Here is a 288,358-nt window from a genome sequence, read left to right on the forward strand (position 1 = left end):
ATAATAGTTGTTTGTACTCACCGTGTTTGTTTGTCTCCGTGCACCGTTTGTTAAGTGTTTAGTCCGTTTTGTTTATATGTTTCTTTTGGCTACCAGTGCCGTGTCCTGTTTTGTGTACCGTTTAAAACCTTTTTATTTGTTAATAAACGCTGAGTGCAGCCATTGCACTCAGCTCATCACAACCACTGTCTCTGTATTCCTTCCTGCTTCCGGTCTGACGCCACCCACTCTGGCCGTCTTTGTGACACGTGGTGTCATCGTGGGATAGCCGCGCCTCCAAGCGTCAGACCAGGAGGGGTTTTGTTTAAAAAAAATAAAAAAAATAAATATATATATATATATAATGGCAGAAGACGCCACAAAATGGCGGGACTGGTTCCTGGAGAATGCTGGGCTGGAGGCCCAGGCTCTGCCCATAGTCGTTCGGGCCCTGTGGATGATGGACAGTGAGAGATGGGAGGCCTATCAGCAGGAACACACCCCAAACACCTTGGAGGAAGGTGTGGAGTTTCTCCTCAGCTACCTGGAGGCAACGATAAACGGAACAGCAGCCCAGGTAGCAGGACCACCAGCAGAGGAGTACCTGCTGTCCCCATCTCCACCAGCAGAGGGTGAATGCCTGCTGGTTTTGCCTCCACAGCCCAAGCGGGAGACAGATAAAGAGGTGAAGGACAGGGAGGAGGAGTGCCGCCTAAGGGCCAGGCATCCACGGCGATGTAACAAGCCATCGTCGGGGTGCCTCCTATGCGACCAGGATCACCTGTTCGCCCACTGTCCCTTCCGCAGTTATGGGGAGGAGCCTGAGCGTCCACAGCCCAAGCGGGAGGAGCCTGAGCGTCCACAGCCCAAGCGGGAGGAGCCTGAGCGTCCACAGCCCAAGCGGGAGGAGCCTGAGCGTCCACAGCCCAAATGGGAGGAGCCTGAGCGTCCACAGCCCAAATGGGAGGAGCCTGAGCGTCCACAGCCCGAGCGGGAGGAGCCTGAGCGTCCACAGCCCAAATGGGAGGAGCCTGAGCGTCCACAGCCCAAGCGGGAGGAGCCCGAACGTCCTACGCCTGAGTGGGAGGAGCCCGAACGTCCTACGCCTGAGTGGGAGGAGCCCGAACGTCCTACGCCTGAGTGGGAGGAGCCCGAACGTCCTACGCCTGAGTGGGAGGAGCCCGAACGTCCTACGCCTGAGTGGGGGGAGCCCGAACGTCCACAGCCCAAAAGGGAGGAGTCGGTGCGTCCACAGCCCAAAAGGGAGGAGTCGGTGCGTCCACAGCCCAAAAGGGAGGAGTCGGTGCGTCCACAGCCCAATAAGAGGGAAGTCGGGGCTTCCACAGCCGTAGGACCCAAGCTGCCAGCAGAGGGAGAATGCCTGCTGGTCCCACCTCCACCAGCAGAGGGTGAATACCTGCTGGTGCCGTCCCAAGAGCCAGAAGGGGAGGAGTTACAGGCTCAACCCCCTGAAAATTTTTTGGGGGGAGAAGGGCAGGATGCTGGTGTCCCCCAGCAGCCTCGAGCTATGCTGCTGAAGGCAGCACGGCGCGCACATGCCCAGCCGCCACAGCAGAGGGAGCCAGCACCGCCAGGAGCAGAGGAGCTGGAGCTGCCTCTGCCTCCACCACCGCCAGGAGCAGAGGAGCTGGAGCTGCCTCTGCCTCCACCACCGCCAGGAGCAGAGGAGCTGGAGCTGCCTCTGCCTCCACCACCGCCAGGAGCAGAGGAGCTGGAGCTACCTCTGCCTCCACCACCGCCAGGAGCAGGAGCTGGAGCTGGAGCTGCCTCTGCCTCCGCCACCGCCCGGAGCAGAGGAGCAGGAGCTGCCTCTGCTGCCCGTACCTCCGCAGGGAGTACGGTGGCCGGAGCCCCAGAAAGGGGAGCTGCCGGCCACGAAGAAGGGGGAGGAGGTCTGGAGACCACTTTCCCCAGCAGCAGTTTCGCTGCAGGAGTTCTTGTGGCCGGAGCCCCACAGGAGGGAGCTGCCGGCTATGAAGAAGGGGGAGGTCGGGGGACCACCTGCCCCCGCAGCTTTTTTGCTGCAGGACGGGACCAGCATGCTGTCAGCCGTGCCACTACCGGCAGGGGAGCTGACAGCATTTCCAGCCATGGGCCCACTGAAGACTCCCTTCCCAGCCCGAGACTTTGGCCTGGACTGCTGGGTATTTAAGGGGGGAGGTGGCCGTTGAGGCCATGTGTGCTGCGCACAAGGGGGGGTATATGTGGCAAAGTGCCCCGCCCCTGTGTGCATTTGTGTGTTCTGTGTTTGTATGTATGCGTGCGTATGTTAATGTTGGTGTATAGTCATTGGTACACGGGATATAAACGGGTCTGTGTTTCACGTGTATTTAAAAAGTGTATATTTGTATTTAGGCACGGGATTGCACATCACGCACGTGCATTTAAAATATAATATGTGAACACGGGGTTTCACGTAATGAATTCACGTGCTGGGATTCAAGTGAATAATTAATTAGTAATTGAATCCCAGCACAAACAGTATAAATAGATGCACGTTTAGTCACTCGTGGTTAGGTGTTCGGGAGTGGAGAACGGGTGTGGAGAAGGAGAGTTAAAATAAGAGAAAAGATCGTAAATATAATAGTTGTTTGTACTCACCGTGTTTGTTTGTCTCCGTGCACCGTTTGTTAAGTGTTTAGTCCGTTTTCTTTATATGTTTCTTTTGGCTACCAGTGCCGTGTCCTGTTTTTGTACTGTTAAACCTTTTTATTTTGTTAATAAACGCTGAGTGCAGCCATTGCACTCAGCTCATCATCACCACCGTCTCTGTCTGTGTATTCCTGTCTGGTCTGACGCCACCCACTCTGGCCGTCTTTGTGACACTCCCCTAAAACTTTCACTGACTACATCTCCCAGAACACAATGTCTTCAGTTACTAAGAAACTGTACACAAGAAAAAACAACCTAACAAACATTACCCAATCTCTGGCTAGCCCTGTTGTCTTTGCAGCCAATCACAGTAAGAATAAGAAAAATTTGCCAGCAAGCTACCCAGGTTGAAGCGTAAACACCCCAGTCCAGCTACAAATCCAACTGGAACCGTCAGAGACAACTGCTAAAAAAAAGTTTTTATAATATTAAATGAACTGTTTAATAACGTATTAATGCATTTCCTTACTTTATGTATCTGTAAGGCTTTACATTGAAGTTTTAACATGTTCACTGGGTTTAAGAATTTAATGATAAAATATAAGTAACGTAATTAAATTTACAGTGTGATAAAAAAATGCACTGAGACGGTAAAGAACCTTGTAGAACACACGCCTGGTTGTGCAGTAGTTCAAAGTAACATTGCAGTTAAAATGGAAGGCTCTTTTTTAATGCCTACCCCATTACCATTAAAAATTGTACAGTATTTATCGAGATTACTCATGACTTCAAGGTAATGCTTCATTTTACTCCCTGAAAATATATTTTACTCTGTCAGACACAAAACCTTATCTGCAGCGCTGAAAACAATGTTATACATATTACATCTCTGGCCTTTGGCCTTGCCCTTTGAGGTACCCCTGCCCATAATTTAGTGGAGAGGCTGACTGTAGGGAAGCCATGGGCAGGGGAACAGGATAGCTGGAAGTGGGGGTGCCTAATATACTTGATGTTTACAATTTTAATCTAGTTTAAAAAGGGAGTTCCCTGTTTGAACCACCACTTTGCTAATGTATTACCATCACTTTATAGATCTTACATTTATCCTATTTGAAAGGTGCACACGTTACGACAAACTGGCTTCATACCGCCAGTGCTAGCACATTCAGTGGGTTCTCATAATTGCAAAGAGTGAATATACTGATTACAAATATTTGTAGAAATTCAAGAGTTCATCAGAATGCAATACGAAAAGTGTAAGATGAACGTTGAAGTTCAATCTTATGGCGGAAGAAACTAGACCATTTCTGTACTGGCTGTGAATATGTTTATTGAGTGCAAAAGTACAAGAATGATTCCACAGACAACCACCAGAAACCTCCTGTTTCCATCTCCAGTTTCATCTATGCACTTATACCGTAGGTCTTTCGCAATCTGTTTTAGAGAAGATCCTAAAATGTGACAAATGATCTATTATTACCTGAGGACCAGCCTTAGAGGATCAAACACCTGGGATAAGTTACAGCTTGAGGCGGATTCCCTGGTACTGTAAAATACTGTTAAAAAATAAATAAACAAATCAGTTGTGGCTTATCGGGAGGCTTTATGATGTGCAATCAACTCCTTAAACCATTTGCTTAATTCTGTTTATTACAATCCTATTTAAAATTCTTTTCTGCATCCTTTTTATTTCTCCTTAGTAGAGTAATTGTTTTCATGTGTCAATAATCTACTGTAATTCAGAGCCTTCTATAAGATAACTTAATTAGTTTCACATAAATAAATAATTATGCCTAAACATATTGTGAGAGATGTCTTTAGCTTTTGATAAAATACTGTATACAAATTACTTTCTCTTTATAGAATAATACGTTTAGCCCAATAATAGTTTCCTCAGCATTTGGACTTATAGGATTTGGTTAATGGGATGTGCCTAGGGAACATGGAGTCAACATCGCACAGATCACCCGAGGTTGTTCCCTTGGAACCATTTCAAGATATTTTATCATTTACTTTGGATATGAAGCCACTGGGAAATCTGATAGAATCCCATGCATACTGTATCAGTAATTGCATTTCCCTGAAGGATGGATGTCCATAAGGACTTTTTTGCCCATGGCGTTTGGAAAGTCTATATTCAGCACTGATGCCAAATGGCAGTTGACAACGGAGTGCTAACCAATACATTTTTTTCTTAGCTTTATTAACATTAGGAGGTTGAAGAAATGAGGGGATCTTCACCCATGTAACAGTCCTGTGCATTTCAATGGCTATTGATGGGGGGGGGTCAGACAAATGTGGGCCATATACAGACAGGTTTAAACTACTGTATTTTCTATTCAAAGCTTAAAAAACGTTTTGTCTAAGTAACCACAAGGGAGATAAACCGTTTATAGATTTAAAAAGCATACAATAAATAAATATATGGAAATTGATGATTCTGAACATTTGAAGGAAAAGCAAAGGTTTAAGAAAAAGAGAAGTTGAAAGAAATGTTCCCAGTAACATATTATTCTAGCCAAAAAGGAAGTGTCAGGAGTTAGTCACAAACTTCAAGTCATCAGACAAAGTCACTGAGCATACACAGACTTGGACAAAGACTTGCAAGGTTACACCAGTATATGTATCAGAGAAGGTCAGCCCAGCGGTGAGCCTAGTTCGCTGTGCTGGTCTTTGATTAACATGTGACCTTATACAATACATTTAAATAACAATTTAAGTGTGGAAGATATGTTCTAAATTCACAGAACCCACAACTGTTTGTTAGAACAAAGCTGCCTGTGTTTGGCCTGCCCAGATGATGTATTAGTTTGTTTCTTCCATTATCTCCCGGAGGAGATGAAATCCCTGTTGATGAAAAATTCCATATGATGAAACATGGTCGTAACAATATTTAATATGAGTTATTGAGAATACTACATTCTGGGGATATATGGGGTGTCTGTCTGGCATTGTACATGTGTCCATCACGCGTATATTTGTGCATATATATGGAAAAATGCCTGTTAAATTGTGATGCAACTTGGTATTAACCAACTGTAACAGTATTTAGCGAAAGTTATTGAAAGTATCATATTGGGATCCATCCATATTCAAATCTATTTTAGACACATTTTTTCAGATTTTCCTAAAGGAATGGAATGATCCTGAGTGATTGCAACTATAACAAATTCTCCATGTTTTAAATGGAAATGACTACTACTTACTGTATGTGTAACAGTGTGAGAAACATGTTGTTACAGTACCTTCATTTGTTTAAATGCATGCAGTCAATTCAGCTGTTGGTATAATTGCAGTTAATGCATTTTCTGCCTATAATTTATTATAGACTGTGACTGTGCTTGCTGTGAAACTTACCTGTATAACTGGAGAAAGTGTTTTATTGATCCGGTACTCTTAAATCTGTAAATTGTTTATTGAATGGTTTATCCTCTCAAATCAAATGTTCTTACTTCAGGCTACCTTGTATGCATTCCACTATGGTCTATTAGAAATTAGAAAATTAGAAATGAAAAAATTCACATATTACATTGTTTTTTAAACTTTCATGGTAATTAGGAATATGCTGCAGTAAATCATATCAATATACTGTTAAAATCTTCCGACAGATCAGTGCTGATGCTGTTTTTTCATTGTTGCAGAATTTTTGAGAATTTGAAAACATTTTTTCTTCCTTCTCATAAATCACAATAATTTCAAATCTTAATACCAGTTTGATCTTCTGCATTCATTAACTACAGGCAACATGCATCTTATTATCATACAGGAGTCATGTGACACCTGCAAACAGCAAGGCTGTAAACTCACAGAATGTATACAGATACCTCTTACATGTTTACTGTATGTCCCCTCTCTTGCCTTGCCTATCAGCTGATCTGTGGTTCCTAAAGCTAGGCTACAGTCTATGGGTGACCAGGCTTTCTCTTGTTATGCCCCGCGCCTATGGAACTCACTACCACTCATTGTAAGGGAGGCCCTTTCTTTTGATATTTTTAAATCTCGCATGAAGACATACTTTTATACGAAAGCTTTTTAAATTATTATTTTTTTTTTGTTGTATTGGTGATGATTTTATTTTTGTTTTGCTGGGTTTGTTGTATTGTTACTGTTGTACTGTATTATTATTATTATTATTATTATTATTATTATTATTATTATTATTATTATTATTATTATCATCAATCATGGGGTTTCCATGCATGTTTTTTTTTAGCTCGAGACATTTGCTCGAGAAAAATGTCTCGTGTAAAATGCTTTTTTGGGTTTCCATTCACTCAGTTTATTTTACTGGAGTAAACCGGGCTTTTCACCCGACGTCATGCAAATGAAGGGGAAAGGTGGGAGATATGCGTCAAGTACTCGTGCTGTTTTTGAAGATTACTAGTGATATTTTGTGAAAATGTGGTACAAGAGTGAATCCAAGCTGCTGTAATAAAGCAAAATACCTTGTGCCTGGTTGGTTAATAATGTATTTTACTGCTCTTGCCCAAATTGTTTTTCAAATGTCATTAGTGGGGTGTCATGTTGTTAGTAGTGAATACTGTTTCAACTCATTTATCTTACGACTCATTAATTAAAAATGAACTGACCAACAGGTATTGCAGATCACCATGGCTGAAAACCGGCGGAGATGTTATATATATATCTCCCTTTCATTCAGGCAATTCAGCATATAGGGGATCAGGTGATGCTGCGTATACTACCCTGGTTTAGAAACCCCACCCGCCCAGACGGCTGACATCTGCTGAGGAAGCATTCAACACCATGCGTGGGCAAATACGGGTAGTGGGCACTTGAAAGGGAGGTGGCTGATACTGATGAAACGGACTGAAGTGCAGTATTAGTTCGTTCCCAAAATTGCCACTGCCTGCTGTATCCTGCACAAACTCTTGTCAACAACAAAATGAGGTGTCAGGTGTCAGGAATCAGTGGCTGCCAGTGAGACACACGGGGAAGGTTACCAGTGTTGCCAAGTCTCACGAGAAAAATAAACGGCACTGCCTTTCAAAACAAGCCCAAAACAAGCAAACCCATGTTAGAGTATGGGTGTTTATTATAAGCGGACTTGGCAACTGTGAAGGTTACCTCAGCCGCCAGTTTCAATTGGACAGCAGTGATCTGAGGAGGCTTGTGCTGTCAGAGATTCTCTCCTTTCTTTTAAGTTGTGTTGGATTTACTGTTGTGTTAAATACTAATGATGCAAACAAATAAAACGCAATCAATACGTTCATTTGCAATTTTATTTGGTCAGTTCTGAGAGGGCATCAATAACTTGTTGGATGTTGTTGCGCTGTTTTGGGCAATCGAGCTGGCTCATGACTCCAGTTCACCAACTATATTTAACGTGGAGGGCAGACGCGCGTTGTCTTTGGACATAGCTGGGATAAAAAAAAGGATGGGAATTAATTCAGTTAAGCAGCTCACTTGCTCTTCGTGTTTAACTTTAGCGTAGTTTTTACAGCAAGGGTATCCTCAAACAGTTGCTTTAATACTATAACAAATGCATAACGCAGTTCATGGTCAGTGGTTTTATACAGAACTGTAAACCCACAAGATATATACAACATGACAGATGAGACACAGCAAAAAACAATAATAAAAAAAAGCTGCCCGCATTAGCATTAAGGTGAACTACTCCACTGCTAACCATAAAACCAACCATCAGCAACTACTTTCTGCTGTCTTGGAATCCACGGTAACAACTGACTTGCTCCCTTACAATATTTATAGTTAAGGATAAACACACTTATTAACATTTACATGTGAAATGCGGGTTTCCATGCGAAACTGGGCGTGGATTGTCCCGTGTGTTTCGTCATCTACACGAGTAAATGAGATTTACCCAATCCCGTTTTTTTCGGCCACAAACCTAATTCTCACAAAAGTGCACGTGCATCGCCATTTCAAAAATTGACCTGCATGGAAACCCCATGAATGTTTACTACTACTAATAATTGAAATAAAAAAATATGTATTTTATTTTACTTTGATTTCAAGTCTGATTGTTGATTGGAAGTCATCTCCAGTCCTTACGAAGCTTAAAGTGCAACGTAACAGTGTAATGCAAAAGAAAGAAAAAAGCTTCAGCAAAGAGTCAAAGGACAAGAAGCACAAAGCAGAGATTGAAAGATTCCTTTAGTCCTAAAGGCAAAATGAATAGAACTCGTCTGAAAGGGATTTTTGTATGAAGTGACAGGGTTATATAAAAGGCATTATATTTTATAATAAAATCTATTTTAATAGAAAACACAATTCCTGTGTTAACTTTGACCGAATGATCATTCCCCAGTATGTATTCAAGGTTTTAGAGACATTGTATTCTTTAGAATGCTGCAGCAGCAGTGTCTCCATATGAACAAGCTATACATCTACATCTTCCAGTGACTGGGTCCAAATCCAAATAAAGAAACAACTTGTCCAGACTCCAAAGAACTCATTGGTATTCACAGAACAAGGTGTAAAGGCAAAAACCTGTACTCAAAATTGCACAGCTTCAAAGACGACACTTTTTATCCAGATTGACAGCAGAAATGACGTATTTTCTAATGAACAGTTTGCAATGAGTCATTTAAAGAAGCTCTGCGGCCTTGTGTACCGAACTCAGGGGATCTGGTTAAAAGTTCATCAGCACTGAATACATAAACCAGTTCTGACAAGAGTTTATAGTAAACATTTTTAATGCAAATGCCTCAATTGGAGAGATGATATTAGGAATAAATGAGATGATTATAAAGCAAAGAGGGAAATGAAACATTAAAAGGTCTAGTTTGTATTTTCTCCTGGGTACGGAGGAAAGACAGCTTATTTTATTACTTGAACCAAATACAAATGAAAGGTTTGTTATATGACACTGATTAGACAAACATGAATCATGCAATAAAGAAAAAGGTCTGCCATAACTGAAATCAGAAGTGAAAATTTAGCATTTACTGCAACTGGATTTGTTTTTTTTTCTCCCCAGATTATACAACAAAATGCTCATAAATGGACCTTGTGAAAACAGAAAGATCTATGGCATCCATTTGATGCAAACTTACATTTCATTGAAGGGCTCCCTAAAGATAAAGGGACAGATTCAAGGCAGAAACCTGCCGGGGGATAATGGAGATAATGTGCTCTAAATATGTTAGACGCTGTAGACAGCAGTGCTGTACATAACAGAGGCAATTATATTTAAAAGGCTTGGCGTTTGTTTAATGGAAAATAAATGGACCTAATGGAATACATTATTTTCACATTTTCTCAAAAAATAATTTGTCTTATTAAACAAAGTATCTTTAAATGATCTTGAGGTTTAGAACATTAAAATAAATAGTATAAAATGGACAGTAGTATAAAACCTTTTTTTTTTTTGTAATTTTCTGTTTTTAAGCAAATATGGCACTAAAGCCTAAATAAACAATACCAAGATGAAGTGCATCTTCTGTACTACAAGTCAAATGTTGGAGTTTTAGCTGTATTCTAGGAAAGAAAAAAAAAATCATTATCATGTGTAAAGCTAAGCATGCTGCTATTGCAATTAATGAACGCATCTTGAAAACAAGAGGGACTCAATTCCTGATAAAACTGTTAATAATATGTTTGTTTTGTTTGCATTACCATATCTTGAACTTGAATATGATATCACTTATCCAAGTTAATACAATTAGTGGGTAGCAGCTCTAAAAAGCAAATAACTCTACAATCCTGAGCCTATACCTGTTAAAGGCTGGGTTCCACTGGAGCTGGAGAAGGGGGGAAACACACCAACACTTTCTGTCCTTTTTAAAGAGAAATATGTCCTGGGAATTTTAACTTATTTAATTATATGTACTGTATTTGGTTTAATTATGTGTGTGTTGTTACACTTTGGGGGAGTGTTTTATTATCCTTTTTGGGACTTGATTCAGAATAAATATACATACCTAGCTTTATTAGCTGCGGTGTAACAACTAATAAATACAGTATGACTTGTTATTGTATAGTTAATATAATTACATCTTCATTAACTACACTGTAACAATACCTTTTTTTTTTTACTAACTATTGTATAGTTAATATAAATGTATCTTAACTAGAGGCTGTGTAATTAAATACATCTGTTCTGTGTTGCTGGGTTAATATAACTACTTAAAGCTATATTTTAAATCTGTGCTATTGCTGCATGCTGTAATGGTATAGTTAATAATAAAGTATATGCATTAAACACATTTTTAACTAATTCTAATGGCGTAGAACTGGTAGTGGCATAGTCGTGATTTGAGAGTTGTTAGCTCTTCTACCATTCAATAAGTCTATCTAATTATTTAACACTTTTTAAATTTCTATTATCTTCTTTTAGTAACTGATCTGTGGTCCAGGAAAGGCCATACCATTTCTTTTTAAATCACTTGCAAGCTTGTTAGTGTCATTGGAGAGTGTGTAATCATTCTAATACAATCTTTTGTTACGCGTGTTAAACATCAACTAACGTTATTTGCAGCCGTAGGAAGACACTTGACCTTCCTGCAATAGGAGAGTTGTTTAAAGCAGTCATGTCTGTACTCAATGTACGAGTTCATCACACATCTGGTGTGCAGTCAGCTTACACATGACATATAGGGGTGATAGACGATGACTGATGAATTGGATCTGGTGTGCGATGGCCTTAAGAGAGAAGCAGCCAGAGCAGCAAGCTATTTATGAATCAGAAAAAGGATTTCCAATAGTTTTGTAATAAGGTAAAATGTGTATTTAAATATTGTTCCTCAATCAGCAATATATTCAAATTAAACTCACCATAATTGCCCACTACATGGTATGGGATATATATATATATATGTTATGGACCGATGCCGAAATCGGGCAGTTGCCGAAATGCCCGGGCAGTTCGTGAAGTGCGAGGCTGCGGTGGGCAGATTCCGAATTAGCATCGAATTTTATGTCATTTCGGCATCTTCCCGGGCAGTTTGTCAACCCGGGCTGGTGGTGAAGAAAGATTTTTAACAGACACAGTATACTACTAATAGAGAGTGAATTACCTCTGTTGCCTTTAAGCGCAAAGTGCACCACCATCGAGCCACCCATTGCCATGTTTATTTAAATAACTTATATACTTTGTGACAATGCTAGTTTAAGCAATGGTACTCAACAAAATATCAATGCACAAGGTTACTTTCATTGTGGGTTAGATATAGCGGTTAGAGTAATTGGGGGGGAAAAACGAGTCCAGAATAAAATGCAACAATATTTTATTGTATTCTTATTGCAGTAATGCAATCTAGATCTCTGTGCAAAGTTCCATTGAATGAAATATCATTCAATACCAGCAAGAGACTAATAATCACAGTTTAAACATGTAAAAGCCACCCAGTTAAATATAGTCACCTGAAACTCAGGAAGAATGGAGTGCCAAACAACTCATTTATCATAGCAATATTAATCATATTTTGGGAATACAACTGGAATAGAGAGGAAGTGCTGCACGAATGAATGAAAGATGTCACCAGTGAAGTTTGACCAGGACGTGGCTTCTTGGAAATTAAAGTTTAAAAGCATGATGTGGTAGATATGAACTTCTTTTTACATAACTAAGCTTTCCGTATCTTTGCCTGTTTTATGATCTCTCATTCAAACAAAGCAACTCTGCACTGAGATCTGTATGCATTACTGCAATAAGAATACAATAAAACATTGCTGCATTTCATTCTGCCCCCCCATCCCATATCTAATCCATGATATAACTGTGGATTGATATTTTGTTGAGTTCCGTTGCTCTAAACTGCGTTTTCAGAAAGTTTTTAAACAGTGTGCTTTTGTCAGAGGTAATTCATTCTCTATTAGTAGTATACTATATCTGTTAAAAATCTTTCTTCACCACCAGCCCGGGTTGACGAACTGCCCGGGAAAATGCCGAAATGCAATAAAATTCGATGCTAATTCAGTATCTGCCCACCGCAGCCTCGCACTTCGCGAACTGCCTGGTCATTTCGAAACTGCCCGATTTCGGCATTGGTCCTTAACATATATATATATATCATCATCCTCATGTTCAGCCTTTTTCAGTCCACTGCTGGATGATGGCCTCCCCAAGATTCTTCCACAAAAGCCTGTCTGCTGCGTCCCTCATCCATGTTGCTCCGGCGTATTTCCTAATTTCATCTTGCCATCTTCCTGGAAGTCATCTTCCTGGTCGCTTTATATCTCTTGGGATCCAGTCTAGTATCTCCTTGGTCCAGTGATGGTCTGCTATTCTTGCTACATGTCCGGACCACTGCGATTTCATTTTTTTCACTCATATAATAACATTACATACTTTTGTTTGTGCTCTTATCCTGTCTCTTCTTGTTATTCCCAGCATGCATCTTTCCATACTCCGTGGAGTCGTTTGTAATTTTTGAGTCATTTTTGCATTGAGGGTCCAGGTTTCGCATCCGTAAGTTAACACTGGCAGCACGCATTGGTCGAAGACTTTCCTCTTGAGGCATTAGGGTAGTTTCCCTTTCAGAACCATACTTAATCTTCCAAAGGCACTCCAGCCCATTTTTGCTCTTTTGATTTAAAAGTGTATGGAAAGATGCATGCTGGGAATGCTGCCAGAGCAACGTGGATGAGGGACACTGCAGACAGGCTTTTGTGGAAGAATCTTGGGGAGGCCTTCATCCAGCAGTGGGTTGAAAAAGGCTGAAGATGATGATATATATATATATCATCAAAGGACACACGCAGACAGTGGTTTAATAGCATGTTTTATTGTGAACTGTTTGTTGAGGCAAAATTGCTAAGCACAGCTTTCTGAAACCAGCAATTCAGCAGGGTTGGATGTTTAAAAACCCAGTTGAGGAACTGCAACCTGAAACAAAGAAAAACATTGGATTACAAATACTTAAAGGGGCAGGCTGCATAATTGCAGGTATGAGGACAAGTACCCACCTGACCTTTTCCTGCTTACCAAAAGGGGGCAGCACTCGCACATCAGCTTGTGCATGGACCATCGACCACGGAGGGGCGCCACTGCACTCCAGCTGCATTCCCCAGCTCTACGCAAGGGGAGCCTACTTATCTGCCACACGAGCGCCCTCTGCTGGGGAGAATTCAACGGAACCTGAAAAAGGAAGAAAGCAAATTAACCTTAAGCAAGTCTACAAGCAGTGGACTAAAATAAAAATAACCTTACTTACCTTTGTGGTCATCCACCCTATAGCCTGGAGGTCACTGGTTAGAGTCCAGGCTATTCCACTGCCGACCGTGGACGGGAGTTCCCAGGGGGTGGCTCACAATTGGCTGAGCGCCACCTGGGTGGGGAGGGCTTAGGTTGGCCAGGGTGTCCTCGGCTCACTGCGCACCAGCGACCCCTGTAGACTGTCCAGGCGCCTGCGGGCCTACCTGTAAATTGCCTCGGAGCTGTGTGGTCCTCCGAGGCTGTAGCTCTGGAGGTGGCGGGCCTGCAGAGTGAAAAGAAGCGGACGGCTGACGGCACACGTTTCGGAGGACACATGTGTCCGTCTTCGTCTCTCCAGAGTCAGCGCAGGGGCGGCTGTGGTGAGCCAGGTTGAAATAAAAATAATTGGGCTCTCCAAATTGGGGAGAAAATAAGAAAAAATAATTGCCGATTCCAAATTAAAAAAATATATAATAATAAAAAAAAAGAAATCTGAAATATTTCAGCTAAGATAAAACCTCAGTGACATTTGCATATTTCTTAAAATACAGTTCTGAGGTTGAAACCATGAATAAAACCAGTGACAGATTGCATTACTTTTTAAGAAATACTACGGGGTAGATGTACGTCGCAGTGCAAACATACCGCAATTTGCATTTTTGTTGCGACAATTCGCAAAGTATACATTTTGTCATATGTACCAAGAGAAAATATGTTAATGAAGAGAGTTGCACTATACTAATTTAAATACCTGTTGCATCCTCTTAGCGAGATCTCTAGCATTGCAAGAGTCGTGCAACATGTTTTCAAATAAATAATGAAAGGCAATTTAATCCCATCTGCACATTAATAGAACAGGTGTGTTTCCTGTTCCTATACAGATGCTCAGAATGAGCTGGAGGGGTTAGCGGCACATGTGTGCAGTCTATTTCTTCCAACACATTGGGGAAACCAGAAATGTCATAGAAATTTTGTTTTCAAGGCTTTGTTTCCAGCCCATTCCAATAAAACGTGAATGCCGGTATCAGTCAGCCTCTATGAGTGGGATTTACTGTAAACTGCTGAAATCACAAACAAGAGGGAACAAGAGGGGTAAAGGGAACCTGGTTACCATGACGACTGAAGTTTTTTTCTCTGGCATGGAAAACAGCCCTCAGCTGCACATTAACAAGCAATGGCATCTTGTGCAGACTGGATTATTTTCACCTTGAAGATGCTGGACAGCTCCAGCTGTGATGCTCAGTGCCTCAGCAGTTTATATTGTGTTGGATGAGAACACTGACTGGTGCGACCAGTGCTGAAGTGCAAGGAATTGTTACTGACAGTTCTAACAAGCATCTCTTCTGGTCAATAAACTAGAGAGACGTGGTCAGTAAACTGAAGTGAAAATTCCTGTTTCCTAAATGAAATAAACAACAAACACACAGGACATGCTTGTTCCCAAATCTGTTCATGAATAACATTGATCTGTTAGATTGTAAACACATCCATAAATTAAAACTTGAATCAAATTAAGATGTAAGAAATTAAAACACACTAAAGTCAAAACATTGCAGACATTAACCAAAACCTGGTCTACCTGACTTCTGTAGGACACATTCTTGTTCACTCATCTTAAACTAACTTTGAGTACAGAAAAACAAGTTAAAGGGGAATCCAAACACATTTTTTTGTTCTATAAAAAACACTAAAAAAATGTTCTTCCTATTCTGATTTGACATAAAAATATAAATATTGGATTTTGTATGACTGGGTTACAAATAGCATTACCGTAGGTTTCTTTCCAACAAGGAAATAGATGGTGAAATCTGACTTGTGGCGTCATGGAGTGAACTCGGTGGCAAAAAGGATGGCGAATATTATTGAAAACATGTTGAGGAGAAGCTGTGATTTCACCGACTGTACTTCTTCAGAAGTTAACGAAAATGATGAGTGTAATGGGGAGGGCAGTGTTCTTTTTGACAGTGGGTTCGTTGTTGGTGTGTGTGGCATACAGCCATATCAATTTGAGCCGTATGTCGGACATCGATGAAGGCGACAGCCTACACAACACAGATTGGTAAGTTATTATTTTATTTGTATTACTACTACAACATGTATAAACTAACTGCATACCAATTGATCTGAAGTAATCAGTTTTTATTAAATGTGATTAAATGTTATTAAAAAAACAACCATGGTACATTCAATCCTGGGTGCACTGCTGTTGCACACTTGAGCAAGGTAGCCTACATCACTGTCAGATTGCTCAGTATCTAAAAAACGCCCAGCTGCATAAATTGGTACAAATCTAAGTCGCTTTGGATAAAACCCTTCCTATTACGATGGATTACGAAACAAATTATTATTATTATTTAGTTTAATTGTTATTTATGTTCATTAAATGTCTTTCTTTTAAATGCTCTTGTTATAGGCTTGGTACTTCAATGTTTATTTCTGTTCCCTCTACCTCCCTTTAAAACTGTAACTAGCATTGTTAATCCATGTCAGTTTCTTAATTAAATCAAGGATATCTGGTGATGTCGAAACAATTTCAATTTTTTTTTTCTAGCTATATAAAGATAATTGATCGCTTTACTCTCATGGTGAAAATGACCTAGCAGTCGCTGTTGTTTTGTAGCACTGCTCCTCAAAATGGGCCGAGCACAAGTGCGACCATTTTATCAGCTTCCTCCAGAAGGCTGTCGTTTTCTGGATAAATGCTGTCCAAACCCTGGCAACCTTTGGGTCCTTTGACCACTTGTGCAGGTTAAATCTGCCTTTGTTTGTGTTGCTACAACCACCTGTGACACATCGACGGGGCATAATGATAAATTCAATTAGCTGTCTCTCACACGCTCTACACCACGAAAACCAATGGTAACAGTCAGAAGTACGAAAATCAGTTCACTCTACGATGTCATCAAGCCGACTGGTCACGGAAATACCTGCGTGTGAAAAATGTACTTTTAACCTCAAAATGAACCATTTCTTAACCCTAAATTTGAAAACTACTTATCAATTCTGTTTTTAGATGTATAAAAGAGTAGTTTGGCATAAAGTTAGGTAGAGGTGTTTGGGTTCCCCTTTAACTATAACCACAAACATGTAGTTTTAAATCAAGGTGTACATAATATTTACACTTATGAAGTTCCAGATGTAGTTCAAAATCACTTCAATGGTGAGACCCTCTGACCTACAGCAGTGGAACCAGAATGCAGCAGTTTATCTCTTGTGTTGAATTTGAAATATTTTCATAAAAAAAAACAAGTGAAGACCAGTGACAATTACAATAAAATAAATATGAGTTAAGAACCTTGATTTAAAACATTGGTTACTTCCTCTTTATATCAAACATATGTTACAGGTCTCTTAAGAAGTTTCAGGGTAACAAAACATTTCCCCTTTCCAAGAAAAATAGGAGTAAACTAAAGTCAAGGGTAAACACCTTTAAATAGCTTAAATTAACTTAACAAACATTCTATGTACAGCGTGTGTGTGAAAATGAATGATGCTTTATATTTTGGCATAATCTCTTATGAACAGAAGTAAGGTATACCTTCTCATTTTGAGAAAGTATTTAAAAATTAGGGCCTGTTGTATCAGATTGATGTGTCTTTAAAAAAATCCAAATCTATGTCTTCATTTCACAATGCCTGACAAACCGATAAAACCAATCCCACACCTTCTCTATTTGTCAATCCTGACCTTTTCCATGCAAACTGTTATGCATGCCGTTCAGTGTTGCTTAATCCTTTTTTACCTTTCCTACTGCTGTGATCTGTCACTGACTATCTGCTGAACCCCAAAATATTAAATTATATAGAACTATTCAGGATTTATAAAGGTCAGCTGTGTCTTATCAGTACTAAACTGTCAAGAGTTTCCAGTCGTGTCACATGACTTGCTCCCACGGGATGCTCCAATGTTCTTTTTAGTTTGTTCTATTTCTTACTTGTTAAACAGATTATGGCACTTTTGTCTATAATGTTAATAAGCATCCCTAACTTGAAACACTAAATAATAAGATATACAGTATTACTAAAAATAAACTTAGTAATGAAATATGGCAAATGTTTCAACATTAAATCATTGACAGAGACTGCTGCATAATGATTGTTGAATTTTTAAAATATGTTTTAATATGTTAATATGCATCTTAATAATAATAATAATCTTTATTTATAGAGTGCCTTTCGTGCCGCGAGGTTCAAAGTACATCACACAAGTTAAAGTAAAACAAGAAATACAAAGACAAAAACACTAACAAAGGACAACAAATACTCATAAAATGATAAGAATACATAAAAAAAAGAAAAAGAAATAAAACAGTTAAAATAACTATGACATGTCAAAATAAAATCACAAGGCTAAATGATAAAGATAAGTCTTAAGCCTTGATTTAATAGCAGTCACCTCTGACATGATGGGGCAGAGAGTTCCACAGTTGCGGAGCCCGAACACAAAAAGCAGCCTCTCCTTTCTTCCTCAGCCTTACCCTCAAACTGCAGAGAATGACAGAAATGATCCAATTTTGACAATATTTCTTAGATGATAAAAAGACACCTTTGTAATCCTTTTAATATCTTAAAGCAGAGTCAAAGATAACACCCAGATTTCTCACCTCAAATTTTAAATTCGGAGTTAAGTCACCCAAGTCTATTTTTGTTGCTGATAACCTATTTATTTTGTTGCTGAGAACCTGCTATCAAAACTTATCTTATCAGACTTTAATTGCAGGAAATTTTGGGACATCCAAATTTTGATGTCACTTAGACACTCAAGTGTGACTGATGTAGTGATAATGTCACCAGGTTTCACAGAGATATATAACTGTGTATCATCAGCATAGCAGTGAAAATTTACAGCATGTTTACAAATAATCTGGTCTGGGTGTAGCATATATAAATGCATGTCATCTAAATGCATGGCTGAAATCGTGGTGCACACAGGAAAGCTTCACCTTCCTTGAACATTGGACCACATTCTACAACAAGAACTATCTATATAGGCAGGACGGACTGCACTTAAATAAAAAGGGAACCAATCTATTCAGAGAAAGGATCCTCGAGGAGGTTCAGAAGCATTTAAACTAGAAAGGAAGGGGGGAGAAATCAACAAAAAACTGAAGGGAGACTACAGGCAACAACTCGGGTAAGACAGCCATTAAATGTATTTATCTAAATGCTAGAAGTCTCAGAAACAAAATGTTAGAACTTGAAGCTACTGCATTAACAAGTAACTACGATGTGATAGGTGTTACAGAAACGTGGTTATCCGAGAGTGATGGAGACGAATATAATATTAGTGGGTATACACTGTATAGGAAAGACAGGCAGGACAGAAGAGGCGGAGGGGTATCGTTATACATCAAAAATAGTCTTGAAGCCCAGGTGTTAAATCTGGAAGATAAAAACAACTCAGAATTAATATGGGTTAGAATAATGGACAAAAATTCAAAGGGCATAATAATAGGGGCATGCTATAGACCGCCAAATTCAGATACCGAGAAAAATCATCTGTTATACAATGACATTAGAAATGCGTGCAGCAAAAGAGAAGCCATATTAATGGGGAATTTCAACTTCCCCCATATAAAATGGGAAAACCCGGTGGGGAGCACGACAGACAAAATTGAAATGGTGGAAATGACAAATGACTGCTTCCTAATTAAATTTGTCAAGGCACCGGCTAGAGGGGAGGCATGCCTTGACTTAGTCTTTTCAAATAATGAAGACAGAATAACTAAAACAGGTCGGAGAACCATTGGCAAACTCAGACCACAACATGGTCTCATTTGAAGTGCTTTTTCAAACCCAAAAAGTAATGACTAAAGCTAAGGTTTACAATTTTAGAAACGCAAACTATGAAGGTATGAAACAGAGACTAACAGAAGTAGATTGGAGTTAAATAGAGAAAACATCCATGGAAAAAGGATGGCTGTTTTTTAAAAATGTAGTACTAGAGGTACAAAACAATTACATCCCAAAAGTAGACAAATCTAAATCTAAAACAAAATTGCCAAAATGGTGTAATAGATCAATAAAAAAAATATTCAGAGGAAATAGGCACTTTACAGAGTGTTTAAAGGGAACCAAGAACAAAGTACACAGAAAGAGTACTTGGAACTGCAAACACAAGTCAAAAAAGAAGTTAGAAAGGCCAAGATAGATAGAAATGAGCATTGCTAAGGGGGCTAAAACCAATTCCAAAAAGTTTTTCCAATATTATAACAGCAAGAGAACATTGAAAGAGGAGGTAAAATGTCTAAGAGATACAAATTGCAAAATCATAGACGAAGAGAAAAGAATTGCAAATATATTAAATGATTACATTTCACAAGTTTTTACAAAGGAGGGTATGGGCAACATGCCTCACATGTCGACCTGTTCCTATCCAGTTTTAAATAACTTTAGCATAACAGAGGAAGAAGTGTTAAAGGGACTAGGAGTTCTTAAGATAAACAAATCCCCTGGGTCAGATGAGATCCTCCCAATAGTACTCAAAGAAATGAAAAAAGTTATTTACAAACCACTAACCAAGATCACGCAACAGTCTCTTGACACAGGGGTTGTACCAGACTGGAGAATTGCAAACGTAATACCGATCCACAAAAAGGGAGACAAAACCGAACCAGGTAACTACAGACCAATAAGCCTGACTTCTATTATATGTAAACTTATGGAAACTATAATAAGATCCAAAATGGAAAATTACCTATATGGTAACAGTATCCTGGGAGACAGTCAGCATGGTTTTAGGAAAGGGAGATCATGTCTAATTAACCTGCTTGATTTTTTTGAGGATGCAACATCGACAATGGATAACTTAAAAGCATATGACATGGTTTATTTAGATTTCCAGAAAGCTTTTGACAAAGTCCTGCATAAAAGATTAATTCTCAAAGTGAACGCAGTAGGGATTCAAGGAAATGTATGCACATGGATTAGGGAGTGGTTAACATGTAGAAAACAGAAACTACTGATTAGAGGAGAAACCTCAAAATGGAGCAAGGTAAGCAGTAGAGTACCACAGGGATCAGTATTAGGTCCTCTGCTATTCCCAATCTACATTAATGACTTCTGGTATAGTAAGCAAACCTGCTAAATTTGCAGATGACACAAAAATAGGAGGAGTGGCAAACACTGTTGCAGCAGCAAAGGTCATTCAAAATGATCTAGACAGCATTCAGAACTGGGCAAACACATGGCAAATGACACTTAATAGAGAAAAGTGTAAGGTACTGCACCCAGGCAATAAAAATACTGAAATTGAAGAAGGAATCTATGAAAAAGACCTAGGAGTTTATGTTGACTCAGAAATGTCTTCATCTAGACAATGTGGGGAAGCTATAAAAAGGCCAAGAAGATGCTTGGATACATAGTGAAGTGTTGAATTTAAATTAAGGGAAGTAATGTTAAAATTTTACAATGCATTAGTAAGACCTCATCTAGAATATTGTATTCAGTTTTGGTCACCTCACTACAAAAAGGATATTGCTGCTGTAGAACGAGTGCAAAGAAGAGTGACCAGAATTATTCCTGGTTTAAAAGGCATGTCATATGCAGACAGGCTTAAAGAATTTAATCCATTTAGTCTTGAACAAAGAAGACTACGCTGCGATCTGATTCAAGCATTCAAAATTCTAAAAGGTATTGACAATGTCGACCCAAGGGACCTTTTTGACCTGAGAAAAGAAACAAGGACCAGGGGTCACAAATGGAGATTAGATAAAGGGGCATTCAGAACAGAAAATAGGAGGCACTTTTTTACACAGAGAATTGTGAGGGTCTGGAACCAACTCCCCAGTAATATTGTTGAAGCTGAAACCCTGGGATCCTTCAAGAAGCTGCTTGATGAGATTCTGGGATCAATAAGCTACTAACAACCAAACGAGCAAAGATGGGCCAAATGGCCTCCTTTCGTTTGTAAACTTTCTTATGTTCTTATAAAGAAAATAATACTGGACCAAAAATAGAACCCTGAGGAACACCACAGGTAATACTTGCTAAACCTGACACTGACTCCCCCAGAGAAACAAAAAACTGTTTGAAAGGTAAGATCTAAACCAGTTTAGTACATTGCCCACCAGGCCCACCCATCCCTTAAGACGGTCAATTAAAATGGAGTGATCCACTGTATCAAAATCATCACTGAGGTCCAACAGAAGCAGATTATAGCATTTAAATCTGCACACATCAATAAATCACTGATTACTCTTACCAGTGTAGTTTCTGTACTGTGATTGGAGCAAAACCCCAATTTAAATATTATTAGTATTCAGGAATCCATTAAGTTGCTTTAACACTACCTTTTGAAGGACCTTAGCTAAAAAAGGAAGATATGAAATGGGTCTAAAATTACTCAGAACTGAGCTAAGTTGGGTTATAAAAACAATAAAAACAATTGAAGACCTATGAGCTAGAGGGTACATTTTGGAACCCATGAAATAAACATCATACATGGGGTTTCCATGTGGGGCAATTTACACGTGAAATGGCGATGCGCGTTTGGGAGAATTACTTGTGTAAATCAGGTTTGTGGCTGAAAAAAATGAGAGGGATAGGGTGAATGTCATTTACACGTGTAAATGATGAAAACACTATGTAACACAATTTTTGTTCCTGGGTAGTAAGTGTTATTTCCTAATTGCTTATGCCTCAAAAGTATAGAAAATGGCTATTATTCCCCACAAACTTTGCTTTAGCTAAGGTCCTTCAAAAGGTAGTGTTAAAGCAACTTAATGGATTCCTGAATACTAATAATATTTAAATTGGGGTTTTGCTCCAATCACAGTACAGAAACTACACTAGTAAGAGTAATCAGTGATGTATTGATGTGTGCAGATTTAAATGCTATAATCTGCTTCTGTTGGACCTCAGTGATGCTTTTGATACAGTGGATCACTCCATTTTAATTGAACATCTTAAGGGATGGGTGGGCCTGGTGGGCAATGTACTAAACTGGTTTAGATCTTACCTTTCAAACAGTTTTTTGTTTCTCTGGGGGAGTCAGTGTCAGGTTTAGCAAGTATTACCTGTGGTGTTCCTCAGGGTTCTATTCTTGGTCCAATATTATTTTCTTTATAAGAACATAAGAAAGTTTACAAACGAAATGAGGCCATTCGGCCCATCTTTGTTCGTTTGGTTGTTAGTAGCTTATTGATCCCAGAATCTCATCAAGCAGCTTCTTGAAGGATCCCAGGGTTTCAGCTTCAACAATATTACTGGGGAGTTGGTTCCAGACCCTCACAATTCTCTGTGTAAAAAAGTGCCTCCTATTTTCTGTTCTGAATGCTGTATAAGCTATATTACCTCCGTGTGGAAACACACTAGTCTGTGTGACAAACATGGTCCGTCTAATTTTCCATAAGGAAGGAACTTGTACCTGCTTTTGTTTTGTGTAGTAGACATCTTTCACACTGTACATGTTTCCTTCGCATGTTGTATTTTTATTTATTATTTTGATTAATGTTGCATTCAATAAAAAAAAAAAAAATTAAAAAGTCTGTGCTGTGTAAGTCGTTGCGGCAAAACGAAAACCAAGACGGAGTTGTTCTCATTTCCAACTAATGAAGGGACCTACCCACAATTACAGCAGCACAGTGTTATTTCAATATATGTCCCCAAAGTCTTAGATATAGCTCCAGCTGATTCAGAATGTTTGCAGAATGGACATGTTAATAAAGTAGCAAATGAGATTTGGAAATTACGTATTTCCTTTCGGAATGAGGTCTTTGAGGATGATCTGACTTAAAATAAATATTGCATTTTTTCATCCTTCATATTTGGTTTTCATTTGCATTTCCTGACACAACACATGCACAATCAACTACACACCATTGAGTGGGAAAGTCGAATTCGGCCACAAATTCCATCTCCCTATCAGTTTCTGAACAATCTGTCTGGCATTATTTCGGACGTTCTCTGTGTACAGTCACACTGTGTTGCTGATGAAAATTAAGGTCCTGGCATGCTACACAAGATGTATCTAAACCTTTGAAATAAAGGAACAAGACATGTCAAAATGATTTAAATAAACAGTATTTTAAAACATTACAGATTTGTGACTCTATAAGGTACTTTACATGAAAAGTCAGATATGTTGTTAAGACCAATGTAAACAATGTGTGTGTATATATATATATATATATATATATATATATATATATATATATATATATATATATATATATATATATATATATAATGTTTCAGAGATGGTAGAACTGCAGTGTACAAAAATGAAGGTTGATGAGAAGAAAAATATTTTAAAAAATACAATAAAAATAATGTACACAAGAAGTTTAAATTATTAAAAAATAATTTATTTCAGGATGTTTCAGGCAAAAGCCCTTCTTCAGCTGCATAGAAAGAAAAGTAACACAGTGCAGTAAACTTGCTGATTTTCAAAAATTCTGAGGATGATGTTAAGATGATGTCAGAATAGAATGTTCATTCCAAGAGGCTCCAAGGTTCCAAGTTTGAAGATAAGCTCATGTTCTTTTTGCTTCCGAGTATAATGTGTACCAAAACACTGACTGATTCCACAGATGGTGATGTCTTTAGCAGTGTGATTATTGCTGTTGAAGTGTCGGGCTACTGGAAATGTCAAGATGTTGATTCAAATGCTTCGGAAATGTTCCACAAAACGATCTGCTAAACATCTTTAAGTTTCCCCAATGTATAATTATATATATTATGTCTGTGCAGTTGCACAGACATAGTTAATGTTTGAACGAAGGTTCTGTTTAAAGTATCTATAATATATATATATATATATATATATATATATATATATATATATATATATATATATATATATATATATAGTATATAGTATATACCTGTAATACACAAATAAAGTAATATTCATAAAATGTACCTGCCAGTGTCATCCACTACTGCTTGCAGAATGTAAGATGCCCAGTACTTTCTGTTGAGGTAATCTCAGACAGTGACGTGGTGCTTTGATGGGAATGTGGGTAGCATCAATCATACCCTTCAGTTACATCAGGCATAGTTATGTACGTGTTGCACTCTCTGAACAAGGGAGTTGACAAACTTGTAAACACAGCGATGAACTGTGGTTTTATGCACCCCAAACACATTGCCTACTACCCTGTACTCAGCTGAGGATGCCAGCCTATACAGAGCAATCACCACTCTTTTTTCCACTGGCACAGGAGGCTGTACGTAATTCCTTTTTGGCTGCATCTCTTCCTTTACCAGTTCCACTATAATGCTGAATGTTGCCCTGGTGATGCGAAAGGATTATCCACTGCAGATCTGTGAAAGAGTGATGCAGCACAACCTCTTCCCACCAGCAAGATGGACGAGTATGTGTCCAAACTGTCCTTTCACTAGCCATTGGCATTAAATAACAAGGCATAAGGATTTGCTGGTAGAGGATGTTTGGAGGTTCAAGCTCCTGAAACAAAGGGAAAACATCCACTGTTCCCAATTCAGATAACCTTGGAAGCATACGTGGAAGATGTGTGGCACAGAGCTTTAGAATCCTATGTCTTCACTGGTTTTCAGCCATGATGATCTGCAATACCTGTCTTGGGCAGCTTCATGTTATACCTCTGAGTTAATTTTTTATGAATGGGTAGTCAGATAAATTAGTTGAAACCGGATTCAATACTAACGACATGCCAATCCACCTGACATTTGAAAAACAATTTGGTCAAGAGCAGTAAAAAACATTATTAACCAAGCAGGCACAAGGTATTTTGTTTTATTACAGCAGCTTAGATTCACTCGTGTACCAATTCTCTGCGCATGGAAACCACATTTTCACAAAAATTCACCAGTAATCTTCAAAAACAGCACGAGTAATTTAAACATAGCTCATTTACATATCAACCCCCACATTTCCAATTCATTTGCATGAGGTCGGGTGAAAAGCCCGGTTTACTCGAGTAAAAAAAACTGAGCAAACGGAAACCCCAAAAAAGCATTTTGTGTAAATGTATAGAGTTAAAAAAAAAAAAACTTGCATGGAAACCCCATGAATGAGGCAGTTTCCATGAAAAAATAAAAAAGTCTCACCTTTTTCTCACTCTACTTCGGTAGTACTTTTGGGTTGTGTGTATTTCCACGTTTTTTTTTTTAGCCAGAGAAATTGTCGTTCCAAATGCAAATAACCTAATTAATATTAAAATAATGGAGGGTGCTGCTCATATCGTACAGCTTTCTTAAACTGGGGTTTCACAAAGTTTTTTGGTTGTGTTGAAGCACTGCAAGTGCAGTCTGCTTCATTTGGCCACCAATATATATATATATATATATTTAAAACACACAGTGAAAAAACAGACATAGCATTACAGAAATAAAACATTGCATAAGAAAGCGATGTGTACTATCTTTGTATTGTTTACTAAACATTTTTGACTGCATATGTATTTATTATAAACATATTATACACGTATACACATAATATATGTAAGCTTTCTTTAGGTTAATGATATAAAAAGTATTCTGTTAAAATGTTTGCTATAATACATTTTTAAAATATTGGTAGAAAATCTACAGCAGGCTACTCTACTCGCATTTTCTACTAATCTTCAAAAACAGCACGAGTACTTTACGCATAGTTAAAATTTATATATCAACCCCCACCTTTCCCATTCATATGCATGTCATTTGCATGTCTCCCGGTTTACTTGAGTAAAATAAACTGAGTAAATGGAAACCCAAAAAAGCATTTTACACAAGACATTTTTCTCGAGCAAATGTCTTGAGCTAAAAAAAAACATGCATGGAAACCCCATGATTGATGATAATAATAATAATAATAATAATAATAATAATAATAATAATAATAATAATAATAATAATAAATACCCGAATCCGAATTCCACAGGGACAGTGCCAGGCTCTCGTCAGTACTGGCAGTAGAGTGCGGTTAGATATTTTTGTTGTTGTTGTTTCTGTTATTGGGGATCTGGTATACCGCTAGTCCATAGGAGTTCAACACATTTCTCAGTAGATGTAATCCACCGGGACTTTCTGGAATTTCATTCTGTAAATCTTGCAACAATCTGATGTTAAGCCCCGTATTTGTCTGTCTTTCTTTTTTTTTTTTTTTAACAAATTTGTGGATCCAACTTTTTTTTTCTTTTTCATGATTTCATACTTTTAAAACAAATCTTGCTCAATGAATTATGTTTAAGCGATTTTGCTTCAACTATATATGTAGTGGCTCAAGCCCACTGTTATCGGTAGCCTGCAGCAATAATACATCTATGCTCATTTAATACATATTTTAGTACAAACTAGACTTTTTTTTCCTTGGTGGGTAGGCTTACCCATGATAGATGGTATAAAGCTACTGTACAATGAATTGCATCCTATTGCTAAGTGACAGGCTCCCTTTTATCTGTAAAATATTTAAATGCAGAACCATGTTTTGGATCAGGGGTCTCCAACCTTGGTCCTGGAGAGCTACAGGGTACTCTGGGTTATGTTACCAGGTAACTACAGACCAATAAGCCTGACTTCTATTATATGTAAACTTATGGAAACTATAATAAGTTCCAAAATGGAAAATTACCTATATGGTAACAATATCCAGGGAGACAGCCAGCATGGTTTTAGGAAAGGGAGATCATGTCTAACTAACCTACTTGACTTTTTTGAGGATGCAACATTGAAAATGGATAACTGCAAAGCATACAACATGGTTTATTTAGATTTCCAGAAAGCTTTTGACAAAGTCCCGCATAAAAGATTAATTCTCAAACTGAACGCAGTAGGGATTCAAGGAAATGCATGCACATGGATTAGGGAGTGGTTAACAGGTAGAAAACAGAAAGTACTGATTAGAGGAGAAACCTCGAAATGGAGTGAGGTAACCAGTGGTGTACCACAGGGATCAGTATTAGGTCCTCTGCTCTTCCTAATCTACATTAATGATTTAGACTCTGATATAGTAAGCAAACTCGTTAAATTTGCAGACGACACAAAAATAGGAGGAGTGGCAGACACTGTTGAAGCAGCAAAGGTCATTCAAAATGATCTAGACAGCATTCAAAATTGGGCAGACACATGGCAAATGAAATTTAATAGAGAAAAGTGTAAAGTATTGCATGCGGGCAATAAAAATGTGCTTTATAAATATCATATGGGAGATAGTGAAATTGAAGAAGGGAACTATGAAAAAGACCTAGGAGTTTATGTTGACTCAGAAATGTCTTCCTCTAGACAATGTGGGGAAGCTATAAAAAAAGGCCAACAAGATGCTTGGATATATTGTGAGAAGTGTTGAATTTAAATCAAGGGAAGTTATGTTAAAACTCTACAATGCATTAGTAAGACCTCACCTAGAATATTGTGTTCAGTTCTGGTCACCTCGTTACAAAAAGGATATTGCTGCTCTAGAAAGAGTGCAAAGAAGAGCAACCAGAATTATCCCGGGTTTAAAAGGCATGTCGTATGCAGACAGGCTCAAAGAATTGAATCTTTTCAGTCTTGAACAAAGAAGACTACGCGGCGATCTGATTCAAACATTCAAAATCCTAAAAGGTATAGACAATTTCAACCCGGGGGACTTCTTTGACTTGAAAAAAGAAAAAAGGACCAGGGGTCATAAATGGAGATTAGATAAAGGGGCATTCAGAACAGAAAATAGGAGGCACTTTTTTACACAGAGAATTGTGAGGGTCTGGAACCAACTCCCGAGTAATGTTGTTGAAGCTGACACCCTGGGATCCTTCAAGAAGCTGCTTGATGAGATTCTGGGACCAATAAGCTACTAACAACCAAACGAGCAAGATGGGCTGAATGGCCTCCTCTCGTTTGTAAACTTTCTTATGTTCTTATGTTCTTATGTTTCAACTGAGCTCTCAGTTACTTAATTGAACCAATTATTGGCTTAACAAAATGAACACATGCTCCAGATCTTCATGACGTAAAGACACCTATAAAACCTGCAGGGTTCGGGCTCCCCAGGACCAGGGTTGGAAACCCTGGGTGGAAGGGTGCACCTGTTTGGTGATTGCGTGAAACTTGCTGTATGTTTCAAGAATCTTTTTGGAAAAAAAAGAAAATGTGGAAACATTTGCAGTTTTCAAATATGTTTCTCCAAAAAAAAAAAAAAAAGGCAAATTTTTATTGTAATTTTTTCAGGCGTTTCTCTAGATATACAGTGCCTTGCGAAAGTATTCGGCCCCCTTGAACTTTGCGACCTTTTGCCACATTTCAGGCTTCAAACATAAAGATATGAAACTGTAATTTTTTGTGAAGAATCAACAACAAGTGGGACACAATCATGAAGTGGAACGAAATTTATTGGATATTTCAAACTTTTTTAACAAATAAAAAACTGAAAAATTGGGCGTGCAAAATTATTCAGCCCCCTTAAGTTAATACTTTGTAGCACCACCTTTTGCTGCGATTACAGCTGTAAGTCGCTTGGGGTATGTCTCTATCAGTTTTGCACATCGAGAGACTGAAATTTTTGCCCATTCCTCCTTGCAAAACAGCTCGAGCTCAGTGAGGTTGGATGGAGAGCATTTGTGAACAGCAGTTTTCAGTTCTTTCCACAGATTCTCGATTGGATTCAGGTCTGGACTTTGACTTGGCCATTCTAACACCTGGATATGTTTATTTGTGAACCATTCCATTGTAGATTTTGCTTTATGTTTTGGATCATTGTCTTGTTGGAAGACAAATCTCCGTCCCAGTCTCAGGTCTTTTGCAGACTCCATCAGGTTTTCTTCCAGAAAGGTCCTGTATTTGGCTCCATCCATCTTCCCATCAATTTTAACCATCTTCCCTGTCCCTGCTGAAGAAAAGCAGGCCCAAACCATGATGCTGCCACCACCATGTTTGACAGTGGGGATGGTGTGTTCAGGGTGATGAGCTGTGTTGCTTTTACGCCAAACATAACGTTTTGCATTGTTGCCAAAAAGTTCGATTTTGGTTTCATCTGACCAGAGCACCTTCTTCCACATGTTTGGTGTGTCTCCCAGGTGGCTTGTGGCAAACTGTAAACGACACTTTTTATGGATATCTTTAAGAAATGGCTTTCTTCTTGCCACTCTTCCATAAAGGCCAGATTTGTGCAGTATACGACTGATTGTTGTCCTATGGACAGAGTCTCCCACCTCAGCTGTAGATCTCTGCAGTTCATCCAGAGTGATCATGGGCCTCTTGGCTGCATCTCTGATCAGTCTTCTCCTTGTATGAGCTGAAAGTTTAGAGGGACGGCCAGGTCTTGGTAGATTTGCAGTGGTCTGATACTCCTTCCATTTCAATATTATCGCTTGCACAGTGCTCCTTGGGATGTTTAAAGCTTGGGAAATCTTTTTGTATCCAAATCCGGCTTTAAACTTCTCCACAACAGTATCTCGGACCTGCCTGGTGTGTTCCTTGTTCTTCATGATGCTCTCTGCGCTTTAAACGGACCTCTGAGACTATCACAGTGCAGGTGCATTTATACGGAGACTTGATTACACACAGGTGGATTCTATTTATCATCATTAGTCATTTAGGTCAACATTGGATCATTCAGAGATCCTCACTGAACTTCTGGAGAGAGTTTGCTGCACTGAAAGTAAAGGGGCTGAATAATTTTGCACGCCCAATTTTTCAGTTTTTTATTTGTTAAAAAAGTTTGAAATATCCAATAAATTTCGTTCCACTTCATGATTGTGTCCCACTTGTTGTTGATTCTTCACAAAAAATTACAGTTTCATATCTTTATGTTTGAAGCCTGAAATGTGGCAAAAGGTCGCAAAGTTCAAGGGGGCCGAATACTTTCGCAAGGCACTGTACTTTATGTCAAAATGTAAGTGTGACTCAGAAATACAGTGAGGCAGCCTCTATATTATTATATATTCAATAACTTGAGCTAAAGAAGGATCTTAACAAATGTCATCACAATTAGACAAACTAAAAATGTGACAGTTGCACAAGAGTATCCACTATATCCCCATCGTGGTGATACACAACCCGAGTGGGGATAATAGAATCAAAGAATGCGGCAACACTTTGAAGAACTGAAAGAGTGGACAGAAGAAATTGAGAGGAAGCACAAATATATATATATATATATATATATATATATATATATATATATATATATATATATACAGTGCCTTGCAAAAGTATTCAGACCCCTGACCAATTCTCTCATATTACTGAATTACAAATGGTACATTGAAATTTCGTTCTGTTTGATATTTTATTTTAAAACACTGAAACTCAAAATCAATTATTGTAAGGTGACATTGGTTTTATGTTGGGAAATATTTTTAAGAAAAATAAAAAACTGAAATATCTTCCTTGCATAAGTATTCAACCCCCACACATTAATATTTGGTAGAGCCACCTTTCGCTGCAATAACAGCTTTAAGTCTTTTAGGGTAAGTATGTACCAGCTTTGCACACAGTGTCGGAGTGATTTTGGCCCATTCTTCTTGGCAGATTTGCTCCAGGTTGTTCAGGTTGGTTGGACGACGTTTGTGGACTGCAATTTTCAAATAGTGCCACAGATTCTCAATGGGATTGAGATCAGGACTTTGACTGGGCCACTGTAGGACATTCACCTTTTTGTTCTTGAGCCACTCCAGTGTTGCTTTGGCCTTGTGCTTGGGATCATTGTCCTGCTGAAAGGTGAATTTCCTCCCAAGCTTCAGTTTTTTAGCGGAATGAAGCAGGTTCTCTTGCAGTATTTCCCTGTATTTTTTCTTTTTCTTCCTTCAATTTTAACAAGATGCCCAGTCCCTACTGATGAGAAGCATCCCCACAGCATGATGCTGCCACCACCATACTTCACTGTAGGGATGGTGTGTCTTGAGGCATGGGCAGTGTTAGGTTTGCGCCACACATAGCGCTTTGAGTTTTGGCCAAAAAGCTCTATCTTGGTCTCATCTGACCACAAAACCTTTTCCCACATCGCAGCTGGGTCACTCATGCTTTCTGGCAAACTCCAGACGTGCTTTCAGATGGTACTTTTTGAGTAACGGCTTCTTTCTTGCCACCCTCCCATACAGGCCAGTGTTATGCAGAGCTCTTGATATGGTTGACTGGTGCACCATTACTCCACTCCCAGCCACTGAACTCTGTAGCTCCTTCAAAGTGATTGCTGGCCTCTCTGTGGCTTCTCTCACAAGTCTCCTTCTTGTTTGAGCGGTGCGTTCTGAGGGACGGCCTTTTCTTGGCAGTGCCTGGGTGGTGTGATGCAGCTTCCACTTCCTGATTATTGATCCAACTGTGCTCACTGGGATATCCAAACACTTGGATATTATTTTGTACCCTTTCCCTAATCTATGCATTTGTATTACTTTATCTCTAACTTCTGTAGAATGCTCTTCGGTCTTCATTTTCCTTCTGATTCACAGCCTGACCAATGATCCTTCAACAGTGGGGTTTTTATCCAGAAAATGTGACAGCAACTTTAATGGTTCACAGGTGGAGGCCAATGGTAAGGTAATTGTGTCCTCGTTAGGACAATTTCTTTCATCGGTGTAAACTGGGAGCTCCCACAGCACAGGGGTTGAATACTTATGCAAGCAAGATATTTCAGTTTTTTATTTTTCTTAAAAATATTTCCCAACATAAAACCAATGTCACCTTACAATAATTGATTTTGAGTTTCAGTGTTTTAAAATAAAATATCAAACAGAACGAAATTTCAATGTACCATTTGTAATTCAGTAATATGAGAGAATTGGTCAGGGGTCTGAAAACTTTTGCAAGGCACTGTATATGACCCTACACCAGTAAAGAAATATCATACTGAAGCTCATTTTAATGATGTTGTTAAAATTCTGGCATTGTGATTGGGCCACCATTGTTTACAGAGCAGCAAGTCAGCATTCTATAACGGTGCATCTGTTTCATTCATACTTACAGAATTCCAGTATACTCAAGCAAATTGAGTTTTTGTCACAGATATTTGTGATTACTGATGCATAGATCGCCCTCACGCGTCTGTATGTGCTGACACAAGAACATCGATAGATTTCAATTTACATAACATTAACTATATTCTATAAAATCGACCAGTGAAGCCCGGTATCGGGACATTTAATTGTACATATTTTATGTCGTCATATAGAGCCTAAAAACAGAATTCTCTACTTTAAATTAATCTTGATTGTCAGACTATTTTGCCATTTAACTAATCTAACCTGTTGCTCTCTATGCTGCTATCGGTAACTTGCCCTAAGAAGCATGGACATGTTCCAATTTAGCTACACACTTACCTGTAATATTCTCTGTCTACCAAGTTTCTTCTACGCGCAGTGGAGGTGACAGCGTGACTGCAATAATGTCCAGCCAGTCGAAATCTTAAGCTTAGCTGAAGGTGAAAGTAATCGCTGCATTACATTTCATGCATACGGGTGCATGACACTGGTAAATATGTTTGCCATACGCGATACAGACAATATGGAATACAAATATATATAAATTAAGCCCTTTCACATGAGAAAATCCTTTTCGGTTGAATAAACTAAAGCAACCAGCAATCATTAATGATGGTGGAAGTCTACATCCATAAATAAGGCAAGGTTCCTTCTGCAGATTTCATTAAAAACTTCTAGTTGTAGTTAGGTCAAACAGAATTTGAAGGTTACAAGTATAAAGTTTATTTTAAGTACCAAGGACAGTGGCACGTACAACATGCGCATTTCTTGTACAATAAACTAGGAAACCGGGGAATTATACACAGTTATATTCGTCTAAATGGAATAATTAAGAGTACAGTAAAGTCTGAGTTGCAGTTGAAAGTATACAATCGGAGCTATGTTATTGTGCTCAGTTCCTGAGGAATGGTTTAAAAGTTTTACCTATGTTATACCATGATGTGATCTGTATTTCATTCAAACACTGTGATTAATGGGGGGGAGGCTCCTCTGTTTCTGTTATAAAATAACTCAAATCACCAGCTTTTTAAATTCATTGTTCATTCAGGTGTCTAACAATTGAGGTAACTGCGCAGACGCAAGGTCTGAGCTCAGAGCGTGACTATATTGTCGCATGTCTTGGGCTATAAAAATCCAACAGCCAGTCTGCCTTTGAAGACATCAGTTTACACGGTTCTTGACAGACTGATAGCAAGCCTGGAAGAAGGAAGCTTCGTATCAACTATTCACCTGCTTCCACTGATATACTAGCCAACTCAATCCATTTAAGGTATGGGCTACGCTTAATATTTCTGTTAGTACAGTTATATATTTCAATAGGTTACCTCGTGAACTAGTACTAGAACTTTTAGCATAGTTTTGCATATGTTTTTACTACATCAAGGTTTCGAATTCTGGATGGTAAAGCTACACTAATCTAAATAATCAAAGTCTTCCTTTGTAAAATGTAAAGTAAGACACATACAGTGTTTTCAAAAGTATGGATATATATATATATATATATATATATATATATATATATATATATATATATATATAATTGCTGGATAGGTATGTAGAAAAGATTATCGGTATGTAATTAGCACCATTGTGGTGCTCGTAATGCAAACTGTTTTTTTTTTTTCTAAGGACATTTTAAATAACACCGGGACTGTATGGAAGTTATTATGCGCTCTGAAGTTTACGTTAATTTAAAATTGAATAAAAAGTTAAACTGAACAGCAATATATTCAGCTAAAAAGTTATACGCAGCCGGTTTTTTTTTAAAAGGCTGTATGTCTTTATTTCCTCAGATTCCTGTAAGTCTCTGACATGAAGCTCTATGTGTTAGTTTCTACTGCCGTCCTGCTTGGAGCCTTCCTTCCGCGTCATGAGTGTAGAGCAATTGAGAGCCCGGGAGCTGTCCACTACGAGCCTGACGCTCAGCCACATCATTACCAGCAGTCTCTACCAATTTTGGTGCGACTGGGCGAGGAATATTTCATTCGACTGGGCAGTGTTAATCAGAATGCACCGCCGTCCACACTAAACGCGTTCCCTGACGCATCGTCTGCTACCATCAACAGAGCATTGCAAGTGCAACTTACTCAGCGTCTTTTGCAAGGCAAAGTTGGCAGCATCAATCGGTTCGTGAGCAGCAATGGTGACCACAAGGAAGACAGAGTGGAAAAGGGAAAGCGTTCAGAGGATCCTCCCATTTCACTGGATCTGACTTTCCATCTCCTTCGAGAAGTGTTAGAAATGGCACGAGCCGAGCAGTTAGCTCAGCAAGCGCACAGCAACAGGAGAATGATGGAACTCATCGGGAAGTAAATGTAAAATAAAGCCAGCTGCCAAAGAAAAATTCCATTTAGCACAAAAAAGTCCATATGATTATGTATCACAGTGCTGCTTTTCTATTATTTGATTTTTTTTTTTTATAGCTTTAAATTTCAAAGTGAAAGTGCAGAGGAATTGTATTCCGTTTGGTGGTATTCAGACTGTATTATGAATGCAAGGAAAATTAAACATAGTCATTTTTTTAATTTGTATAACTTTTAACAGTAATAATTAAAAAAACAAAAACAGTAACATTTTACACAATCTTAACATTTTTTGTAAGAATACCAATTGATATCTTTGGAGTATATATTTGGTAGCTATTTCACCAATTGCAGGTTGCTGTATTTCGGAAATGGATATATTACATTCAATTTCACTGTACTCTACCATGTTTTAAGTTCGATAATAAACATAATATGAGCAACCATTCTTTTTTTTCTGTTGTGCAAGAGAATGTCTAACATTTATATTTTTAATAAAACAGTCAAAGCTATGTTTACATTTTATTGTGTAGATTCTTGCCTACTAACATGTGTGCAGTGTGCCAACAAGTGGGTTCACAGTTCAGCAAGTATGAAAAATGTAAACAAGGCATCAAAACATAACTGCAGGCTTCACAGACCCCGGGGAGCACTAATATTAAACTATTTCAACTACAGCAACGTTAGCTAACCCTAGGACTAATCCGGGTTTGTGAAACCAAACACAAATCAAATCGGACACCTACCCTTATTACAACAACCTTTTAGTTGGGCACAACACATGTATATAACTTGTTGAAGATTGATGTATTCAAATAAAATTCCACCCGTTGCAGACATGTGCATCATGTAGTTTAAGTGGACATACAATAAACAGTACATCGGGAGAATACTTCTAGCAGATCTGCTGATGTTTCGTCTATGCAATCATTTCGCTGTGGCTCCTAATCGACCTTTTTTTTAGACGACAGAAAGGATGCGTTAATCGGTAAGTGAGTTTAACCAGGAAAATGAGAAAACATGACGAGGTCCCTGGCCGCCTTTATCTTCAGTGTTTTGTTGATTTTCATTTTGTCCACTTGCTACGTTATCAGAACCAACCTGTAAAAGATGAGAACTTATGTTAAAACATACAATCTATAGCCCTGATGTCATTTTCTGTATGTAAATTATCTAGGGGTCGTATACATGATATTAACTCGGTCAAGTTATGGTAAGAACATGCGACTTAAAAAAGCTCAGAAACAAGGTTCTTTTTTTACATTCTAAATATTTTTGCTTTATTTCAACATAAATGTGTATAGATAATAACACATCGCATAGCTGATGTCACTACAGTCTTCATTTCCCTTCAGTTTTGGAAGAGAAGGGATGCTGTCAGTGAGAGAGTAAAAGATCATTGGACTGTTCTCCCGCTATGTGCACAAGTCAAATAAATAAATGAAATTACTTAAGGCTGTGTGTTTATGTTGCCAACACGGCATCGACTTATTGGTAATTTGGTAGAGGTTGGTTAGAAACGTACACATTATGCTCTCTATGCCTTGCTGTACCAGTGCAACGTTTTCACAAATGATTAAATGCAAAATCATATAGATGAAGGTAGACGAATGCATGTAATATACAGTAAGTGGTATGTATTGTAACACATAATTCGTTATTGAAAATGCAAACGGTGCATGCTAATAATTGCATCCCAGGTTAAAAAAACAAAACAAAACAAAAAAAAAACATACAGTACGTTATGTATGTTAAATTGTATGTTAAAGCACCTTGAGCCAACCTTTGTTCAGGTAAAAAGCTTTTGTCCTAATAATGTAAATGTTTCAGTATATCTACTACTGTCAATTATACAGTACATTTTCTAGTACGGCAGTGTTATATTGATTTGCAAAACAATTTAATACTTTTGTCCTTCATAAAAACTGACAAAAAAATAAACATTTACAAAACCAGATTTTTAAAACAATATTCCTTTGTTTGGACAAAGACCAATAGCAGAGTATTTTCAAAGTATACAGGCTGTAGACTACTGTAAAAGTAAAGAGAAATTAATTGCCACACTATCTTGTGGAACGAACAAGTACGTAAAAAAAAAAAAAAAAAACACAACTTGGATATAACGGCACAGCATCTAATACATAGGCTATAGCTGCATACATAAATAATTCAGACCCATAGAGAGTATCAGAATCGAGAGATAAACTGTCCTTGTGACTTTATGTGCGTATTTATTCATAATCTGTACGTAAATACAGAGAACCGCTTATCAATTTAATATTGTGATGAATCTCCGTATCAGTTATAGCAGTGCAGACCTCAGGTAGAATGACGTTTTCTACCTATAGAATCTCGGTCCTGTTAACACTTGTCACTGCACTTGTCATACAGCACAAGTCACGTGACAAAACTGCTACTAAAACTTATAACAAGAAACTCAAACGTGCACCAAAGTAAAATAGTTTTGTAACATTAAGTGCAATTTTTAAAAGTGCAAGACAATAGAAAATGTATACTATTTATTTGTAATGTTATAACAAGTTGTTTCTTGATAGCTTATACGTTGGGTTATTCCTCTCATGATGTGCTTTTGTACTTGGTTCAAGTCTTTGTCGTTTTATTTTACTTTCTCAAAAATGTGCAAATTACATTAGGCTACGTGATAAAGACCTCAGTACATCAGGCCCAACCTCAGATTTTCTTATAGCTACAGCGACTACAACTATTCACAAAAATGCAACTCTTTCAGTACCAAGTACATTTACAGAAAGACTATAGGATAACAGTGTCTTATAAATTAAATAAAAACGGACATTGATATCGATATCAGTATACAGTATCAGACTGGTTGACTGGTTTGTTGTTTTGAGTGGAGTTACTCTTTCCTATACTTCCAGAGTGGTCTGCAGCTCTGAGGGGAAATATCTTTCCCAGACCTGTATGTAGAAAGGTCTTTGAAAGAAAAAGTTTGTGACTGGATATTTCTTTACATGTATCCATTCAACCCAGGCATATGATCACACCCTTTCCTAGAGTAGTTAATTCCAAATTAAAAAAAAAAAATCGTATGGAAACCCCCATGTTTGAAAACATAATTCCAGAATTCTGTTCTGTTGGTGGCATATTAATTATTTTACGTGGTTCTATGTACAGTGTGTGTGTGTGTGTGTGTATATATATATATATATATATATATATATATATATATATATATATATATATATATATATATATATAACATTTAAAGGAAACAGTGCACCCTCAAAGTTAATGTGCACAAAGACAGTCATGATTTATGCATAACGATTTCTCTTGTGTTTAAGAATATGGTGTGTTTATTCATCACCAGAGCATGTGATATAAACTGTTTCCGTCTCTGGGCTTCTCTCCATAACAAATGATCCAGCAGAAATTCGGAATATGAAATGTACAACCACTATCAAGCTGCTCATTGTCCATAACATTTTCCATCTTGTAAGGCGAATATTTATGCTTCACATGACTCTTCATGTAACACAAGATTGACCTAGAATCTGCAGTAGATTCTAAAACTTTCAGAAACTGTGTTTCAGCCCTATTGCTGCTCATTTGAACTCTTAAGCACTTTCTGCACACTACAGACTTACACCAGCCACAATGTTTTATTTTCATTCATGGTTGTGTTCATATTATCTATTTGATTGACCTACAAAGTGTACATGCAGACTAATATGCCATTATTATTCAGAATACTCACTATTCGAAAACAGTATTCCTCTCACATAAACTGTATATTCAAACTAAGGTAAGCAGTATTCTGAATATGAGTATATGTGAAATATGTAGCTATCTTGTGGATATTAGTTCATGTAAGCACCATATTCCTAATAATTGCCTTTCTCTATCTCCACGCATGTGTGAAACGAACCTGTCTGTAGTCAGGGATTTAGAAAGGTTTGATTGGCATTTGTTAACCTGGCTCCATACTGTTAGGAATCCAGTGCCTGTCAAATAACAGCACATCTGGAGGGCACCCAACACCTGTGTGCCACCGCTGGGAGGAAGAATGTATTACACACATGTGTAAATAAATACCCAGACATGTGAAGTTAAAGCTTTTTAACAAATTGTAATTAAAAAAAGAAAACAAAATTAAGTGTATTTATAGCAGCTATTAGGTGTCATATTTTTTCACTGTTTGGTTATAGCTTAGTTATAAATCAGCTTTTACGTTGGGCTTAAACGTTGTGAATTAATTACTAAAAAACAGCCAGTGTTTCCAGAGCTAATAGTCAGAAGGCTGCAATAAAAAATAGAAATATAGATTACTGGAGAAACGTTTGAAACTCTTGAATTGTTATGAATAATAGTATATTCAGAGGGTTGAATTGAAGTTCGTCTTGCTTTGCATTTTGATCTACTACATAAACTGTTCAACAGTAGGTGGTTATAAGAAGCAATGCAACAATGAGAGTGTCTGTTTAGTATTATTCTAATAAATACATTAAGGACACAACCTCAGTTTATTTCCTGTTAAACTAGTCTTGCTTTGTAAAAACAAATTCTGTCATTGCACATGCCCATGGTTTGTATTATTCGGGATGTTTCTGCCTGCATGTAAACATGGAATAATAGTGGAATATTTAATTCCACATGCATTTTCCAGAATACTTATTTGAATACTCCAGAATAATTGGAATGCTGAAGTATTCTGAATATATCTTGCGTGTAAACATCCTGATTGCTATGGTGTCAGTGACTTTGACACAACCTATTGCTCAAATGTTTGTTTCAAGTGAAAGGTCGAAAAAAGGCCCTGGATCTCAGCCCAGTAAAAGGAAATCCTGCCACCAATGTATTTCTATGCATGTTAACGTTCTAATTAACCAATTTTATCCTGGATATACCTATAGCTGGTTTTATATCTCTAACACAACTCTGCTGTACTCCATAATATAACACCAGCTTCATCTTTTGTTACCGAAAGAGGAACTAGAAGTCGCACAAACAAAATGTCAGATAAGAACTACAAATGAGTGCTATCTCAGACAGCATCATCTCCAGGAAAACCTGAAAAATAATAGCGCAATCACAATATACACTTACTGGGTCTTGCTAAGATCCCTTTTCAGCTCTCTAAGTGCCCCTATTCCTGTGGTTTTACATCACTCTGCTGTACATGGCTTGCCGAGGACAGCTACAGAAGAACTACAGGACTGCACCAGGAGCACACTAAGTATTAAACCATACATGTCTGGTTTTAATAAAAGGATGTTTTAAGTGGAAACACCTGAGGACAGGTGTACAGCTATGGCCAAAATTTTAGCATCACCTAGAATTTTAGAATTGAGACATATATATATATATATATATATATATATATATATATATATATATATATATATATATATGAACATAATTTAGAGCTTTCATTTAACATCATGTAATCAAAGAAACTACAAAATGAGATCGCAAAATTCTACTGCAAGCCATAATAGTAGTACATTATTTCATTTTGAAATGTCACATTTTTCATTTTTTTTTTTAGTTAAGCATATAACTATAATGCGGTACGCAATTCAATATGTTAACGTAACATTATTCAGCAGGTATGAAGCAAAATTTGTTAATTCTATAGGGTGATGCAAAACATTTGGCCATAGCTGTAGGTTGTGATAAAGAATATTCCTAGAATTTCTTATATGGGATATTTTTTTGTTATCATCTACGCATACCTTATATTTAAAATCTTGCCTGTGTATTTGCCATGTTTGCTAATAATTCCAGCAAAAACAGATTCTGTAAAGACTCCGTCAGGCTGATTGTGGGAAGTTGTGTTGGGAGGCATGTTTTTGTTACGCTGTGATGTGGTGCCCATAAGTGAAGCATTGTGTAAGAAAGCTTGTGAAACAATATGATTCCCCAACTCACATCCCCACAACCAACCTTAAGGAGTCTTCTCAGAAGCAATGTCTTGCTGGAATCGTTATTAAACCACATCAGGAAAATGTACATCCCATAAAATATCTCTTTCAGGTAACAGTTCGGCCAAATTAATGAAAGGGGTACAAATGATCATATCTATGAAAAATCCACGGTTTTAGGCAATATTTAATTCCCATTTTTCAATTTACTAATTGAATACATTTTCCTGACCCATTATCTTTTAAAGATTGAAAATTCTAGTTAGTAATTTGGCTTTAGAAAAGTGTTCTTTCTTTTTTGTTTTTGTGCTATCAGTATTCATCTCTTTTTTGTATCAAATAAATTGTGAATCTGTGTGAATCTTTTTTTTATTAAAAAGAGTAAATTGCTTCAAATTCGATTTTCTTTGGGGTTTTTTTTTATTTCTGTGTTAAGGTGCTTTATGAGTTCAGGAGCTCCTTGCTAATTGACTGCCATAGACATATCTAATGTAGGCTAGATCAGCCAAAAGGGCCTGTGATAAAGTGTTCCGATTAAGGCTGGTATGTGCCCTTGAATTAGTACCCAGACTAGAAAGACTAGTTTAGAGCGTTTGCTCACTTTTATTATTTACAAACAAAACAAAACAAATGGTTCACTGGACATGAGCGAGGGCTGCAGGAAGAAGGAAACCTCTGGAATTGATAATAGGAGAGATAAGTAAGATAAGATAAGTAAGTAGATTCCCCTTGGCTCACGGAGAGCCGCCCTTGCGGAGGTGAGACAGAACCGATCGGTCTCCAAGGCTGGGAAGCAACCGAAACGTCCCCCAAGGGGAGCAGTGAGAAAATGGGAAGACGACAGAGTTAGATAGATTTGGCCACGGGTCCCCCTTGTCTCGCTGAGAACCTTCCCGGGGGAGGACGAACCTAGCAGCTTCTAGGCTTCTAAGGTTGGGAAGTGAGCGTCACTTACCCTCAAAAGAGGACCCCCGGCACCCCGTAAAACAATGAAAAATGTAATATATATATATATATATATTGCTAGGCAATTAAAGACTAAGCTCACTGTTCAGTGGAGAGGAAAAAAAAAAATTGGGGGAGGAAACCTCTGGTGGTCCCGTCAGAGCGATGGCCCCCACTCCGGGCATTCTAACAATACTAGGTTGGGCATAAGATGTATCTTGAGCAAAGATAAGGAGGGATGCAGGTGTGCAGGAACCGGCATTGACAGGATGAGCAAAATGCAAAATTGAAATTATTGTATATTTGTATGTTGCCTGACTATTTAATAGGGTGGCTAACAATACAGTGGCCTTTTCCAACTGAACAAGAACAGATACTACACCAAAATAATGAATGTATTTAACATAACTAATCACTAGAATCTGATATGACTGGAGAACTGAAGAGTTTCACTATTGGGACATTGGAGACCTCTAGTGGCAGAAACCAGCAACAGCGAGCTTGTAGTTTACAGTGAGGTTGTAGCTTCAGTTGAGAGTCGATGGCTAGTGCTGAAAGAGAAAAAGAATGAATTGCCTGGTCAAGGGCAGCAGATTCCATAGGGAGCATTATAATATAAAATGAGATGACATGAACGTGAAATATTGGCAGCTGTGAAAAAATTAGGAGCTGCAGTCTTGGCAAGTGCGGCAAAAGCAAGGATAGAGTGGAACCAACAGAGTTGTGACGATAATGTAAACACAGAGCACTGCTGCCAGACAGAGACTGCTGACAGAACACAGAGCAGGGCTGCTCCTATCACTTTCCTCAAGACCAAAGCACAAGAAAAAATTTAACAATGTAAGCAAAAGCGTGGCGACGAAAGGGAAGCACATACAAAAATAACAAATGGGGTCTGCAGGGCCGCTTGACAATACAGCAATGCAAAACCAGACCTGATAGCTAACATAAGGGCATGTATAGTATCTATTACTGCATGTATCCATGTCTTGAAACAGTTTATCAAGGATATTATTTCTGCTTACCCTCATCAAGCAACTGCAGGGGTGAGCGCTGCGCAGCGGGAGTGACAGATTGTGATGGGGTACCTCCATCCCTGGGTGTATTTTTGGTTTATTTTTGGTTTATTTTAGTTTGGGTTATGTATCACAGGGGAGTTAATGTATATTGGTATTGAGCACGGGGATGTGGGTTTGTGTGTGTGTGGAACAGTGGTGACAATAATTTACAATTGCTATTCGTGCTGGATTTATACCAGCAAGATACTTGTTTGGTTTTGTTTCATGTCTGTTTTGCGTCTGCCGGCCCCGAACAAAACGAATGCTGTGGGCCAGAGATGGGGAGCAATGGGAGGCCTGGGAACGACAACCACCCAGCCTCCCTCCCAGACATCACAGCCATGGTACCTGGTTGTCGATATGGGACTGTCCCCACTGCCTCCAGTCTCATCGGGAGGAGCCACGCCTACTCCAGATCCACAGGCAGGACAGCCGCATCAGTCCCCAGTGATAGAGGGAGACTACATGTTGCTCCCACCTCCACCACCAGAGGGAGAGGAGCTGCAGCTGCTTAAGCCTGCACTGCCCGGGCTGCCTGCAACGCATCGCCTGGGGAGGCCTGTTTATCATCGCCTGGGGAGGCCTGCTCGCCATCGCCTGAGGAGGCCTGCTTGCCGTCGCCTGGAGAGGCCTGATCGCCATCGCCTGGGGAGACCTGCTCACCGTCGCCTGGGAAGACCTGCTCTCCGTCGCCTGGGGAGGCCAAGAGAAGGGAGCTGCCGGCTACAGAGAAGGGGGGAGAGGTGAGAAGAGGTGAGGAGATCACCTCCACCCACAGCACCACCGCTGGAGTATGCAGTGCCGCCATCACGGCCGGAGTGTGCCGCCCCGCTGTCAGCCTTGCAGCTGCCACAGCCAGAACTACCTAGGAGCCAGCCTTGGTGCATTGCCATTGTCAGTATAGCCGCTGCTAATGTTGCCACTGGTTACTTCTTCTGGGTCTGACGTCATAAGCCATCATGTGACACAGACGCTGCTGTCAGGAGCGTGCTGCAGGCACTGGTGCATCATCAGCAGTTTGACCATGAATAGAAATGCAGTCACCATTCGAGAATTCGATTCTGCAGAAAAAGATACCCTCAGCAAACAGCTTCTGAAGGAGCCAAGTAGCTTTTTCTCAGCAAGTAGCTTTTCTTTCTGCTGGACTGCAGAGGCGAGCGCTGTGCAGTGGGAGTGAGAGACGCTGCTGTCATAACGGATGCGACCGAGAAATCCACAGCATGGGAGGGACTGCGGCAGTACATGCAAAGAGGATAATAGCTTCAAAAGCACGTATGCCTGACTGGCGACATGCCGTGGTGGCAGCGCATTCTACAGAGAAAGAAAAGTGAGGTGAGTAGCTATTTCAAATGTAAATTGATAATGCCATTTACATGATTAAATCGGAGTCTTACAGGGCTGTGTAACGATAGATGACAGAAAACAGACAGCCCTTTCGGGAATGCATTCGAGATTTCGGAGCGAGACAGCTTTGTCCAGCAGTATCTAGGGTAGAATGGTCAGCGGCACTTGTCAGCTGTGCTGCAACAGGCAAAATCAGTGCTTTGAAAAATGAAAATGAACTTCTTACCCTGAACCCTCTCTCTAACAGTTGCGGAAAGGTTTCATGAACTGCAAACTTGATTTAATAAATCAAAATGTTCACTAAAAAATATATTCAAATGATTATGCGACTAAATAATCTGTAATATTTGACACTTTCATGAGAAAAAAGTAAATCCTTAGCACTAAACATACAAATGCTTTATATAAACAAACATTCATGAAAAAAAACACATCCTATTAAAAAAAAAAATAGGAATGTGTTTATTACAAACACTGAACTATTACCACAGACCCGATCGGCAAATGCTACGAAATAATATAAATTAGTAATAATATGACATATGAATTCTACAGAAAAATAAGGCTTGATGCACAGCATTATAATTAAATTGCTAAAAAAAAGATTGGGATTTATTTCACATTGTCAAATGCATATTACAAACCAAGATATTTGTTGATTCGTTGCTTGGACACACATTAAATATAATTGATGTCCTTCATATAATGAAAATTAATATAAGTGCTTTCATGAATGTGAGAGTTTAAGAAGATCCACCTTGCTATACGGTTTCCATTTTTGACTACTTACTTCTCTATAATAATGGGTATTAAAAATTTGGTATTGCATGTGATGTTAGTGGGGTCAATTGTATGACCTGCAGTGGCAGATCTTAATAATGCCACCCTAAAATGTATATACAGTCAGCACTTACATATCGAACCCTATAGAATTTTGACTTCAGTGACGGTCAAAAGAATGTGATGCATATCCAAAGTCAGTATTCAAATGTGCAGAATATAGTGCCCAATAAGGCCCTAATGTCACAGTTCACTTGCAAATGAAAATGCACAAAAGCAATTAAAGATTACAGATTTAAAAAAAAATACATCACAGTATCTAAAACTGTTTAATGATTTACATTACCGTGCCTTGTCTCATTTGATTTGTTTTTAGAGGAAGTGCTGTGTAACTGCAATGCACAATAAAGACAGACTGATTTGCCATGCCAGAAAGAAAAATAAAAAAAAAACACAGGCTGTGACGGTTAAGCAAGTCAATTGTAACATTGAAGAGATGGGCTTTGTATCAGAAAACTGGTGACACAGTCAGAAATCGCGTGTGACGGGTAAGTGCACTCATTTCTTACATATATAATGGGGAATGATTTTATTCTTAATACAAATCAACCTTTAAAAGAGTAAAGAACTACAAATTACTTTAAAAAAAAAAAGTTTTACTGCCGACTTACAATTTTACAATGTTTGCAATTATCCTGGGTAGTTCTTATTGCAATTATTCATATATATATGTATATATATATATATGTATATATATATATATATATATATATATATATATATATATATATATATATATATATATATATATATACACATACATATATGAGTAATTGCAGTAATTGCAATATATTGTGTTGCATATATATATATATATATATATATATATATATATATATATATATATATGCAACACAATGCCAACTGTCACAAAGAAGGCAGGGAAGAAAATACCTTTGAGGGCAGTTATACACTCTGGGGGTCATGTTTGGAATCAGGTGCAAAGGCAATGAAGTTCAACTCTATAAAACCAGCAAAAAACAACAAGCAGTTCAATATTTGTCTTGAGCAGTTTCATTCTTGTTCCATACCATTACAATGGTATTGCCTTTACATTTTCCAAATAGGGCCCTCATAGTTACATGCATTTCTGCAACATCTGTGTTTAACAGTATTTTGTGAATTAAAATTAGGACTTTATATATGGATTCATGAAACAAGCTTAAGGTAAATTATTAGTTTTCTGCTAGTGGAGAGGCTGACTGTAAGGAAGCCATGGGCAGGGGCCAGGATAGCTGCCCTCCCCCTTAGACGAAGCCGAAAAACAGTAGGAGGTGAACTCTGACGTACACCAGGGATGAATGGATTGAGGTAAGCTATAAAACCCTTTGTAGCTGATTATTGGACGTGTTGTTTATCGAATGACGAATGAGATACTAGCCATTTGACTGAAGAATGTTCTGGTAATGAGGGTGCCTAATATGCTTAATGGTTACGATTTTAATCTAGCTTAAAAAGCGAGTTCCCTGCCTGAAACACTGCTTTGCTAAATTTCTTTAATATAGCCCAGTTATTAACAATAACAAAACAGTGAAGTGAGGTTCATAAACATTTTGTCGGGTGACAGTATTCAGATCCACTGCTGTTTAGATCATTATAATAGTATTGGCTAGTCCCTACAAGAAACCTTCTTTATGGCAGGACTGTTTAAGGCCAAAAATGGACTACTCTAGCAATTGTATGCGTTCTTCATAAAGCTGTTGTGCAATGCTCTTTTTGTTTACTCACCTGGGACGAAGCTGCAGACGACCTAGATTCCTTACTGTCCACAGCTGGGCTCTCTTTTACTGCTGCTGCCTTCTGCGTATCCCCTCCAGGTGACACTGAAGCTCCCAACTGACCAATGCCATCACTCGATTGGGCCAGAGTAGGACTGTTTGCAAGCCCTGTTTGGGGTTTGTACCAACTAGGGTACAACAAAGGATTTGCATTGGCTTCTGTTGAAAGCACTCCTGTCTCCGCAGTGCCAAGAGACCCACTCTGCTCAACTGCCCCCTTAATCAGGAAAGATAACGTGAAACAAATAAATTGCAGACTCTCCTTTGGTATCAGTGTCACAGCATAACCCTCAGCCTCACTGCATTCAGTATCTGTTTTTAGAAGACTTGCAATGTAAAGAATGTTCCATGGCAAATTAAATTAAATGCAGAAGGGAGAGTGCAGATCACCTGTATAATATCTGAATCATGAGGTTTTATAACTATTTTGTTGATGTAGCAATAGGTGACAGGCTCAGTAGGTGGCACAATCCTATATGGTCCCAAAAGCCATAGATTTGAATAGTTTTTGAGGGTAAGATGGACACATTATCTCCACCATCACCCCAGCATGGTGTGTGTAGCCACAGTTTTACTGTAAGAAGTTCTGACCTATAGATTAGAAATAAATAAGGGAAACTGTCTAGACTGAAAAGGCCAAACAGTACTTGTCAAGTAGCAGCGTGTGCATTGAGTGGCCTTGCCTGACATCACCCCCCCGTGCATGGGAAGGCAGCAGCTATGCGAGCAAGCCTACCCTGGAACATAAAATATCATTGGTCAATCAATATAGATCCTGTGATGCAAAGCTTTGATGTCATTACCTGCACAGGCATATTGGCTAGCTGGGGTGGAGTTTCCCCAGTGGGAGGGCAAGCAGCTTCGGCAGCCGGCTCACTCTTCACTGCTGTCTGCTCTGGCTGTTTCACCGGTGTCTCTGTGGCTCCCTCCTCCACGTCAGACTCGGGCTCTGTGTGGACCTCCTCATCTCCCTCTCTTTCCTCCTCTTCTCCTTCCTCGGCCTCCTCTTCCTCCTCCTCTGTAGTTAAACCAGAGGGATATATTAAGCACCACATTGGACAACCATTACCTGTCTAGTGTAAACAATTCCCAGTTCACAGATCTGGTAATGCAGCTATTTGGGGTAAAACCTTTGGCTCTGTTCGAGCAATGTAGGTTTTTGAAAGCATGCTTTCTACCATGTGTTGAAATCAACACAACCACTTTTTGATTTTGGACAGTGCCCAGTTTGTGATAAGCATCTGATTAAGGACAACAAAGAATTCCAAAATCACAAAAACCTGGAAAAGACAAACCTGTGTCCACCTGAAAAATGCTCCAGTAGCAACACATTGTGGTCTATTAAGTCCATCCATTTTTGTTTTCTTTACCTCTGATAAAATCTATACTCCGCAGTCCCCTTCCTTCTCTCTCAAAATTGACTTTGAAGTGATCCATATTTTCATAGCCACGTTCCACCTTTTCCAAATTTGATATGTCAGAGGCTTCAGTAATTCTAAAATGTTAAGAAACAGAGTATTGAGTACTGCCTCTCAGGATGTTAAGTGAGTAAAATGTTATAGGATAACTTAATAGAGAAAGACATAACTTACTTTTTTACGAGCGGTTTAGCATTCTATAAAATAAAAACATATGACAGAGTAAATTGTACAACATTACAGTAACTGCGTGCCAATTTTAGCACTAAGTAAAGAAAACATTTCTAATTTTACAGTAATCCTAAAACAATACCCAAAGCCATTCTAAATACTAAATCATCCCATGTTATATTAAAGGTATATAAGGCTTCTCCAGCAACCTTCACTATGCCTAACATATTACATTTGACCAGAAGATGAGTGGCTACTTATCTGTGAATACTTAGCAACAGGATTATCCAGGCATAATGCGTTGCTAGGAGAAGTCCACTATTCATTTAGATAAGGAATAAGCATGGTAATAATATAATATTACACCTGGTAATAAGTATTGTTGTGCCATTATCATTACTGTACATTGTCCTGTGGACACTCAAATGTTTTATTGACAAGGGGAATCAATTAACAAGTACTAATGAATGTGAATTTTTATTGTAACATTTTAGGTTTCCTCTTATTAGAATCAATTTTACAGTACATAAATGGGGTCTGTTTTAATGATCCAATGTATGTTTTTAAGTGTTTGCTTGCTATGTGTGCAACATAACATTTATTAGAGGTAGACTCGAAACACTTATTATTATTATTATTATTATTATTATTATTATTATTATTATTATTATTATTATTATTATTTGTTTATTTAACAGACGCCTTTATCCAAGGCGGCTTACAGAGACGAGGGTGTGTGAACTATGCATCAGCTGCAGAGTCACTTACAATTACGTCTCACCTCAATATTACCTCTTTACCTCAATATTAATTGGGCAAAACTGTCATCTGATAGTTTATAGATTTAAGATGGATATACAGTAAGTCTATGATATAATGCATTTCTTTTTTTTCTCTTGTGGTAATTTTTTTGTCATTTATTAATAAATCTTTTATGATAAAACATTTTTAAATATCAAAAATAAACTCTGGATGATTTTCCGTCTGAGGTAGGCTTTCTGTCTTTCTCACCTGCAGAAAAAGAGCCATTTCGGGCTCATCCATCGACTGAATTCCAGACTCCACTATCTTGGATACTGCCTCCAGATGATCACCATATTTCTTTTTCAGAGTCCGGACGTACTGGAGCTTCTCCTCCTGTTCACTTGTGATTTTCTGAGTCATCTCTCCTTTCCTTTCTTCCAGGGTTGCATACAAGAAATCAAACTTTTCACACACCTGGGACTTCTGTCTCCTGCAGTTTTCCTATTGAACAGATTTTTAGGTTGAAATATGCTTTTGTTTAAAGAAGGTCGCCAATACTATATTTAGAAAACAAAGCCTATGGCAGAATGGTCCAGACACATGTAATGACATACAGATTTGTCCCGTGCCTACGAGTTTATGTGGGTGGCACTACACTATTATTTTACTGGCAAGGGGGATATTTTTTCAGTGAATTCACATCACAATTACTGAAGGTTTTTTTTGTTGTTTGTTTTTTAAATTCATGCCAACTATCTTACAAAACCTGAATGTAAAACATAACTGTATATATTTTATAACAGGTAAAATCTCTGCAATTCACCTTCAGCGGGATTGCAAATCCTGTTAACAATCATCACACAGTGATAGCTACTTGCCACCGAGCTGAATGACTGATTTGGGTTAAAGGCCTTGTTATATAAAAACCATCAGAAGACTGCTTAATTATTCATAATTAAAACAATGGTGAATCAGGTTTCCAAAATCACTCACTACACCGACCCACACACTGACAGGAAATGCAACAGAATCGCCATAGCAATCTCGAAAATAAACTCAAAGGACTATAATTCCAATTTTATTTTACGTGTAAGGGTATATTTTACCTCAATAGTTCTGCAAGACTCTTCCAGTTGACTGATTATTCCCTGAATTCTGTCATTGTTGCCAACCAGCATTGCTATCCCATCACTGAGTTCAGACTGGGAAGAGAAAAACAACACAATTACAGATGAATGGAGAATTTCACCAGTGTGCAAATCAGTTAGCTGCAAGCCAGCTAATTTACTTCGCAGACTTTCGATCATTGAATTCACAACTGTTTTTTTTTTTTTTTTTTATCTCTATGTATACAAACTTACTGTCAATGTTACTGGCAAAAATGTTGCTTTTTATATTATAGATTAGTAATAAAAAGACACATATTTTGCATTTATTGACATAAATGTGTAGGCTTTTCAAGTCATATTTATAAAATATAATTGTATATCTGTAGCAATTTGGGGTTATTAAAAAATAATCCTATAAATGGTTGCTGCTGCTGTAAACAAAAAAAAACTTACCAAACTGAAATATACTATCCCTGTTGTGTTGCATGTCCCAGTGACGATGATTAATTCTACTGTTTTAATGATAAATGGTGATCGTATTAATCAGTAAATGTGATAACACCTACTCTATAGAGATATAGGAGTCAGCTATGGTGGTAACCTTGGAATGTCAAGATCCATTCTTTGGAGCTTCCATCAGCCAATTTTCATTACTATACCTATTTGAGTTACTTAATCACTTTGTTCATAAAATTCCATATATTTTGTTAAAAATATTATATTTAATTCATTTTAAATATGAACTCTTGACAGTTGAACCCTATACATCTATCATTTTAAGGCAAGTATAAACTTGCTGAGTTAAAAAAAAAAGAAACTGGGGCATGGTATTCAATAGCCTACGCATTCCAAATCTGATGTATCTTGGTAAATAATTTCCTTTCTCCAGGTCTTGACTGCTTATTTCCTAAACACTGAAAATCCCAGTACAACAAGGGTTTGTAACACAAGCCAACCTTTTGCCTTTGGAAAACCTTATCCAGGGGAGCCACCTCGCAGTCTTTATGAGCTCCGAAGACTTTACATAAGGAGCAGGTGGGTGTTTCACACGTCACACAGTAGATGTTGATTTTCTCATCTTCGTGCTCTTCACACATGGGCTGGTCACGTTTCCTCTCAGGGCCCGACTTACTACTATTGAACAAAATGTTTTGTTAGAACCGATAAGGAATACATAACTTTATTTTTTTTTAAACACATTTATTTTGTAGTATTTCATTGCAATACATGTTTATATATTTTTTTGTGTTGCTTTCTTTGATACATACTGTATGCAATCCAACCACACCAATTGGGATGTTTTTTTTATTTTTTTATTGAACTTGAGATCAGTTGCAGTCCAGATACTGTATTTATCCCAATCAGGTACAGTAGAACCTCAGAGTTATGAACACCCCACTTTTCAACCGAACACCCAACTTTTAGCTGGAAATATGCAATCGCTCAACCATGCCTACAATGCAACCAGAATCTCATTTTAAAAAGTGCAACATTAACCTACTGAAACAGTAGGAACTTGGAAACTCAAACATGTTACACTTTCAATTGAAAGAAAACATTGAAAATATTTTTAAAAACTTGACAGCCTTATCATCAATGGAAATATGGTATCAGGAAATTGTCAGCAATATTACAAAAAGGCCAAAAATTAATCCAACAATTTGCAAAGGAGGCAAAAGACAGCAGAGCAGTAAAAACAGATGTATCGTACGCAAAACTGATGAGGAGATTTTGATAAAGCACTCCATAAGTGGCGTGCTAATCATGGAGAAGGCAAAATTACTGTACCAACAAATATACCAGTCAGAGGTGAGGCAGACTTCAAAGCAAGTAAGGGCAATTTTACTAGGAACATTTTTGTTTTAAAGAAGTATTTTTTGCAAGCCAAAGGACTGAATGACTTTAAGGAAACTTTAAGCACACGTATAAATATTATACACCCAGCTATACTTGCAGTTCTGTAGTGCAACTGCTACTGAACTATAAATGTTCCAACACTCATGGACAGGAGTTCCTTTACCGTTTTAATGATGCAGTCCCCTGTCGTAAAACCAATTGCATGCCTTTCCTTTCAAAGTAATGGTGCTTCTGTGACCTGCATTACCCAATAGCTGAGAATGGCATAGATGCTCAGTTGTATGAAAATACCAACTGTGTCCTGGACATACAGTATTTCAGAAGCTTGGTTAGGATTTTAAACCAGATCTCCTGCCTAGCAGTAATGTCCTTGATCCCCCCAACCCCTCCCTGCTATATGAAGTAGAAAAGAATCTGCTGAGAATATGGATAGTGAGTGGAAGACATGCAAGGTTAATGGGTCAGTAGATGGCTTGAATATCTAATCAACGCTACAGCTGCTGCTGTTAAAGGTATGTTGAAAAGGTGATTTTTAAGTTTATGTTGATCTTTTAGTATCCCCTTGGATCTGTTGTTTTTAACTATCTGGGTGTGGAAGGGTGGTGGGCAATTCACTGACACACACAGGAGACAGAAGTTTTATTTGAAAACGCCGCACTGGTGCCCAGTTTTATTATTTTTTATTTTTTCTTTTAGCCCGTAGAGGGCGCTGTTGTCCGTGGCCTGAGTACTGGCAACGGTACACAGGACCACAAGAATACCAGTACCGGTTAACAGTAAAACAAACTGGTGCACTCACAAGCACTCAAAATAGTAATGAAAACAAAGGCAAAATGAAAAGGGAAAATAAAACACAGTAATAAAACTACAAAATAAAGGTGCTGCTTACGCAGTGCCCCCACTTACACTAAGCCGGTCAGTACAGGCCTCCGACCTACGCTCAGCTATTTCTACACACTACGGTGGCCAGAGTTCCCTGTATACATACACACGTCCCCTCAGGTACGTAATTATTTATTTTACTTTGTAAATTATTTTAAGGCAGGCTGTTTCCCTCAGCCAGGCTTGCCTGGTCCTTGTTTACACTGGCGTCTTCTGCCAGCGTCACTGTATATTCCCAAACACAGCCACCTGAATGCACAACCAAGCGCAGTTCTTATGGGCCGAGCAATCTCCCAAGGCCCGCCTCAGCCACTCAGAGAGAGGGAAAGCCAACACACCCTCCTCCCCACCTCTCCGTGTCAGGCGGATCCTACGAGAATGCTGCCCTCTTCCTGCAGTACCATGCATGTGCCAGATAGTCAGCACAGATCTCCCCCTGTTACACTGGGTTATTTTGTTCATCATTGTGATTTATATAGATCGGCTGCTCTGACTTCTTTATCTTTGCGAAGCCTGAAACACCGGCACATAATTGTTTATAAGGCTATCCTTGGGGGGAAAACAACCCAAATCATCTTAATAAATTGTTAATTTCCTCTAGTAGTACTTATAATCTCAGACTTTCCTAATTTTTTCAGTTCCTAGGGTTAGTACAGAATTTGGAAAAAAAGGCATTCCGTTTTCTAGCTCCACGGTCTTGGAATAAACTTCAGGAAGAACTGAAACTTACTCTCTTGATCCCTTCAAAGGAGTTCAAACAAAAAATGACATCTATGTAGCCGAGACATGTTGTTGTTTTGGCCGTTGCTGCTAAATTGTTCCTTGTAATTTGATGAACTTGTTTGTATTGGTTGTGCTCATTTGAATTTGTGTTGGGTTTTGTTTTTTATTACATGCCATCGTCTTGACCAGGTCTCCCTTGAAAAACATATTTTAATCTCAACAGCACTTTCCTGATTGAATAAAGGTTAAATAAAAAAAATAATAATAAAATAACTAACTATCTACTGCTTTACAAATATTATTGTTAGGAGTGCAATACCTTTTTCAGAAGTTGAGTTTGTTCACCCAAAGAGTATGAAGCATACCTGAAAACTTAGTGTGCTAATTTCCAATGTTAATATCAATTTGCATTTTTCAGGTGGGTCCAAATGCAGCTTTTTTTTAAAGCTGAGCCATGTGTGAATGTTTACAAACAAATACAGCGAATCACAACAGTGCTCAGTCTGACAGGTGGACACACAGGCATTATGAATACCGCAGTGCAGAAATATTACCTAAATTAATTGCACCAGTTTGTTTAATGGATCTGGTATCTCCAAAAATGTAGCCTTCAGTGGTCATGGACACATTTTCCTTGGATTATGATGAAAGCTTTTTGAATAGACAATTTTCTAGGATGATGTCATGCAGTGTGTTTTGTAACCCTACATGAGTCCTCCTTGACGCTCAACTAACAAATAGTTCATACTACAATAGATGGGTCCCTTTATCAGGACTGAAATGGCAGCTAAAAGAAGATAAACTGCCATACTGAAGAGCTGGCTGTCAAGTGTCAGCTATGTATAAAAATGACAATGGAGTAAAATCCCAAACCTTGTCTAAAAAAGCTGCAGCATTTGCACAATTTTAATGACACTACTTACGTGCCTTTCATGTTTAACAAAGCATGCTGCTCTTTCACCACTGCCTGTTTTTGTGATACAATATATATATATATATATATATATATATATATATATATATATATATATATATATATATATATGTATAGTATACATTAAAGAAACAAAACCTTTGGTTTTAAATTGGTTTTAGAACCTATTAGAACCTATTACTTGGTTTTAAACTTTTAGACCACAGTACTTCTAGGAAGTACTGTGGTCTAAAAGTTAGTGCCAAGTAATAGGTTCTAATCCTTTCCCCGTCACACATGCAGTGACCTTGTACAAGTCACAACTGCCGCCAAATCTGAGCAACAACAAATATCTCTGCCAGTACCAGTAGCGGGCAATCCTCCTCACATGACTTTTCGATGGGAACCAGCAAACAATAGTTAAGCAGTTGCAGGAGTACAGTACAGAACAAAGGGATTTCTTACCTGGTAGACTCCTGTTTATACAAATCAATGATATTCTCCACCAGAAGGTTTCTCTGCAGCCCGTAAACCCCATGTCTGTCCAAGACCACTTCATGCCTGCAAGAAGGGCATCGGAATCGACCGCCTGCAGCCACTGTGTTGCCTCCTCTGGTTGGTAGGTAAGGATTAGAGGCCTGTGGTCATCAGTGGGAAACGAGCAACAGAACAGATCAATATAACAAGCTGGGGATCAACACTTGCTATGCTTTCCTCATGCTGCCCTATGAAAACAACCTTGATATTTACAACTGCTAGTCACACATAATGTTGTGAATCTGTATTTTATGTTTCTTTTTAAGAAAATCTAAATCAGATGATATAATGATATTCTTGTTAATCTTACAAACAAATAAAACAAAACTGAAAAAAAAATACTTTAAATACATTTAGAGATAAATAAACAGATAAGGTAAGCACAAAATACTACGGTTATTATTTACTGAATGAAATCATTTGGAACAACACCTACCTGGAAAATATCATTGGCACATTTTCGACAAAGGTTGTGCTGACAAGGAAGAATGACCACTGGTTTGCTAAACATTTCCAAACAGATAGGGCAAATCAGTTGCTTCTCTAGATTATCCATGGTTTGCTGCTCTTTGGAATACAAGTACTCCAGAGAGGTACTCATTGCACAGTTTAAAACCACGCAGAGCTTGGGAAAAAGAAGTTTTGACAAAACGCTTTCCGGTAAGTTTCTTTCCTGCTAATAATTTGGAGTCCAGATTGAGGTAGAGTGTACTCAGGAGTATCTCCACAAAGATCACATTGTTTAATGGCCGGGAGTCTGCTGGGTGTTAGGGCTGTTTTTAGCAGCAGTGACGTCACAGGTTGCCATGCTGACTTGTCCATATATGAAAGTGACAAGAGTACAGATTCTTCTGGCAGCTGTTAGACTGGGAGAGCTGGACATTCCTGTTGCAAAGAAAACACAGCCACTCTAGATATTTCAGGGGGACCAACAGCTAAACCCAGCTTTCAGGGCTAAATTAAAATGCATTGTCATTCAACAGGGTTATGCTGTACCGGTACTACTGTATACATTTCTGTGTGTATACAATTTCCATTTATGGTGAACTAATTAAAAGGACTATTTTCTTAAGTTTGTCTTTCTGGATCTGGATGGATAATTTACAGTTATACTGTAGAGTATATTTTCAAGTTTCTTATCATCCTAATATATATATGAAACTTTAAAAAATATTCATAAGAAACTCTTTAAGAAACTAAAATATTAATTTACTGTATGATTTACTATTCTTGCATAATTTCAAATTTTAATACACAAAATCCAGACTAAAATACATACATGAAATGTCCTGTTGTCTGAATATTAAAAGGGGGTAAATTCAGTTATCATAGTATAATAAATACCTTAAGGGCATTTATATTATTATTAAATTGCTTTGTATTATGTATTTATTTGACTAATTTTGAAACATTAATGACTGTTTCTCTCACTTTGTGAACACAAAAATTACACTTTGAAGTAAAAGGTGATAACATTTTACAAAATGAAGTATTTTGAATATTCACAATTTTCATACAGATGTGTTGGTGATTAGTAACCTCACAGATGGTCCTGAAATAAATCTGAACATGACTAGGCTCTGCTGGGTTATTTTAAAATATATTGTCAGATTTACTCTATCACATGCTCTTTGGCAGGCTGTGAAAACTAAATGACGTTGAACTTTTTTTACACCCTGCCCAAGTACAATATAAATCAAATTGACTGTAAGATGCACCAAGCAATCTCTGAAAATAGAAAAGCAGAAATCCTACATTGAATTCGAAAATAAGCAAGTATCTCTTTCTCCCACTCCCCAGTAATGTTGTTGAAGCTGACACCCTGGGATCCTTCAAGAAGTTGCTTGATGAGATTCTGGGATCAATAAGCTACTAACAACCAAACGAGCAAGATGGGCCGAATGGCCTGCGTTTGTTTGTAAACTTTCTTATGTTATTATGACACTCTGAAATAAAATACGTAGATGAGAACTGCATGTTTTTGAAGGTATGAAAAATGAAAAATGTCTGGTTGAAAAATGAAATTTCAGAAAAAATAATACACACAGCACATCATTTTAACTTCAATTGCTACTTGACAATGTGCCCTTCATAGAAAATAATTGTTTGATGGTAGCCTACAGCTCTATTCTCTAGTACTGTTCTTGAATTGAAGGTTGTTGATTCTAAACATTTTGGGTCTATCCCCTGCAATGGCTGAAAGTTCTATTCGATTGCTATCAGTATGATAAAAAGTAGTTTACAATGACACACATCAACAGCATATCCAGAACAGTATAGACCAAGAAATGGCAATGGATAGCTTCATGAAAAATAGATCAATGCTATTTAAGACCTACTGTAGATGTCATTAGGTAAGCAAATTAGATGTTTGTATCATGGTAAAGGATATTAAAGTGACTGGTAGTATCTGACATACAAGTTTGATGTACAGATGTATGAATGTATGGACAAAAAAAGACCTCCACAATCTGATACTCCCAAACATTTAAGCTAAAAAAAACTTTCAGCACAATTTAATAAGCGGCGACCACCTCCACTATACCCATACCATTCAGGGGATAATAACATGTGCTGTATAGAGATTAATTCACAAAACTGTTTTACGACTCTCTTCTCTTAGGATCAATAGGATTTCATTAAATGACATTAAAAAAAAAAAAAAAAAAAACCCTCTGTAACAATTTTTCTGAAAAAGGTTTCAGAGACTTAATAAAACTTGTCCTTAACAAACCAGTTCTTAACGTTTTGTGAATATGGAATTCAATCATTCAACTGGGGGATTGAAGGGCCAGGTAAAGCTTCAGGGTGATATAATTTAAGATGCAGTTTTGCAGTTGGGGAAGTCAGTAAAACTGTATATAGACAAATAGACAGACAGAAAGCTAACAGATTGTCTCCCTATGGAAATGAGAACCTAAATTACTGTACCAGAATTGTTTTGGGAGTGGCTCTAAATTTAGTGCATCGGTTCTATGGCTGTAACTGGGGTCATGATGTAACTGGGGTCATGGGTCATGATGTAACAGGGGTCATGATGTAACTGGGGTCATGGGTCATGATGTAACAGGGGCCATGATGTAACAGAGGTCACGATGTAACTGGGGTCATGGGTCATGATGTAACAGGGGTCATGATGTAACTGGGGTCATGGGCCATGATGTAACTGGGGTCATGATGTAACAGAGGTCATGATGTAACTGGGATCATGATGTAGCCTGGACTTGAACTCGCGACGTCCAGACTTTAGGGCACATCCTGGACTCCACGTGGAGCGCCTTTACTGGATGCGCCACTCGGGAGCCCCTTTATTGATATTTTAAATTACTGACATTGGCAAAAGACTTCCAGTTGAAACGTTTGTCATTAAATTTAAGTTTATTTTCGTATAGCTTTTTTCTTGTTTCAAGCTAAATATTCAATCTGATGTTATTTTTTTATTATTTGATCATATACATGATCAAGTTATAGAAGGTCCACGATGTACAAGCGGATCAATTAGATTTGTTTTCTACCGTATTGTTCATAGTATCTGGTTCCAAAAAATATATATTATTCCCAAACACTGGAGAATCTTTTTGACTAAAAAGCAATGTGTCTTTTGCTGTTGTGCCTGACTTGTATCAGATATCAGAGATATATCAGATGCTCTAGGCTAAAATAGCCATAGCTGATCCAGACAAGGCCCCTCTGCTGCTGTTCGCTGTCAGTGCTGTGGACTGTATCTTAACTCACACCAATACACTGAGGGGTCATTGGTGACTTGATAGCCTTGTTTACTCAACATCACTTCCACTGTGAAACTAGGCATGGTCCGCTCTGAAAGATTAAAATACGTCAGCAACATCCTGTGACTTGAGTGAGCACACAGCACAGTTCAAACAAAAATAGATCTATCAGTGTCATGAAAACATTGATAACCTACATCCTTGAGGCCCATTAAGTGTGACACACAGGCATTCTTACCAGGTTTTACCATGAAGGCATTTTCAACAATTTGTGTAAAACTACATACAGAATAACAGACAGACCCTTTGATAGAGCACCTGTCACTATAGATTGTCTTTAACAACTTTTCAAGTTGTTCTCTGAAAATTTAAAAACATATTGTTAACCTACAGAAAGACAAACCAACTACTCTCTAGCGCCAGATTCAGGAAGCAAAACTGGAAAGAAAGAGTTTAGGTGGCCTTCAACTAGATAATATATATTTTTTTACGTAAGAAATGCATCAATTAAAGTTGAAGGGCCATATAATGTTTTTTTTTTTTTTTTTTTTTTTGTTAACATACCTCAACTTTTTAGGAATTTTCTGTAAAATGTGACCAGTCCTGTCCTGCTTCTTAACATATTCAAGTGTGTGTGTATGTACTGTGGTAACTATGTATTCTTTAGGGTAATTTGGACATGTTGTACTATAATGCTGTTTCACCCTGTAACTAATAGTTTATCACGATTTACTGATATACATGTTGCATTCATGATTATTAAGAACTCCAACACACACACACAAAAAAAAACGTTTACACACATAACTACATATTTTCCAGTCTAACATCACTGCGGATTTTTCTTGCTCTCCTTTTCAAAGCGAAAAAAAATAAATACCTTGGAGAATGCGGGCATCGATCCCGCTACCTCTCGCATGCTAAGCGAGCGCTCTACCATTTGAGCTAATTCCCCCACATAAGCAAACGCACATGATTCATCAACATATCCATTTCCATGGCCTACAGTGACGCAGCAAGTTCAATTACGAGGATATTTTATGCCAAAATAATTACATAAACAAATAAAAAGAAAATGTAATGAATAACTAAAATAATATATAAATAAATGTATATATATATATATATATATATATATATATATATATATATATATATATATATATACTTATTTCAAATTTTGGCATAAAATATCGTCCATACTTAATGTACTTTTTGAACACTAGACGCTACACGATTTTTTTTTTTTTTTTTTTTTACATGGAATTTACATTTTTGGCATTTGGTTGAGAGACTAGGGAAAGGACATAAGTGTTTACCCCGATTGGCCAATTTTACGTGAGGCTGTTAAGCTTTGCTGCACCGTAAAAAGAAGGTACAGTAAAACGGAACGCGAAAATAAAACAAAAACGATGTACATTTATTTACCATAAAATCCACAATCGACCATAAATATAAACATTTAATAGAATAATTGTATTTAAAAAATATATTGTTTAAAAATCTAAAAAGTTTACCTCCTTCGAGCCGGATTTGAACCAGCGACCTAAGGATATCAGTGCTGCCTCTACAGTCCTCCGCTCTACCAACTGAGCTATCGAAGGGACAATTACTCGTTCTTGTTTTTATCAAAAGTGGACAAAATACACCAGCTTTGCTACACTACCACGTATACGGTTTAGGAAAAACATAAATCTGATAACCTATATAAATTAATGTCATAGATAAATATTGTTATTATTATCTTTGGCAATGCATGTTTACGTTCTACATATATAATACAAAAATATATACCGATTTTAGACGTACGTATTGTTCTTTTCTCTTTAGGCCTTGTATAACATACTATAGGCGCTGCTCTGGCTAAATTTTTGTTCTAGTAAATATAGGTTTGAACCTGTATTAAATCTGATTCTATATTATTTCCTTTTCAGTGTCTACCTTCAAGTTGTTTAATTTCACAACACCTACCTCTCAGAGTTGTTTACAGCATTGACCAATATAAGCGACCCTTACAGGCCCGTGGGGACAAAAAATATAAGACGATTTCTGCCTGCTTCGATTGCGGATTTTATTGTAGCAGTTATTTAACTAGATAATACAAATACAGTACAGTAGGCCTACTATACTATTTTTAAACCAAGAAACATTCCTTGTGTTAAATATTATAATTAATTTAAAAATACGTTCTAGTTTTCTTATATACACAAAGCTGTTTTAATTGTCATTGAAATAATGTAAATAGGCTATGCATCTTCAATGTCTACCTGAGGATCTAACATCCCAGTATGCTACGTTTGAGTCAAAGGAATCCCCCAAAAAAGGTTTAAGAAGGTGTGTGTGTGTGTGTGTGTGTGTGTGTGTGTGTGTGTGTGTGTGTGTGTGTGTGTGTGTGTGTGTGTGTGTGTGTGTGTGTGTGTGTGTCTTTTTTATCCTGTAGTGTTGCTTTCTTTTTTAAATAATTTCATTTTAACAAAAAACTACCTTACACTGCAGAAAACCACTATTTCACAAAAGTTGGTAGTTTGACATAAGGAAACACCCTGCACAAAAATGCACTGTCTGCCACGTTTTTGAGACATAACATATTCATTAAAACTGTATCTAATGCCGAGGGACTAATGCATGCCTTTGTTTAATCTAGAATTGATTATTGTAATGCACTTTTTTTTTCTGGTGTCCCAAAATGTGTGGTATCCCGCTTGCAGCTTGTTCAGAATACCTCTGCTAGAATTCTGACTAAAACCAGAAAAAAGTGAACATATTATCCATTTTGGCCTCTTTACACTGGCACCCTGTGCAGTATAGAATTGAAGATTTTAAGACAAGGCCCTGAATGGATTAGCACCTAGTTATTTTACTGACTCTGTATCTTACAAACCGCACTGCAATCACAGGATGCAGGGCTCCTGGTTATTCCTAGGGTCAACAAAAGCAACATGGGAGGTAGGGCCTTCTTGTAGAGCTCCTAATTATGTAATGCTCTGCCATCGTTTGTCAGGGAAGCTGGGACCGTTACAGTTTTCAAGTCAAGACTAAAAACGCACTTTTATACAATGGCTTTCTTAGTGGGTTTTAATGTAACTTTAATGCCCTGTATAAGGGCGTCTGCTAAGAAATAAATAAATAATAAAATTGTAAGTTAAATATTACAGAAACAAAATAATTACGGTATCCAAAAGGAAAATTCATGATAAATCTATAAAATCTGAATATATCGCACAGGACACTGTCCCATAGTTTTGTTATAGATACTGTAACATTAATCTTGCATTTGATTGATACTATGAGTATGTGGTTGTCGTGTGGTTTAACTTTCACTTAATACGGCAATAATATCAGGTTATGTCTGTTTTTCAACAGCAGTAAAACAATTGGTGTAACCAGAGAGACACGTTGTAAGTGTTATTTTTATTAGTGATTCATTTATTAAGCGTTTTGTACATTCTCGAGCCAGAATCCATCATCAGTTTTACATCCAAAGTGGTATAATTATTGTTTCAAAATACAGCAGTTTATAGCTACCTAGTTAAATAGTGAGACATTTGTCGGAATTAATGCTGGTAGGCCTATCGCTGTTGACCCCCCCCCCCCCCCCCCCCCCACATTATGGACTAAAATCCTGCCTATGGCTGCAACAAGGTATTTTTATGTAAAGAACTGATGTTAAACTAGGACCAAGAAAGTATGCCATACGTTCATTGAAGAAACCTTCTTTAATGGTTGTTTCTCTGTTCAAGGTAATCTCTGTAAGCTCTAAAATAAGGCACCTGGCTGTGGTTTTTCCAATGTTTACAACAATATTAGAATTTGATCTTTTAAAGTCAAGTCACACACTCTTATAAGAATTTATTTGTCAAATGAGGGGAACGACTGATATTGTGTAAACTGAGAGCCTTCCAAAGTAACTTAAAAAGGTAGTTCCAATTCAAAACGCTGTTGCACTACCAAACACACTTAGTTTTTTTGTTTTACAGATACTAGTATCTAGAGTTAAAAACAGTTATTAAACATCTTGGTCATTTGAATGAATCTGAATAATCCCAGTGATAAACATACAAGTAAACTGATTGTGTTCTGGGTTATTGCTTGAATATACTGTGCTCCAGTCTCCACAGTCAGTTGTAGGAGTCTGTATTATAGTTGCGGCGGCCATCTCCAATAAGCTGCGTCTTCTCACTAGCGTTTGTTGGCTGAAGCACAATTGGAGTGTCACCATCTGAAAATATAAAACACGACATCTTGAAGTCCCTGTTCACTGTCTAGGCCTGGCATGATTGTTATTCATTAGTGACTCGTTACTGTACTCTAGTCCACTATGATCTGAGGTCATTTGGTAAGACATTTAGTAGTATTGTCAGTACAAATGCGATATTGTGAACATTTTATTCCAAGGAGTTTTAATTATTCTTTCTGGATGTCCACATACATAGAAACCCAACTACAAAAGAAAAATACTTAAAAAAAAAAAAAAAAAAAATTCCACCCTTGGTAAAGCAAGAGCTTTACATCATTTTAGAAAACTTTTGTATGTGATAGACTAACACTGATGTTTATCAAGCTGGTAATCCACACAGCACAAGATGTACAGTAGTGCAGTGTGTGGCCACTTTAAAAGGGATGCATCATTAAGCTGTATTTCAAACTTTAGTTAAAATGTATGATAAACTGAAAGATTTAAATCTGAAAAGAGATATATTTTTATTACAGTATGTCACAGAGAAAACACATATTTATTCTGTTCAATGCTTCCAATTGAATTCTTGTAGACTGAAACAGTGAACACTGATGAAGGTATGTAATAACTACAAAACTACAAATAACTACAAACAATAACAGTTTGAGTTACTGTCTTAATGTCTGGTACACAGCTGCATTTTTTTTTACTTAAGATTAATTCCCAACTATGTCTGGTCATATTAACAACATGGTCATATTAACAACAGATGATCTGACATTGTTACAGTCCATGCTTCTGTCAAAAAAAGTCAATTTCAGGTGGTATCCAGGGAACTTTAACTGTTTCAGTGCCACACTCTTTTAACCTCCATATTATTTGTGACAGACTAAACTCTTTCAGACAGTGTGTTTACAATTCTATGATTTTATCCATAAAATTCAATTACAGGTAGCCCAGCAGAAATGAACCTTCTCTGCCACACCTCTGGGCATATCAATGATACAGAGCTTGATCACATTTCCATATTAATGTTGTTTCTGCTTAGATCAATATTTGCCATGCTTTATCATATGTTACCTTGGCTTTTACTATGCTTTACCACACGTGTGATTTACCAGGTTGACAAGTGCTTTACCATGATTTCTCTATGTATTCACAAAGCTTTGCTTTAACCACTATATCCACAGTAAACTATATAAACATCTCAACATTAGGGCATCCAAACCTGCAGTAACAAAACTCCTCTAATCCAGCAATTACTGTATACCCTGTTCCCTGTGTCATCATACCAAGCTCTCCTATTGTCACCCTGACCATGCATTAGGCAAAGTCAATCCAATGAACATTACATTACTTATTTCAAACCATTTTAGAACAGCCATGCATGTTGTTCTCAGAGAAAACCACAAGAATAAGTGCAGGAGTGGTTTACACATAATTTCTAAATTGTAGAAAATTACAAGTGGGTGGGCGGTGAGGAATAATGTTTGAAGCTGACACAAATTGCTCGGGGCACAAAGCACTACAAAAAAGCTTAAAATGAAGTGGCTATAAGGCAGGACTGTTCTAATTGTACCTTTCTATACAATGAAGCCCAAATATGATTATTTATTAATAAATATCCCTAAAATGAGTCCAAGGTAAAACTTGTTACCAAAGCAATACAAGCATCATCAAACCATTGAGAAGGAGACCAGCTCAGGAGCTGCATTTCTACAGACACCAAAAAAAAATGGAGATGCTATATCTCTTCCAATGAAGTGGACAGCAGTTTATTCATCACTAGCCACCACAGCCACAAGCAGCATCTGCTCAAACTACCACAACCTGGGGCACCAGCCATCCTGTTTCATCACCTTCTCTCCTCTAGGACGAGGTGGGGGGGGGGGGGCTGGTGAGTCAGCAGCAGCTGCAACAGTGTTGCTCCAAACATGGTAACAACACCTGATACTTTTAAAGCAGGATATTTTCTATTCCGGTATTGTAGCGAGGAACAGCTGCTTTGCATTTTAAACATCATTTTCAAACCTTCGATTTAGGTTTTTCTGCCGCTCTCCAGTTTTGCACAGTTGTAGTATATTTGTTTTATGTTTTATGTGGCTTTTCAAAGCAGTTCAGTAGTTCACAGCAAAACAAGGCTGAATCGCTCTGCTTTTTTCGTATTTTACTTTGCAGTGTGCGCGTAAAAGCTCTAAACTTGTTGCAAGTACTGCAGGCTTGAATTTGACAAGAAGCACGGACAATTCAAAGTAGCTAGTGCCTTAAAATGATACCAAGTCAATTTTCGGAATATTACATTTCTTGCTGGTTTAGTATCCTCTTCTGTGCTTTCTTTAACATTCTCTTTTGTTATTTCTGCTTAGAGTAACATTCTTCATGCTTAGTTTCTGAAGTGATGTTTTAGCAATGACTATACTGTATGTGTACAACAGTAATTCATACACTACTGAATTTAGACCCTTTAAAGTTATAAATGCATTTTCAAACTGGCATGCTGATTTATTATATGGTTTGGCAGCAAAATATAGGCTGTCTCATTCGCATGATTTTGTTAAACTTTATTCTTATTGTCAAATCTCTAAATAACCCTTATGAATACATATTACCAGTAATGACTCACATAAGGTAATTATCACTTTTTGTTGAAGCACGCTGCAGGCGTGAAAATCTCATGCTGGTAACTGGCACAGAATTATAAATTTGGCTTCAAACATCTGGTGGAAATACACAGCTGATATTTAATTTAAATAAAATGGATAACTTGGGTAATTGGTGAAACCACACATTTGAAACTTTTTAGCAAGGTTATCTTCCTCTGACAAAAGTCCAGTTTCTAGAATGTTTCTAAAGAACCTTCTTTAATGGTAAAACACGACACATTGCTTTGTGTACAGAGTTGCAGTTGTTTTGCAGTTGTTTGACATGCACTTCCTTTTGAACCATACCATTTTCAACATTTTCTAATAGATTTGTAGATCACTAATTTATCAAGAACAGCCGTGTGGAGGTGTAGTGCTACTCGTGTTCACTGTTTTTTGCATTTATGCTGCAATTAAAGAAACAGAATACACTTCACAGCCCAATGTCATTACTAAATGGTGATATTATAGCTCGCATTTTATATGAAATCGTGTCTATTATGATATTTTGCCTATTTTTTAATCATACACTATTCAGTAAGAAGTCCCATCCATAGTCCTATTAAATATTTTACATGTTGGGTGCATATATTTTACAGCAGCAAGGTGATGGATCTATGCATTGATATGGGCTACATCTCAAGCTAACCACTACTATACATTATCTTAGTATTTTGTATTTGTAACATGCCTACTGCAGTTTGAATTGACTCAGCAATATGCCTTCAAGACAGGGTAACAGGGTAGAGGCTGGGTGCAAACTGGTGACCCCACCGCAGACTCACCTGCATTGCCGATTTTAGAGCTTTTAACCTCATCTCACAGAATTCGTAACAGCAATGCACGGGCAGCGTATCACACAGTGTAAGATTACTTACGAAGGAATGATGACATTGAAATGTTGTTTGTTTTTGTGTTTTATAATGTTTATTTTTTCTCACCTCTTTCCATGTCTGTTCGAATTTGTTCCTCCAGGTCTTCTGGTGAGACGTGACACTCATTCTCCTCCCCTCCGGGAGGTCTGGGTTTGCACTTGCCACAGCAGCAGTTACAGCAGCAGCACAGGCAGCAGCAGAAATAGCAGCCTGTTAGCAGCCCGCAGATTGCAAAGAGACCCTGGGCAGTGTGAAAAAAAAGGACACAGATACTAAAGCATTTCTATATTATTCATAAAGTAAGTATATATTTGTATCAGTAAAGTAAGCAATTAATTTCCCATAAAGGGAGTCATTGTTCTGGGGTTTATTTGAACTGATTCTGTACATCAATATGCTATACAGTACTTGTAAATCTTTTTGTTCGCGAAGTGGTGAGTAGCATTTATTAGACAAAATGTTAGTTTTTTTATTTTTTATTTTTATTTTTTATTTATTATTTATTAGACATTATATATATATATATATATATATATATATATATATATATATATATATATATATATATTATTATTATTATTATTATTATTATTATTATTTTTTAGACAAAATTAGACAAAAGTGAGTCACATTTGATGACCTAAGGCCTCTATGCGTAATGAGTCCCTGTGGTTATCTCTCTATGTTTATAACATGTCTGTGTACATGTCTGCTTGTGTGTATATGCATGTACAGTAGGAAAGTGTGATGTTTACTAGTTCTTGATTTTTTCTGTTTATTTGTAAATCTGAAACTTAAAATGACGAAACAGCTTTATTACCAATAGGAATCAATGGAAGAACTTGGAAGCATGTGGAGGGGACTCTCACCTTCGCCCACCAGGTGGAGAGCATGAAGTACGTGTTCACATTCTCTTCACCAAACTGCTCTGCCACATAGAGGCCAAGGGAGCCATACTTGTCATAAATGTTCCTCTTCGTCACATCCGTCAAGATGGCGTTCGCATTGTTGATCTCCTTGAACTTGTCTGTGGCGTCGGGGTTGTCTGGATTCTTGTCCGGATGATATTTCAGAGCTAGTTTTCTTAAAAAGAAAAAAAAAAAAAAAAAGATTCCATAATCCCAAACACTGTACATTATGAAATGTCAGACTCCAAACAGCTGGGCCTTCTGTAATTTAGCTATTGAGTTACCATTTTGTAATAATAGTGAAACAAGTGATGTTTTCATGAACAAACTGTGCAATACAATTTTTGTTGTTTGACCTCACTCCTGTCTTTGCATTATAACGAACTTATTATGGTATTCTCTACTGCAGTGAGACTTTATGAACAAAGAACACATTAAATTGCAAACCAGAATTAACATTGTTAATTGCTCCCACAGTCCCAGAAGCTTGTAACTTTACATAGTAGATACTGACATTTCCAATGCTTTTCCCATGGTTATACTGTGCATTTATCATAGTTTACTATGGTTTGCCATGTTTTTTTAATGTGCTTTACCATACCGCTCTGGAATTTACAATGACTAGTTGTGCTTTACCTTGCTTTCACTTCACTATAGTTTATTACACTTTGCTATTCCTGTACTATGGTAAACCTTTATAAGGGTTGAATTATTTAAAGTCATTTTGTCAATAAAATACATAGTTATATTGCTGAAACTAGTCTGTTGACTTTTTCACGAATCTCAAACTTCCATTAAAACAGACTTGGAAAGAATAATTATTAAAATAACTCATAAGTTTATAGCTGAAAAAATAGTTCCATACATTTTCACGGTCTCAAATGTGTAATTTTGAGCAAGGATGTATTTTCAATTAAAACATGATATCTGGTACTTCTTAAGGTTAAATAAACCTCTGTTTTCTGGCCATGCTTTTAGACTGCCTTGCACTTCCTGGGTCATTTCACCTGGAGGGTAACCAAGAATAAGACACAGAAACAAAGAGCTTCCTTTAACCTAAAGTAGTACCAGATATCATGTTTGAAGTTACTATATGTGTGCTATAATGTGTTTCTTTCAAAACTGCACATTTGAGACTATTTAGCTGAACAGGTCAGATTTATGAAATAGTTTTGTTCTCTACAATTACTTTAAGCTTTGTTAATAGAGCCCATTACTGCAGTAGCACACACCTGTACTTATATGTTACCATGGTACTACACGGATTACAAGTTCATACCACGGCAATATGTCAAAATATTAAAATGTTGCCACTGTGGTGCCATTGTAGCATTGGCTTCTGCCATTGTACCTGCCATGCATTGCCACTGAAGGCCATTTTGTAAAGGCATGTTTCATTTAAATCTAAACCTGCACCCAGGACAAGCTATTCCACCCAATATTGTTTTGTTATAATTCACTGCATTCTTTATCTTGGTCAATTGCCTGCGATGATTTGTCACAAACACACTTTTTGAATCATTTTCATTCACTCAATGAGGAGGTGACTTCTATAAATATCTTCATAAACCACGTAATGAACGTAGTACTGTAGTTGCTGCAAAACGCATACATTTATTTAATGAAAACCGTACCCAATCAAGGATTAACAAGACCCTGTTTATTGGACTAGTCTTGTTAACTTGCAGATGGTATTGGGTGAAAGTGCAGCTGGTCTTGCAGATCCCTACAGACTGCTAATGATTTTAATAGATCCTTGTTGTTTACTGGGATTAAGATTTACACATGCACTTCATTAACCGTTGATTAATCTGGTTCAGCATCATTTGTTTTCTGCTGAGGTACCTTCAAAAATATCGTGTCTCATCAACTGTAATACACTGTGGCTATGCTGGCATATGAATCTTTAATTATAGCAATTATTTTCAAAAAGATGTCATTACTACTTTATTTACATATTCACTACCAAATTCACTCTGTACTGCTATTTTAATTACAATTAGGCTGGTAGGTAACTTGAAAGCTTTTTCATTGGGCAGACCCAGATTAATCCTTTTGACAAGTACAAACGAAGCAGTAACTTTTTTGTTGGATCTTATCGCTGTCATCTTAGCCAGGTCCTTCGTGTACCTGTCTGAGGAAATTCAGTTCCAGAATATGTTCGCTCAAAAAAAAAAAAAGGTTCTTCCAGCAATATTTATTCATCATTGTATTTATCTTGCTCTTAATTGTATTATTACTTGCACTGTGATTCTTGAAATGTATTTGTTTACGACTGTAAGTCACCCTGGATAAGGACGTCTGCTAAGAAATAAATAATAATAATAATAATAATAATAATAATAATATTTTTAAATAGTGAGAAAACACTTGAGAAAACTTGAGTTTTTATGAAAAAGAATTATTTTGAAAACAAGTTGCAACACATATTTACCAGGTGTTTTACCAGCCTAAAAGCTGGTTCAACCTTCCATCATGTGACCATTGAGGCCTATTTCTATTCTCTCTAGTTGTGCAATTGTTGTGCAATTGTCTGGCCATTGTCTGGCAGTGTGGAGTAGTGGTTAGGGCTCTGGACTCTTGACCAGAGGGTCATGGGTTCAATTCCCAGTGAGGACACTGCTGCTGTACCCTTGAGCAAGGTACTTTACCTATATTGCTCCAGTAAAAACCCAACTCTATAAATGGGTAATTGTATGTGATAAAATAATGTGATATCTTGTAACAATTGTAAGTTGCCCTGGATAAGGGCGTCAGCTAAGAAATAAATAATAATGAGCCAACCTTTATATGCTAAAGAATTATACCACTGATATTTTCATCACATATCAAAGTTGCATCACTGAAATATATATTAACTAGGTTGCGGTCCATTTAAACATTTTAAATACAAATTATGGTTTTAATAAATCACGGATATGTCTAAATATTATTTTACAAAGAATATATTTTGTATCTTTCTCTATATCTATCTATCTTAGCTAGTTAGCTAGCTAGATAGATAGGCAGATAGATAGATCTAGGGGGCATACAGGAAGGTGTTTCTTAGTGTACAGAAAGTAGTGCTAAAGAAGAACAATATGTGTTAACTTACTGAAAAGGAAATGAATGCCACTGCTTCCTGTGAAAAGATACGCTATGAATGACATACTAACCCGAATGTAAGCATTTTATTGTAAATACAGGCATGTGTCCTCCCTTAAATGTCCACAGTGAGGTGCTATTTACCTTTGTATCAGCAGAGTGCTGGCCAACACGTTTCATAAAAACAGTATTGAAAGTAGATAAAGTTAAACAGGTGCACAATAACTTAATTTTGCAATAAATGTTCCATAATATGATTGTATGCTTAATGGGAATATGAACACCACATGTGCAGTCAATAAATGCATATATAAGAGAAAAACAGTTTCATGCTTCAGCCACTTACCTATAGGACTTCTTTATCTCTTCATGAGAAGAACCTTTTTGCAGGTCGAGAATTTGGTACAATGCTTCTCCTGAAGTTGACAGGGCTCGTTGCCTTTGCTCAGCCATGCTGTCTGACCATTACCTTAAACCATAGTGAAAAAACAAGAAGCTACAGTAAGTAGTACTGTGTAGGGAATGAGTGTATCATGCATACTTCTCAATGACAAATTGCTGCTTTAATGGAAAGGGAGGAATATTGTTAAATACCAATATGTTTCAGTTTTTACAATGATAAACTTTTTGGTTGTCATGTTTATACCGGCATACAAACCATACAATTAAAAAAAAAAACATAGAATTGATTTTTGAACTGACTATACTCATCACAATTTGGCTTGAATTGATATGGCTGTGAAATGATATCTGGAAAATGTGTTCTGAATGCGGAACATGATTAATTTAAATAATAACTGTTTTTAGTACAAAATGTGAGTTTTCCCACATTGCACCGCAAGAACGACTGCGACCATCAAACTCACTTCTCTTGTAACCCAAGTCATTCAATCCCAGGCCTCCAGAGTTGCTTAAATCTAAGCACGATTATTGTCTGAACAAACACATTTTTCTGCAACATCTTATGATAAATTCAACAACTTCTATGTTTTACCAACTATTTTGAAGGAAAGGAAAAAAGCACCAAACTGATGATGATTTTTTTTTTTTTTTTTTTTTTTTTTATACATGCAGCCACAGAAAGAATATGAAACAGTATTGCTAATTAAATTCAAATTGATGCAAGAGGTGCTACTTGTTGTTTTAAAATAGGGAGCACTGTGATACACCATGCAGATAGTAGCTATGCACAGTTCATCATTTGCTGCTCAAACAATTCCATCTCCAGGCACTTACTGCAGTAGCTCACATCTATTGTGCTTAATGACCTCTGTTAAATAGGGGCAAAGTCCAGTGATTGATCCAAAAAGTATGCGTTCGTTGACAGTCACTAACAGACTGCCAACTTGATTACAGACTTTAAATGATGTAATAATGTTAAATGATTGTCCATTACTGTGCTTGTTTTTATTAGCACTACATTGAACTTGTATAATAATCAAGTGTAATGCTGTATCTATGTGTTAACAGGCAAACTAATGCTAACAGAAACTTTTTACTGGTCACAGTAAGTATTTATTTAGGGTCAATCCTTCCTCCTTTCTATGAGTTCAAAGAAAAGCCAGCAGGCATAGTGAAACCTGAAAGGGCCTGGGCATTGGAAAGATCTGTCCTGGGGTTTACTAGCTGGTTAGAGCAGGTTTAGTTGAACAGGTTTGTTTGGCTTCCAGAGTGGCTCACCTAGTATTGGCACAATCACGTGGTAAAGAGCTAAAATAATTTGTTTTCCTTTTTTTTTACCAATCCCTGTTTGGTTTTATACACGCAATTAGGAACTAAATGGAAGGTGAGTGTTATGCTGGTATATTAAGTAATATTAAGCATGTTAAGCAAGGTTAATGACCAAACTGTACTTCTCAGTTTTGTCAAGTATTTACTGACAACCAGAATTCTGTTGTGCTTTTCAACACATTCAGTTGAATTTTGCGATAGACTTCATTTTTTTTATTTGATTTTTCAAAAAACAGCATTTTCAGGCCTGCTGTCCAAAAAGGACATATAGTTGTTTAATATGTCAAATCACAGATGATTTAAACAATTGGCTGACAGTGAGCAACAGTGGCTTTTCTTTTCTTTATTTATTTATTTTTATTTGGAATCGCCAATATTATTTTACCCCCGATTTTCTCACAATTTGGAACACCCAATTATTCAACCCAGCTCACCCCTGCAACCCCCGCACTAACTCGGGAGAGACAAAGACAAACAGTCGAGTCATCTGAAACGTGTGCCGTCATCCGAAACGTGTGCCGTCATCCGAAACATGTGCCGTCATCCATCCACCTTTTATTGCACTGCAAGCCCGTCGTGAAGCCATTACTGAATTACAGCGTATGAGGAACACGCAGTTCTGAGTTGCACAAAGGCAGGCCAATTGTGCGCCGCCCCCTGGGAACTCCCGTGCACGGTCGGCAATGGCATATCCTGGGTTCGAGCTGGCGGTCTCCAAACGGTGGCTTTTCTAAATAAAATATTGCTTTCAAAATAAGAAATGAAAAGAAACAAACCTGGATTTTTAAAAATTTGAAATGAATTGATAATCCCATAACAATGAATAGTCTCTGGATGGTTACACAGTTTATTATGACATTTGAGCCAAACAATATATACAATATTTTATTATTATTATTATTATTATTATTATTATTATTATTATTATTATTATTATTATTATTATTATTATTATTATTTATATCCCAAATATATGCAACAATACAATACTTAACGTTATAGTCACTTTCAGTTCTTCGGTTCTTCATTGCTTGTTAAGTGGAAAACACTATCTCATCAGCTTTTTCATTTATTATTGATATGGTTATTTTGGTTCCAGAAACAATGACGGAGAAGCATTTTTTTTTTTTTTAACTTAAAGCAGACAGATTTCAACAGCGAATGTGACATCAAATATTGATTTTAAAAAATGGTTAATTATTTCTTCAGGTACATTCAATTTAATTACAATGATGTAAAAAAAAAAACATTCAGGGAACGTGTTGCAGTTAATGGTAACCTTGCCAACATTTTCTTAAACTCTGCACTGCTCTACTTGTTGGCAGTATGATCATTACTGGCTACTATATTTTTGGAGACATAATCCTTAAAATAAATTCTCAAACATTAAACTACAGCCAATGGACTTAAAATGGGGAATGATTGTATGTGACGGGCCATTTCACAAAAGATTGCTAAAGAAGGTGGTTTAAAAATCATCTTTTCAAATGAAATTGCAACTGTGAGTATAAGGGTCAGTTATAAAAGTCACTTTGGAAAAAGCACCCTTTTTAGGAAGATAAATACAAATTTAAGTTTTGCTAAACTACAATTTTTTTAGGGGGATTTAAAGTGTTTTTTAAGTTGTTTCTTTCTACATTTAATTGTACTTTTCCCCATTCTAGATTTTAAATTACATCTTCATTAGAGTAACAAGCTGTAAATCTGTGCTCAATATATTTGAAATGGTGTCACCAAGTCCTAAAATAAACATTTAACATTCAATAGCCCTTTCATTTTTACAATATTAAACTTTGTCTTATTATTTCTGTGTTCACTATCCCTCAATAAAATACAAATTAAGAGGTCTTAATTTAAGTAATTGTCCACACCTGTTGAGGTCAAATTTATAATATAAATGATTGCGTCTTTCAATTAAGCTAATTGGTAACATGTAATCATTTTTAATGTCCAACTGTTCTGAAAGAACGGCAGTGTGAATATTTTAAGAAGCAATTACTATTTTTAATATGTCCTTAAAATAGCTTACGCGATTTAATCATTACGTCCAGCATCACACTACCATAGAGCAATAATGAAATCTCCAAGGTGCTTTTATAAGTATTTCAAGTTTTCATGCATCGAACAACAACCAAACAACACGGAAACACTTGTTTGTTGATTAATTAACAAACCTATAAATGAACAAACCTGTAAATTAACAAACCTGGCCGGTGTTTTCACAGATACTTTCATGCAAATGTCTACATTTGACCCTAAGGTCAATGGCACATATGAACAAAAAAAGCAGTTTTAAAATGGTTTATACCTGTTCCACTGTAAAAGTTGTTATTCCTCTCTGATCAAAGGTAGACAGGTCAGTGGAATCAGGTTGCTTTCTTTGTGTAAGCAGGTTTGTGGCTGGAATGAATAAAACATTCATCAAGTCATGGGTTCGTATTTCTGTGGCAACCAATGATAAAGAATTGCACAGCACATGCAGACTTGATCGTGTTTCACCCCCGGAGTTCTGGGGGGCATACAGTTCCAATTAGAACTGTGTTGTTAAGGTGGCTTGCTTCACTCTATCAGATGGGTTGCTGAAATCAAGCAGCACAATGTCAGGAAACCTGACCTCTTCTGTAGTGGTCATGGCAACAATGAGACTTGTCAGTTTTAACAATGCGCATCTGCAACATTGCTACCTGCTGCAGTAGAGATGTGGCATGGCAATGGTAGATGTTCAGCCACAGCACACCTTGTACTGAATAACTGACATTTGTTAAAATTTATGAAGAAATAAACAGTAGAACCCTTTCTGACCAAACTTATCTGGGGACATGGTAAAGCTTTGCTGAAACAGATATTTTGAATAAAGCATAGTTTCACAGTGTTGTGCTCTATATAGTTTAATATGTGTGTGGGTGTGTGTGTGTGTGTGTGTGTATACACACACACACACACACACATCTCTACCGCAGCAGGCAGCAAAGTTGCAGATGTGTATATATATATATATATATATATATATATATATATATATATATATATATATATATATATATATACATACATACACACACACACAATATACATAATAGACCCTGATACTGATGTGGTGCAGCCATCTGAAAGTCAGGTATCAGATGGCTTGTGTCAGATCATTCATATCAGATGGAAATGGCGTCACGTTAAAATGAGCTATGCTGTTTAATGATTCTTTTTTATATCTATATATTATAATAAATATAGGTGTTGTGTAAGGTACAAGCTGGTTTCTACCCACCCAAGGTCAGAATGGCCAGTGCCCACCTGGCAAGTCAGTGTTAGCGCTGGACATGGGCTGAACTTTAGGGGAGTGTCTTCATTTACATACAAATGTAACGATTTAGCAAACCATCAACAGTTACCACTGAAACTACCAGGGAAGCTGGTAAAGAAAAGAGAGAGAGAGAGAAAAAGAGAAATAAAATAAATATGGAATGTGCACTGGATTTCTACGTGGCCAAACAAAGAGAGAAGAGGAGGAGATGTCCCCAAATATTTAGAAGTCATCTGTCTTTTCTGAGCCTGTCTGACACACAATGTATGCAGCAATTCTGCCTCAACAATCATTGACATCTGCCAACTAGGCTGACCTGGATGGAGACATGCGGAGAGCACACTGTTCAAGCCTGTAGCACTAAGGGTACCCGCTGCACTAACATTTTATGCCACTGGCTCGTTCCAACGTACTGTAGCATTTCGCAGGCAGCAGACATCAGAGAGACGCTGGTTCCTTGTTCAAATCCTTTGTCTTTATTTATTTCCCTCAACTCACACTTCTGACAGCAACACAGGATTCACATACAGGAACATGGCAACCAGCACAGCAACAACTCTCAGATCGGCGCTACACACCTTTTTAAGCTTAGCTCACCCCCTTATGAAAATAGATTACAAGGCTCCAGACACATCCCATTGGCCCTCAGACGCACACCAGGACCAATGGGCACAGACTGACAACAACCAATGAGGACGCATACATAACAACCAATGAGAACAGACCAGGGCAGACAAACTAATAGCGGGTCACATGGTACGGGAATACAGAAACAAAGGCAAACAAGCAATGGCGGAATACAGCGGGAAGGGAATAACAGCAGTGTGGAGTAGTGGTTAGGGCTCTGGACTCTTGAGCGGAGGGTAGTGGGTTCCATCCCAGTTGGGAGAGACTGCTGCTGTACCCTTGAGCAAGGTACTTTACCTTAATTGCTCCAATAAAAACCCAACTGTATAAATGGGTAATTGTATGTAAAAATAATGTGTAAAAAAATAATGTAATTGTATGTAAAAAAATAATGTGATATCTTGTAACATTTGTAAGTCGCCCTGGATAAGGGTGTCTGCTAAGAAAATAATAATAATAACACACAGCATGCAAACAGACAACAGGGCATACGGTACACAAATGCACGGATTGCTACAGCAGACCTGTCAACTGTCCTGTATTCACCGGGAGTCTCCTGTATTTTGGACCCATCTCCCAGGACAGATTTTCTCCTGTATTCTACTATTAAACCCCCTTATGTCAGCAAACCTTTAATGTCTACAAAATTCATGGCCGGTGTGTGATTACCACAATCCCCGTCTGTACATAGCAAGGTTTAGGACCCAGGGGAGTCCTGTGGCAGGCATGCATTCAGTGCAGGAGGCAAGTTCACATACTGCCACGCTGCTGCACCCCCCAGCTGTACAGGGGAAACAGTAAAAAAAGGTATCACGGCTTGCACACACCCCCCCCCCCCCCCCCACTCCCGTTTTTGTATTTTCAAAAGTTGACAGGTATGCTACTGTATGTTACTGTAAAGCAATAAATATTTACGACCAAAATATTTGTCGAATCACACCCATAAAACTTATTTTGCAATATACGAAGTATGTATTGTTAGTGGAATTTGATTTTTTTCATATGCGAAAAACACATATTAAAAGGCTTGCAAATATTTATGGCTTTACAGCTACTGCAGAGACGGCTGTATCATGTGCAGTGTGAGATGTACCTGCAGCTTTAGTGCATCCATTTCTCCGTCTCTCACAAAAGAAAAATAAAACACAAAGCAGGGTTTTCTTGGGAGGTATGGGTTTCCTGGTGTCCTGGGAGCCATCGATTGCACACATGTGCAGCTACGCACACCAACACAGAATAGGCACCTCTACATAAATCATAAGGGGACCTATTCTATCAACGTGCAAGAAGTGTGTGATGCCAACAACTACAGTACAAATGTGTATGCAAACCATCCTGGCTCCGCTCATGACTCGTTTATCCTTGCTAATTCGCAGGTGGCAGCTGTGTTACAGTGGGATGACAGTCTGAGAGGCTGGTTGATAGGGGACAACAGGCATCCACTGAAATGGTGGCTACTGACACTGCTGCTCAACCCCACAACCCCTGCCGAACAGAGGTATAACCTTACCTTTAAATGTGCTCGTCCTGTAATTGAGCAAACATTTGGAATCTTCAAAATGTGATTCCTATGTTTGGATGTCTCTGGGGGAACACTAAAGTACACTCCTCAGAAGGTTAGCAATATCGTCCTGGCTGGTTGTGTTTTACATAAAATAGCTCACCATAATGGATGTGATGTTGAACTTACAGAGGTAAGATTACAGGGTTTGAGGGAAGCAGATGCTGAACTTGAAGCCCCCGTGGTGGAGGATGCAGATGCTGCAAGTGCCAGGCAGGTCAGACAAAGCCTTATACATCACTTTTTTTTTAAATTTCCTAGCCTTGCTTGAGGGGCTTGGTCATCCTCCTCACTTGGGCTGCTGGAGATTTTTTAATTTATTTGTGCTTTTGTTTCCTTCCGTCTATGCACAGATGCTTTTAAAGGGAATGTTGAATCCTTATTGTTTGTAACCTTACTCCCCCCACTGTACTTCGATTGGCTGGGCGCATGATTCGCTATTTGATGTGCGTTAGCCCACGCATGAGCCCCGACTTCTAAATCACGTTTTCGTGCGCTATCACGGCGATTTGCTAACGCTGTCATTTTTGCGCACATATTTGCTAAATAGGGCCCAATATGTTCTACAATATACTGTACATGACATTCTCTGTCTTATAAAAACATAATTTGTTCATGCATATGTATTTTAAAATATTTTAAAACAACTGATGTGTGAATATGTACGCGACTCTCTAAAAAAATAAAATACAAAAATATAAGTTGCTTGCCCTGTCCACTTCTTTACATAACTGGTTGTTTGCACACAAAGACTGCTGACAGACAGTTCTATCCATACAATAGTGATCAGTAACATGAAGTGTAACATGGCACAGATCATTTTTCATTTGAGCCATGTAGTTTATGTAAATCTCACATTATTTTTTGTATCTATTTTACTTGAAGTTGAATGATACCTGCCCAAAGCAACCCACAGAGGCAAATAATTTGACTCAGATGCTGGTTATGCTAATTGACACCTATTGTATGTTTGCCTTCTTGTTGTATTTATTGAGCGTTTGTGGATGAAGTCAACATATTGCTGTAAGCCTGAATGGCTCATAGCCAGTGGGACTTATCAATATGCTAAATTATGAAGAATGCCTTACAAAAGGTGAACAGGAAAGCTAATAGCACCACCTAGCAGGACAAAAATATGTTTTGTGGCAAATAGAACACATGCGGTTTTACACATTTTACCATTCCTACTGTATCATGGGAGGATTAGGGGAATAAGCACACCCTTACCCTAAACCCTTCCTGGAAATGTCTGGGTTACCACTATTCTGCCTTCATGGGAAAATACAAAGGGTTACGATGCAAAACTTACAAAAAAAAAATCTAAATTAAGTTTTACCAAACTCACCCTGTTTCTTTAATTGGACAATTGCATTATCTCCATACTATAGAGTGAAAGTGCCAGGCCAGCTCAGTGTCACAGAAGAGACGTTCAAAATGATCTGAGATTTCCGGCACTGCTACTGCAACTCCCATACAGTAGTGGTACAGAAGCACTTCTACCACACCTGCACTGTCTGCTGCTGGGTTCACATGTTTTCACAGACAGATTGTTGTGTAGTGCTAGATTTGTGAAGTTGTGACCTAACCATGCACACTAATTTAGCGGTTCCGCCCCTTGGATTTCCCCAAATGTACACTGCACTCTAATGCTTTGTGTTAATTTGGAGGATATATTGAGCCATTCATTGATATTTACCACAAGATGACATCACAAACATGTCTATTTAATAAAAAACAAAATCAGAAAAAAACTTTCTAACGAGCAAAGAATATTCCTTAGTCTTACAAACCGTTATGAAAAAAAAAACAAAAAACATAATTGTCACCTAATGCTGCTCGGCTTTCCCCGACAACTGAGCAATCGCGACTGTTTCAGTATGGTGATTGATGGGCTTGGTTAAATCCAGCTCTGTTAGGAATCTAGGTGTGGTTTTTGACCCTAGTTTAAGCTTTGAGTCTCATGTCCGTATGTCACTAAGGTGTCTTTTTTCCATCTCTGGAATACAGCCCGTCTGCGTTCTATTCTTTCCCTGTCTGATGCGGAGAGGCTGGTGCAAGTCTTTGTCTCCTACCAGCTTGACTACTGCAATGCCTTGCTTACAGGTGCCTCAAAGGCTGCTCTAGGCAGACTACAGTATATGCAGAATTCCACTGCTCGTGTTTGAACAGGATCCACATTGTGTGGACGTATCACACCAGTTCTGGCTTCCTTGCATTGGTTGCCTGTTAAGAGCAGGATCGATTTTAAAATGTTATTGTTAACTTATAAGGCCCTTAACAGTCTGGCTCCCAGCTACATCTGAAGCCATTTAAAAAAGTACATTCCTACACGTAATTTGCACTCTGCGACTACTGGTTTTTTAAGAATTACCAGAACTAAGCTTCGTTCTGTGGGTGATTGGGCATTTTGGTCCCCAAAATAATGAGTATCACCAGTATTTACTCTGAAGAAGCCAAAGGAAGTTCAAAAGGAAAATCCTTCCTGAAATTTAAATGTGTATAAAACAAACAAACAAAAAAAATACGCTCTTGATATGTAAATGTATTTTATTGTACTTTTTCTCCTAGAAAACAGAGGATGGACCTATTTTTAATAACTGTCATAATCTACTCCGCTTCACGGATTTACTTCAAACATAAAAGGAACCAAATTTGTATTTCACTCTTTAACTGCTTGTGCAGAGATATAGTCTTTTTTGTATCATCATTACTATTCCCACTGTGAGAACTTGAAAGGCCAACAAAAAAAGTAGGTGAATAAATACATCAGAAAACTTTAGTCAATATTAAATAATTAGTATAACTAAAGAACACACCCAAAGGATCCCCAGTTTAGCATCTCTCCTGTGAGTTCAGGGCAAGTCTTTCAATTAGTATTAAGTACTCCTTTGTTGGGAAACGTAGCAGAGGTAAGCATACAAGGATGTAAATACCAAATCCCCAGAGCAACATGGAGGTGTGCTGCATACCCGCTGGCTTGAAAACCAGCTTACAAACACTGCACACAGTGGGATTGTCCATGTAGCTGATTCCAGCCCAGGGGATAGAGAGTTTACTAGTGCATATAGTTTAAGTGCTCATTTGGTTGATTCCCCTAGATTGGTATTCTCATTGGAGACTGTTAGAAATGAAGCAGTTTTCATTAAAATACAGTGATATAGAGAAACACTTTCAAAACAGTAAAACAGTAATACACAATCAAACAAAGTCTACATCCACAACACTATTTACAGACAAAAGACAGCTTGCCATGCTTTCAAAGCATTTACTCCAGTCTTTAATTAACTTTAATTAATTAATTTTTTGAAAGAGGCAAACACCTGTTAATTTTACAAAACTGGAGGCTTGGTGGTCCAGTGGTTGAAGAAAGGGGCTTGTTGCTGGTTCAATCCCAGCCACTGACTCACTGTGTATGACCCTGAGCAAGTCACTTAACCTATCGTAAAACCGAGGTCCTATTGTAAGTGACTCTGCAGCAGCAGTTGTGATGCATAGTTCACCCCATAGTCTCTGTAAGTCGCTTTGGATAAAAGCATCTGCTAAATGACTAATTAATAACTAGAATCAAACAACTGTGTAATATATGTCAAGTTCTCATAAGCACTTGGTGTTTTTATTTCTCATTTTACATTTTTTCCCCTTTAAAAAAAGGAGTTAATTAAAGAATTGAGGAATATGGCCCGAGGTAGCCCAACAAGACGACAAGCAAAAACACCAGATGTAGAGTTTTCTCAAAACAACATATACATGGCCCTTCAGCTGTGAAATCAATCATTACCTGAACCTATAAACGTTTAAAGGAGCACGCTGTAAACCTTAAATCCCAAAGAGAATGCTTTCTATGAATATGAAAGGCAAACACGCGGTTACTGAAGTACTTGTGAGATAACAAATTTGACGTGTCTCTGTTTAGTTTTCCATCAATGATTCTAGCTGAGCAGCTTCAATTGATAATGTATATTGTAATACAGTAATAAAGTAACTGTGTACAATGCAATTGTGGATTTGCATTGCCTGCTTTATTTCTGTAGATCTGTTCTGTGTATATATACACAAGCTACATGTGTTCCATCTGGAGATCTCAGCAGCTCAAAAACACACCGGTTATCTACCTTTTCATAGACAGAGGTCTAGACAATCGATCTAAACAGCGACAGATCGAAATACCAGCATTAAATCATTCAAATGTTTTTCCATATTTTGAATAAGTTATGAGGTTGCCTTTCCTCAAACATTTAACTTTTTTTTTTTTTGTTTAATACCAATGCTAAATTACGACCACCAGTTTCCTTTTTTTATTGAAATGTAATTGAGTACTGAAGGTATTGTTACTAGGGTTATGAAAGCTAAAGCTCCAGATTTCCACAAGTTTAAGCATTGAAATCCCTGTACAGATGGTATATCAGTAAATGAATACTAAATTAGAGCTATTCAAATTACGTAACATATCTTTTTGTTTTCGAAGGGCCTCAGGTTAATCTGAGGGGCAATTTTAAGAGCTTGAGCCCTACAAATTGCAAACCTTATGGACACAAAAAACACAATGACATAAAAAGGTCATTTTTGACCCACTATACCAGTATTAGTTGTTATGTTGTTATTGTTATATATATATATATATATATATATATATATATAGTCCATTTAAATGATTCTGTTGTGTAAACAGCTTGATCTGTTTTGTTTGGTTTTAGCCCTCCATTTTTATTTCCCTTCTATGCTTGGTTACCATGTGAACAGCCTTTTGCACTGTAATTACAGAATGCTGCCCTTTTGTATCAAAACTCTATTTCTTTAGCTGTACTCCATTTTGTAAAGCTCTAATTCCTTTTAAAAATATAATCATCTGCACTGTTTATTCTCAAATCTACTTTTACCTGATGAAGGGACCTAGGGTGGGTGGTCTTGAAAGCTTGCATTTTTTTTTTTATCTTATTAAGTCGGTTCAATAAAAGGTATCAGCTTGAGTCCTGTTACCTTGACTGTCCATAACTCCTAGTTTTCTGTTTCATGCAAATGCAACTGTGTTTAATAATCCACTATTTGACTTTTTGTTTTAAATTAGGTATGTTTTTAAAACAAGCCATGCAGGCAAAGATTGAGAATTTGCGTTTATTATCGTTTGTACCAAAATCATTGTTCACACCAGATTGATGGGCTTGCCTTTCAGACAAAAAGTAAAGAGCACACCCTGGCTTTTAGTTTTTTTAGAGAATCCTTTGCTTGTTTTGCTTTTGTTGGGTCACAGCCAAAGATTTACTAGACTACCTAGCCTACGTCATTGACAGCAATATAAACATTTACTTTTTGCTCACCAGACAAATTACCGTGCTAGTAAAAGTCAATAACTGAGGAGGGGACTGAGTTTTTACAAGGTTCTGGAAACAATTGCAACCTTTGTTTTTGTCCTTGGAATTTTACGATTAAAGAAGCAGAAATTATTTTAACGCTAATAAAGTTTTGTTATGTTTAAGCCCACTAAACCAATAACTTTTGCAACTACACTTAAATTTAACCTCAGACTAACTCCACCTCTAAACATGAACTATGCAGAACAGCTGCATGTCAGGTCTTGCAGTCTTTGGTAGCCTCTTCTAACACGTGTAAGTGAAATACAAAGGTTTTCATGCTTCACAGGCAAGAATTGTATTGCACTGACTCCCATATAATGGATTTTTAAAGCATAGGAACCATAATATCAACAATTAATCCAAACACACATTCAAAAGTCCAGTAGGCCATGTAGCTGAACTTCACTTTGTTTTCTGTGGTTTTCTAGCTTGGAATTTGTGATGATAGATTGTTTGGATTTACTGATTCATGCTCATATTGGAACAAGGCCTTGGATTTGGATTGAACAGAGAAACAGTAAATTTACTACTAATTTTTTTGGTCTAGTTTTTCATATCGTCTGTTGGACCAAGTCTGTGCTGTTTTTTTATTGCATTTGTTTTAACAGATATCCACCCGAGGGCGCTATTTGATCAGAGTATTAAATGCTAGCTGTTGAAACACAAGTGCTTGATGCCTTTTGCTTTCATGTGGGTCATCAATCTAATAGCCAATACGTGTTTAACTTGCTAAAAAAAATAGTGGTTGGAGCCATCAGTTATATTTACACTGCATTTCACACAGTAGCTCCTGCTAGCAACAGGGTCCAACCTAAACTATGACCCAAGAGCTTACTGGCTGTAGACATTTAATTATATTTAGAAAGAAAAGTAAACAAGTTAACAGGTTTACTGCACTACATTTACTTTTTTTCTACACAACTGAAGAAGGGCTTTTGTCCAAAACATCCTGAAATAAATACATTTTTTTAAATTATTTAATCTTTTGTTTACATCTCTCTCTCTCTCTCTCTCTCTCTCTCTCTCTCTCTCTCTCTCTCTCTCTCTCTCTCTCTCTCTCTCTCTCTCTCTATTCACAAAGGCTTGCATAAGTTCAGCTTCAAAGTTGGTCCAAGGCATAAACTTAATCAGTGTTTCTTCTGTTTCATTTCAGTTTAACCAATATAGCTAATATCATTTTCTAATATGTTTATGTAAAACTGACATAAATTGTTATTTTTCCTTGTTATATTTTTTAAACAGGGCAGGCTTAGAGAATGAGTCCCAATGTTTTCCATATGTGTTACATTGACCTTGCATAACTTCCACAGTTTTCTGTTTATTGCAAACCCAGAATTTAAATAATTTATATTTGTGCCTAAACTTTGAACCACTTGTGCATTTAAAATATAGATGTTAGCCAGCCTTTGTGTTTATATAGTTGTAATTACTCGAGTCAGTGACTTGACTCGAGTCAGACTCGATTTACAATTTTCGGTGACTCAACTCGACTCAAGTCATTGTCATCAAAAAAATACTGGCCAGTGATTAATTAAAACATCATCATAGGAGGAAAAATAGATTGAACTATTGCCCTAACATCCTTACACCACCAGTCAATAATCTCAGTGTCATGTGACTGGTTCACATCACTGTCAGTCCCGTCCCTTTTCAAAGGAACACTTTTCTCCCCGGCACTCTTCACAAGAGAAAATGGCTGAACACTGATTCTGTGACTTGACAAAAAAATAATTACAAAACATACTACAAAAGAAAGAGCTCCAAACACTAAAATGGTGATTACAATGTCACTGTCAGTGTTTTCAGACTTTCTAAAACAAATATCATGGCAGGATATAAACTGGATTATGCAGCAATCTGCAAACCAGATGGAGACGGAGAAAAACTTAACTATACGGTATGAACTTTAAAAACATTTTCTGTTATTTATTTATTTACTTTCTTGACTGATTCATATGTTAAATATGTACTGCAGACAGCCATAGTGGAAAATGAAATGCCCCTCGGGAAGACTATTGTTACCTCCAGCCTGCGGCTTCGGGCATTATAGCCCCCTGTTGGGAACAATAGTCTTCCCTAGGGTCAATAATTTTCTACTATAGCCCTCCTCTCCAGTCCATATTTACTATATATATATATATATATATATATATATATATATATATATATATATATACTGTATATAAACAACTTGGAAAAATAACAACCTCTGATTGGTTAAGCAGCATCACATGATCGTGGTGGAAAAATAGTCTATGCACGTGGCTTGCATACTAATCAATACGCACCACATTATAAATTCCAACGCAAAATTCCATGACAAACTGCCATTTTATTTATTTGTTATTAAACCACTGTCTCGACTGTCAACAGTAAACAGAAAAAAGTAGATGAGGCACTGCTAAATGAAATAAAAGAAAACAAAGTTAAAAAAAACTACACCATGGGTTGTTAATGTATTTAAAGACTGGCTTAAAAGGAAATAAGTCCAGGACACCTCAACAACATTCTGGGGGAATTTTATACCTGTGCAAGAAGTTCAACTGGTAACCAGTATAATTCAGTTTCCAGTTTTATAACACTGAGAGCTAGAGTAAATAGATTTTTTAACAGTAGAAGTTTTAACATCTCTGTTGACAGAGAGTTTAAGACCAGCAATAATGTCTTCCTGTCAGTCATGAAAGCTTTCAGAAAAGCCGGTAAAGACAAGGCCAAACACCGCCCTGATATTACCAACCTGAATTTGAACCGCGGTTGGATTGGTACTCAAGGTCTAAAGACATAAGAGTAAGAATAAAGTGAAATCTTTGCATATGTGCATTACTCAGGGAATCTCGACTGCAGAACTCAGGATCAAAGGGGCACTTTGATGAATTGTGGGGGTTCAGTCACCTCTGGGCAAAAAAGTCATAGTTAAATCCTGCTTAGGAATGAAACCCTGCTGTATGGGTTAATTAATGGAACACTGAGCTGCTGTGAGGTTAGAGGGACCATTCATTGTGTGAGACATAAACCTGAGATCTCATCTACTTAGTGTACTTGCCACAGACAGCCCTGCTATTGACCACTGGGCACTGCCAGTTCTTGCACAGTTCCATTTTCATTCCCTTCTCTTCACCCCTTTTCTGTATTTGGATGTAGGTAGAAATGAAACAAATATAAATCCAACCTGAAAAGGATTATTCTACTGTACCCTTAAGCAAGCGTGACAGTGGAGCAGTGGTGCACTCAGTGGTGCTATCTCAAGTGGATTACACATCTAATAGGTATATCTGCTCCATCTTTTTGGGGGTAATGAAGTGGAACATTTTAAGAACAACTATTTTATTCACACTATGGTTTGGTCAATGAGTTGTTGTCTTTTTTTAACACATTTATCAGGGCATGATTACCTTATGCCTATGTTTTTTCATTCACTCTAAGCTTTATTCTAACACTGAACAATATAACCTTAGCTCAGCACTGTGAACAGTGTAACACAAAATCACTATTCAAGCATGACTCATGCTGGCGAGGTAATCACCAGCAATGATGCAGATCAGCAGAAGGGCAAACCCCGCTGTGGCGGAATACCCTACTGTACTTGGACTCCGTGCACTCCTAGCAACTCCACAGCTCAGTCTTGGAATCACCCCTGTATTTACCCAATCGGAGTCCTTGTGACAAACCTACGCTACCAGATCACCGAATCAGAGGAAACGTAACACTTAAAAGGACGCACCAATTGGACTAAACTGATACGAGCGCTTTATATCTGCTCAAACAGCTCCATCTCTGGCAGGTGGTGTCAGCCTTTATGAAGAGGTAGTAAAGGGAAGCAACGTATCGTGTACCCTTGTGTGGTGCTAATTTTAAATGTGTAGTGTTTTCTAGAGCAGTTACATGTATATATATACATTTTTTTTTCAAAGCTAGCAGCTTAAGTTTATGGGTTTTTTTTTTTGTTCATAGTGCTGCAGCAAGCCATCCTAGTAATATTAGCAGCAATCGATGCCTGCAATGTGATTGAAGAAGAAAAAAAGGGACTGAAATATAATCATGTGTTGATACTTTGATACAGAATGAAATCCCCCGAATAATTTTAAAGCAAGCTTTTAATGTTCTATAGATTGTTTTTTGTATCAACTGACTGTACGCCTTTGTTTTGTTTGGTACCGTGCCGAGGAGCCTTGTCACGATGAAGCACGTTTGACAGAAGATTGTATTTGGGGGAAAAAATGAGGAAGCAACTTTTAAACAGATACAAAACAGAGAGGCCTCTTCCTTAGGCCTGAATCGGGGTTGAAAAGGGGGTAAAGTGGGGAAAGAAGTAAATTAGCCCAATGACAATAACCCCAAATAAAATGGGACAAACTAAGACTCGCAAGGAGAAACGAAGAAGAGATGTTTTATTAATAACCGCTGTTTGCGCTTGTTTGAAGTATTGCAGAACAAAAAGTACTTTGTGTCTTTAACAGAAAACTGGCAATTAAAAAAAAAAAAAGACTACCTGTTTCTCAAGGCGTAATCATATTGTTTTGTGCCATTTTCTCGTTATTTATTATTATTTTTAATTTTATAACTTATTTTTAATTTAAAGCCCCCTTTTTCCCAATTGAATTTTGATTTGGATTCAGCTTTGAATTTAATTCAATGGAAGTATGTTATCAGCTACCGGTTTTGCCTCTGGACAGGCCGGTTCCCAAACATGTGCTCACACGGAGGGGAGCCATCAGCTTCAGTTCCAGCTCATCCCTATTTGGTTGTCCAGATCCCAGACAGCTGTCTCAGGTAAACAAATTACAATAATGCTAAATTAATTCCCTTTATATCTCTGTATTTGACTGTCTATTGTTCTTTTTTTACACAAGGTAGAAGTGAGGAAATCGCTCAAGGTACTGAACCCAATTTACCCAAATATAATTACCTGCTGACCGGATACTTGTGTTACTTTGTTTTTGGCCAAGGCAGGTTGTTCAGGTTTGTCAACCACATAACCCTTTTTTATTTTTGTTGCTTACTTTTATAAATTGTACTCCATGCAGGAGCGAGGGGGTAACAGGATGCCTCTTCCTGTCACACTAAGCAAGCGGAGTCTGATTGTCCACGGTGTTAGAAAGTTACACAGTAGGATGTCTGAGGAAATATAGTTCCGAGGCGGTTTCTTGTTGCAAAATTACATGGTGATTAGGGTGCATGTACTTTACTTTATTCTGAATGTTTTGATCTTGACATTTTTTTGTTTGTTTAATCGATTATTAAGAGCATCAGTATTTAAGAAATGTATTATATGGAACTGTATTAGTCTACCCAAAACATTTCGGTACATCAATTAGTTTAAGGACGGAACTACTCAACCGTGTTTCAACAATGCATTTTAAACAGATTAAGTTGTTCGAGATTTCAGTATTGTGATTAGCTCAATGTTGGTGAGTGTTTACTTTGCTTATATAATATTTAGTTTAACTGAAGCAGATGTCGTTAATCGATACACAAATACGTTAATTAATCAAAGCTGATGTGTGCAATTCATTTTTTAAACGTATGTAAGGTGCTTATTTGGTACTGGCACTTACATTGTTATCGGGCTCCATAATGCCTCCCTGTGCTTATCTTTTTTTTAATTAAAAAAAAAAAAAAAAAAAGATTTTTATTAACTGTAAACCCATCCTGGGGCAGTGGGAGATGTGCTAGGATCTTGTAATCTCAAAGTACTGTAACTCAGTTAAAAGAAAGTACAGCACGTTTAGTTAAGTACATGTGCCACAGTACAGAGTTCTCAGTTAGAAGGCAAAAATGCTTAATGGGTTTGACCCCTAAATGCAAATAATTTTAGGAGTAGCCATAGTTCATAAACAGGGTTCTTTCTTGAGTTTCAGGTAAACTGTTTATTGGTTGGGTTTCAGAGAGAGTACAGTGACCTAGCCTAAAATGATGCTAGATGAAAATGAGGACCATTTATATTACATTTAACACAGGAAGCTTGACAGAACAGATTCATAGTGAGGTAAAGGTGATCTTATCAGATGTCTCCACTAAATATTTAGTTCCTGAAAAGATAATTTCTCTCCATGTATTTTAATGAGCAATCCTTCTCGCAAGTACAGTGGTACCCCAAAATGTATAAATTTTCTAGAAATGAAAACGACTTTGCCAGCAGCTGGAACAGCATTCATTGTGATACCAGTCTTGGCAATCAACATTACAGAATAGTATGTAGGTTTTGCATTTCCTTTTTTGTAAACCTTGTTCAATTTGTGGCTGCTTATTTAAAAGATTTTTGGTTTTACCGGCTTGCAAGGGCAGCTTAGCTCAGGCTCTGAGAATGCAGGTATTACTGTACTATCTTGTGAGCACTTTTGGTAAAATGCAGCAATTTTGATGTTCATTTCTTGCAGTTTTCAGAAAATGTGCAGGGTTGAATGGCCTTGTAGGTAAAGAGAAAGAAAGAAAGAAAGAAAGTACTTGTTGGCACTTCTATGGTGTGATCATGCATCCTGTTTTCATAACATCGCCATGTGTATTTGTTTTATTATGACTTCAAGGCATTTTATAGTCAGGGCAAAATAACGAAAAGCCCTTTCACCCTTTGTACAGTAAGCAAGATTTAGTAAGCCTGCATCGTGGGGGCGTTGAGTGCGGACTGTAATCAGAAAGATGTCCGGGCAGCTACATGTCCTATTGTAAAACATGACAACACCTTTTTTCTTACTTGGTTCAGAATTTAAGTCAAATTTGCAGATCAGCAATTTGGATGTACTCTTTCATCCTTAGGTTACATCCAAGGGCCACGTTTAAAATGTTTCCTAGGTTTTTCTGGAGCTGGTAGTAATTTTGTTAGCCTGTCTTCAGTACATAAAAAAAATGCAGCTGCTCGGGTTTCGCCCAGGTTTAGCTGCATACATTGGCTACCAGTATGTTTCCGGATAGATTTTAAAATTGTTATTGATTTACAGAGGGGTTTATTTTTCATTATATAGCCTGTTCATGATCTGATATTGGCTTGTACTCGAAACCGCACTGGTTAAGGGTCTGCTGAAAGATCCTATGGCATGACTTTGAGAGGGCATTTTGTTGCTATGCGCTTAGACTTTGCAGTTCTAAGCCAAAAATTCTGAAAAAATCACTGTTTTTAAAATGTTTAAAAAAAAAAAAAAAGTTATCAACTCTTTTATAAACCAGAACATTTTTAGAGGATACGATAGTATTTTGTAGGGGTGGGTATTGGGACTGAGGATCTATATTGCAATACCGAAGCCAATATTGCGATACGTATATTCTGGATTTATTTAAATTAAAAAAATACTGTCAAGTAATGTTATAAACTATTTATGTATCTGCTTTGCTTGTTTTCTTCTCGCAACGTACCGTACCAGAACCGCTGTTTTTTAATCTGCGGAGATCAAATGCGATGGGTCCATGGGCGAAAAAGATATTCAGAATATAGTCAGAAACTGTCAGCAGATAGTCTTTAAAAATAAATGTAAGAACAATTAAAATTGCACTGATACAGAAAAAAAGACGAGGGGGAGGACGTGATATACCATACAGGGCATTGTGGTGATTTGAAGTTCTGCTCTGGAGATGACCTCCTAATCGAAAGGAATAGAAAAAACATGCATGATGAAAATAGCCAAAAAATAACCAGACCACCCAAGACATTACCCCGCTAGATTTGCCAAGACAAGCCACATTTGGCTGGAAAACCACCAGTCTGGCAGCACTGATCAAAGGGTAGTAACCTAAAAGTTGCATGCGAGACGCATGCATTACCTATTAAATGTTACCTCAAGTTCAATGTACAAAAAAAAACATTGCGTTGTCTAATTTGTTTGAGAAAAATAAATATTTTGGTTGGCGGTCCGGTACTTTTAAGATGTAGGAATATATCACTGTATGTAAGGTTGGTGGTGGTACCACCAGTTTATTTTACTACAGCCTCGCATGTTTGATGGCGTACAGTCATCCTTTTTAGTTTTTATTTTTATTAGGAAATGATTCCACACACGTGAGTTTGCTTTGCAGAATTTAAGCAGCTCAAAATCTGTGTGCTGCCATATTTTCTTTTGTGTTAGCGTTGCTCGCATTGAGTTCTTGCGGGAACTGATTCTCATGAGATAATAGCCGACATTTTCCAGTAGACGTTTCCCTGAATCAGTTAAACCAAGAATACCGGTATTGTTGTTCAAATACTGGTTATTATATTGCCTGATGAATATCGCGGTATATCTGTATTATTGCACACCCCTAGTATTTTGGTGTATTTGAATTAGGGATTCAAGTCGGTTATGATCAGGTTTTGATCGGCACTCCAGATGAGGTTTTGGGTCATTGAGTAATTTGCTCTCCAATTTAGACACTGAGTAAAATGCGTGTTACATTTAAATATCATACGTAATTAATATTTTCAATGCTCGGAGCAAATTTAAAAATACAATCTTCCTGTAATTGTGTATGCAAAACAGAGGATTTGACATTTCCATCCTATATATATATATATATATATATATATAATATTTTCAAAAATGATGAAAAAAATAAATAAAATTGGCCATGAACAGCAGCAAGTGCAGAGTTTGGTGTTAGTTGGAGAGGGTAGGGTGTTACCTGTCGAGTGACTTGTCACAGAATGACACACTCTTGTGTTTATTTGCAGACTGTAATGAACTCATTCCTGGTACAAACTCTAGCATGAAGACTGCTTGTAAGTTGTAGCAGCTGCATTGAGGGCTAATTCAATTTTCAGGTTAGAGCTGATTACCAGATAGATTTTTTTTTTTTTTTTTTTTAACTGCAGAATTCCTGGATGTTCTCATGCCACTGGCAAACTAAACACAGGCCCAGAGGGGGGTGTGAAGCAATATTTTGCAAATTCATAATCCCTTACTGACGTCATTGCAGTGTGATCCATCTTGCTGTAGAAGCTGTTCATTGTTCAGTGATACATATGGTGAAAGGTCTGGTGCTTGATAAATGAGGCTCCTCTGGCCTGTACTGAAAGATTCCCTAAAGGTTTGTACTCTGCTTGTAGACTTCACTGTTTTGAGTTTACACTAATGAGTTAAAGCTGAGGCGTTTCTGTGTTTGTCTGTTTGCAGTCTAAGGTTTCATGCATGATTTTAAGTGGTGTTTTTTTTTTCCTCCACTGATGTGGTCTGTTTAGAATTTGTGGCTACTTACTGCTGTCAGATAGTGGTGGTTTTTTATGTATTTAATTACAGGTCATGCAGATCTAAACACCCACTGGGTTGAACATCCTATTATCAGTAACTACCTGTGTGTTATTCAAATATCTACATCCGTTATAGCCTGTTAACTCAGATGGTGCATGATCCACACATCAAAGATTTAAAAAAAAAAAAAAAAAACCTGCTGCTTTCAGATCAAATTCAGGATCCATACACATTGGATAAAGTTCCTGCTGAATCAGTTACAGCTTTAACTCCTCTAATCTGTTACAGATACTTCCTCTGCTGGGATTTAAGCTAATGGAAATAGGATGCAGACAGTCAACACACTTGGGCTTTGAAAGCCGTAGTGCACATCAACACTGCCACCCAGTTCCTGGTTAATGTAATAGAATACCATTGCTGCCTGAACTGTGTAGATTGTGATTATTCTAGTAACACAGGTTTTAATCTACTGTATAACAACTTTTCTGTTAATGTTCAATCACCTGACAGAATGAAGTGGTGAAAGCCCACAAGTCAAAGCAAAGAGTAATTTCCCTTCATTCGTATGCCGGAATGCTGCTGCTGAATAAACAGCACTGCCCAGACCCTTGGAAACCAATTTTAACAGGTCAATATCTGAGACTGCTACATGGTCTACAAAATCATAAATGAGGCAAATTGGCTTCCTGTATTCGTGACCAATATTGTGAGAGGAGGGAGGAAAGATGATTTGATTGCATTCTCATTGGCTTGTATATTGAGCATTGCTTCATCTTTTTATCACATCTTGTCTGGGGATTTTTTAAGACCAGCATCAGATCTTCAGTCTACACATTTCTAATCTTCTGCAATAACTGCACAGTAAACTAAATGGTACAGTTGACATTTGGACAATTTATTGGTCTGATTTGTGTTCTGCTTGTACCAGTGCAAGGTTTGCCTCCTCCATTCATTTGACAAGAACAAGTGTAAATGTTATAAAACTGTTAACTCAGAGCATTAGTGCAACTGCAGGGCATACCAGTACTAAGTGAATGCATTAGTTAGACTAACTCGTGTACATTGCTAGAACAATTGGCAAGCAGTGCAGTATGCGTTCAAGTAACAACGGTGGGTGGGTGGGTGGAATGTTGTAACCATGCACCGAGAGGCAGCAAGATAACTAAACTCCCCAACCGGCACTGCAGCCGATTGCATTGCTGCTGGGCAGACCGCTGGCCTGGCAACCAGAAGCCTAGATTCAAGCCTGCAAGGACGTAGCTCCCTGTACTGAAGGCATTGGCTTTTACCGCTATGCCATGGAATCATTCTGTTCAATTTTAATAGCATATATTCTATACACTTTAACATAAGAAACTCAGTAATATCATTCCTGTGTGTAACATAGAAAATGCAGAGGCGCTACGTGACATTTATGGATGAACTGAAAAAACATAAACTTATCTAACATGAGATGAACGGCACTGAACCATATTCAAATTAGTCACAGTAAATCACTGTTTTAAAACCTGAAAAAAACTAAGTGTCTTAAACATTTCTAAATTACTGACCTGAAAAAATGATCACATTTTTGCCAATGTTATTTTTTCCAGATTATGTAAGGCCTTCTACTTTTTTTTTTTTTTCAGGACTCTTATGAGATGGCATTATTATTATTATTATTATTATTATTATTATTATTATAGTGCAGCAGTGTGGAGTAGTGGTCAGGGCTCTGGACTCTTGACTGGAGGGTCATGGTTTCAATACCTGGTGGGGACACTGCTGCTGTACCCTTGAGCAAGGTACTTTACCTAGATTGCTCCAGTAAAAAAACACATCTGTATAAATGGGTAATTGTATGTAAAAATAATGTGATATCTTGTAACAATTGTAAGTCGCCCTGGATAAAGGGCGTCAGCTAAGAAATAAAATAATAATAATAATAATATTATTAGGCACTGTAGAAATCCATGTGCTTGAAAAGGTCGTGTTTGTTGTTTTGGTTTATTTATTTTTCTCCCCGCTGGTGTGACTTAAACATGTAATCATCTTATTGTTTGGATCCAAACACTTCCTAATTTGGTATGGGGTATTTAGACGTCTGTAGTTGCTGTAGCGTAAATGGCACTGTGGCCATAATTGCTGTGACTAGACATACATTTTCATGGGCATTATTATTATGTGTTTATTTAACCGACGCCTTTATCCAAGGCGACTTACAGAGACTAGGGTGTGTGAACTATGTATGCATCAGCTGCAGAGTCACTTACAACTACATCTCACCCAAAAGACGGAGCACAAGGAGGTTAAGTGACTTGCTCAGGGTCACACAATGAGTCAGTGGCTGAGGTGGGATTTGAACCGGGGACCTCCTGGTTACAAGCCCGTTTCTTTAACCACTGGACCACACAGCCTCCTTGCAGGTGGCTTGTCCCAACAAGGTGTAAGTTGATCAAATCAACCCCTTGGTGTCATTAGCTGTGCTGGATAGGCCCCCATCTGTACTATAGCATACAGTTTGTACCCTGCTTTGGAGAACAAACCTGTAAATCTTGACCATCTTGCATGCACAGAGACTACAGTAGCTAATCTTGTCCCATTGTTAAGGCAGGTGTGTCATTCTAGCTTTCCTTTTGCTGTATAACCACTTTAGAGAAGGAAAGCCTATGCAGTGTTGAAAACAAAACAAAGTGGTAAATTCTTTACATTTCCTAGCCATTAAAGTACCTACCACACTAAAGTCATTCTTTGTTGCATTTAGAATGAACTGAAGCAAAATGATCATAGCTCAGTAATCTGTTGCACATTCCTCTTTCTATACAAAATACAGACTGCACTGTTAGTTCAGAAAAGTATATACAACCTGATTTGGAGAATCTGCTGGAGAATGCTATTCATGCGTAGCAAATGCTGTTATAGAATTTGCTGCTAACAAAGGGTGTTGATTTGTAGTCATGTACTGTGATAAACTAACCCAAATCTAAACCATTGCATGAAATTAAAATAAACATTTCGTGATAATTGTGTTTGGCTAATGGAAGTTTTACAGAAGCACTAGGGTTTAATTCTGGCAAGAAATATATTAATGTCAATCAATGAAAACCTTGCAGGGGTGGAAATAAGACTCATTTCATAGCAGTTTGAGCCATTCCTGGTCTTGCTATGTGTTTAATAAGACACACCTGAGCTTGTTACCAACTGTATAGACTGTGGCTAATCAAGCTCGTAGTAACCTGGAATGCAATAGTAACTTAATGCTGTTCTTAAATACAATTATAGTACGGTATAGTTTCCAAAGTCAGACAATGCTTGTCTAAAAAGTCTGTTTTAAATGTAATATTACTGTACAGTAGCCAGGTATACAGTATAATGGCTAGAAAAAAAACCCATCTTGCATTAAGATAAGTGTTTCTTTTATAACTACAAGCTAAATGTAGAAAAAAGTTGAACTTATGTTTTATACTTGCTGAAAAAATCTGAAAGTTTGCGCCGTTTAAGGCGCACTCTGTCATTGCGCAATCGTGAAACCGCGTCATTAACAACACAGGTTATCTGGCTCCTGCTACTGCAGGTACTGTATGGAGAGATTTTTTTTTTCAGTTGATTTCTTGGGGATCTCTATCATCACTCTCTTCACCATCCAGCAAAGAGTGCACGATATCTTTACCAGTCAATTTTTGCAACGCTGACCTGGTGACCGATGCAACAGACTATCTTCAAATAGACTATCTTCACTTTCTTATGCTTCATCTGATGGAAGTAGACGCTTAAGCAGATAGTGTTTGTAGCAGCGTTTTAAACTCTCCAGTCTGCCTTGGTCCATAGGCTGCACAAGAGACGTTGCATTTGGAGCCAGAAACAAACCAAAGATTTGGTTGTCCCATGAAGTAAGTGAATTGCCATCAGGACGGGCTGGTACATTGCCTATCGGTAAGACAGCTTTTGATGGGACGTTTTCATTTTGATGGTCCTATATGCTTTGTACAAACTTGTAATGAAACAAATTATGAAACAGTACACCATGCATTGTTCTGTGACTTGTAGCTAACTGATAAGGCACCCATGTTTGCACTGTTACCCACATCTGGGTTATTTGCCTTGTCAATGACGGTTAGTGGGAGCTTATGTGTGCCACTGGCATTGGAACATGCAAGGACAGTCAGACATTCTTTCCTCTGTTTGTAGCCAGGTGCAGATCTCTCTGTTCTGGAAACTAGTGTTTTGGACGGTAACATCTTCCAGTACAAACCGGTCTCATCACAACAGTGAACAGTTTGCTCTGTATCATCTTTTCCCCAGTTATTGTAAGTCGTTGAATGCCATGGCACTTTTTTAAATCTGTCTAGCCTTCCCAGACTAGCAGCAAAACATTCTTTCCATCCCACCCGGGACAAGAAAGGAAGCAGATGACATTTAGGGCCAGATTTTCCAAAGTTGGTAAAGGATTTACTAATGAGTAAGGACAGTACATACTTTCAATGAAGTTATATAGAAACTTAAGTCAATGTTTGCAAAGTCAATCTGTAAATTCACTGGAAGCTATAAATACTCAAAAGACAAAATTGGATATATTTAATAAAAATGTAATCAAAACTGTTGGTCTTAGTAAAAGACTTACTAATGAGTAAGTTTGGAAAATCAGGCCCTTAGTCTGTATGTTTACAGTTGATGGCTAATTTCAGCTTCTTAATTAATTTTTAAAACAGTTGATTTAGGTACAGTAGCCTTTGCTTGTTCTGGCACCGGAAACAAAACAGTGTCTTGTTTCTGCATCGATTTAAAGAGCCAGTATCAGGTCCATATAAGTTCTAACAATACCTGGAAGATGTATTGGAACTTGCTGTGCTGTTTCCTATCATCCTCGATCACTTGAAATCGCTTACAAAAACTTGGTGGAATGTTTACGTTGTTAGCTGCAGTCCCGGAATTAGCGTGTTTATTCTTTACGGTCAAGCAGAACCCCAGCGTTTACCTATCTGAATTTACCAATATTAATGCTAATGTAAATGTAATTCTTTAACTAGTAGAGTGTGTAAGCAAAATACATGTTTTGTTTCAAGCCTTTCTTTACAGTTGTCCTAAAACAAGGGATTGTTTGTTTATTTAGACTGCAGATAAATAAATAGTCTGTTATGTATATTCCTGATCTGACCCAGATTGTGCATCTGACAATTTATAGTCTGAGGGACTAAGCCCAAAAAGAATGAAAATATTCAGTGTTATGGAAACAATCTAACCGCACCCTTCACTTTGGCCTGTGACCTACGACTGCTGCAATGTGGTCACATGACTTTCAGTTTCTTTGATATGTAGTTATTGTCTTAAACGGTACACAGCTGTATTATATTTCGCAGTTAGGTTACATTATTTATGTTTTTCACCCAGTGAAGTCATGTGGGACCCAAATTCCTGCTGCACTGGGAGTAATATGATAAGCAAGACAACCCATTTGAAAGTGAAAATAAAGTTTAGGAAACTGAACAATTTAGAGAAAAAAATGAAAAGGAACTTGTAAGAAAGCTATGCTGATGGTAATTCAAAAGAATAAAGCCTTTTTAAGTCTTTTATTCCTGTTTTGCATTTTAGAATTGGAACCTCATGAACCTGTAAAAAAAACTAATGTATGTAGTGACTCTCAATTATTTTTGGTATAACAAAATAACATGAGGTGAGGAACATTTTTGTTTTCTCTAAGCTACTGCGTAGACTGCAGATGACATGCATAACATTAGAACAGTAACACAACCCCCCTTTCCTCCACTGGCTACTTTACATGAGGGGAACAAACCCAGCCTCTTGGTGCTCATTGGTGGGTTATTTGTTTTCTGTCATCCAATCCCTGAAGCTGCTGTGTCTTTGACTTGCTCCTAGATGTTTCTTTGTGTCGGTCACAACTTAAGTGCTGTTAAGGTAGTGGGATATTGGATTCCGAGTCCAATTACAGAGGCGGTTGTTGGACATGTGCCTTGGCTCAGCTGGCAGTGGTTGGGCATTTGTCCAGCAACACAGATGGCCAGACCTTCAAAGTGTGCATATGCATTTGATTATACAAACTATCTGCCTGTGTAGAAGGTTGATTCAATAACACAACTTTTCAGAAGTTAATTTGAAGTTTTACTGTAGTACATCCACGTTAAATAGTTTGCAGGTTTCCTATCTACCCCTGCCCCCCGCAATCCCCTTTTTTTTTTTTGTGTATTTTTTGTTTTTCACTTTACAGTAACGCATACAAGGAGAGAATATTTAGGACAATGGAACCAGAACTTCACTGTTTTAAATACTGTAATATCCTAAGATCTGGTTTTGATATGTACAAACACTCATTTCTCTACATGACTGCAGGAGCCACTGCTTTCAAGTTATACATACTTGTTATGACATATGATTTGTCATAAAAAAAAAGTATGATAATTTGGGTCATTTACTTCAATTTACATTTGTGAAAAGTTTGAATGCTACAACCATACAACCAGGTTACTGTAGATGCAACTGTATAATTACAGAGTTGTCATTAGTGTTCCAAAATACAGGTTTCAATTATTCTATTGTTACCATTTTAGATAGTGTAGTGGAGGTATTGTAAATAATACATATTACAATTTGATGCCCTTTTCTGGCAAGACCAAAACTGCTTGACAGGAACGGCCAGTGATTCAGGGAGTGGCAAGTAGCAGTTCAGGATTCTTTGAACTTTTCTGAGGCTCTTAACTTCACACCCTTCTACAGTTAAACTCGCCATGCTTTATTTATTGCTCGTAGTTTTGTGTTGTCCTGTAATAACGTTACTGTGAGACTTGGTAAGAATGTTGCAAAAGCAGTTTAACAGTCTGCTTTTTACAACCTGTTGAATGTTGCTGTACATTTAATAATAACAGTAGTTGTAAATCGCATCTAGTGTATTTGGACATTAAGTTTCATTCTAGAACAAAGTTGGTCTACCACAGATTTTTTAAATGAAACTCTAAAATCGCACATAACTTAATTGTCTTCTGTTTAAAAATGGGCAGTCTGCATTAATATGAAAAAGGGGAGGGATGGGTTTAAGAATTATGAATCCCAGTAATTTTTATGGAATACTGTATTTTACTGCAAAAAGTGCAAGAACTGAGCTTCAATATGAAGAAAGAGAATAATGGAGGTACAGCATGCTACAGTATCTTAACAGTATAAATTTGCCAATATAACTGGGTTGCATTACAAACCCTCTGTCCTGACACCAGCCCCCTTGGAATGTGAAGTCTCTCATGCAGCATTTAACAGCAAAGTGGTACAATCTCAAGGATTCTTTGAATTTATGAAGCAGGCTTGAACAGTATTACTTTAATCTCTGTGAGTTTAGAAACAAGGTGTGTATAACAGGTAAACAGAAATTTGTAGGGAATCCTGCGCATTTGCTGGCCCTCTCCTCCGTTTGTTGCAAGTTAATGATTTATGTTTGGCCTCTGGCTCCTCCTTTAACTATTCTAGTAAATGGGCAAGACTGAACAAAGCACTTGCTCTGCTCCTAGTCCTGTGGCATGCTCAAGCATTTCTGCCATTTATTGGGAGTCACAGTAGAGTTACTCCAGCCAAGTTTAGAAAAAAAGGATGTAGGAAAACTTCTGTGACTAGCTATACAGGTCTAAACTATGAGTTGTTTCCACACCATTCAAGTGATTTTACTGGACAGTTCTAAAAATGTAATACCTGTGGATATATTAGAGACAGGAAGTCAAAAAGTGGAAAAACTGTAGTTGTAGCAAATTTGTTCCGTTGGTTTTTTTGTTCTTTTTGAGGGACAAAACGCATAAAGACTCCAGCTAAGGTTGGCTATTTCAAGTTAAACAACAAATCTGAGATTTAAGCACTGTGGTGAAGTGTTTGACACATCTGTATACATGGGTTCGAATCCCAGTGATGTTTATAATATAGATAGAGAGCTACTGTAGATGTATTATAAATACTTTGTTAAAAAAGAGATCTGTCCAAAAACTTTTCACATGTACAAAAACAGCCACATATGCATAAATGGTCCAGCCATATAAAGGTGACGTCTACAAAAGGGCAAAGTTATATACAAAACCGAGTAAGCCCTGTAAAGATGTTCTAATATAACCATGGCAACATGTTGCTAGAAGTTCCTACTGCAATAAAAATGGTGGACCAAGTTTCCCCCAATTTAGTTTACATGCAATTCAGGTTTAAATGTGTAATGTTACAGTATATTTATTTGCTTGTTGGCATTCCAAATTGGCCTTGCGTGACGATTAGCTTTATTATTATTATTATTATTATTATTTATTTCTTAGCAGACGCCCTTATCCAGGGTGACTTACAATTGTTACAAGATATCACATTATTTTTTTACATACAATTACCCATTTATACAGTTGGTTTTTTTTTTTTTTTACTGGAGCAATCTAGGTAAAGTACCTTGCCCAAGGGTACAACAGCAGGGTCCCCGACCAGGGATTGAACCCACGACCCTCTGGTCAAGAGTCCAGAGCCCTAACCACTACTCCACACTGCTGCACAAGCTTTAGATTGTGTTGAAGGACACACAGCAGTTGAAAGTGCAGCCTACCTTTTGCCACCAAAAAATGTTTAAAAAGCCTTATCAAGTATGGGCTTGCTACTGGTCGGGAATTTCAAAACAAAAGCCCAGTAGCCAAAAATGTACACAAATATACTTAAGGTGGGTACAACATTTACAGACAAAGGATGCAAGGTAGGCATATTTGTCCAGACCTGATGGGCATGTGATGTTTCTCTTTACAGTGATCGCTATATGAGCTATACAGTGGATGAAGCTAGGCAGCATCACAATATTAATGCAGCATTGTTTAGCAAATAGGTGGGTGAAAATGCTGTGAGGCATCAAAGACGTAAAGACTGCAATAACAGGAGAAAACAGCAAATGAACACAGCTGGGTTTCAAGATAATCCCACTACAAAGTTAGTCTGGTGGAGGTTCGACTATTTCGTGGGTACAGAAGCACAGTCACAAGTAGATTTAATAGCTGCAACCTTTTATAGTAAAATGGCAAAGTGTTTTAAATACGTTTGCAAGTTTAGTTTTATTTGTACATCGTTTCAGTGTTGTCCGGTATAATATTCAATTCTAGTTTGTAAACCAGAGTGTTGGCGTAATATTTTTATGATGGACCTGTTTTGTAAAAAAAATCCTGTGGCTATAACCTACAATAGCCAGACTTTGTCCTGACAACATTCCTGATGTTTTGTCAGTGACGCAAGATGACGGTTGCATTTAAAAAAAAAAAAAAGCAAAAAAACACCCTGAGCAACTCGGCATAGTTTCAGATTAACATTTCTATTGGTTTTAAAGGCTGCGGAGTCTGGAGGTTTATGGAGGCATACCCATAGGCTAATGTGTTGGTGGAAGCTCCGGTATCAATTTTAGACTGCGCTTTTGTGTGATACCGACCTAAATGTAACCCTAATCGTACTGTATAAATAAAAAAGCTAACTGTATAAATACATTTTGTATTTTATAAAACACACTCGAATCAGTATTGACAGTTGCATAAAAAGAAAAAAAAAATATTGGTCTCCCAACCTTGATTCCAACCCTAACCCAAAGAATACCTAGTTTCCATGAGCGTGGATTGACTGCCAGTCCAAGCTGATCCAGGTTCTTGCACATTCCTCCTGAGCCCCTATTAATAAATTACCTGAGTTAAGTGAGAAGACTCCATGCAATGCGAGCTTGACAGATGTTAGCGGTTATTTCCAAGCAAGCCTTGTGGCTAAGATCGCATTCATTTGTTTAATAGTAGAAAAAAAGACTTACAAAGACATGTTTTTGAATATCAACAATCTCTAAAAAAAGTCTCAAAGTATTTGGCAGCAACATAGTAACTGTTGCTCTGACTAGTGTCTCTGTGTACTAGAAGCAGGTGTCTGAAATGGGAAAACGAGAGAACAGCAAAACACAGTACGGAAACGTTTTCAGGTAAGGTAAAACAAAAATTATAATTAAAATAAATAAATAATGCATGTACAACACTGCAGGTTAAACAATGATACTGCATCTTTTAAGGAATGTTTTGCTTAAAAACACAGTTTTCAGTACTCTTGTGCATCTTCTGCTATTTTACTTCAACACTTGGATAGGAGTCCTGTGAAAATGATTGATTATTATGCCATTATAAATTATAATAAAACATTGTTTTTTTTAATGGTTTATTTAGCAATGTCAACAAGATTATCTTCAGTAATATTATGATCCTACAGTAGTTCTTGAATGTTTCTTTGTTCTACATCATTTCAACGGAACTCTCGAAGACATTGTTAAAGGTAGAATAAATATGATGCACAACATTGAATAATTCTCTCGCGTATCATTCATGTTATTTTGGTTACCAGTTTTTGTTTTGCCTATGAACGTGCTGGTGTTTCTTAAACCATTTATTTAAAACAAGTACAGTAACTGTTGTGTTACAGTGCTGGGGACCTGTTTTGGACTTTGTACTTGGGATAAAAATGTGTGAATTATTTTTATCATATCAAGATCTGTGTGTATGTGGAATGCTAACTTAGTTAGGAAGGATGCATCTTAATTTAAGTACAGTACATTTTTTGACATTAAGAAATGTAATTCTGTAAATCATTTAATGAAGGTGAAATACATCTCCATGTACTGCTGGTCAAAGTGATTTGCGGAATGACATAGTATGTCCTGATGCTTCATCCTTCAAGATTTAGGTGGGTAGCATTTAATACCAAAATAGGATAGCGACAGTACTCTGCTTCATGCAATTTTACATTGTGTGTGATGCAGGCCAAACATTTGAGTGCTGCCTTAACCACAAGAAAAGGAAATGATGCAAAAAAAAAAAAAAACAACAACTTTGTTTTAAAATCTGTGTCGGTACATTTTGAAAGCATGTTGTTTTCAAAGCCAGTACATTATGAAATGTCTGAATCTTGTTTTGATTAGCACTGCCCTTTTAATATACTGTTTTTTAACCTCCTTTTGTTTCAGTGACTTTGAACATCACATGGACTTCGATAGATAGATAGATAGATAGATAGATATGTATGTGAATTACTTTTGACATACCTAGGCCACTTAAATATTGGGTGTTATTGCTTACTTGTGAATCTCCCTCCTCCTCTCAAAGCATTTCAGTTCTTTTCAAAACTTGGGCAAAATATAACATTACCCTTCACTTTGACCTGTAACCTAAAAAGGTTTCCATATTGGCTTTAGTCAAGTTCAATCACGGTATCTTGTGGCAGCAATTGTACTAAGTTGCCCCCACCTCACTGCCAAATCCTCATATCTCAGACACCATGTGAGGTACAGTATTGACTTTACATACTTCATATACACTTAATACATGGTTTGGTGACCATGATGTTGACCCCTGACTTAATACTGCTGTCCTAATATCTGGCTTTCACTTCTGCATCCTTTTAACCTCTTCCTTTAAAGCAATACAGACCACACACTTTGGGATACTTTCTTTACTGTTGGAACACAGCTAATATGTATAGTAGTAACTGGACAGTACTTGCACACTTATTGTACCTTCTTTCCTTTGCTGTCTTCCACATCTAAATCTCTATGGTCACAAGCACATTTTCTGGGAGTTTGTGTGCAGGCATTTTTGTACATTTCGCCACAATTCTGTTTTAAATCCTCCATATCTTAAATCCCACTAACAAGCCTCCACCCTGATTGTAATCTCGTTTTAAATCTCGCAAGCGGAGTCTCCAATAGAAATGTATTATTATTTTTGTAGTAGGTTTTATTTTTTTAATGGAAAAAGTCAACGTGAATTGATTAACCATTTCCACAGTTTTTCTGGTGTTTATTGGCTATCCACAGATTTCATTTTTTTTGTATCGGGTTTTATTGATTTTAAAACCGAAAATCAGAAGCCCTATATATACCATACAATTGCTACTGTACTACATTGAAAAAATATATATTAAGAAACATCTGCAGGGGCTCCCGAGTGGTGCATCCGGTAAAGGCGCTCTGCATGGAGTGCAGGATGCGCTCTATAGTTTGGACATCGCCGGTTCGAGTCCAGGCTATTCCACAGCCGACTGTGGATGGGAGCTTGCAGGGGGCGGCGCACGATCGGCCAAGCGTCGCCCAGGGTGGGGGAGGTTTTAGGTCGGTCAGGGTGTCCTCGGCTCACCGCGCACCAGCGACCCCTGTAGTCTGGCCGGGCGCCTGCGGGCTTGCCTGTAAGCTGCCCGAGAGCAGCGTTGTCCTTTGGTGCTGTAGCTCTTGGCTGGCTGCATGGTGAGTCCGCAGTGTGAAAAAAAGCGGTCAGCTGACGGCACACGCTTCGGAAGACAGCGTGTGTTTGTCTTCGCCCTCCCGAGTCAGCGCAGGGGTGGTAGCGGTGAGCTGAGCTTCAAAATAATAATTGGCCATTCCAAATTGGGAGAAAATAATAAAAAATAGTTGGCAATAACTAAATTTAAAAAAAAATAAATCTGCTACAAATCAAGGATTACTGTATAGCCCGGTAGCTCATCCATTCTGAGTGCAGGCTATCGTTCCATTAAAATAAATAAATAAATAAATAATTTTGCCACATTTTAGGCCTGCTTTTCAGTCATGCAAAGGTGTCTTAAACTGCAAATGTGAATGGGGTTGCAGACCTTCATATGTGGTGTCCCTGGGCCAGCACAGTAGTGTGAACGGGGTCATAGGCACTTGAGATCATAGGTGCATCTACTGTGCCCCATTAACTTTCAGGCACCCTTTATGTCCTCAGGATGTCCCATTTTCATGTGAAAGCTGTTGTGTGTGTGTGTTTTTTTTTTTTTTTTTTTTTTAAATTAAAAAAAAAAAAAAATGTTTAAGCCTATAAGGTTACTGAGGCACATACCCAGGAGAGCATATAATAATATCTTTATTTTTATATAGCACCTTTTTAATAGTGGACCACCATCACAAATCGCTTTACAGAGGTAGGCTGTGAACTGTGCATTATATGCAGAGTCACTTACAATAGGACACTGATATAACATCTCATCCGCAGGATGGAGCACAAGGAGGTTAAGTGACTTGCTCAGGGTCACATAGTGAGTCAGTCAGTGGCAGAGGTGGGATTTGAACCCAGGACCTTCTGGTTACTAGCCCTGGACTATAACCACTGGACCACACGGCCTCCTATAGCGCCTATAAATAATTGTTTGGAATGCTCGATCACCCACTTAAGTTAAAACATAACTGGTTCTTTGTGCATCTAAATAAATAATAGCAACTTGAACAAGATGTAATTTTGATAGGAGCATCTGCTTTACGAGCACATTTAATTTAATGTTTAATTTAAGTTAACGACCTAAATCAAGCGAAACGGTAGTTCCTTGCGCCAAGTTACAGCGAAACTGCCAGTGACTGTCTATACAGCACGGATAGTTTACGTGTTTTCAGGGTATTCGTGCAGCAAAAGTAAATCTGCTAAAAGCACCGTTCCACATTTAATTTGTAGTTCCTAACACTTACGTAAAATGTTGAAAAAAAAAAAGTAAATACTTGTCATACAGTAAGAGAAATAAGTCGGTAAAAATGTCCATCTCCTCCTTTTTTTTTTCTTCTGATGTATTATTTTTGCAGACCCCAGCATAGGCGGCACATATAAGAGGCTTGGGGAGGCAAAGCATAACATTTTTTAAAGTACAAGCTAGGGTGTGTGTTTGTGTGTGTGTGTCTTGCTGCACTTCGTTGGGTTCAATAAATGTAGGGGGAGAAGTATGGAATAGCCTCCCCAAACAAGACTCGCACGCCACCTATGGACCTCAGGCACTTTTATCCACGCGTACAGGACATCTGAGTTTAATGACAATTAACGTATTTTGTCAACATGGAAATATAATGGGGAACGTACTTATATTGACGTCTGTATCATGTATATTAAACCATTTATTGATATTTTAAAATGGACTAGTCGCACACATCACAGGGAAAACAAGAGAGTCCCCAGGCACTTTTATCCACGCATATGTATGTTACAGGATAGCTGATTTTAATGACAATTAACTTGTTTTGTCAACATGGAAATATACTAGAGAACGCATTTATTATGACAGCTGTCTTTTATATTAAATGATTTATTTGTTTTAAAATTGAACATTTACCTGCAAAAAATCTTTATATAAATAATATAAATAAAAATAAAAAGTCTGGTATACATGGAATTTGAACCTACAACTCTTCAGTTTGCAAGCATGTTGTGTTAACTGTCAGTGCTACACGATTAGTTGAGACAAGCAGTATTTTGAAAGATGAAGTCAGCGAAATGAGAATTCTCCGGACTTTGTCATATTTTTTATATTTTCTTTGAGCCACCATTCATTCTTCATCAACTTCATTCTGAGATTGCGCTGGAGCTTTGAAAACATTTGTTATCCTGTGAGTGTAACGCTCATTGGCAGCGTTTACATGCACAAGTCATGACGGTTTCCTCACGATGTGTTTGTTGTACTTTTCAGGAAATGCGTTGCTATGCAGTTCTGATTTTTAGGAAAAAAAATAGTCTGTACCAATGCAGATTACTCAATTCATATTCATTTAGGGGAGGGGATATTTAAATGTCCGTGTCTTCTTACTAAGTAGGAAAAAAACGACTCGTGAATATCGTGAGGAGAGCTTAATGCGTTGCCATGAAGATAAAAACATTTAACAAGAGAAATTAATTCACGTGTTGTCGTGCACATTCTGAATTACACCGCGCATTAGCTACTTGTTTGTCTGGTTACCTTTCCAACACACACACACACAAACACACAAAATATAATTTCTACAAGTTTTACTACTTAATTTATATTTGTGTTTGTGGAACATCTAAAAGTAACATTTCATTAACACTAGAACTGCCTTTTACAATACAAGAGCCTCTTATCTCTGGCAGCCATCAGTTCCTTAGTTTTGTACAAGGTAGGAGAGATTTCATCTTGAAGCTAGCCACAATGCTTCAGCACAAACATTTCAAATCAGAAAGCTGCAGGCTGCAGCAGCTCAACCTGGATGCTGTGCTGAGAGTGCCACACACGCAAGATAAATCATATGCTACTTTCGTTTTAGATTAAAAACTATTGTTTTTACAGATTTGTATGTGCATATTCCTGTTTACACACTAGTTTCTTTTGAAATGTTTATTTTGTTATAGTTTTTGAAGTAGTGCTTTATATGTGGTAAGTTAGAAAATAAACCCTTTTATGTTTAATTGTTCATTCAAATACAGCATTTTGGCTGTGCAGATGTTTGATTATGATTTGCTTGAATAAAAGTTCTATCAGATTTTAGTTTCTTTCGTTTTAATATTTATTGTGTTTAAAATGTACCGGCAGTTGTAGGTATAACCGCTGCGGTTCTAGTGTTAAAGTAGTCCATAAATGTACGGTGTGTCTGTTTTGTACGGCCTTTCTGCTGGAGATTACGTGATATTAAGTCAGAAGAACGGGATCTTGACTGCTGAAACCTCGTGAGCCACAAGCACGATTCCTGCTCCAGTTTACATGGGTTTTTACTGCTATTTTTATCGTGAGAAAGCGGTTGATCCTGCCCTTAAAGTCGCGCTGCCAAAAGGACGTTCTTTTGATATTTCGTGATGTATTCACGTGACAACGTCACACAGTCGTGACTGTAGTTGATTTTCAAGTGCATGTAAACCAAGCCATTGTGGTCGCTATTGGTAGAAGGAAATATGGTTTCCTCTCTCTCTACTGGTCGATTTGAGAGCAACGCTATTTGTGGTCCCCGTTGGACAAAAAAAGGAACAATTTCTGAGAACTGGCTATGCTGAAGGACAGCCTGTATATTGGTAAAAGTAAAACATAAATTAATAAATACATTAATATAAAAATAAATTAATACATATACATTTATGTTCATTTATCTTGATATTTCTTTTTTCACTATCATATAAACACTGACATTTAATACTGTGTGAAACAAAAATAAATGTTCAACAGTTGTTGTTCAATTCATGTCCTTCCCTTAAATATCTCTAGAAATCATATTTACAGTCCCCCCACTGACCTTTAACTTCAGTGGGTGATGTGTGTGTTTTGTGTGTATATACAGTGCTGTGAAAGTATTTGCCCCCTGTCTGATTTAATGCATTTTTGCACACTTTTCACATTGTATTTGATCAGATTTTTTTTGTGGGTTGTAGTAGTATATAGAGGGAGTCTGAGAGAAAAAATGACACCAAAGTGGTGCTTCTTTCATTGTTTGGTGTGCAAGGTAATCAAACATGCAGTCTTCAGGTGTGAAAGTTATTGCCCCCCCCCCAAAAAAAAAAAGTTCACTCAACCCAATGAAAGGGATAATTAGGGTCAGCTGTTTGAGTACTTTGGTTAACAACCAGGCCTGATTTGGGCCATAAATTCCTGAAGACCTCTGGAAAAAAGTTGTTGATGCCTATCAGTCTGGAAAGGGTTACAAAGCCATTTCTAAGGCTCTGGGGCTCCACCGAACCACAGTCAGAGCCATATTGTCGAAATGGAGAAAGTTTGGGACAGTAGTGAATCTTCCCAGTGGCCGTCTTGCCAAAATTTCTCCAAGAGCAAGGCATAAAATCGTCCAGGAAGTCACAAAGAACCCTAGAACAACATCCAGGGATCTGCAGGCCTCTCTTGCCTCGGCTAAGGTCAGTGTTCATGACTCCACCATCAGAAAGACACTTGGCAAAAATGGGATTCATGGCAGAGTAGCAAGGCGGAAACCATTGCTCACTAAGAAGAACATGAATGCTCGTCTCAAGTTTGCCAAAAAGCACCTGGATGATCCTCAAGAGTTCTGGGACAATGTTCTATGGACAGATGAGTCAAAAGTGGAACTTTTTGGCCGACATGGGCCACGTTATGTTTGGCGAAAACCAAACACTGCATTCCACAGTAAGAACCTCATACCAACGGTCAAGCATGGTGGTAGTAGTGTCATGGTTTGGGGATGCTTTCCTGCATCAGGACCTGGACGCCTTGCCATCATTGAAGGAACCATGAATTCTGCTCTGAATCGGAGAATTTTACAGGAGACTGTCAGGCCGCCCGTCCGTGAGCTGAAGCTGAAGCGCAGCTGGGTCATGCTTGTGTGTTTCAGATCATTGTCTTGCTTGAAGTCTAAATCAGAATGGTTGAAGAACAAGAAATTAAAAGTTTTGGAATGGCCTAGTCAAAGTCCAGACCTAAACCCCATTGAGATGTTGTGGCAGGACCTGAAACGAGCAGTTCATGCTCAAACCAACAAATGTCACGGAGTTGAAGCAGTTCTGCATGGAGGAGTGGGACAAAATTCCTCCACAGCACTGTGAGAGACTAATCAATAACTACAAGAAGCATTTGGTTGCAGTTATTGCTGCTAAAGGTGGCGTAACCAGTTATTGAGTCTAAGGGGGCGATTACTTTTTCACACGGGGGCATTGGGTGTTGCATAACTTTCTTTAATAAATAAATGAAATGTCAATTTTTTGTGTTATTTGTTCACTCAGGGTCCCTTTTATCTAATATTTGGTTTTGGTTGAAGATCTGATAATATTCAGTGTCAAATATATGCAAAAATGCAGAAAATCAGACAGGGGGCAAATACTTTTTTTCATGGCACTGTAGGTTGTATATTGTTTTATATTCAGAATATTATCCCTAGGATAGCCCAACTGCTTTATTATGCACAGTTGTCCATCTCCCCCCCCGCACCCCCAGTGAGTTTCTGCCTGTATACAGCATGTTCGCTGTGTGGGACTGAAGCACAAGTAGTTCAAGTGTTATAATCAAGGTCACAGAATGTGTAGATGAAATACAAACTCTGCATTCCTCTTAACTCTCATTTTGTAAATATGTACTGTATACTGTCTTTCTTTTAAATAATGAAATAATTTAAACAGTATTTAATTCTAGAACCTTGACCATCAATAACTTGAAAGCAAAACACATGAATGTCTATTTAGTAAATACAAAGACGATCATTTTAATCCTAATATCCCTTGCTGGATATTGTGGAGCCTTTACTCAAATGACTCAATTCAGAAGTATAACGCACTGCACAGTGCTGATGTACGTTTCCTAAAGATAAAAGGTATTCCCCCTTAATATAGGTTTGTCCAGGATCTTGCTGGGCCACTTGTCTCCTAGACCTGTGTCTGTGTGACTGCATAAAAGCTTGAGCGTTACCAAATGTCTAAACATTGAATTAACAGCAATGCAAAGTAAAGAAAAGAGAAGAGACACACACACAATGGATGTGCAGAGGGAAAGCCCAAGGTTACTGTTTGTTATAATACAAAACACCCAAGCAATCAGGCATTCGTGCTGCTTTCTGGCACAGAAATACAGTGCTTGCATGGCTTTGCCTACTTTGATTCATCTTAGATGTTTGCAATACTTTGGAATCGCATCTTGTTTCATTCCTCACTAAAATATAAACTAACCTCAGTATAAATCAGTTTGAACCATTGAAATAGGATGGCCGTTTGACAAAGGACCAGGCTGTCCTGATGCAATACCATGTTTTATGATCCTGAATTTGAAGGGTGGGGGTGGTGGGGGTGGTGGTGGTTATTGATAATGCTTATTGTGCATTTTCATAATTATGTTTTATACAGAGGAGCTTTTCAACAAAGTTTTCCCCCAGCATTTTGCAGCTTCATTGAAAGCTTATTTTGCACTGGACTTTTAACAAGGCTTGCATTATTTGTGTCGTCTGTTCAGCTACATATTTCCACAGTTTAGCTACCTAGTGTGTGTGTGTGTGTGTTTTATTTAACTTTTTTAAAATTCCCAGCCAAAACTTACTCATTTAATTTTACTAGCTGCCTATAGTATGAGATGAGATTTGTTGCAGGTTGGTATTTCATATTCGGTTGCATGCATGGCGGGAATGCAGCTACTTTTGAGGAACTCAGTTGTGTGTATATGTGTGTATATATATATATATATATATATATATATATATATATATATATATATATATATATATATATATATATATATATATATATATATATATATATATATATATATATAAAAATAATATAATTATATAATTTTAGTGCTTTTATTTGCTGTACTCCAAGACCAGTACCCTGTTGCACTTGCTGCATTTGAGTAATGGACCTTGTGATATGGCTATTTCTGTTCACGGGTCTCCAAAGTTATATGCCCTGATGTCAATGCAGATGGAGAAGCCTTATTTGGTCATGGCACTTTAAGGCAGGAGCATGCCTCTGCACATTTTTATCTAACTGGCTAGTTAAAGGCCAATGCCAAAATTGACAGGTGTGTCCTAGAAGGCAGGACGTCCCAAGTTGCTTACAGTACATTGCGTTCCGTTTCCCTGTGGAGGACCACATCTGAAGTTATTGATGAGTTACTGAGCTTCTGGCTGTCTGCAGTATTTAACGCAACCGACTGTACAAAACAAGTGTGCAGTGATTTGGAAGATTTAGGGATTATGTGATTTAGTTGCTATGTGTAAATATACCAGAAAAAGGAAAAAATCATGTAAAATATTCTAAGGCTGAGGAGTTGATGGTTCAAAGTTTTTCATCCCCGTTGATGTTCAAGCTAGTATTGTTTTGAAACAGGACACAAAAAAAGTATTCTTTTTCTGTGTCCTTGCTAATTTTAAAGTAACTGCAGAGCTTTCCTGTCCCTGAAATCTGGTAGTGATTGACCTTGCCTTCTGGTTGTGGGCCCACCCACAAAAACCATAACAGCTGCTGAATTTGAGCCAATTGGGTCTGTGTAATGTGACAAAATAATAGTACATTATGATTCAGGCTTATTGTTTAATTTTTGTAGACTAAGTATAGTAGCACATGCAACAAATCATACTTGCAAGTTAAAAATAAAACTAAATAGATATTTTTTAAATGAAATGTGTTACGTTGTGGACGCACACTAACGGGAGATAAGCCACACAACTCTGGTGATGATTGATTTAGTATGTCAAAGTATCAGTAATGCATCTACAACTTTGGAAATTGTAGCACCAATGGTGAAAAAGTAGGCATTGCCTCAGCCTTGTAACATTCATATCCTGTATTATTCAATTAATATTTAGGCCTATAGGGCAATTGTTTTCTAGCCACACATGTACTCTGTGTGTGTGTGTGTGTGTGTGTTATATATAGATATAGATATAGATATAAATATAGAGATATAGATATATATATCTATATATATATATATATATATATATATATATATATATATATATATAGATATATATATAGATCTATCTGTCTGTCTTTTCATTGAGATAATCAGAATTAAGTAATTCAAGATCTTATCTATATGGAACTTTTTTTTAATTGTAAAATAAGATAGCAGTGAAAAAAACATAACACACTTTATTATTTAAGAAATGAATCTCTGAACCCCTTGACAGTATAATCTGTAGCTGCAGTTTTATTTGTTAAAATAACCATTGTTATGGTGATGACATTATAGTTAGGCTAAGGACAGCTTGTTATGGTAATGACATTTAAAGATTTTAAAATTGAATTAAAACATTTAAAAAAAAAAAAAAAAAAAACATTGCATAGCTTCTGTATGTATGTATGTACAGTGCCTTGCGAAAGTATTCGGCCCCCTTGAACTTTGCGACCTTTTGCCACATTTCAGGCTTCAAACATAAAGATATGAAACTGTAATTTTTTGTGAAGAATCAACAACAAGTGGGACACAATCATGAAGTGGAACGAAATTTATTGGATATTTCAAACTTTTTTAACAAATAAAAAACTGAAAAATTGGGCGTGCAAAATTATTCAGCCCCCTTAAGTTAATACTTTGTAGCGCCACCTTTTGCTGCGATTACAGCTGTAAGTCGCTTGGGGTATGTCTCTATCAGTTTTGCACATCGAGAGAAATTTTTGCCCATTCCTCCTTGCAAAACAGCTTGAGCTCAGTGAGGTTGGATGGAGAGCATTTGTGAACAGCAGTTTTCAGTTCTTTCCACAGATTCTCGATTGGATTCAGGTCTGGACTTTGACTTGGCCATTCTAACACCTGGATATGTTAATTTGTGAACCATTCCATTGTAGATTTTGCTTTATGTTTTGGATCATTGTCTTGTTGGAAGACAAATCTCCGTCCCAGTCTCAGGTCTTTTGCAGACTCCATCAGGTTTTCTTCTAGAATGGTCCTGTATTTGGCTCCATCCATCTTCCCATCAATTTTACCATCTTCCCTGTCCCTGCCGAAGAAAAGCAGGCCCAAACCATGATGCTGCCACCACCATGTTTGACATTGGGGATGGTGTGTTCAGGGTGATGAGCTGTGTTGCTTTTACGCCAAAAAGCAAAGTAACGTTTTGCATTGTTGCCAAAAAGTTTGATTTTGGTTTCATCTGACCAGAGCACCTTCTTCCACATGTTTGGTGTGTCTCCCAGGTGGCTTGTGGCAAACTGTAAACAACACTTTTTATGGATATCTTTAAGAAATGGCTTTCTTCTTGCCACTCTTCCATAAAGGCCAGATTTGTGCAGTATACGACTGATTGTTGTCCTATGGACAGAGTCTCCCACCTCAGCTGTAGATCTCTGCAGTTCATCCAGAGTGATCATGGGCCTCTTGGCTGCATCTCTGATCAGTCTTCTCCTTGTATGAGCTGAAAGTTTAGAGGGACGGCCAGGTCTTGGTAGATTTGCAGTGGTCTGATACTCCTTCCATTTCAATATTATCGCTTGCACAGTGCTCCTTGGGATGTTTAAAGCTTGGGAAATCTTTTTGTATCCAAATCCGGCTTTAAACTTCTCCACAACAGTATCTCGGACCTGCCTGGTGTGTTCCTTGTTCTTCATGATGCTCTCTGCGCTTTAAACGGACCTCTGAGACTATCACAGTGCAGGTGCATTTATACAGAGACTTGATTACACACAGGTGGATTCTATTTATCATCATTAGTCATTTAGGTCAACATTGGATCATTCAGAGATCCTCACTGAACTTCTGGAGAGAGTTTGCTGCACTGAAAGTAAAGGGGCTGAATAATTTTGCACGCCCAATTTTTCAGTTTTTTATTTGTTAAAAAAGTTTGAAATATCCAATAAATTTCGTTCCACTTCATGATTGTGTCCCACTTGTTGTTGATTCTTCACAAAAAATTACAGTTTCATATCTTTGTTTGAAGCCTGAAATGTGGCAAAGTTCAAGGGGGCCGAATACTTTCGCAAGGCACTGTATGTATGTATTTATTTATTATTGTAAATGTTTGTACTTCAGAACATGCCACCATAAAAAGCGACTGCTTTCTAACTTTAATCAAACCACCAAACAAAAAAAGGCTCAGGCTTAATTAATTTTGAACTACAAATTCATGTCCTTAACTTTTAACTTGTAGCAGAAAAATAAAACCGAATAGAAACATTTCTGTGCCAAATGCAAGCAGTAAAACATATTTCATAGACATTTAATTATTATATGTTGTGTTCTTCTCAAGAATTTTTTACAAGTGTGTTACCACTGGTTCTACTTGGACATGTCGTTGTGTCACTTGTTTCGGTGCACAATTCAAAGTGTTGACATTTTCTGAAGTTCCTGCCAGCGCAGTGCATCACCTTAACCTCGACTGCTTCAGCATCCACATCTTCAATGGTTCACTTGTTGTTTTTGACCTTGGAGACTGCCATTTGCAGCTTTCTCTTTTAATCTCTGTGGTTGTTTTTTGTATTTGCCTGCCTTCTTTTTATTTCTCTCAATTTTTTGATAGTTTTGTAGGAGGTCACGGATAACCCAAAATCACGGTTAAAACAAAACTAGTCACAACGTGGTACAAAGTTGATTTAATGTAAACTTATTTAGTTAAAATTACATCCAATATTTAGGAACACATTTACCGTTCTACAGACGTCATCCAAAAGTGTATAAATAATACAATAGTTTAGCAACACAAAACATCACATAAGTTGCTCGACAAAAACGGCCAAAAGGTTACAAAATTTTAAAATAGTCTGTTAATGTTTTCTGTTTCTTAGCTGAGCTCTCCTTTTTTCGAATATTAGAAAAAAATCTACGCAACATCAGTTTGTCACTGAGCAAACTGTCCTCTTCACTTTCTAAATAGCCCAGCAGACAGTCTAGGTGATTAAACGCAGCACCATCCGTGATCTTGTTTTTGCTAGCTAGCCCCTCCCCCTCACTATCGCTGTCATTCTCCACCTCTCTGCCAAGTGATCTCACAATGTCATCATTGCTCAGTCTCTCAAACCCTGGTTCACACGCATCACAGTCAAGCCACTCACTAATGTTATTTATCAACTTGTTCGCCGTCGGAAACTTGATTTGCTATTTGAGCTAACTCGGCTGTTATTACATCATCAGCAAATCCAGCAAAATCGTCATCTTCGCTCATGTCAGGAATTATTTTCCTCCATGACTTAATTAGCGTTAATGGTTTAACCATATTCCAAGCTAAAGTGATGTCATAAATGGCATCCAAAACTAAACTGCTTCCAAAAACATATTAAATCATTGCATTAGTCAATATTTTTGTAACAAATTTGAACCGGTAATTGCGTTTCATGCTGGAAATGACACCTTGGTCCATTGGTTGGATCAATACCGTAACATTTGCTGGTAAATATTTTACAAAAATGTTGCCATCCTCTGACTTGAAGACTTTCATTTGGAGGGCGCATTTATCTTTCTCCGGTAAACCTTTTGACTTCAAATGATCATGGACTTGTGGCACAAATTCTTTATTGAACTATTATTTAAAAATGTTTCTGTTCATCCATGCCCCTTTTTGATTGAAATACTGAACAGGCAGGTTTGAAGTTTCAGTTCCTTTTAAAAGAGCGTGGTTTTTTCGCTTTGCCGATCACAGCTAATTCAGCTAATTTCAGCTTGCGTGTTCCTGACGCATTCGAGCAACACATAACAGTCGACCTTTCTTTACTAGATTTATGTCCCGGGGCATGTTGTTCATTTTCGAATGCCAAAGTTTTGGTAGGTAAGCATTTCCAATAGAGACCAGTTTCATCGGCATTGTATATTTGATCTGGTAGTAACTCTTCTGACTTAAACTCTTGAAATTCAGCACAAAATTCGTTAGCAGGTGTTACATACCCACTTAATTTCTCTCCTTGAATACTAATTTCGCGAATCCCATGCCGTTGTTTGAATCTGGTTAACCAGCCAGAAGACGCATCAAAGTTACCTTCCATTCCGAGAGCTTCAAAGAAACATTTTGCTTGTTTAGTGCAGATTAGTCCAGATACTGGCATTCCCTGTGCCCGTTGCTGATTGAACCAAACCAACATTGCCTTATCAAGGTCATCCTAAGAGGACTTTTTCATGGTTTTTCGATTCTTTTTCAGTCAGTTTGAAGAACTCGACGAGGATGCAAAATAAATTAATTAGTTTATTTTTCAAATCACGAACCGTTTGTTGCCCTATTCCATATTGTAATGCAAGTTGTTTAACATTCCTCCCTTTTTCCAATTGTTCAACAATTTCAAGTTTTCATTGAATGTTGAGCGCTATGCGTTTGCTTGGATTCTGACATTTTAATTACTAGGGTTATTTTATCACATTTAAACTTACAAATGTTAAACAACACCGAACAGCTCAAATTTGCACAGAACACTGACAGAATGACAGGCCGCGGGCGCCAATAATGTAGGCACATTGTGTCTGCAGTAGACACAATGTGGTGTCTATTGGTTACTATGTAGTTCAAACCAATAGACATCTTCTTCTGATAGATGTTTTAGCTGATTTTGTAGTACACAATTTTAATTTTCACAAATACACAATCTCTTTTTTTTTTTTTTTACCAAGGTTAATCCGCAAACCGGTTAATCCGCCCCTGGATAATCGAGAGTTGACTGTGTGTGTGTCATACATTATATATATATATATATATTGTAACAGAGCTGCTTCCACTCGGGTTCGTTGCCCCTTTTAAAAACTGACCCAACACAGAGGAATGGATTTTTATGCGCTGACGCGCTATTTTTAATTCAGAAAAATGAAACAAACACAAAACAAACACCTATCTCTTTACGAGCACTAACTAAACTCTCCGGAACACCCTGACTATAAGTGGGATGGCTAAGTCGTTTCCCCACCAAACACAGAACAACCAAACAAAACCTCACCGGTTTAAACTGCATCCACCTTCTTCTCGACTGCTCGGGAGCAGAGCACCTCTTCTGCCTCTTTCTGCCCAGCAGCCTCGAACTAAGTAACTGTTCTCTTATACCCTGCACCTGGTACTAATTTACAATTGCCGCCCAGGTGCAGGGGATAATTAAACAATAAATCAATTAACAATTGCCCTGGGAGTGCACTTTCACATGGTTTTTCTGCAGGGAGGAAATTAACCCCCTCCCTGCTGTCTTACAATATATATATATATATATATATATATATATATATATATATATATATATATATATATATATATATATATATATATACACACACACACACACACTCTAAGGGTTTAAAATTGATTTAATCATAACTGTGGGCTTTGATTAAAACATAATTGATTGATTTTAATCTTGTCTATGAGTGCGGTATCAAAACGGTGCACGAAAAAAAAAATTAAATGTCAGATGGTACTTCTAAGGGCGAAAAGGGCAGCTGGAAGGTACAATAAATATACTAGTGTTCCGCGGTATATCGATACCTACGGTATATCATGATACCAAAATCCTACGTTCCCTAATATCGGGGTAAAATAAAAATATCGAAGTATTATGGTTTTTCGATAGTGTTTGTTTGTTTGTTTTTATTTTATTTATTTATTTATTTATTTGAGCTTTTAAAACAAAACTCTTAATTGTGTGCTTTAAAAACAATATGAACTAAGCTGACTCATTTCCACTTAGGGAAAGTGACCAGCTACCCTGCGCGCTCTGGGAAAATTAAATTACTGCAGCAGTCATGGTGAATGCCGGAGAGAAGCTTGATGTGGAACTATTTTGGATTTCAGCCAGATGACAACGGCAACTTGGACGAACGCGGACAGTCAATATTGAAATTGTTTTAAAGAAGTGAAAAACAAACAGATGAAATGCCACCAATTTATTGAAATATCTTTCAGATCGCCACCTCGATCTCTGCCGAAGTTCACTTTGACTGTAGTTTCTTCCGTTCTTTTAGTTTTAAGTGAATTCCAGTGCATATTACTTGTATAAAAAAAAAGTAATAAGTCCCAGCAAAGAAAACACATAAAACAGGAATGCGTTAGAAGCTGATCAAAAGGGAGTTCATTGATGCTTGTTTACTTCCTCATTACAGCGCGTTTGCTAGAAAGTGCAAAAATAAAATTTGCTGACATGTCATTAAAATGGGAGCGATGTTTTTATATTGTTTGGATTTTGTGTTGATCTGTATTTTATGTGCATGAAATGTGACAGCTGTGAAAACACTGGGTTTTGAATTGCATGCATGAGTGGTGGAAAGACCAGAATGAATACAGACATCACTGGCAGCGTATTGGTTTCCCTAACAGGATCAATGTGACGCCTCATCTGCAGAGGTTCCGAGTCACACAACACAAGTCCACCCATGCAGACGGCTACAGGTTCAGCATGAAAGCAATGAAAAGCTGTGTGTGTGTGTGTGTGTGATTTCCATTACACGAGAGTAGATGTTAAAACTTCATGCTGATTTGAACTCTGCTCTCGCCAAGATAAGCACCAACTAAGACGTAGCTTTACAGTAAACTAATGTGATCCATCTGTGTCTCCATCCATTTGCGATTCCTTCCAAATGATGATGTAGATATCCTTCTGTCTGGTGTTGATGGCTGAAGTGTAATGCTGGCTCCAGAGATCCGCTTATTTGCCTCCTTGGCGCATCAGCACACACAACGGCTGCGATGCTGTCTCCGGGGATCAACCACAGTGCGGTCTCCCCAGCGCATCAGCATGACAACCGTCTGGACTGAGCTAAGTAGGGTACATCTCTGTGGTCTTCAAGTGGGCACCTTCCATCCTCTGTGTTTCATCGACTAGCCCATTATATATATATATATATATATATATATATATATATATATATATATATATATATATATATATATATTAGCTCAAAGAGCCAGCTGCCCAACGTTTCGATATGTTGTACATATCTTTCTCAAGGGAGCCTGTGTTTGAATCAAAACATTGGAGGTATTTATAGGTTTTTGACGGCATGACAACTACTTGTTATTGTTTACATTCAAATCCATGATTTATTCTTGCATGATGTAATGGTGTTCTATATATTGTGACATCATTTTTACTTCTATCTTTGAATCTGTATCAATTCTAATTAACATTACTTTAGATAAACTTATATTTTTATTATATCATGCAATGCTGGCTCTGAGGATCAGTCTTGATTTGGCCTCCCCAGCGCATCAGCATGCACAACTTTTGAATGAATTTTGTTTATTTATTTAAATGTTATATATTCAAGCATTCCACCATGCTGTAGCATTATTAACTGTGTATTAGCCTCTTATGTACTTTGAACTTGCAAAAAAAGGAATTTGGCAGCCATTTTAACATGAAATGGACATAAGATCCAAAGTATCGCGATTAGTATTGAATATCATGATACTGTGCATTTTTGTTAGGAGTTATTTATAAATGTGACAGCTAAAAAACTGTGTGATGGTGGTGTTGTTTTGCAGCATCAATGGGGTTGAAACCCCATGCACCAAAACTCATGCAAAATGTGACCATCTCTGGACTGATTTAATTTAATGTTAATCCGGAGATGGTCACATGTATAAAAGCCTGTAGCTTTGTGTGTTCTGGGTGTAGTGTTTGGAGGAGGAACGTGTGCGAGAGTGAGACGGGAGAATGTTGAAATCAAAAATAAAACCAGAGTAACCTACAGGATCAGTGAAGGCGATTGCCCAGCCTGACTGAGGTTTTGTTTTTAGGTGTTAGTGATTTGTGGTGTTAACCTTTTTTTTTTATTATTTTGCTCTGTGAGCAGTGTTTTCTGTTTTTAACTATTTTATTTATTTTTGCTTAACAAAAATGGCACAACCATGCTTTCACACACTATAGTGGTTGTATTGCTTCAGTAAAATATGTACTGAATACTTCGTGTACAAGACATTGTAAGAGAAGTGCTATGGTAGTAGAAGTGTGAAACACTAATAATTTTCTCACCCCACGCCCCGCTTTTGTTATCCAGAACTTTAAATTCTTCATTCGCCATCTCGACAGCCAAGTGTTGTATAGCGTGAGCTATGTTGAAAGAAATGTCTCGAGCTCTGCTGTTTTGGGATTTTTTTCTTTTAAATGTCCATAGGACCAAAAGTTGAATGCAAACTGGCGGTACAAACAATCTCAGCAGTCACTTGACAAGTGTAAGTTCATATTTATTTATTTTATTTTTAGTAGTACTAAAATGTGACTGTGACTGATAACATGCTTGGAAAGGTGATTGTTAAGTAAAGCTTTGTTTTGCCTAAGTCCGCTGCAGTTCTTTTAATTGTCCGCAATAAGGTGCTGCTGCAATGCAAGCTATACTGTATATATCACAAGCAGCATCCATTACATGTACACAAACAACGTGTATTTGTATTTTTATTTCAATTATAAAAACATGATTACTGTTCTGATATAACTTATTTTTAAAGTACATGTGTGTTTTATTCCATTTATATGGATTACCTGCAAAATAGGAATTTCAATCAAATATAAACTAGTAGCTATGATGACGTCACCAGTAAATTATGCAAATTAGTACCAGCGCCGGTTAGAAAATAAATCTCAGATACCAATAGCTATTAACATAATTAATTCATTCTCAAAAGCCTCAGGTTTATACTTAAATATAAAAAAAAATGTGAATTATTACCTATCAAAAATTGTACTGATTCGTTTATATCAGAAATTCCAATTAAAAACGAAATAAACTATTTAGGAATTATTATAAATAAAGATAAAAAAACTAGGTGCTCTCTAAATTTTAATCCTCTTATTGAAAAGACACAACATAAATTAAATCTATGGTTGCAAAGAGATTTGTCTCTGAAAGGTCGGATTTTGCTTACTAAGGCTGAAGGTATTTCTAGGCTGACTTATGCAGCTCTTTCTCTGGATGTATCAAAAGACATCAGTAGTATGGTTGATAGAATCTTATTTAACTTTATCTGGAAGAACAAAACTCATTATATTAGAAAATCAGTAATAATGAACAATCATGAATCTGGAGGACTTAACTTTCTTGATTTTTCTACCTTAAACAATACCTTTTAAAATAAATTGGATTAGACAGTTTATTAAAAATCCATCTTCAACTTGGAACTTTATTCCTGCATATATTTGTAATAATCTTGGTGGTCTAAGCTTTCTATTAATGTATAATTACAATATTGAAAAAATTCCCATCAAGTTATCAAATTTTCATAAACAAATGCTTCTTTCTTGGTCTTTAATTTATAAACATAACTTTTCTCCACACCAATATTTCATTTGGAATAATAAGGATATTTGCTATAAGCATAAGTCCTTATTTTTCCCCAATTGGTTTAATAATGGCATCATATTAGTTACTCAATTGTTTAAATGTAATGGTAATCTTCTTAACTATACAGAATTCTTGTCCACCTTTAAATTACCTATTACAGCAAAGGAGTTTGCCATTATTTTTGATGCTCTCCCTAGAGGAGTGATCACTTTACTGAAAAATGATTTGAAAGCATTATCTTGCCATCCACCTTCCATAGACCCTTGTGTAACTTTTATTGGAAAATATTGTTTAATAGATCATTCTAAAAATAATAAGCGTATAAGATCTCTTTTCCAAAATGATCTAGTATCCATCCCTTACGTTATTTCATATTGGGACGGGTTTATTGAAGGTATTGACTGGAAAAAAGTTTGGATTTTATCCAACAAGTACTTATTAACTTACAAAGTTAAAGAAGTTTCTTATAAAATAATACATAAATGTTATCCTGTTAAAAACTATTTAAAGAAACTGAAACATGGTATCGACCTGAGCTGCTCATTCTGTAAGGACTCCACTGAAACAATGTTGCATTTATTTTGGAATTGCAGATACTCCAGATTTTTTTGGAAAGATGTAATTACTTTCACCAACAATAATATTAAAAAAGAAAAAAACTTTAAATTTCATATTGGTAATGTACTGTTTGGTTTCACTAACTATAAGACCAGTGAAAATAATGAGTATTACATTATAAATTTGATTATTCTAATGGCCAAATTTCATATTCACAAGTGTAAATTCTCTAATCAGAAACCTTTCTTTTTTCTTTTTGTAAAAAAAATGGAACAGTACATTTAAGGTTATTAAGATGTCCAATAATAAAAAAGCTTTGAAGACACTTCATGTATGTAACCTATTTAATATTTTTTTGTAATTTTATTAAGCCCACCCCCTGGCTTCCATTATAATATGTTCACTATTCGGTTTTTTTTTTGTTTTTTTTTTTCTACTTTCTGTACATTCTTTGTTTATTTCAATAAAAATGCATTAAAAAAAAACAGCGCCGGTTAGAAATCTTCCTTCGGTAATGTGTACTGAACCTTCGAAGGTCAAAATGTACCCTTTGTTACAGGCATATTTTGTTGATCTGAAATGCAAAAGCTTACGGTATACCAAAAACAGCAATTAATATAGGGTGACCCATACGTCCCCATCCCCGGTTGAGGTACTGTGTCCCCGGGCAAATAATGTCCCCGGAACGGACCCTGGTTCACGAAGCTCGTCCCCAAATAAACTTACTATTAATTTCTCGCATTGGTCTAATGTAATGTTAATGCGTTAGAGAAATATCCATGTTTCTATCATTAAATTACATCCAACCGCTTTCTTGATTCATCACTGACATTCGTAGTAACCAATCAGGTTTTGAGTTTAGTTGACGATCAAACTGCCGTTTTTAAAAAAAAAAAAAAAAGTTACCATGGGTTGATTGACAGGAATTCCTACCACTGAGTTTCTTTGTATAATCACTGACATTCTACTGTCTGTAGCCTATCTGTCTAGTTTGTTGAGCTGACCCGGCTCTTATTTCAAATGCCGGTAAATCCAGCTTCAGTACACACTGGAGCGAGTGTGAAGTACTAGACTTAAGAGGGCATTATTTAGATTACTTTGTTTTTTAATAAATGCATTAATGTAGTTATGTATTTTTGTCTGAAAAAAACAAACAAAACAGAAACACTTGCTTTTTTTATATAAACGTGCTTGGTCATTAATAAGTGTTCTTGCTTGGTGCTTATGTAAACGTGTTAAACAGTGTTGAAGAAAAAACCCATCAAAATACAAAGTGGTGTTGTGTGTGTGTGTGTGTGTGTGTGTGTTTTAAATACTTTTTTTTTTTCCTTCTCTAAATTTACATGACATGAAACCCCATAACAGCATACTGTACAGTAGGATGTCAGTAACATTCGATTTTATATTTTCAGGAATCTCCTGGTTACCCAAATCCCAAAGTTCCCAGTATGTCCATGTGTAACCCTGGCTACTTAGCTTTGGCTTGAAGGCAGCAGGAGAAGTAGGCTCTTGCATATTATTAATTTATTAATTTCTTAGCCGACGCCCTTATCCAGGGCGACTTACAATTGTTACAAGATATCACATTATTTTTACATAAAATTACCCATCAAGAGTCCAGAGCCTTAAACACTACTCCACACTGCTGCCCAGGTCAGTCTATATGTATTACACAACACAGCGTAGTCGAGCGCTGAGAAATGATTTAAAAAAAAAAATGCTTTCTTTAATGCTGTTTTGTTTATTTTGGGGAATTTTTAAAATGTCTGCTTTTTTTGAAAGTTTTTTGCAATGACTGCAGAGTGTATGTTTGTTTTGTTTCTGCAGGTTCTATGCATATTTGTTTTCTATTTGTAATGAATATGTACATCTGTTAAAATATAAGCTGCTCGCGCTACACTCTCCAACACACATTTCAGTCTTGGCTACTTTGCTGTGCTCCCATAACCGAGTGTCCCCGGATTTGGTTTATAAAATATGGTCACCCTAAATTAAAAACTAAGTTCATATTTTAAATAACTCACTTTGGCTAACTTTATGTATATTAAACATTAGCTGGCATTATGACATTCAGTAAATAGCATTATGTTAATACTACTTTTTTACTTTTTCATTGTCTGGGAAGTGTGTGTGTGTGTGTGTGTGTGTGTGTGCGTGTCATTATTTCAATTACAAATAAAATTCTCTTCAAATTATTTAACGAAAATTGTTAACCATCCAATCTTTTGTTACTTGATTTTTTCACTAAATGACTTACCTGCACAGTACTTGTGAAAGTGTTTTGACTAGAGGCAATTTTGATTTGTCAGTGCAGTTGGTACTGTATAAGGTATGTTTGTTAGTTCTGTTTGTTAAAGGTAAACAAGTAATATAATACAGTATACTGTTTCTGAATGTTATTGATGAAACAAAATTTAAATCCCACAATATTTAAATATGGAAATCATCAATATCTAACAGTATCAATGATGATGATATTATTCATATTTGTTTATTTAGCAGATGCCTTTTATCCAAAGCGACTTACAGAGACTAGCAGAGACTAGGGTGTGTGAACTATGCATCAGCTGCAGAGTCACTTACAACAACGTCTCACCCGAAAGACCGAGCACAAGGAGGTTAAGTGACTTGCTTAGGGTCACACAGTGAGTTGCTGATTTGAACTGGGGACCTCCTGGTTACAAGCCCATTTATTTAACTACCAGACCACACAGCCTCCTATATTGGTGCCAATCACTACTTTTTATAGTTGGGTGTTCAATTGCATGTGGCTCAAGCTGTAAGTGTGAACAGCTATGGACAAAAGTTTTGCATCACCTAGAATTTTTGGATTGAGACATAATACAAAAAAAAAGCCAAAAAAACATAATTTTGATATTTTATTTAACATCATGCAATCCAAAGAAACTACAAAATTAATACATTTGTCCTTTTTTTCATTAAGTACTGTATATGGAAAACTATAAAGTGGTATGTCATTCAATATGTTAACGTAACATTGTTCAGCAGGTTTCATTTGACATTATGAACAAAATAAGTTAATTATATAGGATCATGCAAAACCTTTGGCCATAGCTGTAGGTACAAAATTGCATGCACATTAAGAGGATGACAGCAATTTAAAAAACAATATTCATACAAAAGAATGTTCATGCAGATCAGGTACGGTATGTTCAGTAGAACATATTATATAACTCGGGGGCACAAAGTAGGTTGTCTGTAACAGAATGCAATAGGATATAATTTGTCTGAGTCCTAGTGTCTGTTGATCAAGGCTGTCTGGCTTACTCACAAAACATTCAAAAGAAAAAAAAAAACAAATTCAGTATCCTGAACCATGTCCTTCAAAATGTTTTAACTTGTATTTTTTGTGTTTTCTGTTTCATCAGACTTTGTTATTAACTGTAGTCTTTTAAACTGTGCTCAATAGGTCTGTTTTTTAATCTTCTCTCATTGGCTTTGGAAATGTAGTGCTGACATGCTGAATTTATTTATTTATTTATTTGATCAAAGTGGAACTACTGCACCAAAGAGGAATTAATCACACAAAAGAAGTTGTGCCACCACAAATCTATAGATTTACCATAATCATCTGTCTATCTGTCTATCATCAGACTTGTAGGACTCAACCTTGTGTGACTCGGACTCTGAGATATTAATGATGAGTCCTTTTTTTATGTAATATTACAGTTACTAGGAAACCTGTGCACAATATAAACCCATCCTGCAAAACATTATCCAATCACTGGTTAGTCCTGTTGTATTTGCAGCCAATCATTGTAAGAATAAGAAATTGTAAGAGAGTTAGGCTGTAGATTAAACACCCCCCCCCCCCCCCCCCCCCCACACACACACACACAAATCCAACTGCAACCATTGCAGAACAAGGAATAAATAATGTCAGCATGGTGGTGGTATTATTATTATTATTATTATTATTATTATTATTATTTATTAGCAGATGCCCTTAGCCAGGGTGACTTAGTTGTATACAAAAATACATATCAAGAATTACAGTACAATTAAGAGCAAGATACAAAATACAATGACTTTAGTTCTAATAAGAGCAAATACAAAACCCAGTATGATTTGATATCGGGGCAGTTTAAGAGCAGGTAACAGTGTTGATAGTTTACATCAGGGTTAGATATGAGTGCAAGTGAAATACAAAACACTACAGCTTGGATTAAGTGCAGGATTAAATACAGTATAACATATTAAATACAGTATCTAGCTCGCTCTCGCTCTCTCTCTCCCATCGTATATATTTCAAACTTCAATGTATGTATATTGAAATGGATATATTTTCCTGTTTGGCACCACAAAATACACATTCCCCTGTGTGTAGGGCCTCTGCCCTGTCACACGTCCTCCACATGTCCATTCCACGCTTCCGGGAAGGGACAGAGAACTGGTGACGGGACCAGGACGACGTGGATGGGGCGTTGGGAGTACAGGTTGGTGAGCGGACAACTGCAGGCATAGGTGAGAGCCCCGGTGTGCAGTGACGTCTGGTTTGCCAGGGGGAACAGAACGAGAGACCAGGCGAACAACTGTGCCTGGTGGTGCAGCAACCTGGAAACTAGTCCTAGCGACCAGAGGTCCAGACACAAAGGTCGGGTGTCAGGGAGCATGGGTCAAGGGACCTGACGTACCGGTGCCGGACTGGGGCATGGGGCTGGTGGTCTCTTCACCTCCTCTCCCTTGTTTGTAGTTGGCTTTCAAGACGACGCCGCTTCTCCCTCGAGTTCTGGAGATGGCAGCTTTGTTTTCTCATGGTTCTCAAATATTTTGTGTGTCCCATTGTGGTCCATACTATGGCTAAAGAAAGAAGTCAGGACATTCTCATGCAGAATCAGTCCCCAGAGCGGCTGGTCAGATGATAGCCAGGGTAAGACAGCTGCACAAGGCTCTCTGCTTGCTCCGTGCCTAAACCTTGAGCTGTCGCACGCCTGCCTGTGATTTATCAGGCCATGAAATACTCATGCAGATTTCAGTAAAGAGAAATTAAGTTAGAGAGAGAGAGAGAGAGAGCGACTATGGTCTGATCCTCCGTGTTGGGTTGATCCAATGGGAATAGCACTGATTTGGTCCTTGATTGTGGTTTTAATCAGGTGGATTACATTCAAGGTATGTCTTTTTTAACAAATGATTAAAAACACTATACACAATATATGAACCAAATAGGCTAGCTACCTATTCTAATTTCTAATGTTTCAAATTATAGTTGGTTTACATGAAGCTAGGAATCCAGCAATATTATATTTGTGAAAGTACTGTAACTTTAAAAATAAAGGGAAAGGAGAAATAAACTTACACACACACCTGTAAAAGCAATTGATAATAAATAAAGAAGTACTAAAAATAAACAATTTGACAAAACTTTCAACATGTTTCAACCATTTGATATTACTAGTAGTCTAATTATTAAACAACTTACTAGGAAATAAAGCCCACCAGGGTCTCGATTTCTAGCGGTGTCTAGTCACAAAACAATGCAAAACCAAAAAAAACAGAAATTAATCCAATATACAACACCATCAAGACAGGACTAAGATAAACTAAAACAAAAAATAACTTCTGTTGGCAGTTCAGATTTATTTGTATAAAATCCATTTGAATTTAAATCATGAGTAGCCATCAACTGTACATATTGTTAAAGTGGGAGAGTATGCCAAAATTTGATTCCTATCACTTTGAAGGCCATACCGTAGAAACCGTACAAACAGAAAAAAAAAGATTAAAGAAATGTTATGCTTTTATTGGAAGGTGTATTCAAGTATACTAGATTTACAATACTACACATTTGAGTGGATTGAGTTAGACTGATTCAGAACAGTTTCATATACAGTAGCATTACCCTGTTATTTCAGTTTACCGTACTTAGAACTTTAATTGCTTAATAAATCTACAGTATCTAGAGTCTATCTAGAGTCCTTTCTGATGTGTTTGGTACTATGAAGATAAAGAGATTTTAGCTTCAGTTGTTAACTGCTTAGACCAATGCCGAGGTTTGCATGTACAGTACAGTAGTGTGTTTCTTTTGAAATTCAAACCTAATTTTTGGCCTATTTTTTAAGTTTATATTGATTATCACAAATTATAAACAGGGGTCTAACAAATCGCTAAAATAAATTAAAATAATATTAAGCACTGCTTACCAACTGTGCAACTGCAATAAGAAGTATGTGATCTGCCTTTCTGGGTTCTACTGTACATTAAGCCAACTTGCTTTGAATAACAGTTCCTTAATAAAGATGTAGGTAACGGATGCCTGCTATCTTGACAAGCTTAGTGAAACGGAGGCTGAAACACACGTCCCCCAAAACGTGTTCCTGCCAAGCCGTCATTTTTCTCACTGCGGATCCACAGTGAAGCCACCAGACATATAGTGCTGGATGACAACACAGGTCTGAATGGCTTCACCCCAGACCTGCAGGCGCCCTATCGGTCACAGGGGTCACTGGTGCGTGGTGAATCGTGGATTGCCCTGCTGACCTAAGCCCTCCCTACCCCGTTGGCAATGACATAGCCTGGATTCAGACCTGCAATCTCCAGGTTATAGGGTGCATCCTGCACTCCATGCAGAGCGCCTTTACAGGATGCGCCACTCGAGAGCCCCCACTATAATGTTTTAACAATAACCTATCAAAAAAACAACTGTTGCACTACCACTTCCCATGCCCGTTTTTAATGGGAAAAGGGGATGGTATCGGACAAACTGGGACATCGGATTGTCACCCTAAGCAAACATTACATTGGGCTTGTCAGCCGATATCTTGACCACTGTATCAAGGAGCCTGGCTTGTCTTCATGGCTCAGCTGATATTAGGAATCCAGGGTGGTGCCTGTTGTTTTTAATCTTAATTGAAAACTTTCGTTTTTCTTATGTGCATGTACGTTAAAGCAATTTAATGTGGGTGATGTCAGATCACACAGGCAGAAGTACTGTGGGGTGAGTCGCCAATGCGCTCGTCATTTATTTTGAACAAAATAATAAATAAACACAAACAGTATAGAACCACGGTGCACAATCCAGTGCAGTCCAGGGGTAAAGTGAAATGGTGAGTTGAGGTGCAGAGCTGTGCTGTTGTGCTGGTGCTTCTTGGTATTGTTATATTATCCCTTGGCCACATTCTTCACGGGTTTTCTGATGAGCGTGGTCGACAGCCAATTCGTCAATAAATGTTGCCGACCATGCATTATCATAGGATGTATTTGACAGTGATGAGAGTTTAACACTGTCCCTGCCAACCACAACCTGGTCCGACATAGCAATTTTCCCTTTCCGGTCCAATGTCGGACCCTATCCGACATCATCAAAAAGACGTAAAAAACAGGTCTCTAGTCGTTTTTTCTCCGGAAAAAGCTAAGAAAACCATTCAATGGCTGAGTGAGACCGATAGGAGCCGAGAGAAGCCAGAAAAAAATGGGGCGGATCTGAGCAATAAACATAGCCCCGGCACCACATAGATAACATGGACTAAACAAACAAGATAGCTGCTTCTGCATCCAGCACTCAAAGAATATCACAGACATTTGCAGAGATTTTTTTAGATGTTTTAGTAATAAAATAATGACTTGGGTCGCATTATTGAGGAGTTTGGTGATAAAACGAGTGATCAGGAGATGATTTATCAGTATGCAGTACTATGTAGAGGTATGTGAAAAATACAGCGAACGAGGGGTGGGGCGGGGCTGGAGATGCAGTACTGAGTGACCTGTTGATATGCAGTGCCTTTTAAACCTGTTTTCTGTGAACAAAAATACTTTTAAACAGCGCGTCTAAAATTAAACTGCGCATGTGAAAATAAATTGGACCTGACGCGCTGAATAAATGGACCGCTAAGGAATAATAATAATAATAATAATAATAATATTATTATTATTATTATTATTATTATTATTATTATTATTATTATTATTATTATTATTATTAACAACTGCAAGCAACCTTATGGCTTCCAAGGACTTACTGTTAAATGTAAGCATTTTGATTGGTTACCTTCCATTGGTTGCCATTCAGTCAGTTGTAGACATAATTTTCCATATTCCTTTTTTCTTTTTTAAACTTGACATCAATAGTAACACATTAGGGGAGTTCAAAGGTCATGATCAAGGTAGTTTTTGAATGGCGCCCATATGGGTTCCTATCTGTGTTCCATAGTAACCATGACTCTATCTACACTCTGTAATGAGGTATAAGCTAGTTTTACATTTGACCTTGAGAGGTCAAAGTTCAAGGTCAATATCAAGGTATTTTTTTAATAGAGCATACATTAATTCCCATAGGCCTCCACTACTCTGAAGTTTCAAGAGTTTTTGTTCAACGGTGTTCATTTTATGCATGATCTATGCAACTAGAGCAATGCTGAATTTTTTTTTACTGTAGCAACTTCATTTGGGTAAACTTTAAAGAAAACCATACGTGGATCATGTGCCAGGTTTTGTGGCGATCAGATTAGCGGTTTTGGAGAAGACATTTGTGTGTTAATTAGGTTGTCCAACATGGCCACCATGCCACTGAACCAATCGGCTTCATTTCGAGCACCGTGCATCTTGGACAATCCCTAACCGCTGTGTATATTATGTTTCAGAATTAGTGGTTTTCCGACAAGAATATGTTCGTAAATTACCCAGAATTTGTTGTAAACTCCAATATGGCTGCCTAACCATGTGTCCAATCGCGTTCATTCAGCTGTGGACATTAGTTCCCATTGGTGCCTACTCTGAAATTTCAAGAGTTTTCTTGCAACGATTTTCATTTTATGCAATTTTTAAGGATTTGTTGGTGGGGAATTTTTTTTTTTTATAATCTTAACAACAACAGCAACAACAATACACAATTACTTTAAATAACCAAAATAATAACACACATGCATTTAAATAACTGTAACACAAAATCAACACGGGCAGGGCGTACCCCATTACAGACTTTAAAAACAAAATTAGAGTACGCAGTACAGTATTTTCGTGATCTAAAAACTTAACTTTTTAACTTTACATGAGCATACCTGGTGATTTCTCCCTGGGGTTATTTATTAACCTTCTTACAAACATAAGTATGGTTTCAAGAGGTTTGTAACGGATGCAGTGGTTTAGATCAGTAGTATCTTGTATTTCACTTGCACTTGTATCTAACCCTGATGTAACTATCTGCTCTTGAACTGCCCCGATATCAAATCGTACTGTGTTTTGTATTTGCTCTTATTAGGACTGAAGTCATTGTTTTTTGTATCTTGCTCTTAATTGTACTGTAATTCTTGATATGTTTTTTTTGTATACAACTGTAAGTCACCCTGGGTAAGGGCAACTGCTAAGAAAATAATAAATAATAATAATAATAATCAATAATAATAATCAATAGACTCATAATGGTTAATTTAACATTTTTTGTTTTTTCAGAGGCAAAGAAAACAAAAAAATGAAAACAGAAAGGAACTCAGTGTGTGTAAAATAAAAAAAGGCATTTTGTTTTGCACACCACATTCAAGAGCTTGAAGGGGGAGGGGAGGGAAAGGGTTGGGGTTGGTAATGGATACAAATCAAGTATGCAAATTGGTTCAGCTAATTGACGTCATTGAATGAAATTGATGCCATCTGGGGACACCCCAGCCAGCAATCTGAATGTCGCTCTGGAGCCCTGCCAGTGTTTGCAGTGTCTGGTTAGCTGAGAAAGTACAAGCGCTTTGCTCTGAAAGCTGTGGAAATCTCTGCAGGGAAGCTGGAGTGAAGGGTGGGGGTTGGGGGTACAGAACCCCATGGAAGGGCTCTTTGCAGCGTGCTTTATGTCTGACAATAAGCTGAAGAAAAGTAAAGGCTCAGCTGGGAAATGGTGGTTTGCACACAGTCATATTCCTCTTTTAAGAGTTGGGATAATGATTTAACCAACCAAAAACTGTACATTTACTGCAGAATTGGAAGTGGTAATTAAGATATTAATATGCTGAGCACTGGTCCCCCATTTTCTATTAAATGTTTTGGCTCATTGCTTGTGGAATGAAAGTTAGATGAAAGTTGCGCTGCTTCCTGGTAATTATTAATTTTTCAATATTTTGTTAAAACTCAGTCCAGTGGTCTACTGTAGCTGCAACCAGACCTCGTGACCTACACTACATCTAAGGTACCAGGATGCAGCAGTTTATCTATAGTGTTGTAATTTACATATTTGCATATCCTGAATTTTTGTAAAAATGTATAGTAATATTTGTTGGATTGTAGCTATGGGGATGTAGTAAATCTAAACCAAGGGGCATAACATTTTTTTTTTTTTAGAATAGTAATAAAATAAATTAGTACTGTAGAAAGTCAATGGTACTGTAACCTGGATTTGATCCATATCCATATTTTATCAAGATACAGTACTTGTAGTTCGGAATTGTCCCCTGCTGACAATGCATTCCCAGCAACTGGGATATAATGGAGACGCACATGTAGACAGTGTTTCCAGAGAAGTGCTTATCCAAATGAAACATTCTTTAGCACAAGATGATCCACAACTGGGGTACTGTTTAAGGAGACTCCTGTCTGTGTCTTTTACTATGCACATTTGTATAATGTATCAGTTAATTTTTACATATGCCTAGTACAGTAGGCTATAATCAGCTTTTTTGTGATACAGATGGTTTTGAATTTCTATTTACATCCATGGTGGGGGAAATATACTATCCTATGTTTTATTATACTGTGATTCATACATGCAAAAAATAAAATAAAGTTGATTAAGATCAGCAAGATAATTGTCTGTAGCCACATGCATATGATTTTAAAAAACTATTTCAGTAGTCAACATTTTCATCTCCAAATGAAATAACAGTTGGTGCATGAAGGACTGAACCACACAAAATGCAGTATTCCATTGGAAGTACTGTTGTAATCTGATTTTGTTAACATTTGCATCAATAGCATATTTTATGACTAAGTGAGAACACTACAGTAGGCTTGTTGATATCATATTGTTATTCTTTTCATTGTTGCATGTACTGCATAGTACCTTAAATCCTTCCACCCACACACATCCTTGTCTGTACTGCTGTATAATTTAGTTTGCTTTTAAGGACTGTCTCTTTTTTTTAATTTTTTAATTTTTTTTTTTTTTACCATTGATGCATCATTTTTCAAAACAGCTGATGCAATGATATCTTTAAAAAAAAAAAAAAACACAGAAGTAATACATTTTAGAGCTACTGATTTAATATACAAAATATGTATACTTAAATGGCAAGATTCTGATTGGCTGAGCTAGAGGGATATAATCCCTTGTATATGCCCTTAGAATGTTTGTTTATAACCGCATTACAAAAACACATAGAACAATATCACGTAATGCCTCCTATGTCAGGTCATACTGCTTACAAAATATAACGAATAACCACTACATTATTGAAAACTATTATGGTACATCAATTAAATGACATCCAATAATGCATATCTCTTCTAAAAAATGTCTTGCCTTATTTTTGTCTTAATTGGTTTTTTAAGTGGTGGTAAAAGCACAAAAATGAACAATTAAACAAATACAGGCGTAGTTCATCAAAACATAACGTATTTATAAAAAAAAACAGTCCTGGCTGTATCTTTGTGCCCATTTCTTATAATGTGTTTTTATTTAAGAAACAGGATGGCATCCACATTCTTTGCTTTTAAAGAGGAATGCTGCTATTTTACAATCTGCCCAGCCTTGCTGAAAACCCACCCGCTTAGGATTAACGTTGCTCGGATTCTTAAAATGCTTCTGGCCAAGCAGGCTAGCTTTGGAAAGTGATCTTTGTTGTTTTTCCACCATTCGTTTGTGTAGTGGTATAAAATTAATAAAATGAACCCAAATACAATTACCTTACATTTAATGAGGTGTGAATGCACATAGTCAAAACTCGAAATGATGCACATGCTTGACCATCGATGGTGATCAGCTGATTCGATGCCTCACCCCAGCCTTTTTTTATATATTTAGGATTGTGTTTCTTTTTTTAATTAACTTTTGGTTTGCATAATCACCAGTTTTTTTATTATTAAACCATAGTATATTGGTGGGCTACTTACTGTAGTTCTACTCGAGCAACAGAAAGCTAGAACATAACATTTTAATCTTATGCATGCAAGGCTTTTAAGATTCACTGTAATTAGTCATTTTCTGTAGCCGATTTAAAATTGTGTGTTTAGAAGGCAGTTTATTGTATTTGTGAGCTCTACAGTAAGTAAAAGACTGGGACAGTTGTACAGGGTAGTCCAGGCATGAGGAAACTTGCATTGTAATGTAGCTGTCTGTATTGTACCCCCTCTGCATTTAAAAAAAAAAAAAACTGTAAAAGAAAAATAGAAAATAAAATGTGGATGATTTTAGTGGATGTAGAAAGAATTGGAACTTGAAATCAAAAGTAACAATATTTTTTTGAACAGGCTCCTTGGTATTCAGCTTGTGTGGAATTTGTAATACTGGTGAAAGAAAAATACTAGTTGCCTCAGCTATGCTTTGAATCCCTTTTTGTGGATGAACTGTAATTTTCAGTGTAGGAAATTAACTTTTAATTTGTTTATTGAAAAGCTCTAATGGGGTAGGCATAATAAAATTGCTTTCTGTTTTAACCTTAATTCCCAGTGATTGAAATATATAAAAACAGGACTTTTCAAAAAAAAAAAAAAAAAAAAAAAAAAGGAAAGTGAGTTCTGTTCTCGTTAAATTTACAAAATGTGTTTACCATTTGTGCAGCTAGTCCTTTCATTATGTTACAAACATCAACAAAACAGTATCTCCTCAATTTCCTGAGGCAATACATAAATAGATTGCCTAACAGCAAGTTAAAGGACAGCACATCCCTAGTTTGGTACGGAATGTACAGTCTAAAATGCAACACCCGTACCACGAGCATTTCTGGATGTCGGCATCATTACTGGAACACAGAGTAAAATCGTGTATCAGCTGTCATTTGAAAAGTATACTTTTGTTTTTAGCGGATAAAGTCATCTATTATTATTATTATTTATTTCTTAGCAGACGCCCTTATCCAGGGCGACTTACAATTGTTACAACATATCACATTATACATTATTTCACATTTTACAGATATCACATTATTTTTACATACAATTACCCATTTATACAGTTGGGTTATTACTGGAGCAATCTAGGTAAAGTACCTTGCTCAAGGGTACAACAGCAGTGTCCCCCACTGGGGATTGAACCCACAACCCTCCGGTCAAGAGTCCAGAGCCCTAACCACTACTCCACACTGCTGCCCTATAGTGCAGTAGGTATGGTACTGTCGGTCGGCCAACGATGCAATGCCAAACATGTGTTGCTATAACCTTTCATACCTGCGTTTTAATGGAGAAAATATTGTGTCTTGATGTGTTGTGACTAGCATGGCTGCTGCATCCAAACAAAGGAGACTTCTCTTAAAGCATTTGTTTCATACAGATATTTGTATTCATGGACAGCATGTTCTGACTGTTGCTTTGAATTTTATGAGAAATGAGATAGATGGTCCTCTGTTCTCCGTGTTTTACTGCAAACAAAAGCCATGAATTTGGTTTATGCTGTAAATATATGCATAGTAGCATTGTATTTGGATTAAGATGAATCCTACAAAAGTGAAACATTAATGAATTCTGCTTTTTTTTTCCAGAGACGTGGGGCAATCTCCTATGACAGTTCAGATCAAACTGCTTTGTACATTCGTATGTTAGGTAAGTACAGTACCATGACTGCTGCACTAGCCACACAGTGGTCTTCAACTTGCACTAAAATTGCACCAGATACCCTACAGTAGACTCCTGCTAATCTGAACCCTGCTAGTCCAAACTGGCCTGTAATTCAAACCATAATGAAAGACATGTGCTATTAAAGCTGTAAAAAGCAACCTTCAATGCCATACATAAAAGTACAATATAAAACAAAAACGAGAGAATAATTTGTTAATATGTTATAGATTCCAATCCACACTCGCTGTATTGGAGTCTGTGCAACCAATTGCTAATCTGAACCGGGTCCGCTCCCAACTGGTTTGGATTAGTGACCGGCAACAATACTGTCTCTAAAGATAAAATTACTGTACATGAATGGGGATTCAGGCCAGTATTTCAGTTGAAAACATGTATGTTGAAGTGAATCCCCTTACAAAAGTCAGCTGCTACTCGTAAAAAGTATTTAGGGAACAGGAGTTTCACATTCAGTAAACAGGTTAGTCTGTTCTTACCCTAAAAATCATGTCACAGGTAAACCTAAAGTGCATTCTTTTCAAGGAGAACTGTATACAATAACCTCCTGTATATCAGGGGGTCCTTGTAGGAGGAACACATTAAAAAAAAAAAATAAATAACCTGAGTTTTTGTTTTGTGTTTCCTTTTTAATACTAGAATACTGGTCCTATTTGTGCAACTCAACTGCATAAGGAAAGTTACTGAAATATAAAGGAAATGTGTTGTGTGAGTTTAGAACTTTTAGCCCTTCACATTTATGAATTCATACTGAACATTTCATTTATTGCCACTGTGTGCGAAGTATGTATACAATTTCACAACAGTGGACATTGTACCAGTGTCAAAACAAAAAAGATGAGCCGATAATGTGCGATATTTAAAAACAAGTATGTTGTTATTGTCAACCCTAATCAACTTTTTATGATTTACACTTGCAACAAAATGGGATTATAGAGACGTTTTTTTTTTTATTCTTATTATTTTTACTTTGATATACTGTATATCTCTATATCTGTCATGTATTTTACCCTGCAGTGTTGGAATGTTATTGTTACTCCTCAGTACTGAACAGTTAGTATGTTGAAGTAGTGTACAGTATTATATTCATTAAAGATTTAAAAAAAAAAAAAACAACTTTTTTTTTTCCCTCATGTGGTTTGTATGTGTTTTGTATGTGTTTTTTTTTTTTTTTTTTTTGTGTGTTCTTGTGACATATTTGAAATAAAACCATAAATTGAAAACTAACAAGAACAATTCTTAGGAGAAACTAAACTTTTGGAACATACTAGTTGAATATTTACATTGTACATTCCAGTAGTTAGAAACGTAAAAGGTAGCAAAATTCTCCATGTAATAACCCAGTCGTAATACAAACAACTGCCCTCAAAACAGGCCCTAGTAATGTTCATTAGTGGGAGAACAATGGGCTTGACAGGTCGATGGTAATAATAAATATTTGTTACATCTTGGCAAGTTTAATATTTGTTCTGTTCTGTGTTATATAAACAAGGTAAAGAGTTAAAATAATCCTTAACTTTTAGTTTAGTTTCAGTGTATATGTAGTTTTTAGTAGATGTGCTGCTTCTATTATATTTTAATACTTGGTTTTGGTATTTTTGATAGGGGCTTGTGTAATATTCAAACTGCTGTTTTCAAGTAAGTAAATTCTAGTGGGAAAGTTTCTACTTCTTATATACAGCCACCAGTAACTGAATTGCTGAAAGCTGACATTTTTAAAGAGATTGAATGAAAGTGAACTGAAGTCAATATATAATATGGGGTGCATTAAACAAAGTAGCATCATCATTCAAGAATGTTGGTTTCTGTTGGTTTTGTCTGAATGCCTAGCACAAGCTTTTTCTGTTTGCTTTGTCTGCTGCAGTGAATTTGGGTAAACAAACGGTGCCCCGTAGCACCAGGCTGCATGCGCATTAAGTGTTGTAAAATTGCATTGAATACCGGCAACGTCAGTTCATTGCAAGGGAGAACAATGCTGTTTTTAAATGCCTTTTAAAAAATAAATTTATCAATTCAAAAGTGTGCTGAATGTTTTTGTGACTGCTTTCTAGGAGATGTAAAAGTAAGGAGTCGGGTAGGATTTGAAACAGAAAGGAGAGGCTCCCATCCATACCTATACGTTGATTTCCGCATTTTGCACTGTGAGTATTCAGTAAACCTAAAGAGAGGTTTTAAAGTGTGTTTGTTTGTTTTAACATATATTTTTAAATGCTATATTTTTATTCATGTATTTTTTTTATGCTGAATAGAACTTAAATACTTTTTTTATTTTGCTTTTCAGTAATATTAGAATTCTTACCTACTGTATGTTGAATACTAAAATAAACATTATAATAAAAATAAACTTAGTAGAGAATTACTAATAAGGTAATGTTGGACAGTTTTAGATGTTGTTTTTTTATAGTCAGACCAGCTATGAGCAGCAAATTTTACACAATCTAGTCTCCTCATTTAGTTTTGTTTTTCATCGGCCTATGACTAAACTAAAAATACAAGTAACTTGTAGTAGTATTATAACTGGGTTTTGTAGTATTCATAGTATATATTATTATTTTAGCCGCATCCAATAGTTTACAGGTTACTCAAGAAATAATGGATGTGTAAATTCCGAAATACTGATACAAATAGTCTCTTGCTTCTAAATTAGGATTTAATAATCCCTTTTTCAATTAGACCAAGTTAAGAAAAGCAATTTTAAAAGGTGGCCCAAATGCCCATTTTATTTAGGAGTAAAGTGTTTTGTGTAAAATAGAATACAAATAAAAATAATGAAGTTCAGGAATAACAAGAGGAATTGTGTAATTCATTGTAGTGACATTGTTTTTTATGAGGTATTACTAGAAGTGTTTTTCTAGTCAGAATGTTTGTCATTGAATTTCAGTTTCTTTTACTATTTCTAAATCCAGCAGTATTGAGTGTTTTTAATAGTTGGTATTATTTTTAGTCCAAAGTATAGGCCTTAGAGTTTTATAATGGAATAATGTGGTTTCAAAAGCTGTACATTCTAGAATGCAAGGTACCTTTCTAACTGCAGACCTCTAATAAACTGCAATTATAAGGACCAGCTGCTACACACCTGCTGGACTCTTCCCACAGTATGTGATCTACTGAAAAGGGTAGGGGTTTATTTAAAAATGAAGTAAAAGGATTACAACCCAATATGAATTTAAAAGTAAACGGTACATTGATCAGGCTTTGAATTTGATGTCAACATTAACTGAAATTGGACTGAAAATGCCATGTGCATTTAAAACTGCACCAAATGTTATTGTATTCTAACTAAGACTTACATAAGGGTATTCGTTGTATGTAAGGCATCTCTTATTGTATAAGACATGGCATCTCATGGTTTGGGTGAGAGGACTGTGAAGTGCATACCTTACACAAGACAAAAAGTGGTGTTGTATACTGGGACTAAACATAAAAATGTGTGCTTTTTTATTTTTATTTTATATATACTTCACCAGTCAGGGACATGACATAAATGATGTAAAGTTTGTAGTATTAGAACAGCTCAAATTAGACAATGCGACATATAGAAGAATAAAAGAAAGTAAATGGATAAATAGACTGAACACGATTATGCCAGCGGGACTCAACAGAAAAGAATGAACTAATTAACTTCAATAAATATATAACATTTAAATAAATAAACAAAATTCATTCAAAAGTTGTGCATGCTGATGCGCTGGGGAGGCCAAATCTAGACTGATCCTCAAAGCCAGCATTGCATGATATAATAAAAATATAAGTTTATATAAAGTAGTGTTAATTAGAATTAATACAGATTCAAAGATAGAAGTAAAAATGATGTCACAATATATAGAACACCAATACATCATGTAAGAATAAATCATGAATTTGAATGTAAACAATAACAAGTAGTTGTCATGCTGTCAAAAACCTATAAATACCTCCAATGTTTTGATTCAAACACAGGCTCCCTTGAGAAAGATATGTACAACATATCGAAACGTTAAGGGCAGCTGGCTCTTTGAGCTAATATATATATATATATAATATATATATATATATATATATATATAGTGCTGTGTGATTTACGCATGGGATGACATCTATTAACAGAATTTTAACAAATCCATAACTTTTATTTTTTTTTGTGATTTTATAATAAATTTACAATGTTATGTTATTTTTACTGGCGGGCATTCTTTTTCAAGTTTAATTTGCTTCAGAATTATTGTGTTAATAAAATAATAGTTACTCATTTCATTATCAGTAATAAGGAAAAAAAAAAAAAACATACCTGATACATTTAGTTCATGAAATAGTATATGATTATATCCACTTGTTTCTTATAAATGTTGTAAAAACATAAATATTAAAACACATGACAGAATAAATATTGTAATGTAATAAGTCAGATACATTAGATTTACAGTGTTTATTTTTATTTTTTTTATTGGCTCTAAACAAGTTCCTGTGATGTTTTGTTTCTTCTTTCGGCTCTGCGGGCTGCTGTAAACGGTCTCTGCCCTTTAGACACTAAATGCCCTTCTCAGTGAAAATCACGAAGTGAACATCAGTCCCTCCCTTATCCATTGATGTGTGTTTCAAGCTTGTACTGTAAAGTATGGTGGCCCTGTAAGTCTTTTTTTTTATCGTGTTTACACGATCACGGTCCAAGAAGCCCACTTCAGTATGATCATGTTAACATGATCCCGGTCCTAAAGGGTTAAAAGTACTGTACTGTGGATCTTTTAAGAGTATGACCCTCAAAGCGCTGTAGAGAAAATAACAACATTTTATATATACATACAAACCAAAAAAAAATAAGACGACAATACAAATTCCCCCTTAAATTACATATCGTAAAACAAGTCATTTTAAATATTACTTTAAAAAGCAGTGATAAAAATAAGTAGTAAAAAAGGCTGCTAAAAGGATTCCATGTTGTCATTCCAGCCCGTCCTGAATCTGTGGGGCCTGTGTCGGCGAGGAAGATTCGGAGACTGTTAAGTTTTCAGAGATACCTGCACTCCTCTCGCTTCTTCCGTGGTGTTCCTCCCCAGAACCCTTTATACATCTTGGATGATGACTATACTGGTCAAGCAAAGGTTTGTTTGGAGATTAGAGGGGATGGCTTATTAATGAACAACAATAACAGAATTGTAACCTTTTGGGCTGAAAGTGCCATGCCTACGACAATAGCTCTTGGAGACATCAAGTATAAAACTGGAATTGTGCAACATTAAAAACCAAAACATGATCTTCACAATTGTCAGTGGAAAATGTAAAACATTATAATTAAATCCACCACAGTGACTTCTTGTGTCTTGTTGGTAGAACTATAGTATAGTAAATTTGACAATCGTATGTAAGGATGTTTAGTTCTTATCTACAAAGTACACATTTCCATAGCTTCCTTAATTATTTATAATATGCATGTATTATGTTGGGAACCTAAAATGTTTTTTTTTTTCCTTTTAGTGTATGCTGAAAAAAGTTGGAAGTTGGAATTTTGATATATTTCTTTTTGACAGATTGACAAATGGTAAGTTCTCTTGTTTATGTTGAAATGGTCATGAATGGTTAAAGATGAGAATTGACAAGTAGCTGGGGTTTAAAGAGTAAGTAGTGGGGTTCCTAAAATAATGTGTTACACATGCTGCTACAACTGTTTAAATAAAGTACCTATCATTTTTATTTTCATTGTTAACACCCTGACAAGTTTTTTACACTTTTAACTTTAAAGTCTGTTTCAAAGCTCTTTTCAAAATGTCCGCTCTAGTGGTGTAAGGATTATTGCCTACATTGTTAAACAGGTAACAGCAATAACGATCCATGATGTGGTACAAAACAGAAAAGCCAGAGCACTTGTTATGGGTTTTTTTTTTTTTTCTTTTTAAATCACTCTTCCTGCATTGATTTTAGAGGATAGATCTCAAACCCCAGTGCACTAGTGGACATTTTGAAAAGAGCTTTTGAAACAGAGTTAGTGTAAAAAATGGTCAGGATGTTAACAGTAAAAAAATAAATAAATACAGGTGCACACTATGATTATCGTCCTTTAGTAAATATCGTGTGAATAAAGCTCATCTCGTTATTCAGAGTGGGGTGCCTTATTTAAGTACATTATCACGCATTACCATACAAATCACACATTCATTCTGATTTACCATAGTGGCACAATAAACTCAGTGTGCAACATAATATGCCCAGTATTTCACGTGATAATGAATACAATTTCAATAGTAAATACGGAAATGATGAACGTGCTCACTAATTGCAATTATGGTGCACCATAATGTTTAGTGCCCTTTCGTAAATGAGGCTCACAGAGCCATTTTTTCAAAGCGTTTACTCCAGCCTTTAATTAAATCTGTTAATTTTAAAAAACTAGAGCCAAGTAACTACGTTTGTATATTTTCACATTCTCTTAACACTTTAAAGTTGCTTTTCATTTTATAACATTAACATGATTTTTTCCCTTTTAAAAATTAAAGAATAGAGGAAACACTTTGAAAATATGGCCCATATTATCTGGTTACTCTATCTTTCCTGTTAAGTGGTATGTCTGTTACATTTCATGTAGGCAGCTTTAAAACCCTTGTTATAATCTTATGTTAACATTGATTTGTGTCTTTCTTTTAGGAAACAGCTTGGTCAGCTTGACGTTTCATTTGTTTAAACATTATGGACTTATTGAAATCTTCCATTTAGACATGGTAAAACTTCGTAGATTTTTAGGTAATTAACTTTCTAGATAATAGAACTGAAGGACTGTGTGTGTGTTTTAGCTATAAACAATAAAGTTAATTGTAATAAAATGGTCTTTCAGGTTCAAACCAAGCAATATCAAATACATTTGATTTGAATGATTTGATTGCCTTGCATGCATACAAATAAGTACTTCAGCTTTCTAGGAATAATAGACAAATAACCACCCGTATTAATGCAGAAGGACACAACTGTGAATTAAATATATCAAATTTAATATTTACTCAATAAAGCTTGGGATGACAATTACCTGTGATTTTGATTGGATACTTTCATTCCCTGAAAGAGTCTCAGTAGGTTTGAGACAGATTAGTTAACTCTAAAATGTAATGTTGACCATTGTTTTATGTGAAATTAAATCTATATTAATTGTACTACTGCTAAAACTGCACTTGTATATCAGTTCACTGTTTGTTCACATTTACTACAAATGTTGTTTTTTTCTGATTTGTTTAAAGTTATGGTTCAAGAAGACTACCACAGTCAAAACCCTTACCACAATGCAGTCCATGCTGCTGACGTGACTCAGGCCATGCACTGTTACTTAAAAGAGCCCAAGGTGAGTGAGGGATAATCCTAATAAATGTATTCATTTTTCCATTAGTATAATGTACTAAGCATTGTTATTGAGCATTCCCGTCAGTGGAACTTGTATGTTTTTATAAAGGTGCCACAGCCTATGCAGCTGCTAATATAACCATTTGAGATGCCAACTTCATGTTTTCAGTGTTCTGGAAACTCTTTGGCCAACATCTAATGGTACCCTTCACATTGCTCTGTGACCTGAGATGGCTGCTATATTACAATAATATGGATTATTTTCTCTAGATGATGACCTAGCACTTTGAAATGTTGGCTAAATACTCAGTACACAACTGAAATAGGAAGAAAATATGTGGGACCATAGTGATACTACACTGGAGTGTCATTCTGCTTCAAAACATGGGTGTCTATTTAATTTATCTGAACAGTGGTGAAATGAAATACCCTGTGGCTTTTTGGGTACCACTTTCTATGTCATTTCACCACAGCAGTGTCTTCAGGGGCAAAGTATCTTACTGGATACAAAAGCATTTAAGTCATTAGGGGAAGCAGCTGGTTGGTGAACGACAGGAAGGAAGGCTCTGAAAGGGTGGGGGCAATTTCCCTTTCCAGGTAAAATGGCCAAGAAAGTGCAAGACGATCTGAAGGCAAGGCATGTAAACTGAGATTTCTTTACCCTCGTGCAGTATCTAATATCATGTTTTCAGACCTATACAGTTAATGGATATGCATGGTGGGGGGAGATGTATACGATTATTTTGTTAGATGTGATCACTTTAAAATACCACAAAAGCATTGTATATTATTTAACGTGTGTCCTCCTTTTTCTTGAAGCTTGCCAAATCTCTCACCTCATGGGATGTCCTGCTAGGTCTTTTGGCAGCTACAACACATGACTTGGATCATCCAGGTGTTAATCAGCATTTTCTCATAAAAACTAACCATTACTTAGCAACTTTGTACAAGGTAAGGGCCCTTTCCACAGTTTAGAAACTCCACTTAAATACAAGAACATTTTATTTTCTGTGTGATGTTTACTATTTATTGCATGCAGTATTTCGCACACTTGCATAAAAGAAAGCATGTGCTAATGGAGTGTGGGGGCGGGGGGGACAAGCAGTAACAAGCTGACCATTCCAGGCAACTTCCTTTTTACTATTTTTTTTTTAATCTTGCATCCATAGAGGCCTTAATGTATGTGAAACATACTTAAATTAATACCGATACTTAATGATCGTGTTAAATGAGTAAACCTGTGAATTTTGTGTATCATTTCTAGAATACCTCAGTTTTAGAAAATCACCACTGGAGGTCAGCTGTGGGCCTGCTTCGAGAGTCAGGGTTATTTGCACACCTTCCCCTGGAAGACAGGTATGGATAGAGGTTTTATAGACAGGTTGGAATGCAGCTGAATCAAAATGTTTCCTCTTGCCTTGGCCTGGATCTGGCTAACATCACAAGTAAAATAAAGTAATGTTTCCATTTTTTTTTTTTTGTTTGTTTTAAACGTTACCTCTATTATACTCTGTCACAAAATACAATTATCAGTTAAAAACGTGCAAACAAAAGTGAATCAAATAAAGAAAAACTTCTCAACATTCTAAAGAATCAGACACACATCTTCACCCTTTTTTGCTTTGAAAAGCACTATACACTTTTTAACCCATCCTCAGCACAATTGATTAGAAAGAAAACGTAACCCCCCACCCCTCCTGTGAGCCCGCCCAAACCATGAAACACCACAAACCGCAATTAAAAACAAAGTTAATATTTTAAATGACTCACTTTGGCAAACTTCTAATTTACATATATAAGCAAATATTTTCAAACTCAAATTGGGCAAGGCATAATCAAGTTACTGTATATCCTGGAGACACAAGAATAGATATTACCTGGATTGTTTCACAAACATATGTCTGGAAGTGGTTTTCGTTCACCGATCGGCCGGGTACAATAGCATTATGTTAATACTTTGTATTACTTGCAATTTTTTTTCAATACAATTCCATATCACAAGAAAACAGGTGTGATTAATCAATGTAATAGATCGAATGATTAATCGATTGATAGAAAATGTCAAGATTAAAAACCCTAATTTTATTTATATATATATATATATAATATATATATATATATATATATATATATATATATATATATATATATATTTATTATTATTATTATTATTATTATTATTATTATTATTATTATTTATTTCTTAGCAGACGCCCTTATCCAGGGCGACTTACAATCGTAAGCAAAAACATTTCAAGCGTTACAATACAAGTAATACAATAAGAGCAAGAAATACAATAAAACAAGTAAAGTACAAGTTTGACAAACCACAATTCAATAATACAGCAGGTAATAGTGATAGTTACATCAGGATATGATTAAGTAGTGATAGTTACATCAGGATGTGATTAAATACAAAGTACTACAGGTTAAAAACTTGGCAGATTACAGTATTCTGAAGTACAGGATTAAATGCAGTAAAATAGGGTCTGATAAGAGCAAAATAAAGCACATTTACATGAAGGGTGATAGTGTCCCAGGATACAAACAGAGGAGTTCTACAGGTGCTCTTTGAAGAGGTGAGTCTTAAGGAGGCGCCGGAATGTGGTCAGGGACTGGGCAGTCCTGACATCTGTATATATATATATATATATATATATATATAATATATTAATAAGGCCTGACAGGGTGTCCGTATACGTCGAATATACGGACACCTTGGGCATTGTGAGGCACCCTGAAGGGTGCCATTTATAATCCAGGTAAAACAGTGGATTTGAAGAACAAAAAGCATAAATCATGTTTAGGGCAAAGAAATATAATTTATTTTTTTTTTAATTAAATATCGTTACGCCAATAAAGTAGTCCCATGTTTAACTTAGAACTACACACTAAGTTAAAATGAGTAAATTAATTTAATTAAAACATTAAAAAAAATCTGACCAAATACAATGTGAAAAATGTGCAAAAATGCAGAAAATCAGACGGGGCAAATACTTTTTCACGGCACTGTGTATATATATATATAATTATACTGAGCATCAAAAGAAACTTGGCACTTATATTTGGATAAAATTCACTAGATGTGATCGAAAAATGACAAACTCTGTTTAAGAGCAGGTGCAGTGACTTTTTACTGTGCTGATTTAAAAATTGACATCACGAAGATGCTGCAAAGTGATCTGTTGATCTTGGGCAGGTGTTGTGACTCTTGGTCTCCCAGTTTGTGGCCTGTTATTGACACTGTGTGTCTGGTTATACCGTCTCGCCAGGTTTTAAATTTCTGGCTATGAGCATCCAAGGTGGCGAGACACAGTACGCTGCCCTAGTCCAGCCTCCAACATGCCGATTGCACAAAGGCGCTGTTCTCTGACAGACGTGGCATATTGTTTTTTTTTTTTTTTTTTTTCTGTGATTTTCTTTATTGCTTTTATTCAGGCTTACAATTCAACAGCTGAAATCACTCCATATCCAGTGTTCAATCAACTGTCTCACTAATTAGGTGATTAAGTGCATCTGCTTCAGTCATAGTCATGCAAGCGTGTCATGGTCAAGGATGAATGATCGAGTGATTTAAAAAGAAACCAAAAACATTTCGTCAATATCCATCATTGATATACTTTTTTTTTTTTTTTTTTTTTTTAAATAAATGTGTTCTAATAGTGATACGTTTCTTTTGATGCTTGTGTGTGGTGTGTGTGTGTGTGTGTGTGTGTGTGTGTGTGTGTATATATATATATATATATATATATATATATATATACACACACACACACTGTGTGACAGACAGTAAAACATACATGCTTAAATATCAAAGCATAACATGTTGTGTTTTTAAAAAGCTTACCAGTATTAGTAAAGTTTTCAAACTTAATAAAAGTGAAGGTATAAAGTGGGTGGAAATGTCTGGCCACTTGGTGTCACTGTTGCTCCACATAAATACACTATGGTGACATGTTTTTACTTTTTTTTTTTTTTTTTTTATTCTGATTTACTTTCAAAGTGTGCTTTTCAAATGCTTACAGTAGTGTAAAAAAAAGTCTCATTAATTTATTACATTTCACTGAAACTGTCTCAACATATTTGTTTTATTTAGGCTGGGAATGGAGAGACAGTTGGGTTCCCTCATTCTAGCCACTGACATCAGCCGACAGAATGAATACTTGTTGCAGTTCAGAACCCATTTGGATCGGGAAGACCTATGTTTAGACGATGCTGGTCATCGACATTTTATTCTTCAGGTAAACCTGTCATACCCCTGGTATCATTAAAATTGTTGAAATCCTATTTTCACCATTAGATAGTATGAATATTAAATCTGTAAATAAAAATGGCACACTCCACCACAACTCATTGGAGCAAAATACAAATGTTAATAATAAATAAGGAAATTGATTTGTTTGTCAAGGTTCAAATGATTCGGTTTTCTTTTAAGGTATATTACAAATGTACAGTACATGTATGTCTTTTGTAAATCATTATTCCTTGTTTCAAAGAAAACCCAGTATGCTCTGTGTATGCATTTTAAAATTAAACAAAGTATGAGGCACCACCGCTATTCTCTTCTCTTTTTTGCAGATGGCACTCAAGTGTGCTGATATTTGTAACCCATGCAGGACCTGGAAACTGAGTAAGCAGTGGAGTGAGAAAGTGACTGAGGAATTCTTCCATCAAGGCAAGTTCACAAAATGGCAACGTATGAATTGAGTGGTAGAGTAGCCTGAGCAGCCCATGTTCACCCCCTCCCATAAATTGACTATTTTTGCTGTGGTGGCTGAATGGTCAGTTTTGGGTGTTGCCTCAATAAGCCATTGGCCCATCATATTTAGTTAGAATAGCTTGCATTCTGGGGTATACAGAACCATATTACCTTTCCTACTGTGTAAAATGTTTTCAAAGTAAATGTTTTTTCTTTTAGGTGACATTGAAAAGGAACATAAACTAGATGTAAGCCCACTGTGTGACAGCCAAACACAAACTATTGAAAATATTCAAATGGGTAAGCTAACTTTCCTCTGAAATGTAATACATAGAATGTACTGTCTCAAGTCTTTTGTTCTATCAGTTTAATGTCATGAATGATGAGGAATGACCAAATAACTGAATGAGAAGTGCATGAATGCCACAAAACAGGTAGAACATAAGATTCTATGCTGTAACTGTTTTTCTACCATATGGTTTTAGTTAGTTGGTGATCTTATCTTTTGGCCCTCAGTGTACAGCAGTGGTCATTGAGACTGACCTGCACCCGAGGATTGTTGTTCCAAAGCAGAGACATGTTTGTGGGGATCAATGTGAAGAACCTCAGATTGACTATAAATGGATGTAAATGTTCCTGGAACATTGTTAATGGTGTCTTCTTGTGTCCCAGGTTTCATGACTTATGTGGTGGAGCCCCTGTTTGTGGAGTGGGCTCGGTTCTCGGACACCAGGCTCTCTCAGACGATGCTCGGCTACCTTGCACTGAACAAAGCTGGCTGGAGGGGAATGGTACAGGACCAGGCGAGCAGTGGGGACGACACTGATCCTACCTTAGAAGAGACTGACTCAGACATTTTACCTCAGGAAAGCCGAGAATTATGACCCCTTCTCCCAGATCTCACATACAGTACAGTAAGCTTGACCTGATGTAAGTGAAAGGGGTCAAAAGCTATGGGAAAGGGGAACGGAACCTGACTCCACTCCAACTACCATGGTTGCCTGGAAAACCATACCAGAAAGGAATTAAATTACATGCTTTTTTTCTGATTTAACGTCCCCCACCTCCTCTAAAACAACGGTGTGGTGTTTTTATTTTGTAGTTTCACCCCCTTCCTTAACATAAAGCAATACATAGATACCTCATTTGGCTTTTTATTGTTTTTTTCTTTTTTTGCCTAATTATCTTAAACACATCATTCTTGAAAGGGAACAGTACAGGAAGATTACTTTTGTTCTGGTAAAGTGCCAATTGAACACTTTTTCATTTGTGTTATTGCTGTTATGTATTATTATTATTATTATTATTATTATTATTTCTTAAACACTGATTTAAAAAAAAAAAAATAAAAAAAAATAATCTAAGTATTGGGGGTTTCTTCAAAATTGTACACAGAGAACCCAAGTGCAGTAATGCATTTTAAGCTTCCTTTTTATTATAAAATCTAGACAAGATGTGAAAAGCCCACTCCTTTTGCTGCCTCCATGAAGACTGTTTACAAATGTTGTGTTGTTGTGTTTTTTTTTTTTTGTTTGTTTTTTGTAAAGTTGGTTCTATAACTTGCATTGAAGCACAGGTGTGAAGAACCACTTAAATAGGAATTTTGTCCTATTGCTGAAAGAACAAAATTCAGGCTGCAGCTCTAACAAACACTCTGGATGCCACAAAAGCCTCCAGTTCTCAATAGTGTTGCACTGTGACTTGATTCTACCATATTTGATATACTAAGCAGCTCAACCTACAGTCCAGTAGAGGTTGGAACATGTGACTTCTTTGAACTTTGCCTTTTTCATCTGGACTTTTTGAACTGTTTGGGAAGCTGTCATCGTAAAAATCTGTGGATCTTTCAACGATGGCAAAGCACGTGGTTATTATGCTCCTTACACTTGAACAGCTCTTTCATGTGAGAAAAAGACAAAATTTATATATATATATATATATATATATATATATATATATATATATATATATATATATATATATATATATAAAAATTAGCTCAGGTTATTTGCCAATTTATCTGGAGGAAACTAAGGGAAGGCAGGTACCTTAAAACCTGTCCCCTTTCAACGCAAGAAAAATAAATACGTTTTATTGAAAACATTGCCTGAGTGACAATTTCAATGAACAGCCACATTGAAAATGCAAACTGTGAGACATTTTCTACAGATGCCTTAAAACTATGCATAAAGCTAAGTGACCAAACCATTTTTTCCTTTCATGAAGTGGTGCATTGTTTTTTAGTCTTCTCTCTCTTTTTTTATTGCATTGTCAAACTGTTGGCCTTGGTGTGATGATGATGTTGTTGTTTTTGTTAAATTGAATAACGATTTATTTTAACTTCAACATTCCATTTTGTTCATTATTTCTATTGTTTTGATTTTGTACAGTAAGCACAATTGTATTGGTTTTGTTTGAATGAAAACAGGTGCTTTTCTTAATTTGTATTTCCTTGTTATTACTGTGAAAGACTGTTTTGATAATCCTGTTTACAATTTATTGTGACAGCCTTTTTGGGGAGAAGACTTCAGTGTGAAGCTATTTGGAAAGGCTTTGTTGTATTCACCTTTCTATACGTGCCTGTTGCAGTTGTATTTTGATGAATAAACAAGTTGGCATATGTTTGCACCAATGTAGCAGCAATCTAGTCTTGTGAATATTGGGTTACAATGCAAGAGCTCAATTAAAAATAAATAAAAACAGCACTTTTAAATTTAAGTAAGATCATTATGAATTTGTATTTTTCTGTAAAATTAGCCAAGACAAATGCTGAATTTTGCTTTAGAATTTCACCAGGCTATTGTACATTTCCATCAAGGTACTACCTTGGATCAGATCAAAGTCTAGCATAAAAGATTAATTCTCAAACTGAACGCAGTAGGGATTCAAGGAAATGCATGCACATGGATTAGGGAGTGATTAACATGTAGAAAACAGAAAGTACTGATTAGAGGAGAAACCTCAAAATGGAGGGAGGTAACCAGTGGTGTACCACAGGAATCAGTATTAGGTCCTCTGCTATTCCTTAATCTACATTAATGATTTAGATTCTGGTATAGTAAGCAAACTTGTTAAATTTGCAGACGACACAAAAATAGGAGGAGTGGCAAACACTGTTGCAGCAGCAAAGGTCATTCAAAATGATCTAGACAGCATTCAGAACTGGGCAGACACATGGCAAATGACATCTAATAGAGAAAAGTGTAAAGTACTGCACGCAGGCAATAAAAATGCATTATAAATATCATATGGGAGATACTGAAATTGAAGAAGGAATCTATGAAAAAGACCTAGGCGTTTATGTTAACTCAGAAATGTCTTCGTCTAGACAATGTGGGGAAGCTATAAAAACGGCCAACAAGATGCTCGGATATATTGTGAAAAGTGTTGAATTTAAATCAAAGGGAAGTAATGTTAAAACTTTACAATGCATTAGTAAGATCTCACCTAGAATAGTGTTCAGTTCTGGTCACCTTGTTACAAAAAGGATATTGCTGCTGTAGAAAGAGTGCAAAGAAGAGCGACCAGAATTCTCCCGGGTTTAAAAGACATGTCGTATGCAGACAGGCTAAAAGAACTGAATCTATTCAGTCTTTCACAGAGCACTGTCAATCCATGAATGAAAACCAGGTTAACCAACTGACAATGCTTAAGTTTAATAGCAAAATATAATGCACAAGAACTAAGAATGGATTTTTTTTTTTTTTTGATTTTCATGCAAACATAAGTAACACTTTATGTGCTTCAAAACCAAACAAAACCACTAAAAACAAAACAAAGAAAAAATAAATACACATCTTACATATGTTACAGAATCTATCAAATGCCCAGATTCCAATAAATGGTTATGATATCTATACACTTCAGGGATCAGTGCAAGAAATTGGAAGTCTATCATATATATATCGAAACGTTGGGCAGCTGGCTCTTTGAGCTAATATATATATATATATATATATATATATATATATATATATATATATATATATAAATATCTTCCATTGATGGAAATATATATTTGTGCCCGCCCAGTGAGATCCAGCTATTAAGAAAAAACAATTAATTTTTTTACAAAATAATTTGCTAAAAAATGTACTGCTAAATTAAAACCTGTAAATAATGTATTTACTTGAGCTCTGAAATAATATTGAAAAAAAAAATCATTTTTAAATCCTGTTATATGTATTTACAGGGATGTTAAGAGTTAAATGTAAGTAGCCATCTCACATTGTTCAAATAGCACATTGAGATCATTGTTTAATGATTGCTCATTGCGTATGTGGAGGCTATATCGACATCTTGTGGCTGTAGTACTAAATTACAGGTTAAAAAAAACAACTGAAAAACGCAGGGCCCTAGTTATGAGACACTAGCAGTAGTGTATGCAAGCAGGTTTTTCAGATTCATACAAGATCCTATCAACTCGATGCTTAACAAGAGACTAAGGATTATTGTGACTTTACACTTGTTTCCATTACCAGTATTGGAAACAGTCAATGGCTTTCCCACATTGTTACATTTCAGTACTCACAGGGGTTTTCTATGAAACAACTAAATGGGCTTTTAAATGCCAAGTCATACTTTTTAATTTCAAAGCAGAAACGACTCCCTATTTATTAATGCAAGTACAGGCACGCAGAACGATTGTAATAGTGTGTCCAGCATAAAATACTTTATTTTTCATTATAGCTTTAATAAAGATTAGCTGCTAACTTGTTGCGATCTCGTTTGTACGTTCTGCTTGTTAATCAAAAATTAAGGCTTGGCCAATTTAGTTGTTTCATAGAAAAAAAAAGTAAGTATAGGCACAGTGAAAATAATTGCAAATGCAAAATTCAAATTGAATTGTGGCCAGGCGATATTAAAAAAAAAAAATAAAAAAAAAAAAAAGTTTTAAAAGAACAACACAAGAGATAAAATTCAGATTTTCTTTATTAGTCAGATTATTCTTAATAGTCAGGCACAAGGGTCTACTCTGTTGATTGGAAGTAAGCATCAAGTGTAAAACTTGAGTTTACATTGCCAATACAAAAGACACCTAACCTAAACAGAACTTGGACAAATGTAAATACAAATTCTCTCAAGTAGTATAAAAATCATACGCCACAGTACTCAAAACAAAATTATAACATACTCTTTATATAAAGTAAAACTCAACCAAATTGTCTGTTTGCTTTACAAAAAGACTTTGACTTTTACAGTTGCTTTGGCATACATTGTCAAAAGAGGCTTTACGATTTTCATCCAGTCTTAAGTGCACTAGAGATGCAACATGAATTGCTTGTCAAGTAAAACAAGAAGCAATGTAAAAGTAGATGGAAAAGATGCATCTGGCTTGAAGCAATCAGCTTGAGTTGTATTTTAGTTGTTGTTGACAAGGTTAAAAGAATGGGGGTTAAAAAATGTTTTTTAAGTAAGATAAAGCAAGGCATATACCTACTGTATACAGTTGCTAGAATAACTTTCTTCCCCCTTATGTATGTACTGTCTATTGGCCAAATTAGCTATACCAAGCGAATACAAGTAATTGAAAGTAAAATGTGTCATATTTTCAATGTACTGTAAAAACCGTTGTATGAGTATTTTCTTGGCATTTTTGGGGGGCCCTAAAAAGGGGGGGGGGAGCGACTAATACACCAGTGTGACGTATGCAGTGGTGTGTCAAATATTACTACTGTACCAGCTCCACAATGTGATTGCTACAGCTACAGTTATTATGGCTCACAAATTTAACTGTCAACAACCCGATTATTTTTTTCAGGATTTATGGCATTCAGGTCATGTTGCTAGGTAGAAACACAACACCACTGTTCTAATTAATACCCTTTTGCATGTTAAACGCAAGATTTTAGACTCTTGAGTGGCCTCCCGACCCAGATGCGTGTAAGTAGAGAAAAAAAAAAGCTACTGTTAACACAATAGTTGTCCATCTCTTTGAATTTCTTTATTCCCACCCTCCCAAACCATTGATCTGTCAATATTCAGACTGAAGCCCCTGGGATCCGTAGCAAACAGCTACTGGTCAGAAAGCTGAGTATACTTATCAAGTCTTCGTTCGTTGTAACTGCAATGCAATATTATAAAGCAGGCATCTGAGACTGGATAAAGTGGGACAGTCATAGCCCTTCTCCACTGGCACATCCAACCCGTGAGGGCTCGGTACGGTACAGGTACGGGTGGTTCTCCACTGGCTATTTGTTGAGCCAACTGAGAACCAAACCGTGAAACTCCAGGTTCACAAGACATCTGAATCCGGCTGCGAGCCGAGCTGAGCCAGGGGCAGGGTTAAGGATTTTCGTCATTAAGTTGCGTCAGTCAGTACACTCCAGAATGAAAAAACAACAAACATGGCTGGCAACGAGTGTGATGAGAGAAAAGTACAGCTTTGGGACGCTGAGGAAGTGCAGGCTCTAGTTTCTCTGTGGGCAGATAGAAGTGTTCAGGAAGATCTGGAGTCAGAAATGAGAACGTTTATGCCCGCATTTCTGACGATTTGAAGCAAATGTATAGCGATACAAGATACAGCTGTAGTGTTGGGCTTAATCTTTGAACAGCACTTGTTTGCGCATCTTTTGGCAAACTGAGTTAATTAATAACAATAATTTATAACAACTGTCTTTCATTGTGTGTGACGTCAGTAGTACGGCTCAGCTCTGCAATGGAAAAACAACCCAGGCTCCCATTAACCGCACCTTGAGGGCTCGGTACGGCCGGTGCGGCTCTGTTGTACAGTGGAAAAGAGGCATCAGACTATTAATGAAAATGCTATGCAACAGGTTTGATATTGCAAGTGGTTGAATTTGCCAAAAAGCATGGCAATTGCAATGCTGAAAAAGAGTACGTGACTGGAGACAACACAAAGACACAATTAAATATGGCGAAAGATAATAGGTTAATACAGATGTGATGTAGGATGTATAACTTGATTTTAATTGCTGGTGCACGATTAATTATTACTTTTTAAATCCATTCAAGTACCACTTGTCAGTGGTTATACTGCTACCACTGGAATTTATAGCAGTAGTGTTATATCTATATGTTGGTGTATTTTGACATTGCACTTAAAATTTACTTGAACCAATTATTTGGAAAAGCAGAACAGAGCTTCTATTAGCAGTTTAACTAAAAACAACACAAATTATTAAAACGGAATAAAATGTCACAAACTGGTTAATTTGAAACTAAATCAGTGTATTTATGCATCGGTGCTGAGCATGTAGGAAAAAAAATCAATTGTTAAAAAAGTATTTTAAACACAAAAAAGGTGTTTTCATAAAATTTTCATAAAAAGTTTTCATAAAAAAAGTCTCAAAAAGGGGGGAGCGACTTACGCCAGTACGACCTATACAATGATTTTTACGGTATACATTTCAATTGCTCCAGTGAAACATGTACTCGATTTCTAAATGGGTTACAGAAGGCATTTTCCTTTTAATGGAGGGAATATGCTGATTGAAATAAACAAAAAACACATGGTCTCTTACTAAATGTTCATATTTCTAGTAATGTTGCCACTATCTTTTATATATTTTTACCTTTAATCGTTTCAAACTTAGCCTACTATAACAATGATCCCATCTCTCTCCCACTCCTTGACCTACTTACACTTACAAACTGATCAGTAACTATCGATTACCACATAAATACCCAAATAGGTCATTTCAAGACAAGGAACCGGAAATGCAATCTATACAGTACATATACACATTTATTGGTTATTATTTTAATACCATTCCTCAACTATTAAAATGATTTCCTTAAAAAAAAAAAAAAAAAAAAGAGCAACAGTTAATAATGGCCACAGATTTGTAAGTAATAGCTTTTTCTTTTTGGCACTAATCCTCATTCCTATAGGCCTATGTTCTTAAAGTCACCAAATCAAATAACTTTTAGTGTAACTCCCTTACTTTAGACCAGTGTCTCCTGGTTTTCATTCTAACTGAGCTCTCAATTACTTAACTAAACCTAAAGACACATGGGGTCCCGAGGACCGGGGTTGAGAACCACTGCTTTAGAAGAAAGGGACACATTTTAATGAGACGATCAACACAAAATTAACCATTTTAAAAAGCAACAGTGAGTGAATGTATTACTTAACATCAGCCTACAAAGTCCCAAGGCCTTTGCTGGGAAGTTGACATTGAAAAGCATTGCAAGTGTGCAGAGAAATTAGGGTCTCGGATATGAATACTGCACAAGGTTAAAAAACACAATTCTATAATCGTTTTGTTCAAAAGAAGTTCCCAGAGTATGATCTTTGTTTTCGTAAAAGTGCTATGTATGGGGTGTCACTTGATATAAGAGGCATCATTTCGCAAACAGTCTGCTCAGATTTGCTTTATAATTCTCTAACCTAAAATGCACAAGATGGCATCTATTTTACAATAAAGTAAGAGACACTATACACACTCAACATATTGACTGATTAAGTTGTTCAGCATTAACATAGATTAAATATCTTCCCTCCGTGGGATTTGAAATTGGCCTTTGGACGGAAAAAATCACTAGTGTACTATTTAAATTGTTTTGTTAAAGTCTTACTGTACTCACTTGGCACACTTTATGGAACATTAAAAAAGGCAGTCTTTTAAAACACTAAATTGGAAGGTCATTAAAAAATAGTGAGTCAATGCTTCCTATTGACTCATTCAACCAGAGAGAGCTTCTCACATGTATTGAAAGTAACAAACTATTACATCTTAAATATTAATTAAACATTAAAAATAAAACACATTTCTTGAAAATCAATTCAGTATTCTATAAACTTTAAAAGAGTAAGTCGCTTCAATTTACATTTGTTTCTGCTGCCCCCGTAACGTTTTATGAGTGTGCAATGATTCCGAGTGGTTCTTACAGCAATTACTCAAACATGAGCTGAATAACAGCACCTTAAACACAGACCTGTCAAAGCACCTTAAACTGAAAAGGCCACCCCTTTTGTAATTACAAAATAAATCAGACACAGAATCATTGCAAACTTTATAAGAAAAATGTAGCAGAAGCTACTTACTCTTGAATGTCTTTTATGAGCTATAAATTGAGATGAGCCATTTCCTTCAAATAGATGCCTTATTCTGGGCTTTTAAGGTTTAGAGGTGCCGCTTACTAAAACCTTTCTTTTGCCAGTGGATTTCAGCATGTGTTGTCCAAACTAAAAAAGGGAAGAAAAAAAAAAAAGTACCTTAAAATATTTAGTTATCCTTTCTTCTTTTTTTTTTATCATTTTCTCCCAATTTAGAATAGCCAATTATTTCTAGGCTCGGCTCACGGCTACCACCCCCACGCTGACTTGGGAGCGACGAAGACAAACACGCTGTCCTCTGAAGGGTGTACCATCAGCCAACCGCTTCTTTTCACACTGCAGACCCACCATGCAGCCACCTCAAAGTTACAGCATTGGAGGACAACGCAGCTTACAGGCAAGCCCGCAGGCGCCCAGCCAGACTACATGGGTCGCTGGTGCGCGGTGAGCCGAGGACACCCTGGCCGACCTAAGCCCTCCCACCCCCCGGGTGGCGCTCGGCCAATTGTGCGCCACCCCCTGGGAGCTCCCGTCCATGGTCAGCAATGGAATAGCCTGGACTCGAACCGGCGACGTCCAGGCTATAGAGCGCATCCTTCACTCCACTTGGGAGCCGTAGTTATCCTTTCTACCATGTACAGCAAGTGTTTAATTTCTGGCAAACATAAGTGTAAAGAATCTTGTTGAAAACACACACATGTTTTTTCATACATTTCTAAATTATATTCATAACAAAACACACGCACACACACACACACACACACACATTCAGGGAAAACATGGACAGTTTATCTTCTAACTAAAGACATATAAAAAAAGATTTTTGGTGATTTAACTACCAGTGCCTTTAAACTAGAATTATATTATCCCTATTTAAATTAGTGAAAATAATCAATTCTCTTGTAGTTTATCATTTATTTCTAGCACCAGGGGCTGGTTACATAAAACACCTTAAGTATTAAGTTTAAGTATAATATGAAAGGACATATTTTCCTTTATTATTATTATTATTTATTTCTTAGCAGACGCCCTTATCCAGGGCGACTTACAATTGTTACAAGATATCACATTATTTTTACATACAATTACCCATTTATACAGTTGGGTTTTTGCTGGAGCAATTTAGGTAAAGTACCTTGCTCAAGGGTACAGCAGCAGTGTCCCCTACCAGGTATTGAACCCACAACCCTCCGGTCAAGAGTCCAGAGCCCTAACCACTACTCCACACTGCTGCTTTAACTCGTGTATTGACTTAAATGTGTTGAGCTGCTTTCTGCAACCCCCTTAAACTCAAGGAACACCTAAGGGGAAAACTAAGGAGAAACTGAACTTGGTGTTTTATGCAACAAGCCACAGGACTCTAGTACTGTACTGATTCAGATAACAGAGGCTTAAGTTTGGCTGAATTTATTTAGTTCCTGCTACAACTGTGATTTGTATTTGCATGCTGCATGTTACATAGCACTGATTGCTAAGAATATACTCTGAAGCCCCTTTCACAGGGATGTTAAATTACTTACAAATGGGGTCTCTGTCTCTGTTGCAGTGTTACATTCAGAAGTTGGAATTTTCATTTCCTTTTCACTTTCACTGTCATTCCTATAGCGATGAGCAAATTTTCGTTTTAAAGCCTCTGCTATTAGAGCTGCTGCATCTGTTGGGTCACCCGGTTTTGTTTTTGATGTGCCTTCCATTGGTCTGTGTAGTGGAGGAGGTTAAAAAAAAATATAGGCTTTATACAACATTTACTTATACTAGTTGCCAACAAAGGACATAGTAAAAAAATATGAAAAAAACACAACCACATACCAAATTATATATATGACAGTGAAAACAGTAAACTTCCTTTATGTAAAATTATGGTGAACTTAGTGTCTTTAGGAACAGCAATATAGGCTCAAATATACTCACTTTTTTACAGTGCGTAGCTTCACTTTGGTCATGTCTTTCAGAATATCTAACATGTTTGGTATTGCTGGTTGTTTGGGCCCAGAGTCCAGGACTGCGTGATCAGAGCTGTTTTTTTTCCCTCGTCGTTCTTTGATAAGATCCATGGCAGAGACACTGCGCTGAAGACCTGGTGGTGGAGGAGGAGGAGGAGGAGGAGGAGGAGGTGGAGGGGGGGCTGCCAACGGGGTTAAGGACCCAGCTGTGTGAAAAGAAAAAATATATATAATACACATTAGTGCCACAATTGTAAAACAAAGGAAGCAAATATATTTTGTAGAGTAAGAACATGTAATTTACTGTACAAAAAAAAAAATACTGTAATGGTAATTGTACCTAGTGTATATACAATTTAAACAATCTAGTTTTTGTGAACAAATACAAAGCATCCCCAGTAGTATTATCTAAGAAGTGTGTTATATCAGACCAAATGGTTAGTAAACCTGAATATGAAATTAAAAAAAGAAAATATATATCTGTATCATTGATATATCCAGAGGTTAAAAGACAATGTGGCAGTGCAATGGTTAAATTCTTTATTGACAGAATCACAGAATACAACTGTTTGCCAACTTGAAAGACCCTATGTCAAAGCATGCAGCCTGTATCAATGACTACAGCTGTGTACCAAACATTAAGACATTAATTCAAAGTCTACCATCTCTATTTAGCAGTAACTTAAAAAGGTCACATGACCTCAATATGGCAACTATATTAGGTCAATGTCATGGTCCCCAACACATTGAGCATGAAGCAAAAATATGCAGGGACTACCTCAAACATGATCTAGGGAATCCCAGAATACTTGTGTACAGAGTATGAAGTCATTATCTCAAAGAGTTTAGTCTTTATCATCCGGAAACCAAACTGTTACATGACCATTATATGGTGTCAAAGTAAAAGGTGCCATTAGATTTTGCAGAAAGAGTTGCCAGCCTAAATAGTTTAGGTGATATTAGCAGTAGTGGGTGGAAGATGGCAGCAGTACAAGTTTATACAAAACGACACAGGATGATGCCCAAGGTTGAGCGTGTATTTAATGGGGTGGTTCTTCTAGTTTATTAGCTGTGATATCTAGTTCATAATCCATCAAAGAACACAAACAGATCATCATGAACCTTGTATAGAGTGCACATCCAAACTTTGAGCATTAAATGCAGGCCGGCTAAATTTGGCATCATATAAGGTAGCAGATGAATAGGCTTTGCATAAAACGTTGGATTAAAGTATCCTAATCAAATTATTACTTGATAACTTTTAAATAAATATAAACATACCAGCAGTCAATGCATTCTGTTCTTGCACAATTACAATCCTAGCTATTTGTTCGCGAAGCTGGGCAAGTTCATTTTCAAGTGCACTGATTTTCTGTATCGCCTCATTATTAGCAAACACTGGGGTCTTAGGTTCCAGCTCTTCTCTTGTTATATTTGGTAAAGACACTTGTCTGGTGAGAGGTTTTCCCAGCCGGTGTAGTTGCGGAGAAGGAAGTATAAATCCAGGACGAACATTAGACCTGTTAGAAAAATATATATACAGTATACATATAAAAAAATATTTCTGAAGCTTTATTTTTTAAGTACAGTAGTCTCTAATCCAATCAAATTGGGACTGGACACTGTTGAGATTAGTGATTTGTTTGAGTCATGATATCATTTTAACTACACTAAAAACATTCTAGACATCGTTATTTTTTTTTAAAATCTGCAATAACCAGGCAGCTTTAAATATATTACACACAAAATTACATTATTGAAATTTGATTTCTACAACAGCCATCAACATTCAATAAATTATTATTATCTGTTTATTTAGCAGACGCCTTTATCCAAGCGACTTACAGAAAATAGCAGAGGGTGTCTGAACTGTGCATCAGCTGCAGAGCCACTTATATCAACGTCTCATCCGAAAGACAGAGCACAAGTGACTTGTTCTGGACCACACAGCCTCCTATAGGTCAATGTCATGGTCCCCAACACATTGAGAATGCAGGGAACAGATAATAGTTTAATTCAGACTAAATAAAGGACCAATTGATACTTGTGAACACCTTTATCATTTACATCTGAAGAAACTATTGCCACATTTCTTGATTCTAACATTATAAGTGTGATCAATGAGCATACCTGAGTCTTGTAAAAGATTCACCTTCATACTCAGCAATCCAGGCAACATCTGCGAGGGAAGCTACTATCCCATTTTCATCGGATGTCTGGTTAGAACTGTCTGCCTCTTCAGGGTATGGGTGAAGCTAATAAAAGACAAAATAAATTAAGCGTGGTTAAACACAACTATTTATCAACTGCTAGGAGCTAATGTGTTAACCTTTTGTCAGAAGCAAGATTGTTTCCTGGTTTCCTTTCACTCAATTTTTCATGTTGCACACTCCTTAAACTGGGATATTTAAAGAGCCAATATCATGCCCCTAGAAGTTATAACAACATCTGCAAGATGTATTGCTGTGCTGTTTCCCATCTTCCCAGATTAGTTTAATTTTCAGTACTTTTTTGGGCATTAAAAACTGTTTTAGGTAACTCCGATTTATCCCAAAGCTTGGTGGAATGTTCACATTTTTGGCAGCAGTCCTGAAATTCGCATCTTCATTCTTTCCAGTCAGGTAGTAGCAGGTACACCTTTATAAAAGCCAGTATGTGCACCTCGAGTCCCGTCCCCATATCGCCCCCCCCCCCCCGAGAAATACTATTTACTTAAATAACTACGTTAGGTTTCCATTTCCTTTTGTATTTATATTACTTTATATAAAAGGGTAAATGAGAGCACGTAGACAGTTTAACAAAATATGCATTATCAAAACTTGTAAAATATCTCCATTTGAAATAAAATGTGTGCATTACCACTTTACCATGCATAATAATAAGGGCAATGGCATTTATTTTCAAAAATCTGTTATGCAGGTGCAGTTACATTACAGGACTGTGTAAATGATAACACAACTATTTTCAAGTATTGGAGATATCAGTAGTTAGGTTAGAAAATAAATTATTTGGATGAAAAAGATTATTCAATAAATAAAATTAAAAAACGTAAAGCAATTTAGTCGTGTGTGCTTGTGAAAGGGTGCTGGTCAAACAAAGGGCTAATGCATGCTACTATTTCACATGCCTCCAAAACAACACTTAAACAGAGAACTGACCTACAGCAGGTTTACTGCATTCTCCAAGCACAGCTACAGAAGAAGAGAAGAAATAGTAAGAATCAAAAGGCTTTTATAAAAAGAAAAGATGTATTAATAAAGTGCAACAGGACCTTCAGTCATCCATAAACATCAAACATCTGTACTAAAATCACAATTTCAATTGCCAGGTTAAATAATAATAATACTTTTAAGTTTTTGGAAAAGCTGTTAGACATTTGTCACAGTTAGAGATCAATCAGAATGTCTGAGATAAAGGGAAGTGAATGGAACCAGCAAAATCCAGCCGTGTTCTTATAGTGAAGCAGAAAAAATGCAACATAGTGCAATCTGTAAATGAGAAGGTTATTAGAAGAAAGAAAGAATAGTATGCAAAGCAAGGAAACTTGACGTAGCACTATACAAATTTGTAAATTTAAGTAACATTGGGAAATGGCGGCACACACAGAAAATGTGTTACACACAAAGAGCTGGAATGACAAGACTGGACATCGCCATATAGTAATACTCTGTATAACTTGTAATAAAGATTGACCTTACTTTCTGTGTATGACAATATTTTGTTTGTGTACAAATATACTTTTCTACTGTGTGGGTGCTTGTGGATTTTACAGTTGTAGTCAAAAGTTTACATACCCCAATGGAAAGTTATAATTTCTAGAAATTTATCTAAAACAAATTATAGAAAAAATCTTTTGTAGCAAAAGTTTTGCTTTTGTGGATCAGGAAAAAAAGTTACAATTTGTTTTCCATCCCCCAAAATGTGCTTTGGATCGTTGTTGTGTTGGAACATCCAGTTGTGCTTTAAACCAAGTTTTTAGCAGAGGGTTTCAGATGATTGACCAACATCTTTTGGTATGCTATGGAATCCATTTCACCATGTATTGGAACTAAATGTCCTGTGCCATTAGAGGAAAAACAGCCCCATAGAAGTGTAGTGTGCAAGGTATATTTATATTTTCACTAGTTTAAATTGTAATTCAATTCAATTGAATTCATTTTGAATTCAAATCATGTAGAACCCGTCCTTTATTGAAATAATCAGACTAGACAATGTTTCTAGTGGATACAAAAGGAACAGTTTTATTAGAAATAAAACTAAATAAAGGAAAAATTAAAAGGTGCAACAACTAAACTAAACAGTACAGAAAAGAAAGTTTAAACAACGACACCCAACTCCCGCTGGTTAATCAGCGATCCAATGCAATCTATGGGAGATTCCTTTAAGGTTACAACTGCATTCCGGACAGCTATTTAAGACAGCTATTTTAGGTTAGTCTTAACAGGGGTATCGTTAGTAACACAAATATTTACTTTCGTTAATATTTACTTTCGTTAACGTCTTACGCAGCAGACTCCAAGGCAAACACTAGAATAGTTATCTCGTATTAGAGTGTCCGAAAACGGTATCTCTGTCCCAGCTGGTTGTAGGCTGGATCTCCAGATTGTCACACTTCAAAGACTGGTTTGTGTATCAGAACCTTGGATTTCGTTTCGGGATCCCTGTTTGCATGTCACGCTCATACTTTTGTAATGTTCTCTTTACCCCTGTGATTGGATAGTCTGGTTATTTTGGGCGGTGCCTGAGTCCACGTGGAGTGTTTTTCATTGGTTGTTCTCATTCCGACGCGGCCCCTTGTTCTCCATTGGTCCGCTATTCCGCCCCCTGTCGGCTGGATTTATGTGGTGGACTGGTTCCTGTCTTATGTGTCAAAGCACCCAGAACTGTCTGGCTTACGGCACCGAAAGAGTCATTCAGCGATCGTGAAGATAAGCCATTTGTTCAGCAGTTAGTTTATGACTCTTTTTAAAAGCATTCTTTGTCATTGGGGGAGTTTGTGACCAGAAACCAAGAAGACACAGAGAATGATTTAACATTCCCCCCTGTATATTTCAATTCTGTTACTTTCATACACAGAATGATATTATGACCCCCTCTGACGCTACTGAAGGATATTACCACCTCCATGCTTGACAGTAGGAATGATGTTCTTTTCTTTGTACGCCTCACCAGTCTTTCTTCAAACATAACGACTATCAGCGTGACCAAATATCTCGCTTTTTGTTTCATCACTCCACAAAACCTTTTACCAGAACTCATATCCATCATTCAAATGCCGTTTTGCAAACTCTAAGCGATTGTCCTTGTGGCTTTTTCTTTAACCTATGGTTGAAATGGAAACCCCAGTCCCACTTGCAGCCAATTCACTTTGAATATCTTTGGCAGTCAATTTCGGATTGTTATTAACCTTCCTCACAATTCCTCTATTTGTTCTTGGTGAAAGAACCTTCTTTCTTCCTGACTGAGGGAGCGTTGTGACAGTACCATGAGCCTCGTACTTCTTCATAATAAAAACAATAGCTGAAATTGGGATACTCAAATGCTTGGAAATCTTCTTGTATCCTTCTCCAGCTTTATGACAATAAATTTTCTGCCTAAGGTCTTCAGATAGCTCTTTACTTTTTCACATATTGACTTATTGGTAATGACAGCAATCATCCTATGTCTAACCCTTTTATACTCTCTAAGAATGTTCACCTACAATCCAGCATTTTCTAGAATTAGGTTCTTCATTATCATATTGAAATTTCTAGCACCTTATAGACAATACTATCATAGCATCAAAGGGAATGAAAACTTCTGAATTTGCATTTTTGGAGTTTTGCAAAACAATTGCTAAAATATATAATTGTAGACATCTATTTCTTTTTTTCCTCATCCACAAAAGCAAAACTTTCGCCACAAAAGATTTTTCCTAAAATTCTTTGTTTTCGAGAAATTATAAATTTCCATTGGGGTATGTAAACTTCTGACTACAATTGTGTGTGTGTGTGTGTGTATATATATATATATAGACACACACACACACACACACACACAGTCTAACTTCGTTATAACAAACTCCCCTGGGACCTGGAGAAATGTTTGTTATATCAGGTTGTTCATTATAATAGGGTTTGAATTGAATTGAACAGCTTTATACAGTATACAGTAGTTCTTTCAAGACAACTTTTCATTGATCAACATTTAAACTGTATATTTAAAAGAAAACAGTAAAGAAATTAAACAAATTTAAAAAGTACACTTACATGCTGAATACAGTAATTACGTGCCCTTTCTCTTGAAAAACATATCCAGCGTAGATTGCTTCATATTTTTCGTGCTGTTCTCAATGCACGCTGTTTCAATCACCTCCTCATGCCTGTTGCCATGGTTGCAGTTTGTATGAAGATGGCAACAGTTGCATACTTCACACATGATTCGCACTACAATAGGTTACCTATGAATCAGCCTTACCTTTGAATTAGCATACCAAGGTCTTTGTTTTCACTGAGAGAATAACACTTTCACACTGGAGAAAGTTCACTGTCAGTCACTACTGAGATAGTTTTATCCGGGTAGATTTTGTTAAAGTTATCGTTCTAATAGTTCCTAATAATTTCCATTGAAAAAAAAACGGTTCTTGCTGCTTGGATCGTTAAAAAAGGGGGTTTGTTATAGTGCAGCAGTGTGGAGTAGTGGTTAGGGCTCTGGACTCTTGACCAGAGGGTCGTGGGTTAAATCCCAGGTGGGGGACACTGCTGCTGTACCCCTGATCAAGGTACTTTACCTAGATTGCTCCAGTAAAAACCCAACTGTATAAATGGGTAATTGTAGGTAAAAAATAATGTGATATCTTGTAACAATTCTAAGTTGCTGGGATAAGGGCATCTGCTAAGAAATAAATTAATAATAGTGAAGTTAGACTGTATGTATGTATATATGTGTATATATATATATATATATATATATATATATATATATATATATATATATATATATATATACACACACACTGTATATATAACAATGTACTGCTACTTCAGAAAAGAGATGTATTTCTATAACATATTTTGACAGCTGAGTATTACAGAGCCCTTTATTTGTTATTTATATTCTTGTTAGTCAAACATTATTACTCAAATCAGGGAAAATGTCATAGAGCACATTCCGTTTCCTCCTACGCCTTCACAGCTATACATTGTGTGCAAAAGAGAAATAAAATGCTGCTTCTGTCTGCATGAATTTGAAATGACCTTTTCATCCTTCATAAATACAGAATTCATTATAACACCCATTTCCATCATAAATATTTCTATGGCATAGGCATGCACATACACATTAACTACTGTTGGACAGTTCAAATAAACAATGAATACGGATTAAAAGTACAATCAAGGTTACAGTGAAACAATAAAACATTTTTTGAAAGGCAAAATATGAAATTATATATATATATATATATATATATATATTTTTTTTTTTTTTTTTTTTTTTTAAACACACAAAAAGGCAGTAACATCATCTTAACTACATCTAAAAAGCAGTTTTCAAGAGTTTTAACATTTTAGACAGGACTGTACACTATGGAAACAATGTGCCACACATCATACCTGTAACTGAACTCTAGGGCACGGCTTCAGTGGAAGACTGGTAGCTATTCTCCTTACGATGCTTCGAGAGGACCCGTAGGGCTTGTCTGTCCAAAATGTCTTTAGTAAAAAATTAAACAAGACATACAGTGACTTTCAAATACAGTATTAACTGTAACATTCTTAAAAGTACATTTAGCCTAGTCAAAGAGGGTGTGCAATACATTTTCCAAATGAGACAGTAGTAACATTCAATATTCACAGTCTAACAGGCTGTCGATTCGTCCTGTGAGAAATGCCCTGGAATCATCAACGGCTCTGCGAGCATCTACACACAAACAGAACTCATCTACAGTACAGAGCGTCTATGCATATTCTAATCACTCTGTGCTCAGGATGCTCTTGGAATATTTCCCTTTAAGTAAAATAACTGTAACAAATGTAGAGGATGAATAGTTAATTTAACTACACATTTCCTTGCTCTAAATTTAATGTCAATAAATTGTGAAACTTTATTTTATTTTTTTATTGCTTCAGCCCTGATGTGAAACCCCATACAAACTAACAAAGCAATCCTTATATAACATTCCCTTTTCCTTTAAAAGGCTGTAGATGTTCCCTTAGCCTCTTTTAGTGGACAAAGTCGACAACCTGACACTGAATTATGTCTTTTTTAAAAAAAAAAATTAATGTAAAAATTTCCTTATATAATGCTCAGGAATTATGTCCACTGCATTCTTAAAAAAAACACATACAGAACTAACCAAATGTTTATGAAAGAAAGGATTAAATGCTCTTGTGTGAATTACAATATGCAATACTTACAGAGTCCATGTCTAAACCTGCATGTTCCAGGACCATCCTTATGATCTGAATAAGAAAATTAATCATCTATGATCACTGCACGGGAACATCTTCAGCATCTACATCCAGAGGTCAACCATCCTACAGCTGCAGGCCTGTGTGCAAGCATCGGCCTAATGGTTGGTGTCCTGAAAAAAAATATGCTATAGTCAAGAATACTCAACATAATAATGTGAGTTATATACATCCCTACCACGGCTATTAGTATGATGATGATCGTGACATACTGTATATCAACAGTGTGTACAGAACAGTGTAGAGTAATCATAATTTGTTAAGCGGTCTCCAGATATATGGAGAAATGTAATTGTGACATACAAATGGTCGGACAGACAGATTCCCCACTATATCTCCACTTATCAAAACCTTAAAGCATTACAAAATCTCCTGCAGTAAAATGAAAGACAATACTCTGTATTCTGTGTTGCCTAGATCATATTTTTATTATAAATTCCTGATTGTTTTGATATTTTTGTAATCACATATCATAGATAAATAGACTAGGGAATTCCTTTTTACATTTATACATTATATATATATATATATATATATATATATATATATATATATATATATATATATATATATATACACATTTCATCTTATCCAGTTCATGATCCCATGGAAGAAATTTGAATAAAATGAAATGCTCTAGTTCATACCGCCAAGTATAAAGGATATTGGGAAATGTATTCACTTTCATCCAGATTAGCGCCTCTGTTCTCTATTTTAGTGCTGTTTGGGGACTACAGATCCTATGATGCATTTCGAGTTGCCATAGTGCTCACGCAAAAACGTGCACTATCCCTGCAGACGAAAGTGAAGGTGTTGAAAGTGGTGGATAATGCAGCACCGTACAAGAAAAAGAAAGATGTTGCTGCTGATTTCAACATTCCCATGAACACTGTCAACCATTCTGAAAAATGTAATACAATAATACAGGCTTATGAACAGCAAACTGTGGATGCAAGTCGTCAGTGTTTCTGATTTGCTCAATACCCTGACGTTAAGGATCATTTTATATACAGTATACCACTTTTGAGTGGTATATATAAAATGATCAGTATGCAAGCAGAAGCAGCATGACAGTTTGGCTAACTGGGGATTGTGGCAATACCGTTTTATAGAGGGGAGTTATTTTTGTGATTTTTGTGTACCTTCTTGTCCAGGTCACCGCTGTCTTTCTCCCCCAGTTTCAATCTGGTTAACAACTTCAAGTAGCCGATTTTTCAATACCCACGATTTGAGTTGTGGATCTGAAAGCATAATATGCGTCGGGTGTTGCAGCTCTGGCATATTTTTCTCTTTATTTCTAAAGTGTGTGCTTTAGTTTAGTTTACACCAATTTGAATATCCAAGGACCCTCCAATTCTTAGAATAAAATTGACATCTTTCAACAAAAAAGTGTGTTTTTTGTAAAGTAATATAATACTAACCAACTTTATTTTATGCTAAACATCTACAGTAAATACGTAAAATTGTAGCATTGCCAGGCAACCAGTGTTGCAGAATACAATAACATACCAAGGCTGAACTGGAATCAAATTCTATTTACATCTTTTGAGCTTTACACGGTTACATGAATTAATTGATCTGTCATTACACGGATCTTAAAACGTAAATATGTTACAGTTAGAAGCGGCGACTGTTATGCCACAAATTACAGTAACGGTAACGTACCGGTAGCTTACTTTTAAGAGATGCCGAGAACATCTGTTTATACAATAAAAGTTTAAATATTGTAAATTAGATTCTTGCCAAAAACACGAATGACGTGTTAACTTTGTATTCTGAAATATCTCAGCATAAAATAAAACACATTTAATTACCATTCAATTTAAACATGACTAGTAGTTACAGGCCTATTCGGTATTCTTGCGTCACGTTCACGTTCATGATAAAACACAAGGTTACTGTAGCTCCAAACGAGGGTATCAATTGATAAAGAAAACGAAGAAAAAGAAAAAAAAAAACAAAAGCGAATGCTCTGCCTACAAAATGTTTAAACTGAACATCCAAGTTAACTTTACCTCCCACCGGGGATTAAAAATAATAACACCGGCTCCTATTACACGCAAGGAACAATTTTAAATTCTTCTTGCACTGTTAGGAAAACAATAGAACAATGCATTAACTTTAGATAGTACTAGAGAGTGTGTTGTCTATTCATTCCAAAACGTATACACGGGTGTGAAAGAAAATTCAACTCTACTACTCACCTCAAAGTCAAATCGCCCAATCCCTGTTTGTTATCCAAACTCAGTTCATCCCAATCCCAGCCAAGGACAGTAAAAAGGATAAGACAATGATGTCATAGATGGGCGGAGCTAAGGCAGGGGCGAGTGCCTGGAGCCCAGCAAGGATATCCTTGTTCGGATAAAACATTGCACATGGGAATAGTGGCGAGAAATACATTTTGCAGGTATAGTATTTTGCAATGACTAGACACAGTAATGACTCCAGCCAATTTATACAGTGTCCACATCCTTAGGTATCAGGATGCCCGATACTTGACGACTGAGTCGAGGAGTACTGACACCTGATACCTGACGACTTGACTCTCGATAGTCAATGCAAAATACTTGGAAAATGTATAATTATACGTTCTTCAATAAGTGTATACAGCCAAACAGTGTCTTACTTGGTTCATACTGTAATAGGTTAAAAGTTATTGTGATACCATGTGTTTAACTATCATCGCTGTTTGTTTGTAATAATTAAACATTTTCAAAAAGCAACTGTAAGTGATTAAGGGAAATATGCAGGAAAGAAGTGGTAAATAAAATAAAATATAAAAAAAACCTACTGTTTGTTTTTAGCATTTTATTAGTTTATTGTTCCCCACAGCCATCATGCTCATTAACGAAATCAGAATTAAAATATTTATTCTCTGGGGGAGCATGAACAAATAAACACAGGACAACCATTTTTTTAAAGCTTTATTTCAAAACAAAGAACATAACATGTGGTCAAGTAAAATGTATCTATCACCAAAATATTTCACATGCATAGAAACATTAGAAACATCGGCAACTCCATATGGGTGCAAGTTCAGTTGTTATAATTTTATTGTCTTCTACATATTAAAAACTCTGAAAACAGATGTTCAGTGCATTCACACCTTCATCAGGGCATCAGAATATAAACAAGACTCACACAAATATATACAATTACAGATAAATAACAACTGCTAGAAATTAACTCCAATTAGACAGATTTATACAAAACACAAAAGCACAGACAATTAACTTTCAAAAATACAAATACATAGAAAAAAAGGAAAACAATACACATTGCATAGAATGAAGTTCTAATTCTTCAGAGATACTTAAAGTCATAAAGTGCATAAATAAAATCTGTCTAGAAATCAGACAACTGTGATTATACCATGTTGAAACAAAACTTTGAGAAATAGTTATTAGATATATAGGTAAACTTTTAAAAAATCAACTTAAATTCTGTTTATATCTTTTGGGAAACACAGAGTCAGTTTCTTCTGTCCCCAACTTCCAACACTCAACACCCATTTTGGTGCATCCTGGCAGAGGCGCTGGACTCTTGACCGGAGGGTCGTGGGTTTCAATCCCAGGTGGAGGACACTGCTGCTGTACCCTTGAGCAAGGTACTTTACCTAGATTGCTGCAGTAAAAACCCAACTGTATAAATGGGTAATTGCATGTAAAAAATAATGTGATATCTTGTAACAATTGTAAGTCGCCCTGGATAAGTGCGTCTGCTAAGAAATAACTAATAATAATAACAATCTTTATAGTGGGGGTGCTGAAAGCCGTTGAACAAAACTGTAACCCCTGCACAACCCCCAACCCCCAGCACCCAGCACCCAGTACCCCTAGTTCCCGTCCCCCTGCGTCCTGGCGCTGCACAACATGCAGGATGCGTTCTTGTAGCACAGATCTGCAGTTCTTCACAGATCTGGACAGTTCTGCACAGAATCCCGTTCTGCGAGGGATGCTGCGTGACATCATGAAGCTCCACCCTCAAAAATCTGTGCAGATCCAGCACAGCCCAGCGCAGCTTTGAAAAGTTGCTGAGGCTGTCTGTGAATTAGAGACGATGCAGAGACCATGAGTGACCTGCCCATCGTAATTTAAATAATTACTAAAACTACTGCTGCCCCCTTGTTAGTGGAGGGGAACGACATGTTATCTGTATGCAAAGGAAGGTGAACATCCTTGTCAACGGTATATTAAATAAACGGTAACACTTTAAAATAAGTGTCTGTTCATATGTAATTCATTATGAATTGCAGACACGGAATTAAATTATTTGAATTAGAAGTGTATTCATAATGAATTCCTATTTTATCAAGATGATAAATTAGTTCATACGTAAGTCATCATGAATTAGACACTTATTTTAAAGTGTTACTCACATAAATAAACGAATTAATCGATATAAAATAATACTAATAAATTAAACATAATGCACTAATCCATGATAAGTAACGTATACCGTTACAATAACGTTAATGTTCAACAATTACATCAAATTGACTAGGGTATAGTCTGATAATCGAGAAACTAACTATAGGACGTTTACAAATTAAAATTAAGTTATATATTGTGTGATACATTGTGATAAATTACATAATTAAATGTGATTACGTTTAATTATATACATCAAGCAAATATTTAATTATTCAACTAGAGTATAAATAGGTGATGTTGCTGGTAAGTTTCCCAAAGGTTTGGAGAAGCGTTACTAGTAGCAACGTGACGTCAAACAGAGAGCAGCCCCGCACAAGCAAGCTCTGGGAAGACGTTTCTCTAGTAGCTGCGTGTGACGTCAAACGGAGAAGAGCCACGCACAGCAATCTCAGCTTGCTTTGGGATATTTCCAATGCTTCGAGTTACCTTCCACCTCGTGAGTGGGCTCCAATAATGGCGCCTTGAAGAGATTACACGCATCGAATCATGGGATTGATTGTCCTAACCTGTTTTTACGATCCTTGATCCCAGCTGCTGTGATGGTGTTGGCGTCTGTTCTCCTTCGTTTTCCCAGGCCGGATTTTCTGCCAATGGGAGAGAACGATGGGCAAAGAGTAGCCAATCATGATTTGAGAAATAAGACGACAATCTGTATTGGTTAATGAAACTGACAGGCAAGTGTTAGACTAGCCAAACAGAGGAAGAAATGGAAGGACATTGAATTTTTGTGCAACTAACCAACCACAGCTCTGTAAATTGATGACATATTTTAATACTTCATTTCATTTTTACATTATTTAAGAACCTTTGAAGACAAAATGTGACAGGTTTTAGTTGGAATTCAGATTGAAAACGAATTTGCATCAGCGACCCAATGTAAACGAAATAAAACAAAACCATGACCTTTCCACTTTTAACAAAGCTTCTCCTGAGTGGGAGACAGTTGTGTGGGAGAGTTTACGCTCAGATATCCAATCAGAGAAGCTGACAGCAGGACGTGGTTACAAGTGAACTGAATGTGAAAAAAAATATAAGTCTGGCTAGACATTCTTTTTATGATTATTTTATATGCTAATTTAAATTGGAATTAAACAACTTAGGAGAACAACCATTAACCGTATCCTATTTATTTTTCAAACTACTGATTGGAGGCGTGATTGGTATTACACCACGGAGAGGTTTAGTGAAGGTATGTAGTACCCTTCTGTTTGGGTGTGTTTTTTGAAAGGTTATTCTTCAGTTGCAATGGAAGCACAACGAAAAATAAATTGATTGTTATATGTTGTTTATCTCGTCACTCGGTAAATGAATGCGACGTTACGGTTGACCTGTCACAAAATGGGCTGGCATGGAAAATGGCAGCCACAGTGTATTGTGTGTAAACACTGTATTTTATGTCCACAGTCGAACAATGTCAGAACAATAGGAAAGATATTTTGTGCAACACGCCATAACTGCTGTAACAGCACGTTTTTTTCTCTCTTCAAAGCACGTTTTTTTTTCTCTCTTCAAAGCTATTTTGGATAATGTTAACTCGATCCTATTTGTATGACATTAAATAAATAAAATGCATGTTTGTAAAAAATAAAGTGCGTGCAATATGATGTTGTATTTCTTCACCATGTTTTTCATCCCATTGGTTTCTGGATATTTTTAGTTTTCCGTGAAATTTTTGCATGCAATTTAAGCCGGTTTCTGTTGTGCTTTATAAGGTCTTGGGTACATTAATGTGAATAACTTGTCTTTTGCCCTCTCTCTTTTTGCATTGTCTGCGGAACCATACTGAGTAAATCGGGGGGAGAGAATAAAAGGCTACCAGTCTATGCCATACTTGCATTTTTACATAAACTACAGCTAAAAAGTTTAGGCGAAAAAAAAATTAACTGGGGGTGTGGACTTAATTGCCCATTCCCCTCACCTAGACCCAGGGCCGGCTTTCCTTCAGACACACAAATCTGAACCGGCCAGTAGTAGCATAAAATCACGTTAATAATTTAAAAAAAAGTACAAAAATGATGATAAATTATTTTAGTTAGAAAAAAATATCTTGCAGATTATGAAAACGCGACTCTTCTGGCCTTGTTTTACTGCAAAGGCATTCAGAGATTCCTTCAGATCCAGGTTTTTGGGCAAGTTCATGTTCAATTGAAATTGTTGCAAGTCAGTTCAACCGGTCCTGTGACCAGGCTGGGTCATTGTGGACCGCAGGTTTTTTTTGTTTTGTTTTGTGACTGGGAGCGTCACCCGTATTCTCCGCGAAATAAATGCATTTGGAAACACTAAGACATTGTTTTTGCAAATGCATTCCAATACATCATAGGTCTGGATCCCAAATCCATTCTTCTGGACAGAGCATTTAGCTCCTCGCATAATTCAAGTGCGTCGATGTCTTGAATCTCCGTGTGTGTGAGAGCCATTTCAATAACGTAGCACTGGTGGAGTAAATCATTTGTTCCCAATTCAGCCAGTTCGGGTATGTTGTTGTACATGGTTTTGAATACATACTGTGTTCCTGAAGCTGTAAACAACTTTCTTCGACCGATTGTATAGCAAAGTCCAATACCTGGATAAAAAAGTTAACTTTGAATTTCTGTTTGGGGTCATCGAAAAATGTATCGGAATATTCCAAAAGTCAGTTTTCGGAAAACAGCACCTAGAACTTTCCTATTAAATTCCGAAAACTAACAAAATCTAATGTCATGTAAAGACACTTTTCGGAAAACTTATTCCAATAGCGTACTGTACATGTGCAAACTTCGACCTTCATTCCTGCACATGGTTTTAGAAAACAGAAAATAATAATAATCTGTAGTCCGTCTGCATGCATCCATTTGTCTAGTTAGGGATAAGTTAAGGTCTGTATGTATTTGTTAATAGCCCATACTGAAGCAGCAAATGTTTTCCAGCTTTAAAATGACATGAGAATTTAAAATAATGGCTGCAAAAGAAACTGGTAATAACAGGAGGAGCTGTTGGAAAGGTTGATTGCACATTGTGGGGAATCTGAATAGAGGTATAGCATAGTAATCTTTGAATTTAAGACCTGACATTTTGCACTATGTTGGATGGGTCTCCGTTCTATCGCAGAAATGTCGGGTTGGATGCGAAAATATCTTGCTTTTTCCGAAAACTTCAACCCAGTATGTATACAGCTGAATTCTAATTAGATTTTCTATCGTTAATCATGTAAACACAGACAAGTGACGTTTTAGAAAATCCGTTTTTAGATTCAATTTTCCGAACATATTAGTTTTCGGAAAACGCTTTGTCATGTAAACGTAATAGTATGTTTACATGACTTTTGATATCGGAATTCTTATGCTCATGTAAAGGCTTGTATTCTGCCTCTAGTGTGAGGTTTTTTTTTTGTGACAAGATAGAATTTGTAAGTCAGGTGGAAAGCAGACATCAATCAGTGTGTTTACATGAGCATAAGAATTCCGATATTTTTCGGAAAACAACTAATTCCGATATCAAAAGTAAGGTAAACACAGTTTTCGGAAAATGTATCGGAATATTCCGGAAGTCAGTTTTCGGAAAACAGCACCTAGAAATTTCCGATTTAAATTCCGAAAACTAACAAAATGTATGTCACGTAAACACACTTTTCGGAAAACTTATTCCGATAGCGTACTGCACATGTGCAAACTTTACATGTGGTTTTAGAAAACAGAGAAAATCATAATCTGTAAGCAATCAGTCTGCATGCATCCATTTGTCTAGTTAGGGATAAAGTAATACATTTGTTAAAGTCCGTATGTATTTGTTAATAGCCCATACTGTAGCAGCAAATGTTTTCAAGATTTAAAATGACGTGAGAATTTAAAATAATGTCTGCTAAAGAAACTGGTAATATAGAACAGGATGAGCTGTTGGAAAGGTTGATTGCACATTGTGGGGAATCTGAATAGAGGTATAGGATAGTAATCTTTGAATTTAAGACCTGACAATTTGATAAAGCATTTGAGTTATTGGTTTGGTCTCCGTTCTGTCGCAGAAATGTCTGGTCTTCAAATCGTACTTAGGATACTACAGTACTTTGCATGTGAAAATATCCTGCGTTTTTCCGAAAACTTCAATCCATGTATACAGTTGAATTCTAATTTTTTATCGTTAATCATGTAAACACAGAAAGGTGACGTTTTTAAGAATCATTTTTCGGAAAACGCTTTGTCATGTAAACGTACTGAATGTGAAGTTCCCCAGCCAACTCCCTTGCATTTGTCTGTGCCTGTCCAAAGACCTTGTCTGTTCGATAATTCTGGAGGTACATTTTCGTTGTCTTCAGCTGCTTAATTGCTTGAGAGAGAAAGAAGTTAGCTGCCTGGATCTTTTTGCTTGTTGTATTAATTTCATACAGTATATCGTACCAAACCACTAGGCTACACAAAAATCCGAATTTCAGCATTTTACCTGCGATGCATTTTGCTTCTGCCCGTGATTTGACACCGCGGCTTCCAGTACTATCTGCAATTGAGAGCAGTGCATCATACACTTCCCCAAGCTGATACCGGATCGCTGTCACTGCTTCAACTCTACTTTCCCATCTCGTTTCACTGTAAGACGTTTGATGTCGCCTATTCCTTTTTTTGTTTTTAACTTTCATGTTGGCCCCGGTGTCATTGCCCTGTCCTCTCATATCAGCAATTTCAAGTCCCAGCTCTCCCAAGTTTCTGCAGATGTAACTCAGTCATTCCAGCTCCACTTGAACTGTTTAATTCCAGGAGTTAAAAAAAAAAAACAAAAAAAAAAAAAACGCTCTTGGATGTTTACACTTCCAGCCAGATTACACAAGTTTTGATCACTGACACAAATCTAACAATCTGAGTCATTTGGTTGATTTTACTTGTCAGGTGTGCAATCCAAAATCACGGAGTAGTATTTTGCCGTTTTGAGTATTGACAGTACAGTTTCTTTAATCGGTGTTGCCAATAACTGATCTTATTTTCCATATTTTTACCCAAGTAATGGTTGTGGATCTTGTGTGATGTGATCCTTCTGAGATGTTCTTTCATCACACTATCAAACATCCCCAACAATTCCACAAATCTGAGAAAGTTCCATTATTGGGCTCGAACAGTTCATCTGAACTCCCACGCAGTGCTATGTTTTGAGTGCCCGGTACTCTTTTTTTTATTAAGGCAAAGAGCCTTTCCAAAACATTTTGCTAGTCGTGCGTTTCTGCTTTAATAATCCGTATGGTTTTCATCATCAATACCGTGTTGGTATTTAATCTTGTCTCCGGTTCTTTCCATTTTTGGAATGATTCCAGGTGATCGGGTGACTTTTTTCAAGCTTGATTTAAAATTATACACATTTTCCCAATCTTGCGTACCATCCGACGCAGGAGCACATTTTGCATTTGACAGGAAGATTTTACAGCAAAAGCAAAATGCTGCATTTTTGCTCCTGAGTAAACCAGCCATGGCCTCTGTACTCCTTCTCCGTTTGCCGATACTCGCATGTAATGTTTAGCAGTGAATCTTCTGTTGCTACGGTCTTTAGGAAAATTAAACTTTCACTTGTTCCAGCCCTTTTTGCACTAACAGTTGTCTAAATTTACATTCCACTTTTGACCATTTTGCAGGATCTTTTAAAAAAGAAGCATCGAAGTGTTCTGACTGACATGATGATGAGTGTCATGTTCAACACATACGATGATGCAGCCTGCTGCGTGTCATGTTTAACACATTTCAAAAGAGATCCTTTTTGGGTCGATACAAAAGTTGCTTTTTCAGATTTCTTTTTCTGATATTCCTCCCCGGACAGCTGTCATCTTCCATCAGACATGTTCGAAATTATAATTAGCCTTTTCATATACAATAGTTTGTATATTTAATTACATTAAACACCGATGCGAGGCACGCTAACACAAGTTCGCTGCAGTTTCTGTTAACATAAGAAAAAAAAAAAAAAACTCCTTCATTTTGCCGTCCTCCGGATTTCGCCGTCCTAGGCATTTGCCTACTCCGCTTATCGCTAAGGCTGGGCCTGCCCAGACCCCACATTGCTCGGAAGTGGATCATATTTGGGATGCCACTGCACTTGCGGGTACAGAAGACTGCTCATTAAAATCTTTTGCATATTTTTTTAAAGAGAAGACTATTATCTGTTCCAGGATGCCTAGATATTTGGTGAGCAGGTAACCTGGGATTATCATGCAACACAATCCCCAGCCCCTGTCATAGAGGAACTGTTAACCTGGGCAGGGAACCACTGAAACTGAGCTGTTGCATCTCTATTGGACAAGCCTGTCAAATAATTTTAAAATAAATAAAAGTACAAACCATTTAAAAAAGATGAATTGCTTTTCTGCAGTTTTATTCCCAGACTTATACTTTTTAGCACGATGACCAGTTCACATTGTACATGCATTTGAGCAAGCACTATTTTGCCTAAAATAATACCAGAATACTGCATGTACAATAAGCGTCTTATTTACTAGTTTCTTTTACAGGTCAATACAAGGAGCTTAGATTGATGTGTGTGGCACAATAAACGGCCACACCATGAGTGGGGAGCCTGATGCGTTGGCTATCGTGAATCAGCTGCGGGACCTGGCAGCTGACCCCCTCAACAGGCGAGCCATTGTCCAGGATCAAGGATGCTTACCAGGCCTTATTTTGTTTTTGGATCAGCCTAACCCTCAGGTTGTCTACTCTGCACTTCTGGTAAGAGACATATTTTGGTACGACTGCGGTATCTCAGCTGGTTGTTTTCAGTGAGCACAGACTTTTCACCCCAATGAAAATGCCAACAGGTTGCATAACAATACAAACATTTAGAAATGCAAAGAATCAATATAAATCATAGTGGTCTACTTCTTGCATTATATTCTGTCAGTGTTTTAAATGCATGTGTCTGTATACTAACTGTTTCTATTTCACAAAAGTACTAACTTACATGTGTAGGATGTTTTTGTTGTCCATGTTGAAATTGAAAAATAAAAAACAAACCTTTTATTTTGTTTGGCTGGAAACATCCTCCATCCCCTCTCTTGTGTGTTTGTTTGTGTGAGAGAGAGAGAGAGAGAGATTGACAGTTACAGATCAAATACATAATATTTAAAGTGAATTGGCTGTCAGTCAGCTATGTAAGTAAACAGATATAGTATGGCTGCTTTGTAAAGGACTTGGCTCGCTGTATGCAAAGTTTGGTGCAGTTTGATGACGGATTGCCATAGTTACACAGCTAAGAAGGAAGGCATAGAATAGAATCAAACAGGGACGATGGCAGATACCAAAAGACCACAAGGGAATCGAACATAGCCAATGGCTGCTGCAAAGGTGTTAAGAGAAAACACAAGGGGTCAATTGCAGCGTATCAAATTTAGTCCACTTGATGGATGTGTCTAACAAGTGGATTAAGCAGGTTTAGACCCTGTCCACACAACATAATTGATCTCGGTAACCGTACTTATATAACTTGTAATTAGTCTAGTTCAAAGCGTCCACACTAAAGTACCTGTGACACTGGAACAAAACAAACAAGCAGTTAAACAAAACAATACATATACTTTATATAACCCATGGTTTCAGGCTGAGCCGGCGCTTTCACTAAAACGCGGCTTCACAAACTCCCTTTTAAACACCCACAATACACCAACGCACAATTCACCTTCTCACCGTCAACTCCAACACCATTAACACCCTTTATATACCCTGTGACTGGAGCTTAATTAATCATCACTTATTCAGTTTACGGCTCCAGCCTCATTCCCATGTGGTTTTCCGCAGGGAGGAATGGTACATTTCATGTTTAGTTGGGCTTAATGTGTGCAGACACTATTAAAATAGTTTGGGTACAGTTCCTAGCAGCGCAGTGGACTGTGGGCCTTAATATGAGATTATCCCACCATGCACTGTATTTTATGTTTGCAATAGGGAGCCCGTGCCGACGGAAGACATAGCGCTTCTTAGCATGAACATTGTGGCTTTGTTTCTTAAACACAAAGTACATTTCATCGCTCCACATATCCATGTGCCTTGATTTCGGCATCTGAGGCATGAGGTTGCTCTGTGATCCACCATTTTACAACAAGCCTCAGAAATTGTATGCGGTACAGCAGTATTGATAGTCATTCTCAACTCCTTGAGGCGCCTGCTCCGAGTACTGTATTTCTAATGTGCATCAGTTAAATGCAAGTATGATCTGCCAGTTTGAAATGTGCACAAAAAAGACATGACATTTATTTTTACTTTAAATATTTTTAATTAAATAAAAACAGGGATCCCTTTATATATTTATATGACACTGAATTCCACATATCGGATTAGTAAAGAAAGGTTTATACAGCTATGGCCAAATGTTTTGCATTACCTAAAATTTTAGGATTGAAACATAATTAAAAAATATATATATATATATATATATGTATGTATATATATATATATATGTGTATGTGTGTATATATATATATATATATATGTATATATATACACACACACACAGGGCTCAAATTTCTTAATAATTTACATGCAGTGTATGTACCTTAAATGGTCCTGTTTTTTCAACTGTTTATTTTTAACTAGCCTACATGTTAAACAATGTAGGCTTTTTTTTTTAAATACATATTATTTCAGTGCGTGTTCGTTGTGTAAATTTCAGTAGACCACTTGTTCCGATCAGTTAAACAAATTACCGGGATCATCCGTTTGGTGTGCTGCAATCAGGATTAAATCACTGGTACGCTGCATTTGACCCAAGGTGTTTTGCTATCAAGGCTATTTACTAAGGACAGGCATGATATTAATGTTTTCATGATCGACACAAGACTCCCTTAGCTTTCGGCCTAGTATGACCGCATGAGTTTGTCAGATGTTTTCCCCAAGAAATGCATTTGTTCATTCATGTAAGACTGCTGTTACTTTACAGATTCTTTTATGGAAAGTTGCAGAAAACTAAAAACAAAGTTGTTTTTTGGTTCCATATATAATTCATAGACCCAGACTCTGCCAGTTGTTTCTTTGTACTGCACCTCTACATGTTTAATTGCTTATCATTTGCTTTGTGACTAGCCTTCCAATATAGAACTTTCATGTGAGTCCTAGTTCACATTATTTGTGTTTCTGATGTCATCTCATAACCACCCTGGTGGTTCACCTGTGGCTTATGTCATTGTGACAATAATATTGCTGTGCAGTTAAATTTGACAGTCGCTGCACTAACGGCCTTGATTGTTCTTAAAACAAATATCTGTGGAATAAGCTGGTTTTACTACCTCACTGAAGACAGAAGCTAACAAGACCCATTTTGTAGGTAAATCATTCATTTATGAAAATAAATGTGTCTCGGCTGACTGTTAGTCGTCAAATTTGTGTGCTGGATTATGGGCTGAGTGATACATTCTGCTGATGCTGGAAGTGTCATAATAGTGGTGCATGCAAGATGCTGGCATAAGAAGTACTGCAACTTCTGTCTGCCTTTGTGGTTCTTAACCAGGAGTCATGCACTTAGACACACCAGGTAATGATAATAGGGGCCAGTGTAAAGGTAACCATACTGTGAATATTTTTATAATATCTTTAAATTGAAGTTTTATTGGAAAGTTTGAACTCTTTTGAACAGACTTTGCTGTAGATTGCCTCACCCAGCTTCTTTAGACTATCAGATTCTGGGCGTATGTGGAATCACCTGTCTGTACTGTATCTTTTTTTGAGCAGGTGGTGTATGTAGGGCATATTCATACACTTCTAAAGTTCATTCTCAAACAGCTGACAAACGGTTTCATGAACCGCAAACCAAGTAATTATTCAGAAAACAGCCCTTAACCAAGCATTCATTAAGAGTCCTTGTGAGAAGTTTTGTGAATCGAGCCTGTAGCTGTAATCCCATTGCAGATGTTTTAAATAGTTTCCTCAATGTACATTCCCAGTCGTTTCTCAACCCTGTTTCCAGTTATGGATTCTCTGTGCCCAGTTGTTTTTTTGACATTTTGACATCCACACTTCCTCTCCCTTCTTTGGCAGGCTGTGCGCTATTTAGCGGAATGTCGTTCCAACAGAGAGAAGATGAGAGGTGAGCTTGGAATGATGCAGAGCCTAGAGAATGTGATGAAAAAGTAAGTCTCTCATGTTAGCTTTCCTCAAAAAAGAAATCTTCATTTTGTGCCATAACAAAATGTAAGTTTTCATGTCTTTTATTAATGCACCCAAAAGTAATAATGCTGTAGTATATAGTTCTTTAGTATTGTATATAGGGCAGCAGTGTGGAGTAGTGGTTAGGGCTCTGGAGGGTCGTGGGTTCAATCCCAGGTGGGGGACACTGCTACTGTACCCTTGAGCAAGGTACTTTACCTAGATTGCTCCAGTAAAAACCCAACTGTATAAATGGGGAATTGTATGTAAAAAATAATCTTATAACAATTGTAAGTCGCCCTGGATAAGGGCGTCGGCTAACAAATACAAAATTATAATAATAATAATATATAACACTGTACAACAGAGAATGCACCTGTCTGTCAAGCTGTACACTCTCTATGCGCTACATTTGACAAGCTGTTTGATTCAATGATACATGAAAAGACTAAAGCTGCAACCCAATTGGGGAGCTATTTCTTTGTGTTTGTCTGTAATAAATGCTTCAAGATGGCCACATATGGTGCCGCCAGAGTCCAATACTATTTTAAGTTGTTTTTTTTTTCTTTCTTTTCCCCCTCCGGCAAGTATCTGACCAATCCTGTCACTGGTCAGTCACTTTGGTTAGGATCATGTTCATCAGGCTTTGCCCTGAAGTTGCAATTTAAGTCTTATTCCAAGGACTTTGGCAACCTGTCATTTCTTAGAGTTCTACAGGAGCCAGGATAAGATAGTAAAGAATATGTTTGAATTATTAACTGTGTTTTTAGATAAAATACAGCCTGTGTCAAGTAGACATACTGCAGTAGATAAAGTTTGTTCTCCAGTGTTGCTTCAGAAGCTGTTTATTTATTGCTGTCGGATTGGCTGTGTTTACCCTCCAGAAGGAGAATGCATTGTTTGGTGGATGCACATGTCATATCAGATTCTAAATTATACCATGCAAGTATTTAACCTTTTGAGCAAAGCAGTTACTCGCCAAGATTAGTGACCGGGGACAAAAGTCAAACTATTTCCATGACAACCTAAAAGATTAGACCGTGGTAAAATGTTTAAAGTTAAATATATCTTTGAAAAAGAAATCTGTAAATACTTAAATGTGTTGTGTGTGTGTGTGTGTGTGTGTGTGGTGTTTTTTTTTTTTCACAGGGTATGTTAGTAGGTGGATTGTATTTACTGTAAATACTTTAGTAATACGTGTATGTTTATATCATCCAAAGCACGGTATCGGAATCTTGGAATCAAAATATATATATATATATATATATATATATATATATATATATATATATATATATATATATATATATATATATATGATTCCAATTTTTTTATTTTTTGGTCATTTATGTAACAACACCAACATTTTATTAAGAAATGACCTACATCATAAACATCCCTGAACTCTATAGTCTCATTTGATAGGGTTACCTAATAATACACTTTTAGGTTGTACTAATTGATTGAACTAATATGGAAGAGGCTGCTGTTCAGGCTGACGTTTCTAATGTTTCACCACAGCTAAGGACAAAAAAATGTTGATCTTAACATTTCAGGTTACTGTAAGCATTAAATTCTTCCTCTAAGTTTGTATCAAGTCGCATTATGATACGAGTTTGAAGACTTGGTGACACATCTGTTCCCAGCTGGTGACTTCAGTGCAGGACCCTTTTGGCATCTTGTAATGTTGCCTTGTAGGGAAATGTCAGTGTGAGCACCTTTTATGTTTGTACAATACAAATGCTTGTCAACAGTATGTTTCTTCAAATTAAAACTTGCAGCATATCAGATTATAAGTACATTTTTGGATGTAATAACAATAACAACCCGGGAACTCGGTTAAAAGCGTGAACAGAACAAACCCAGTGAAGTACCAGTATAGCTGCTACATGGTTTTGTTTTATTTCGTTTACATTGGGTCGCTGTAGCAAATTCGTTTTCAATCTGAATTCCAACTAAAACCTGTCACATTTTGTCTTCAAAGATTCTTAAATAATGTAAAAATGAAATTAAGTATTAAAATATGTCATCAATTTACAGAGCTGTGGTTGGTTAGTTGCACAAAAATTCAATGCCCTTCCATTTCTTCCTCTGTTTGGCTAGTCTAAAGTGCCGATCAGTTTCATTAACCAATACAGATTGTCGTCTTATTTCTCAAATCATGATTGGCTACTCTTTGCCCATCGTTCTCTCCCATTGGCAGAAAATCTGGCCTGGGAAAACGAAGGTGAACAGACGCTAACACCACCACAACGGCTGGGATCAAGGATCGTTAAAAAGGCTAGGACAATCAATCCCATGATTCAATGCGTGTAATCACTTCAAGGCGCCATTATTGGAGCCCACTCACGAGGTGGAAGGTAACTCGAAGCATTGGAAATATCCCAAAGCAAGCTGAGATTGCTGTGCGTGGCTCTTCTCCGTTTGACGTCACACGCAGCGACTAGAGAAACACCTTCCCAGAGCTTGCTGTGCGTGGCTGCTCTCTGTTTGACGTCACGTTGCTACTAGTAACGCCTTCTCCAAACCTTTGGGAAACTTGCCAGCAACATCACCTATTTATACTCTAGTTGAATAATTAAATACTTATTTGATGTATATAATTAAATGTAATTACATTTAATTATGTAATTTATCACAATGTATCACACAATGTATAACTTAATTTTAATTTCACAATGTATAACTTAAATTTAAAATGGGAAGCAGTGTGGAGTAGTGGTTAGGGCACTGGACTATTGACACTTGATTGTTGCCATGGTCAATCAGAAGGCAAGAATGACTGCTGCTCTGGGTGCTTCTGATTATGACAATTAAACTAAATTGTGTGTATATATATATATATATATATATATATATATATATATACGTGCGTGCGTGGAGTAGTGGTTAGGGCTCTGGACTCTTGACCAGAGGGTTGTGGTTTCAATCCCAGGTGGGGGACACTGCTGCTGTACCCTTGAGCAAGGTACTTTACCTAGATTGCTCCAGTTAAAACCCAACTGTATAAATGGGTAATTGTATGTAAAAATAATGTGATATCTTATAACAATTGTAAGTCGCCCTGGATAAGGGTGTCTGCCAAGAAATAGGTAAATAATAATAATAATAACATTAGTTGGACTTGTGAATAGTTATAGTTGAATTGGCTAGTGTTCCCACTTCGTTGGATTTTGTTGCAAAGGATTTTTCTAACCGGTTGCTGTCAGTTATCTTGGGTAAGAAACATTTTAATAATTTTAACTATTTGTGAGAATGAGAAACTCGCTGGGTATCGTTTTGATTTATATTATTACATAGCAAATGCCTAAGGTTTATTTTACTCAAAAATTAGAAAGAGAAACTGCAGAAATGTTTGGTTTTTGTGCTTACATCAGATATCTGAAAATGTATAATTTGTTTATTCTTTAATATCGTATGTTTTGCATTATGGAAAAAAAAAAAGATGCATCGTCTCTAAGAAAACAGGACATCAATGGTAGAAAAACCACTATCGTCCCAGCCCTAAATAATGATGATTACAATTATTTTCCCTGTGCTGGTGATGCATTCTCTGTATCTGGTGAATTGCTTATCCAACTTGGATATGGTTGAACACAGATTACTGAGAGTATTTAAATCGGATAGAGTGACTGAGTTGCCTCTCTTGTAAGGATGTGAATTTTAAACGTTTCAACATATAAACTCCAAAGAACTGGCTAAATGTTTAATAATATGCTAGACTGTGGCAGAGACAGAATGATTCTTGGTGATTAAATCTCCCTCCTGACCTGTAAGGGCGCGGTGTAAAGGGAAAAGAGTGCCATGGACTTGATAGCCTGACAGTTAATTCCCAGGGTTAGGTGGTTGAGTAACTTGACCATCCATATGTCTCATAATATTTTTACTTGTAGGTCATGGTGATCAACTATTTAGTGACTGAAAATGTTGTATTTGTATCCGTGATGGGGGTGTATCGTACTTGTGTTACTAACATTCTTGTTTGCAATTGCTTTGTGGAAATTTGCTTCAGTGATGCAGTCAGGGTTGGGATCCATTCCCTTTTTTTCAATTCCAATCCATTTTTTAAATCCATTCCAATTCCTTCAAAGAAATTCCTTTTTAAGGAATTGGAATTGGTATTGGAATTGGAATTGAGAATTGATTTAAAAAAAATGAATTGGAAATGGAAATGGAATTGGAATCGAAAAAAGGGAATTGAGCCCAACCCTGGATACAGGAATGTTGGTGTATTTGCCAGTGTCGGTTAATGTCACCATTGTTCCATTAGAGATTGGCTTATGATTCAGTAAGAGTAGAAGTCTTAACTCATATTACAAGTTATTTGTTCAAATGGAGACTGTTAAAACTGTAGAAAACCAAAGGTATACATTTATTCTAAAATGTAGTCAAATAAATCTAGGATTGCATTCTGTCAACAAGGATCCAAGTTAAACCATTATAAATACTGTTCACAGTAGGGGTTGCTGAAGAGCGATGAGGTGAACTAACCCAAACTGATTTATTTTCCTATGGGCCTCCAGTCAAGTTTGCCGACTTATCACAACCAGGATAAAATTTTATGATCGCCTGACTCTTCCCCCCACCCCCCACCACATCCTGCTCTTAAGTTTAGTAATTTAATACATTTTTTTGTTTCTTTTAGAACGACGACACCTGGTGAAACAAAGTTGTTGGCCTCAGAAATCTATGAAATCCTTAAGTCTTCCAGCAACGCAGTGACAGACCAGGCCGAACAGGCCAGCTACAGACGCAAGACTCAGTTCTTCCTTGGAGCCACGAACAAGCGTGCCAAAACTGTGGTTTTACATATAGATGGTCTTGATGATGCTGTAAGTCAGATTTTTTTTATTATGATGATATATATTTTTTATAGTTGTAGTCATCATTATTACTAATTCCTAAAACTGGAACTTTAGTTTTTCTTTGTTGCACTCATCTAACAATTATAGCTAATCCCCAACATAGTCACTGTCCCAAACCACCTCCAATGATCCGTGTTCTTGCAGAGTAATGGATTAATGTGTATTTAGCTTGCACTAAAACATTTAAAGAACCAGTATCATAGTTTAACCTTCATAGTGTTGAACATGCATTCTTTTTTTAAATTATAAATAATTGTACCTTACCTGAAAAGGTTTTCATGCTGTGTTTTGCCGTTCTCTTGTTTTCTCATTTTGGAGCGACCTGCCTCATGCTGGGTTACCTGAGCGAATCCTTTGTATTTTTTCCCAGTAATAGTTCCAGCCATCAGTGCTACTTGAAAATAACACACTATTTGCTTTCAAAAGACTGCTGGTATCGAGATTTACCTGCTCATCACAATAAAAGTAGCCTGTCGGTGGAGGAGCACGACACTTGGGTTAGCTTTTTTCTAAACTGACTAGTATCGATTTGCTAATTATTTATTGATGTGTTGTCAAGGATAAGTACAGCCAAAATAAAACATAAAAGATAATGTCTAGTCTACACATGCGCTAGTTAAAGCGACAGTTATTAATGCTATAGCCCTAATTATTGTTAATAATAATAATACACATCTACATCAAATAAAATAAAACTTGTCTAAAACCGATAGGCCATCAAGTTCATTCATGTATTACTAAAACCATATTGTAATCAGCGAAAATAGAAACCTCAGATGTAATTTCTATACCTTATAGCAGTGCATCCAATATAAACTAGATATAAATGAAAGTATATGCTTACCTTCCATTATATGGCAGTGTAGTGTAGGCTATATGAAAAATAAGAACTGTCTTCAAAATACAACCAAACAGCAATCCGTTTTTCAGAGACCCTCAGAGCATGGACCACGTCAGGTTGCAACATCGAGTTCAATGGTGGTGAATGGGGTTTTGCTCTGGGCTTATATAGGATTTTCTCTCCATTGAATACATCGAGTCCCAATTAAGTCTGATCATCAATCTGCTTTGACAGTTCTTATCTTTGAGTAAATGATATATTCTAGAAGAATCTGGTCAACTCCTAATTGGAGTTGTATAAAAAACATTCAAAATTAATTGGATATAACTCCTTTCCAAAATATTGGAACAGGATCTCATGGTTCTCATTTTTAACCCCTCCTTTCTCCTAAAAAGTCAGGTGAACTAAATTTCAAAGGATCCTTTGCTACCAAGTACAATACAAGTTTATATGTGTATTAAAAGAGATGCTGTTTTATATATAACATCAACTTTTTGGGTGATTATATTAACCTGGGTCTACAATACATTTCCTCTGAGCAGCATACCACATCACCTTTTCAGATTTAGTTTACTTTCATATAAAAATGTGTGTTAACAAAATATTGGACAAAGACTGTAGGTGTTTATCATAAGTCTTTTGAATAAAACCACTAAGCATACAGTGGTTAGTTCAGTTAATTTCATTTAAATTTAGGCTATAATGAACATGTTAAAATATAATAGCCTTATTTTAACTTGTACCATGCTTGGTCTAAGCCTGATCTCTCTGTTTACTTGCCAAGGCTAGTGTTTTAATTAATATGAAACGCCACTGTAAGCAGTTTTCCAAATTCACTGCATGAAGTCATTTTGGCTCACAAACTTCATCCCAATTAAAGTCGCGACCTTTCTGATACGATCTGATACTGTAGACAACTTTTCTAATTTAAATGAAATGCTTGCTTCGGCTGCCAAGTAATCATTAATAAATGAAGAGAACGGACATTACCCCATATACTCCCGTATTCTGGTACCAAAAGGTATTTCATTCGTTTATATTAACAAGATCACTCATTATAGAAAGGACCGTGGCTTTTAAATCGCTTACCACCCAAAAATTCCTGCTTCATCAGCCAAAACCAATTAGTCATCTCCAACACTGCTTATACTTCAGGCAGATAAGGATGAGATCACAAAATTAGTTGTTTTCCTTCAGCAATTTTACTGTATACTAAAGTTATTGAATACAGTTTACACTTTATTGTCTTGTATTCAAACTTAACAGTTCCTCTGCTTTTTATTGCAGTAAAACCTTTTATATAAACTAAACATTTATATTCTTTCGTTTAATTGATATTGTAATGTCTAAACGACTTTTTGTTTGGTTGAAGACAGAAACTGAACTAATTCTTAAATTGATTAAATTAAATGCTTGCTCCTGCTTTAACAGTCTATTTGTATCACAGTAGAGCCTTAAACAAGCAAAAACACTTGTTAGTTTTAAATATTCTTGCCATTTACTTAAAACATATTATTTCCGTTCAGAGTCTTGTCACTATTTAAATCAAAATACTTTTATATTTAAAACTTCATTTTCAAGCCAATTAAATGAGATGCCTGCTTCTGCCAAGGTTACAGGCTTTTGCACCAGCAGCTCTTCAGTAAGGATGACTGTATAATTCCCATAGCCTGTAAAATGACTGTATAATTCCCATAGCCTATTTTGCTGCCTTTTAATCCCAAAATGTTAAACTTGAGAGAAATGTTAACTGCAAACCTGAAATAACAAAACCCAGGCTTGTGTTTTTCTTTCTACACACTGTACATTCTAGTAGTATGTAGAAATATTTGTTTATGAAGTTTTAAAACCACAGATACCATCAAATTATTAGTAAATTATATAACATCACATATGCCACTGGAGCCTATCAACCTAAAAAAAATATTAATTTAAATAAATAAATAAATAAATAAATAAATAAATAAATAAATTATATTAAAACAGCTAGTGTTTCTCCCTCTGTTACATTGTCTATTACAAAGGCAGACACACTGTTGATATCAATGCCATACTTCCCAAGCGTCTTAATGACAGCCTGGCCTACTACTGTTGTGTGGTTAACAGAGTTAAGATGCAGTGTATCTACTAAGTAAGCAGTAAGTTCCTCTGACTTCACAGTTGTAAAGCGCTGTGGGATGAAAATAATGTACAAAACACAGTTGCCTTGATCATCAGTGGCCTCGTCGCATACAACGCAAACAGACTCGGAATCGTTCGTTTTGCCATTTTAAATATTCTTCATGTGCTGCATACACTTCAGGGAGATACTCTCATCTGAGTGTCACTGTTAGGCACGTCTCCACAAGTCAGGATTTTTTTCATTAAAAAAGGTCATAATATTTAATTGACCAGCAGTTGCATCGGTATGTTCGCTGCACTAAAGGCTTCCACTAATTCAAATGTGTTGATATTACCTGTTTCTCCACGTTCTGTGCTCTTTTTAAACAAGCCTGTGATTGTTACCGGCTTGTTCGGTAATTGTTTAGCCTGAACTTCGTTTGATTTTCATGTTTTTGTGTACTGCGCTGTCAAGGTGCTTGTCAGTAGTACCTTTTCTTTGATGATCCAAAGACACTTTACAAATTGAGCAAAACGGAATCCCACCATCTGCATGCAACGTCCCCTTTTCGTAGGTCTGAACGCGATCTTCTGTTGAAATTAATTTAGCTTTTTTTATTTGTCAGCTGTCTGCATTTCTAATGTTAATCATACACTGCTAGCTAATACATCAACAATATCTAAACAACCATTTTAAACATCCCGCCACTGACTCGCATGTTCATTGTACAGTATGAGGAATTCACCAATCATGAAGCTGATATTTTTTTTGACTCTGTTGCCGTAGTAACCAAATGCTTGGCATTGACACCGGACCATGTACACTACAGCTACTGTAGTGCTGCTTGTACTTATTAAAAGTATGAAATGAATAGGGGAGGTGAAGAGTAATGTAAAATGCTGTAAGGAAAATAAAATGCATCATTTTCACGGTAGGCAGTCAAATACGCGATTTCTATGAAATTCGTGATATCGTGCATTTTCCAGGGCCTTCTTATAAGGCTCTCTGTGCTCAGTCTTTTATCTAGTTATCACTTCCTCCTCACACAGCCCTAGTAATGTCTGCCTGGTCCGAAATATTCTCTCTTCTCTCTCCTGTGCAGCTCTTCTGCTGTCATTTGCTCTCTTCTTCTGGTTCTGTGACACTGCCTGGTTTCAATAAGCGGTACTTTTAACACCTGAGGCAACTAGTCAAGTTAGCACCCTTAAGTGAATATGGTTTGCATATCAAATACCTCCCTTGTGGTATTTGATGTAATTTGCATATAATTTTATTTATTTTTTTCAGGCCCGTAGAAGTCTTTGCGAAGAGGCACTGCTGAAGATTAAGGGAGTCATTAGCTTCACATTTCAGATGACAGTGAAGAGATGCATTGTTAGGATCAGGTCAGATTTAAAAGCTGAGGTAAGTTCATGCAAACAAGAAGACGGAGTCTATACACTTGTTCTTATTTTGTTTAGAAGTTTTTGCGATTAAACTTGTATTTCACTTGTATTTTTTTTTTTTTTTTGCATTTTCTAATCGTATGTCTTTTAATACGTTTTAGGCACTTGGCACTGCAATTGCTTCAACCAAAATAATGAAAGCACAGCAAATAGTAAAAGGTGAAGATGGAGATGAGGTGAGAGAATCAGGGGTCTACTTTAATTAAATTATAAAAACTCTATTCTACTAAATGAAAAACTTTCCATAATTGGAAAGCCATTTTCTGCCTGGACAGCAGTATGCTTGAGAGGGTCATCAGCATTGTGCTGCTTAACCAGGAGCAGACCTCACCCAGCAGCTGCTATAAACTTCAGCAGCTGCAGCTCCACTTCTGCACTGAGAAGGATGACGGCGCATAATAATCCACTCTAAAAACTGTATGGTAACCAAATACCAGTGTGTGTGTGGTATTGAAGTCAATTCTTTGGTCCCATTTAGTGCTCACAGGCTGCTCTTGGGGAATTTTGTTGTGTTTTATTTTGAAAAGAAAGGATAACAATGATCTATCATGTGTCTGTAGGTCATGATCTCTTTCGAAGAAGATGCCCCTGTCGAGGCTGAGCAGAACACAGACCTGCCTGATTATCTGCCGGAGGAGGAAAGCCCCTCGAAGGAGCTGGACAAAGCCGTTTCCCGCGTGGGGACCAAGCAGGACGCGAGCGGCTGGCTCAACACAGCAGCAAACTTTTTAACCAGGTCCTTCTACTGGTGACGGAAGGGTTAGGCCGGGAGCAACTGTACATTATTTAAAAGTAGCTGGGTTTCCTTTGGAGCGATGGACTGCCTAGTGCAATTTGCAATAATATATCGCAGTGTAAAAAGGCTGTGCTTCTTAGATACATACACCATACACATGTATCTATCTATCTATCTATCTATCGGTATATATGCTGCATTTGTTTTTCTCTCTACTAAGAATTTATGCTGTCACAAAACGTAAAGTTATTCTAAATTTGCCTTTTTTTTTCTTTGCCTTTTTTTCTTTCTGTGCCCTATTTTTTTATTTTTTTTTGTTAATAACGGGTCCATATTTGTAACCAAATGGCTTGTGACATTGACGCTTTACCACAAGGATATTTGGGGGAGTCTAAATGTTACCCAGGGCGCTATTTTTGCCTCAGTTTTGCTTCATTGAGGACCTAGATACGTAATGCAATTTGAAAGATGTTTTTGTGCATGAATTATAACCGATTTATTTTGTTTTGATCAGCCTTTCCTCATTAAGATGATATTTAAGTTAGTTTTACCAATTGTTTGATTTATCCCAAGAGTATTTTACATTGTTTTTTGTCGTTTTGGATTGCACAGGCTGTACTGTATTTAATGTTTATTGCTGTCTGCCTTTTTTGTTTTGTTTTCTGAATTACCTTTATTCTGTGTGCCTTGGTTGCTGCTTTTAATTTCTATTTAATTTTGTATTTTTTCCCCCAAATTATTTTCTCTTTTCTTTCAGCAGACATCCTTCTAACCATGTTGGTAGCCACCATCATGTTGTCCCAAAACTTAAAAGCTTAAATGTTAGTGCTTTCCAAGTAGTTTTTACAAATTTGAAATGTAAAGCTTTTTGGATCTCCTGTTAAAATCTAATTTACAATGCTCCAGCTGTAAACTTGATCATTCTGGTTTAGCAATATGACGGTGTATAAATATTTGAAATGTCAAGGACCCTTTCCAGCTGCGTTGTAGGAAATGTATTTGAGCAGCCATCTAGGATCCTAGCTTGTGCAAACCATACAACTCTTTAGTCCAATACAGAACCAGACACTGCACCCCAATAACATTAGTACTAAACTGTACTGCAGTTTTATGTTTCACTCTTAGGAAACGTTTTTCCGCATTAAGACAACAGTAGCCGATCAACCAGTTTGGTTGCTGTGTACTGGGAGTATCCTGATACGATTCCCCTAGTTTAGAACAGAAAGATTGAAAGTGCTACTTGTAGGATAAATTATATATATCCATGCTTTTCAAAGCGATTTTTGTAAACTGTTTTAACATGCAGTCCTGTTTTTTTAGCCTTATTCCAAATCAAAATGATTCTAGTATCTCAAGGCTGCCGCCTTCAAGATGCATTTCAAACAATGCAATCTTCTATTTTCTAAAAGTTCTCAATCTTAGACAAAGATCAGTTAATATAGAAAGTCACTTTGTTCCTTGCCAAGTGTATTTCTTTTCTATCAGTGGCCTTTGCGAATCTAAATATAAAATATTTTCATCTTCATAGGTTGGCTAGCATCATAAAATGTACTTCCCACAGTGTCCGTAGAATTGTTCACATTAATTGATCAGACCTGTATTGCGTCCATTTCATGAGGGCTATTAGAAATCTTGCAGTTTACATGTTCAAGCTATTTTGGTTACTCATGAAGGTATCTATTTGTTTAAAGTCATCCCCAGGTGTGCCCTAACTACCACCATGCCTCTGACTCTATTCAGTGATTTGTGTTAATGCGGTATTACAATAAAGATTACCCTGTGTCGAAAGGAATTTCAGTCCTCAAGTACAATTCTGTATAAAAGACATTACGCAGACAGAGCTTTTGGTTGCTTTGCATAAACTTCTCAAGTTCCTTAAAGGTTTCAGATGGCGTCAAATCTGTCACCTGGGAACCTACAAATGTTGCTGTTAACACTTCTAGAACAAAAGCCAATATTTTTAAAGCTCTTAATTAAATCACCATCCCACTCAAAACCAAATGAACTGGTCCCTTAACACATCCTAGAAGAATATCTGAAACAATGTACAGCCTTCACAGATGACTTCTTGAATGAGCATCTAATGTTGGCTGAACTGCACTTTCAAGATTCCTATCACTAAAATGATCGTCATTCAGCACTGACAGTCTCAGGAGTGTTAATCTTGCGTTAAGCTCATGTTATCGAAGGGTTACAAAGTTACTTTTTTTTAGGTTGTTTTAGTGTTTTGAAATATTTGAGTTTGCATACTGGCTATACGCACAAAACAAAGTATTGTTTTGCCAGCATTTTAAGTATACTCCTTTACAAATTTCAGGAGTGTAAAATGCCTGCCTCTTCTTGTTGTCAGTAATATTGCGTTGTATGGATTCATTTTATAAAGGTTACCATGGGGTCTTCACGTATAACATGTGTTCACACTTGTTTTTGATCACTTTTTAAAGCATTACTGAACACGGTTGTGTTTGGAAGCTCATTACATATTGTAACCCTCTCCTGTGCTTTACATATATATATATATATATATATATATATATATATATATATATATATATATATATATATATGAAATATATATATATATATATATGAAATATCTTTTTAAACATAATCACAATTGCTTTAATACCTGTTGTTCATTTACACTGGTACATTTATCAACTGTGGAATGAAACCAAACAAAAGGTTTTCCTGCATCGGTTCTTAGAAACTTGTGTCAAATGAGAGCACAGCTGAACATTTTATCCTAGTGGCACATTTAAATAACAGCCCTTCCTGACAGCCAAGGATATGCAGATGGAAAACATGAAATTCGCAGCATCGATGTAGGAGCTGTGGTTCAAATATGCAATGTGATTTACAAGAACTCCTCTCTGGTTTAAGCCTAATTTCTACAGACTTATACTTGGGTATCTACTGTTAGATATTGCTGGGATATTTACAGCACTGCAGACACTGGCAAGTAATTTCTAAGCACTCCAGTGTACAGTAACACCTTAATGGAACAATTTACTTGGATGTAACATTTTCTATTTGTGCTTTGGTGCATGTACTGTTCATATTTTCCTTAACTGTTAATCCTAAAATGTAGACATTGCCTATACCAGGGTAAAAAAAGATCTAAACAAAACCCATTTATAAGGTTGCTGTTAGTGTATGTAGAAGTATGTGTTTCCACTCCACATAAAGTAGTTCTACATTTGCTAAATGTACCTGCTGTTTTATGTCAAGTATTGCAGAACCAGGTAAGGTTGCCATTTTTAACAAAGTGTAAAGGTCCCTAAGTGATATTATTATGAAATAATAAAATAATCAAAACCTTAAACTGCAAAATGTTCTGGGTTTCCTTTGATAGTTCAGTTTATTAAATAGTGGACATGTTTCTAGAGACTTTCTGTTATCATGTGAAGTACTTCTATCGTGATGTTATTTCAGAGTGTTTTTAAATTACGCTCCACTGGTTTGGTCTAGTTTCTTTCAAACTAGAAGGTCAAGCAAGGTTGAAAACTGATAATGTCAGTAGTGTTATTTACATGCTTCAAAGTTAACTGTTGAGATTGGAATGACATTGGGATATTATCTAGATTCACATTCATTTATTTTTTGCATTTACAAAACTAATGGTTATCTTGGTATTGATGATTAAGAGATATGTAATGTACTAGTCAAAATCCAAGATGATGTATTATAATGAGAAATAGGGATATGTTAAAAAGGTAGATGTTAAGGTCTAACTCAGTAAGCAGCAATGAAACACATTCTTCAAGCACAAGCACACTGTTTGCTATTTTTTGTCTCTATACAATAGTTTTTAAACCCTAATCGTTACCTTAATTCATTATGAAAATATACTTATTTTAAAATGACCCCACTTTCCAAAAAAAAAAAAAAAAATACTGCATTTGAATATTTTTATATTTGTATTTTATTTAATTGTACTTACTACTTTAAACAAAAATCAAACTGCAACACTTAGAAGAAACTCATTTGAGTAAATGTATGCCTCCTTCAGTGATTTTAATGCTAGAAACCTACTGTTTTGGGTTTATATGATCACACAAATCTCCTGTTTCCATGACAAATTTGCTCCACTGCAAATCTACCATCTGTTAATTTGACTAAACTAGAATACTCCAATCAGAATCAGACATCCAAGTAATATTTATGTAAACAGTACCGGTATTTTCATTGAAGGCTAAATGAACATATTTAAATATTTTTCAAATACATATATTCAAGTCAATTTATATATTCATAATTGTAGGCCACATTTGTGGAAAAATGGCCTGAAGAGTTTATAAAGTAGGTATCCTACACGGCCTGGTATCCTGTTTCCTCATTTCAAGTTTAAAAAATGATATAGATAAATAGATGGATAGTCTGGATTGCAACACATTGCCTTTAGAATATTACAAAAGACCAGGTAAACAGATCATTTTACATTAAGCAGGGACAATTTCACCAAAATTATATACTTTCTATTAGGCATGGGCAAAATAGTCAAGGAAAGTAGGTGAGTAGAAAATAGAACAAAGTGGCGCTGAATCGAATTAAAATACAAATATAAAAAAAAGTTTGGCAGTATTTTTAATGTAAATGCTATTCTGCAAATAGTCGTACAGTAGAACACAATGGGGATAACTCACCCTCTCTGAAGGGCTGAGAGGGTAATGAACAGCTGGATAGAAAATGATTGTATCATCCCACAATCCCTCTTGTTATCCTTAAATCTGTGATAATTTATATTTATTGCTTAAACTTTTATACACCTCATTAAGGCTTACTCCCTGTTTGACATTTTTTAACTCTTTCCAAAGATTTTTTTCAGTACAGCAAAAACAAATTGTTGTGTTACTATAATGGAATTGTCAATGTGAATTATAATGTAATTTAATTATTTACAGTATGTTCTACCTGCTATCTACATTTCATTATGAAATAATTGTTGCAACTAATTGACCCAGCAATAGCTTCCATTTTTAACAGTGGCACTGTAAATAACCAGTTATTTCTCCCAGAGTGCACAGGACTTCATCCTGATTTGCACCTGTTTCCTATCCAACAAAAGTAAACATTTTGCATGTAAATTTTATATTTTTATTCAAATTGGTAAAAAAAAAATATATATTTTCTATTTTAAAAATATATTTCAAATAGAGATAGAAATAGTTTCTGAAAATTCTATTAACAAATTAGAACATTTTATTAATATTTTAAAATAGGTACTTTGTAAATAGTAAAATATTTTCATGTCCATCCTTGCATCCTATAAATCTATTAGCTACTGTACATTACTTAATATTTGTCATTAAATGTACAGTATAGGCATATTACACTGATTACACAGAGTATTACTTGCACACACAAACCTTATACAGGATATATATATATATATATATATATATATATATATATATAATCTCTCATACATACATACATACATACATACATACATACATACATACATACATTCTTCAATTGATGTTGAATATACCTGTGGGATAAAGATTTTGAGGGGTTCATTATTTTTTCCACCACAGTCAGAGCCTGGTCTAATGTATGGATATACCTTCTCATTAAATATGACTGTGAAAGTACACAGATGGTCTATGTAATCTGCATTAGCAAGGACACTTGCCCCCCCCCCCCCCCCCCCCCATTTAAAGTCATACTATGTTGTTCCCTTTCCTCTTCACAGTCATTCTGACTAAACACCCAAATAACACCCACCTCAACCTCCCAGTGATGTCAGCCTGATGTAAATCCCTCCCAGCTCTGCACATCCAGGAAAGAATCAAACCTCTGGGTTATCTGGGAGATTCTGAGCAATGGCTGGGTTTCCACGCAGCTTAAAGGGTACATAAGGACCTTTTTATTTTATTGTGTTACACGTTCCCATGTGTTGCTACAACTGTTTGCGTAAGGTGTCTGTATTGTTTTAATTTATTATTTTCTTTTTTTACATCTTGAGACAGGGAATGCAATTTAAAATTTTAAAAAAGTGGTCAAAATGTAAAAAAAAAAATATATATAAAAAAAAACACACACCTGACGTAAACCGTTGTAGCAACACATGGGAACATGTAACACAATAAAATAAAAAGGTCCTTATGTTCCCTTTAAAAAGTCATCACTTTCTCCAGTCATTATTTATGTGATGCAGCACACACATTCCACGCTTTATACAAAGTGCATGTCTGAAAAATTGTATGACTTTAATGGTTGGGTAAATTGCATTCTCATGCTAAAACGCCGTACAATTGACCAAAAACTCAGGTTCCCTTTCAAGTACAAAATGTAACTATAACCGAATGGGTATTTACCTCCTAAAGACCTGAATCCTGAATACTGTATACCAAAGCTGATCTTTGAGCCTTTTATCTCAGCACCATTTTTCCTTTCAAGACTGACCTGGTCAGAGAGCCTTGTTCAGATAAGAACATTGTTCCTTATATCTGTATATATTAAGCATTTTATGTGTTCTTACACATTTTGTATGTGATATTTAAGCAAATCACTGTAATAGTTTTTCGATTTACGCGTATTTGTGTGCACTACAGCCTGTTTCTAGTTCTGTCCGGCTGCGGCCTTGTGCCCTGCGTGAAGCCAGCGGCTCGAGTTGCTCCTTCCCAGGGACCCAGCAACATAAGTCAGCTGATTTTGTGCTCTCCCCCTAGGCTGCATAGCTCCCGCTGGAACTTATTTTCGTTCTCGTTTTTGCTAATTAGCACCACACAAGACGTTTTATATTATTTATGTAATTGTTAAATTATTGTTTTTTGTTGTAGGTACCGCACCGATCCTCCTCCTCCTCCTGGTACAGGAACTGGTGCAGTTTAGTGAACTCTGCTCCAAACTGCAGTACCAGGCTTTTCGTCTGTGCCTTTAAAGACTATTTTCTTCTTTGACTTCTTTGAGTTGCTGTTTTAACAGCTGCAGTGATTTGGTTGCCTTCTCCTTGTAGCTCTTGGAGGTTTCTGAGATAGGGATGATGTTGTGAGTTCTGTGATTCCTGGAGCAGTTACAAACCACACAGATAGGTCACAAAAGCTTTAGCCTCTCCCCGCTCCTCACACTAAAATTCCTACTAAAAAGTTTATTTTGACCTAGAGAGCGCCCCTGGGATCCCATTCCTCTGACACTTTCAATGATGTTGCCCAGCAATGGGCAGCACGATGGGCATGCAAAGTTGTGTTCAGATCTCTCCAGATACTGCCTGATACAGGACTTGCAGAAATTGTAAAGACACTCCAAGACAACAGGCTCATTGAATAGTTCCAGACATATTGGACATGTTAGCTCTCCGTGTAATTTTGCTAGGTTATCTTCGGAAGCCATTTAGATAAATAACCGCAATCTTTTTCCTGGTTTGAGCTAGTTATGTTTCACTTTCATTTCTGTTTTAAAGAGTGCCTCAGATATACCTGTATCGTTGTTACATTCTTTAGGAGTAAGACTGCTAATATTGAGTGGCACTACAAATACAATTTCCAAAGATTACACTGCGCTTCATTGGATAGCCAGAAGAGGCTGTACAGTACATAGATATGAGATATCACTGCTGAGGGAAACTTCTTCCAAGCCGCACGGCATATTAAATACGGTATATGTCAGGAACATTTTACAAAGATAACGTAGGAGTATTGTGGCTCATGATTTGGGTTGAGCCCCTGCTAAATGTAATCTCTACAGGTTACTCTGTTCCTGGGTCACACATGGTTAGAATTGGTTGCTAAAGTAGGCTGGGGAAGGAGGGTTACCGTATTGCTTTGCCCTGCTCATAAAAATGTGTCTGCGGTGTGACACTATGGCCTGGAACTGGAAATGTAATTTTTTTTTTAATTTATTTCTAACTATGTTCCAGCATTTGGAAATCTTTACAATATTACAGTATATTAAGGGTTTGAAAACTTGAAGGTCTATCATTTCTATGAGCCTCTGATGCCCGGTGTCCATCTTATCGCCCCTATTTTGTCTGACATATAAAAAGCAGTTTCAGTAACGCATTCTCTCAGGAATTATTACCAGGTAATAATCAAAGTTACATAACTGCACATCAAACCATGGACCCAATTTGAACTTTTCTGTGATGACCTAGCCTTTATAAATGGGGCTCCAGGCTGGCAGAAAATTGTATTTTGCATCACAGTATATTCATCCAAATGTAATATCTTCAAATAATGATATTATCAAATGGACACGGGGAATTGGTGACTTCTCACAAACAAAACAACTAGTTGCAAATACAAGCATAGCATGACCTAGGGCCAGGTACCAAGACTTGTAATAGCTGGTACAATTCATATGTAATGTTAGACTGGGTAGTTACAGAAGAATCAACTTCTCTGGTAAAACATTTCTCCACCAGCAGAGGGAGGCATTGCATGGTATCACATGTATGCTAACATGAAGTTGGGAGTGTGGTTACTGAAGCAATGAACCTCTACATCTGGGCTCTTGAATATTAGGTACTGTATATTGGAAAACACTGTTTCCTTGTGTTTTTAACAATATAAATCACTCTGGGTAACTTGTCAATTGCTTTGAAGTTTAACATCTGGCACATGAGTAATATAAAATATAACACATCAAAATATATATATATATATATATATATACATACACACTACCGGTCAAAAGTTTTAGAACACCCCCATTTTTCCAGTTTTATTGAAATTTAAGCAGTTCAAGTCCAGTGAATAACCTGAAATGGTACAAAGGTAAGTGGTAAACTGCCAGAGGTTAAAAAAAAAAGTTTAGGTTACCAAAAACTGAAAAATAATGTACATTTCAGAGTTATACAAAAAGGCCTTTTTCAGGGAACAAGTAATGGGTTAACAACTTACAGCTGTTCTGCAGCAATGGAAGTAAATTAAGCCTTGAAAGTTGATGCTAACAATTCCTACAGGTGTCCCAACTTTATTACTTACAAACCCTCTGTCTGTATAAAAGCAGTGTTGGAACAGACTGTGTTACTACACCCTCTTAAGCATTATTTGGACAGTATTGTACTGCAGGAAGTAGTATATTGCTCTCATAATGGCGAGAAAAAGGCAATTAAGAAAGGAAGACAGACCGACCATTATAACCCTTAAAAGTGTAGGTCTTTCCTTTAGAGAAATTGCAAAGAAAGCCAAGGTGTCAGTGAGTACAGTTTCCTACACCATCAAAAGACACTTGGAAACTGGAGGTAACTCTGACAGGAAGAGGTCTGGCAGACCCAAAGCCACAACAGAATCAGAAGACAAGTTTCTGAGAGTCAACAGTTTGCGTGATAGGCGGCTCACAGGACAACAGCTTCAAGCACAGCTTAACACTGGTCGAAGTAAGCAAGTCTTAGTTTCAACTGTGAAGAGAAGACTTCGAGCTGCAGGTTTGACAGGTCGAGTGGCAGTAAGAAAGCCATTGCTAAGATGGCAAAATAAGAAAAAGAGGCTTGCCTGGGCCATGAAGCACCGCCAGTGGACTACTGAAGACTGGAAGAAGGTCTTATGGACTGATGAATCAAAATTTGAAATCTTCGGTTCATCACGCAGGGTTTTTGTACGCCGTCGAGTAGGCGAAAGGATAGTTCCTCGGTGTGTGACACCAACTGTCAAACATGGAGGAGGAAGCGTGATGGTCTGGGGCTCTTTTGCTGGATCCAGAGTCGGCGACTTGCACAGAGTGAGTGGCACCCTGAACCAAAACTGCTACCACAGCATTTTGCAGCGCCATGCAATACCCTCTGGTATACGCCTAGTTGGTCAGGGGTTCATCCTACAGCAAGATAATGACCCAAAACATACCTCCAGGCTATGTCAGAACTACGTTAGAAGAAAAGAACAAGACGGTAGGCTTCAAATCATGGAATGGCCAACACAGTCTCCAGACTTAAACCCCATCGAGCTGGTTTGGGATGAACTGGACAGAAGGGTGAAAGCAAAGCAACCTACAAGTGCAACACATTTGTGGGAACTTCTGCAACAGTGTTGGGAAGAACTTTCCGAACAATATTTGATTTCCATTGTAGAAAGAATGCCACGAGTGTGTTCAGCTGTTATATCTGCAAAAGGTGGCTACTTTGATGAGTCAAAAATTTAGATTAAATTTTGTTAAACAAAACGATTCCATGATTTCTTTTTTATCTCCAATTGTTTATTTGTTCTATGCTTTAATTTCAGAGTACATTGAGACATTAAACTGCGTAAATTTCAATAAAAACTGGAAAAATTGAGGTGTTCTAAAACTTTTGACCGGTAGTGTGTGTGTATATATATATATATATATATAGTACTGTGCAAAAGTTTTAGGCAGGTGTGAAAAAATGCTGTAAAGTAAGAATGCTTTCAAAAATAGACATGTTAATAGTTTATATTTATCAATTAACAAAATGCAAAGTGAGTGAACAGAAGAAAAATCTACATCAAATCAATATTTGGTGTGACCACCCTTTGCCTTCAAAACAGCATCAATTCTTCTAGGTACACTTGCACACAGTTTTTGAAGGAACTCGGCAGGTAGGTTGGCCCAAACATCTTGGAGAACTAACCACAGTTCTTCTGTGGATTTAGGCAGCCTCAGTTGCTTCTCTCTCTTCATGTAATCCCAGACAGACTCGATGATGTTGAGATCAGGGCTCTGTGGGGGCCATACCATCACTCCCAGGACTCCTTGTTCTTCTTTACGCTGTATGTTTGGGGTCGTTGTCATGCTGCAGAATAAATTTGGGGCCAATCAGATGCCTCCCTGATGGTATTGCATGATGGATAAGTATCTGCCTGTACTTCTCAGCATTGAGGAGACCATTAATTCTGACCAAATCCCCAACTCCATTTGCAGAAATGCAGCCCCAAACTTGCAAGGAACATCCACCATGCTTCACTGTTGTCTGCAGACACTCATTCGTGTACCGCTCTCCAGCCCTTCGGCGAACAAACTGCCTTCTGCTACAGCCAAATATTTCAAATTTTGACTCATCAGTCCAGAGCACCTGCTGCCATTTTTCTGCACCCCAGTTCCTGTGTTTTTGTGCATAGTTGAGTCGCTTGGCCTTGTTTCCACGTCGGAGGTATGGCTTTTTGGCCGCAAGTCTTCCATGAAGGCCACTTCTGACCAGACTTCTCCGGACAGTAGATGGGTGTACCAGGGTCCCACTGTTTTCTGCCAATTCTGAGCTGATGGCACTGCTGGACATCTTCCGATTGCGAAGGGAAGTAAGCATGATGTGTCTTTCATCTGCTGCAGTAAGTTTCCTTGGCCGACCACTGCGTCTACGGTCCTCAACGTTGCCCGTTTCTTTGTGCTTCTTCAAAAGAGCTTGGACAGCACATCTGGAAACCCCTGTCTGCCTTGAAATTTCTGCCTGGGAGAGACCTTGCTGATGCAGTATAACTACCTTGTGTCTTGTTGCTGTGCTCAGTCTTGCCATGGTGTATGACTTTTGACAGTAAACTGTCTTCAGCAACCTCACCTTGTTAGCTGAGTTTGGCTGTTCCTCACCCAGTTTTATTCCTCCTACACAGCTGTTTCTGTTTCAGTTAATGATTGTGTTTCAACCTACATATTGAATTGATGATCATTAGCACCTGTTTGGTATAATTGTTTAATCATACACCTGACTATAAGCCTACAAAATCCCTGACTTTGTGCAAGTGTACCTAGAAGAATTGATGCTGTTTTGAAGGCAAAGGGTGGTCACACCAAATATGGATTTGATTTAGATTTTTCTTCTGTTCACTCACTTTGCATTTTGTTAATTGATAAATATAATCTATTAACATGTCTATTTTTGAAAGCATTCTTACTTTACAGCATTTTTTCACACCTGCCTAAAACTTTTGCACAGTACTGTATATAAAAACACTTTAGAAGAAGAGAACTGAGGAATGTGTAATACAGATATATGAGTGTTCCAGCAAGCCAACAACTGCACAATACAACCCAACATAAGGAACTGCAACTAAAAATCAATGTTTACAACCAGTTACAATTAATTATAAAGAATATCTACAGTGGTAGTATTACTGAATTAAACCAATACAAAATTATCATGTCCACAATCTAAAATTGGTAAAGAAACTGCATAACAGTTTCTAGCCCAGTACTTTGCATATTGGTCCCAATGTAGCCTGTACACAATCTACATAATTTACTGAGTTAAGGACGAGTACAGATATATCACCAACTATTTAGGTATATCTGAGGCACTTGGGGCAGCAGTGTGGAGTAGTGGTTAGGGCTCTGGACTCTTGACCGAAGGGTTGTGGGTTCAATCCCAGGTGGGGGACACTGCTTCTGTACCCTTGAGCAAGGTACTTTACCTAGATTGCTCCAGTAAAAACCCAACTGAATAAATGGGTAATTGTATGTAAAAAAAAATAATGTTGTATGTGAAATCTTGTAACAATTGTAAGTCGCCCTGGATAAGGGCGTCTGCTAAGAAATAAATAATAATAATATTTAAGCCATTGACCTTATTCAGTGGCACATTACTAGTGGTTTGTATTACAAGAGGGCTGTCATCGTATTTTATCTGAATTTACAAACCAGATTACTGGCTTTACCTCCAGAATCTCCAAAGAGCTACTGTACAGGAATGTATTATTAAGATCCTATTTGTGGCAAGTATTTACACAATTCACAAGCATTTACACAATTCTCAAACTAATTATGGAACAAAACAAGAAAAAAAATACAAAGTAAGAAGGAGCTCTTTGTGAAATTGCTTTGATTAATCTCTGATTTTCTGCAGAGGATGTCACTCTCAGTAGTAGTGAACAAACTGCTGTGTTGCTCATTCTAAATGCTTGTAATCAATGGGAGAATAAAGGAGTTGTGTTAAACACTGCAATAAAAAGATGACAGACGAATTACATTTCCCACACATGTCTGAACAGAAGTCCATGCAAAAAAAAAAAAAAAAAAAATAGAAAAGAAAAAAGGAGCAATATGTTTGGAACTTGTTACACAACTGAAACCTGTGTCCACCAAAACCAGTATATGACCATTTCAGCAGAAATACACTGTATGCACCAGAAAATGGGTATTATAATCTGGAGGAAAAGAAAAACAACACCTACTAAATTTGTTGTTTTTAACACCCAATCTCCCAATATTCTGCATGTTTTATGTTTAACAAACAGAATAAAATATTGTAAAACTTTGCGCGGTACTAAACCTATACAGACATTATAAGCTATTAAAGGCTCAATGTTATCTAATTTCACACAAACCAAATACAGGTATTTAATTGAGATATGTATAATATTTACATTTAAAACATGTGCGCCACAGGACTTGAATTCAGAAGCTTATCAATAGTATCCATAGCACATAGTTTTATTCATAGTTTTGGATTGGATGCTAGTTTTCCCACTAGAGGGTGCTATGGAAGTGTTTTGTATATAATGCTATTTTGTTATGAAGTGTACATACAGTACTATACAAAAAGTACACATATTAAATAATGCAAATATACAGGTGGAGTAACTCAAAAACACTCATAATGCATGGATAAAATTATAAAAATGATTACAAACTATAATATCAAGAATCCCTCACGTCTGGATTTCACACTGGAAGTTTTTTTCTTATTAATGGAAAATTCAGTAAACTCAAAAGAGAAGAAACAGATTCTGTGTTTCCATCAGTTGTTGTTGTTGTTGTTGTTGTTGTTGTTCTTGTTCTATTTGGATATGCATTGTTTAAAATAAAGTAGGTATTGCATGAGACATAGATTACATTTTTTTTTTTTTACTGCTGTATTGTTAACTGGATCACAAATATATGTTTAAAGCAAGCAAGTGTCATTGTTTTTGACTGATTGACATAACTGCATTTCTTTCTACAGATCCATCTGCACATGTTTCAAGGGTTAATTGTAATTTAGGAAATGTGAAATCAGCTCATTTCAATTGGTTAGTATTATTTGGGAATATTTATATTTGTATGCATGATGTTATTGTTTATGATAAAGCACATCTGTGTGGAGTCATAGCCAGTTCTGTATTGTTCCTAATTTGAGTAAATGCTAAATTCACTATGCACATAAAAAAAAAATACATCACTGAATTAAAAGATGAAAACACACACACACACACAAACTCACACAAACTCACACACGTTTGCATTCCTATATTTGTGGGGACTTCTCATTGACTCTCACTATATTTTAATTTACTATTTCTAAATCCACTCAGACAAAACTCCACACAGAGTGCAAGTCAACAACAAACTAAATATTTTGGCACTTTTATTTTTATTTTTTTATGCCAAATTTAGTTCTTAAAAACATATTTTACCAAGTCGGTACTTCCCTACAACATTGTTTTTTCAGGAGTTACTATCTTTGTGGGGACATTTTCTCAAATTTTGTCCACACATTGATAGTAATACCTGCCACCCCCCCTGCCCCACACACAAACATAGATTCATTGAGCATCTTCAAGTTTAAATAATCTGACAATTTTATTTGCATTTCAACTCCCAGTCAATGCGAATGGCAGTAAATTACCTACTTCAGGCTGGAAATGATATGACAACTATAATTTATGTCAAATGATTTCCTAGGATGGAGGTGTAGGGATCACCATTTGTAGATGCTGGTGTTATGATTTAAGTTAAATTTGATACTTCTACCCTTTAAATATTGAAAGGATAATACTGAGTTCAATGTTTAGAGATTTTATAACAATAATGGAAGATATTAGTGTGGTATCGGGGTTAACATCCCTAATATGTTAAAGAGTAGACGCAAGTTTTCTGTCTTTATTTTGAATCTTAGGATGTAGGGTAATGTATAAAACCAGTGGAGGAAAAATCTAAATCTAAATATTATTATAGTATACACAGTATTCTGAAATAAAACAAAGTTGTTCCGAGTATGAATTGTCAACTCTCCAAGTCTTAGAAATAACAGAGTGTCCAAAATGAATAACTGAGGCTATAGTGTATTTTTGTCCTATAAATAAAAATAGGTTTTCCATACATCTCCCATTGATTTTTATTTTTTTTTATGTTTAGCTTTCCTAAAGAAAGTACATTTCTGAAATCAGGAACAGAAATAATAATTTATATGCAAACATATTTTACCTTCAAAACGACAATATTGTTACATGTAAAAGAATAGGGTAACCCTTTGAAGTAAGTGTCTCTAAGTACACTGTAATTTGACTGTAATTGCAAATGTGGCTACATTATAATCACACGTGGAAATACAGTGTAATTACAAAAAACACACTAGCTACTGCCAACTTTTTTCATTTTGTAATTACTCATATGTTGCGTTGTAACTCCACAACCACAAGTGTAATTACGGTGGTACTACAGTGTAATTACAGTGTAGTTTGAGACAGTTAACGTATAGTGTTACCGGAAATAGATTATCAGTCTTCCACAGCAGTTACCAGTTTACACCCAGACTTCCTAATTATGTTGTTTACATTCTACTACCCGGGTTTGTCGGTATCAATATCCTGATCATCCTGATGTGTATAATATTTCCTTTCTTTGTTGCTGGCACTACAATATTAACAGATCTCACTATCTGGCACACATTGTACTATACACACACATGTTTCTTAAGCTCATGATTATCTCATTGCTTTTCACTGTATGTGCTAAAATGTGGCCATTTTGAGAACTAAAAAAAAGAGAAAACAAGTTCGTCCATGTTTGGCAATCACCATTCACTCTGAGGAAGGTAATAAAAGAGTCAAAGCTTCGCAAATGTTAACAGACTATTTTTTGTCATATAACCACCAACTAAATTAACAAACAAAAAAATCTCTCTCTTTTTTTTTATACATATATATATATATATATATATATATATATATATATATATATATATATATATATAAATCATTAACTGCATATGGTGCCTTTATATCTACCAATCCACTTTGACTTTTTGTACCTTAATCATCAGGGACATTGAAGCTAATTGCAGATTAAGATGGAAAATTCTGATGCAGATGGAAAATAAATCAAAGGCATGAACCCAAGAGTAAATTCTGCTGTTTCTAAGAGCCATGCTGTTTCCTCTTGCTTTCAATTGTACCTTTTTAAATGAATACATACAAATGACTGGATTTCAAATAATAATTTGTAACAATTTGTAATAATCACTTATTGTTAAAATGTATTGGGACACATGTGGGTTATTAATTTGATCTAAACAGTTGTGGATAAAATACGTATCTTGTTTAGATCATTAAAATATGTCCCTTTGTGTGTGTGTGTGTGTATGTGTATATATATACAGTATATCTATCTATCTATCTATCTATCTATCTATCTATCTATCTATATCTATATCTATAGATATAGATATAGATGAGCTTCAGTTTTATACGAAAATAATTCCATTTAGGGTTTCTGTGACATCATAAATTATGAGACAGAAGGTTGAGTAATTGGTCCAGTGGCTAAAGAAAAGGGCTTGTAACCAGGAGGGCCCCGGTTCAAATCCCACTTCAGCCACTGACTCATTGTGTGACCCTGAGAATGGGTCAAAGTTCAAGTATATTTTCCTCTAGGGGAATTATCACTTTTTTACATCACTACTGTGGCATTATGCCTATTATATATATATATATATATATATATATATATATATATATATATATATATATATATATATATATATATATATATATATATATAAACTGAGTATACAAAACATTAGGAACACCTGCTCTTTCCATGAAATAGACTGACGAGGTGAATCCAGGTGAAAGCTACGATCCCTTATTGATGTAACCTGTCAAATCCACTTCAATCAGTGTAGATGAAGGGGAGACAGGTTAAAGAAGGATTTTTAAGCCTTGACACAATTGAGACATGGATTGTGTGCTGTATGTGTGCCATTCAGAGGGTAAATGGGCAAGACAAGATTTAAGTGCCTTTGAACGGGGTATGGTAGTAGGTGGCCAGGCGTTTGAGTGTGTCAAGAACTGCAACGCTGCTGGGTTTTTCATGCTCAGCAGTTTCCCGTGTGTATCAAGGATGGTCCACCACCCAAAGGACATCCAGCCAACGGCAGGCCAGTGGTCGAAAACGGCTCATTGATGAAAGAGGCCAAAGGAGGCTGACACGAATTGTGCAGAGCAACAGACAGATTGTGCAGGCTACAGTTAGTCAACTGACAGTCCAGTACAACATTGGTGCCGAAAGACCCATAAAAGAATGCACAACTCATCGTACCTTGACATGAATGGGGTATGGCAGCCGACGACCTAACAGAGTTCCACTTCTTTCAGCAAAACACAAGAAACTGTGGTTGCAGTGGGCTAAGGAACGAAAACACTGGACACTGGAGGATTGGAAAAACATTGGTTGGTCTGATGAATCCCGGTTCCTGCTGTTTCACGCTGATGGGAGGACTAGGGTATGGAGAAAACCACATGAGTACATGCATCCATCATGCCGTGTGTCAACATTGCAGGCTGTTGGTGGTGGTGTGATGGTGTGGGGTGTGTTTTCATGGCACACATTGGGCCCCTTGATAAAAGTGGAGCAACGTTTGAATGCCACAGTATATTTGAACATCATTGCCAATCAGGTGCATCCCTTCATGGCAGCAGTGTATCCATCTGCTACTGGATTTTTTCAGCAGGATAATGCCTCATGCCACAAGGCTAGGATTGTCTAGGAATGGTTCCACAAACATGACAGTGAATTCAGTTTACTGCAGTGGCCTGCCCAGTCACCAGATCTCAATCCAATTGAGCATCTGTGGGATGAGATGGAACAAGCTATTCGGAGTAGAGATCCACTACCAGCCAACTTGACACAACTGTGGGAAGCATTGGAGTCAGTATTCCAGTGGAACGCTTTCGACACCTTGTAGAGTCCATGCCCCGACGAATTGAGGCTGTTCTGAGGGCAAAAGGGGGTGCAACTCAATATTAGGAAGGTGTTCCTAATGTTTTGTACACTCTGTGTATATTCCTTAATATATCCTCATACAGTATAACAAAATAAATATTATGGTTACCCATTATTACTAACATCATCAGACAATGTGATGATTGGGATACAGTAATGAAAAACCTGTATAAGTTCAGTGATGATATTTTACAAATCTGTTCGTGTTGGCTTAGGTATATGAATTATTTACAGTACCTGTGCTTAAATAAGCTTAATTATTTTTATTTTTTTTTATATAAAATGGATCACAAAACTTAAAGGGGCTCTTCATAGTAATAAACAAATTAAATGCTGGTTTATATTTAAAAATCACCCAACAGACTACTTCAGCCTGTCCACAAACCTCCGCCCGTCTGCCTTGATGAAAAGCATGAACAGAGGAGATAATAATAATTGCAGCAATAGCTCATTACAGCTCCCAGATGATTTGGTGCTGTCAGGAGTGCAGTGTCCTCTGACATCTCCGAAGCTGAGCGGCATCACTGACTTCAGGCCCTGATTGGTGGGATGAAATATTGCCGGTGAAAATTAAAAGGTCCCAGTGTCAAAATAATTCATGATATGCATATCTTCCATCCTGATGAAATAGCTGATATCTGGATTCATAAGATAATAAAACTGATCAGGCTACAGTTAAACAATTTTAGCAGGAGAGCTGTTCATTTTGCAGTTGTCAGCTCTTGTGGATCAAAAGGGTCAGGACTAAATAAATAAAAGAAATTAAAAAGCGCACCTCATCACCACCTTATGATGATTTGAATCTGGAATATTCTTCACAGTTTTCCCCAAACTTTCATCAAGAACTCAGCCTTGTAATGCTCAGCGATACGGTGTGACATTCAAATCCACCCGAATGACAGGTTATTAGGGGATGAGAACAGGCTGTACATACATTAAGCACTATATCTTTGACCTGTAATGTGAACTGATAGTGATTGTAATTGAGTGAGTAAAAGGATGAATGCTTTATTAAAACACAGGGAGACGAGGAGACCTATCAGAGCATAACAGAAGCTTTTAAAATTATATTTTCAAGTCTATCTTTGCAGGGTTGTCAGCTAGGTATTACCGTTATGAAATCATTTTTAACCCGACAGTTTTTCACTCACGGAAGACGTGTTATGGTGCCAAAAACCCTTCCACATTGCACTCATTTACATATATACAATTTCTTTTTTTTAATTTCTCTATTTACATTAACTGATTCTGGCTATTCAATCCCATTAACAGCAAGGGCCACAGAGATATGCTTTCCTCTCTTTTCTCTGAGTATGGACTAAGGACATTTTTTTTTACAAAAAAGGGGACTTTTTCTACCTGCCAGATATATTTATAAAGATTGTATGTGTCAGTTCAGCAGTAATTGTGGCCTTCATGAAGAAGCCAAAGTAAAATGTTGATGTCTGAACAAATACCCCAGTACCTGTCAACAACTGTAAAGCAAGCACCAAAGTTAGGCAGGTAATGCTTCTAATACTATAAGTAAATCATAGCTGGGTCAGGCATGTGACCAGAAAAAACAAGAAATTCAAGCCTTATGTCTCAAAAATATATGACTTTTGAGTTTGTCTCCTGCTAAGAACTCGGGCAGATCTAGCTTTGAATTATTCAACCTGCCAAAGAAATGCACATAGAGAAATAAAACTGTTCTTACTGTTGGTTAAGAAGTGCAGTACAAGTATTTTTTTAAATTACCACAAAGCAGACATCACCTAACAAATGAACCTCCCTAACTGCAGGCAACTGGGCTGGTTTAATTTGTGTGTGTGTATGTTAAGCAGCAAAAAGCCTTAATTTGTTCACTGAAATTGTATTAAACTAAAAAGAAAAATATATCATTATTGTTGTTTTGCCAGGAGAACACCCAGCTGAGAACAAACATTTTGTAAATAGTGGAGTCCTGATGGTAACAGCAGGTGTAATCTAACCCAAATACAATTCATCAAAACAAAACAGAACATGGCACTTTATAAAACAGACATAAATGGGAAAAGCAGAGCTGACAAACACAAAAAGAATCTAATGCAGTGCTTTCAGGCATACTTGTTAAATGTGCATCTGTATATTTGTTCACTTATTATTACAGTCAAAACATAAGAATGATATTGGCTTTAAATGGACACATTAAACAGTTAAAGTACTTGACAATTTCAAACACGCTGGCTGAATCTTCCACTTGCTCTTTTTAACAGCTACTGGAGCCCGTAGTGAGCAATGAAACCCATCTGGTCCACACGTAATTCCAACTGTTGTGTTAATATTATAGCTATTCAATCATCACTGGTACATCAAAGCTACCTGAATTAGGATGCAGGGATGGGCCTTATTGAGAAGTATGTAAATGTATGTAAATGCATTTACTTATAAAACAACACATAACATTTGTGAGCAGCATTTTTAACACTTCTCCTTCCACTCCACAATAAGTGAAACCAAAATTGCAAAGGCTTCACATTATGGCTGTTTCCATTTTCTGTATTGCAGGTCTGTTGCACAGAAGGTCTGCTTTTTCCTCTCTCGATCTCTCTCTCTCTCTGCTAACACAGCCTCACCCACTTTTCTTAACTATGGCAGATGGCCTCTTGATGAATCCTTCATAATCATGTCAGAGAGGCAGCTCAGACCAGAATTAATCTCTTTAAAAAAAAAAAAAACATTTCATTTGACAGAAAAATTACACAAAGATCAATGGCAGATATAAAAAAAAAAAAAAAAAAGAAAAGCATTCAATAATTACTGTTAGATTTAGATTACTGTTGGATTTCCCTGCACATGCACATTACAATCGCTTACATCAGGCTTAATGTATTTATTGTTTAACCTTGCAAAGACATCCATTGTCTCTTCATTTTCTTAGCTTGCCCTTACGGCTTTTAATACTTGCCTATGTTTTATTTCTTGAACAGTTTTTTTTTTTTCCACAGACCCCCCCTCCCCTCCCCTCCCCTCCCCCCTTTGGCTCCCTTGATTAGGGACTGATAATTGTGGATCAGGTGAAGTTTGTTTCACCTCATTTCAAGGTCATGCACCACTAGGACCATTTTCCTGACTCAAAGGGCACGTAATTTCACAGCCTTGTACTCCTCATTAATCCACCCTGAGTGGGTGCTCAGGAAGTTCCAGATCACAGATTTGTTTTTGTCTTGTTTTCTGACTCATTGCTCCTCTGGAGTATTCGATTAACCCGTAGCCATGTCCCTTTATCCAATAGGTAATAAACTGTGTCATTTAAAAAATATATATATATAAATACATAATGCATTCAGATATCTTCGCTCAAGATGAGGGTAAATCATCTAGTCACAGACACAGACCTCAACGTCAACTAAAAGTCATCCCCACCTCCTCAACTCAATATTATTGTGTACAGGCTCAAATCCATCAAATTCAATTAGACAAAAGATTCACAAATACACTAATGGACTGCACTGAAACTGTCCTGTGCTGCTTACACCGAAAGAAGTAACACACATATTAAAATCCTATTTAATGGGTACTGGTGAAAAGAGATGAAAGGGACATTGGCTCATTATTTATTATTATTTGTAGTATTTTATTATTATTATTATTATTATTATTATTATTATTATTATTATTATTATTATTATTATTATTACTATTATTATCCTAGTTACTCTGCAGTACAGTAATCATCTGCTGTACAACAATTGGGGACTTTACTTTGATTTGACCTTGGTCTGATTTGACTGTAAACCTAAGATTTTCTATTACCAGTTCAATTTGTTCAATAATATACATTTTCACACAACACAAATAATGCAATTTCTAACTCATAACCCCAACTGAAAACTGAGGAAATGGCAAACAACATAAAACAAAGATAACTCTTTATATACAGAGCCTTTTTTTAACAAGTTTCCAAAAAGTTAGAAGCGGTAAATCGTAGAGATGAAATACAGACAGTGAAACTGTAGTATTGCATAGAATATAATACAGTGCAATTAGCAACCATCTAAGTTAGTGTTTTAATGAACATAGTGGAAAAATAGCAATTTGTTTATTAGGTACTTAGGAATAAAATATAACATACATATATATTATTATTTTATTTCTTAGCAGATGCCCTTATCCAGGGCAACTTACAATTGTTACAAGATATCACATTATTTTGACATACAATTACATTATTTTTCCATTTAGACAGTTGGGATTTTACTGGAGTAATCTAGGTAAAGTACCTTGCTCAAGGGTACAGTAGCAGTGTCCCCCACCTGGGATTGAACCCATGACCCTCCAGTCAACAGTCCAGAGCCTTAACCACTATACACACACACACACACACACACACACACACACACACACACACACACACACACACACACAGAGTATATACAATTTAGTTTAATTGTCATAATCAGAAGCACCCAGAGCAGCAGGCTTTCTTGCCTTCTGATTGACCATGGCAACAATCAAGTGGTCTGACACTCAACAAAAGGCACTGCAGAGGATATCAGTGCTATTATGAAGTTAACAATTATTATTTGTATTGTGTTGTAAATGATGTTGTTGTGTTGTAAAATGTTCCTAAACATGAGAGGGTCTGTGGGGTTTATAATTAATCAGTAATTCAACCTTAATTATTTCCTAATACATGCATATTAGTGGATCTTTTAAAATGAAAAAGGACAGACATTATGTAAAAAAAATGGCAATTTTCTTAAGTACTTTTAATTACTACAGAAAGTTAATCTAAAGCTTCCTTATAAAAAATAAAAAAATGATGTATTTTATTAATGTGATTAAGGTTAAGCCTAAATATTGCTGTTGATAAAATTATGTGAAACAACATAGAATTACATTAAACGACAGTATTTACATACACCCCCGTTTATATCAATTGAATAAATTCCAATGTTTTCAACAAAAAAAGAGAGTAACAATAATGGGTTAAAATACATTTTTATTTTATGAGTTTCATTAACACAATGAACAATAATATATATTAAAATGAGTCGCGGTTAAACAGGTTTTTTCAGTTTTTTTATGTTTACGTGTTAGCCCATAGTAAAAGCATGAATAATTCATTAACATAAAATAACAATTTGCTAATTTATGGTAAGCACTAATTACTCGCCTTATTTGCCATGACCATGGAATTAAATATTCATAAATGTGTGATTATTTCTTTTATTTGGCAGTAGTTTAGATTTCTCTGTATCTTTTCCCAGGATTTTTTCATTAAATTATCTAGAAGACAGCAGCCTGCAGCAGAAGAAACTGTAAAAAGAAAAGGGTGAAGGACACTGTTATTTAAATCTACCGTTTTGTGTTACAATTTCTAAAAACAAAAACTAAGCCTTGATGGTTTAGGATATAATCCAAAGAGTTCAAGTAAGTGGATGACCAATGTGCAGAAGCCTGACTGTGAATGCACAGATTGGACTGGCTTAGTGTTTTGTGAATAGAACATTCTAGTGTTTCAGTGCTGGCAATACATAACCTTTCACAAGCATTCAACATGCAGAAAGGAGAGGCGCTGAAAATAGATGATTTTATATACAAAATCCCTTAAAGTTCTGACATATTTCTATGAGCAGTACGTCTATTTTTTTGGTAGTCTGGTTTTTCTACCCTTACAGCACATAGCAAGCAGCTTTTTCCGTATAGGTAACACCAAAGCAATACATATTATTATTATTATTATTATTATTATTATTATTATTATTATTATTATTTATTTCTTAGCAGACGCCCTTATCCAGGTCGACTTACAGTCGTAAACAAAAATACATTTCAAGAATCACATTTTATTAAATGTAAAGAAGTGGGATGTATGTTCCACCATACACTTTATTCATATTTGTAAGCACCTTTGCATGTTCAATTTATATTTCATTTAAAGACTATGTCTCATAAACTGCAATTCTGCAAAATGTCTTTAAAACTATGGAAACCACCACCGTGTGCTATGCAAGTATCCAACATTGAGATTTCAGTAGGCTTGTGTTTGCTCATTGGTGTGTTTTCTAAGTTGTGTTTCATTGTTGCAGTCATTTGGCCTAAAATGGCGACTGACTGTATGTTTTTACTTCTGGCTGGTTCAACTTTAACAACAGCAAAGAATGAGGAGTTGCTGATAATCTTTTTTTTTTATTTTAGATGTAAAATATGACCCTACACCTGAAAATGAAAACTGAACCTGTGGACTTCAATGTATTGCTTCTAGTGCACTTGAGCTTTGTCCGATGGGTCAGCTTATCAGATTCCTGAATTTACTGACGGAGAAATCCATTGAAATGGACAGGAAGCTTTTTCACCCAGATCCTTACATCAGAGTACAGGAAATAAAATAACTAATCTCCAGCCTGATTTCCAAACCGCATTACAGTTTTCATGACCTGATTTCAGAATCAGATTGTTTCGAAATTATACTGATTGTAGTTGGACGGGGAATTTGACTCACTTCTTTAATATGTTATTATAGACAACTATGGGTTGCAGATCAGAGATAAGCAAGTCTGAACAAATCGGAACAAAGGCCTAGATTTATGTGTAGTCTTTCATAGGAAAAACTTATTCAAACATCTCCTCCTACACAATGGAAAAAAGATATACAAAAATGTCTGTGTCAGTTGAATTTTGTTGTGTTACTACATTTTGGATATACTGAGTCACTGTATAGTAGTTTTTAATCAGAAGTCATTCTTCTTCTTCTTCTTCTTCTTCTTCTTCTTCTTCTTCTTCTTCTTCTTCTTCTTCTTTAATTATTATTTGTTGGAGTCAGATGTAATAATTGATGCATGGGGTGTATGGTGGCCTATGAAATCCACTCTATAAATTTCAAGAAACTTGAGACTTTATAAATGATTTCCTAAAAAGTAGACTTGCAGGGAATAAAAAAATGTAAAGCATAATTATTTTTTGAAATATATATAGTACCAGTATTTCCTTGTATGAACTGAGACAGTTCAACTTCACGAAGGCTAGGAAACATTACAAAGGTTCCCAGTTATAGTATAGGAACTGCTGTGCATTGTCTCTGTGTTTAACATACAATTTGTGACTCTGTCATATCAAAATTAATAAAAAAAAATAATCCAAACTGAATGACATGAACTAAAACACTAAGTGTAGGCAATTTACTTCTATTTGCACATTAATTTAGGCCCACCTGTGATGATCAGTGTGCTAAGTAGGTACATCAGTTTTAATTATATCCCTTGCAGAGTGGATTTAGTTAAATTACAATATTAATTACTAAATGTACTAGGTTTCAAAGTGACTAACTGCTATATACTGTATTATAAAAAGCCATCCTCAAACATGCTGTTATTTAAGGTTATGTTGGTCCTTCATGTGTTCTTCAGAAGTATGCTGGGATCTCTGGAACCTGTCTCTCCTGGCTGTCTTCTTACCTATCTGGATGCATGCAGTCTGTTTTCTATGATGGAACCAGCACTGACGTAAACCCGGTCACTTGCGTCCCAAAAGGGTCTGTTCTTGGGCATCTTCTCTTCAACATCTACATGCTTCCCTTAGGTCACCTCATCCACCAACATAGCCAGCATGACACCCAGCTCTACCTAAAACTAGACCCTGGATGTCCCTCTGCCATAGTCCGGCTATCAGCTTTCATCCAAGACATCGAGGCCTGGATGTCTGCCAATTTTCTTCAGCTCAACACTAACAAATCTGAACTTCTTCTAGTAGGATTGAAAACTCAACTCAAGAATCTCAATATTGCTGCCTTGAACGTCAGAAACTGTCTGCTACCTTCCCCCACTGTATGAAGCCTTGGTGTACTTCTGGATAGTAACCTCTCCTTTGATGCCCAAATCTCCTCTGTAGTCAAATCCTCCTTCTACCACCTCTGAAACATCTCAAAGGTCCGTCCCTACCTTTCCCTCCCGGATGAAGAGATACTCTGTCATGCATTCATCTCCTCTCGACTCAACCACTGCAACTCTCTCTATGGTGGTCTTCCGTCACGCACCATAAAACCGATTGCAGCTGGTTCAAAATGCCGCTGCTAGGATCCTGCTGACGGCTGGGTGAGTAGCCAGAGTCGGGGTTTGGTTTATTGAATAGAGAAGATTAGTTCAGGGATTGTAGATCCCACCAAAGTATACAAAGCAAGGTGAATAAACGGGATCTCCATGTATTAGGCGTAGCGCACATGCCGTTTTCATGGCACCTTTTATTTTATAGCTTTTATACAGTGTTTTATTTTTGTTAAAGTACATTCCCATGTATGTACTCCATGCGCTACCATTGCTGGTAGTGTCATGTGAGCTGTAGTCTGTGTCTCTGTAAATAAAACCTGTATCAACTGCAATCTCCATCTCAATCTCCTGCCTGTCACTTAGCAGCGAATGCACACACCCACACGGCAGGTGCCTGTCACACATACATACTGGTCTGTATTAGGTAGATCACAGAATGAAACATATATGATTACTGAAATTAGAAGTGACTTGCTGAGAACTTATCAAAGGCTGGGTTTTGCTAAAAATGCCCATTCATTTAAGTTAATTCAATGGAAATTTGAAACAGAGTGATAAACATAATTTTGTGCCATAACTAAGGGAAATAAGTCAGCTCATGCCTTATTACAGCACAAAGGCTGAATTATTTAGTATTGTAACAGTGTTGTATAAGGGTTAGACATAGGGTAGACAGATCTAAGATAAACATGAAAGCCACAATGGGTTTAATCAGACTAATTATTTGTTAAAGAATACATTTACAAAACTAGCAATTTGTGTATGATAAATGCAACACGTGTGTCATTAACATACATCCCCTGCCACAACTGAAAATTCAGAATTTGAGCTAGCAGTATGATAGTAAAAGTTGATGACCATGACAATATCAGCAGTAAAGAATAAGAATTATCAATGAAATGTTTATTCACAATTTGATAAGCGATTCTCCAGATATAGCCACACATGTAACAAACAGATGGATAGATGAATGGACAGCTCCATAAATCCCCAGATTTTCATATTCTCAACTTATGCTAAATAATGTTAATACCACGTTTCCTGACAATTGGATAAGCAGTTCTCCACAAATATAAGTGTGACATACAGATGGAGAGTAAACACTAACGCAAATCACTGTAGTTCTGAGCCACAGTTTGCAGCAAAAAGATAATTTTGTTTGGCTGATTATTGCTAATTAAGCAGAAATAGTTTTCTGAAATTTACATTTTAATGACTATGTGATATCTAGTTTAACAGCAAAGAAAACACATTTAGTTGAAAGCAGATACAATTGTTTGATCAAAATAACTATGAAAACCATCTTTTAAGGCATCCTCCTTAATGCTGTAGTTAAATATATATATATATATATATATATATATATATATATATATATATATATATATATATATATATATATATATATATTTATGACAGACAATGTACATCATGGTAGCCTGTTTTAGTATAACAAATTAACATGGCATTACAAAAATGGGGTGTACTTCAAAATACAGTATTTACTACTTTAATATTTACAAGATGTGCTTAGCACACAATTCTGTATTTAGGATATTTTCAATAAAATAATTTGTTGTTTGCTTTCAATTACCGATCACAAAACCTCTTCTGCACTCTTTGTAACTTCCTGTCAATACAGAAAGCAAATTAAATCATTTTTATAAATAGGTAACTTACTGTAATAATCTGTGTACACATTAAACAAGAACAAAAGAAGACTGTAGGTAATTTTCTTTAATTCCATAAGAATCAAGTTTTATTAGTACAGTAACAGCAAATAGCTAATTGGCAATTTGTTTGGGCTTTATTTGAGCATTTTCTGGAAAGGGGACTATCTAGTGTCTATAGATTATAATTTTAATAAGATTTAAATTACATGTAAACAATGTGAATTTTATTATAATTACCTGTCTGCTTAATTTACTGCATGAAGCGTTATCTGAAAAGTATCTTTCTATAATGTCGAGAGAAATGCACTGCCCAAGCAAAATAATCTGTTTTTTGTATTCATTGCATGTTTATAAATGGAAAAGCTCACTTTTCTTGTAGCAGTCAGCCTGTAGCAGTGCACTTGGGCTGGTTATCTTTATTGCTGTATCAAACACACTTTGTCACATGAATCTTTGGAAATGCTGCACATCAGAGGTCATCACAACAATAATTGAAACTGTTTCCTGTTCCCCTTCACTGCCCATTTTAAGGAGGCACTTTCTGTGATATGGATGTGGCCATATAACTAGACTGTGCAAACACAAATTATATACATGTGAATGAAACATAATTATTTCCTTAGCCTGTGTAAGTAAGGGTGTAATCGTTTTGTATGTATGTATGTATTTATGTATGTATGTATGTATGTATCTATACATATTCTACTTGGATCTATAATATTCTTGTATTTCAAATTTGAAACAAAAGATTGATCACACAATTACTTTGTGTTCTAATTTAATTAAAACATTTTTTTGCATAATAAAGAAGTCCTGAAACCTTGCACAAATTAAAAAAATTCAAAGAAAATTAATCCACATTTTTATTAGACAAAGTACATCTACAAAAACCATTAATCTGCATATAATTGAACTTGATATTTGACTGAATGTCCTATTTCTAGTATAGTTTAATAGTGCAGTAGTGGCTATGTGGAAGGAAATGAGGGTAGAGATATTGGTAAGTTTAAAATGCATACATATCTTATAGCTGTAGTCTAACATAAACCTAGGTGTCAATGGAATATTTTAATGGGCTTTTAAAAGTGTTACAGAACAGGTACAGGATCAGAAAAGTGTACTAACGATACAACTTTGGCTAGGTGAGGCATAAAACAGCCATTAACCAGTTAACTAGTACAGTACCTCACCATCAAGCATTATTTAAGCCAACTGGAAGATAATATAATATTCAAACTATAACAACTACCTTTACAGAAAACAAGGGACTTCTATAAAGGGCAGCAGTGTGGAGTAGTGGTTAGAGCTCTGCACTCTTGACCAGAGGGTTGTGGGTTCAATCCCAGTGGGGGGCACTGCTGCTGTGAGCAAGGTACTTTACCTAGATTGCTCCAGTAAAAAAACAACTGCATAAATGGGTAGTTGTATGTAAAAATAATTTGACATCTTGTAACAATTGTAAGTTGCCCTGGATAAGGGCGTCTTTTAAGAAATAATAATCAAAGACAATTTTTTTTATACAATGGTCTCAGAAAGTGTAGAAGCTTATCTAATGAAGTGTGCTAGCTAGTTAATGCATATATAACCTTAGATACATATTTAGGCTTTTAAATTGAATATATTATGTTTTTCAATCTGTTTTCTAGTCTCATGTAACTTCTATTCATTCATTTATGTATATGAAGCAGCAGTGTGGAGTACTGGTTAGGGCTCAGGGCTCTGGACTCTTGACCAGAGGGTTGTGGGTTCAAGCTCAGGTAGGGGACACTGCTGCTGTACCCTTGAGCAAGGTACTTTACCTAGATTTCTCCAGTAAAAACCCTACTGTATAAATGGGTAATTGTATGTAAAAATAATGTGATATCTTGTAACAATTGTAAGTCGTCCTGGATAAGTGCATCTGCTTAGAAATAAATAATAATATATACAATCCCAAACCACTTGCTATTGTTTAGTTTTCATTTCTTTAGGACAATGCAACTTTTTTGAACCTCTTAAATAGGTAACAATACAATTACATTGGAGGACAGGAACATTAGAGGTTAACAGCATCACAGCGACTTTGCTGATTATACCTTGCAATACAAACAAAGATGAAGTGCTGTCAAAGAGCTTCAAATGCCAGTGATACCAGCATGATGAATCTTAAAAGCTTATTTCTGTGGGGAATAGAGAACTCTTAATGGCTCCACTTATCTCACTGAGCCTTGCATATTGGTTTTGTATATTACAATATCAAATTGCAATCTCGCAAGTGCAGAGAGACATAATTGTTATGTGTAAATTACACTTCAGGTAACCACTAAAGGTTCCCAATAGAAATTGTGAGACATTTGCCAGAGAAAATTGAAAAAATTGAATTTAAAATGCAATGAATGTTGGGTGGGGGGGTTGTACAACTGCTCACTAAAAGGTCAATGTGCAAAGAGGGTATTATTTACATAATTGCTCAAACAGTCGCGTGGGTATATGTGTCAATAGGAGCCTCAGTGAAAGACTTTCTCAGATGTGAGCATTCTATTTAGCTCAGGAAGTTGAATATGCCATTTATGTGACTGGACAATTGCATGCATCTTGACAGGCACTCCACCAGTGAATGAGTTAGGCTGCAGTATTAGACCAGTTTAGCAAATATAGAGATTTAATATTGTGACAGGGAGCGAGAGGATTGGAGCTGCAAATCTCCCTCCCGACCCAAGAGGGCGCTAAGCAGAGGTACTCGCACGCCTGTACCGAGACGGGCCGGCTTGGAGAGAGGGGCGGAAACGGAAGTTGGCCATCTTAGTGCAGGGCGGAATGACCATATTAGGGGATTTAGATTAATGACCATATTAGGGGATTAGATTACTGTGATCAGATGTGCTGCATTAGACAACTGGCAGGTGTGCCGAGTTGTGCTGATCATGGGGTGGAGTTTCCTAGTATACAAGAGCTATAATTTTGTAAGTGCAGGGCCTTTGAGGTAACACTGAATCTGTGTTGCTGAGCTGTGTGTTTGTTTGTCATCAGGACTGGGGTCAGAGTGATCTATCATGCCAAGGAGCTGTCGCACTGCTGCCAGCACTTTCACCTTGGACATCACACACCCCGCACGACTAAACTGGACACTTCAGCACCTGAGCACCTGCACTTTCCAACACACCGAAAGTGCACCAAAAAGCTGAGAGGGGACCTATGATTTATAGTTTTGTTTCTTTGGACTGTGTTCCCTGGCAATAAAGTACGCCCCTCTACCATTGTTGGTATTGGGGTTGTTTGCACCTGCACCCGTGACTCTCTGATGTCTGTTCCACCACCACACCCACCACACCTTCACAAATATACACAAAATGTAAATGCAAGTAGGGTGACCATATGGCTCCATTCTAACCTGGATAGCTTGGGACGTTTAACTTATTTTTTTTAACTTGTACTGCAGTGCGTTCTGGTGCCTTTTGCCTTTTACCTGTCCTTTTTCTTTAAGCAGGCCTACAAGTACCAGCATGCACTGTGGTGAAAATTAAAAAGCCTGAAACGCCAAAAAGCCCATTTGAACATGGAGACATACATACAGGTGAATGTAAGACTTGACTGGAGATAGTTATATTCTACAATACACAACTTAGTTTGACTTTGGAAACACCTGGTAAATTATCTCACGCGGTACTAATTCTCTGATCCTGGACAGTGATTAAATACAAGATTCTGACAAACACATTATCTCCCCACATCTACTCTTTGATTTCCATGTAACGCTGCAGTGTTGACCTGAGTTGTCATATCCCTGATTACCTCCCTGATTCACTTTCCTTGTTTAGTAATGTGCAATCAATCTTAATCAATTAGCCAAAATGTTGAATCATTAAAACCATTATCATTAATTAAAATATTTATCCGATTCTGCCAATGCTTCATTACCAACGTAGTGTAATGTGTCTGCTGCAGTAGAGTGTTTTTTTTTATTTTCTCTTGGTAAAATATGTTAATAGGATTAAGACTTCCATGGATAGGTGATGATTGTTTTTAAATCTCTGGTTGTATATAATTCTATAAAGTAACTGATTTTCCATAAGCCTGTCAAGAGAAAGATTTAGCCCTATTTTGTAAAGGCAATATTGCAGATGTTCATTCAAAACAACAACATTTTTTCATGCCCGCACAGCCTTGATACGAGCAGGTAAAGAAGAGGTCACAAAATGAGTTATTTTTCTTCAGTAGGTCTACTGTATACTACAGTTATTAAATATTATAATAAAACATTTACACTTATATTCTGTTCGAATTATTCTAGAATACCTGTGTTTAGCCTAAAGACTACTTTCAGATCAAGCTTACTTCTTTTCTACATAAGAAACGTGATTATGAATACACTCTCAAGCAAAGTAGATAACTGGTTCCTTCACAGTTTTTACTTCTTACAATAAAACTCAAACAGATATAACATAGCTTTTTTTAGTTTCAACCACTTCAGCTCCAGATGTAAAAATGAAACCCCTTCCCAGGTACCAGATTTTGAAAATAATAATAATAATAATAATAATAATAATAATAATAATAATAATAATAATAATAATAATAATAATAATGTTTTCAAACCTGTAATTGCTATAAAATGTTAACATATGATGAATAATACACAAATAAATGACCTAAATTGTGTATTTCATTAACCCTTTATGCTCCTGTGTACTACATACCCATGTTCAATATAGAGATAAAAAGTTTTTTTTAACAATGAAAACAAAAACGCTGTAATACAAGAATACTCAGTAAACAGTAATTATCAAATAAAAATCAAACAACATCAAAATGTGTGCCATTATCAACTTGCTCTGTGCCATTTATTGAAATGTTCAATACCACAGAACCCGGGGTTGCCTTCGCAACCACTGCACATTTTTCTTGTGTCCTTTTTTTATTTTCATTTTCGTAGCAGACCCTGCACCTTTTTTGCGGTCTCTGCTTCGCTTGTGTTGGAGGGATAGTCACAAATGCGTGTACGCAGCTACTTTGCGCAGGCATTGTGATGGATCTGGCTGCCGCAGAATCACTTTATTGCCTTGTACCCAGTGCTGTGTTTTCATAGTATTTCGTCACAGCACTGCCATTTCAAACCAAACAGCTTCCCGTTTGCAGCTGGCTTACCTGTAAAGTAGCTGCATGCTCTTTTGTTTGTACAGTTTGTCCTGTTCTTGGCTTCACATCCTCTTAATTATCATCGCTGTGTGATAAGTCAGCATCACTGTTGCTGGTATCGAAATCCTCCGAATCAACTTCACTCCACGTACGTTGCCACGTTTAGCTTTTGCTAAAAACTATATAAACTACAACTAAACAAGTAAAACTAATAATAATAATAATAAAAAATAATAATAATTTAAAACACTATATATATACTTGTAAAAGTTGAATGGCTTCCCGCAATATATCTCAGTCTTGTAAACACCCACAGGTAGATTGGAGTTACTACATGACACTCAATGGGATACAAATGTCACCTGACCCTCCCCCGACTTTCATTGCACATTCCACAGTACTAGCACGGCCTTAGAGAATGAAACCTGAAATGCTAGACTGAGAAACCGATCATAGAATAGAATGGGAAACTTGACGTACGCATGTACGGCATGGTACTGTAAGTGGGTTTTCATTTTACGTACGTGTGTACGTCATGGTGTTGAAGAGGTTAAACATTGTTCTGTCTAGAAAGGGTTACTTTTTTTCTTTTGCTATATGGAAAACTACAAAAATGCTAATTCAAAAGTATTCATACCCTTTGATGCTATGATAGTATTGTCTACAAGGTGCTAGAAATTTAAATATGATAATGCAGAACCTAATTCTAGGAAAGTCTAGAAAATGCTGGATTGTAGGTGAACATTCTTAGAGAGTATAAAAGTGTTAGGGATAGGATGACTGCTGTCATTACCAATAAGTCAATATGGGAAAAAAGGAAAGAGCTATCTGAAGACCTTAGGCAGAAAATGATTTATTGTCATAAAGCCAGAGAAGGATACAAGAAGATTTCCAAACATTTGAGTATCCCAATTTCAAATATTGTTTTTATTTTAAAGAAGTACAAGACTCTGATGAAGACAGTTTGACTGTCGAAACATTAGGTTGTTTTTCAGCTTTTTCTTTTTATTTACTTTTATGTCCGGGAACCAAATAAAATATAAAAAAAGATATATAAAGTTCAGCCATTGTTTTTGGTTGATGAATGGAAAGTGCAGTGTTTTCTGTGCTATGTAAGATGTTCATCTGCACCCCGTAGTTCGATGTTCGAGTGATGACTGGTTGATGTGCACCTTACGGATCTTTGTGTAATGTAAAATATAACATTTGGAACTGGAAGTGGTGCCTAACAACAACTACACACTGTAGATGAAGTTTTTGTCTGGTATTGATGCTGTATCAAATTAATAAAAACCTATTGACACACTTTGTCTGTGAGTGTTGCTACACTGTAAATGTAGCCTACTGAACAGAGCTCACTTTTAAAAGGTGGCAGAAAACGTTGGTTGGACTGGTACTATTGCTGGTATGTAAAGGCAAGCACCCTTATTGTCAGAAGAGCAAGATGCTTGGTGTGGAAGTTTCCGAAGACATTCCGTGTGTTTATGGTAAAATAACTCACAGCATTGTTGTTAAAATGAAAGGCAGGCTGCGCTCCCTGTCATGTCATGAACAAAGCAGTAAAAAAGTAGACATGATTTCATGGCTAATAATTCACACACTAATATCAATGTGGGCTGGAGTGAGGATAACCAAGTTGAGCTGTCTTAGCTCAAATGATTCAATTAGGCCAGCTGTCCCTATTGGTCATGGCTCAACTCGCTTTTAAATTACCTTTCCAAAGTGCAGACGTGCTTCTAGATCAAGTGTACCAGCTCAAAAGTTTCATTAAAAAACATTGTTTAAGCATTGCTAAAATCAAGCAAAAGAATGCAATAACCATACTATCCACTTTACTGCTGAGTTCAATTACCGAAAAAAAAGGATTTTTGTTTTTTAATCAGCCTATCTATCCATGACATTATTTGCATGAGTTTAAAAATATTTTAAGACCTACATAGTACAACTATATATATATATATATATATATATATATATATATATATATATATATATATATATATTATGTATTATATATAGAAAGAAATTAGATGTTGGGAGAGTAAAACACAAAAACATAAATATATATATAAAAAACAAGCTAATATTTTTAATTAACTAATTTATTTCAAATGGCATGTAATTTCATAACTTGTTCAATTGTTATAACAGTTTAAACAGTTCATATGTTTCCATAAATCATGCTTACAGCTCCTCTGTTCTGTATAGGACATACAGAGTATACTTTTCAGTATCAGATATTTGCTTTGTGTGCTAAGGATAGGAACTGACATATGGCTCCTGGCTAAAATAATTTTTGAATTAGTCTAATTTATGTGAAATGACTCAACTTGTTCACATAAAAGCTGTGTTTAAAGGGTATTATTTATAAGATACTGAATTTATCTTTAAAGAGAAAGAATACAACATTTAAAAGGTTAGTGTCACAAGTGACGGTTTTTAACTGCCTGCATTTTTGTTGTGTGTTTTATTAGTGAATCTGTTGTTTTTAAACTGCTGCTAATTCTCCTGTATACTGTGACTGACGTTTGGGTTAAGCACTTTCCCCACAGTCAATAGGAAGTCCCGCCTAACCTGCCAGTCCAGCCAATGATAGTCATGGGCTTACTATAAAAAGGGAGGAACAGGGACCAGGGAGGAAAGAAGTGTTTTGAGGAAGAAGTATGCAATGCATCTGGAAGAATAGCGAGGAGACAGCAGTATTGGGAGCAGTCTAAGGTTGACTACAGGAACAAAGGAACAGGTTTGGAGTTTTTTTATTTTTATTTGGGACTTTATTGCAGCGGGACTTGGTTGTTTTTCCTTTGGGGCGGGGATTTTGTTTTATCACCTGTCACTGTTTTTAATGGTTTACAAACAAATACATTTTTATTTTGGTTAACTGTCTTGCTGTGTTTGGTTGGCAGTCCTTGGACAATCCATTCCCCAGTAGATTCAAGGTTGTGGTCCTGTGAGACGGCCAATGGTCTGAGGGTGAGAAGAGATAATGTTATTTTATTTGTACTTTAATCATTTCCAGAACTGCTCTAATTTTATTTTTGTACTTTGCACTTACCTACGCTGAGCGATCTCTTTGTAGTCCTGCAAGGACACAATCAAGGTCCGCCAGTGTTCTACTTACCGTTGTCCCAAGGTTCGAGGTCCAACATCCGGGTCCGGAGATACTTACCAGTCAGCGCGGAGGGTCGAGGTCCAGCGCTGGTCTCCAGCATGCCACGTCGGGGTTCCAGGAAAGGCAGCGAGAGAGAAAGGAGACACACGGGGTTTAAAGATAGGCCAAGGGGAAGTAACCAGAACCCCTGGGTAGAGGTGGTAATTCTACTTACCTGAGTGTACGTTTCCTGACGGTCATTTCCTTTGCCCCGCTCCTTTCCAGGTTCATCGAAGGTGTTCTAAACTTGTTGCTGTGTGATTTTTAGTATTCTATTTTAACCCTGTTGAGAAACAATAAACATTGTTTTTAACTATCCAAACATCCCGTGTGTGTATATTGGAACCCGGGGATAAAAAGAACCTGCATAGGGGAAATTACGATCTACTCGGTCATCAAGGTCCTTGTCCTTACCACACCCAAGGTGGCGTAGTCATTAAATTCTAAAAGCAGGTTTACTACGGTTACCCCACCTGTGACATTAACAGTAAATAAAAAATATACTATCATAGGAGGCTGTGTGGTCCACTGGTTAAAGAAAAGGGCTTGTAACCAGGAGGTCCCCAGTTCAAATCCCACCTCAGCCACTGACTCATTGTGTGACCCTGAGCAAGTCACTTAACCTCCTTGTGCTCCGTCTTTCGGGTGAGACGTAATTGTAAGTGACTCTGCAGCTGATGCGTAGTTCACAGACCCTAGTCTCTGTAAGTCACCTTGGATAAAGGCATCTGCTAAATAAACAAATAATAATTCCAATTTGGGGGCATGGTGGCAGTTCACAAAGAAACTTGAACTTCTCTTGCAATTTTTCAGTTTCTCATCAGATTCCAGAGATGTTATTTATTGACGTTCTCCTTGCCATCTGGTATTATGTAATAATAATAAAAAAAAAATCTATAATACACAATCAGACATGACAAATTACATAAATACTGGTACCAGACTAATGTTAATAAATTAATGTGAAAGAAATCTCACAAAATCAAAAGTAAACAAACAAAAGCAGTAATCATGTTTAATTGTAGTGCCCCATACAGTTTTCACATTATCCACTGGAAATTTACTAACAATAGCTAAGATGTCATTCAAAATCTCCTGCTTGTGCTAGTGATAGTACAGGCATGCCTCTTCAGTTCACAGAGTGTAAAAGTGGCATTAAGCTTTAAGAAGGGATGGTGAAGCTGCGGGGGCCCTGCTGCAGAGGGAAAACCAAAAAGTACAGAACGGTAACCTTTGAAAACACATAGTGAACAGCCATAAGTAATGTCCCTGAAGATTTCAGTAACAAACATGACCTGTGTTGTATTTTGATAATTTGATGTCATAAATAAATAATAATAAAAAAAACTTCAAAGAAAAACAAACTCCCCTTTCATGAAGAAATGTGCACAGCAGTTCAGAATATTGTGTTGTAAATTATTTTGTATGCCCTTAACAAACTGTGTAAAATCTGAGGATAACTATACGCTCCATGAAAATTATGGACTTAAACCGATATATTAAATACAACCTATATATTTTTTATTTTTTCACTTGACTTAAGTGGTTAGCTTCATTAACTCTGATAAGATATACAGTACATAACCACGGAAATATTTTTATGTTAGAAAGAATTATCTGTCCATGAGTTATGAAGTAAGCAGATTGACAAGGAATTGTGGTTTTACAATCATGGGGTTTCCATGCGGGTCAATTTACACGTGAATTGGCGATGCGTGTGCATGTTTGGGAGAATTACTCATGTAAATCAGGTTTGTGGCCGTAAAAAAAACAACCAAAGAGAGGGATAGGGTAAATCTCATTTACTCGTGTAAATGACAAAACACACGGGAAACTTCACACCCAGTTTCACATGGAAACACGCATTTCACGTGTAAATGTTAATGAGCATGTTTATCCTTCACTATAAATATTGCAAGGGAGCAGGCCAGTTGTTACTGTGGATTCGAAGATGGCAGAAAGTAGTGGCTGATGGGCGATGGTTAGCAGTGGAGTAGTTCACCTTAATGATAATGCGGGAAGCTTTTTTTATTATTGTTTTTTGCTGTGTCTCATCTGTCATGTTGTATATCTCTTGTGGGTTTACAGTTCTGTATAAAACCACTTACTATGAGCTACGTTATGCCCTTGTTATAGTATTGAAGCAGCTGTTTGAGAATACCCTTGCTGTAAAAACTACGCTAAAGTTAAACACGAAGAGCAAGTGAGCTGCTTAAATGTAACTGAATTAATTCCGGTCCTTTTTTTGATCCCAGCTATCTCCAAAGACAACACGTGTCTGCCCTCCACGTTAATAAATATAGCTGGTGAACTGGATGTCATGAGCCAGCTCAATCACCCACAACAGCGCAATAACATCCAACAAGTTGTTGATGCCCTCTCAGAACTAACCAAATAAAATTGCAAATGAACGTATTGATTGTGTTTTATTTGTTTGCATCATTAATATTTAACACAACAGTAAATCCAACACAACTTAAAAGAAAGGAGAGAAACTCTGACAGCACGAACCTCCTCAGATCGCTGCTGTCCAATTGAAACTGGCGGCTGAGGTAACCTTCACAGTTGCCAAGTCTGCTTATAATACATTTTTAGAGTCGTGGGTTTTAATTTGCATAAACACCCATACTCTAACATGGGTTGTGCTTGTTTTGGGCTTGTTGTGAAAGGCAGTGCCGTTTATTTTTCTCGTGAGGCTTGGCAACACTGGTAACCTTCCCCGTCTGTCTCACAGGTAGCCACTGATTCCTGAACACCTCATTTTGTTGTTGACAAGAGTTTGTGCAGGATACAGCAGGCAGTGGCAATTTTGGGAATGAATTAATGCACTTCAGTCCGTTTCATCAGTATCTGCCACCTCCCTTTCAAGTGCCCACTACCCGTATTTGCCCAAGTGTGGTGTTGAATGCTTCCTCAGCAGCTGTCAGCCACCCAGACGGGTAGGGTTTCTAAGCCAGGGTAGGATACGCAGCATCACCCACAGTACAGAAATGTTCATCAATGATCAACAAAATACGAATATGTTAAAAGAAAAAAGATGTAAAGCTGGTACATTCGTATCTCAGAGAAACTAAATTGATAACGACATAGAATGTCTGTACAGCACTGAAAAACACTATTTAAAAAAAAAAAACCTGTACTGCTGAACCTCGTCTTCTTTAATATTAGCATCATAAGGGTATCCAGTATACAGTATGTATATATATATATATATATATATATATATATACAGTGCCTTGCGAAAGTATTCGGCCCCATTGAACTTTGCGACCTTTTGCCACATTTCAGGCTTCAAACATAAAGATATGAAACTGTAATTTTTTGTGAAGAATCAACAACAAGTGGGACACAATCATGAAGTGGAACGAAATTTATTGGATATTTCAAACTTTTTTAACAAATAAAAAACTGAAAAATTGGGCGTGCAAAATTATTCAGCCCCTTTACTTTCAGTGCAGCAAACTCTCTCCAGAAGTTCAGTGAGGATCTCTGAATGATCCAATGTTGACCTAAATGACTAATGATGATAAATAGAATCCATCTGTGTGTAATCAAGTCTCCGTATAAATGCACCTGCACTGTGATAGTCTCAGAGGTCCGTTTAAAGCGCAGAGAGCATCATGAAGAACAAGGAACACACCAGGCAGGTCCGAGATACTGTTGTGGAGAAGTTTAAAGCCGGATTTGGATACAAAAAGATTTCCCAAGCTTTAAACATCCCAAGGAGCACTGTGCAAGCGATAATATTGAAATGGAAGGAGTATCAGACCACTGCAAATCTACCAAGACCTGGCCGTCCCTCTAAACTTTCAGCTCATACAAGGAGAAGACTGATCAGAGATGCAGCCAAGAGGCCCATGATCACTCTGGATGAACTGCAGAGATCTACAGCTGAGGTGGGAGACTCTGTCCATAGGACAACAATCAGTCGTATACTGCACAAATCTGGCCTTTATGGAAGAGTGGCAAGAAGAAAGCCATTTCTTAAAGATATCCATAAAAAGTGTCGTTTACAGTTTGCCACAAGCCACCTGGAAGACACACCAAACATGTGGAAGAAGGTGCTCTGGTCAGATGAAACCAAAATCGAACTTTTTGGCAACAATGCAAAACGTTATGTTTGGCGTAAAAGCAACACAGCTCATCACCCTGAACACACCATCCCCACTGTCAAACATGGTGGTGGCAGCATCATGGTTTGGGCCTGCTTTTCTTCAGCAGGGACAGGGAAGATGGTTAAAATTGATGGGAAGATGGATGGAGCCAAATACAGGACAATTCTGGAAGAAAACCTGATGGAGTCTGCAAAAGACCTGAGACTGGGACGGAGATTTGTCTTCCAACAAGACAATGATCCAAAACATAAAGCAAAATCTACAATGGAATGGTTCACAAATAAACATATCCAGGTGTTAGAATGGCCAAGTCAAAGTCCAGACCTGAATCCAATCGAGAATCTGTGGAAAGAACTGAAAACTGCTGTTCACAAATGCTCTCCATCCAACCTCACTGAGCTCGAGCTGTTTTGCAAGGAGGAATGGGCAAAAATTTCAGTCTCTCGATGTGCAAAACTGATAGAGACATACCCCAAGCGACTTACAGCTGTAATCGCAGCAAAAGGTGGCGCTACAAAGTATTAACTTAAGGGGGCTGAATAATTTTGCACGCCCAATTTTTCAGTTTTTTATTTGTTAAAAAAGTTTGAAATATCCAATAAATTTTGTTCCACTTCATGATTGTGTCCCACTTGTTGTTGATTCTTCACAAAAAATTACAGTTTCATATCTTTATGTTTGAAGCCTGAAATGTGGCAAAAGGTCGCAAAGTTCAAGGGGGCCGAATACTTTCGCAAGGCACTGTATATATATATATATATATATATATATATATATACACACACACACACACACACACACAAAGTTGTAGTCAAAAGTTTACATACCCCAATGGAAATTTATAATTTCTAGAAATTTCTCAAAAACAAGTAATTATAGGGAAAATCTTTTGTAGCAGAAGATTTGCTTTTGTGGATGAGGAAAAAAAGTTTCAAGAAATAGATGTCTACAATTATTTATTTCAGCAATATTTTTGCAAAACTCCAAAAATGCTAATTCAAATGTGTTCATTCCCGAACAAGGAAAATTAAATTAATAGCTAGTTGAGGCACCTTTAGCAATAATAACCTCTTTTAAACGATTAGGATATTTGTCAATGAGCTTTTGGCATAATTCTTTAGTGATTTTTGACCATTCTTCAATGCAAAATTGTTCCAGTTCATTCAAATTCCGAGGACTTCTCTTGTGCATAGCCTTCTTCAACTCATACCAAAGATTCTCAATCGGATTTAGATCAGGACTTTGACTAGGCTATTGCAGAACCTTGATTTTATTCTTCTTTAACCATTCTGAAATAGATTTTGATGTGTGCTTTGGATCGTTGTTTTGTTGGAATGTCCAGTTGCACTTTAAACCAAGTTAAGTAGCGGAGGGTTTCGGATGATTGGCCAATATATTTTGGTATGTTATGGAATCCATTTTACCATGTATTGGAACTAAATATCCTGTGCCATTAGAGGAAAAACAGCCCCATAGAAAGATATTACCACCTGCATGCTTGTCAGTAGGTTTGGTGTTCTTTTCTTTGTATGCCTCACCAAATTTTCTCCAAACATAACGACTATCAGCGTGACCAAATAGCTACATTTTTGTTTCATAACTCCACAAAACCTTTGACCAGAACTCATATCCATCATTCAGATGTCGTTTTGCAAACTTTAAGCAATTGTCCTTGTGACATTTTCATAAGAGTGGCTTTTTCCTTGGCCTGCAACCGATGAGACCTTCATTGTACAATACTCAACCTATAGTTAAAATAGAAATCCTAGTACCACTTGCAGCCAATTCACTTTGAATATCTTTGGCAGTCAATCTCGGATTGTTATTAACCCTCTTCACAATTCTTATACTTGTTCTTGGTGAAAGAACCTTCTTTCTTCCAGACCGATGGAGCGTTGTGACAGTACCATGAGTTTTGTACTTCTTGATAATAGAAACAATAGTTGAAATTGGGATACTCAAATGCTTGGAAATCTTCTTGTATCCTTCTCCAGCTTTATGACAACAAATCATTTTCTGTCTTAGGTCTTCAGATAGCTCTTTTCCCATATTGACTTATTGGGAATGACAGCATTCATCCTATGCAAACTTTTTCCTCATCCACAAAAGCAAAACTTTTGCTACAAAAGATTTTTCCTAAAAATTCTCTGTTTTCGAGACATTTCTAGAAATTGTATATATATATATATATTGTTAATATTTTTGAAATTGCATTAACTCAGATAGATTTGTTTTCTGTGTTAATTCAAAGCTAATAACATTACCACACAATGTTTAAAGTAGGAACATGTGCAAAGCTGACAGTCTTGACTAGAAAAGGCACTGATCTCCCCAGCAGAAGCTATTTTAAAAAGTGGTGTGTCTCTCTCCTGTGCATTGGGGAGAGTTGATGGAGTTGCCTGACACTGGTTAAGGTGTTTTATTTTACAAGGCAAGCGTGAGACTGTTGAGCAAATTGCATCTCACTAAAGAGCAAGCAAATTAACCTACCATTAACTTCAAAGATGTATTCTTCTAATTACTATTATGTTACAAATCAATAATAATATTACACAATGTGACAATGAGATTAAAAAAAAGAAAATAACAATAACACCTTCAAGGAAAAGCTATAATATTTTAAAGGAAATGTCCTGCATTCTTTTTGATAATGACAATGCACTTTTTCATAGGATAATCAACTTAAATGCTTAACCGAAAAGTTATTTGTGATTGTATATATGTGTCTATACTTTACCATACCCCACCTATGCTATCACAGCAATCATGGCACTTTTGCTTTTATTACAATATATAGCAGAAGAGCGAAATCCCTTTGATTTAGGGCCCTCTTGATCCGCAAGTCCATTTCAGGCTCTACATTCTTCAAGCTGTGTCTGTTTTGTTAGGTTTGGGGTCTAAGTCTAGATAGTGTGCTCCTTCCTACCTTAAACATCCGGAAAACTGCATCATGGGACATAACCCACGCCAAAACATAATTTGAAGTGTGTCCAGCACTTCATTGGAAAGTAATGGTTTTCACTGAACTGAGTTATGACCAGCTGTTTACAGTCTGTGACATACTGATAGAGAAGAACACCGTATGTTGCTTTCCAAATCAAATGATACAAGAAGTGTGACAGAGTGGAGAAACATCTGTCATTAGCAATTTTCTGCACGCTCCACTAATTCTGGACACAATATGGGTAATGAAGTTACCAAAGGAAACTTCAAATACAGTCAGTGAAACAAGGATCCAAGCAGCCAATTTTCATAAAGGCCTGTAATCTAATTCATTTGTTGTGAGAAACAAACAGAGAAGGGTATTTGTTTTTGATCACAAATGTTCTTTTTATCAAAGAACAAAAATCAAGGACAGGAAGCCGCTGTGCAACTTTTGTTTGAATATCCGCTGCTTATAATGCTGGTCATCAGCAGTATGTCACAGTGGGTTAGGTTACACAGTGTCTGGTTGTTTATGCTCATTCAGCCCTTACAAACAAAATGCAAGCTTTCACTTCTTTGAATTAACAGTATTGAGTAGCTTTTTGTCAAAGGGTAGATTTCATCGTTTCATTTTTTTTATCCATAACTGAAGGGGACTTTGTGAAAATCAATATCTCAAACATTGTTTGTTTGTCTCCTAAGTTTAATTTTTTACTTTAAAATAATTATTGCAATATTATAGGCTTACATCCTTACTTGTAAAAATTACATTTGACAGCGTTGTCTCGGAAGCTCAAGATAAAATGTTGTTTTTGATATTCTCTCCCAATATATATTTTGTTTAACTATTTAAAAGTATATTCTCTTAGACTAGTTTCCATTTTTTAATGTAGTGGAGGCAGGCATACGTACTGCAATGTATCTCCTCCAAGCGGCAGATAAGTTGATAATACTGGCATCAGCATAGCACTTAAGTACGACTACAGACTAGAGCTTGCGCTTTAGTTCAATGGTAAGATGGTCATCGATGAACTTAATGTTTCACATCCAGCCATTGCCCTGCACACTGGGAAATGTGTGTGGCTGCCTTTGCACAGCCACAATATAATTGTTTAATTGTTTGTTTTATTAAGCCAGGTTCAGAATCACCTGCCTCTGTTAATTAGGCACACCTGCTAGTAATTAAGGCAGGTGTATATAAGCAGGGCAGCACATGGGTAGGTGGTCTGTGTGAAGGCTAAGGCCTGGTGAGAGACCTGTGGGTATATAGCTAGAGAAATGCCTATCCAATCTCAGAATGTCAGATCCTGGAGACATATGGGAGTGTCTGTCAGTCCATCCACTTGTCCATCTCAATGTTAAACATTTCATACTCATTCTTAGTCTAATCTGGTTTGTAATACTGTTGATAAATGACACTGGCAAAACATGTCAACTCGATTAACTATGTATTATCAACAGACAAATACATACAAGTAGTGTGCACAGCCGAACATCCTGTTTTCAAATGTCATCAGACTCACAAAAAACACATGCAGTACCCTATACACTCTTGTCAAACCTATCTATTATTTTGACCAAAAGTAATTACAGACATATTCATTCTTGTAATAGTAACCTCCCAAGTTTTGACCAAAATACAATTTCTGGCTAGTGGGGCATTGAGTAGAGTTAAACCAGTAAGGGTTCATTAATGGTTTTCCTTGTGACTGGGAGACACAGAAATCTTTTTTTGTTTGTTTTTAGCCGTTTGTGTAGCAAAACATTAATTTAATGTTCTGTTCTGCTCAGTTTCATTATGTTATTGAAGTAAATACGCAAGCATGCAATTAGCTTTTTTTTTTGTTTCAAAGCTTTAATAATGGAGATTTCCTAAATGTGACTTACCAAACATTGAAAACAAGTATGACAGCAACATAAATCCCCTGCCATGGCTGTAAATGTTAAATCAGAGCGATCATTATGATGAAAAAGCTGATAAACACTACACATAGCAACAGTATGTACAGAACAGTATAAAATAACAAATAAATAGCTTTATGAAAATTGGTATATTAAAATGGCTAATTCAGAAATGTAGAGACATACAGATGGACAAATGTAGGGACAGAAAGACACCCCCAGATCCCCAAAATCTAATACTCTTAAGTCAAGTTTCATCACACTTTAATACACGGGTTTCCAGACATACACTGCTGTGCAAAAGTCTTAGACATGTTGCATTTTTCTACTCTGATGCATTATGAACATCAACAATTTACTCAAAGCCTCCACTAGTGTTTTCTACTATTATACAACCTTGACTTGAATAAAGAAGGAAAAACATTGAGTGAAATAGCTTACATCACTCCATTTTTCAAGGTGTGGTATCCGAAGCATAATCAACAAGTACAGAGAAACATCATCTGTAATTGACAAACCCAGGACTGGAAGAACCAACAAGCTGTCTAACAAGGATGAGCAATACTTGAAGATAATATCCTTAAGGAATAGAAAGAAGACAAGCGTTGAATTGACAACAGAACTGGCAGAAGGCACAGGTGTCATTGTCCATCCATCAACAGTCCAAAGCACCTTTGACCATTGTTTCCAATTTCTTGTGCATATTTTAGCCTTTTAGTCTTGTTCCCCTTTCTTAACAGAGGTATTCTTACTGCAACACACCCTTTAAGTCCTGCTTTCAAGAGTGACCTTCGTACTGTTGATTTAATGGAGAACGACACCTGTGCATTCTGCCAGTTCTGTTGTCAATTCAATGCTTGTCTTCTTTCTATTCCTTAAGGATATTATCTTCAATTGTTGCTCATCCTTGTTGGACAGCTTTTTGGGTCTTCCAGTCCTGGGTTTGTTTCTCTGTACTTGTTGATTATGCTTTGGGTACCACACCTTGAAAATCGAGTGATGCAAGCTATTTCACTCAATGTTTTTCCTTCTTTATCCAAGTCAAGGTTGTTATAATAGTAGAAAACACTAGTGGAGGCTTTGAGTAAATTGTTGATGCTCATAATGCATCAGAGTAGAAAAATGCAACATGTCTAAGACTTGTGCACAGCAGTGTATGCAAAAATGTCAGTGTGACATACAGTACACACATAAAACCGCCTCCACTATATGCCCATTGTGGCAATGTGCCCCGCCCCTGTGTGCATATTATGTGTTGTATGTTGCGTGCGTGTGTTAATGTTGGTGTATAGATTGGTACACGGGATATAAACGGGTCTGTGTTTCACGTGTGATTTAAAAGGTAGATTTGTATTTAGGCACGAGGAGGGCACAAATCACTTCACGTGCTATTTAAATGTAATATGTGAGCACAGGGTTGCACAGAATTAATTCACGTGCTGGGATTCAAGTGAATAATTCATTAGTAATTGAATCCCAGCACAATAGTATATATAGACGCACATTTCTTGCAGTCGGGGTTAGGTGTTCGTTGAGTGGAGAACGGGATTGGAGACGGCGGTAAAGATAATAATAATAATAATAATAAAAGGTAAATCTGCTCACCGTGTTTTGTCTGTGTAGTCCGTTTTGTTTGTCTTTTTTACTTTGGCGTGTAGTGCCGTGTCCCGTGTTTTTGTGTTTAAAACCTTTTATTTTCTGTTCTGTTATTAAATGCTGAGCGAAAGCATTCGCTCAGCTTCACCAAACCCCAAATCTCTGTCTGTTTATTTCCTGCTTCTGGTCTGACGCCACCCACTCCAGCCGTCTCTGTGACACCATTGACAAGGGTTTCATCCTGTGTGGAGGATAACAAGGCCTAAAGTGTTTAAGAACTGCATAAGTGAATTGAGTCAAATGTTTGGAGCCAAGGTAATGCAACTGCAGCTAAATTACTAAAATCCTATAATATGCTGGTGGAGATTAATTACCCATCTTGGCTTTAGCCCATGATGAAATTAAATTAATTATTTTCTAGGAATAACCACTATGTTAGCCTGACATTGCCCATTATTAACTGTAAATAGATCCTTGCCACCATTGTGTGTTGTAAATGAAGAATGACTGCCATGTTGGTCTGTGTGTGCCTAAACGATTGTCAGGACACCAGACATGTAGGCCAGTGGTCTGTTGGCATTTCAAGCATCACTAGCTGCCTAAGTGTCCCTGACAAGCTGATTTAATGCCATGCTTTTCAGTTCTGAGTTGAGGAAAGGTGTTATATTCATAAGTATCAGTTTTACCTGAAAATAATTTAAAATATTCTGCTACTTCAAGGGCAAAGAAGAAGTGGCAAAACATTTTTTTTTTATGTGGTAAAAGTTTACAATGTCAAGCTTTAGTAACAAACACTGATTCTTATGCCTGGTGACTATTATTATTATTATTTATTTCTTAGCAGACTTACAATTGTTACAAGATATCACATTATTTTTTACATACAATTACCCATTTATACAGTTGGGTTTTTACTGGAGCAATCTAGGTAAAGTACCTTGCTCAAGGGTACAGCAGCAGTGTCCCCTACCAGGGACTGAACCCACGACCCTCCGGTCAAGAGTCCAGAGCCCTAACCACTACTCCACACTGCTGAGATCCCCATGCTTGTTGACTTAACTTGGACTCTCATGCTTAGTGACTAAAGGAAACATTTGTGTAATAAATGCACTCAAGTGCTGATTTGCTTTAACAGTTGTCAGTTTAAAGAGTGTAAAAGAAGGGTGGGTGTAATGAGGCAGTATGCAGTATGCTGTGCAAACAAGGGGCCTATATTTGGCAGAATGGGCTGCAGCATAAGGGCCATAAAAAAGTGCATGTGTTAGTATTACGTTAATTATTATGGATGCCACATGTTAGGCAGAATGCACAACCATTTAAAAATTTAAAAATCTTCAGAGCTGATTGTGCTGTTGTAATTACAAATAGGAACATTAGGAGATATGGTGACCATGAATCCATTCTGCTGTAATATGAGCTCAACATTTTATTTTCTGTATTACCTTGACTAAATGATGTGTTTATGCCACACATGTTCATGAATAACCAGTGGGATTACAGTTTTAATACCCATTCATTAAGCTCATGTGAAGAGGAAGTACCTCCAGGGGAAACTGCTGGTTATTCATTTGCAATGCATAGTCATCCTTGCACTACAGCAGAATGCAATCCCCAGCAAAAATAATAAGATCATTTATACTGGCAACTAGGAATGTGTAGACTGTATCATTAAATACAGAAGGATTAAACAGAGCTCTTTGAAATATGTTGAAATAAAATTAGGACAACATAGGTTAAATCTAACCTTAACAAATGGCCTTCACTGGTAATATTGCAGCACTGCAATAGTAATGCGATGGTTCTGTACTACGGGGCAAAAGAAGTGAAAAGCATCTGTAATGTAGTGAACCACAGTGATAATATTTACATATTTTGACACAGCAGTTGTAACAAAATTGAATAAATTAACCAATGGTCACTGTTATCTTATGGTAACAGCTCACTAGTGTTACTCAGTGGTTATAGCAAATATTACTAAGAGCTAATGGTATAGTTTTAGATAATTACATTAGGTTATTATTTGTGTTTCCACAATGCAAGTAAACTGTGGCATTAGTTTAGTTTAGCCTAGAGTAAAGAATGGTCACAAGTTATGTCTAGTTAGATTACAGTTTCTGCAATCTCAGTAAAACACATTGACCTCATGAATATATATATATATATGCTAATTATGCAAAACCACTGTACCAAACTACCAACCAAAACCTTTCGTACAAAACAAAGTAAATTTCATAGAATGCTGTAATACCTAAAGAATATGCATTACAGCATCCAGAAAACAGGCAAATCAGCATTAAATAATTAGAACCAACCTGCCAAGGTCGTTTCAAGTTTGGTTACCAAGTACGGTTGTAAAGACACTGTAGTTCTGATGCTAACCCGATTGAACCATTTGAAACGTTTTTTGTTTTTTTTTATCACTAGTGCGGTTTAAAATGCATAATATGAACATGGCCTTAGAGAGCCACTATCATGTCTATATAAGTCTAAACTTTACCAATACAAAAAAATCTTCTAAGCTAGATGATGGTTTTAAATTGAAAGATCAAAATGTTAAGTGTGCAAACAAGCCTCCCAAAAACACACCTCACTGTGGGTAGACTGGTAAGGATGGCATGGCACGGGCACAGCAGTTCTGCCAGTGCACTAAGTCCTTACTGCAGATATGTATATGTAAGGCATGGGTTTTGTTTACTATATATTTTTGGAGGCTGTGACAAGGTAACGGCTGGAAGGAGACTCAGAGACCAGGAAACTGCAGTACAAAGTGTGAACACACACTTTAATAAACAAAATTAAAACAACAACAAAACGCAGGAACAAATTAATAGGCACACAGGCCAAAACAAAAAGGTTTAAACAAAATGCAAAAATGTAGGCTGAATTCGCCTTCACGACTAACACAAAATACAAGTTATACAGACTTACACTCACCAACTCCTCTCTCCAAATGGAGCCCTGTGCTCTCCTTTTATATGATGTGGCTGCTCTCAATTGACACTAATCATTCTATTTGGGAGCAGCAACATTCTCACATGTTTTTGGCAAAAAACACACAAAAACACTGCACTTTATTTACAGTGCTCTCGCCCTGCCACAGAGACTAAAAAAACCTTGTATCATAGATCACCCACATAGCTAAAATGCCATCTATGGTAGGCTCTTGGTTTAAATGACAATACATTATAGACACCTTCAACAGCAAATAGTGTAAATCTTAGTTCGGCCCTGATTGGTTTAGGTTTTGAAATCTCAGAGTAAAGGAAAGAAATATGTTTCTTTACCTTTCTGTGTGTCCTAGGTTCAAGGGCCTACACTGGCAGAAAGCTTAGACTAATTTAATACATTTTTAACAGTTTCAAAATGCTGGAGATATTTCTGAAATGGTCATTTTTTAAAGGTGACTCAAACAATGATTATTTATGTTTACCGGAGCATTCATACTTCTTAAAAATGCAGAAAGATTGTGCTTCACTGATTAGTAGCAGAACTCTCCCACCCTACTATTAATCACTGTCCATGCACAGAAAGCAGTACTTCCACTTTAAATATTTTTCATAGGATTTTATCCACCGAGAGAGGCAGCTGAAGTCTCCGTGTGTATTCTATTTAGATTGAAAATGACTTAATTTGAGTCAATTTTGGATGGTCTCTTCTAAAATGAATTAAATACGTTTAATACAAGTTCAGATTTATATAAAGAATTTGTACATATTTATTACCAATGTGATGCAAAGAAAAGTTAAAGTCCCGTCATTCATTATTATAAGAAACAGAGCACCCGAGTGTCGTTCTACTCCACTGCCAAGGTGGCGATATTTAAAAGACAGGTTACTTCTATCTACTTGATTCCTGCAGTCTCTGGTAGTCTGTCAGCTTAATTTTGAAAACAAGTTGGCATTATTTCTCAGCAGTACTTGGGAACTTGCAGAATTTCATTTCCGGTCCTTAAATCTAAAATATAAGCAGTAGGCAGGTCTCTCTTATCTGGGAAAACAAGAGAGAGCCAAAACTCAGCTTAAGATAAAATTGTTCATATTTAAATAAAAAAAATTAAGATACTGGGTGTTTAGTAATATGGTTTAATTAGCATCTCACTTAAGAGTACCCCAGATATGGTTTCAAATGATGTTCTAAAGACACTGTAGTGTGGTTGCTAACTGTATTAAGCATTTTTAATCTGGTTTCACTTATGCAGTTTAAAATGCTTAGTGTGGACAGGGCCTCAATGGCAGGGGGCATTCAGTTGAGGATTGAGGTGAGATAACAGAGCTGTGAGGGCAAGCTCTGGTGGTGCCTTTCCGTGCTTCTCTGTAACCAATGCTCATGAGCACTCATTTCACAAACAAAATAGTTTCTTAGGTATGCATAAAGAGATTGAACCTAATTAGAAAAATAAACGACTTGCAAAACAATAGCAGTGCATCTATTCAAACTCTCAATTTTGTGTAAAATTAATTGTTTCAGTTGAAAAGGCTCAATTATATGATTCAGTCTGATGGATTTGTGGTATTTTTTTTATTGCAAAATGCTTTTATTAACTGTTTTTATTTACCTGTATTGTTGCTTCTATTTGTGCACAACAAAAAAACTCTTCATTTAGAACATTTACTTAAAAAAATATATATAAACAAATGATATATAATTTTTTTTAGAAAGTCCTTCGTGCACAAAAAGTTTAACGTGATGAGGTGCTTACCACAAAGGAATAGATCATTAAATATAATTGTCTCTGATACAGCTGGTTGTAGTATCCACTTGTCCCCAGTAACAGACCCCGGTATGGCAGCACACTCCTGTAGATCCTTTACATTACAAACAGTTCAATAAAGTGAAATACTCGGCATTTCATTAAAACCAATCAATTTGATAGTTTGTAACCTGATGAAGACAGATGTGTCGAAATGTGTTGTTCTGCGCTTTTTAAAAGAAATGGATATCAATAGAGATTGGTTTTAAAGGATCTACAGGAGTGTGCTGCCATGCCGGTTTCTGTTACTGGGGACAAGCGGATACTACAACCAGCTGCATCAGAGACAATCATATATATATATATATATATATATATATATATATATATATATATATATATATATATATATATATATATATATATATATGTAATATAGTTATATATATATATACTGTATATATATACTGTATAACCCTCCCTCCCCCCGGGCGACGCTCGGCCAATTGAGCGTCGCCCCCTGGGAGCTCCCGTCCACGGTCGGCTGTGGAATAGTCTGGACTCGAACCGGCGACGTCCAGGCTATAGAGCGCATCCTGCACTCTAGCGAGTGCTTTTACTGGATGCGCCACTCGGGAGCCCCTTTATTGAAATGGATTTAACACCATCTTTATATCGCCATACTCCGCCCACTCGCTCGAGATAGGGGACTGAAATCACACAAGGGGATAGGCTGACAGCAGACTCGAACAAACTAGTGGGTAAAACAAGACTGCACACATAGGGAGAGAGAGAGAGAGAGAGAGAGGGGCGCGGATGCGGCAGTCTCAAGCATACATGCTGTCACACAGACAGGCACAGCGCTCGCACACAGAACAGTGTAGCATAAAATCACAACAACATTTTATCAAGTTCCCACCCCGTTCTCTAGTCCATTTTTAAGTCCTGTCCCAATAAGGGACCTTGCGTGGTGGCTGCCGCCTGTGCGACAATATATATCGTTAGGTTACTTACTGTAACCCTGGTTCCCTGAAAAAGAAATGTCAACCATTATGAGCTGGGAAATGACCCTCATGTAACATGACCTGAGCATATATTTAAAAAGCTGCCTGATTGGCCTGGTGTGACCACGTGTCTGTTACATTCTGGGAACAAGATGCTACGTCACACAGCAACCTTTGCCATTTGATTCCGAATGGCAATGAAGGCGAGCTAGCGACCTCGCAAAATACATTTTTCAGGGAACCAGGGTTACGGTAAGTAACCTAACGTTCCCTTTCAATCTCGAAATGACAACCATTACGAGTTGGGAAATGTATACCCAAGCTGTCGCAATGAGCCAAATCAGCCACAAGCCACAAACCTTGCCCTGGCGCGAGCCTAACTGGAAGGCTGCTGCGCAAGAGGGCAAGCTGCATCAAGATCTCTGGACCCCACAGAAAGCGCCGCTGAAGTAGCCACATTCAGTCGAATGATTTATTTATTTATTTATTTATTTATTTATTTATTTATTTCATTTATATAGCGTCTTTCATACCGAAGTATCACAAGGCACTGTACATAAATACATAAAAATACAATAAAATACAAAATATAACAAAATAATAATAATAATAATAATAATAATAATAATAATAATAATAATAATAATAATAATAATAATCATTAAAGGCTAGCAATTATGTTGCATTAAAACCACTAAGATAAAATGCCATTTTATAAAAATGCCATTATAAATATCATATGGGAGATACTGAAATTGAAGAAGGAATCTATGAAAAAGACCTAGGAGTTTATGTGGACTCAGAAATGTCAATCTAGACAATGTGGGGAAGCTATAAAAAAGGCCAACAAGATGCTTGGATATATTGTGAGAAGTGTTGAATTTAAATCAAGGGAAGTTATGTTAAAACTCTACAATGCATTAGTAAGACCTCACCTAGAATATTGTGTTCAGTTTTGGTCACCTCGTTACAAAAAGGATATTGCTGCTCTAGAAAGAGTGCAAAGAAGAGCGACTAGAATTATTCCAGGTTTAAAAGGCATGTCATATGCAGACAGGCTTAAAGAACTGAATATATTCAGTCTTGAACAAAGAAGACTACGCAGCGATCTGATTCAAGCATTCAAAATTCTAAAAGGTATTGACAATGTTGACCCAAGGGACTTTTTCGACCTGAAAATGGAGATTAGATAAAGGGGCATTCAGAACAGAAAATAGGAGGCAATTTTTTACACAGAGAATTGTGGGGGTCTGGAACCAACTCCCCAGTAATGTTGTTGAAGCTGACACCCTCGGATCCTTCAAGAAGCTGCTTGATGAGATTCTGGGATCAATAAGCTACTAACCCCAACATCCTCTGTCTCCCCTACTAACTCACCCTCCTTCTCCTCCTTCTCTCCCCTCCCAGACTCTGACCTCTCCTCCCTCCTCCACGGCCACAAACCCACCACGTGCGCCCTGGACCCCCTCCCCACTTGTCTCTTTCAAGCTGCTGCTCCTATTCTATTCCCCTTCATCTCCTCCATTCTCAACACCTCTCTCCTCTCTGGCCTCTTTCCCTCAGCCTTCAAACAAGCCTCTATCACCCTCCTCAAAAAACCTACCCTCGACCCCATCTCCCGTCAGAACTACTGTCCTGTCTCCCTCTTACCCTTCCTCTCTAAAACCCTCAAGCGGGCAGTATACTGCCAGCTCTCTGCTTTCCTCTCTGCTCGACTCTCTCCAATCTGGTTTCCGCTCTGCTCACTCCACTGAAACTGCTCTCCTGTCTGTCACTAACTCACTAAACTCTGCCCATGCTGCCTCTCAAGATCAGTCTTGGGTCCTCTCCTGTTCTCTCTCTACACCCTCCCTGGGCCCCCTCATCGCATCCTATGGTTTCTCATACCATTTCTATGCTGATGATGCTCAGATCTTCCTCTCCTTCCCCCCATCTGACCCAACCTCTACCTGTCTGTTTGCTATCTCCTCCTGGATGCAGTCGCATCACCTCAAACTCAGCCTCTCAAAATCTCACCTCCTCATCTTCCCCCTCCTCTGATCTCTCTATCTCCATTCCTCTGGAATCCAGCATGCTCTCTCCCTCCTCCATAGCCAAGAAATTCAGAGTAACCCTGGACCCCTGCCTCTCTTATTCCCAGCACATCTACACTCTAGCACACATCTGCCGATTCTTTCTGAGCAACATACAAAGAATCCAACCCTTCCTCACCAACTACTCCACGGAACTCCTCGTCAAGGCCCTGGTACTCTCCCGCCTAGGCTACTGCAACTCCCTCCTGGCCGGCCTCCCTGCGTCCGCCACCCATCCGCTCCAGCTCATCCAGAACTCCACTGCTCGCCTGGTGTTCTCTCTGCCTCGCTTCTCCCATGCGACTCCACTGCTCCGCTCACTCCACTGGCTCCCAATCAACACTCGCATTCCAGTTCAAGACTCTTGTACTCGCCTACCGATGCCTTGACCAGACTGTATCCAGCTACCTCCAGACCCTCATCTCTCCCTACACCCCCACCCTAACTCTCCGCTCCGCCTGAACTAGAAGACTGAACCTCCTCTATTCTCCCCTGCCTCCAGAGCCCGCTCCTTCTCCACTCTCGCCCTGCAGTGGTGTAACGACCTTCCTATGGATGTCAGGACTGCTAAGTCCCTGACCACCTTCCGGCGCCTCCTCAAGACACACCTCTTCAGACAACACCTGTAAAACTCAACTCACCCCCTCTGGTCTATATAGCACTCTGCTATATAGACCAGAAGAGGAGGAGTAGGGTCCCAGGAGCTGACGCTACAGAGCCAGCACATACCCCTGAGCACTTCCTTCACAGCACAAGCACGCCCGCCGTGTCCCGTGTCCCCACCTTCCTATGACCATCTCTTACCTCCATCTGTCCAGACTGCAGATTCAGGTGCAGGACAATATCACCACAATCATTTGGGTGTCTTTTAAAGGAGTCATAACCAAAGCTTACTATAGATACAATATAACAGCCCCCCCTCCCCCCTCCCCTTTTTTCTGTTGAAGGTTGTTTGGTTTTTATACTATAATTTTGGATATGCTGGAATTGTATAATTTGGTACAATGCCATAGATGAAATAGTTGTTCAAGTTCAGTCTCAGTCCAATGGTTTAGATGTAATCAGATCATGTGTGACTGTGACCTACAGTACAGCACAAGCACAGTTACCAGGAAAAAAATAGTTTTTAATTTTTTATCAATAGAATTTTAATTGAAATGAACATATCATGAAAGGATGACCAGAGATAATGTGATAATGCTAATTTGAGTAAAACAGCTCCAAAATCTGACTCATATAAGTACTGATTTGTGATGAACTTACCTATCATCATAAAACGTGTATTTATATTTATATTAATATTGCAGATTAATGTATGTGTTTATTATAGACTGCTGAGGATCTTTCAGCCAATCAGAGCACAAGTTTCGTCTACTATTTGCTGTGCATTTTTCTCAATAATGAAATTCTCTTCATTAACCTTTTCTCACTTTTGAATGAAAATGACAATTGACTAAAAAAACAATTGGCAACAAAAAGGACAGCGAACATCTGTGTATGGGTTAAATTGGCTTTTAGCCTTGTTGCATTCCCTACTACTCATGCCGATGTTTCATCATACACAGACTTTACCCTTTTAATCAAATGTTTTAATCATTAACCAGTAAATGTACAGCAATAAATAGTCAAGTTTATGATACAACCCCAACTGTCCATGTAAAAAGGGTGAGGAAAGCACGGTTGGCTGAAGCTATAAAAAAATATAAATGTACTGCATATATAAAAATACTGCAACAGATGATGTTCATGTCCCTGTAAACTCTGCTTCAGCAGATTTTGAGTCTCTCATATGGAAAATGTGGTCTTGACTGGGGCTATTCAACCTTTCACTGGCAGTTTAAAACACAGGAAATGTACAACAGCAAGCTCAGTGTCAACACAAAATAATAATAATTTTCCCAACTGTAGATAGTAACTTCAGTAACTTAAGATTTTTTTTATTTATTTAAGACAAAACAGTTTGCAGAAAATGATATGGCATTCAGATTATTCTTTCAGAAAAGCAAATCTCCTGATTCAATCCCTGTTTAAGTCTGGTGACATTGATTTGTGAGCATAATGCCTGATTACAGGATGTGTGACATACATTTTATCAAAATTAAAGCACAATTAAACATTTCATTTGCCTAATTACTGGATGTAGATTCGGCCTGATGACCATGTGCTGTAAGAAATCAGCAACCATTACACATTTTAATGGGACACAGCTGTCTTACACCTCGCTAATATTTGCACAGTGTACCAGAACTGTAATTTATGATAAAAAGGAAAAGAAAAAAAAATGTGCAGTGGCTTCTGTGCCAGACTAGATTTAGAATTCATATACTTTAATGAGGCTTGGATTCATAGTGGACTTCTCTTTTTAAAAGATGTATGTGCTTGTTCTTGGACCAGTTCTACAAAATACAATACAATACAATAGGGATTCTGGCAAAGTGGTTTGCAGTGCACAGGTGTAGGGGTGATGTGATTAGGACACAGAAGACAGACAACAAAGTTCATGGTCCAAACTAGTTTTATTTGGAATCCTGGTCTGGTGACCACAAAGAATAATCCCAGTCAATACACAGCAACATGTATTGTCTGTTCCAAAAACACAATGGGTTACAGTCCCGAAAGAATAGACACAGTTTGTAATGAATAAACACAGTTGTACACACACACAAAGACACACGTTCATATAGTTATCAAGTCCATGCAAGGACATGTGGTCCAGTGGTTAAAGAAAAGGGCTTGTAACCAGGAGGCTCTCAGTTCAAATCCCACCTCAGCCACTGACTCATTGTGTGACCCTGAGCAAGTCACTTAACCTCCTTGTGTTCCGTCTTTCGGGTGAGACATAATTGTAAGTGACTCTGCAGCTGATGCATAGTTCACACACCCTAGTCTCTGTAAGTCGCCTTGGATAAAGGCGTCTGCTAAATAAACAAATAATAATAATAATAAAGTAGTGGTTGAACATTTCTCTTGACTACATGAAACAGCAAGGTGTACAATCGTCCTGCGGTGTGAACTGCAAAGATTTGCAGCATTTTTTTTTAAATGATTCAATTTCTCGCATTTGTGGCACTGCTGTCCATACAGTATGCTAGGCATCTGTCTTGTTCTGCAGGATGGTTGCCTCCACAATTGTTGCAGTTAACAATGGATTTTGGTGTGTACCGCTACTGCTGTGGCTTTGGCCTTGTTTCCTGTTGCTTATTTCTTGTATCTTTAAGAACATAAGAACATAAGAAAAAAGTGTGTAAAAAAGTGGTCTTCTGAATACACCTTTATCTAATCTCCATTTGTGACCCCTGGTCCTTGTTTCTTTTTTCAGGTCAAAAAAAGTCCCCTGGGTCAACATTGTCTATACCGTTTAGGATTTTGAATGCTTGAATCAGATCACCGCGTAGTCTTCTTTGTTCAAGACTGAATAGATTCAATTATTTTAGCCTGTCTGCATACGACATGCCTTTTAAACCCGGGATCATTATGGTTGCTCTTCTTTGCACTCTTTCTAGAGCAGAAATATCCTTTTTGTAACGAGGGGACCAGAACTGAACACAATATTCTAGGTGAGGTCTTACTAATGTGTTGTAAAGTGTTAACATTACTTCCTTTGATTTAAATTCAACACTTCTCACAATATATCCGAGCATCTTGTTGGCCTTTTTTATAGCTTCCCCACATTATATCCGAGCATCTTGTTGGCCTTTTTTATAACTTCCCCACATTGTCTAGATGAAGACATTTCTGAGTCAACATAAACTCCTAGGTCTTTTTCATAGATTCCTTCTTCAATTTCAGTATCTCCCATCTGATATTTATAATGCACATTTTTATTGCCTGCATGCAGTACTTTACACTTTTCTCTATTAAATGTCATTTGCCATGTGTCTGCCCAGTTCTGAATGCTGTCTAGATCGATTTGAATGACCTTTGCTGCTGCAACAGTGTTTGCCACTCCTCCTATTTTTGTGTCGTCTGCAAATTTAACAAGTTTGCTTACTATACCAGAATCTAAATCATTAATGTAGAATAGGAATAGCAGAGGACCTAATTCTGATCCCTGTGGTACACCACTGGTTACCTCGCTCCATTTTGAGGCTTCTCCTCTAATCAGTACTTTCTGTTTTCTACATGTTAACCACTCCCTAATCCATGTGCATGCATTTCCTTGAATCCCTACTATGTTCAGTTTGAGAATTAATCTTTTATGCAGGACTTTGTCAAAAGCTTTCTGGAAATCTAAATAAACCATGTCATATGCTTTGCAATTATCCATTGTCGATGTTGCATCCTCAAAAAAATAAAGCAGGTTAGTTAGACACGATCTCCCTTTCCTAAAACCATGCTAAAACCATGCTATACTATCAACCATGCTAAAACCATGCTACACTATCAACCATGCTAAAACCATGCTATACTATCAACCATGCTAAAACCATGCTATACTATCAACATTGGTTGATGTGTGCTTTGGAGTTGCCAGTGTTTTGGAGTGCTGTTCAGTATGTTCATTTATTTGACACACACTTATTGCTTTTGCTAAAGTGAAATCATTTTCATGTAGCAGTATTTTTCTGACACTATCACTGATGATACCACAAACAAGTTTATCTCTGATTAGTTCCTCTTGTAGAATGCTGAAGTTGCAGCTTTTTGCTTTATTTCGCAAGTCACTTACGTATGCTTCAATTGTCTCTCCTTGTTTTTGATTGCGTGTGTTAAATTTATGTCTCTCCATTGTTATATTTGTTTGTGGATTGCAGAGTTCACAAAATTTGTTTTTGAGACATATTGGATCTTCCCTGGATTCAGCAGGTGTGATAATGTCTGTGCCATTTTCAGCTAGTACAGCTGGAGTATAAACAAATGAATGTTCCTGTTCAATAGCCTCTGAGCCCGCAAGGTTGAGAAGCATGTATGCTTGCGTTCTGGCAGGTTTATACATGTTGCATTCCTGTTTGAAAACTTTCAGCAACATTACCATCTAAGACAAGAGGGTCCGGTCTGGGAAATCCATCTGCCATTATTGTTTATTTCTGCTTTATTTTCTTATAACAGGTTATAATTATGTAGTATGCAGTTATCCTACTGGTGGCAGTTTTTCTTTTTTTTTTACCTTTGTTTTTCTGCTTATTCCTTGGAATTAAGCTTCGCTTCTGACACCATGTTGCAGGCCCGACAGCAGGATGAATGCTGTGGGGGGCATCCACTCAAACCAAGTTCTAAAACATGAAAACTCATTCTTTGGTTGCAAGAGACATTTCATGTCTTTTGCAAGATCCTTTCATGTGGTGTCAAATCAGAACATCCATTATGTACAAATCAATCTAATGCTCAAAAACGAATGAATGAAAAACTATGATATGACATGAGTTACTTGTTAAGGAAGGTTTAGTGTTAACAAGTTTTACTTTTCTTGGCCCTTTTCAGTTTGATGAATTACATTTTTTGTTTTAACAAGTTACTTACAAGCTTCTTTTTGATAATTAACGTTTTTGTGAATTGAGCCCAGTGTATGATTTGAGGTTCTGTTATATACCATTTCACATTTTCCATGATTATTTTCAACTCATGAAAACCAATCTATTTATTTATTTTTTAATAAATTTACCCTCAGATTATTATTAACTTTTATTTTATAAGTGTTATTCGGATATATGGAAAACTGTATTTTGAGAAAGTCCCAGATGTTATAAAATCCATAAAAAAGCCACATGCCAATAGTATTATACATTTAAATAGCGGTGTGTGCTATTGATCCTTGAACCAGGTGTTTGTCACGATTGTAAACCAAGGCTAAATAAGAATAGATCATTTTTCTTTCACTGTCTCAGCTGTCTCGCTTGAAGATACAGGGGAGGAACTTGGATGCATGGTAATGCCACATACATGGTGCAAGTACCTCATAGGGCTGGAACGCTATGATTTATACCAGGCTAATCAAGCATCTCCTCTTTTCTCTTGCCAGAGAATTAGCTTGGGAAATTCACCAACATCTCACAACAGCTTGGGAACAGATTGTTGGAAAGGGGTAAAAAGCCTCAAAAGCTAAAAGCATTCTAAAACAAAATGCAAGTAGAATACCCCCCTCCCCCCCCCCCCCCCCCGTTGGTCTCAGAAGGTGTGGAAAGTTCCCACTGCTGTACTTCTTTCATAGTCAAATAGAAAATTATAGACACGATGCCGGTTACAGTATATCAAACAACTCCTCTACTAGATCTGAGCCGCTTGGTGCTCTTAAAAAAAGGTGTTTTTTTGGCTTTCCCCAAGAGAATCAGTCCAAATACAGTATGTGAGGGGTTGTCTCAATCATTCACCTCAGAAACCTTAGTGTCTCTATTGCCTTTATATATATATATATATACAGATAAGCCCCCTGTGATTCAAAGGCATTATGATTATGATCACTGTCAACCCGTATCTTTATTACTACTGGGCCTTATGTAAAGATTAACCTCTTTCTCTGGTTTTCTCAGATTTCCTATGGCATGTTTTTTGGGGGGTGGTTCTATGAAAATGGGCAGCTACAATTATAGTTAAATCCCATTCAAATCTTTTGCAGAGCAGGATTTTATAGTCAATACGGAAAGTGTCTCAATGCATCTCGGCATTGTTGTTGACTTGTTGTAACAAGTTGGATCTATTCAGAATAATTATCTGTTACTTATGCTAGTTTCAAGTGCAATAGTTTACAGTCCAACTCCTGTCTTCAGCATCGCGACCACACACATTTAATCAATCAATTGCTTATACAGAGGTTTGTTTAAAAATGCAGTCAAACCAATCTTATCTTTGTTGCGTCTTAAAGATGTTCAGCAATCCATGTTACGATCCACTCTCCACTGAACAAACTGTATGGTATGTAGTCCATTAGCCTACATTTTTTGCAAGTGGTTCACTACAGACCACAGCAGAAGTTGCTGTGGGTGTAGCAATGGTATCAACCATTGGGAATTGGGAGTTCCAAAGGAATTAGTAGGAAAAGTGCTATTTATTAGGAATTTGCTTAATAATATTATATTATATATACTCATAAATTAGGAAAAAGCATTGTGGTTTCTATTTCTGTAACATTTTGTCATTATCTAGTATACAAGTTTGCAAAGCAAATGTTATGCATTTCACTATTATTAAAGATTATATATAATATATATTTTTTTATAACATATAGTGCCAACAATTTGGCCTGTCGCTGACTTGCACGGTACTTGATGATCAATTTAACAACAACATGATCCTTTAACCCAGATCCTTCAAGGTACATCTGACTGCCTTGTCAGTATTACCCTCCTCTGACCATTAGCTCCCGCAGCCGTACGCATGTTACGCACTGTGCGTACCTTTGATTTGCAGACTTTTGTCTTTATAAGTGTGGACTCGCATGCAGCGGTCCAGATAAAAATGTGCAATTTTGCTGCACAGCTTGTCTGCCTCCTCTAAAACTTCCAATAACAACTACAGATAGAAGTTCTGCTTCTGTGCTTATCTTCATATTTATTGTTGTTTCTGTGCTTATATTCAAAGTCATTTCAAAGAAAGTCTTTATGCATTCAATTTAAATTGATTGCATAGTTGGGATTTTTTAAGCGTAAAAAACGGCAGGTACGCAACTTATTTGGACCCGCTGCATGCACACTTATGAAAGCGAAATTTTGCAAACCAACGGTATGCACAGTGCACCCCCCTAAACAGGATTCAAATCTAGATCAGCATTAATTAATATAAGTACCTTCTGAACTGTTGGCTTGAGAGTAGTACTTCTTTTTATATATAATTACAATTGCCTCTTGTTGCAGCAACTCCTTAGCATTTGTCTTTTCAGATAGGTTTGTGATAGACAGCAAATACTGTACCATTTTCCACTGATAATAAGACACTCTGCACGATTCCAATGCTGTCTGTTTGTTCATCAGCTCATGTTTTGTGACACTGTTCTGCACAATATTAAAACTCTGTTTCACAGTGAGGTGTTGGCTCATTACAGGTTTGTGGGCAGAGGAAAACTTGATGGTTATTTGCTTTTAGATAGCTGATTGACAAGCTATCCAAAATCAGTGAAATCCACTGGGATTGTAGCTTTTACAGCCTCTGATAGGCAACAATCTGTTTCTGACATATTTTAGAAAAAATCATTAGAGGTTCTCCAGTTGCTTTCCACCAAAGAGAATAGAAAAAAAAAATGTGGTACCCCCTAAAAATGAAGACAATCAGTCTGGGAGTTCCAGAAGTCATTCCAAGAGGTTGCTGTTATGTAGGTTGCTGTTATGTAGGTTTGTGGCAAAGTGGTTTGTAGTGCACAGGTGCAGTGGTGATGCGGTGCTAAGGAATGATAGACACAAGACAGTTCACATTGAAAAAGCAGCTCTTTATTTGCTGACAAATAATAATACCTGGCTCTACACAATGATGTGTATCGCTCAGGTAAACCATGGGATTCAGTCCCGAAATAATAATACACTAAACAAGACACACACCAACTATATACGGTCACAAGTCCAGATTGAGTGCTCTTAGTGAAAGTGGTGATTTACAGGTTTATTCGTGTACAATGGTGAAGTGGATTCCGGGTTTAATTGCTGGCGGTTTAGCTAGAGCTCCCGGAGGTTAGCCTTCTATAATGACAAATCACAGTGTAAATATACAGGCAAAACAACACACAAAACTCACTGTTTCTTTATAACACAGTACGTCCTTTACAGGTCTTTCTGTAACCATACCCAAGGAACAGATTGCTTGGCCATATACCTTCAGTCACGCCCCCTTCGGTAGCGAGTGCAATCACGTATCCTCCAATCCATGACTGACACATGGCCAACTTCCAACTGACCCTGGAATGAACTGCCAAACCCTCCAGTCCGGGGCACACTGTTCCTATTATACAGCGCCCTCACAGGTCACAAGGTTGCTGTAAGCCCATGAGTGGATCAGTGGAGTTCCATTGTGTAGAACCGAGTTGGCATCAGGGATAGGGACATGCATTATTTAAACCCAGGCACAATTTTTTTGTATTGAACATGTTAATGCATAGTGTTACTTTGGATCTTCATTAATAATTTTGTTGTCGGACACTGCAATTCCTTACTTACAGAGAACAACTTTTATTTAAATGTTTTTCACCTACAAATGCTTTTTTTTGCACTGGAGACTGCAGCTTTAAACTTTAATGTTTGTTTTGTGAAAAGATTTGAGATGACAAAGCAGTGGACATACTGCAGCAGCTTTGAATTGTATTTCACCATTCATTAAATATGTTAACTGAGCTGCTTGATTATTTAGCGTGACTGTGTGCTGTGCTCTATCTTTGAATTTTAAGCATGTCTAATTGTAAACAATCTATCTACCTGATGTTAAAAATACTCCCTCTGCAAAATTGGCTGTAATTTTGCACCTGCCCGATCAACGCCCCTCCCACTTTTGCCTTAACGACAATTTTAAGCCCCCTGGGCATTGACGCGGCAAAATACGGTAATTGACAAATTGACAGACTGGATTTCCCTCATATATATATATATATATATATATATATATATATATATATATATATATATATATATATATTCTCTGAATATAACTCCTGACAAAGTCAACCTGATCAACGTAACATGTATTCTACTGAGAAACTACTCTTGAGGTACTACTATACATTAATGAATTGGCCTGTCAGACTCGTGGCTGTTTATAGAGCTGATAAAACTGTGTGCTAGTGCAGTTTTTCTGTAGCAGTGAGATGTAATGGATTTTCCACGTGCCATAAGTACAGTTGTGACCACAGGCTGGCTTGTGTCATTTTGCACACAGTAATGAGGCCTGACGAGTGGTCTCATGCTTGCAGATAGCCGGCTGTTGTCCTAAAAATGCAATCCATTGCCTCAGGACAAGGAATCAGGAACAGCAAAGGACAACGACATACGCAGGGCTCCCCACTGCTTATTTCCCTTTAGCTGAACATACTTGGATCCAAAAGAACAATCTTTGCCATCCTTAAAAGCAGTATGGTAAAAAAGGTAAACTAAATATAAATACATTTTAAATAGCTGTATGTATCTTGTAAGTGGACTTATATACCATAAACTTTATGTTCAAAGTATAGAGGGGCTCATAAAGTAGTGACAGGCAGCCTATGAAAACCCTTTTGTTACTTACCCCTTTAATTGTAATGAAAATATTTTGGTTGTATTATTTATTTATTTATTTATTTATTTATTTGTACTTTAATTTGGGATTTACAGCTTTTACAATCACAATGACATAGGAGTGTGCTGCCATACCGGTACCGAGTGTGCTGCCAAAATACTTTGATTTTTGTTTCATCACTCCACAAAACCTTTGACCAGAACTCATATCCATCATTCAAATGCCATTTTGCAAACTTTAAGAGAATGTGCTTGTGACATTTTCCTAAGAGTGGCTTTTTCCTTGGCCTGCGACCACTGAGACCTTCACAACACAATACTCGACCTATGGTTGAAATGGAAACCCCAGTACCACTTGCAGCCAATTCACTTTGAATATCTTTGGCAGTCAGTCTCGGATTGTTATTAACCCTCTTCACAATTCTTCTGTTTGTTCTTGGTGAAAGAACCTTCTTTCTTCCAGACCGAGGGAGCATTGTGACATTACCATGAGTCTTGTACTTCTTGATAATAGAAACAATAGTTGAAATTGAGATACTCAAATGCTTGGAAATCTTCTTGTACCCTTCTCGAGTTTTATGACAATAAATCATTTTCTGCCTAAGGTATTCAGATAGCTCTTTACTATAATGACAGCAATCATCCTATGCCTAACCCTTTTATACTCTCTTTGGAGTTTTGCAAAAAAATTGCTGAAATAAATAATTGTAGACATCTATTTCTTGTAACTTTTTTCCTCATTCATAAAAGCAAAACTTGCTACAATGGATTTTTCCTAAAATTCTTTGTTTTTTAGAAATTTCTAGAAATTATAAATCCTGGTACCTAATCACTTCCTATTCAGTAGGTCCTATGGATTTAGACCATAGGTTTATTAAAGCTGGATAATTCAATGGATGCCTTGTCCCTGTTACAGGAATTGGTGAATTAAAGCCTTGTTTGAGAATTAGCCATGGGAAATGTATGATTGATGATACAGTAGCAGTGCTACCAACACATTTTAATGGCTGTTTGAAGTAATCTCCAATAAAATCTATATGACTCAGCGACACACTATGGTCTTCTTAGGACCCTCATTTTAAAAATGGCTACCCTTCTCTGCTGATCCTGTGATAACTGCTTTATAGACCTTTAGGTTGCATTTGGCTACAATAAGATGATTATGAGGACCATCTGTATGTGAATTTCTAAACTATGGATAAGATTTTACACATTCCCTGCCGTAATGAACCTACACCTCAGCTGCACCATTTCCGGGAACTATTTCTCTGCAGCCAGGATGTCTATTCTTGCATTCTCTTTGATACCAGTACTTTCTGGATCTGTGTAACAATGTTCACCACCTTGTACCAATCAGAAAACCCACATGCAACATTTCCCATGTTGTTACATTGAAGAGGGTGGATTTGAATGTAGTTTACAGTGCTGCTGCAGCTGAGAGGGCTCAGTATGAACTGGGACGTGTGAGCATGCTCATCTGCATAGACTGAAATACAACTCCACTGAGCAACTGTGTGCTTGAGGGCTTACCGCATTCTGACTATAACTTTAAGCTACATGTTAGGATGGTACAGATTGTAAAGATGCATTCCGAAGGCAATGTCAGAATGTGGAACTAACGGTGTTTAATCCAGATAATTATGAAACACAAATGACCATTATTAACAACAAATGTCTTGACAACTATAGCTTGTATTAACCTTTCTGTGCTCAACACTGAGACCCACTAACCCATGCCTCAGGTGTACTGTGGGACAAGTTGCAGTTTTCAGATGCCCAACCTGTAGACACAATGTGCAGAGATACAACAGAGGAGCAGCATGTTTAAATGATATTAATGTTAAAAGCACGGGTGAGGGATCCCAAGTGGCGCATCCGGTAAAGGTACTCTGCGTGGAGTGCAGGACATGCCCTATAGCCTGGAGATCGCCGATTCGAGTCCAGGCTATTCCACTGCTGACCGTGGATGGGAGTTCCCAGTGGGTGGCGCACAATTGGCCAAGTGCCGCCTGGGTGGGGAAGGCTTAGGTCGGCCAGGGTGTCCTTGACCAGCAACCCCTGTAGACTGGCCAAGTGCCTGCAGGCCTGCCTGTAAGTTTTCCAGAGCTGAGTGGTCCTCCGACGCTGTAGCTGTGAGGTGGCTGCATGGCGGGCCTGCAGAGTGAAAAGAAGCTGACAGCACATGTTTCAGAGGACGCATGTGTCCGTCTTCATTTCTCCTGAAGCGTGTGGGTGGCAGCCGTGAGCCGGGTGGAAATAAAAAATAATTGGGGTTTCCAAATTGCGGAGAAAACAAGAAAAAATAATTGCTGATTTCAAATAAAAAAAATAAAAAAAGCACTGGTGGTTCAAAAAGCCTTGAAGGCTTCTAAAAGCCTGGGGCTTATGTGAAACAGAGGCTTTGCTATAATATTCTGCATAATATGTATTCTGCAAATTTTGTTGAACACAGAAGCGGAAAAACCTACATAGAGAATATGAACATATTGTGAAATTAAGACAGACATACAAATAGGTAGATGCATAAATAGACAAAACAATCACAGAATAGGCTTGTCATAAACCCAGTTCTTGCCATAGCCCCCTCCCAAATACTAACTAAATATAATTTTAGGTATATTTAATACATTCATACTAAAACATCTCCAAACAATGCTTGCCAAACTATCTGTTTTCAACTTATCATACTTACTCGAGCAAATGTGTTTTCTTTTTTTTTGTAAAGCATTACCAAGGTGGTTCAGCTAACTAGATTATTGTTTATTTTTGAATAATCTTCCAAGGTAGAGTGATGACAGCTGAAGAAGTCTGTATTTGCTGAAGAACAGCATGATGGTAGAGAGGAGCCGAGATCCTGAGGGAGATCTAATGGTTCCACTCCTTCCTGCACAGAGATAAAGACTCATAATAAGCGTGTATGTTCACCATCTGGCTCTGTGCATGCGGTCCTTATGGAGGCGAAAGCAGCACAATCTGTAAACGATCAGGAGCCATAGCACTCTCTCCAGAGAATCCGCGATGCAATCAAGGTGACAGATGGCATGGCCACTGCTGCGGCCTCATGGAGAAGATCAAAATCACCTTCAATAAACTCTGACTGGATTGGGCACGAGCCCCTCGAAAAGTCAGTTTGTCAGTCAAACTGTGACAGCATGCTGCATTGGGGAAACATAGCAGCCAGCTCACTGTTTTCAATATTTTCCATCTGACTGAGCATGAACTGTGATCTTTCTCCAGTTGTCCTTTCTGTTCGTGTTGTTGCAATCCAGCAAATTGCCAGATTCATCAAAGTATTGGATAAAATTGGGAACATGATGTTGTTAATACAGGGTACAAACAGCCGGTGGTTGCTGGGACACCCAAGTGGATTTTGGTGGACCCATAAATTCTTCCAGGCACAAAAAAGTGTTTTGTTTTAATTGGTTTTGTTGCTCTGTTTAAAAATTAATTATACAATGAATGCAGAGAATACAGAATGTATAGCCTTTAGTAACACAAAATGGATGCCTAAAATAATGTATTTATTCTAACCAAATTTTGTGTATGTGCTTTAAAAAATGCTGTAACTTTTTTGCAATTTATCCAGGCACTGTACTGCACAAATACTGTAATATGGATGTGTCGTATCCCATGCATGTGATGCTATCTTGGCTGCAACACTAAAGCTTTCAACTTAAGGTTGTTCAGATTGAAATGCTAGCCCAGCTGTATGAATTATACTAGATTGAACATCTTTTTTTGCCAGTGGCCTTTTTTTTGGTAGCTGCATTGTATTTACTGGAAATAATAATTAAACTGACAAACATGATTTCACACTTTTTACAAATATTAGGTGAAAATTAACAGGTTGATTCTTAAAGCTTTATGCGTTTGTTTATTTGAAATATCATTATAGTGTATCTCTCTCTACATATAGATAGATAGATAGATAGATAGATAGATAGATAGATAGATAGATGTGCCGATTTTTTTGCCGCAACTTAATTTCGCTAATGACCTTCCATTTTTGCTGCAATAAATGTTTGCGCTTCTTTTTCTTTTAATGTACGGCACATGTATGAATAATACATTTCACGGCACATTAATTTTGCAGGTAATTCAAAAGCTATGTTATGCACATATAAAATAAATAACAAATCTGTATCACTTTTCTTACCTGTTTAATATTGTATTATTATGTGTGTTATGCAAGATTCTATATTCAAATTTGATTCTGAAACTATTTCAATCCTCAAGGCTTATTGTGAGGAAGTGAGGTGGGGGAAGCAAATTAGTGTTGTGTTGTGCACTACAGCCCATAGAACATGGGTAGGAACCTAAATATTCTAGTCCATTCCATTGCAGGGCTTTCTCCCAACCAGTGCTAAAGATAATTAAGGACCTGGTCGGATAAAAGTCTTGCAATGGAATGGGGTGGCAAAAGTATTGTGCACAGCGATAATATTCTTCCCCACCTCACTGACTCACAATTAGCCTCGAGCAATCATTTCAGAAGCAATTTGAGGAGATCTCAACAGGGATGATCTTCATAAGAACACCTGCTCTGCATGTCATGGGATGTCAAATTATAAAAATGTTACCACAGACTCCCATTATTAAAGGTGCCCTTTTGCTGCCCCTTGTACAGAACTATTGCCATAGTAATTGAAGTCTAATGCACCGGTTGAAAGCAGTATTCATTTTCCACCTGGTTCAAAATATACTATAATCACCTTGATTGTTGCAGCTGGTTTGGAATGAATAATTGGTTAATACTGATGTTGATATAGTTTCCCTGTTATTCCTTCTTCTTAAAAAGGAATCACAGACTTTAAAATAACCAATCATTTTTTCAGTGCCTCATGTAAACACATGCTATTGTCTCCTCTTGCCCCTCTGATGTGCCATTCAAACATTTCAGGAGATGCCTTCAGGATTATAAAAGTCAGGTTGTTAGTATGTTTATTTTTGTAACTCTATGAATTAGGTGATACATCCTCTTATCAGGAACTACCTGAAATGAGAAATTACTCCTCAAGAGTTCTTTCTGGGTTAAAAAAAAAGAAAGAAATGTTGCATTTTAATACCTGTTAGAAAATTGGGCTGAGAGCTCTATAAATGAATATGTTAAATAGCTTGACAGGCTTCATAACTCCTATATTCTGCTGTCCAAGGCTCTATGGATACAACAAAATGAATTGTTTGCAAAAGCTTAAAATGCCTCTAGCACATTAAAAGCTCTAAGTTGTAACTTCGGAGAAGACTGTTTGGATTTGTGATACACAGAGAGTCCCAGATATCTTGTAAAGCTATATATTTGTTTGGTGCTTAACTTGTCCAGCTAATACAAAAAACAAGAATATCTGAATGAGAATCCTGTCAAGATGGGTTTTATTTTATCAAGTACTCAGCGACATTTTCTGTTCATCCCAATTGTCCATAAAACAACTATTTTAGTGCCGGTTGACAAGTTATCTTCTGTAGTAACCTAAAAGAAAATCCAAATTAACACACTGGTTTCACAGACACCAATTAGCACTAATCTTGGTCTAGGGTAGTTCAGCTGTTTATGAGCTAGACCTGGTAGTATAATGAGCAACTCCTTCTACATTGTTTGAGTGGTATACATGGTTGTTGTAGATTACAATACAGGTCTGTTTGTTCAACCCCTCTTTCAACAGGGTGGTGGTATTCCATTGCCATTTGGACCTTTCTGCTCATGTTATTTTAAAAACAAAATAGATTTAGTAATCGTAATTATTTGTAATCTGGACAAATGAAAATTTTTCTGAAAAAACTGATCAAAACGATCCATATAAAAGTAATCTTGATCACAAAATATAGGATTACAAAATCGGGATCACTTTTATCCAGAGTACGAGTTTTGAAAAACCGTCGTGGTGGTATGTTTCTTGTGTTATAGCATTAACGTCCCATGGTCCAATGTTTTAATGTGATTTACTAGAATGATTTGTGATAATACTACTTAATAATAATCCTATGCATTACTCTGTATGTTGTGCACTGTGGTGCATTTTGAGGATTGTACCGCTGTGACAGAGAGCAAATGAATCCTAGTCAACAATCTACCTCCCGACCTGTGAGGGCATGGTATAACAGGAACAGTGTGCCCCATACAGGATGGTTCGGCAGTTCATTCAAGGGTCAGTCGGAAGTTGGCCATCCAGGAAGGGGGCACAGTAAAAGTGAACCATGAGTTTACATGCTATATTCTGTCTGCCTAATAATTGTTACTTGTTTGTTGTTGTTAGACAGCTAATCACTAGGAGCTGTTGCTATGAGGCTCGCTCTACACCTAGACAACACGTCACCACTGTTCACCATTCACTGTACTTCACCACGTACACTAATAAGCACTCACTCTGGACTTGTGACCGTGTTTGTGTTTTGTGTATTATTCGTGTTGTTAGTTTATTATTTCAGGACTGTACCCATTGGTATTACATGTGTGATACACATTGTTGTGTAGAACCAGGTACTTATTATTTAATTGTTGCAAGCCCACAACCCAGCCAAGTAAAGGAGCTGTTTCATTGAACTTTCACTGTCTTGTGTGTTTTATTCCTGAGCACTGCACCATCTACACCTGTGCACTGCAATCTACTTGTTCACAACCGTCCTCATCTGGCACTGTCAATAAACCAGTCACAGCAGATTCACCTCAGTTCGACTGACACCTTAGCGCATACTGTCCCTGTGTGTTGGCCAACTCCAGTTTGGGACATATTGGCGAGATATACAGCAAACAGCGTTTATTGGACTACCATCAGCTCCCTCTGTCCAGGCAATTCCAATATCGTGGTGTCCATGTTAATTTATTTATTCATTGATATCATGAGATCATAAACATAGGTTCACATTTAAAAAAAACAAAACAAAACACAAATCACTGTTTGTTTTCAAACACACTCCCTTGAGAAAGGTATGTTAACCATTCTGAAACGATATGCTGCTAGTGAAGCAGATCTTTTGAACAAAATAATACGAAATGTCTTTTTATTGACTCTATTTACGCGATATGTGGTATACTTAACAATACAGTAGTTGAATTGTTTTTCCTTCATCACTAAAAACTAAGACATTTCATTGTGTTTCTTACTAGAGGTATATAAAGGGGTTTGCTCTATTTTACCAACACATGGTGGATTGATATTGAAATGTAACATTTTGTTTACAAAGGCAGCCTGGGAGACAAGTATATAGAGAGGATCACAATAAAATAGTGTTGATATCAAGGTAAATGTAAATTTCACACTTTTTCCAGAATTTAATGGTGACACACCTTTTTTGGGTGTTTGATTATCACATTTTGGATAATTTACTGACTGAATTTGTCTTGTATGCAAACTGCTGAACACATATCCATTTCTGTCTTTTTTTCAGTCAGTTTTGAAACCCCTCAGTACTAAACACAAAGACAGTAACTATGGATCAGTCATTCTTTATACATTTTGAGGGAATAGAAAATGACTGGGCTGCTGGTGGAACCTGTTTTGTTTTTTTCCTGGAACAATATGTCAAACTAAAGGTAACGGAAAAATAGAATTGTTGATGTCTAATAAGGATTCAAATCCATATGTGACCATTATTAGTCATTACAAAGGGTAACTGACAAAACGGAAACCATGTCTGAATTCCATGTTAAATACGTATTAGGTCAAAGATCTTAAACACATCTTTAAATGCTTCAATGACCACAAGTGCTCTGGTGAGAACATTAATGGATTTCTGTGCGAATCTAGTTCACTAGCAGCTTGCGCAGAAGGCAACCTTGGCTAAAGTTCAAAGGACATAACATAAATTGTCTGCTTAAAGGTTGTGACCAAGCATCCCAAGGTTAAATGCTGTAGTTCCCAATATGATCTTCCGAGGGTGTGCAAATGCGTAGCTTTCCATGATAAAATAAAAAATACTGTACCTGTATTTATTTGGGGAGGGGCATTATAAAAGTTTATAATTGTAAACTTGCACTGTGATTTGGCAGTTTGTTACACTTTACTATACTTGTAATTATTTTACATGGTTTACCGCGTTTTATAACGGATGACCTGTCCAACATTTCCAGAACTATTTAGAATCCTAAAGTAAACCTCTCTTTAGAGCAAGTCATGAACTTCATAGAATAGAAATACTATTTTTATTTGCAAAAAATGCAATATATTTCAAGTGATTTAATCTGCAATTGATAATACTGTTTATCTAGTTATTAAATGTAATCCCCATGAAAAATAAAATGCTAACAGGCATTCATGTGAAACCCTGCTTTACCATTTCTATTATCTTATGCAAACTAATGACTTGTATTAATTATTTAGTGCACCATACTGCCTTTCATACAATTCATGATTTTAAATTACAAACTGACTGTGTAAATAATTATTTGACCAATGTTAAAGACATCATATTCCATTCATATCTACCACCACAATGCAATAATGCATTTAGAAAGAAGTATGCATGTTTTTAAACACTAAGGATAGCAATACTGGTTGTTTTTCTTAAGTACACAATTTATTGAAGGCCATAGCTTGTTGTCTAACATAATGTCTATTATGCCCTGGGTAATACTGATGTAATAACAAGAAACTCTTCCAATTTAATGGATATTACAGGCATGGTAATGAACTTGGAATAAATTGCGTGAGAGTTGTAATGACATAGGCCAATGAAGGTCATGAATATTCAGGACATATTCATGTGCATTAATCTTGAGGGGAAGGGTTAGGGCATGTGTGTAAGCTGCCAGGTTTCAGAAACTGTTGAGATGTGTGAGTGTCTGAGATGTTTAAGTATTTATTTATCTCCAGCCAACATATTTCGTACATATAAACCAATCATGCAGTGGATTCAGTATTACCTTTACATATGAATGAAGAAAACTCTTGGAAAATTGTATTTTGCCAAAAAAAAAAGAAACTTAAGTGATACCAATGCCTCTAGTTGGGTTTATCTTCACCCAAGTATTTTCCAAATGGCCTCCTCTCATTTTTCTTATCTTTTCTTAATATAATTTCTACTTTCTTGCTTCCACTACAGTGGTTGAAAGAAACAATAACATAAATAATAAACACGTTGATGTATACAAGAACAGATAGGAGATACATAATATGGATCCCATTGTCCACTGTGCTGTGAAGATCAAAAATATACTCTAATCACACTTTCTTTTATACACCTGTTTACTTATATTACTCATATAGCAAGTCCCATATACAATGATATTGGGTCTTATTCATAAAGCTTTAATATGAAACTGTTGCATGCTTTTATATTTTATTTTTTGCTTTATTAGCAACAATCTCAAAATGTTTCATGAATATCAGACTGTATTTTATTAATCAAAACATTAATTAAATTAAAGGTAATTTTCAACAAAACTTAGTAAGGGAAAATACAGCCCTACAAATCACACCCCTAGAGACAGACTGCTGCTCAATGCATAGAGACATTCTTATAAATGTAGCGGTCTATCTGCAGGGGTGTAATATCATTATGATCATAAACATGTAACCAGTGCTTGATGAGTCTATAATTTCTTTACTGTGCCTAAGTGCACTCTTCAAGAGAACCTTATACAAAGTTGGCCTTTCTTTTTCCATTGTCTCCTGGACCTGCTTGTATTTCATCAGTTTAACTTTTGTCTCCTGACTATGTGTATCATATGCTCTCAGTTTTGACAGATGAGTGCAGTCCATAGAATGGAACAAGAACCAAAATGGTAACTGCTGATCTGTTTCCTCCCCTTTCTTAAAAAAGTGTCATGTATTAGTAATTAAAATGTTCTTAACCATTTATATCAAGTGTCAGTAATTGAGATGCAATTAAACTAACATATGATTTCCTAATTAACACATGTTCAATTTATATGAAAAACATAAATTCTTTATACATATGTACACTTAAATCCTTATATTGAACTTTGTTATGTTTATTATTGAGTTGTAACTATGGTAGTATTACCAGTTATTTTTTATATCTAATTGTGTGGATCATATTTTGTATTTAATTTTCTCCAGGGGTTTTACAAGTAAGTCTATATATCTTGGGACTCTAAGTAAATAAAAGGAGAACTGTATATGGAAAAGGGTTAGACTCACATTTCCCATGGAGGTTATTCCTGCTTATCATAAGCTGAGATTCAGACTGCAGGGGGGTCAGATATAGTAGTAAGAACATAAGAACATTAGAAAGTTTACAAACGAGAGGAGGCCATTCGGCCCATCTTGTTCATTTTGTTGTTAGTAGCTTATTGATCCCAGAATCTCATCAAGCAGCTTCATGAAGGATCCCAGGGTGTCAGCTTCAACAAATTACTGTTGAGTTGGTTCCAGAACCTCACAATTCAACACTTTTAACAATATATCCAAGCATCTTGTTGGCCTTTTTTATAGCTTCCCCACATTGTCTAGATGAAAACATTTTTGAGTCAACATAAACTCCTAGATCTTTTTCATAGTTTACATCATTGTGATTCATGATTTAAGATCACCCTGTTCATATTTGATTTTAATTTCAAATTCCACTGATTGATGCATGGGGTTTACGATGATTAGAAAAAAATCTTACTTACTTGCCAGGGTAGGGTTTCTTTGATAAAGGGAATTGTCCAGTAATTAATAGTAATGTGACCACAGGCACACATGTTCTGAAACGAATGTCCTTCATTACAATGCCAACTATATCTGCTGTATACATCAGCTTTGGTAATTAAATTGGTCACTAAAATAAGACAAGGGACTCGTGATTCAATATTCATTCGATATTTCTTTTACAGTTTGTCATAGCGACAGTGTATATTTACATAATAAAATGAAAAAAGGACAAATAGGGGTCAATGAGAAGGTGTCAAGATTGTGTTTAATATAACATAATTAAATGTTTCAGTTTTAGGAACCTATAATTTAATTTATAACCTCCAATCTTCTTCTCCTTTATTTCTGTACAGTATATGTTGCACATGTGTCTTTAATGGCATGGTAGTTTATGTAATCGCAAGAAACAATTCTCCAGTCATTTAAAGCAACTTAGCCTAAGCATCATTACCTATTATTTCTGACAACAAATATTAAGCTCATGTGTAAACATTACATTTTAATGACTAGCAAATTGCATTCCACAAGAGAGTGATTTCTGATGGGGGCTGCTCATTCACTTGTAAGCAATAGTCTGAAGATGCCATAAAATTACCCGTGAGTTTTTCATTCTGTAATATTTTCTTTACATAATGCTATGCATTGTTTTGGCAAGGTTGATCTCCTTTTATGTGTTATATTTAAATTCTGAACCAACCCGATTCCCATAAGGTGTTCCTTATAGTTTGAAGGGTTCATTCTTTTAGAGCTTGAGATTGGACTCTGAACGCATGGCTTTGTGTATTGTGTATCTGTAAACGGTTACTGCAAACCAAGAATGTCTCTTTAATTGGTTTTTGTTTCTAAAACACTTTTTTTTTACTTCCTGTAAACCTGACTTTTTTTTCCAACAACTTGATTTCACAAATGGAAAAACAGCATCTGTTTTCCTGCAGCTCCACATATGGCTATCATTGTTGCTTAGATGAGTTAAAGCAGGTAGCCCATGCAAAAGGGTCCCACCGCTGTGCTGTGGTCTCTTGAGACTGTGCAGGGCTGGTCTGCTCTGAAGGCCACTGGGACCCAAGTTAGATGAGTCTGCATTTTAAATTAGCTCAAGCTGAGTACACACCAGATTACTTCTGTAATGGCTGAAAATGTGTAGATCATTCATGCGCCTTATATGATAAACTTGAGGAACACAAGATGTGCTTCTTAATCTTAACCCATATACAGGGGGGGGGGGGGGGTGGACACACTGTAACAAACTATTTCTGATGGATTGTCATTGCACAACATTTTATGAGCTTTCTGATTTCTAATTAATAAACGATTTCTGTGTGGGATTTTCAGAGGAGGCACAAAAATAAGCTGTCAAAACAGAAAGCTGTGTCATGTAACTGTAGCAGGCGTTACCATGTACTTGGCTATCAATAAATACAGAAGCAGAGACCAGTAAGTCAAGGGAAAAAAAGTTGGTTAATTTTTCATCCTGAGTATATCACATGGTTTCTCATGTCCAGGAAGCAAATAATAAATAAATAAACATGTGAAAACCAGACATACCAGACATGCATCTAGCAGCTTGTGTTAGATTATAAAAAATACTAATATCGAATTATCAGGGCAACAGAACCATTTAGAAAGGGCATCATAATATAATAAATAGTTCATTGTCAATTTTAATTATCTAAATAGCAGCAGATACACATTTCTAAGTACAGTACAGGTACTGATGTAATTTAACTCTATAATAATCCTAAACAGTGAAATAAGGTCTGCAGGTTTATGCCTTTTGGGATGGTGACATTAAGAATGGCCGCATTCACTTTTATTTAAGCAACCATTTTGAAGATTATACCTCACAGGTCTATAATGAATGTTTTGCATATTTGATTAAATCACATTAATCTTTCACATTTCTAGATTCTATCCCATTTATGTTAGGCGTGTGTTGCTTGTGATCACAAGGCTGACAGATACTCTTTGGGGAGCCCAGCACAACATTTAAAGCTCTTTTGCTGTTAATGCCTGCTGTCTGCTTGCATTTCATGCAGTGTGCCAGTATCTGCCAGTCTGCTATGATTATATTCTGATCCAGCCTTCCAGTCACCAGACCTAGCATACTCTTACATTGCTATATTGTAAAAACTCAACCGTATATATATTGTCTGTTCTTCAAATTATTTTATTGAGCAAGCTTTCTCACAAGTACAGGGGTATCCCAAATATTACCAATTTACTACCCATGCAGAATGACTGTGTGGGATATTTTTTTATTATTAAATAGGTAGAAACAATTGGCAAAAAAAAAAATCACTCTGATTGGCTGAGACCTTCTCCATAGCCATTAGACATCTGGTGATGACAAAACAAGAAACAAGAAACTAAGACCCAAAAAATAAAATATTATAGAAAACAGTTTAAAATCAAATGTTTTATTGTTAAGCTAACAATTGCAGTGACTATGGAACTACTTTTTCTCTCAGTGGAAGGTTACACAAATAGAAATTATTTTAAAAAAGTTGAAAGTCTTCTTTATTTACCAACAACAACACACTCATAGACCCATTTAATAATAGCAATAATACACTCCAGGGTCTGTGTGTTATCATGACATATCACCACTTCTTGGGTGGTTGAAGGCACAATGCACCCAATGCGTGGTGATATCTCATGATAACTCACACCCTGTCATGTATTATTGCTTAATTAATTCACATAAAATAATGGGTTTATGGTAACTGCCAAGACAAAGCCAGGCCTTCTGTTGAGCTGGGCCAGCTAGCAGCGTGGTGAGCATGTGGGAAATGGCTGCTGCAGATTGGTGCAGCACATACCTATTAGCTTAGCTTTTAAAGTAAGCTGGTAAAAAAAAGGAATTTTGTACACTATTTTGTTGTTGTGCACCCAAATTCTTGTTTTTGGCAGACTTTCCTGGAGGTAAATAAGAAATTAGAGACATAACAAAAACAGAATTGTGAAACAGAGACAACTGTGTTTGTACAACCTACTGCAGAAACACTTGTCAGATATTCTGCATTGATATTAAATCAGTAACATGTGAGGCACCACAGCCCTTGTGGAATGTCTGGCATAATAAAATATCTTGCATATGTTTTAAAAGAGATTATCACATAAATAAACACATTGGAGAAAAGAAAACAGCAGCAGTAACTCTTGAAGGGAGATAGAGAAATTGTAGGCTAGAATAAAGCTGGACTGTGAATGAATTTATAGGGTATAAGAAATATATTGTCAACAGTCTCTCTCGCACATACAAGGGCAGTTAGCTAGGAATGTAGGGTTGATATGGGTTGCTGGACAGAGGGACCTCTTCTGGATGGGAATGTAGGGCTGCTGTGGGTTGCTATGCAGAGGGGTCTATTCTTATCAAGGAAATAGGGTTGCTATGGGTTGCTAAGGGCCTCTTTTCTTATCTAGGAATGTAGGGGCTGTGGCAAGTTGGGGGTTGTAGTTTATATGTAGTGTTTTAATATTAACCCAGCAGGGTTGGAAGAAGGAGAAGAGCTGACATCACCAACTGTCCAGAGCTAGCAGCTATTGGGAAGTATTTACTTATTATTTGTTACTCTGTATTAGGGTAAGTTGATATACTCTAGTAGTAGGTGAATTTCTCTGTATAACCATTTACTTGTATGTGTTAATAAAACCTGGTTACTGTGACTTGAAGTTGTGTGTTGTGACTGGTGCTTTCCCTCTCAGTGTCTCAAGAATTATTAAGGAAACAATAGGGATTGTACCTGTAGGCCATATGTTTTCTTACAACTGGAAACAGGGGGATTTAGGCTATAATGGACAATCCATTGTATTCCTCTTCCAAAAAGTACCAGTCACATCATAGCAGAAAATAAATCTCCAAATAAATTACTAGTTGGATCACAGAGCACATGCTGTGTCAATGATGTTCAATTTCTTCCAACACGCCCCTGGGTATAGTATCACTGGGGAAAACATTCAGGCAAAACAAAAATGTATGAGTTAGCTTTCCTTTAATATGAAAGATAAAAGTTTGCAAATACAGTATAATGATTACTTCATAGTCAACACTTACTCTTTTTTCTTCATCAAATGGGGCAAAATTTCACCAGCAGCTGTCAGAAAGATAAAAAACTGCTTCAGTTCCCCAGAGCAATTTGTGTTTACAACAGCAGTCACCTGTCACACCGATGCTGAAATGAGATTCAGCAGCCTATTGTCCCAATCAGCATTTTCTATCCCTCTAAATGGTCTCCGGAGACAATCATTATTACAAGATATGCTCCTAGGAGTAGATAAATGCAACTCAACATGCCAGCCCGCTCGCTGAAAGATGGACAGTTTCGGCCACAAAAAGTGAAAGGGTCTGGAGCTTTATTGACATTTAAATCAAAAATAGTTAGCAACGAAAGCAACTGCTGTCGGGAGTTTTGCATTGAGGCATGTTTGGAATATGCAAGGATTGAAATACAGACCTCCTGACAAGCAATTTACCTTCTGTCATTCTCCATGTGCTGTGGCATTACTGGGTACTTGTTGTGATAGCCCACTTAAAACCACACATGTGTACAGTTCAAAAAGAGAGATTAAGTACAATTTGAGACAGGAAGTAACAAATTGGAGGATGTCACTCACAGTGGCTGATGTTGTCATCTGCGCAGCGACACTGCAGTATAGGTTGATTTCTGCAGTGACTGACTTATAGAATCAGATGCCAGTCATTCTAATGGAACCCTGACTGCCATTTTTATGACTGAGACAGCTCGCGATTAGAGGCATTAATCAGAAGTGTTTGCTGACACTAACATGATGACTAGCATTGCATTATGCATGTAATGATTTGAGATGTGTCGCGCTTCTTTATTTTTTCAAACAGAGGGCAATCTGTGTGTTGCTGAAACACAAGTGTGCTGAAAGATCCTATTTATTTTAGGTTATGAAAGGAGGATTTTTTTTTTTGTTTCAATCACCTTTGTCAATGGACGTTGCCAGGCACTAACATTTAGTCAAAAGTGGGGGCCCTGCCTTGTTCTTGTGCCTGTTTCCAGCCACACTAATAACCAACATTTTACGACATCACTTTTGTCTTAATGAGTTTTTAGACCTCTCTAAATTGCCTTGTGCAATTCAATTTTCAATTGATGTGTTTATAAACTCTGCAAATATTAAGTCAGTATGTCACATCTTAACACTCCGCCATTGAAATCGGAAACAGGACTCCTGGCTACTGTAAAAGTTGTGAAGATCAATGCTGGGAATTTTACAACAGCTCTCTCGGCTTATTTTAGGTGTTTCACTATTCTTATTCCTCAGGTGAAGACTTTTTTTTTGTTAAGAGGAATGGTAGTTCCTCATGCCAAGTTATCAGCGAGAACTGCCAAAGACTCTTTATACAGCAAGGATAGTTGACGTGTTTTCAGGGTATTGACGCAGCAAAAGTAAATCAGCCAAAAGCATCATTTCACTTTTAATTTGTAGTTCCCAACACTCTTAGGTGAAATGTAGAAAGAAAAGTCAATCTGGCACTTTTATGCACACATATGTATATTACAGGACATCCAAGTTTAATGACAATGAACTTGTTTTGTTTTGTTTACTAGTGAACACACTTATTGTGATGTCTATATCATTTATATTAAATGATTTATTTCTGTTTTGAACATTTGCCTTTTATATATATATATATATATATATATATATATATATATATATATATACACACACACAGTATGTCAAATGCTTTAACACACCAAACTGGTAGAGAGCTGACCAGGTGACAAAACCAAACACTGTTAACCAAATACAAAAGTTAACCCTCCCATTTTCCACTCTCTACAGGTTCTTTTGGGATTCTGTGACAGCAACCCCCCCAGCTGAATGTCCAAGGACCATGTGGAAGGGTAGCGTTGCGGGCCCAGATGTTAATCGGCAGGCAAAGAGACTCAGAGGCAAGGAAACTGCAGTTGAAGCGCTGCTGCACAGTTTAATCAATAAACAGAAAATAAAAATACAAGACAAAACACTGCTCACAGAGTAAAAATAAAAGGTCAAACAAAAACAAATCTTGCACACAATAAACAATTACAAAATAACCGGCCCAAGGGCCAAAACAAAAGTTTAAACAAAACAAAACTGTTCAGAGCCTTCACTGAACTTTGTCACGCCAAATAAATGCAGCAACACAGTAACAAACTGTTCACTCACCGCAAAACTCCCTTCCCCAAACAAAGGAATTTTCCCCTTTTTATATCATGTGGCTGGAGCCTAATTATCAATTATTCAATTAGCTCCAGCCACATTCTCACATGTATTTTTTTTTTTTTTTATAAATTTAGTATAAATTTTCTCCCAATTTGGAATTGCCAATTATTTTATTATGCTCCGCTCACCGCTACCACCTCTGCGCTGACTCGGGAGGGCGAAGACGAACACACGCTGTCCTCCGAAGCGTGTGCCGTCAGCCGACCGCTTTTTTTCACACTGCGGACTCACCATGCAGCCACCCAAGAGCTACAGCGTCGGAGGACAACGCAGCTTTCAGGCAGCTTACAGTCAAGCCCGCAGGTACCCGGCCAGACTACAGGTGTCGCTGGTGCGCGGTGAGCCGAGGACACCCTAGCCGACCTAGCCCTCCCTCCCCTGGGCGGTGCTGGGCCAATTGAGCGCCAACCCCTAGAAGCTCCCATCCTCGGTCGGCAAACGAATAGCCTGGATTCGAACTCGCGACATTCAGACTATAGAGCGCATCCTGCACTCCACGTGGAGCCCCTTTACTGGATGCGCCACTTGGGAGCCCCCATCACATGTATTGGGATAGGAAATTAACCCCATCCCTGCCAACCACCACCAAATCACCACAAAACAATATTATTATTTACAGGCAGGGCCCTGCCCTGCCACAGACCACAACACAGGTAAGGAAGCTTCAATTTTTATTGCAATGAATGGCCACAATAATTGTTATCAAAATAACAATTCACAATAAAATACAATCCCAACTAAAACTATAAATACAACACTTATCTAAAATAGCAATTCTTACTAAAACAATTGGCTTAGGTTAACACGATCTAAACAAGTTCAATTGTGCAAATAGGCAGGGAGGGTCCCGGTACTTCGACCATGAGAAGAGGCCGTAGCACTGAAGATATAACCTTGTATTCCTTGTGTCCCGGCTTGTAGTATCACTCTAGGCCAAAAATGGCCCTTGTCCTCTTCGCTATAGATTAGCACCACATACAGGCCCCGTCAAAACCCTGGGCTGGATCACTGTCCAACTGGGGGCCAGCCCAAAACCCCAGGCCCAGGTACCTGCTGTAACAAGCAAAAATAACAAAACAAAGCCACCGTCAGTGCAGTTCCGTTGCAACTTATTGTATTCCAATTTTAAGTTTCTAACAATACTCCAGCAGGTTGTCTTATATGCAGACCACCACAATAATTATGTACAATCGGTATAATGAGATTTGACACACTTCATAACTCCTATATGGTAGTAAAGTCAATATGTGCTGTACTGTGGAATAAAATGGTTTCCAATCGCACACTGAATAAAGTTATTCTAGTCCTGTGCACTTATCTGCAAGCCGGACAGGGTTCACCACTCAAACAAAAGTACTCCTACTTGGTTGTAACTTCCCTTTATCGCTTTGTCCAACTTTTCCAGGTTCTTCCTGCAGTCTGTTCCTCCTACGATTTCTCTCATCCACTTTGTGGGTCTGGGTCTAGGTCTGGGTCTGGGTCTGGGTCTGAGGTAATGTCAATCAATTCTACCATTTGGTCACCAGTGTACTAATAATAAATACAACAAAATAGTAAACACACCAAGCAAAAACTAAACATAGTAAGTAATATGAAATAAAAACAACCAAATAATCACAGCACAATTATAACAAACAGTGCAAATCAATCAATCAATAAATGAAAAGTGAAAAAGTGAAGTGCTCAATTTGGTCACTTATGACACAAACTTAATAATAAATTAAATGTATTTTATTTATGTGTAACAAGCACATTTTTAATTTGAAATTGAACATACATACTTTTGCAGACATAACTTTTACGTGCCCAACAATTTAAAGTGGAGATATCAAAAACACAAGCCAAGTTAGTAGAAACGATTGGGGTAACCTTGACCCCCACCGCCTTTACAGTTGTGCCTATTTGCTTTGTGCTGGGCAAGGTTGCCCCAATTGTTTCTTAGCTTAGTTTGTGTTTTTGATACAAGTTAGAAGAAACAATTGGGGCAACCATGGCCCCCATCGGTTTGACATTTTTGTTTCAGATACAAAATACATTATATCATTATAGTCGTATGACTGAGGTTCTACCAAGGATAAAAAAAAAAATGAAAATGAATCCACTATGGTAAAAAAAATTGGACAGAAAAAAAATCTGAATTGATACTACAAAAAAATAGCTTTGTTTTTCTTTGGTTTAGTAACCTGGGTAGATATTTTTTTGTTTTCTGAAAAAAGCTGCTAATTATGATTTGGAGTGAAGATCTTTAACAATCTATTGGATATTAGAATAATCTTGGTTTACCATATGGTTCATTCATAAATATTACAATATACTGATGGTATTGTAAAGAAGTGTTTACTTACCTTGGCAATGGGCCATCTCCCATGTTATTTTTATTAAGTATTCTAACATTTCGAGATAATTATACAGGATTAATCTGCATTGTATGTTTGTTTGGTAAGCTTCAGATAAACAGGTCCAATGATTTGATAAAACAAACAAAATACATATTTTAAATAATTACTAAATATATTCACCATTGTTTTAATACTGAGTTTTTAAACATTATAAAGTTCCAAAGGCAATCAGCCAACGATTTTCATAAAAAAATCTACACAACTAATTGTTAAACACACTCCATTGAGTTTAAAGGCATTGCATTACATTGCCACAGACCTTTCATTAAACATTAATGCACACAATGATTTCATGCATTCATGGTTTTTACATCACCATTTTAATGATTGTTTAAAAAAAAAAAAACATTGAAACTTGCCATAAATTTCTAAATAATAATAATTGGGGGAAAAAAATCTAACCATTAACTGATCATAAATGGATCTATATGAGATACTGAAGATACTAGGTGACAGCTGTTTAATTTACTGTCACCAAGGTGGCTTAATCCTGCCCCAACTGCCCCACTGAAAACAAAGACACACAGAAGGCACATGCAGCGCTCCTGTCTGGCTTTCATATGCATTAGTAACAACCAAGGTCATTTTAATTAACTGCCAAATTAGAATTCATATGATAATACTAATCATTCACTTTGCAAAGCAGGGAAGGCACTGCAGTTTGCATTTAAAACACAGAGGTCAATCGAAGTTCATATATCAGTATAATAGTAGCATTATTGCTGCATTATACAACGCTCAGGGTCATTTTACCAATCAGAGCACAGATAGCCATTCATTTATTAGGCAGCAACAGCACAAATCCCACACAAACCATGTAAACACCCCTTAACTGCGTAGTTACACAGTGAAATGTGTAATTATAGCTTTGCAGTTATACTACAACCATCGATGAAACCTGCATTGCAAATGAATTTGATGCAACATATGTGCTGTGGTTCAGTTCAGACTAAACTAAACTAAAATATAATAACAGGCTAATAAACCAGCATACTAAACAATAGCTTTGTGTATCTTGGGGGGGGGGGCTGGCGGTTCTGTAGGTTTATCAAATTGACCTCTTAGCCTCAATACATAAACAAAAATGTTCCTAGTAGGGTTGTGAACACTATTTATCAAATTAATATTAAATTGGAAAGCAGTTTGTCTGTAAATTAAACAAACACATTTTAATGTCAGAGATGTTAACCAACAGGACACACTCTTCGGGGTTTGCAAGGCAAGGGCCTATTCAGTAGTTCGGGACAAACACCAATCACAAAATGTTTTAGTACAAATATTTATTGTAGAGAATGCGGAGTATGCGATTTAACAGAAAAGTATGCTGTATATACACATTCATTTGGCATCAAACCTAACTTGGTTTGAGGGTTCGCTGCCTGGCCAACTGGACGAGGCTGAGACCCCCATTTGATAAAACATAAAAACTGTTAAGAAAGGAGGAGATGGGGAGGTGGTGGGTTACGATGAAATCAAAACACAACTGAGAGATAAGTGAAGCGGGTATTTATAGTACTAACAATTTAAATTAGCTAGTGTGTAAATTGAATGATTCAATTTGGTGACGCGGAGATTGGTGTCTGACCCTCCTCCCGAACTTTAATTATAAATTTCATTTATACACCACGCAGCACTCTGGGCACTAAGACAAAGGGGGGATAAACAAGAGATATATTGGTGGCCTGCATTTACATGGAGATTGTTTTTTTTTTATTTCCTCAATTAAAACCAGTGGAATATAACTATATTATAATATAATATATTTCCTCAACTGTGTGGGTATTCACTGATTGCACCCCTGAAGGTGCTTAGGCCTCCTGCATCAGAGGAATATTTTCACCAGCACAAAAAGGCATTTTCATTCTATATAGCATGCTCGCAGTCTACAATACAGAAGGCAGCATTGCTAATCTGGCTGCTAATTACCTTGCATTAATTTATGAGTACAATAGCTGAATGCTAAAATGATATGACTGAAACAGATTGCAGAGGGTAACTTTATTTAAGTCTTGTATGTGTCTTGTTCAATGTGACCATTTTTTATGTCACATAATGTTTTGTCTGGCTGATGTTTTTTTGTACCTCATTTTACAGCTGATAGTTGGTGTTTTGTTATTTTTCTTAAATTATATTTTGTGGTGAGAAATGTTTTAGTCAGACCCTGTCAACGTACCAGCACTACATTTAGCCACCACCAGTAAATATTTCACTCCTGTTTATTCTTTCCACAAGCCTTTTAATGGTACTGTATAGGGATGTTGATGTGTGTCCTGCTAGATACTTTAAACCCCAGCCCAGACTGTCTGTGATTTATTCCAGCCTATCTCAACCCCATCACCATTAGTGCCCATCTGCTGCTGCTACCATTTGCAGACTTCCTAAAGGTTACAAATTTGCATCCTGCTAAAACCTAACACACATTTGCTTGTATTCATGCAATCAGTAAAAGACAAACAAGGTGTGAACTACTTGTAAAGCCTTACAGTCAGTGCTCAGATTACAGGGGGGCAGGGGCAGGTGTGTGGGGGGGATACCCTTACTTCTTTTAAGGGCCCCCTCACCTTTGTATTATATTCAAAGGCACCAGGAGGGCTGTGTTTTGGCCCCCTTACCAGCAATGCTAGAAATCTGTTGGCTGTGGGAGGATTTTCTATCTTGACGGATATTTCTTGTTTTTATATTTTTTGAGGAAAGTCAGTTTTTGGTAACATAACCAAGACAGTTATCAACACCACTTTGCTTTATATTTAAAATATGATTGGAGATGCTACAAATCAAACTGCTGTTTCGGCCATGCGCTGTATGGATGGATAAGCGTTCAGAAAGAGATTGTACATGTCAGTGGGAGTTTTAATTTTTCGTTGTGGTTAAGAGGTGGACGTTTACATTAGGTGATAAAAAAAAAAAAAACTGTTCAGAAAAAAGTCGGTATTTTGTACAAGATACCTAGTCATGACACCATTCTGATACTTAAACTTAAATTAGAGTAAACAAAGGAGAAAACTATATATATTTATAAAAAATGTCAAGGGGTGTTTTTCATCTCAGAAGCTGTCTAACTGTTATGAGGCTAGATCAGAACAGTTTAGTGACCTATTGGCCTGCAAAGAATAGTAACGTCACATCAACATAGATTGTGTTTTTCTGAGGATATCAGATATTTTTCTGATGCAGTTGTCTGACACTGTCCCAAGGTGTCACAGTGATTCTGCAAGGAGATGGGGAATGAGAGAGCTTGTCTTAAGGACCCGTGTAGGAGACAGATTTTTTGGCAGGTTACGGTTCTTTAGTTGGCTTGAGATGCCCGTAGCCAGTCGCTTGTCATTTCAGGTGAAAGCTTTCCTACCTTGAAGCACAGAGCCAGCAGAGTGGACATAATAGAATGTTTAAACATCAGCTTGGAATCTGTCTACATGTGTCCACAAGGTAAACTGTAGATGTCTCTCTATCTTTGTCAAACATATCTCTCCGATGTAACACTTCTCACTTTTATTTATGGAATATTGATATCACTTGACTGGGGTTACGATGTCATCGCTCAGGGCACAGCCTCTACAGAACTGTATGAGGATTATGTCTTCACATTTTTTCTCAGATTTTAAACAGACAAAGGACTTAAGTCATAAAACACAGAGGACTATTTTAAAAGAAATGTAAAGGCAACATTTTCTGAAAAGGAGCCCTAAGAAAAACAATCACAGTGGTATCAAGAAGAAATGTATTATTTATTCTGTTTCTTGTTTTTAATGGGATGACATTTATTTTAAATCTATAATTCTTATACTTACAGTAACCCTAATAAAAATGTATAGAGAATGTATGTGTCAAGACAAGCTTATTAACACCCCTTAATAAAATAACCATTCGTCTCTCTCATTTTGTATTTTGTTGAACAAAGTTGTAATGTGGCAAAAGTAACTGAAGAACTGCTAAGAAAACATTCCCTTGAGGACTATGCTGGGCAAATGTGTTTCAGATACTCCTTTTGAGTGATCGCCTACTTAACCATATGTCTACACACTGAGCAGTCAAAAGACACTTTCTTCCCCTAGAACTTCATTTAAAAACAGTAAGGTCTTATTTTCTCTCTGTTTTCTTTTGCTTGTAGACCCAAACTTTATCACGCATCATAGAACTGCTTTGGCAACTATCCCATACCATTGTTTTGTTTTTTGTGTCTTTCTTTTTTTTAGTGCTGCCCTGAGGATCATCAAGAGGTTAAATTAGAGCAACCTTGGGTGAGTCCATCGTCTTCTGTACACCTCAGTTAAAATCCAGGTATATGAAGTGGGTAACAGCAGAACCCCACTGTAAACGAGATGTTACAGTATATTTATTTATTTTCCACATTTTAGAAGAACTGTAAAAAGACTATCTTTAACAACTAGAAAAATAATACTGCCAAACAAGATAGATCTTCAGATCTGCCTCAAATAGATCTTCAGGCTAAAGGAATTGGTTTCTTACATAGAAAATGGTGCAGCATTTTGATGAGCAAAGGAATATTTGCCTTTATCTCACTACATATTTACTTGTGGACACCAGTGACTAATGTCACTGAGATACAATAATTAGAAATGGAAGACCAAGGTTATGAAATTTCAAGCATATGTAGGTTCATGTGAGTCTCTTTAGTGTATTTGTCAAAATATATAAAATGCCTGGACTGTTCTCCAGTATTTAATGATCTAAAGAGCCAGTATCAAATCCAGCGCTCCAGATAAGGTGTTGGGTCTGGGAGTAACTTATCCTCTATAACAATAGGAGAGTAAAATGGATTTTCAGGGGGTAAAAATTAAACAATTTAAATAGCACTTTGATTGCTGGAATTTTGTTTTTCCATTTTTTAAATTGAAAATGCATGAAAGATTTGCTCAGGTAACACTGTAAGGCTAATCTCTCTGAAGTGGAAACAAGAGTGAACGGCAAAACACAGTACAAAAACTTTTTCAGGTACATATGAAGTTTAAAATATGATACTGGGTCTTTAAATGATGATGGTATTTAGATCTACCACTTTTTAGACCATTTGAATGGACCCCTGTTTTTCATTTTAAGCCAATAATTAAGTTTTGGAATCTGAATCTGTTAGTATCAAGGAAAGAAACTGTAATAATCAGCAAAATACATTGAAAAGTTACCAGCATTGTATTTATTTATGTATTTACTTGTTAACCATATGGTCCATTTCAAGCATGTCTTAACCTAATAAAGTGACAGCCAGAAATGAATTTGGGCTTGACACCCAAGTCCCTTTCTGGATGTAGAATTGCTCGACCAGCTGAACAAATTTCACCTGTTTTATTAGATGAAATAGTAGCCCTATCAGTCCAGAGATGAGAGACAAAGAGAAGGAGACGTGATACCTTTTATTGGATTAACTAAGCAATAATTAATCACAAGCTTTTAAGACCTCAAATGTCTCTTCTTCAGGTGAAAGTAGGCTAAACCTTTGAGGTCTTGAAAGCTTGTGATTCATTGTTGTTAATTTAGTCCAATAAAAGGCATCACATCTACTTCTCTTTGTCTACCTGTTTTATTGAACTTCCTGGGTCATATTTTGATGAGAGAAAAAAGGCAGGATCAGTATTGTTAATATTTTGAGTAGTTTCTTGATAGAGTCATTCTCTTAAAAATATGTTTTTCTGTTTAATGGTATGCAAAGAATATTGTCACTTAGCATAAGTCATTATAGGAAACCAAGTGAAACTAAAAAAAAAAAAAAAAAAAAAAACTCAAACAAATCTGTTGTAAAAGGCAGAGGCCAAGGATTGTTGTACAAAAAAATCCTACCTCAGAGTGCAGGCACCAGGTGCTTGTATTACCGGCAGAGAAAAGAATGGTGAAAAAAGAACTCCAGTGCCTGGCCCCAGAAACAGTAAACAATGAATTTAAAAAATAAATAAATACATAAATAAATAAATTCTGTATTGCTTTCTGAGCTAAAAAAAAGAGCGTGAACAGGTTTATATAAACTCCTACTATAACAAACTGGACTGTCCTCAAGGTCTGATGCCCGGTAGAGAACAGTGCACCCAAGAGTAAATAATGTAAACATTTAGTAAACAGATACTGTACATTTAAAGAATTACATGAATTATGTTCGACATGATTGTGGGACACTGCAGCTTTAAATGTTCCTGGCTAGTCTTGGCTCTCTTCCTAAATATACAAGGGTGTCAACGCAAAGAAAGTGCTTGCATGTTTGACCTTGTCTTATAATGTAATTTATGATTCATCCATCATAGCTGCCTTCTTAAAAAGGCTTGGACAGCCACTACTGTATACAGCACCCACCAACAAGCAGCAAAATTGGCTTTTCACATAGTGCCTCTCCTAATTATCCAGAATTAACCTTACTTACAAATGTGCTCTTTTTACCAATATGATATACTTGAATATTACTTTTGTATTATTATTATTATTATTATTATTATTATTATTATTATTATTATTGCTACTTAAAAAAAACAGAATTCATGTGTATTTGTGTTGCTTAATTGATAAATACAAGGCACATTGGGTGTATTAGGGTATAGCTGATACTAGCAAAGATGTTCTACTTATTAGATACCAGTTTCTTTTTCAATGAGGGTCAGATAGAAATCTGTATCAGGCAATTTGTAAAACACCCAATATTTTATTAAGTCAAAGCTGTTGCTGTCAAATCAATGCTATTTTTTCTCTCCTTCTGGTGAATTTGCCATATTTGTCCATGTAACGGCTTCTGAATGGAGCTTTACTTGTTTTTACTTATAAGTTTACAAATGAGAGGAGGCCATTTAGCCCATCTTGCTCGTTAGGTTGTTAGTAGCTTATTGATCCCAGAATCTCATCAAGCAGCTTCTTGAAGGATCCCAGTGTGTCAGCTTCAACAACATTACTGGGAAGTTGGTTCCAGACCCTCACAATTCTCTGTGTAAAAAAGTGCCTCCTATTTTCTGTTCTGAATGCCCCTTTATCTAATCTCTATTTGTGACCCCTGGTCCTTGTTTCTTTTTTCAGGTTGAAAAAGTCCCCTGGGTCGACATTGTTAATACCTTTCAGAATTTTGAATGCTTGAATGAGATCACCGCGTAATCTTCTTTGTTCAAGACTGAATAGATTCAATTCTTTTAGCCTCTCTGCATACGACATGCCTTTTAAACCTGGGATAATTCTGGTCGCTCTTCTTTGCACTCTTTCTAGAGCAGCAATATCCTTTTTGTAACGAGGTGACCAGAACCAAACACAATATTCTAGGTTAGGTCTTACTAATGCATTGTAAAGTTTTAACATTACTTCCCTTAATTTAAATTCAACACTTTTCACAACCTTTGCTGCTGCAACAGTGTTCGCCACTCCTCCTATTTTTGTGTCGTCTGCATATTTAACAAGTTGTTTAATGTTTAACTCTGCTACATATTTACTGTGGTCTGTTTTATATTGGTGCTTCAACTCTCCAGGTCATTGGACATATAAAAAATAATTATTTATTAATTAATTAATTAATTAATTAATTAATTAATTAATGAAAACAAAGGAGCATGTCTGATGAACCTATAAAGAAGACAATAATTTGGCAGTTTCAAGTCACCTAGTCAGTTGTAAAAAGCCTTTAGCCAGTGACTCTTTTCATTTTTTTTCAGGTAGGAACTGTGCTGCCTTGAAGCACTAAAATGCAACAGAGTGTAGCTAACAGAATACTTAAAAACCAACTTGTTTCTGGCTTCAGATCAGTCTGTGTGTGTCCACATGGAAAACTGCATGTTTCTCAATCTTTGTCAGTCTTGTTTCTTCCATGTTACAATTCTCGCTTCAGTGTTTTATATTGATGTAAACTGTCCGAAGGTTACAATGCCTTGGTCCATCAATGCCAACTGAAATACACTGAACTTCAGTACTATACTCTTTTTGAACTACTTTACTTTGGATTTAGAGACACAGCATAATTCATGTTTGTAGTTTGTTTTGTTTAAAAAATACTACTGTATTAGTAAAAATTATCCCATGCCTCTACTACATTGTTAAAAACAATAGGTACTGTATATTTTTGACAACCGTCAGAAATATACAGTAGCTGTCAAATAGAGGCTGCTGTAAAATAAATTACTACATGGGTAACACTTTACATTAAATGTCTAAGGTGATGGTTGTGTAGTTGCAAAGAAGCAACATGTTTAATTACAAAATGAAAAACATTGGCAGTTATTAGCGTATCCTATTAGAGTTCCCCATATTGAGCTACCAAACCCACTTCCTGCAGTACATAGTGTTTGCATGGTGTCTGTGATCTGATGAAACCATAATTCTGCATAGTATGTTTGCTTGGAATGGGTTCCTATTGTGTTATCTGTCTTTTTTGGGGTTAAAAAGGACATCTGTCTAGATGCAGTTTTCTGACTACAAAGAGTGTTTGTGCTTTTTTAATTCCCTGCAAGATGCAGCAAAAAAGTGATATGAGTGAAAGTAATGTTCAGAAAAAAAATGCTGTAAACAGTGGTTTTGGCAAACAACCTAATAAAATGCTTTCTTGAGTAATTAGAGGGAATCATTTCCTGTCTGCTTTACATGCCATGTGTGTTTTGTTCTTTCTGTTAACACTTGACTGTCAATCGCAAATTGCTTCAGGTAATTTTTTTCAGCTCTTTGGGGATAATCTTCAAAAATAACATCTGAAATTTAAACTATTTTGATGATCATTTTTAACTAACAAAATCTATTCGCTTCATCTTCTATACGTAATGCTAAATCGCTGTTTTGGGAATTGAGGGCCTGCAGATAAAATTCTGCATCAAGGCATTGTCAGATGTCCCAAAACTCTCTCCAGAGAGCTCACTGAATCATTCTAGAATCAACAAACAGTGCAGTTAATTAATGAGTGTGCCATAGGGAGCTTTTTTAAACAATGTTGACGGTTTTTGTCTCAAGACCAATAACACTAAAAGTTACCGCTGGTTTGAAGGAGGTGACTCTAAGGTTGTCCAGATAAAAATAGTTGTTTTCTGTAGCTTATACATCAACTTCCACTCTGCTGGGAGTATCCTAATTTCCTAAATTACTTTTTAAGTACTGCTGCTCTGTAGCTGTGTCTAAGAGGCAGGTCTTTTCAAATCTTATTCACAGGAGGAGCATTAAGAGTTAACGTTTGTCCCAATTGTTTATTACTGCCAACAGCGAAAAATATAACATCATGATAATTAAGGACTTACAGTGCTTCTAATAGCTTCACAATTTGTACTGTGTTTCTGCATTCAGAAAACCCAACTTGTCCAAGTTTCTGCTGTAGCTGTTCTGGTTGAAAAGGTATGCCTATTCTTTGTTTTTATCTTATTTTACTGCTTTTGTAGTTTCACTGCCTGCCTCCCACTATCCCTTGGCTGGTCACATCTGCTGTGTGTGTGTGTGTGTACTTCCTACATAAGAACATAAGAACATAAGAAAGTTTACAAACGAGAGGAGGCCCATCTTGCTCGTTTGGTTGTTAGTAGCTTATTGATCCCAGAATCTCATCAAGCAGCTTCTTGAAGGATCCCAGGGTGTCAGCTTCAACAACATTACTGTTGAGTTGGTTCCAGACCCTCACAATTCTGTGTAAAAAAGTGCCTCCTATTTTCTGTTCTACCTACCTTCCATATTGTTTGTTTTGTCTCTTTCTTGACTCCTTCCCTAAAGTGCTGTTGCTTTCGTTTCACATATATGCTTCCAGAATGAATGAAGCACAAAGGGATTTGTCACCAGATGGCTTGTGGGTGATGTCAGACCAGGAAATGGCCAAAACAAAACAAACAGTAAATTTGAACACTAAAGCACACAAGTACCGTGCTGGTCGAATTCCAGCACAAGTAGCAATTGTCTTGTTCTTACTCTCCACTCTCATCAACCTCACTGGGGCGGCTGCTTCACTTTTTTTTTATGTGGCCACTCCCGAATTGGTAATTACTTAAGCAATTTGGGAGATGGCCACATTACATATGAGCAAGATGGGGGAAGCCATATTAGTAATACAGCAGTATTTCATGTTAGATTTTGAAATGTCACATTTTAAAATTTGTGTCAGTTTTCATTAAATATATGGAAAAGTACAAAGTGTTATGTAATTCTGTATGTTAACGTAAAATTATTCAGCAGGGTTCATTCAACTTTATGAAGCAAAATTTGTTAATTCTATAGGGTGACAATAGCTGTAGAGCTGAATCTAGGACATTTTATTGTCTCCAAATTGAAAGGGACTAACAAAGAATGGTGTTAACATTGAGCTGGTCTTAAGCAGGGAGTTTACAGTATTAGAATCTTGTGATCATTATCTTTGTCTACTCCATTAATATAAATGATCCTCAATATTAATGTACAACCCCAAACTAATTTAAATTCAATAAATTAGATGATTACTCTGTTTGAGTCAGGCATTCTAAAGACAGGGGGAAGTCTACAGTGACCGCTGCTAGTGAAAGTAAAGAAGATACTCATGAAGACAGAATGCAAGATCAGACAATACAGAGTTCATGACACCAAGATACAAGTGACACATTCTCGTTTGATCTCCTGAGGATGGAAGATTTGGCTATGTACTAGAAGCAAAAAACATGCAATTACCTGACAGAAACTAATCAGGTCTGTTAGAATTGTGACAGAGTACAGTTTTTTTCAAATGATAAAGATAATGCCCAGACCTGGGGGTTCAGGGTGGTGGTGGTGTGTGTAATGGGCATTTGGATATGTTATTGTACAGGTAGCTTCATGAACAACGTACATATTCAGCTTCTAAACGCTGTAATAAATGTATAAAGCATATGTTATCAGTGCCTGCAGGGATGATTTATAGGTATTTGCTACACCATGTTGCTTTCCAGTGTTTTCCAGAATTTGTTTCCAAACTGGTGCCCATACAGTTGGGTTTGCCCTGGAGATATAAATGATCCCTATCTAGACTAGCAAGGAAGTCATTCCTAAACATGAACGTCCAGCTTGTCACTCTGTTGGTAACATGTTTTAATACTTCAACACTGCTTTTATTAAACTTGGTTTGTACATATTTTTATTTTTATTTGCTAAAGCACATACTGTAAGTTTTGATTTTTCACGCAGAAAAAAATGCATTAAGTATATAATTATTACACCGTATAACAAATTTTTTATTTTTTTTTTGGTTCCTGGGTAGTAAGTGTTATTTCCTAATTGCTTATGCCTCAAAAGTATAGAAAATGGCTATTATTCCCCACAAACTTTGCTTTTGTGACCAGGACAGTGATATTTTGAAATTGACCTATTTCCAATGAGAAAACGGGTGAATTTTTTTATAGGCCAACCGACCGCCCAGCCTCCCAACTACTCAGAGAAAGGTAGAGACAACACACCCTCTCCCAGTCTCCCCGTGTCACTGCCATGATTGACAGGCAGATCCTACAGGGCTGCTGCCCTCTTCCTACAGAATCATGCATGCGTCAGACAGCCAGCACAGACCTCGTCCTGTCACACGTCCTCCCCCTCAGAATGGCACCACCGGTCCATTCAAAAATCCTACATCGCCATGCCTTCCAGAGAGAAAAAATTTGCATTTTGATGCAGTTTCCCTGCTGGTGGACTACCCTGAAGGCATAGGGCTGCAGCGCCAGGTACCACCTCGTCAGGCCCGGCGTTATGGGTGGGCATTAGGGGGCCTGGCCCGTCCAGTTTAGGTCCAGTGCCTGTCCAGTTTCAGATTCTAAAGTTCAGTTCTAGCGGTAGATGCCCGCTGGAATGTCACAGCACTAACTGTGAATCAAATTTAAAATCGATCCGCGCAAGTGCTGGCTTTTCCTTTTTGACTTGCTGTATTTTTAAGCGTAGTTCACTATTGGACAGTAAATACTAAACAAATCCTCTTTAAAAGGCTGAGGAATGAGCAACTGGTGACACACTTCTCTCATCTGGGATAATTTTCAAGCCGGTACAAGAGATCTTGAGCAATTTCAAAGTGAGGGTACGTGGCGGCGCATCTGGGCTTGACCACCCGAACATTAATCACGGCTGCTTGGTCAAAGAGCCTGCCCAGCACATCATCATGCCCTTGCTTGAGCTGGAAGTCACGGGAACAAGCTAAAAAATCAGCTCCCATGGCTTCTAGCTCAGGATCGGGTCGGTCCCAAGCAGAGGCAGCTGAGCCAGACCCCTGCACTGGCTCTGCGACCTTCCCCCCAGACTCTTCACCAATTGCCCCCACCTGAAACTACAGAGCGTTATTTTTATAGGCCAACTAACCCCCCAAGACCTGCCTCCCAACCACTCAGAGAGAGGGAGAGACAACACACCCTCTCCTAGCCTCCCCATGTCAGTGCCATGATTGACATGCAGATCCTATGGGCTGCTGTCCAGAATCATGCATGCTTTAGACAGAAGCACAGACCTCGCCCTGTCACAGACCTCTAATAAACAAGTTTGAAAATAAAAACACAGGTAGGTATATCAAGCACTGGAAAATCTGTAGTGCTGTTTGTAAAATATACCAAGTAGTAACTCTGTAGTGGTATTGGTACCACTTTGGGCTTGTGATGTCAAGTAAAAACCATATCAACACAACCTCCATCTTTTGCATCTCTCAGTTTTCACGCACTTTGGGTTCAGCCCCACCTAGTTCAGAATCTGAGTTTCGCTAATTTGGATTAACAATGTAAACACAGCAGTTACTATATACTTTATTGTGCTATAAAGCAATGCAAGTGTTGCCGGATATCAGTTCGCTTGTAAGTCCAAAAATGAACTTGAATCTGTTTCAGATGCAGATACTTTCATATATTTTGTAGAAATGGGCTTGTGACATCCCAGAAACAGAGTTGATTTATTACTTCCAAATTCCTGATCTAAAACCAAGGTCCCATCTGATTTGTGCATGCCACTGCATTTGTCAAGGAAGAGCTGATAATGACTTTGGCATCTTGGATATATTCTCATAAGAGTCTTTCATTTTGTCATTGAGACACGCCTTCTTTTAGGAAATGAATCGGAAAGTTCAAAAGGTTATATAAAAATATAATTGCGTAATAAAAATTGCAGCACTATCATCATATTATTAGATTACATATTTGTTATCTATCCAATTCCCACTGTGTTGTTCTTGCTCAAGTTTC

The 288,358-nt window shown here is 37.0% G+C and overlaps 6 protein-coding genes, 1 long non-coding RNA gene and 2 other non-coding genes across 26 annotated transcripts; 4 read left to right on the top strand and 5 right to left on the bottom strand.

Annotated features, from left to right (window-relative positions):
- The first annotated feature begins 33,636 nt into the window (after nt 1-33,636).
- LOC117400473 (corticoliberin-like) lies at nt 33,637-35,249 on the top strand. Its single transcript, XM_034000506.3, has 2 exons — nt 33,637-33,837; nt 34,361-35,249. Exon 2 carries the CDS (start codon nt 34,380-34,382, stop codon nt 34,878-34,880), a length of 501 nt encoding a protein of 166 aa, XP_033856397.3. The 5' UTR covers nt 33,637-33,837; nt 34,361-34,379; the 3' UTR covers nt 34,881-35,249.
- A 131-nt stretch (nt 35,250-35,380) lies between these two features.
- Nucleotides 35,381-56,333, bottom strand: LOC117400472 (tripartite motif-containing protein 54-like). Of its 5 annotated transcripts, none has more exons than XR_009328442.1 (12): nt 55,529-56,333; nt 55,021-55,193; nt 51,137-51,311; nt 50,178-50,273; nt 49,339-49,572; nt 48,331-48,353; nt 48,109-48,233; nt 47,542-47,756; nt 46,689-46,955; nt 43,125-43,499; nt 42,190-42,269; nt 35,888-35,971 (listed from the first exon to the last, which is right to left on the bottom strand). XR_009328442.1 is itself a non-coding variant. In XM_034000504.3 (11 exons), exons 1-10 carry the CDS (start codon nt 55,691-55,693, stop codon nt 43,164-43,166), a joined length of 1,812 nt encoding a protein of 603 aa, XP_033856395.3. In that variant the 5' UTR covers nt 55,694-56,323; the 3' UTR covers nt 35,870-35,971; nt 43,125-43,163. The 5 variants fall into 5 exon arrangements, 2 of the variants coding, with proteins under 2 accessions (XP_033856396.3, XP_033856395.3); XR_009328441.1 differs by having other exon boundaries at nt 51,137-51,314; nt 55,529-56,323; XM_034000504.3 differs by lacking the exon at nt 42,190-42,269 and having other exon boundaries at nt 35,870-35,971; nt 51,137-51,314; nt 55,529-56,323.
- Nucleotides 56,334-59,702: 3,369 nt separating this feature from the next.
- trnaa-agc (transfer RNA alanine (anticodon AGC)) lies at nt 59,703-59,775 on the bottom strand. The gene has a single exon. It is a non-coding gene; the product is annotated as a tRNA-Ala (tRNA).
- A 563-nt stretch (nt 59,776-60,338) lies between these two features.
- On the bottom strand, nt 60,339-60,424 carry trnay-gua (transfer RNA tyrosine (anticodon GUA)). Its single transcript is given in 2 exon segments — nt 60,339-60,374; nt 60,388-60,424. It is a non-coding gene; the product is annotated as a tRNA-Tyr (tRNA).
- A 344-nt stretch (nt 60,425-60,768) lies between these two features.
- LOC131736845 (uncharacterized) lies at nt 60,769-67,461 on the top strand. Its single transcript, XR_009328443.1, has 3 exons — nt 60,769-61,154; nt 66,615-66,813; nt 67,341-67,461. It is a non-coding gene; the product is annotated as an uncharacterized LOC131736845 (long non-coding RNA).
- Nucleotides 62,418-88,094, bottom strand: LOC117400578 (dnaJ homolog subfamily C member 5-like). 2 transcript variants are annotated; one of them, XM_034000737.3, is made up of 5 exons: nt 87,984-88,094; nt 70,853-70,975; nt 67,384-67,597; nt 66,581-66,755; nt 62,418-63,039 (listed from the first exon to the last, which is right to left on the bottom strand). In XM_034000737.3, exons 2-5 carry the CDS (start codon nt 70,957-70,959, stop codon nt 62,939-62,941), a joined length of 597 nt encoding a protein of 198 aa, XP_033856628.1. In that variant the 5' UTR covers nt 70,960-70,975; nt 87,984-88,094; the 3' UTR covers nt 62,418-62,938. The 2 variants fall into 2 exon arrangements, with proteins under 2 accessions (XP_033856628.1, XP_058878243.1); XM_059022260.1 differs by lacking the exon at nt 87,984-88,094 and adding an exon at nt 74,546-74,648.
- On the top strand, nt 86,836-150,604 carry LOC117400576 (high affinity cAMP-specific 3',5'-cyclic phosphodiesterase 7A-like). 9 transcript variants are annotated; one of them, XM_059022255.1, is made up of 15 exons: nt 86,836-86,881; nt 87,751-87,847; nt 135,798-135,858; nt 137,494-137,526; nt 137,940-138,029; nt 140,815-140,966; nt 141,340-141,403; nt 142,504-142,599; nt 143,088-143,188; nt 144,007-144,138; nt 144,452-144,543; nt 147,284-147,428; nt 147,766-147,862; nt 148,106-148,186; nt 148,559-150,604. In XM_059022255.1, the coding sequence occupies exons 1-15, from the start codon at nt 86,874-86,876 to the stop codon at nt 148,768-148,770; spliced, it is 1,461 nt and encodes a 486-aa protein (XP_058878238.1). In that variant the 5' UTR covers nt 86,836-86,873; the 3' UTR covers nt 148,771-150,604. The 9 variants fall into 9 exon arrangements, with proteins under 9 accessions (XP_058878238.1, XP_033856621.2, XP_033856622.2 ...); XM_034000730.3 differs by having other exon boundaries at nt 86,836-87,847; XM_059022258.1 differs by lacking the exons at nt 86,836-86,881; nt 87,751-87,847 and adding an exon at nt 87,905-87,951.
- Nucleotides 150,605-152,800: 2,196 nt separating this feature from the next.
- LOC117399442 (mitochondrial fission regulator 1-like) lies at nt 152,801-169,592 on the bottom strand. 4 transcript variants are annotated; one of them, XM_059022261.1, is made up of 9 exons: nt 169,506-169,562; nt 168,444-168,542; nt 167,248-167,414; nt 166,444-166,542; nt 160,982-161,106; nt 160,133-160,371; nt 158,820-159,057; nt 158,429-158,606; nt 152,801-157,037 (listed from the first exon to the last, which is right to left on the bottom strand). In XM_059022261.1, exons 3-9 carry the CDS (start codon nt 167,311-167,313, stop codon nt 156,969-156,971), a joined length of 1,014 nt encoding a protein of 337 aa, XP_058878244.1. In that variant the 5' UTR covers nt 167,314-167,414; nt 168,444-168,542; nt 169,506-169,562; the 3' UTR covers nt 152,801-156,968. The 4 variants fall into 4 exon arrangements, with proteins under 4 accessions (XP_058878244.1, XP_058878245.1, XP_033854488.3 ...); XM_059022262.1 differs by lacking the exon at nt 169,506-169,562 and adding an exon at nt 169,116-169,448; XM_033998597.3 differs by lacking the exon at nt 168,444-168,542 and having other exon boundaries at nt 169,506-169,592.
- A 2,807-nt stretch (nt 169,593-172,399) lies between these two features.
- Nucleotides 172,400-193,590, top strand: LOC117400474 (armadillo repeat-containing protein 1-like). Of its 2 annotated transcripts, none has more exons than XM_034000508.3 (7): nt 172,400-172,923; nt 178,180-178,405; nt 181,703-181,794; nt 186,456-186,642; nt 190,905-191,021; nt 191,164-191,238; nt 191,623-193,590. In XM_034000508.3, the coding sequence occupies exons 2-7, from the start codon at nt 178,244-178,246 to the stop codon at nt 191,812-191,814; spliced, it is 825 nt and encodes a 274-aa protein (XP_033856399.1). In that variant the 5' UTR covers nt 172,400-172,923; nt 178,180-178,243; the 3' UTR covers nt 191,815-193,590. The 2 variants fall into 2 exon arrangements, with proteins under 2 accessions (XP_033856399.1, XP_033856398.1); XM_034000507.3 differs by having other exon boundaries at nt 178,192-178,405.
- The last annotated feature ends 94,768 nt before the right edge of the window (nt 193,591-288,358 follow it).

The sequence above is a fragment of the Acipenser ruthenus genome, chromosome 4 (genome assembly GCF_902713425.1).
Source record: "Acipenser ruthenus chromosome 4, fAciRut3.2 maternal haplotype, whole genome shotgun sequence".
In the NCBI taxonomy this organism is placed as follows: domain Eukaryota; kingdom Metazoa; phylum Chordata; class Actinopteri; order Acipenseriformes; family Acipenseridae; genus Acipenser; species Acipenser ruthenus.

Excerpts from the sequence above, each read along its gene's own strand:
- LOC117400578 (XM_034000737.3), bottom strand. The coding sequence starts at position 70,959 with ATGGCTGAGCAAAGGCAACGAGCCCTGTCAACTTCAGGAGAAGCATTG. Across the intron at positions 67,598-70,852 it reads GAGATAAAGAAGTCCTATAG|AAAACTAGCTCTGAAATATC; the intron begins GTAAGTGGCTGA and ends TTTCTTTTTAAG. Across the intron at positions 66,756-67,383 it reads TCTCCACCTGGTGGGCGAAG|GGTCTCTTTGCAATCTGCGG; the intron begins GTGAGAGTCCCC and ends CACACTGCCCAG.
- LOC117400576 (XM_034000730.3), top strand. The coding sequence starts at position 87,710 with ATGGAAGTATGTTATCAGCTACCGGTTTTGCCTCTGGACAGGCCGGTT. Across the intron at positions 144,139-144,451 it reads ACTTAGCAACTTTGTACAAG|AATACCTCAGTTTTAGAAAA; the intron begins GTAAGGGCCCTT and ends TATCATTTCTAG. Across the intron at positions 147,429-147,765 it reads ATCGACATTTTATTCTTCAG|ATGGCACTCAAGTGTGCTGA; the intron begins GTAAACCTGTCA and ends TCTTTTTTGCAG.
- LOC117400473 (XM_034000506.3), top strand. The coding sequence starts at position 34,380 with ATGAAGCTCTATGTGTTAGTTTCTACTGCCGTCCTGCTTGGAGCCTTC.
- LOC117400472 (XM_034000504.3), bottom strand. The coding sequence starts at position 55,693 with ATGAGTACCTCTCTGGAGTACTTGTATTCCAAAGAGCAGCAAACCATG. Across the intron at positions 49,573-50,177 it reads AGTCTTGCAGAACTATTGAG|GAAAACTGCAGGAGACAGAA; the intron begins GTAAAATATACC and ends TCTGTTCAATAG. Across the intron at positions 47,757-48,108 it reads GAGTATAGATTTTATCAGAG|AGGAGGAGGAAGAGGAGGCC; the intron begins GTAAAGAAAACA and ends GTTTAACTACAG.
- LOC117400474 (XM_034000508.3), top strand. The coding sequence starts at position 178,244 with ATGAGTGGGGAGCCTGATGCGTTGGCTATCGTGAATCAGCTGCGGGAC. Across the intron at positions 181,795-186,455 it reads CTAGAGAATGTGATGAAAAA|AACGACGACACCTGGTGAAA; the intron begins GTAAGTCTCTCA and ends TGTTTCTTTTAG. Across the intron at positions 191,022-191,163 it reads GGTCAGATTTAAAAGCTGAG|GCACTTGGCACTGCAATTGC; the intron begins GTAAGTTCATGC and ends AATACGTTTTAG.
- LOC117399442 (XM_033998597.3), bottom strand. The coding sequence starts at position 167,313 with ATGATTAATTTTCTTATTCAGATCATAAGGATGGTCCTGGAACATGCA. Across the intron at positions 158,607-158,819 it reads AAGCTACGCACTGTAAAAAA|ACCAATGGAAGGCACATCAA; the intron begins GTGAGTATATTT and ends TCCACTACACAG. Across the intron at positions 157,038-158,428 it reads CAGAGACAGAGACCCCATTT|TTTGGACAACACATGCTGAA; the intron begins GTAAGTAATTTA and ends TCCCTTTTTTAG.